At 40.4% G+C, this 288,358-nt stretch overlaps 2 protein-coding genes and 1 pseudogene across 11 annotated transcripts; 1 reads left to right on the forward strand and 2 right to left on the reverse strand.

The window, feature by feature from the left end:
- Nucleotides 1–9,668: 9,668 nt before the first annotated feature.
- On the reverse strand, nucleotides 9,669–223,730 carry RBMS1 (RNA binding motif single stranded interacting protein 1). Of its 10 annotated transcripts, none has more exons than XM_046018664.1 (16): nucleotides 223,220–223,730; nucleotides 221,714–221,818; nucleotides 101,913–102,088; nucleotides 53,390–53,448; nucleotides 48,114–48,205; nucleotides 39,089–39,246; nucleotides 37,016–37,095; nucleotides 23,046–23,161; nucleotides 22,150–22,199; nucleotides 21,930–22,023; nucleotides 19,330–19,377; nucleotides 18,389–18,439; nucleotides 15,713–15,823; nucleotides 14,529–14,609; nucleotides 12,824–12,908; nucleotides 9,669–12,172 (listed from the first exon to the last, which is right to left on the reverse strand). In XM_046018664.1, exons 1-15 carry the CDS (start codon nucleotides 223,292–223,294, stop codon nucleotides 12,831–12,833), a joined length of 1,374 nt encoding a protein of 457 aa, XP_045874620.1. In that variant the 5' UTR covers nucleotides 223,295–223,730; the 3' UTR covers nucleotides 9,669–12,172; nucleotides 12,824–12,830. The 10 variants fall into 10 exon arrangements, with proteins under 10 accessions (XP_045874620.1, XP_045874621.1, XP_045874625.1 ...); XM_046018665.1 differs by having other exon boundaries at nucleotides 23,055–23,161; nucleotides 223,220–223,729; XM_046018669.1 differs by lacking the exon at nucleotides 221,714–221,818 and having other exon boundaries at nucleotides 101,913–102,085; nucleotides 223,220–223,729.
- Nucleotides 195,819–197,294, forward strand: LOC123950611 (peptidyl-prolyl cis-trans isomerase-like 1). Its single transcript, XM_046018674.1, has one exon. The coding sequence runs from the start codon at nucleotides 195,819–195,821 to the stop codon at nucleotides 196,317–196,319; it is 501 nt and encodes a 166-aa protein (XP_045874630.1). The 3' UTR covers nucleotides 196,320–197,294.
- Nucleotides 223,731–285,778: 62,048 nt separating the features above from the next.
- LOC123950412 lies at nucleotides 285,779–286,579 on the reverse strand (annotated as a pseudogene).
- Nucleotides 286,580–288,358: the final 1,779 nt, after the last annotated feature.

Genomic DNA, 288,358 nt, shown 5'->3' on the forward strand with positions numbered 1-288,358 from the left:
TTGGTAGAATTCCTCCGGGAAGCCATCAGGCCCTGAGCTTTTGTTTGTTTGGAGATTTTTTTTTTTTTTTTTTTTTTTTGGAGATTTTTGATGACTGTTTCAATCTCCTTACTGGTTATGGGTCTGTTCAGCTTTTCTATTTCTTCCTGGTTCAGTTGTGGTAGTTTATATGTCTCTAGGAATGCATCCATTTCTTCCAGATTGTCAAATTTGTTGGCGTAGAGTTGCTTATAGTATGTTCTTATAATTGTCTGTATTTTTTTGATGTTAGTTGTGATCTCTCCTCTTTCATTCATGATTTTATTGATTTGGGTCCTCTCTCTTCTCTTTTTGACAAGTCTGGCCAGGAGGTTATCAATCTTATTAATTCTTTCAAAGAACCAGCTCCTAGTTTCGTTGAGTTGTTCTATTGTTCTTTTGGTTTCTATTTCATTGATTTCTGCTCTGATCTTTATGATTTCTCTTCTCCTGCTGGGTTTAGGCTTTCTTTCTTGTTCTTTCTCCAGCTCCTTTAGGTGTAGGGTTAGGTTGTGTACTTGAGACCTTTCTTGTTTCTTGAGAAAGGCTTGTACCACTATATATTTTCCTCTCAGGACTGCCTTTGCTGCGTCCCACAGATTTTGAACCATTGTGTCTTCATTATCATTTGTTTCCATGAATTTTTTCACTTCTTTAATTTCCTGGTTGACCCATTCATTCCTTAGAAGGATGCTGTTTAGTCTCCATGTATTTGGGTTCTTTCCAAATTTCCTCTTGTGATTGAGTTTTAGCTACAGAGCATTGTGGTCTGAAAATATGCAGGGAATGATCCCAATCTTTTGATACCAGTTGAGACCTGATTTAGGACCCAGGATGTGATCTATTCTGGAGAATGTTCCATGTGCATGAGAGAAGAATGTGTATTCTGTTGCTTTGGGATGAAATGTTCTGAATATATCTGTGATGTCCATCTGGTCTAGTGTGTCATTTAAGGCCTTTATTTCCTTATTGATCTTTTGCTTGGATGATCTGTCCATTTCAGTGAGGGGAGTATTAAAGTCCCCTACTATCATTGTATTATTATTGATGTGTTTCTTTGATTTTGTTAGTAATTGGTTTATATAGTTGGCTGCTCCCACATTAAGGGTATAGATATTTAAAATTGTTAGATCTTCTTGTTGGACAGACCCTTTGAGTAGGATATAGTGTCCTTCCTCATCTCTTATTATAATCTTTGGCTTAAAATCTAATTGATCTGATATAAGGATTGCCACCCCAGCTTTCTTCTGATGCCCATTAGCATGGTAAATTGTTTTCCACTCCCTCACTTTAAATATGGAGGTGTCTTCACGTCTAAAATGAGTTTCTTGTAGGCAACATATAGATGGGTTTTGTTTTTTTATCCATTCTGATACCCTGTGTCTTTTGATTGGGGAATTTAGCCCATTAACATTCAGGGTAACTGTTGAGAGATATGAATTTAGTGCCACTGTATTGCCTGTAAGGTGACTGTTACTGTATATTGTCTCTGTTCCTTTCTGATCTACTACTTTTAGGCTCTCTCTTTGCTTAGAGGACCCCTTTCAATATTTCCTGTAGAGCTGGTTTGGTGTTTGCAAATTCTTTCAGTTTTTTTTGTCCTGGAAGCTTTTATCTCTCCTTCTATTTTCAATGAGAGCCTAGCTGGATAGAGTCTTCTTGGCTGCATGTTTTTCTCGTTTAGTGCTCTGAATATATCATGCCAGCTCTTTCTGGCCTGCCAGGTCTCTGTGGATAAGTCTGCTGCCAATCTAATATTTTTACCATTGTATGTTGCAGACTTCTTTTCCCGGGCTGCTTTCAGGATTTTCTCTTTGTCACTAAGACTTGTAAATTTTACTATTAGGTGATGGGATGTGGACCTATTCTTGTTGATTCTGAGGGGGGTTCTCTGCACCTCCTGGATTTTGATGCTTGTTCCTTTGCCATATGAGGGAAATTCTCCCCAATAATTCTCTCCAATAGACCTTCTGCTCCCCTCTCTTTTTCTTCTTCTTCTGGAATCCTAATTATTCTAATATTGTTTTGTCTTATGGTGTCACTTATCTCTCGAATTCTCCCCTCGTGGTCCAGTAGCTGTTTGTCCCTCTTTTGCTCAGCTTCTTTATTCTCTGTCATTTGGTCTTCTCTATCATTAATTCTTTCTTCTGCCTCATTTATCCTAGCAGTGAGAGCCTCCATTTTTGATTGCACCTCATTAATAGCTTTTTTGGTTTCAACTTGGTTCGATTTTAGTTCTTTTATTTCTCCAGAAAGGGCTTTTATATCTCCAGAGAGGGTTTCTCTAATATCTTCCATGCCTTTTTCCAGCCCCGCTAGAACCTTGAGAATCATCATTCTGAAGTCTAGATCTGACATATTACCCATGTCTGTATTGATTAGGTCCCTAGCCTTCGGTACTGCCTTTTGTTCTTTTTTTTGTGGTGAATTTTTCTGCCTTGTCATTTTGTACAGATAAGAGTATATGAAGGTGGGGCGCCTGGGTGGCTCAGTGGTTTAAGCTGCTGCCTTCGGCTCAGGTCATGATCTCAGGGTCCTGGGATCTAGTCCCACATCGGGCTCTCTGCTCAGCAGGGGACCTTCTTCCCTCTCACTCTCTCTGTCTGCCTCTCTGCCTACTTATGATCTCTCTCTGTCAAATAAATAAATGGAATCTTTAAAAAAAAAAAAGAGTATATGACGGAGCAAGTAAAATACTAAAAGTGTTGCCAAGACCCCAGAAAAATGCACTTTAACCAAATCAGAAGAGGCCCCAAATCGTGGTGGGGAGAAAGGGGATAAAAAGAGGTTCAGAAAAAAAAAAAAGAAAAAATTAAAAAAAAGAAAACAAATAAAGAAAAAATGTAAAAAAGAAAGAAAAAAATATATATATATTAGATAAACTAGTTAAAAATGTTAAAAAAGAAAAGGGTAAAAGTTTAAAAAAATTTAGCAGAAGAAAAAAAAATTGAAAAAAAATTAAATCAACTGCAAGACTAAAGAATCATGGGGAGAAAGACATGAGTTCCATGCTTTGCTTTCTCCTCTTCTGGAATTCTGCTGCTGTCCTTGGAATTTAACCTGCTTTCCTTGGTAGGTGAACTTCATCCTGGCTGGATTTTAGTTGATCTTCTGGGGGAGGGGCCTGTTGTAGTGACTCTCAAGTGTCTTTGCTCGAGGCGGAATTGCACCGCCCTTACGGGGGCCAGACTAAGTAATCCGCTCGGGTTCCCTTTTGGGAGCTTTTGTTCCCTGAATGCTTTCCGTAGAGTTCCGGAGGACGGGAATGAAAATGGTGGCCTCCCAGTCTCTGGCCCGGAGGAGCCGAGAGCCCGGGGCCCCACTCTTCAGTGCGCCCAATCACTCCCGTATCCCTGGCCTTTGGCTGCGCTCCGAGCTCACCAGCCTGCGACCGGTTCAAGGTAACCGGTTCAAGCTCACTCCTCAGCTCTGTCTCTGTAGCCGGTTTCCCTGGTCTAATACCTGTGAGCTCTGCGATACTCCGACACCCCCGATCCTTCTGTGACCCTGCGGGACCTGGGGCCACGCTGACCCCACGTGGGCTTCACCCCGGTTTAGCCTCTGGAGCAATGTCCCTCAGTGGAGCAGACTTTTAAAAGTCCTGATTTTGTGCTCCGTTGCTCCGCCGCTTGCCAGGAGCCGGCCCCTCCCCCCGCTGTCTATCTTCCCGTCGTTTTGGATTCACTTCTCCGCCAGTCCTACCTTTCAGAAAGTGGTTGATTTTCTGTTTCTAGAATTGCTGTTCTTCTCTTCAATCTCCCGTTGGATTTGTAGGTGTTTGCAATGTTTAGATAAGCTATCTAGCTGATCTCCTGCTACCTGATGTAGTCTCAGCCTGCTACTTCTCTGCCATCTTGACTCCTCCATCCTCATTTTTTTTTAAAGATTTTTTATTTATTTATTTGACAGAGAGACAAAGAACGAGAGAGAACACAAGCAATGGGAATGGGAGTGGGAGCAGGCTTCACACCCAGCAGGGAGGTCGATGTCGGGCTTGATCCTAGGACCCTAGGATCATGACCTGAGCCAGAGGCAGACCCTTAACTGACTGAATCACCCTGGTGCCCCACATTGTTATTTTTGAGGGTCCTCAGAAAGCGGCAGTATTAGGTAATGGAAAGTGCCATGATTCTCCCTCCCAGGAGGGTTTGCCAGAGGACTGAGTACAGCCCAGTGACTTGGAATCCTCACTGCTTCTTCAGGTGAAAGGGAAGAAACCCGGCAGTGTGGTGGGGATCACTAGAAGTGCTCAGTAAGCCGTAGGACAACTTGTGGCTTGCATCTTTTTCCATCTGAGGGGCTGAATGTGGAAATGAAAGGAGCAACTGGAATGTTTGTGTTGTCACAAGACATTCTGAACTTCTGAATCAGAGCAGTGGGCTTGGTGGGAGGGATGAAGTACACAAGAACATTTGAGAGGAGACTTAACTGAGAATGTTTATTACAAGTTTACAGCCTTCAGGAGTCACTTTCATGGAATGGTGCTTTGATGTGCTGTTCTTGGCTTTCATGGAGGGGCCCTACCTGAAACAGCCTGAGTAAAGTGTTGCTGTATTGGCAGAGGAATATGGTGGACATTGTCCAGTGCCTCCTGCAGGAGTCTCTATACAATGCTGATAAATATCTTTTTCCAGAGGATCTGGTGCACTTTGCTCCCACTGACAAGAGTTATAGATGTATGTGCCTTTCTCCTTTTTCATCTTGGCTGCTAGGAAACTCAAAATTGTTGCGCTTTGACTGTAGGGATGGTGGAGGACTTTTGGCATGCAGAGTTACATTCTGTTCTCATCTTCTCTCTTCACTGTTAACCTCCCAAGCACTGATTTTTATTTTTTAATTTATATATTAAAAAAATTTTTTCAATTTATTTATTTGACAGACAGAGATCACAAGTAGGCAAAGAGGCAGGCAGAGAGAGAGGGGGAAGCAGGCTCCCCGCTGAGCAAAGAGCCCGATTCAGGGCTCGATCCTAGGACCCTGGGATCATGACCTGAGCCGAAGGCAGAGGCTTTAACCTACTGAGACACCCAGGTGCCCCAAGCACTGATTTTTAAGTGTGCTTTTTGTGTTTCCTATAAATTGCTTCAAATTTTGTAAATTAAAAGATTATAAACCAAATAAAGAGACAAAAGGATCACTGGAGGAGTAAAAGTTGAGGGAAACAGAAAGTGTTCTGAGACAGAACTAAACACGAGGGAAAAAATTATATAGTGAGAATCAAAGATGTTCCTTCAGTATTTCTCAAGTAAGAAAATAAGAGGCAAGAGTGCCAGGAACAATATTCATGGCCTCAGGTCTGTGTCAAAGCACAGTGTATAACAAAGCAGATATAATGGGATTCCTGCCTAGGCTTCTGGGAAGAAAGTAATAAATATAAAAGAGTTTCCAACTTCTAGTAGGGGTTGGGGTTGGGTCAGAGAACTACACAGGTGTTTGCAAATCCACAATCTCATTTGCAGAACATCTGACACAGGGTAAACAAAGTCAAATGAGGCTATTTAAAACATATCCTACACCTGGCTTGATTAAACCAGACCAAACCAAAACAATACTTTGTTACACATTCCGATATTTTCAGAGCAGGAGTGACAAAGGAACATCAAGTCTTTGGACATCTGCTCCAAGTCCCATTCTGGCAATGACAGATTTACCGAAGACTTCATTTGTCTGCCTGACAACTTCACCTCTCAGGAGGCACAGGAACCGCTGAGGGAATCAGCTACTTATGAGTGAATTCTGATCAGTAAAAACAGAACCAGTTGGCAATGTGGAAATGACAAGAATGTCAGGAGAGAGTGTTTGGGTGGTCTTGGCCCCTCGCAGACCTCCCAGAGCTCTTTATTTAGGTCCTGCTTTTGTTACATATCCTTGCTATATTGTCACTCATATACTTGTGCCTCCCGTAAGAATGTCCCTTGAGGACCTGAACCACATCATGTCATCTTTGTGTCCTCTGATGTCTGTTGCAGTATCTTTTAAATGCAAAAAATTATAGACGCTGAATTGGTATGTAATAAACATGGAGACTTATATAATTTCAGGATGACAGGACAACATTCTTTGTTAAATCCTTTTCCCCCACGATTATGTTTTCGGAAACATTTGGGAAGGTATAAAGGAGCAAATACAAACTTCCCAATATCCTTCCACTCACAGCTAAGCGTTTTGGAATACCTCCTCATCTTTTATACTTAAATATTGCTTCCTAATTATGAACACACTCTATCTACAGTTCTGTACCTAACACTTGTCATTCTTACTGTTTTTCATGCCATTAAAATCTCTTTTAAAAATGACTATGTAATATTCCATTGCATGTCTTTCTTATACTTATTGTGACCAAAAAAGAAACAACATAAGGATTTCAATTAGCTACAACCTTTAAGAACAGTGGTGTGTCTGAGAAGTCAGAATGGAAACCATCTCACCTGTAATAGAAGGATAGGGCTGCACAGGGGAGGTAAGTGAGGCCCGGGCTCTTCCTGGTGTTCTAGGTTTTGACCCGAGTCACCTGTGGTGCATCGAGAGGTTAAGCTGATGGTGCCTAGTGTGGAGCCAGAGCTGAATATTCAAACTATGAGGAATGTTCAACCCACAGAATCAAGGAGCCAGCAGTTGTCTACATTTGAAGAAAGACCAAATTCTCTCTTTTTTTAAAAAAGATTTTATTTTACAAGTGGACATACATGAAAAGATGTTTTGGGAAGTATACAGTTCTATGAATTTTAGCCCATATATTTGTGTAACCACCACAATCAGGATACAGAATAGCTTCGTCACCCTCAAAAAACTCCCTTGTGCTGTCCCTTTAAAATCACATCTTCCGTCCTCTAGTTCCTGGTCATTGCTCTTATGTTCCATCAATTTACTTCGGTCTTTTCAAGAATGGGAACGACTGACTTACTCTGCAGCATCTAGGTTGGCAGAACTAGGGCCGGGAGGTAGAAATTACAAAGAAGCAATTTGACTCCTTTAAGCCTGTTTGAGAGCTGTTCCAAAAAGATACGGGATGCCAGGTGAGGTGGAAAGTGCCTTGTCTCTGGAAGCATTCAAGCAGAGAAAGTGGATCCAGGGACACTAGATGGAGGAGATACCTGCAGTCTCGTTTATGATCCATATCTTGTGCCAAGGAGCAATGGAAGAACTTAGATCAAATCTCAGCCTCATGGGGTCACATTTGAAATGAAATGAATAATAGCATTAAAGTATTGAATTCAATGCCACCTGTTTTCAATTCTGAGCAGCCCAGAGACCTGCCAGCGTTTTCTTGCTCCTCCCAGTCATGAGGTCTGGCAAGGCTTCTTGCTTCCCTCCCTGCCCCCAGCTTCCTTGAGCCTTAAAAGTTGCATTTGTTCCTTCCCGATGAGAAAGGGGAACCACCAGCATCAGGCAATGGTGGTTATAGATCAGTTCTTAAAATTACTCCCTGACTCGGGACCTCTTTACCTCCCTTGGCGTGTGCCTGCAGCTGCCGAATACTCACCCACAGTCGCCCTCCAAGGCCCTGTCCTGTGCCTGTGCAGGCTCACAGCTCAAGGTGAAGAGCAACGTAACCCTCCCTCTAGTGGCTCAAGGTAAAACACTCAGGCCCGACCAAGAGCCAGAGGAAGACTCTGGAGCCATCCTCTGGGTGGAAATTCCAAAGCTTCTCGGAATTGATCCCACATGGAGGGACGGGCACAGGGCTATGCCAAGAACTGCCTGCTGGGACCGGTGGGCGCCCACCTCCCAGCCCCACTCCCTGCTGCCATCTGTTACAGGCGCCTGGTAGGGGCTGAGTTTGGCGATGACGGAGGGCTGGTTGTCTAATTACCCTGCTATTCGAGGGAACAAACTGCTCTGCTTTTCTTAAACCCTGAGCTCGGCGTTTCCTCCCTCTTCACCTACTTGACATCTTCTGAAGCTGTGTGTGTCGGAGGGAGAGGGGCTGGTGACGGGTCCAGGACCTTTACTCCAAGGCAGGTGGCTCTCTTCCGTTTTTGGCTACTCTAGTGGAATGAAGAGATCGGTCAGATCTGCGCCTTGTTTGAGCCCCACTCAGGCTGGGAGGCACTGCCTTTCGACCAGCGGATTTCAAATCAGTGTCTGGGAAACTTAAGAAGTGGAATTCGGGCTCCAGTGGGTTTGCCTAGTGTCACTGCCCAACCTCATCCCAGCCAGTAGAGAGGGGGACATGCACGCTGGCCGGGGAGATGCGTCCCGAGCGTCTGCCCTCCCTTCCAACACAAAAACTCCACGTCAGTGGCTGAGCCACAGCCCATCTCAGATCGAGGTAAGATCCTGCTCCCAAGGATGACATGAGCAGCGCACCGTCCCCGCCAGCCACTGCTGCTCCTCTCCGCCCCGGTGGAAGCGCTCTCCCCACGAAGCGCCATCACCTCCGGTGTGCCTGTTGCTCTTGCACAGACAGAAAAGGCGCTCTGGAAAAAAGTGTTCACCAGTTTCTGTGTAACAACAGCCCCTGGATGCCCCGGGACTCCAATGACAGAAAGCCTTCCTAAAATACAGGAACAGAAGACAAACAAAACCTGACACCCGGCAGTCCGGATGGCGCAGCTTTCTTGCCCGTGGTCGCTGGTCGTACGAAGGAGCCCTGGGACACGTGAGGCTGGGACAGGAGACCACGCAGCCTACATCCTTGGCACCCTGTGCGTGTCGTGGTGAGACCGTGGTCCCCTCCTGCCACGACAACCTTCTCCCTCCAGCGCCCATCAGAGGGCCACGTTTTCTTTTCTGAATGGGCCATTCAGTACCAGGGTTTCCTGGCCCTGGCCAAGTTACCTGCTCTACACCCCACGTCTGTCCTCCACGCCCCCACACCCCACCTGGCTGGGAGGTGTATGGAAATGGGCAGCGTGTGAGGTCTTCTTGCCTACTCCTCTCATCACTGTGACAGCCCTTGGGTAGCAGAAGAATTCTGTATGAGGACACTGTAACATTTAAGCCGCCCTGGGTAAAGGACTCAATTTCCTATACTATGTGCCTCTCACGAAGCACATCAGTTGGCAAAGAGAGGAGTTCTCTCCCCCATGCAGGCTCCACGAGAGCCTCCTGTGGGAAACAGCCAAATGAGGTCACCGCGGAAGGCTCACATCATCAAGGCATGGATAAGATCAGCCTGAAATCCTTATTCCTTTGCTCAACACGGATGGGACCGTTTCTACTCCGTTCTCTAGCTGGTCTGTGACACAGTCAAAGAGTAGCCATAGGAGAGAGGTCTGGCTCTCTGGCCTTTCAGAACAGACCAAAGGTAGACTCTGGCTGACGTGAGATGTGGTCAGCTGATGGCTGATATCTCTGGTTCCCACACATGGATTTAAATTACCAGAGAAGGAGGGGTGGAAAGGTTTGTATTCTGAGTACACAGTGAATCTGAAATAATTTTCAACTCACTTTCAAACCAACTGCCTGAGCCGAAGGAAGAGATCAGGAATGAAATGCATGAAATTCTGATACATATTTAACCTACTTAAAAGAAACTGACAGGAAAAATAAAATTTCAGATGTTTTTTATTCAAAGGTTTTCAAAAGAAATAAAACAGAAAAAGCTAACAATCTGATCAAATGTACAGTTCAAAAATGTCTTTTGGCGTTTAACAACAAGTCCTAGGAAGGAAAACTACAGAGTTATCTTGAACCGGACAAATAAGTTACCACTGGCAAGTTTGTGGCACTAGTAAAACAAAAATAAAAAATTAACTCTCTTGATCATATAGATATCTCTATGAAAATCTTTTTTTTCAATCTGTACAAAAGGTCTTTCTTCATAAATTAATTTTTTTTTATAATTTAATGGCTGTCTACTATGTGATGTTTAACTGATTTTTTTTTATTTTTTATTTTTTATTTTATGTACAGAGGTTATGTTTCCCAAATCTTACCCAGACGAGTATGGCACTTAATTCAGACATATCTAGCAGCAGATTTCCCCTCCCCTCTAACCGAGCTATCAAATTTCTGTCTTAACTAATGCAAAAATATCAAGTAGTGAGAGACCCAGGTTTATAAATGTACTAGGTACAAGGAGGGCGCTGCGTTCGGTCTGGACTTTCACAAAGCAGTAATATTCCAGGGAGCATAGAACCAATAATACCACAACTTTAAAAAAGGAAACAAAAACAAAAACAAAACACATTTCTCTTAGGACTATGTAATTTTCACTAGAATCTACACTTCTCAGAGCAGCAAGGACTTTTGAAACTATGAAATGTCACTGACATCTATAATCAAATACAAGCATAAAATTTAAGAACTAAAAAATACTTGAAAGAAAAAACTGCTTAGCCCTAGCTCCTGAGCTAGGAGGATTTGGTCTGTGGAAACAGGGAGGGCCAGCAACCTGTCCCAGCACAAAAGAAAACAGACTCTGAGGTAGATAACTGATCACACACAGTTGACCAGACAAGTACACAGTTTTGGAAGACAACTTAATTTACCATTTGCTTTTCAAACGTATGCAATTGTATTAATAAAAGAGCTTCAATAACAGTGAATTATCTTCTATGTACTAAAGTAGAAATAACTGTGTATTTATGAATCAGGAATTTCATAGTTTCAAAATTGGTTTCTCTTTACACTTAACACTTGTAGTGATGATGTAAAGTGTGGCACTGCTTGGGTCCAAATCTTCCTTCATGCTTTTTTGATTGTTGGTGTGTGTCCATACATCAATTAAAATTATAAAACCTAAATGCAAAGGTACAAAAAAGGCACATTCTCCTAACCGCAAACTGGTCCGGCAAAAATAAAGAGCACAGAAGATATGACGCTGAGAGAAGGTGGAGCTACTGGTTACTGGCTCTTCGGTCTTTGGTGAAGTTACCTTTAAAAGTGCCAAGGAATTTTGATTTCTCAAATTTATGTAATAGAGAGAGCTAGTAGCCAATCGTTTTGCTTCTATTCCTACCTCAGCTTATGTTTGAAGATAAAATCCTTACTTTTAGCTTTTGCCATTTAGTTGCAATAGCAACGTTTTTCGGTTTGCCAGATCTCAGGCGTAATTCTCAGTCTAAAGCACTATTATTAGTATAAAGGAAGGACAAAACATTCAGTGACTCCCCGCCCCCGCCCCCCCCTCCCCACCCCCAACCCCAACGCTACCTACACTAAATCTAGAACATCGAGTTAGTTTTTTTTTTTTCCTGAAAAAAGGCAAAAAAGACTTTACATTGCATCATACAGCAGATACCCTAAATCAGTCAAACTATCAGAGGAAACTGTTGGCGAACAGCCTTACAAACAAGTTACCCTATTAAAAGTTCCCCAGTCAGAAAATGTGTTTCACACAAAACATTTTTCCCTTCTTGCATTTCACTACCTTACACATTATGTGAAAAATCATTAAAAACACCTACTACATATTTAAAAAAGCCAAAATTTCAGCAACTTTTATTGACTACCTTTTAAAAGCCCTATGCTGCTGTTTTACAAGGCATAATAGACCAGCTCATTTGGTCAAAGCGTTCTACATCATTAGTTTGAACTAACTTTTACTGAAACAGCTACAGCATCAAAGGAGTTAAGGCAAATTGGAATTCATAGAAAAGGAGAAGACACTTCACACTACGTTGAAAGAAAAACGGAAAAGCTAAGAGGAGAGACGCAGAGGGCAACACTGGATACAGCGACACTCACATTCGCAAGCACGGAACACCATGGGGGAGGTCGGACTACTTAAACGTCAGAGCCCACTGCATACAGCTGAAGAAAACGCAAATTAAACACAAAATGGACAGAAACCACAAAAATCCGGTCATGCACTTGGATAAGTCTTCATGGTCTTTGTGCATACCCAGAAAATTGAAGTTTTCTTTTTCTTTTCTTTTTTTCTTACTTTTTTTCTCTTTTTTCTTTTTTTTTTTTGCATCATAACATTTGATAAAAATCTTTTGTTTTGTTTTTGGTTTTTTTTTTTTTTTTTTTTTTTTTTACTAAAATAAACCTGTTCAGGGGAACAGCTACTAGATGAATTTAAGGGTTTTATGCACCTTATAGAACTTATAGCAAAAATAGTTTTAGTTGATTTCATTATAAATAACGTTTTCAAGAACCTGTGCAAAACTGTCAATAATTTCCTAAAGCACAATTGATCAGAAAAATCCATGATTGTTCAGCCTTCACACCCTTCTTCATGTAAGAACGCCCTTCTGTACATCTGGAAGAGAAAAATAAAAGATAAATGCTTTTGTACATCTGGTATAATCGACCACAGAATTCTGTAACCTCCTTCTCGTTTCAGTGGTATACAGGTCTGAGAAAGGCAAGATGGTGCTGGTCACTGGTGGTATGCCAATAAATGCTGGGACAGACGGTAGTTTCTAGAACCTGACTCCACCTTTCAAACCTGGGGCCTGCAGCATACTTTAAACCAGAGCAACCAGAGCTCTGGATCAAAGATACAGACATTAAACTCATAGTCAAGATATTGCTCCTCTTTAATACCAGCTGAAGCAAAATCTTTGGCAGTATTTCCTTCAACTCATGATCATGAAAGCAATATAAACCTGGATGCATGTATTGCAGGACAAATTTGACATCTGGTGTACTGATTTGTTACAAATTTCTAAGGTGGGAGGGGTATGGATAATGAGAAAGTAACTATACACATTTGACTTCAATACAAGGCACTGTTCTTTTGGGCTAATCTGGAAATCCACAAGATTCTAATACTTCAATAACACTGGATTCTTTGGTCACATTAAGGTGGTGTGACCAAACCTGAGTTATTCTAAAGACCATTATGATAACAGAATCATAGACTTTCCTTGAACTGAGCCCTATGGTTACAAAGATGTTTCCCTCATACCTCACAGTTACTTATTAGGTTGAAAGGAATACGGTGAATGGTCATTAGACGTCTCGACAGCCACCTGCTGCTGTCCACTTGCTTCCTACAACAAAGCAGGGCAGATAAAACATGAGCAGTGACATCCAAACTCTGCTTCTTTCGTCTAAGTTTCACATCTGAAAACACAAGTGCTCCTTAAAAGTGATTTTCTTAATATTATGTGGGGTTTTCAAGGTCAATGATTTCCCTGAGGAGTTAAGATGTCATACAGACCCAAAGAACCTCCCACCCTAACTTTTATGAGTTGTCTCTTCAGGTCAAACTATAATTTATCAAACAAATATCTGATCTCTTGGAGCCAGATATAACTTGGAATTCAATACAGATTTTAGAATCTGAAAAATGGTAGGCATATGCCCTTCATCACAGAACATACCCTGTGGGGCCTAGAGCTACAACTCATCACCAAACACGCAGGGAGGTCTACACAGGAAGATATAAACATGCACAGAAAGTGGGCTAAGATTTTGTCTTGTATTAGTTCCCACTGGGTTTTGCCACAGGTCAGGTTTTTGCTAAAACAGTTATAAAGAGAATTTTTATTTTCAGATTTTGCTGTGTGTTTCAGAACTGCAGATAAGGGATGGTGGGTTCTGGTATTGGTGGTTGTCAATAAGTACACAAATTTAAATCAATTAGCACAACACAAAACATAACAAGAATGCTCCAAAATAAACCAACCACAGTCCTATGGCTGTTTCTGCAATTGGAAGCTACAGGATCTGTCTAGTGAATAGGATTGATTGCGATGATGAATTTCCTTGGAATTTTAAGGGTACTTTGCAGACAAATGCTATGCTTTTTGCCCAATCCTTTTTCAAAAAATTATTTTAATTTGAATTCAATTTAGTTAACATATATTGTACTATTAGTTTTAGGGGTAGAATTTACTGATTCATCAGTTGCATAGAACACCCTGTGCTCATTATATCCAGTGCCCGCCTTCATGTCCATCACCCAATTATCCTACACCCCCACCCACCTCCTTCCAACAACCCTCAGTTTGTTTCCCATAGTTAAAGTCTCTTATGCCTTGTCTACCTCTTTGTTTTTATCTTATTTTTCCTTCCCTTCCCCTATGTTCATCTGTTTTGTTTCTTAAATTCCACATATGAGTGAAATCATATGATATTTGTCTTTCTCTGCTTTCTGTCCAATCTTCATTCAAGTGTCAGTCTTCTTCCATTAGCTATCCTAGCAGCCTCTATAAAAAAAAAGGTATGGTTTGGTCCTTATCCCTGTTAACAATTCTGAAACATCAGTATTTTTTCAACTATTTTAATTACAATTAATTTCTTCTTGTAGTTATTATTATTAACATAATCTTTGGTACTAGGATTGCAAACTCCAGTTTTATCTTAATTTGTGCGTAAGTATCCCTTTGCAGGAGACAAGATAGATTCCCGAAAGGTGTGAAACATGCTACAAGCTTGGAAAATAGTTCTGGGAGTCTGGGGGGTATGGCCAGGACACCGCTACACTAATCTGTATGCAGAGAATGACATTCCATGGTTGAAAATAACCCGAGCTCTAGATGCCCTCTAAACTCAATTCTTGATGCAAATATTTGACTTCTGATTGATTTTTCTTTGTGTTCTATCTAATCTATCCACTTCTGAAACTACTCATTGCCGGAACGGCCATCGCGTGGATCTGTACCAACCTCAACGGGAACGGCTGTCGTCTGCACGTGTGTGTACTGCGGCAAGTAAGCCCCTTGCATAGCTGATGTCGCAGGCATGTACTGAAAAGAAGAACATGGTCAGCATGGAAATGATAAGCCATGCAAACATTCTGAGTGCTTGGAGAATTTTGAGACGGGCATGTCAAGTTTTTGGAGCTCTCAAGAAATGTAAACAAGCTACTTCAAAGTTTAATTACAAGTATATCATGTGGAAAGCGAAGTGACTGTTTTCTACTTTTTGAATCTGTCAAACTAAAACTCCCACCTTTCTTTGGATTTCCCAGCAAACAAACACATGCGTGAAGATCATTAGGACTTCTCATTCTCAATACTCAATATCACTAATGTGCTACTTTAGAAGATCTTTTTTCAAAGCACCTCATTATTTTCCAGCAGCCCCCTGAACTAGTACTTAGGATTATTTTCACAGGTGGAGACCTAAGGAGTAAAGGACTTGTTGGATCTTTATCAGGTGACCGCAGAATAGGAAATGAACCCTTGCTTTCCTGATGCGGACGGCTATCCTTTCCCAACGGCAGCAAAGCCTCCTTGCTGATCTCAAGGACCTGCCTGAGCCATCACAAGAAGCTGCTGCTAGGATTTTGAATGTAAGAGAGGAAAACATACTTCCCTTAGTTCTTTTCAGCACAAAGGATACGGTCTGAATTACAAGCCTTCAGCCATCTTACCATCTAAATGTTACGCTGATATATATCAACGCTGGAAGTTCCTCTGGTGTAGGCTCAACCTCAATTCCCAACCGAGTCTCCTGAACGCTAGAGAAGGAAGTCAATCCTAAGACTGTGAGACAGTGCCCCTGCCCAGTTCCGTAGAAGAAGTGAAGTGAGGAAAAATTCCCTGCCTTTACCACCATGTATCACTTTCGTCTCTTGCTTCCTGACACCAGGTCTGCAGTGTGAATGAACGGCACTAGTTACTGGGGCGAGATGTGGTCGTGTGGTTGCTAGATTCTGGCAGAGAGATACCCGAAGGACAGACATTTAGTTCATCAGTGAATCCCGTGGAAGGCGATGTGGGGGGTGAGAGGGGCTCGGACATAATGTTTTGACATCATGGAGCCTGTAATTGATGGGGAAGACGCAGACTGCATTAATTCACCCTCCTCTATTTGCTCAGACACAAGGTATTAATTGGCCACCTACTGTTCCGGTGCTGCCTAGTGACAGATGACTCATCTGCTGGGCCAGAGGGCTGATCATGGACGCAGGCTGTAGTGACATGGTGTGCTCCATCGAGGGAGTTAACACGGCCCCCTGGGGAGGTGGGAGACAAGCACAGTGTAAGATAAACTCAAGGAGGGAGTTCAGAGTCTGTCATTCCTTCTGCAAAGGAAAATGCCTTAGTTGAGAAATGTGAAACCAAGATAACCTCCTCTCGAACTTGATTGTGATATCATAATCAATTTCCCAAAAACCTTCTAGATAATGCTTCCTAAAACCTTTTTAAGAGCATTCATTTCAGGGCAATGACTGCATTAAACATCCTGCCTTTCCTTTCACTCACATGTAAAGCAAGCTAGTCCAGCAGGAGGAGCTGCAGGAGGCTGGCTGGGGTTACCAAATGCTTTCTTGATTTAAAAAAAAATAAAGGACGGTTGATGTTTTATGCAGCACAAAACAACAGGCCATATTGAATATTTATAAATATCATGTCTGATTTAAACATGTTCTGTACAGACAGTCATTTGAGTCAAGATCAGGCTGTTAGGATCAAGATCCCATTCTCCAGTCACTGTTTCTCAGAACCTCCAGGTATCATTTGGGGCCAAGGGAGGGAAGGAGATTCAGATATGATTAATAATCCAACTTCAGATTCTTTGATTTCATCTGAAAAAACCTCTGGTCATTAAAAATAAGATTAAATATAATCGAACAAAATGGGGTCGGGGGGAGACAAAAAAACAACAAAATATCACCCACAACCTAGCCTAGCCTCTCCCTGATACATGGCTGCTACTGGCACTGTCAGGGTACGATCTCCCAGACTCTAGCCTTGGCATGTCTGCAGAATCGCAACCACGGTACATAAACAATTTGATATCCTGGGTTTTTTGCTCTGAACTTAACATTCTGTTATAAATATTTACCTCACTTGGCGCAGAGCCATCATTATCATCATTTTTAATGACTGCATAATGGTACATTGACTGTCTCAACCGAAATTAAATTAATTCTATTTCTGGATTTTTGCATTTCCTCTAATTTATCCCATATAATATTCTTACGGATTGTATTATTCCTCTCACTTTTGCAATCACCCCATTACCTAAGAGTGCAATTATTCTGATACATCCTATCAATATTAATGTTACGTTTTTGATATTACTGCAACTGATCGATCTCTTCCACACACTGTCTTATTGCTAATCAGAACACAGCTGAGGTCTGAGACTAGAGGGCAGGCACTTTAATTCTGGGGGGAGGCAGTCTAAACTGGGTGGGGAAGGGGACCGAGTCCTCAGCTAGGAACCTTCTGCACATGCTACCAGTCTCCTCAAACATGTGAAACGGGGATACACACAGGCATTGTCTCTAGAAGTTGCCAAAAAAGACAGAGTTATGTGTCAGAAACTGTTGTTCATGCTGTTCATAGAAAATTTGTTCCTTTTAAATTTTTAGTGTGCATCATCAGAAAGTGTGTGGTTAAATGGAAATGATTCAGAAGTCCAGAATATGCTGAAGGAATTTCCTGCTTCTTTTTTTCATTCATCTGTAGGAGCTACTGTCCAAGACTGTGCGTATAGAGACAGATAATGTGCACGTGTTTAGAGACACACACATCCGTCATCCGAGAGCTCGTCCTCTGTGTTATCAACTAGATGTGTTTTATCTGCCGCTTCAAAGTCATCTCAGTAACTTCCTGTTCAGAACTTGTCCCTGCAGTAGTTTCAGACATATGGTCTTACATTGCATGGTATCCTCCTTGGAGGTGTCCTGAGAAAAACTCCTGTCTCAACTTCAGGCCAACAGTGGTGTGCTTCCCCCCTAAGCAACTGACCTGTTTTCCTCTTAAAAGCACTGGGAACTATTTTGCTTACTAGAATTCACATTTTGCCTTAGTTATTAGAACGCTTAGGGCCAAATCTGTGGCCTTCTCATGCCAATCATGTAGGTCATTGTGTTGGGCACTGCTAGGTTTTTTTGGTGACTTTGTTCTCTGCCTTTATTTTTCGCCTTTTAAAATGCATACTTTAATTTAACAAACTAGATTTTATGTATCTCTGAAAAACACATTAAATACACTATCTATTAATGTGAAGTGTAACTCAATTAAAAAATATAATACGTACATGTAAGTACAACAAATGCTCAAGTCACTAAAGAAATCACAGTTACCAAAGAAAGTGTTACTGATTTAGTATTTATAATTTCCACAGAGGTTAAATAAACTGATAAAAATCTCTAGCTTCCTTTTGAACACTTCATATTTGCATTAAACTGAATACAATTAAAATATGTCAGCTGTTTCATACCAACTATTGTTAAAAATACAGCAATTTAAAAACTTTAAAACTTCAAAAACTCAATTGAATGGCCTTCTACAAAATCGGTATGAAGAAGAAAACGGCACCCTGCTTCAAATATGAGAAATTTTCAGTTCTTACAACTGCAAATTTGATTTAATGTCAACTACCAATATGTTTTACAACAAGGGAGGGAGGAAGTTTTATAACAAACTTATACATTCTTATATTCCATGCTTAAAATTTCCCAAAGCCTACACCATCTTTGGCAAAAGGTTTTAATCCAGAAAACTGGCTTCCAAATGTATACACATTTTAGTTGCAAACCACAAAGCCATTAAGTTGAAAAACTTACGGGGTGCTGTAGGATATAGGGTTGAGGTTGCATCCAAGAAGGACTTTGCACCTGGAAAAGGAAGGATTTTGAAAGAAACATTGATTTCCACTGGAACATGCTACCTTTCTCTAAAGCTCTTTTAATCATGTTAAAATCTACAGAAGGAAAATAAGGAAGCAATACTATCAATGATTAAAAAGATTAAGGCAGTTAGAGTTCTTGGCAAGCTGGTCACTCTGAATAAGGATGAAGCGATTATTTAAAACCAAGTTCCACTTGCCCATTCAAGAAGTATGTACTGAGTACCAGGCATCAAAGAGAAAAAGGCAAATAAGACATGGGCCCCACCCTCAAGAAATTTACTAAGAATGGAGATAAACAGGCTAACAATGCAAATAGTGGAGTATGATAATCAAGGTATGAACTAGGTACTTTAGGTATACAGATGAATGAGAATTAATTCCAGCACATCTCATTACAAACTAATCCTTAAAGTATGTGCTTATTTAGAAAGAATAGCAAAATTCAATCCCTCTTTGATACCAGGATATTAGGTTTCAGAAAACTTGTCTGGTGGTCAACAATTTCTAGAGTCTGGAAAATACAAATCTGAACATCAGATTTAGAAAATGAAAAACTTTCGAAAATTAGGTACTGACATGTACAGTCAAAACAGCACCTGCACAGAAGACCCTCCACATCAAGGAGTAAGACGTGAGAGTCAGGTTCCATGGCAGGAAAGCAAGCCTGTGCAGCCCGCCACTCAAGAGAAAAAGTATCAGTCCATTTCTTGATGCCCAGAGCTCTCCCAAGACTACATAATTTTTAAAAAATTAGAATCCATCTCTAACTCTTTAACCACAAAACCCTCCTGTAGCTTATCCCCTATGGTTAACTTCAGAGGTTCTATAGAAAGGATATGGGGAAAAGTCATGGGGGAAGAATGTATTGTGATTTACCTTGATAGCAGAGCCCCGATACTTGTTTTCTCTGGTTTCCTTTGCCACCTAAGGCAGACCAAAGTTAAGTGCTTCTGCCTTGTTAACATTTCAGTTATCTGGACTGCAGCCTTTCCCCGTTGGGGCACTGGTGGTTTCTCGCAGATGCCAATTTCTCAGATCCCATTGTATAAGCATATGGTGCTTTAGTGGAGAAAGGCCCACTCCAACGCGAGTGCGAGGCCTTCACTGAATAAATCATAGGGAGGAGAGCAGCTCCTGGGAGACCCCAACTGGGGCCAGATGCTCTCATTTTTGTATGCTTTCAGTGGTCTTAATAATCTAATAGCTTATAGCATTTTGGGGTTAGGGAGCTAGAACACCGAATCCAATTTTCTTTCTTATGCAGCAAATCAGCTGCTCTCAATTTCTATTCCTCAATTTTCCCTAAGTGTAAAATGGGAATAATAATCTCTGTTCTTTGAGTTCTTTACCACTGGTTCTCTACCCAACTTTGGGTCATGGATCCCTTTGAAAACCTGATGAAAGAAATAGAATTTGCTGCTAGCCCCCCGCCCCCGCCGCCAACAGCTAACTGCATATACACGAGTTTTGCAAATGATGTAAGACAATCTCAGACTACTTAAAGCTCAGCTCTTGACCCTGCTGTGGCCCTGGACTTAGGGGGTTAAGAACCTCAGTCACCGCGAGGGTCGGGCAAATGGAATGAAATTCCACATGGATCTTATCAGGGACACACAGAATGCCAGGAGAAGAAATGAGGACTTTGAAATGAAATGTTGTTCCCAGTTAGGTGTATCAACTCTACTATGAACACTGACCTCCGAATTTTTCTTATGCTATGAAACAATTCTATGGCTCAAATGCTCACTGACAGTAAAGAGAGGACACATAGGTGGTGGGGAGAGGCACTGACAGCTCTAAGAGCCACAGTGGCACACATCTGAATTAGTCTGCACAACTGTCCGCTGAGAATAAGCTCACGTCTACGTGTCCCTCTTTCCAGTGATCTACATAAATGGCAGAGGTTTCCAAGGTCAGAGAGTTAAACAAGACTACCTTTCCCTGGGGAATTGTTAGTTAGGGAAAGCGCACCAGCACAGAGCTCATGGAGTCTTACACAGTCCGGGAAGAGAAATTTTAAGTCCAAAACAATGAGAGAGGCATTAAATGAGTGAATACTGTGGCCGGCCGACGGAAGCGCCAGCCCAAGTAACACTTAGTAACGCCCAGAGAGACAGAAGAAAAGACAATGAGGGACAACTCGGGGGGGGAGACAGAGAAAAGATCCCAAAAGCGAGGGAGCTGGGAAGGCTCCTGTACAGCTTCAGTTTTTGCGCGTTTAACCACGGAGCTACGTTATGACATTGTATTCGAAGCTACTTCTAAGTTTTCAGACAGAACCACCTCTATGGTATTGCTTGTGTTGACCAATTCTTCATTTTAAAAAGGATAATGAGTATCCTCTCACCAGCCCGCTAGTCCTGCATAGATACTGATGCTGACCACGATCACAGCTAACATTTACTGACCGCTACTGCTAAGCTGGGGGCTGTACTGAGCTCTTTACATAAACAGTCTCAGTTTTTATAACAAGCCTTTAAGAAAGATACTATTATTATCCCCATTTTAAAGATGAGGAAACTGAGGCTTACAGAAGTCACATAACACAGTTATTAGATATTGTAGTCCCCTAACCCCAGAAATCAGGGCTACAACATCTAATTCAAATGTTTTAAAAACAAGAACATACAAGAGTTTATTTTCGTCACACAGGATCTCAACAGTCAACCAAAGAGAACTCTATTCCCACATGTCTGTGACTGAACTGTTGTCGTGCGTCTGTGTGGGCCAAGGCAGCAGCCCTGTTAGAGGTACTCAGACACAGGAGGAGAGATGCGTCTGTGCACACATTGCATACCACTGTGTTCGTTGTATGCGCGCAAATTGTGCACCACTGGGTTCATGGAGAATAGGAGCTAAATCTATACTAAAACCAAATCCATCTTATAACAAGGTGCTTAAGGAGATCCTGGTTCTAAGTTGGAAATTTATTTGAACATAAAAAGCCTCCTCAAAATAACTTGTTTAAATAGGGAGTTACCCCCCACCACACACACTTTTTGCCTCAAATCTCACTGCACTGCATATTTAATGTTACCTGAGAGAGACATGTCTTTATTAGCATCTTCGTTTGCTCTTTTCTTAGTTCCTGCTGATGAATAAACGAAGGCAACAGTGCACACTCTTCTGTATTTTACCTAACGTCACTTCTTTTTAAGTTTCAGCTTCTGGGACATGTGATGTCCAACAGCAGAGCCCGCTGTGGAGGAAGCATTCTGGGTTCACCCCAGTTCTAGAATGCTATGACTTCAAGGACTGACAACCGATAACCATTTTCCCTTGTTTTATACTGTCTTATATATAAAAGCAAATCATTCTGTCAAATAAAAAGCGGCTTCTTGTAAAGTAGGCATCGAAGATGCATAACGTTTGACTTAGGTTTCCTTCTAAATGTTCAGAATGTGGAGACACATAAAAACGCAGCGGCGATTCACAGCCGACAAGTTGTCATACTCTTGAATCCTAAAGGTACAAACCTGGTAGGCAGATACAGGAGATGCAATGTAGGGTGTAAGAGAAGTTTGAGTGATCATTCGGTTTGTAGCAATACTGTATGGTGAAGGATAAAATCTAGAACAAATACAAAAGCCTTCATTAAGTCATCCTTCAAAAAGAATAATTCCCGGGACAAATGTCTGATATTTTCCACCTTCACATTTTCCCTCAAGCCACCATGCATTTATCTTAATGACATACCCGTTCTGTATAGCAGCTGTGGTTGGGTCATAAGTAAGTGTCATTCCAGCCTATGGGAAAGCGAAAGAAACAGAATCACTTACCCACAAGGGCACGGTTTAAAAATTCCATTTCTTAGAGTCATGGCAACACAAAATAGAGAGAGTTTAGTAGCATTTGATGAAATCTGACATTTCCTTTAGACAAACATACCCTAAATATAAGAATTAAGCTCTTCGTCTGCGCTGTCCCATTCAGTAGCCATTAGCTGTGTGCAGCTATTTAAAATTAAAGGAAAAATGGAGTCCCCCCCAGCTCACTGGCTGTATCCCAAGTGGTCAAAGAACCACACATGGCTCGTGGTTATCACCGGACAGCACAGACTCTAGAACATTTCCATTGGATGGCACTTCCCTAGACATTCTTGAACCAGTAAGAATTTTACTTTAAAAAAAATTCATTGAAAATAAATACAGAGAAATGGCCACCCAATATTTTTAAGCAATTGATTTTTTTTAAGAACCTTATTCAAAAGAATTAGACAAAAAACCTCAACAGCAAATATGTTGTTTTAATAACATTTTAGGATAATTTCCGAGTAATTATAAATGTAAACCTTTAAGAAACCATGACATTAGGAAAATACGAAACAGCTGTGCATTTTTCATAGCAATTCAAAATGCTCTTTCACTTTACATGCAGCTAACTGGTAAACCTCACTCTACCCACCACCTATCTGCCCATCTGGAAGGTCATCTCTCTCTTAGCACCGTATCTGTTGGGGAGTTTTAAAGTGACAATATCTGGACTCTAAAGTCCTATTTCAGAAGTCTGGCAGCCAGGACGCGGCTGGGGTAACTATTCACATAGGCTTTCATCGTCATACACCCGCACGGAAATCTCAAGAAGGGACTTACAAGTCTCACCTCTCCTTCTCGATGCCACGGTCTTCCATTAGGGATGTATTTGTTTGGGTTCTGCCTCTTTTTCTGTCCTCCGTCCGCAAACTTACACAATAAAGGTTCTGTAGGAGCTGAATAAATGGGAACAAATAATAAAAAACCAGAATTATATGTATATGTAGGACAAAATGTAATGGACTCTTTTTCAACAGGAGCAGTGTCCCTGCTATAAGGGAATGGATAAATTCGTCAAAGCAAAAGTTTTCTCTTTCTTATCTACTGGTGAAGAAGACAGTACAGAAAATATATTAGTTACTATTTTCAAACAGGAGTGTAATGAACACATTTGAAGAGCTATTTGGAGGAATCAAAAGAATCCCTCGATTCATTTTTGTACTTCCTTTTTTTAAAAGATTTTATTTATTTATGTATTTGAGAGAGCGCACATGAGTACGAGCAGCAGGGTGAGGCAGAGGAGGAAGCAGACTTCCTGCTGAACAGGCAACTGGAGCCCTGGACCCTGGGGTCACAACCCCAGCGGGAGGCAGACGCCCAACCAACTGAACCACCCAGACCCTCGCCTTTGTACTTCTTTATGTGCAGACACACTTGTTTTCAGTTCTGCTGATTCATCTCTAAATGTAAATAAGATTTTGTTACCCTTCCCTCCTCCAACTTTAAAAAGCTCCCTTAGCCTCCCATCACCCTTCTTCAAAGAGGTCTTCACTTACCCCAGGAGAAAACAATTTCCCCTTTACACTGCTCATTATTTCAAAAATATTTTTTTAAATTTTTATTTGTATTTTTATTCATAGTCATGAGAACGACTTGGAGTGTGGTAATCTGTTTGGTGTCTGTCTCCCCTCTGGTGTGTAAGCTCCATGGGGGCAGGTACATTTGCTTCGTCCATCACTTGTGTCCCCAGTGCATGTTGTAGGTGCTCGTTGATCTAGGCTGAATGAATGAATACCAACAGGTCTTATTTCCTTATCTGTGGGGTACAGCCTTGAAGACAGCTGTTGTAAGAAAGGCAAAACACACACACAAACACACACACAAAAAAGGAAAGGCAAAACACCTGCCCGTGCTATTTAAAGTTTTTTTCTGTGCCTTTAATTATTCCTCTTGGGTCTGCTTTACTATATATCCACGTTATAAAATGATCTGAAGAACAACTCAGGAAACTCACACGGAAAAGCAAAAGATGCAGAGACTCTCACATAGGGATACACTCTCATTAGTTAAGAAGAAAATAAGGTGGGGAGTGGGGAGAAGGGATGGTATGGTAGTTCACCCCGGACTTCTCATTTTCTTTGCTTTTCCATAATGGAAATAGCAGTATATTCCTGAAGGTGGAGCATATTTCTGTAGGTTTCCGATTAATGTAATAAAGGCAATCACACCTTCCTGTCTGGTTCTCACATTCTGTCCTTTGTCTTCTGCTGGAACTGTGATTACTACTTTCAAGCTCTGTTTCAAAGTTAAATAACCAGGAAGAGAAAAATATCACTTGTGGAAAATTTACTCCTTTCTCCTTTGCCTCTTATTATCCTAATTCATCTCTTATTTTATATCACTGTTACCCACCCACTAATGACAGGGTGGAAGCAATAGTGCCTCTCAACACTTCTCTGCCAAAAAACAAAACACAACAAAAAACCCAAATGTAATTCCTTCTCCGTGAGCTGTCTAGGCTGTTGCTTGGCACGCCTTCCTCCTCTCCCTGGTGTGAACCCGGCCAGAGGGACGGGCTGGAATGTGAGCTCACTTCCGAAAGGCAGCTGTACTCCTGGAGCCAGGAGGTGAGAGCAAAAATGTCAGGCGGCTGGTGAGAATACCAGGGAGCCTTGGTCCCTACCTCTGTTTACCTTCTAACTCCCACCACCCCCAGCCCCCTGGCCTTCCCAGAACAGGGAACTTCCATTTAAGGCAAATGGGTGGGAAGGAAGATATACTGGGGCCGAGTCCTAGCCTGAGGATGAATTACTCTGTCTTTTCAGAGTAATTCAGAGTAAGACCTTTTTCCGAGTAAAAAGGTACCAACTTTCGGAAATCCCTGCATCCACCAACAATGTCCAAGGTAAAGGAGGTGGGTGCAACGAAGCAAGAGGGCTTTCTCATCGGTAATAGATGCTTTTAGTTCTACGACGGGGCTGTCTGGGAACAGGTGGAAATGAGGGCCAGGAGAACACAGCTTTCTGGATGTAGGTGCATCAATCAAAAACGAATTATATTTACAAAATTTTGTGCTATTGTTAAGATAGTTTCCTCCCTCTAAGAGCAAAAAGGTACCGAGTTAAAACAGTAGGATATTGCAGGTATCCTGTATCTTAGGAAAGCAAGTTTCTCTTTTTAAAGAATTACTGCCAGGGGCACCTGGGTGATGCAGTAGGTTGGGTGTCTGACTCCTGGTTTCAGCTCAGGTCATCATCTCAGGGTCATGGGACTGAGCCCCACATCAGGATCCATGCTCAGCAGGGAGGCTGCTTGTGATTTTCTCTCCCTCTGCCCCTCCCACTGGTACATTTTTCTCTTTCTAAAATAAATCTTAGATAATAAAAAAAAGGATTATAACCAATTGAAATTAGAGGTTTTTGTTTTTGTTTTTAAAGATTTTGTTTTATTTATTTGTCAGAGAGAGAGAGACAGAGTGTGTGCACAAGCAGAGGGAGAAGCAGGCTCCCTGCTGAGAAAGGAGCCCAACATAGACTCGATCCCAGGACTCTGGGATCATGACCTGAGCCAAGGCAGACACTTAACGGACTGAGCCACCCAGGCGTCCTGAAATGAGAGATTTTTTACATAGTTGTTGGCTCCTTGTTTTAGGGAAATGGGAGTGCCCCAGTATTCCATGTGAGGCAAAATAAAATTCAAATAGCTTCTTCCCTCTGTTAAAATTCTCTTTGGTCTACTTAGCAGCTGAAACTTTTATTGAGTGCCTACTATGTGCAAGGTATAGTGTTAAGAACTAGGGTTATAGTTGCAGATAAAATAAGGTCTTATTTCATAGGAGCTTTTGCAATCTAATGAGAAGGAGAGTGTACAAAATCTTATGAAACCACATTTAGCCATTTATGGGATAGAGCACTGTTTTGAGACATGCCTGTTGTTAATAAAAATGCCTTCCAGAACCAAAATCCTTTTGATACTGAGACAGCTGTGTTTCTTTTACAGTTTACCTGGTTCTTCATGTACCTGAATGGCATTATGAGAAACATTTTATCCTTATAAATTCTTGATATCTGATCTACTACACAAATTGTACCACTGTGCTCTAGGAAAACAACTATGTCAAGATTTCTTTAACATACTTATATTACCATTAAGTTGGGCAAGGGTTAGACGATTTCAGTCAGATTACTGAATTGAAGGGCGCCTGGGTGGCTCAGTCAGTTAAACATCAGCCTTCAGCTTAGGCTGTGATCCCAGGGTGCTCAGATCAAGGCCCGCATTGGGCTCCCTGCTCAGCGAGACCCTGCTTCTCCCTCTCCCCGCCTCTTGCTCATGCTCTCTCTTGCTCTCCCCCTCTCTCAAATGAATAAAACAGAAACCTAAAAAAAAATTTTTTTTTCTGAACTGAAAACAAGCAAATACACCCAGATCTGTGTCATGGCTCACCTATTTTTAAGTATGTGGGAGACGGTTAGAAAATAAGAGTTGCTTATTTGATTAGCGTATTCTGTGGCTTACTTCAAAGCAGACCAAACGTCTCTAGAGTTTATGTTTTGAAGCCTACCACACAGGTTCCAGTTTTAGACGGAGATGCATGGGATGCCGTTTTGTTCTACACATCAGATTCTTTAGGAGGCCTCCTTGGCTGTTCTTTTTAGAAGGAACATACCAAGGAGGACTGACGTGCAGAAAAGGAAGCGCTGTGAATATTAGTAATACGACTATGATCAATAGGTAAATCTGGGCATATTAACTTCAAAAAATTAACATACAACAGTCAACCCTTATCTTCCATATGGTCAGTTTTCTAGATTAGCAATTCTTCACCTTATTGTGCAAAACCAGTAATTGCTAAGAGTCCTAACAAATGATCTGTGACTCAAGATATATTCCTGGATTAAAGGGATATAAAAATTTTATCAAACTACTCATAATCAACTGATTTTGTCAAATATGCAGAGTATTCTCAGTTGAAATCCCCCTTAATTAATCACCATCTTTTGGGCTTGTAAAGGGTAGGCCTCGAATGTCTTGTGAGATCTTTCAGGTCAAATTCTCTTCTTTATTACCCAAGACAGAAAAGTTCCCTTCTCGTTCACCAGAACCAACAGGAACGTGTAGTTCTGAAAGCTTAAGCGCTTAGTATAACCTTCAGCAGACAGTGCCACAAATGCAAACACTGATCTGGTACTTGTTGGCCCCTCTTGAGAGCCAACTAAAGTAATTAGTTGCAGGATTCTCCAACACGCCCTCAATAGGGCTTCGTGAGGGGTGATCTTTTACCAAGGCCTGACTTTGTGGTCCTAACAATCCCTTGTAAGGGACTGTGAGCTCATATGGGTGATGCCCATGCTGAGTCACTTCACATCTCTGCCATCAAGTTGGCTTCCCACCTTCTGAAGCGCAAACTCTATAATTATTTAGGCTCAAATGTCTTCCCTTGATACCCACACTAGAATTTCTAGCCTGCTTTGACTACCCACCGTAGCTCGTAAGTTGCCCTTGTGGAAGCCTTCCTCACCATCTAATCGAACGGCTCAGAGGACTACAGTTCTCTGTAGCTTGTAACCAAGTGGACCTTTTCCTTCCTGTATTCTAACAGCTGGAGAAATTGCTACTTCCAAACTCCCATTTTTCTAGTTAAGCAGTATTTATCCTAATCAACATTCTGTAAAACGTGAACTGCCCTCGATAGAAGAAGCTTTCCCGTCAGTGGTGGAAAACCAGCCACTCAGCAACTGTAATTAGCTTTCTTTCTGATAATGCTGCCTACTTTCAAAATTCCTCAACTAACAACATGCAAGGGACTATATGGGGCTCTTTAAAAATTTTGATGTAGGGATCCAATACATTCTATCCGTTTTTTGTGTGCACGACATCACTTCCTTTTTAGCTTCCTTTGTTTTTAACCCAATCCTGCACCAGTGAGAGCTACAGCTTCTCTCCACGGATGCCTGTGCCCTCCTCCTCTCCTGATCCTTATAGAGCGGTTCCATCGCCCGCTCAGCTTTACCTGCCAGTAAAGATTTAACAATAGTAAAATCAGGTTAAATAAAAAAACAAAAATATAATCCTTCCCCATCACTCCAACTTAAATATTTTAATGTTCTTTATTTACTGCTTTTCTCAGTCTTGATTTTTCATATTTACAAAAATAGGTCTTCGTCTCCCACAGTTTACATTGTGGACTTCCCTAGCTGGTTACAGAATCTTTTTTATTTTTTTAAGTGGTTACATAAGGTTCTGTTTGAAATGGGATTATGGATAGTTTCTTTGTTATTATAACTAACGCTGTATGAACATCTGTGTGTATATCTTATTTATCTCTTTAATCCCAGTGCCAACTGCTAAATTGGTGGTCAGACTGTATGGTAATTAGAACACTGGCTCTGGAGGAGTCTCCCTGGTTTGAAATTTGGCTTTGCCCTTTATTATTTCATGACTCCAGGCGAATTATTCAATGTCTGAGGTTTCATATCTGTGGGATGGGGATAGTAATTGTACTTATTTCAGAGGTTGTTACAATTAACATACAAAGTATTTAGAACAGCCGAATGCACATTAGCTGTTGCTACTATACTATGACAGCAGAAAAAAACCTCAAATTTTTGATTTATGGTTCTTCCTCTTGTCTTTGAATTATTAAGATAAATTCTCAGGAGAGGGACCTCTGGTTTATAAGAGTTATAAACATTTTTAGAGCCTGGCCTGTTTTTCATGGAATTTGATTTTGTGAGATTTTAACAAGCTGGCTAGGGTTGCCGCCTTGGCTTCACACACAATGAAGAAATGTTCAAGTTGTAGTTAGGATGAAGTTACTGGCAAACGCCTTTGAGAAAACTGTTTCATAGTATGCTTACATCTCCCACCCAAGGTCCTCATGCTTTCATAAAATTTTACTCTGCTCGTTATTGTTCCTCCCTGGCAGAACCCTATAGTGAAAAGGTGTCAAACAGATCTGAGGAACCTGCTGCAGGCTGGGTGTGATGGGCGGGGACGAGAACTGCCCCAAGGCAGCCCCAGCACAGGGCTGGACGGGAACTCCAAGCGTCTGAGGCTGAAGCGCTGGCACATTTCCAGTTGTGATTCCCTTGTGACTTTTTAAAAAGTAGACTTACCCTCCTTGGTAGATAATGAGTTTGCATTTGAGATCTATAGAACAGCCCTCCCCCACTGGCCACACGCGAGCGCTCGAGCGCTTTCGGCGGCAGCCACTGCTCTAGGAGTGCAGCCCCTGGAGTGTCGTTCTCAACACGATGCACATTTAGACTCTGCTCCAGGGACACACTGGGTAAGGGAGCCAGGACCACACTGCAGTCCCAAAGGTGTGGTCACATCGTCCTAAAGGTACTAGGAGCATTACACATGTCTTCAAGCGTTTCTTTTATCCTAGAGCTGCCATTTCTTTTCTTTTTTTTTTTTTTTAAACAGAGGAATCGTGCTTTAAGAGAAATGTTCAAGGAACAACATGGCCAATAAACACCCTTGAAAGATTTCCAGTCTTTTTTGCTAGTCAATTTTCCCTCTAAACACGACCTTTTCTGCTTCCTAGCTTTGGACAATGCCCTAATAATATCACCTATGGACAGAGAGTTAGAAAACAGGCACGAGAGTAGTTTTCAAGCCTTGTTGGGCATATACCCAGTCTGCAAAGTCCGAGTAACACAGAAAACAGATGTCAAACAAGCAGAGGTCTTTGGCCAGAGGGGGATAGCAGTTACGCGCTTCACTGGTGGTCCTCCACAACAGACGAAGCTTTGGGTTCTGGCAGAATGGTACCAGCGCAATACTGAGAATCTAACGACTCACAGATTGCTGATGAGACACATTTTCTTTTAAAAATTGTCTGCCCGGGGCACCTGGGTGGCTCAGTGGGTTAAAGCCTCTGCCTTCGGCTCAGGTCATGATCCCCAGGGTCCTGGGATCGAGCCCCGCATTGGGATCTCTGCTCCGCGGGGAGCCTGCTTTCTCCTCTCTCTCTGCCTGCCTCTCTGCCTAGTTGTGATTTCTCTCTGTCAAATAAATAAAATATTAAAAAAAAAAATTGTCTGCCCTCAGCACACAGGAACTTATTCAGGCTCCACGAATGTCATGGAGAGGTACAGAAAGATGGGTAATTCCACTGCCTCCTGAATACTGAACACACATGTGGACTTTGTCTACGTGTATGTGTGTGTGCGTGCATGTGTATGCAAAGGTGTGTGTCTACCTATGCCTGTCACCCGCATAGGCGAAACAGCAGGCACAGGGCAAGCAGCTCTAGGACAGTTCCAGCTAACATGCCAATGTGATTAACTAGTCTTCTCAGAGATCGTACTCTCTTTCAGGCAGGTATAGGAAGAGTCATTTTTTTAGAAGAAACCCTGAATCGTGACCATGAGTGACAGTGTTTTTGCCTTGGGCATGTCTCCTAATTTGGACATCTGTTCTAATGAACTATAACTTCCCATCCCTTGTTACTATCATCCACTGTGTGGGAAACCACCACTCTACTATTTATCCATAACAGAATTTCTACCAAGCAAATATTAAGTTATTTTAAACCTCTATGGAATTCACCTAGATTGTCTTACAGAGTAGACACTGGTTCTTTTACCCTGACTGGGGCCTTCCAAGCAAATCTGATTTACTGCAAACCAGCTGGTGCTCAAAACCAAGACAAAAGGGGCGCCTGGGTGGCTCAGTTGTTAAGTGTCTGCCTTCAGCTCAGGTCATGATCCTGGGGTCCTGGGATCAAGCCCCACGTTGGGCTCTGTGCTCAGGAAGAAGCCTGCTTCTACCTCTCCCACTCCTCCTGTTTGTGTTCCCTCTCTTGCTATCTCTCTCTGTCAAATAAATAAATAAAATCTTTAAAAAAAAACAAACCAAGATAAAGACCCAGATAAATCCAAATAAAGGACAATGCATCCACATTTTCAGGGAAAAAAAATGAGAGATTAGATGGGAAAAGATACAAAGAATGGCCTCATGGGTAGTTTTTTTTTCCAACACAATCCATTATGTATATTTAAGGAAGATCCTGCTAGAAGAACAGCCTCTTTGAAGACATGGTAACATCAGGAACAAAAGCACAAGATTTTTAAAAAGCAATTTCAGAAAACAGATTGCATGAGAAACTGATGTGGATTTTCAGAGAGCTTTTACAAGCACCTATGACATTATGTACTGGGCCCCAGGACAGGGTGGGGTGTGTTAGGCAGTGGGGGAAACCCAGCCGCTCTGTTCTGGAATGAAAAGAGCATGTTGGCAAGAGGATGGGTGACCCACGAGATGTGACACCTCCTGCTCAGCTACTGAGAGACTTTCTTAAGATTATTCCAGTGAAGATGAGTTCACCATTCAGTGTGTTAAATTTCATAAAGTATCTTTTTGGGGAGTTGTTTCTAATGTGGGTTTCTCTTCTGTTCTTGGCTTCAATGTCACAGGCAAATTGCCAGTCCTACAAGAATCTGAGCACTCTGACGGAAACCATCCTGGATGATTCTGCTTAGGCCAGCTACACAGCGCGCCTCGTTGACAAGACCATCCTCTGACTGCATTTATGAAATGTTATGTCTGCTTGGAAACGAACCTACATTATTTAAAGTGGAGGTTCATTCAATTGACCCTGGCCTGACAGTACTTTTTTCATCTGGTTCTACTGAAAATACTATATACATTCCATGAAGAAACCTATGGTGTGGAGTCACCAGTCAGTTAATTGGAGAGTGCGGCATCTCATCAGCAGGCTGGTTAAAGAAAATTCTCCTATTAGGTGTACACAAAAAGGGGAGGGGGATAACCAGAGAAGCTGAAGACCATTTCAAATTCTGTTGTGGTTCCCAAATCCGCTTGGGACTTATTCTGGGTAAAAGTTGAGTTCCCTGCAACAGCGTGCTTCCAAGGCCTACATTATACATTTCAAACCCTGGCCGAAAGGCGGTTCAAACTTGTTTATATGCAAGGAAGTATCCAGAAAAATCCTCAAAATAGCCATGATTATTGTGACGAGCCTCCATGAAAAATGCTCTTGGAAACTACTTTGTAACTTCTGTTGTTCTAGAGCGAAGCACGAGCTTTCTGTGCCTAGCACAAAATTAAAAACCAAACAGTCTCCGCTGCCAAAAAACTTGCAGTCTAGCCGGGAACGAAGACTAATACATAGACGAAATCATGAAATAGAAAACGGCATAAAAGTAAGTTCTGGTTCAGAACAAAGAGAACAGCCTGACTGCACACCCCCAAGCAGAGGTTCTCTTGAGGCAAAAGGACTCTGTTTCTTATAGCCATCACTTGGCACAACTTGGGAGAAACTGTTCTCTATTGGTTGCAAAAGTACAGAGCATCCTACAATCCTTCACATGGGGTTTGGAAATCAACATCTTCTTTCCCTTGAATAGGTACGACCAACAGTGGCTCAGTTGGTTAAGCGGCTGCCTTCAGCTCAGGTCATGATCCTAGCATCCTGGGATCGAGTCCCATATCGGGCTCCTTGCTCGGCAGGGAGCCTGCTTCTCCCTCTGCCTCTGCCTACCTCTCTGCCTACTTGTGATCTTTCTCTCTCTGTCTCTCTCTCTCTGACAAATAAATAAATAAAATCTTTAAAAAAAAAATAAACCTACCTCAAAGCAAACAGTTATAGAATCAACCACGAAGGCCTTTGGAGAAAAAAGGAAACTGTTCGACTCGATCTGTGACACCCTGAGATCTACTTCATTCAGGAAACGGGCAGATCTTATCGCATCTCAGACTGATACAACATCAAAACGACTGCGTGCGGGGATGTTCCTCCTTGAACTTTCCCCGCTGTCCACAAAAATGAGCTGAGGAAGCCAAGCAGTCACTGGTGGTGGCCGAGCAGCCCTTCTGAGGGACTAACACCACAGGGTCCCAACATGGATGACATGGGGAAGTGAGGAGGACACCAGGAGTCAGCAGTGCACACGTGTTAACTGCAGAAGGCCCCACAGTGTCGGTCTGACAGAAAGCTCCCACGTAGTAAATTTCTCTCTTGTCTTTACTTGGTTGGAGGGTAAATACATTGCTATTTTCCTTCAACTCAAGTGCTGTTGACAGGAAAACAAAACCAACTTAAAAAACAAAAAGGAAGCTCTTGCACAAGGTTGTTTTTCATGGAACAGTGCACTTCCCGGTCTTGGATGGGATGATCCAGACTCGTGCCTGCAGGCGGTTCAAGGTCACACGCAGCCCGCAAATCGTGCGTGGGCTTAGCAGTTCGAGATGAAGCATGGGCTGTGGAGTTGGATATACTTACAAACAGGTTCCTCTATGCCACGAGACTCAACTGGGTACAGAGAATTACAGTAAATCTCTGATCATAACCCCCAGCCATCCAGTGAAGGATGAAACTCTGGAACTACAGCAGAACAAAGACCGAACACCAGTCACCCACGCGCAGCCGGGCACATGGGGGAAAACGGAAACGTCTTCTGGTCTGTGGTCAGCCACTAGCATGTTAGCGTGTGAACACGTAGTACTGTCTGGGGGAATAGCCGAGGGAAGTTTATACAAAACCCACAAACATTTATCATTGCTTAGTACGGCTGATGTACTGCACTAGGATGAAAACAGCAAGATGGGAAACAATTCCTGCCTTCAAGGAGCTCCCAGTTGAGTTAAGCGACGCGTGTTGCCATGTTCGGTATTGGGACACAGGCGAGAGTCCTCAGGGTGCTGTGCGCACAGACCGACTGGGCCAGGGGAGGCTCTGGCGGGGGAGGCAAGCCTGGAACCCAGTCTAGGAGGGTGAGGACTGGAGAGCTGGGTTAAAGGGAACTGAAGGGCACGAAGCTGGAAACCAAAGGAGAGAAATCAGGGAGGAATGGAGCAGCATGGTGTGCTTGGAATATATTCGTAGTTTGGTCCTGGAGGAGGACACACCGTGGGGCAGAGAATAGAGGACTGAAGAAGCAGGCAAGAGCCTTCACTATCATTTCCATGAGCCTGGGCTTTTTCCTTTATGGGAGGAGGGGGACTTGGAGCAGGAAAGTGACACAGAGGTCTACATTTCATCAAACTCTCTGGCCACAGTCAGGGCAAGTATCTGGAGAGGAAAGGCTAGTGATCCGGCAGGCAATTATGAGCCGGCCGTAACGGCCTCAGGGAGAGATCTGGGGCTAAGCTAGGCTGTGGTAGGAGGAATGGTGGGGAGATGGGCTGGTCTACAAATTATCAAGACGAAAAAATGTAAGGACTTGCATGATAGAGGGAGGGAGGGGAAGACGGAGCCCAGGGTATTTATCTGAGTTACCAATTTGAGTGCTTGGTTGGGTACTGGTCCCACTAACTGAGAAAATGACAACTGGAAGAGGAGCAGGATTCGATGGGGGGGGGAGGGGCTAGTTTTGCTTTGGAGACGATGGATGTACAGTGACTGAGACCAGGCAGCCTGACGCTCAGGGCAAAGCCAGGTTGGGAGACGGTGTCTTTGAGTTGTAAGAAGGTACATACTAGTGGAAACCTTGAGAATATACATCTATACTAGGACTACGAGCCAGAAGTGGGATTCAGGGAAACAGCAACAGTTAAGGAGTAGATAGAAGAAACAAGCCCATAGAAGAGAAGAACTTAACGCAGGATGGGAAGAAAACAGGTGACGCAGAGGTCAAAGGAGGACTAATTTCAGAGACGGGTAAGGGACCGGCAGTATCTGGTACACCAGACAGACAGTATACAAAAGAGAGGGAAGCCTCCAAATTGCGATAACCAGGAGGTAAGTGTTAGTTGAATTGTGTCCCCACAACCCCCACCCCTTCCCCAAACAGCTGAGGTCCTAACCCTCAGTAACTCACAATGACAGAAGAGGACCTTATTTACAAATAGGGTTTTTAAAGTTAAAAAGAAGTCATTAGTGTGGACCCCAATCAAATGATGGGTGTCCTTGTAAGAAAAGGGAAAGATGGACATGGAGTCAGACATGTGCAGAGGGAAGATGGCGTGAAGAAACACAGGGAGAAGATGCTCATCTACAAGCCAAGGACAGAGGGAGGCCTGGAACAGTCTCTCTCCATCCTGCCAACACCATAATCTTGGACTTTGAGTGTCCAGAACTGAGACAACGGTATTTCCATGGTCTAAGCCCCCCAGTTTGATACTTTGTCACAACAGCTCAGCAGACTAATACAGTTTACCATGTGAGACACGAGAAGAAGTCACGTAGGGGAGGGTGAGGTGTGAACGGAAGATAGAAATGGGGACGACACTTTTAAAAGGTTTACGTGAGAAGGGCCTAGAGAGGGACACAGATTTTAGTTTTAAGATCACAGAGACCTGAATGATCTCAAACACAAATGAGTAGATTTTTCTAGTAAATTATCTGAAATTTAAAATGTACTGGCATAAAGTAGTTCATAGTTTTGTTCACTGGGTTCTGTGACTTAAAAAAAAAGTCTATTGTTGTCATAGTCACAATTTTTGTTCCTAGTATTGTTTATTTGTGCATTTTCTTGCATTTCTCTACCAGTTAGTCATGCCAGAGATCTGTTATTGTTGGAAATAAAGGTTTTCAGCTTTGTTGGGGGAAAAAAATAATAAAAGCAAAAGACATCTGAAATCACAGGAGAGGGAGGGGATACCTGGCCGAGCAAGGTCCTGAGGGGATGTGATCAAGGCCACAGCTTGGGACCCCTTGTCCTTGAGACTTTAGGGAAGGAGGGTGGCAAGAATGGGGTTGGGTTGGTCTCTTTCCTTGTTGGGAGGAAACAGGAAATTGATGGTGTTTCCACCTGGTGATCTCAATTTTATTCATCAAGTGAGAAGTGAAGTCATTTGCTTAGAGTTGAGAGGGGGTTAAGGGTAAAGTGAGCAGGCTGGGAGAGGAGACTGCAGCCGGGGAAGGATGAGAAAGCTGAGAAAGGACCAGTGATGTTGGGTCTGGTCAAGCTGGAAACATTTACAGCCTGGATGTAACAGGAGCTGAGAAGGTGGCCTGCTGCAGAATTAATCCAGGCTTAGTATTCTGTGAGGCAGGTGTGACCAAGGGTTGGGGTGTAAGACAGTGAGGACACTGCTAAAATGGAGACCAGATTTGGTGGGGACAGAGTATAGAAGTAACCCCTTTGAATTTCGAATCAGGTTTAGTGGGAGCCAGTGTGATCTGGGAGTGAAGGCTCCTTAGGTGTGGTGTTCTTGGGCATGACAACACAAGGCTGGGCCATGGGAGGAAGTGGTTACCATGGGGTGGACAGAAGGGCCGTAGGGGCTGAGGTTCAGGTTCTATAAGAGGTGCAAGGTAACACATGCTGAGATTTTCCACAAGAAAGGCAGGAGTTAGGGGGCACCTGGGTGGTTCGGTGGGTTAGGGCCTCTGCTTTCGGCTCGGGTCATGGTCTCAGGGTCCTGGGATGGAGCCCCACATCGGATGCTCTGCTCAGCAGGGAGCCTGCTTCCTCCCCTCTCTCTGCCTACTTGTGATCTCTATCAAATAAATAAAATCTTAAAAAAAAAAAGAAAAGAAAAGAAAGGCAGGAACTGGGGTGGAGAGGAGGATGGTCCTCAAGGGACAAGACTGCAGCGCAGATTTACTGAGGCTGGTGGATGGTGGGAGAAGCAGGTGTGGGGATGGGCCCCTGCATCAGAGAAGGAAGGCCTTCCCAATGCCTGAGAGGCCACACCTTCCCTCCCACTGGGATGGCTCCCATTCATATTTAAACACTCCAGGTCTGGGAGAAGTGCATCTTCAAGTCTTATTTGTAGACCAAAGAAATAAATTTTAAGAGCTAGATGAAGGGTTTTTGGCTCTTGATACATCACAAGTGCTAAAATTATACATATATTACATAAAAGATTACTGATAAAATTTTAGACAAACATACCAGAAACTCCAGGTGGTGTCTTAATGAATTTTCCATTAAAATGACCAATAACGGCTTCACACTTCTCTGTTGATTCCATCCTATTCATCCATCAAAATAAAACACATATTTAGAGATCTCTTAATTTCAGATTTTGTTTTGTGCATGTGAATACATTCTTATAGGCTATGGGAGACACATGAAACCTAGCAAAAATGTGAATCAGAAGAAGCAGGCTTATCCTATCTTTTCTCTGTTTTATGTGTACTTCTGTAATGAAATGAAAACTGATATCCAGAGTACCTTCTGAATCATAAAAGAAATAAATTATATCCAGAGTGTTTAATATCAAGCATATCTAATGTGTAATTTTTTTCTCCTTGTTAGAGAACGGGCGATCCATACACGATAGCTCTGCTGGTCGTGATACGGAATTCAAACAGAATTGCCAGTTCAAAATTCAAAATACAAGTGGATTTACTGCGGCCAGAATATTTTAAAGATGGCCTTTCCTTTCACACATTCACAAAAGGACAGACTCAAAAGTCATGGTAAGAACAAATGAGAATCTCAGGATACTCCTTATATGGTTTTTACATTAGCTCTAGGTATAAAATTGAATTAGTGAAGTTGGCTATTTACTCTCTTTGTCTTCTTGGCTTCAGAGGAGTAATTAAAGGATTGAGCCTAACTTTACAATTTATTCTACACCTGCAGGTGGCTAAAAACCCTTGAGAAACATTTCAAGGGAATTACATTGTTTCGACTTGTTTTTTTTTTTTTTTAATGGAAGAAACACTGAATAATCTATTCAAAATGCACCTCACTCCTGGACGACCCGGAGAGTTACATCTTGGTTTTAATGGGTAGTAATAGTTTTTAAAAAGCAACAGAATTTAATTGGGTTCCATCTTTGGATACAAAACTGAAACTACTTGATCTGCTTCAGAACACCCACAGAGGAAATTATTTTTTAGCGGATGCTGAGCTTTCATTGTTTCCCTGGATCCTTTTAAACAATTAAGTGTACACTGGAAATGCAAGTTTTGGTGACTTTCCACCTGCAGAAATTTTAGTTTTATCTTAAAATTATCTGGGCTAACAAGAAAGAGCGATCAACTAAAAGCCAGAAGAACCCAAGTACTAGACTTTGCTTCATTACTTGGCAGTCTGGTGACAATGGAAACATCTCTTCTTAGACTTGACTTTCTTATGCGTAAAATAGTGAACAAAGCTGCCTTTGTTGATTTCCCAGGTCTCTGGGAGATGTGATTGTCATCATATCGGATGTTGTATATGAAAGTAAAATACCAGCAATTTTTCTTCCAAAATCAAAGTCAACATATAGACATTATCTGTTCCTGCACAGTCCAAACAGGTCCCTGAATAATGGAAAGTCAGTTTTTATATATGGGCTTATAGATTAGAACTATGTCAAAACTCAAAGCACTTTCTGTTTGAGATTTTTCTTTTAGAAACAAAATTAACCATTATCCTTTCCAGAGACGACGGGATAAAATTAAGTTGGAAGAAGTGAGGACACTCTAGATAGATCTGTGACATCTTGCTTCTTAACAAAGAAAAAAAAATCTGAAGCAAATTATAAAATGTTACAACTGGTGTAGCAATTGGTGGTTATAAAGGTGTCCTATCATTGTCTTACTTTCAGAATGTTTGGTGTAATCTAATTCATTGACTTTATTTATGATGAATCAAATTTCTATCAAATGAGAAAAGCCATACTGATTTATTTATGAAATTCAGGAGCCTGTGATGGTAATTTTTAAGAAGTTACAGGCATCCTGATTTAATTCATCAAAACAATAAGGACACATATTTTCAAAACTATTGCTCATGTGGTATTTCCTTGCCCACCAAATATTTAGTGTCTTCAGGTTCAAGAAGCTTAATTGAACTTCCAAAAGATCTGGAAAAAAAAAAAAATACAAACCAATATTTACACATTTAAATTCATGGTGCAACTGGTTCCCATAACCCTGGCTTAAATTCTCTCTTCTTGCTCAACTTTAATTTTGCAGGAAACTTGGCCGAGCTCTCGTCATTGCCACAGTAAAGCTAAAGCAGCGTGCTTACCTAGCAAAGCCAACACCTCGGCTTGTGCCACTGGAATCCCGTAGTATCCTTGTAGAAATAACTTGTCCAAATGGTTTGAGCATATTTTCAAGTTCTTGTTCATCCATGGACAGTGGCAGGTTAGAAATATATAGGTTAGTAGGATCTTGTTCCTGTTGCTAAAACAGAACAGAGAATTATCCGTTAATTTCCAACGAAGTTGAAATACAGATGTTAACACACCTACTTTGAGCCACTCTCTTGGCTCAGGTCCCTTTAGAGTGCTACCTAGAGCGAGCGTGGAAGCTACAGAACACCCAAGTCACCCTGCACACTTGAAAACAGCGCCCGAAGCTTGGGCAATCTGTGCAGGTCCGGCATGACTCTGATGAGCCCTTCTCAGCCGATTTGGAAGTGCCACTGCTGGCCCGTGCCAGGGAGCCGGAGAGAGTGCCCTCATGGAGCCACACTCTCAGCTGTTTGCAGCGCTCCCAAAATAACCAACCTCTCCTCCGCGACTATTTTTAGGAGTCTATTTCAGGCACACGATTGCACAGAAGGCTATTACTGTCAATAGTTCAATCCAGAGACACACAATGGATTCTGGACCAAGTCATCTCAAGTCCAGTGGGGCTCTGTCCCAGTTATGGCAGGTCCTTACTACTCACTTCAGAGCTCTGATCACCCATACGGACAGGACAGCCCCGAAATGAACAAAAACAAGCGAACTCAAAGCCATATAAAATGATAAACTCTAGGCAGAGCAAACTTTAGAATCAGCAGAAGGGTAAGCTCAGGAGTAGGTGGGGGAGGGTAGTAAAGCCTTGCTACTCAAAGAATGATCCAGGGCCAGCAGTGCCAGACCAACCGACCCAGTCAGAAGCTGCAGTTTAATCAGATTTCCAGGTAAGTCATATGCATATAAAAGTTCCAGAAGCAATAATTAATTAGATCACTCCCCACTCACCTTTCCTTTGGTGAGACAGAATCAGCTGAAACCAAGGAGATGCAACTGAATTCTCTGAGAACCAGAGAATTCAGGTGCATATGTGCATAACTGCTATGCACATTTACTGAGAGTACAGTGTTAAAGCATCAGAGAAAAAGCTTGTATGACAACTGGAATATTTTCTGACCAAGTCAAAATTCACTTCTGCAATTGTGAAGATTAGAATAGTCTTAAATCAGGCTTTCCTTCGATCTTATTAACCAACTATACCTTTACATATTGAGCTACGCAGGCTTATAATTTTTCTTTAATAAGCACTATTAGTAAAGTCATTAATTGAGGTTTCAGCATTAGGCAACAGAACAGCACACTCATTATATTTTAGATTTTCAAAATGCACAGTACTTTAAAAATATGAGAGGCATATGCGTATTTGAATTGTACAAAGTCTCTACTTTCAAATTTATCCTGTTGTTAATTAAACCTGAAATGAAATCTGTCCTTTTATATAATCTGCAAGTAAAAGTGCATATTGACCTTTCATACTATACTTACCTGGTAAGATTTAAAATAACAGCCCGGTATCCTAGGAAATGACAAATGCCTTGGTATTTCCAAGCATTTGAGATATCAAACCCAGAGAAACTGTGGGCAAAAAGTACTGTCCCTCTGACCTCCCGCTTCTGACTTCTGACAGAGGGCGGCAGCACATCACCAGGCCAGTCCCAAAGGGGTGCAGCAGAGGCTCCAGGCCCAGGTGTCCTGGGATGTGGCAGGGGAGGGGGGACCCAAGAAAAGAATTTTTGAAATGTTCAATAGTAAGCTGAATACTTAACCTCATCATTAACACTTCACAGACTAAACAAAATGGAAACTATCTTTGCTTTTAGCTGAAATGAGATCCGTTCAATGTGGAACAGCTGATTACCTTATGCTGAACAAAACCTATCTGTATACCTTTAATGTATCAAAATTGGAAACTGATTAAATAAATGCAAAACAGTAACAGATAACATGTTTGAAAATATAAAGAAAAGCAAAATGGTCTGAGGTATTAAATTTTCCAGTGCTTCTGAGGTAGGGTGAGAGGTAAAATCGCACCGTATCTCCACTTCACTCACTACCTCTCCAAATCAGCCTGATTAATGGCACAGCTCCTTGATTAGTCATCTCATGTCAGCTCGACTCTCCCAAGTCCCCAAAGGTTTCCTACGGTACAAAAAAGACAAAAAAGACTCTATTTGTTCCTGAGGAAGTCTGGTCCTTAACTGGCCAGTACACACAGAGTCCTTTCCCTCTGAGGGTAGGCGTGGAGGAGCCCTGTTGCCTCATACAGTTAAATGAGATTTACAGGGCATCTCACACATCCCAGACTCGCATAAAATCACCTTGACTCCAGTCCGTCCTACAGCTGCTTAGTTAAGTAGGGGAGATAGAAACACATGCAGTAAGTGCTTAGGACAGAGGAGGGTACAAGTCACAATGGGAGGAGAGATGGGGGAGCTTGTCTTGAGAAAGGCAGGGAAGAGTTTTCAGAGGGCATGGCATGGAGTTCAGACTTTAGAGACAAACAGAAGTCATGAGGCTGAAACCAGATTGTGAAAGGGTATCTAAGGAGTTGGATTCTATTTTGTCAGTCCCTGCTGCTAACCTTTTCCACTGAAGCCTTGCTAACAGCAAGTAGGACCATGAATACTGAGGAGTTGGCAGGCAAAGGCCAAAGTAGCTTTACAGAGTGCAGGTTTTTTGGGAAGTCTTGTGCTTTATCTTAAAAAAAAAAAATCACGTAAATTTTGCAATCTACTCCCTATTTAGGTTTGTTTTAATATGGAAACGATGTTTCTGACCACAGACTTCCAAGTAATACTGATAACTTGAGGGAGAGAAGCCAGGCATATCCTGTGATTTCATGTACTCTGGTGGGTGAGGGGCAGCAGGAGGAAGAACTGTTGTCCACCGATTGTAGTTAGAAAGCCACAGCCTGGCGAATGAGGAGAGCTTTCAGAGGCAAGGAAGCAAGGAAATGATATCATCAAGCCTATCTTATGAGAAAAATCTCTGAATCATGCTTAGTCAGATTCAGAATAAAGCTGGGAACCCCCTAATTAAAAAATGTTAAAACCCTCCTTGGACAAAAATATGGCATAAAAAATGTTACGGAAGAAACATACACCATAAATATTGTGGGGCTTTCTTTTTAAGTTACAATTATAACCATTAAATGACTAATATTCAAGAACGTTCAGAGGGAATTTGTCATATGTGAAGTATTTTTACAAGGTTTAACAATGTAGGTACAAACTACTTTCTAAATCTATGTTTTAGTTGCTTGTATAAGTAAAATTTTAATAAAATGTTACATTCTTTAAGGTCCTGATTCAGCTTGAAAGTTCACTGATGAAGAAAAAATAAGTACTAAAATCAGAATCCAGAAAGAAACTGAGATCTTAACCCATTCTTTGATAGTGAGCCAAAGTGGACTAAACACGAGTAAATATTTCCTGTGACTTTCATGCATTTTTTTTTCAACAGCAACAACTCTGTCAATGAGGGTTTTTCACTTGGGATGACCTTTAAAGTTAATGTTATTTATTCTTCTTATCAAATGGTCAACTTATCCTGCAAACATCGACCACAAAGTTGTAATAATTAAAAAAGAAAAAAAAGAAAAAGAAAGAAAGGAGAAGAAACTCCAAGCTGGCAGCACTGGCCACAAAAATATCTCATCCCCAAAGTGTCCTTGTCATCTAATTACCATACATTCATAGTGAATGGGTTATATAATAGTTGTAGTAAGTGGGGGGTGGTTCTCGAATGAGGGTAATTCGGTTTCTTTAAAATCAGTGACAACCATAACTCTGTTTTATTACACACAATGTTACGTCTCAAAAACAATTATTCTGTAAATTATGGGTGGCCAAACATAAAATGGGGCCAACAGGCCTCTTTATATCCATCCTTAGGCATGGAAAAGGTTCAATGGCTTCTCTAACAAGTAGAAAACTAGCTCCCACATTGGCCGTGAGAGGGATAAATGGCCACTAACATTCACTTGAGTAGAAAAGCAGGGCTCAGAGGTCCCACGTGGTGTAAAGCACTCAGTCATCATCTGAAAGAAATTAACAAAAACCTCCCTGTGCATGTGGAATGGTTCCTAAAATGCAAGAAAGGGACTTGGCAGGAAGACCAGACATCTGTTTTCTCTTGTACTGAATAGGTTCACCACGCAGCCGATAGCTGCTTACAGGCATGTGAATGCAAACGGCCTAAATCACGGCAGACTCTGTGTGGAAGGGGGATTAAAGTCCTGCTCGTCTGACTGCCTATTTACCGGAAAGAAATGTGCGGGCTTACCAGCAGGCAAACAGCATACGACGATCCGCTGACTCCCAGCAGGCCTTAAGAGGTACTGCTGAAAGGACTATAGAAGTCATTCTATTAACAGGTATTACCAATGTTGATTTACATTTTAAGTCCTTTTAGCTTAATATCTGAGTTTTGCTCTTTTTATAGATTCTGAGTCTTCTGCTCTAAAAACAAACACATGTGAAATGAGGCCAAGTTAACCTCAAGAAGCATGGCCTTGAGCCTTGGGTAAGTATCTTCAGGGTATTCTACGGACAAGAGCTCAGTAAATATAATTTCTAAATGTCCCATTCTTAATTCTCAATATCTGCTCAAGATGGGAAGAAAGTTTTTCTCTTGCTGAGTTGGGCTTCTCTGGTCATTCACACAATAAAGATTTAGTACCTACCCTATGCCAGGTACCAAGAAAGGTACTGAACGTGAAAACATAAATAAGAAACAATCACTGTTGTTGAATGCAAGTGAGAAGACTTGCAAGTTCTCAGTTCAGTTTTGAGTATCTGTGGATCCTTTCTCAACCCAGGACAGCCAATGTGTCACACAATATTATATTCTCCTTCACCCAAACTCCAATCCACCCCCACCACCCTGCTGACTTCCTTAGTAGAATACCCCTTCATTTTTTTTCTAATTCACAAGAAAGCAGGCCTTTAATGTGTGGCAGTGTGAACGTTCAGATCTGTATGCAGTATCCTGGTTAATTCACTAAGCAAAAAAGTGGATGGGAATGGATCTCTTGTCACTCAACATGGGGGCCAGACCTGAACTTCTGTTAAAAACTGTCTCCGCAGAAAGTGCGGGCCAGGCACTCCTTCATCTGGATAGTATGAGGAGGTTAAGTCAATTCCAGAGCCTCAAATCCACAGTGTCATGGTATAGAACAACGGACCCTCTAGCATTTAAAATAGCTTTTGTAACTTTAATGATATAATAAAAAAGAAATCACACCCGGGAAACTCAGTTGTTCTACAGCGACCTAAAGAAATTCACCGAGTGCAGGACACTGGCACACTGCCAGTCTCTGAACATGGGCTCTGCTCCTTCCCTACCGACCATATAGAAAGGGACCATTCTTCCTAGCCAATTTACCATCCCAAGTCTCCTAAGGAGTTCTCTGCACATTGCTCGTGATCAGGCCACAGGAGGGTGGCTTTCAGAGCACAGGCGGACACGTCGGGGGAGGGCCCGAGTCCACCCAGTCCAGCACTGACCGAACACCGTGTAAAGGGTTCTTCAGAACAGTGGACGTTTATTGGACTGCGCTGCACGTGGAAGATGCCTCGGTAAGTGCTCTCAGGACCGCTTTAAGTAAGGCCTCTGCATTTGTAACAGGCTGTTAAACAGTCCTCTTTCTAACCTTGTTTCAGCAGATGCCACAAAACAATGGCTGACACACCCCCATTCCAGAGTGGGAAACCAGACCACCTCAAGAGAGGCGGCTGAGACCTGGTTTGGGACGCTCTGCTGACCACCCACCCCCCGCTGTCTACGAGAGCCTGGAGAGCCTGCGAACGGACATGCATGTGGAGAGGAACGCCGGTGTGTTCTGTGTCTCTCCCTGTGGGCTGCTTCCCTGTCACTGCCAGGCAAGCAAGAGGGGCTTGAACAGACCACTCAGGAGGCTTGCACCGGGTCCCGAGCAGCTGGGCGGGTACAATGGACCGATGTCTGACTTCAGCCCGAGGAGTCCAACAGGGGAAAGGCTGGTTGAAGGGGCCTGTAAGTGTGGCTGGTAAGTACCTACTTCTCCCAGACATTTGCCAAATGTAGATCGTAGGTGGGCCATGCAAAGGGGAACTGGCCAGGGCTGTGTTGTATCCTTCCAGGGAGGATGCCTCAAAGGGTAATGAGGTCCCAGCAGAAAGGGCCTGAGGACAGACCCTCAGACTATCAGGAGCTGAGGCATATACTCACTAGTTTCAAGGAACCACAGGAAAAAGATCAATTGGGGTGGTGGAATAAGAGACCGCTGAAAAGAGGGAGAACATCACCTCTCTGGCCAGAGAAATCAATATCAGATTATGTCACTGTCAGGTCAACAAACTTTCCCATCCGCCCATCCCCTGTTTCCTGGGGGAGTATAAGAAATCACAGCTACCCAGCTGACAGAAGAGCAAGAAAAACACAAGTTTGGGAAGCAGGAAAGAAACTAATGAAGCTCCCATCCCCCTACAGGCTCATTATGGCTGAGAGCAGACCTGAGCTAGAAGAAAGGGGAAGCTTCAACGTGATACTCAAAACTTAAGCAAAAACACAGGTGCCTGAGTGGCTCAGTCTGTTAAAGTGGCTGACTCTCGACTACAGCTCAGGTCATGATCTCCAGGTCCTGGGACCGAGCCCCGCACCCGGTTTCGCATTCGGCAGGGAGTCTGCTTGAGATTCTCTAACTCCCTCTGCCCCCCCCCCACCTTAAAGATAAACCTATCAAGCTTGGACATTTAAATTACAGGCATCACACATATGACATCAGTAATGTGTTTTGTTTTTTTTTTAAAGATTTTATTTATTTATTTGACAGATAGAGATCACAAGTAGGGAGAGAGGCAGGCAGAGAGAGAGAGAGGAGGAAGCAGGCTCCCTGCCAAGCAGAGAGCCTGATGCGGGGCTCGATCCCAGGACCCTGGGATCATGACCTGAGCGAAAGGCAGAGGCTTTAACCTACTGAGCCACCCAGGCGCCCAGTAATGTGTTCTTAAAAATGAGACATCCAGCATCCAAATGTTAACCCGGATCCTATTCTACCTTATTTCAAATACAAAAACACCATAATGTATTACACATGAATCACCACCCCCAATTTCCTAAAATGTAATTAAATCCTTCTTTTCCTATTTTTCTACAATTTCCTAAAATGTGACTTGCTATACTGGGATCTAAACCTTGAAAACATTGCTTCCTGATCACCAAGTAATCAATACGGTTGCTAGCAGATAACTGCTGTGTAAGCTGATTTCTTTCAGCACCCGTGACATCCAAGACACATATCTCTTCTGCTGACTCTCAGCAGTTTTCAAAACCTCTCCATGTGATTCTGACATTTTACAAACTTATTTAGAATGTAACTTGAGATTTCCTATACAACATCTTGTTTAAAATCCTGTATTTAGGTTGGGATGAATACATATAGAAACAGCTAAAAATGTGTTGAAAGATAATTACATTCTGTGAAGTTTGGATATGAAAAATCAAGAAGGATTCTATTGGGGAAAAAAAATTAATCAGAAAGATAGGAAGAGAAGGGACTTTTTAAGATAAGAGTGGCCTGGGGGGCCTGGGTGGCTCAGTGGGTTAAGCCGCTGCCTTCGGCTCAGGTCATGATCTCAGGGTCCTGGGATCGGGTCCCGCATGGGGCTCTCTGCTCAGCAGGGAGCCTGCTTCTCTCTCTCTCTCTCTCTGTCTGCCTCTCTGCCTAGTTGTGCTTTCTCTCTGTCAAATAAATGAATTAAAAAAAAAAAAAAAAAAAGATAAGAGTGGCCAAAAAAGTCATGGGACCCACCCTGGATTTTATCCATGAGAGGAAGAAGCAGGAACTTCAGAGAATAGAGGAAATGGACAAAGTAGGGGGAAAAATAGGGCTGTTTTCTGATTGTGTCTTGAAAGTCCTGCTTATAAAATGGATGGGGACCCACTGTTTACAGAGGCAGGTTAAACACACTGCAAATCATTATGCAGCATCAGTCCTGCACTGTTACAATTAAATATATTTAAAACTCTCATAATCATGGTCTTCTAACAATGCCCCGGGAATTACTCTATATTATGGACAGATAATCAGAAAATCATGGTGCTTAATATTTACACAGTTTCTACTTAACTTCTTACTCTGGAGTTCAAGAAAATCTAAAATATGTCCAACTCAATTCAAAGCTTTAAAAACAGTTAAAATCAAAGACTACTTTTAGAAAGGCGATCCCTTTCACTAATTCCCAAAATCGTTATTTATGTTGATTCTTCAAGTCAAGGTATATCTCTGGTGTGGTAGCTACATACGCATCCTTCAGTAGATTCAAGGTCTTAGCAAGTAGCAGGTAACCTATTTCTTCACCAGAGTCCTTGAACTTCCATAAATTCTCCTTCCTTATAGAAATGTGAATGCTCCTGAGGGAATGATCACATGCTACTATTCAGAAACAGGAGAAGTAACAAAATTACTTTCCTCTGTGCTTCAAGAAGACAGAGAATATAAAATTATTGATCTTTTGAAAAGAATACACAAAATATCAAACTGCTGAGTTTCAGGCTTAAAAATATTTTCCATAGCAATTCAAGGACCACAAATGGAAAAAAAAAAAATACACAGAATTATATGAGTCTCTTTAGAAGTGCACTATAGGTAGTAGGTGTGACATAACCCAAGTTTACATTTGGGCAGTAAGAAGACGAAGGGCATAAACCCCACTTCAACAACATTCCTCTTCTGGAATCCTAAAAGTTCATCAAAAACAAGCCTTGAAGAAAGCCATTACAGAACTACTAAAGGGTAGATTCATATCCCATAATAACCAGTGTCTAAACATGTCTGACTTCCTGTGCAGATTTGAAATGGCATCTGTAGCTTTCTCTGCCCTAAAGTACGACTGAGGATGTGGAGTCCAGGACAGGCATCCAGAAGCACACAAGGTTAGCGGGGACGCAGGGAGAATGCCAACACCGGCGGGCGGAGAGCTGTGCCAGGCTTCAGGACCAAAGCTAGGGCCCAGAGAAGTAGGTGACTACTGGATCTCGACTCACCTTTGCCATTTGAGCTTGAACCCCACTAGCCTTCAGGGCAGACACAGCTTTCTGGGCTGCTGCAGGACTATCAAAGTCAACAAAACCATAACCTGAAAAGTCAAACATATTTATTAAGCCATTATTTTGTGACAATGAAAAGAGCAAAAGAAGGACTCTCTGGTTCCCGATGTGGGGGCAACAGAAACGGAACCCCTGACGTCCCGACACGCCACTGGCATTACCAGCTGCCATACCGTCTCCTTCGCAGGTTGTCCGTCCCTGGCTCTCATGAGCTAGGCAGATTTCCTTCCAAGTCAAAAACAAACTAACCAAAACAAAACCCAAAACACCCTAGTTTTCCCCTTTCTTCAGGTGTCCTGTTTGCTGAAGAAAATGACATCTAAGTTAACCAACGAAAGTTTAAAAAAAAAAAAAAAGGAAAAAAAAATCAACTTCAGAGAAACAGCATTTTTATGGAACTTAACAAGTAACACAAAAAAAATTATGTTTATCCCACAGACTAAATTTATTTTTCAAAGAAGTATAACCATGAAATACCCCAAACATAAAATAATTGAAAGTTTAGTATGTGATTAAAAATGATTACTTATTTACTTAAAATATACCTTGTGATCTCCCTTCATATAGAGAAGAGAGTAAAAATGCCTCCAGATAGCCAAAAAAGCTGTTTCAGCAGTTCATGCCCTAAGGGCTAAAAACAAAACATAATACAAACAAACAAATAACCGTCTAAAAGAGGCTCTGGTTCAAAGCTTATTTATTCATAGCTTTATAAACATTTTTAACAAGCTGGTCAGGTAATCCCCAGCCACACTAAGTCAAAGCAGGGATAAAGGGTGTCAGGGTAAGGGCAGGGCAGCTACAAAATGAGCATATGGATGGTACCTAGCAGCAAAAACCAGCAACAAGCAATGAAGGAGAAAAACTATAAATGAAGAGGACTTAAGCAGTCTAAAAGCAACAGCCCCATGAATTTTACACAATCCAGTGAGCCACTGGTCATTTTTTGCTGTGATCACTCTTAAGTTATTGAGAAAAGGTTAAATCATACTTAACACACTGTTTAAAAGATCAGGGTAGCAGGCAAAAATACTGACAGAGATTTTATTGGAACACAAGCCTGTTACTATGAAATAAACTTTAAATGAGTAAGAATATTTTGGAAAAAAAAAAAAAGAACATTTTGAAAAACAAAAGCACTGTCTGGAGGCTGCAGGGAAGGGCCAGTCCTATCACTGATTTCTTGACAGGGTAAAGATAGAGTATCTTCCACGGAAAAGTACTAGTGTCCATTCAAACGGACAAACATACCTATCAACAAGGCCAAACACAAAGCTTGGCAAGGGTTCAAAGGTCGGTTGGCAATATTAGTACCAAAAGTTACTGTCTGGTAACTAAACGGGTTGTAATGAAACAGAGTAAACCATCAATTATAGCAATAGAGGTTTCAGCAAAGATGCGTTAAAACTGAAATAAGCAGCAGCTTCCTTCTATTACTTGGAATTGGACGGAAATAAAACCTGATTTGATTTTGACAGTAGAGAAACAGCCAGGTTGGAAAGAAAAAGAAGAGCTGGCTCAGGTAAAAACAGAGAATGGTGCTCAAGGGCCACATCAGCAATTAGAGTCAACGCAGCTAGAGCATTTTTAGAAACCTGTAAGTTAATGCTGATGCGCAGTCCTCTGTGGGGACACGCACACACTCTGTCACCCTCGCACCTTTATCACCCACATACAACTGGAACAGGCCGTAAACGAAGAGCCAGCTTCAATGAAACGATGTCACTCCCGCTGATGGATATTTGAGTGTGGTTACCCACCCCCCCGCCCCGAACACAATGTTCCTGTTGTCAGTAGATCACAAGAAACAGAAGATCTCAACTTTGATGTAACTGGGGTTGAACTTATTATCAGTCAAACACGATTAGTATTATTTTACCTGTTATTTTATAGAGAAATCTATAATGGTTGCATTTTAGTTGTTTATATTCTTTTCTGGCCTTCTCTAAGCACACAAATATTTCAGTAAATATTTTCAATAAATATCTTTGCTGTAAACAAATCTAACAGATAGGCATGCAACCGTGTGCTCTTTCATTTTGTCCGCTGCATTACTTTCAAGTAAATACTAGAGTGTATCAACTTGAGTTACAGGTTCTGTGGGTTTCATTGCATAAATGGGTATAAAGATATTTTTAAAGGTGGGATTTGCTAAATAACACAACAGCCTCTCACTAGAACCCTAGAAGGACCCTCTTGGGTCTCAGGACAAGGAATAGTTATGGTACTCCTGCTTCTTGAATTTTCCTCCACATTATAGTCACTAAGCTGCAGGAATAGATACTTTTTTAATTTTTGTTTTGGCTGTTAGCAAACTCAGGCCGTTTTTGTAGCAAGCTGAGAATTCCTGCTCTTACCCCTATCTTCCCATTAGTCAGATTTATCCCCACCCAGTTTGATTCTGTGTGTGTGTGTGTGTGTGTGTGTGTGTGTGTGTGTGTGTGGCATTTGCCTGCATGTGTTCTAGCTTTGTAGCATTAATAAATTATTCAGTGTCACAACTGTACACAACACAAGTGTACACAACTCTGTAAACTTTTTTTGGCTTGGAACTGCCATCTATACTGGTGTTGGAAAGTGTTTAAATACCTACAGTTGGGCAAAACCTGGAAACAACTGACATGCAGAAGAGCAACTGACTCAAAAATTTTCAAATTTAATAGCTAAGGTACATGTTATTCAGAACAATGTTTCCTTCAGCGTAATTTTCTTTCATGGATAGAGACTCCAAAATATGCTTTGTGACCAAAAAAAAAAAAAATGTTCCGTGACCTCTAAGGTCTCGAACTTTCAGGTATAAAATTCTTTGATATGGTCAACCTCAAAAAATTAGTATATAACATGTGAATTTTCTATTTATGTGAATACTCTGTAATCCCTTATGCATTACCTATATTTATACATCTATTCATCCATTCACTTATCTGCCTTCTCATGTTATCAATGGCTACCATGCTGTCTTTTTTATGAGGTACGTTGTTATTTCTTCTCATTTGTCCTAAAATAACTTTTTTTTCCAGGAGCTCTCTCATTCTGCTTCTAGGATTTTATAAACCCATTTTGCTCCCTTGGTCCCCTCACTCACTCACCCACCCACCGCATGTGCTGACATGTCTATTCCTGAGAGCCTGTGTGTCACAAAGAGCCCTAAAAGTTCTTACCATCACCCTCACGGAAGGCACTATCTCCTGAGACTCACTTTAAGAGAAGGTCTCCAGGAGACATGCTGTTTGGACAATCAGTTCTGAATTATTCCTTCCCTTATTTCATTTTTTATTTTTATTTATTTATTTTTTAAAGATTTTATTTTATTTATTTGACAGAGAGAGATCACAAGTAGGCAGAGAGGCAGGCAGAGAGAGAGGAGGAAGCAGGCTCCCCGCAGAGCAGAGAGCCTAATGCGGGGCTCGATCCCAGGACCCTGAGATCACGACCTGAGCCGAAGGCAGTGGCTTAATCCACTGAGCCACCCAGGCGCCCCCCTTCCCTTATTTTAAAAGTCCCACAAATCTCTCCACTTATCTTGGAATATTTTCCAACCGTGAAGGCTTTGTATCATAAAATGTCCGATTTCACATGAGTATATTTTACTTACACGTTTTCTACATTGTGTTGAGCATTTTGTGGAATTTGGGTTCTAAGGAACAAGCTCTCATTGGAGAAAAGTGTACTACAGGTAGGTGTGTTCAGTGCAGGGGAGTGGGAAGAATTCAGCTGGGGAGTCCTCTGAGTCCTGTCCCTCACTTAACTGGGCAGCTGTGCTAATTTTTATCACACGGATCTGCCATGAAAGATTCTTCTCTGCTGGGGGCGGGGTGGGAGGAAAGGTAGGGTCAAGCCATAAAACCATTTGTCTACTGTGATTTTCTCTCTCAGTTTGAAACAAATGTTTGAGATCAGCTTCCTGTTTTATGCCTGCAAGAGTCCACTTTTCTTTACAAAACTGAAAGTTTTTCCCCCCGTGTCCCTGTTTTCTCAAATCGTTTACAAATACGTGAAATAACACTAACCTTGGCAACTAAATAGAAACATTTCAGTCTACAATCTGACTCTCAAGTTTAATTCATTTAAAATATTTATTGAGTACCTCTCTACATAAAGCGCTGCTTTATTCACTGTCCCTGGCCAAAACTGTCTTCATGTACCATGTGGCTTAAACAGGGGCTTAGACATTGGCCACAAAAGCTCCTTTAAATGCAGGAACTTTGAAGAAGACACAAATACAATGAACCACTTCAAATCTAGATTAAAGGAAATGGCTGGCTTCGATGGCGAGGCTTCCCATACGGTTCATTTCCATTCTTTGACTTTCTCAGACAGCGCTAAGCCAAAGCTATCGCCGCTCCTTAAAAAAACTGGGGTCTAATTAATGAGGAGATTTGCCTTCTCTGCCTATTCCTGTCAACCTTATTTCAATTCATGGGGTCAGTGGTCGGACTCAAAGTCAGCTGACTCTATTCTTCCCCTTTCCTCGAAATCACATGCCCATTGTTAAGATGCTGGATCATTAAAAGTCAGAACCGCCGGGCATCAGCGCTGCCTACTGTAGACGCCTCCTCTTCCAGCTCACAGAGCTGGATGAGCTCATCCTAATTACATGGAAAACTGAAGGTCAGTGCATCAAATTAATGCAGCAGCATATTTCAAAGGGGCGTATGACCTCCCCTCCCTATTACAATTTGGTCAGTGAAAATGGTTCTCTCCTCCCCGCTGCCAATATTGTCAACAGGCATTCAGCACAGAACAATTGGGAGTATTGAAACATGTAATTAAGTACTGCTTAAAACTACTCTATTCTAATTAATAGAGCCAATTTGCACAATATGTAATCTTTTCAGTTCTTTAGTACAGTCCAATGGTCTTCAGTAAGCAGCTCTAATCTCCTCAGGCTCAGGAAAGAAAAGCTATTTTCTAACTCTACTTCCCTTTTAAAGTAGGGGCTAAATGCCAACCAGTATCCTGCCTGTTAGCTCCACCGGAGTCAGATCTGCGACTCTGGCAAAGTATAGCTGCTGTAGGGTTTCCAGCCAAACCTCGGCCAGGGACAAATGTAAAGGAATATGCTGACACTGTGCAAGACCGGAACTGGAGGACACAGAAGACTCGGTTTTTAATAAAATGGAGGTAGTAGTTTTGAAACCAAAGATTAGGTTTACAATGCTGTCAGTTTCCTAGAGCTAGGATGTAGTAAATTATCATCCAAGGGAATATACCTTTGCATTTGTTTGTTGTCTTATCCAAAATTGCCTTTGTGGAGACTATCTTCCCATATCTGAAAGATAAAAAGAAAAGAAAAAAAAAAAAGAACAGGAGAAGTTAAAATCAAGGAACCCTTAGGAATGGCAAAGTCCAGAGAGCACGCATACTTTTCAAGCACCTGCAAAATTTAAAGGACAAAATGTCCTATACTTAGGGGAAAGACAATGAGAATTTTAAACTCAAAACTAAACTAAAAGAAGGGACTGGCTAGGCCTCCTAGTTGAATCCTCAGATTACGGTCTGATGTTGACCTTTGAGGAATCAGGTACTTACCTGACACTCTTCGGACCAAGAAAAGAAAAATGGGGGCGGGGGGGATTGAACTCCATAAGAAGTTACTTCTAGCAACACTACGTGAATATAAAGCCAAATGCAAGGCTATAAAATTTACCTAACACTTTGCTAACTATTAATGTTTATAAAAATCTATAAAGATATATAACTAATATATTATTAACACCTCTTTCAACTCAGTAATAACAGCTCCACATATATATGTGAAATGATAGGAACAATCAAGAATATAAAACCATGAACCATGGATTAAGCATTAATTCGATGAGGGTCTGTATAAATGTGATGGAATTCCTTAAGGTACAACAGATGTTGGGGGAAGAAGGAAAAAATCCAGAATATTAACCTCTTAATGATCTGCTGCTGAAGATGAAGTAGAAGTGTAGCTTAATAAGTCCATGTCCCAACCCGAACCCTTTCAGAGTGGCCACACCACAAGGTAAAGCACAGCCATCTGTGCTCGTCTTCAAAAAGCTAAGGAAAAACCTTTGAAAATTAATTCTTAAAAATTGTGGGGACTTTGAGAAATGCACGTAACTCACATCACGGATCTGTGACCTGTGCCCTCATTTATACATGTTTTAATTTTACTTTCCTGTGTGTTACTTTTAAAATTTCGTATTTTCTCTAATAATACTTTCTCATGATTAACCCCAAGGTCTAAAAAGTCTTTAAAGATTCGGAAATGAAGCATCTGTGTAGCACTTTAAAGCATTTCTGCATACTGTAGGTTTCTGGTTTATGCATTGAACAAGCTGAAATATATTTATCTAGAAGAAACAAATGGCTTAAACCACCTCTTTTCCCCGGTTCATTTTCACTCTGTGTAATCACATAATCAAATGATTACTAACCAGGCATGAAAGTAAAGATAATTTAAGGTTCAAATGACAATTACATCCAAGAGGCATAATATCGCACAAACACCTTCAATTCCCTGTAGAGATTCTGAGTATTTACAACATGAACACAGGTCCCCATGCTTTGCAAAAAAGTGTACTAATTTTTGAAAAATCTGAAAACCAGAGAAAATAAGTGATTTAAAAACCACCTTTTTAGCAACCATTTCTCTATAGGTTACTTTCATGCTGGATTATTCATCAGCACGCTCCTTTGCAAAAGTTTTGGCTGGAAATGCTTTTTGACTGCATTCCAGTCTCAAACCTCTCCAACAGTATAGAAGAGAGTTAGTATGACTCCAGTTCAGGATAAGGGGATTGAAAGTCACAGAGATTAAGAGACTCTGCTTGAGGTCACAGAGTTCAACGTCTTTCGTAAACGAAAAAGAAGAAAGGAAATTTAGGGAAGGTCAGGGCCTGGCCTTCTACCCTTCTGGTCCTGCTCACCCCACTAAGGCTGGGAGAGAAAGGGAGATGTGGGAGGTAGGAAAAGCGAAAAGTCTCCTGGGAGCACTGGCACTCAGTCCATGCCAGTTTTTCTGGGTTTCTGTTCTCTTTGATCTCTCTGCTGCTGTGACATTACTCCTCACCGCCACATCTAAGTACCCCACTCTTCCTCTGCTCTGAACTTGCTCCCCAGATCTCATCCTACCTTTCTGGGTGCCCCTTCCAGGCTTCTTCGCCCATTTGGCCTCCTATTCTCCCTCCTTAGCCAAGTACTCTCATCTCAACCCTTCCTTTTCCTAGGAAATCCATCCAGTGCTATGGTGCTATTTAAAGCATGTTCTCTGACCGGTGCTTGTCTCTCCTTCCTGAGTTGGGTTTTGTTTTTTTTTAAAGAGGTTATTTATTTATATGAGAGAGAGAGCACGTGCGCAAGCAAGCACGTGGTATGTGACTGGCGGGGGGGGGGGGGGGGGGGGGGGGAGAGGCAGACTCCCTGCTGAGTGGGAAGCCCAACGTGGGGCTCAATCCCAGGACCATAGGATCATGACCTGAGTGGAAGGCAGCTGCTTAACCAACTGAGCCACCCCAGGTGCCCCCTGAGTTGATTTTTTTGTTATTCCCCCAATGTTAGTTTTTTGTTTCTCAACTCAAATATCTTTTATGTTAAGATACTTTAAAATCTCATTCAATGTCACCTCATGCCCACTGTCTTCTAAATCCCATCCGTAGAGAGCCCAAACCCATCTTCTCTGTCTTTTTTCATTCAGGAGCAGTGTCCCACTCTGCTCTCCCACCAGGCTCGAAGTCCTCAAGACACCATGGACTCAACCATCCTGAGTCCAGGCAGTCAGGAACCCTTCTGAGTTATCTCTGACATGTTTCTAATATTCACACTTCCCCTTCACGACCTCTAGACCCAAGCAAAAAATACACAATACTTCTTGCCTTGCTTTCAGCTTCTGGCGCTTCCAACCTTGTCTGCTGCTTTAATTTACTTTAAATATCACTTTAAACATGTCTCTCTCATCCCTTCATTATTCCATTCTAGCCCTGTTTGAACTTGAAGAACCTGTTCAAACATTATCTCTTCCATGAAACCATCCCTAATCTCCTCATCCAAATCCATTGTGATTTTATAAGAAACCAAAAAAGGGATTACATTTACTCAGTTCCTACTTACGTTCTAGGCGCTGTGCCAGGGGCTTTGTATGCATGATCTTATTTAATTAACTTTGCAACATTCTTATGTGGTAGGTGCTATTATTCCCATTTTTACAAACGGGAAAGTAAAAGCTCATATAGATTTTAAGCCAAAATCTCTCCTAAAACCCCAAAGCTTAAACAAATTTTGTTTAAATTCTCACTGCAATTTATTCATGAAATAGTTCCGAGAAACAATGTTTCCTTTATACACTGAAGGTATGAAAGCGAAGGAAATCAACTGGGAGACCTCTTCTTATCAAGGTATGGGAGATTTACTTTTCAAGCCAAAGTAAAGCTTTTGTTTGTGTTAAACATAAGAAATAAACATGTGGTTCATGGTTGAAAGAGGGATGCCAGGGAGGTGTGTGGGAGAAGAGATTTCTGAAATTTATTCAGTTTTACTTTCTACTGTGGTTTTCACCATGATTTGTGGGTTAAGCCTAAAAGACCATGACTTCTCAGAAAGGAACTGTCTCCGGAGCTATTCCATAGCGGCCACCTTGTAACTCCCTACATGGAGTTACCTGAGGGGTACAGAAGGGTTTACCTCTGGTGAATTATCTTCTTTCTTGGGCTGTCCACTCAGCGACACCTCCCATGGCACCAGAGGTATCTTATTCAAATAACTGAACTGGAAGATGCCCCACGTTCAGTCGCTCAGGCCCTGGCTCTGGTAGCTTCTCCGTGATGATGCGGTCACCATATGTGGGACTGGAAGGCAGAACAAATAGTTCTGATCATGGGAGACAGGATCTAGAACACAGGCCTGGGCCGTCTGTCAAACAGCGCCTCAAGGAACAGGAAAAGGCACAGTGGGGTTCAGAGCACGCACCCTTTCCCTCTTACTAGTTCTCTCTGCGGTAAGATTTAATGATGTGGGGCAAGGGGTGTGGGGGTGGGGGTTAAAGATGGTTCCCATTTAGTCTGATTCTATTGTTGATCATCCGTGCCTACGAGAGTAACAGACATCTGAGCAAAACGTCATAAATCAACCAGATAGCCACTAGCCCTCGGTTTAATTTGTTTTAAAAAATCATTAAGTAACAGGAGACAGGTTTGGAAGAAAAAGGCCTCTTGACTGACAGGATTCACACTCTGACAACACCAGAGAGGAGAGCAAGCCGTAGAATTTTAAAGGAAAAAAATGTGACTAGGAAGATTCTGAGGGTTTTCCCTATCTTCAAAGTAATGAGGCTCAGACCGTAGCCCTGGCTACCAGAAAATAATATTCTTTGCTAAAAGCAGATAATCCACTCCATAGGAAGCAAAAGGATAAAGAGTAATTAAGAGATGTGACTACAGAATCATTAGAATTTCAAAGGGAGTGGATAATAAGTCAAGTCTCATATTTAAACCTATTGGCCCAAGTGAACCTGGCTGATAAAAACTTCTGCTTAGAATCTACCAGAATTTCTTCTGTTTTTATCACAGCTTGTCAATACTGCCCCATTTCCACTGAGATTTCTTTCATCTGCTGAACTATAAAGTCAAAGTAAAGTTTAGTCTGTCCTAAGTAAATAAAACTTAATTTTCTTCTCCGGCCCCTTCACGTAGCCCCTCCTAAACTCTATCTTTTTATTAATTTACCTTAATTACAAAAGAAATGCATCCTTGTAATTGGAAGACACAGAAAAGTAAGTTGAGATATTTTTTAAAAGATTTTTATTTATTTGAGAGTGAGTGAGTGAGAGAAAGAGAGAATGAGTAGGTAGGGGCAGAGGGAGAGAGAGAAGCAGGCTCCCCACTGAGCCAGATTCAGGGCTCAATCCCAGAACCCTGGGATCATGACCTGAGCTGAAGGCAGACACTTAACCAATGAGCCACCCAGGCGCCCCCCAAAAAGTTGAAATATTAAAATCACCACAAGTCCCGGATAGGAAAGTTAAGACACAATGGTGCCAATCCTTAGACTTTGTCCAGTGGGCATGTACACAAGGAACACACATGTGTACAACCTGTGTATGTGTACACACACACACTCCTGTACTAGGGAACTGGCGGCTTTGGAAGACTCCCAGTTCCAAGCCCAGGCTCGGGAAAGTGAAGTCCAATCCACCCACCACCAACAGATGGCGACAATGGTTGCTAAGTTATTTTAACATTGGTCATTCCAGTTGTAAATTCATTTAAGGCACCATGGGGTAATTTGCAGTGTTGGTGTTAGTTTTGAAAGGTTTTATGAACATCATTAAACCTGAAAAAGCAAGGAGAGTGTAGAAAACAAAAATAAGATAAAGTATATACTTATAATGTAAACAAACAAAAAAAAAGATTTTCTGTTTGACCAAGGGTAGGATACTGCTCATGCCTAGAGGATGACTGGTTTTGTTTGTTTTAATAGCTGAGCTGCCTGTGAAGGACAACTAGGGACTCAGGCATCCTTTGAGAGTCTGTGCCTGTGCAGAGGACAATCGTCAGCAAGAAAGAGGGACTGGGAACTGAAATGACTTCTGAGTGGCTGTCAGTTCGGCATCAATACAGGATAATATGACCTAGAGAGTTAATGCAGGAGAATAATAAAAGGAATAGCTTACGTCTCTACAGCTTTCACTTTATGCCTGGCACAATTTTAAGTGATTTAGGTCAATTATTTTAATCCCAACCACCTTTGCAGTAGGTAAGGTATTATTCCCACTTTGTAGATGTGAAACCAGGGAGCGCAGCTTGGGCCCTAGTCAAGTTGCACAGACAGTAAGGGGCAAAGATGGGAGGCAGGAATTTTGATCTGGACGCCATGCTGACAGCTGCAGAAACTGGTCCCCAACCACGGGCTGTTCCATAGGTTCAAAGCAATTCCTATATCTTGACTCTGCACAGGTCCAAATGAGTGAGGGGATGAGGGCAGACTCAAACCAAAAAGGTTTCCAGGACTGATGCTGAGAACATTCCAAAGGGAGTTTCCAGGACTTCCTGGGTAGAGACAACATGGGTCTATTTGGAATAAAGTGCCCAACAGAGCATGCATATTAGTGGGGAGGAGGTACAACCCGCTCTAAAGCTTTAAAGTATCTACTGGGTGGGAATGGATTCGGGGATGATAAGCCAAAACTTCTCTTGTTATTTTGGATTTGGTGGGGGAAAAGGGAAAAAAAAAAAGAGGGCACACACAAACACACCCACACAGAGACGATACTGTGTATGTCGTTTCCCCCTAGCTCTTTTTGCTGTTTTATCTTTTTGGTGGCCTCCCAGGAAATGAGGATTTCCTAAAATTTGCTTTAGCTCTCCCAACAATGGGCTGAATAGGGGAAGGAAAAGAAAGTATTAAATTACACTCATTTTGCTAACAGAAAAGTTTGTTGGAGAATACAGTAAAAAAGCAGGAGTTGCCTGTCCATGTTATTGTGTACCCTCACTACCTTGAGTAATTCACCGGGCTGGTTTTCTTTATTTACTTGGGATAGAAAGTGGTCAGCATTTGAAGATGAGACATAAGACAAGGGACATTTTAAAATGAGGCAATCAATACCAAACAAATTTTTTAAGACTTTGCTTGGTTAGTACGGAAGATTTTAAATGTTACTATAAGACTCTTCTAAGATATACAAATATTAAAGGTATAGAAAGTCACTCCACTTTTCCTTACAGCTGTTTCGGCTTAACTCTTAACATTCGTTGGCAGTGTGTTCTCCCAACTGTGTGCTAGAGTGAGGGGTGCCCTTGTGAGTACAGTGATTCCTGGTACATGCGACAGAACAGAAAGCTTCATCTAATGCAGCTGAAATTGGAGCCAGGCTTTGAAGGTTAAATGCTTGGCAGGAAAAGCTGCTAGAGCCCTAAAGGTCAGGAACAAACCTGGTGCTGAAGGTGAATGGAGCACAGGAAAGACAAAGACAGCCGAGAAAGAGATCAGACCAAGAAATCAACCCACAATTATTTACAGCATGTCTCTGGAATGCCCTTCACCAGACAGGGTCTACAAAAAATACACATGATGTCATTCTTGTTATCAAAGGTTGGAGGGAGGAGATAATCTTTGAAGGGATGTAAGGAATTTTTTAATATTAAAAAATAAGAATGCTGACGAATACTGACTTCTCTGACGAATGCTAAATAAAGGAGGCATAAACACAGAAGGAAGGTCAAGTCCACCAGGAAAGACTTTGGGGAAAGCAGAAATTTAGGTGGCCTACGGAGGACAATAAACAGAGGAACCCATCTAATTAGCAACCCATGTTGGGGGAGTAAAGGGAGCAAAGTTTGAAAAGGTCTGATAGGGCCTTGAGTTCCAGGAAAAGGAGTCAAGAAACAGAATGTGGCTGGAAGCTTTGTAACAGCGTAGTGATATGATGAAAGCAAGACTTCAGTAAGATTAATGAAAATCTTATGGCTAGGATTAGCAGAGCAAGACGTGCCACATTTTATTTTACTAAATTTATTTATTTATTTTGCTCTTGGTACTCAAGCAGTAACTGTCAAGTTCAAGAAATTACAACAGAGGGATGAGGACAGGTAGGAGGTGACTAGAAAGGTTCTAAGGGACAGAAAGGTTTGAAGACAGAGGACATCTCTGAACCAGCCTTAAATGCTTAACCTGACATCTGAGAAAGAGTCCATGGTGTCCAGGCTATGGAAAGTCAGTGGCTTACGTATGTCTGTGAGTGCACAGAAGCTGGGGAAAAGGAGCCACGGCAGCTCCCTTTCCCACACGGTCCGCAAGGCACAAGGAGTTTCAGACCCAGTCCTAGAGCCTGAGGATGAGAAATGATTTAGCAGAAGCTCAGAACATCCTCAAGGAGTCTATCACTCCCCTGGACTGGTTCTCTCACAGCACCTGGGCTACTGGAATCAATTAGAGAAGCTTTGGGACCAACTATCACATTCTACAAGAGAAAAGAGATGCATCCACATATCTGAATTTTAAGATAAACGCACCCCTTCAGACCACAAATAACATTGGTAATTCGCACCCAGATTTCAAGATTTTTATCCTCTTCTGACTAAATTTAGAGGCATGCCTGCTCATCTGCCTTTTCAACATTCCTGAGTGGCTTAACTAATCTGTTATAACGGCTACAAAAGTAACAACTGATGCTATTTATGGCATATATGGCTTGAACTAAATAATTCATAGAGAATGAACATTAAAACTACCTCATTAGAAATGGCTAAAATGCTTTTTTGCCGTATTTGATGAAAACATTATACCTCTCTTTTAAATACAAAGCGCACTATAAAGCATCTGATTTATTACACAGATTTGCTATTACAGTCGAGTATCAAATCTATTATGATCTGCAATCAAGGTAAAGTAGCTTTACACTATTTTATGGTCTTTTAAGAGCACACAGCACACAGAGAGTCACTTACATTATTGTATGACAATATTTTTGCCACAAGTCACAGTACCACAGCACTTAGGGATGCAGTCACAAATGGCCAGGCCCCAGTGAGTGCTCCCAAGTATTAATACATCAGAGGAAAATAATACTCGCTGAAAAGGGAACCCAGAATTTTGCAAGTAAAATGTAGATTACCTATCATAAAAAAGAATCCTTCAAAGTCTCGAGCCCTGATTAATGTCTAACTTTTAAAACAAAGGCACCTTGATTACAGAAAGTGGTCTTTATTTCTGAATTGAATTTATGAACTGACAAGGAGAGAACATTTTAAAAATTTTCTTCCTCTCCCACCCAAACCTGCAATATATTTGCTTTGCTTTGACAACTCACCCTCATGTCTACATTGAGCTTCACTTACTGTATCACAAGGAAGACAATGTTATAGTAGAAAGAACCCAGAGTGGCAGCCAGCAAGGCCTATGCTCAAGCGCTCCTTTGGCCAATGACCAGCTCTGCGATCCTGGTGTAGCTGTCTGGCCTCAGTATCCCCACTCACACAGTGTCATGGTAATACCTAAGCTCATAGGACTACTGGTAAGGGGCTGGCACAGTGTTCAACACATGACAGCTACTCAAAAATTAATACCAGTCATCCTTTCTCTCCCAACCCCCTCCAAATAATGGCACTTCTAATTCTTACCATTTGAAGGCACTAAGCTAGACTGCCTCCTTACTTTAACTTCGACATGGTCCTAAGGTTGCAAAGGATTGAGAAAATGTAGACCTACCATTTTTATGGTTATTGTTCAGCATGGTTATTGGCATAATGTAACCACTCGATATATACTGGCTGAATAAATGAAATATAAACATGTAACAAGAATTTTTTTCGCCTTCAAGTGTTTGGTGTGGGAAATGGAGGGAGGTTGGCAGGAGTGGGGAGAAGGGAAATACTACATTTTGCCTTGGAAATGAACATGGCCTTATAGTTTATCCCAATTTAGCTTATAAAAACACCAAGGAGGGAACTGAGGCAATTTTTAACAGTTTAACATGGAAGCAAAAATTAGTACCAGAAAGAAAACTATAAAATGTTAGGGGGGAGACCCAAAAAGCTAATAGAGTTTTTGTTCCTAGACTGTTTTTCATGTATCTTTAAACTTGTTGGTTTAAAAAACAAAACAAAAACCAAAACCTAGAAATAGTTTAGAGACACACACAATGTACCAAAGAACTATGTCAGAGTCTACAGAAACTGAGTTGCATTAAACTCCAACACTGCAAACCATTAATGACTGCTTCATTCAAAACAAGAACAGCGTGACAGAGAGTAAAAGTAAACATGCTCTCTGAAGCAAAACAGAGTTATCTGAAACTACTAAAACAGAGTGTGCAAATTACCTAGAAATTTCTTTTGATTCTGACACAAGCAAAAAAAGGCCAGAGTCAAACTGGATATTTCCTAGAATGAACACTAATGTTGGCTTTGATCCAAACACAGCACTAGTGTATTGATTTCCAAACGCAGTCAGTCCCTCCTTTTCTAAAGTAATAAATCCTGACTGCCCCCTGACCTTGAAAAGTCAGTCTGAAGAACAGACTGAAAAGGAAAATGACATCTCTTTTACTCATTTTAGCTCTAAGAAATCTGGGGGTACAATATAAGTGTATCACTAATTAAAAAAAAAAAAACAAAACACTTGGACCATATAAGCAAGAGAATGTTAATATAGCCTTCCAGCCCAGCCCTAAGTTTAATTCTAAACTTAGATATTTCATTCAAGGGTCACTTGTGACCATGCTCACGGCTCTGAGAGTGGAGCTGATGGAAAGGGACAATGGTTTCTCCGATATTGGTCTTCCTACTGGTTTGCTTCTGAAAGACTCTCCTTGGACTGTAGACGAAGATAAGCAATCATTCCAGAGACAGACTAGTATGGCACTGAAAGTTTGTAATCTTAAAATTTAAGAAAATCAGAGAGGAATCCTCTGTCTGTGAAAGAATGGAACTAAAGAGAACTTTGGTATCAGTTTCACAAAACTGCCAAATCCCAAATGAAGGTAATATACTTCACTCTCAAGACTGCTAGAATTCATGTATTTTCCAGAAGACATTCTTTTTCATTCTCCTTTGCAAGTAAGGGGGCTGTGAATGAAGACAGGGACTGTTTACATGACTTAGTAAGAATTTTCCAGTCTTGGGGCGCCTGGGTGGCTCAGTGGGTTAAAGCCTCTGCCTTCGGCTCAGGTCATGATCCCAGGGTCCTGGGATCGAGCCCCACATAGGGCTCTCTGCTCCACGGGGAGCCTGCTTCCTCCTCTCTCTCTGCCTGCCTCTCTGCCTAGTTGTGATTTCTCTCTGTCAAATAAATAAAATATTAGAAAAAAAAAAAAAAGAACTTTCCAGTCTTGGTTGCTTTGAGAAATCTTGCACAATAGGAGAGGTGCTAATGGAAAGGGAAAATATTATTCAGATTCTCTAAAAGAACAAAAAACCAGACTCAAGAAATGTAGGCTACTGCTGATCTGAAGCAAAATTCCAGAGTGGATTAGTAAACAGAAGGTTAGAGAGACTTGTGAAAAGAACAAGTACCAGAGTAAAGTCCTTAAGAGCAAGTCATGCACATTTAAGCTTTGTTCTTTCTCTTTGCCGGGGTGGGGGTGGGAGGGTGATACTAGGAAGACAGGGCTACTTGGGAATGCTACAAAGTATATTTTGATTTGAGCTAAATAAAAACCATTATTTGCTCATGCACTGGATGAGGACATCTGGGAAGAGAAATTCGGTTGGGATGCGTGGGTAACTGGTTAAACGCGTTCTGAGCTGACGTCTGTTGGTCAGCGCTCACGGCATGGAGGGAAGACTCTAGAGTTGTGCCACAAAGCCCTGTTCTTGGCAGCCCTTTTTCAGTACTTAAACAATTTCATAAATCACACATATTACACATACACATGTTCCAAAGCTGGAGAGCGGGGGTGGGTGGGTGGATGTAAGATGTCAAAATTAGTACTATGAAACTATTTCAATAGTCTAGAATGAATTCTTGACCAAAGCCAACACTATAATATTTAATAGGGAAAAATAAGGCATACATAAATCGGGGGGGGGGTCAACTATAAATGTAGGTAAAACTTCAGCTTTTTCACATGAAAACACGTGAGTTTAGGAACACATTCAAGTTCTTGGAATAAAACAGAACTAGGTTGTACTAAGAAAAATAAATGATCTGATCCTAGTAGGAATTATGCTTTGGGGCCTCTTTGGTTACCATTCCCCAATACGCACCATTCTGGGTTGAATGGTGTCCCCCAAGAGATGTCAAAGTCCTAAGCTCCAGTACCTGTGAATGTGATCTTATTTGGAAATAGGGTCTTTGTGGATATAATTAAGTCATGAGGAGGTCATTATCAGGGCAGGCCCCGTCCAATGTGACAGGTGTGTTTATAAGAGGGAAATCTGGATAGAGTCACAGAGGATGCTGTATGATGGCCTGAGGGACAAAGCTACAAGCCAGGAACACTAAGGACTGGTGGCAAACCACCAGAAGCTAGGAAGAGGCAAGAAAGGGCTCCCCCCTACAGGTTTCAAAGGGAGCATGGCTCTGCTGACATCTTAATTTTGGACTTTTAGCCTCTAAAACTAGCTACCCAGGGTGGGGGTGGGGGTGCCTGGGTGGCTCAGTCAGTTGAGCATCTCAGTTTCATCCCAGGTCATTATCTCAGGGGTGGGGCACTGAGTCCCCGCCGGCTGCCTCTCCCTCTTGCTCTGCCCCTCCTCTGGCGCCTGGGCTCCTGCTCTCTCTCAAATAAAGAAATCTTTAAAAAAAAGAGAGAGAGAAGAGAGAAGCTGCCCTGTGTGAGGTCTTTGCAACAACAGCCCAAGCCAACTCCTACAACTCCAGCTTGCCTAACCCTATACAAGTCCCTGTGCCCGCCGTGCTCCATCATAAGTTCTTGACCTTTCCTAACCTTCGCTTGTGAAGTTCAGTGTCATTCTGCAAGAAAGCCCCCCCCCCCCCGGGGTCGACCCCCAGCTGAGTGCTGCATCTGCGCTACGTGGACTCCAGGCAGCCGGGAGGCATGTGTGGCATCGCCTGCGCTGCTGCGTCCCTGTCCAACGCGCGCCTCTGCATGGCTTTCCTTTGCCTATCCGGCCCTGGACTGTTAACAGCTCAAATTCAGAAGAAAGCAATAGAGGAATAAATAAATGAGTAACAGTGGCCTGCTTTCGTTGAGTGCTTTCTCCACTGACCATACCTGTTCCAAACAGCTCCTCCGAGCACTTCCAGAAGACAGTGAGAACGCTGCAGACAACCATCCAGAAATCACACACCCCCCACCCCGGCCTGGGGGCAGGAAGAGCAGAGGGCCTTACAGATGCTTACCTGGAAAAGGAAGCTATACATAAACACCCGCAGTGTTTAAGCAGAGCTAGGGGACAGCCTGGCTTAGGGATGTTGTCGCAAGAAGGATTTCACAAAGATGGACCTAGGAGGACATGATCGCCGGCAGGAAACAGAAAAGTAAGTGCCACTGAGTTCTGCACAAGTTTAATTTATTCTAAGATTATGGACTTGTCACATTTTTAGTTTTAAAATGGCCTTTCTTTTTATGAAATAGCAGTGAAAGTGGTGGTTGTTTCAATTCGTGTCCTTTTTGACAAAATACAATCTTAACTCTATACTGGATCTCTAACCCCAATGATTTTTGTTTACTGTACTGGTTCTTAAAACCCCAAAATCTGGAGAACCACTAAAACACGGCAGGTTGGTAAATGGGAGGTTAGCATCCCTGCTTTGAAAAGGGGACCAGTCTGGATGATTAAGAAGATTAATGTAGATAAGGGGAGCCTGGGTGGCTCTGTCGATAAGCGTCTGGCTTCAGCTCAGGTCATGATTCTGAAATCTTGGTATCAAGCCCCTCCCCCACTGTGTGGGGCTCCCTGCTCAGCCGGGAGCCTGCTTCTCCCTCTGCTCCACCCCCCCGGTCCAATTGACCATGCCCCCAATAAAATATACCTGAGGAAAAAATGAGACAATAGGGAGAAAGGCTGTAGTTAGCTTTCCTCCCTCCAATTTTCTCCAGGAAAGTGGGTGCCATTACCAGCAATGATGCCTCCTGAATTATCCTGCTGAATCAGCAGAGCACAGCCCTCAGCTCCCCAGACTTCCTGACTTCCTGCTCAGGGCTTACTTAACCCTGAATGCTTAAACTTAGTCAAGGTGAAACAGGTCCTAAATGTAAATGTTGTATTTCATACTTTATTTTAGAAAGGCCCTGTAGACTCTGCCAAGGAGAGGATCCTCAAAAGAGAGCCCAGATCCTAGTGATACTAGAAAATCACTGAAGATAGGATGTCCAAGGAAGTAACCACAAAGTCTCACTACAACACAGTTTTATATACCTGAACACATACATATGTGTATACACACACACATACACACACAGAGTTATTTTCAGCTGACTGTAAAGTTCATTCTTCCCAGACGCCATCCCAGACACTAGTGGGTGGAGATGGGGGTGGGGACGGATTGGTGAGCTTTCTTTGAGCTTGAGTTGAAAGTAAAAAGTAGGGATATGACATGATTACCTCTCCTGTGCTTATTTGAAAAAAATACATATTATATATAATCTATATGATCCTAATAATATTAATTCCCACTCTCATGTAAGGTGATAACTGTCCCCTTAACACCACTAGGCACACTAACTGCTCCATGCCTCTGACTGTCTCCACTACAAACATCCTAACTCCTGAAGAAATCAGGGAATTGGCTTTAAGCTGCAGTGCACTTCCTAGACCTAACTCCAAGCCCTTCCCAACTGTGCACTTCATTTTCAGAAGCAACGAGACAGAAATGAAGGGCAAGTGTAATAGGGGATGTGTGGTGGGAAGGAAGTAAGTGCTCCTCGGTTGAGTAAATGAAAAATTACATTTTCCTTCTAGTGGCTGGGCGTATAACACAAGAGATACCCAATTACAGAACAATTAGAGAAAAGCTGCAACAGAAATTCAGAAGACAGTAACAAACCAGGACCTTTTAAAACCAACAAATACTTCGGGACGTGTGAAACCATGCAACTCTTAGGCATGAACCTGGAATGGTGAACCTTCAAGAAAACAGAGACCTAGACAGCATTCATTTTCCACAGGTGAAAATGTGAATGATCCAGCACGTACTCCAGCACCAGGCGTAATGAGATGACCACATCTGTCAATCCATTCCGGCCATGATGAGAATTCTGAGCATTCAGTTCTAGAAATATGTTCCTCCTCTTCAATGAGAACTACTTCTTTGAATCACTACTCAGAGAGTATTTATCTATAGTACCTGAAGATTTCCATTTCTCTGTTATCATATTACCTATGAAGATTCTGCAGAAAAGGAGAATAAGATGTGGCAAGGCCCTTTATATCCTCCACAAGTTACTCTTGAGTAAACAAATGAGCTAATAAATTGGGAATCTGTAGGTCTACCAAGTATATGATGAACAAGTGGGCAGTTAAGAACTAGGACAGAAGCAGGAACAGGAGTTTGATTTCTGTGATAAACTTTGCAAAGAACTGCCCCATTTGATATGTTATAAGGGCTTTCACACGCATGTCTTGTCCAAGGCTCATGACAAACTGGCAAAGGAGATCAGTCCCATCCTACAAAGGAAAGGCACGAAGACTGGGGAGGAAAGGTGGTCATCTTTCCACCACACTGCAGCAGCAACTCAAAAAGAGGTCAGGTGATTCAGTAGGTACTCAGCACAAGAATGAGTGAATCAGGTTCTTCCTGAAGCTCACTGAATAGCCACTTCCAGTGTCAATGTGCTTTACGGAAACTGTTGGCTAAATGGGAGGAGATCGTCACTACAGCCAAGACTGGACCTGTGCCACGAAGAGTGTGTTGGGCCAAGGAGAAAACGCAACACAACCCTCTTCTTTAGGAAAATGAAACCAAAACATTCAAAGCCAAGAGTGCATCTCTTTAAAAGTCACCATTTTAGGCTAAATTTAAAGCACAAGTTTGAAGTTTATACTACTAAAAGTGGAGACCAGAGACAACTTGGGGAAAACAAAAAAAGCTCTCATGTACACTTAAGACTTTATCCTGAAATGGGGGAACAAAGGGAAAAAAAAAAAAGGCCAAAGCCCTTCAGCGAATCACATAACAAAAAAGCAAAATGATGAGAATTAAAATCTATCCTAACCTACCGTGCAGAAGACAGAAAGAGAAAGATGTTTAGGACCTAAGAGTATGTTTTACAGGTCTGTGCTTGTTCTTAGCAAAGAGAACTAAACAGTTTCTGGAGAAATGGCATCTGACCTATCCATCACCTAAAAAGGGGATGAAAGAATGCAGAGGACATTATTTTGGGGGGAAATGTTTTTTATACTATCTTTCCTTATTAAATGATCAAACCAATCAATATGTGAAAACTTGCAAAGACACAAGGATTTGCAGTACCATCAAGCTCTGTTCAGAATATGGAGGAGCAGGGAGAATGTTGGTGGCACTGATGCCTAGAAGCATCCAGTCCCTCACTGGCTGCCTCTTACTGTTATGACTGCAGAGCAAACCTGAGATGTGACAATTTCAGGACAGCAACCTCTCTGGAACAGGTCAAACTGTTGTGTGTGAGAAATGTTAATGACAACAGTGACCATCAATGCCTTGATATAAACTAGTTCCTACTCTCACTCAACAAAGAGAAGGAAAGTGAGAGGGTGTTCAGTGTTTCATGTGTTCTCCTCTACTGCAGAGGGCACAGAAGGGATTTTCATCAACTGTTGGCTAATTGGACTTGCAATCCTGATGTAACCGCATCCCATGTAGTCATGCCAATTAAAAACTTCCCACTCGAGAAGGACTCTTCTCCCCAGGATCTTCATTATGTACTTCTAAACCTACATGCAATGTTAACTGTTCTTGGCTTCTCTTCATTCCTAGGGCACCTGTATGGATTGGTTCCCCTAAGACCCATCCCGCAGGTATTCCATGTATTTTAAATTAGTTACTTCTTAGGGTCTTTGTTGCTGGCAAAGAGGACCAGATATTCATTAAAAATATAATTTGGAATGGTCACTGAGTCTGATGTACTTCTGTATAGACGACCAATTAATTCAAACCTCTATCCCAAGTGGGTTTAGATAAGCTGTCCATCACTCTTCCCTCTTAGTTTACACAGAGAAGCTCGGGTCAGAGTATAAAATGTTGTTGTTTTCCCTCTTCTGATAGAGAGAACACACGCCCTTTATCAAACTGGTGAAGATGATGACAACCACAAAGTGAAAGATTCCCAGATCGCAGAGAAAATGCCAAAAGAGGCGCATGCCTCCTAGGAAGGGCAAACCGGCCCTACTCAGAGGCAACCAGTAATTTGGAGCAAAAGTTTAAAACCACTCCTCCTAAGATTAACATTGTGCATGAGGAGTCTGTGATGAAGATGATATAGCAAGATTGTAAACAGTCCAAATAGTAAGCAAACTGCGGAAGAGCCAGAGGATCGATAGCTGCTGATCATATAACCAATGACATTGGATAACCTTGTTAGAGTGGGGAGACAGCCCATAACCCAGCAAAACGGGAACAAAACACTGTATTTTGTGCAGTACAGACAATAAAGGAATCATGTACACATCTCCCTCCCTCGTTTATTCTTGAAATAGCTAAACTGGCTCTGTCCCATAGGGAGAGAATTCAAACCACGAATGTGACCCACACATGTAATTTCAAATTTTATAGTAACCCTATTAAAAAGTAAAGAGAAACATGAAAATAATATTAATATTTCATTTAACCCAACATTTCCAAATATGATTTCGACACGCAGTCTTTATTAAAAACCAGAAGGAGATACCCGACCCATTTTTCCTCCGTGAAATCCAGGGTGTGTGTCACACCTCCAGCCCATCTCAGTGCGGACCAGGCACACGGCAAGTGCTCCACAGCAGCGTGTGGCTAACGGCTATCCCGCTGTCTGCACGGCTCGAGATGTTTATGGGTTGTTGCCTCTTCTGCAGTTCAGCATTTCCCCTGCCATGGGAAATAACAGCCTAACACTGTTTAGATCATGGCTACAGCTGCTGGCAGCTACTACTTTAGGTTGCTTATGGTAGTTGCTTAGAGTAGGCACAAATTAGGGCAATAATCCCATTTTTGCACTTTGAAGTGATTTTTCTAGTCTTGGCTGTAAGGACGATACTAATCATTTACGTTTGGGGGCTAATCTTTGAGAATGTCTGAACAAGGCATAATTGAAAAGTCCTGACAGAATTTTTCTTTTAACTTATTTTGAAGGTGCCTGAGTGGTTCAGATGATTAAGCCTCGGCCTTCAGCTCAAGTTATGATCCCAGGGTTCCTGGACCGAGTCCCCCAGGCTCTCTGCTCATCGAGGAGTCTTCTTCCTCTCCCTCTGCCCCTCCCTCCCCCTGGCTCATTCTCTCTCTGTCATATAAATAAATAAAATCTTAAAAAAAAAATTTTTTTTAAAATAACTTATTTGGCAAGAGCTTATGGTTACTCTCACAGTATAAATTATGTCTTGTGGCACATAATGGCAGAACATTCTACAATTCTTCCCTCATCATCCCCAACTCTTGGGGCTTTGGATGAGCTTTAATCGTATAATTTAAATGGGATGAATAATACATATGAAACAGGACTGCAGGTCAAAACGAAACATTTGTTTGAGGAGCCTCATTTAAAAAAAATTGAAGGGGCAACCACAGGTTTAATCACTGTTTAAAAACAAGGAACTGACTCAATCAGAAACCAGCTGGCCCTGCAGATCCGAAACCGGTACTTGTCTCAGGTGTCCTATTTTAACTCTATTCTACCACGTGATGTTCGAGGAATAACCAGGGCAGGTAGAGTCTCTAAAGCACCTTCCTCGCAAATCATACCAAAAAAAAAAAAAAAAAAAAAAGGAAGAAAAGTATCCTCTCTTGGAGGAGGAAATCCGTCAGGACAGGATCTGGTGCACTGAGTGTAAGGCACAGCTCAGCCCCACACCCCCCCGGCCAGGCATTTTTTGCATAGGTAACGATGTTCCCAGGTGTACGGGGTCCTGGGAACCACATCCCAGCTGGCATACCACAGCAGACACGGGTAGCAAGCTCTGGAGAGAGCAATGAACTCAACAGGTAGCTTCCAGATTTCCTCCAGGCACATCAAAACCAAGAACGCCGTCCTTATTACATACTGCAAAATGGTGGTAACCCCTCCTTAAATACAGGTGAGGCAGAAGATGCATACAGATCCAGATTTTTCAAGAAGGAAAATTGCTGCTAAACATATATGCTAGAAATTAAAGTTTCCCAAGCCAAGGAAGTTCTTCGTATGGATAACTACACAACAAACTTCATAAAAATGTTTTCCATAAATCTTTTTAAGGTACACAACAGATGTTCTGGAATAGTTGATCTAATGCTGTAACTGGGAAAACTGGAGCTTGTTGATCACACACTTTTTCAGTCTTCCTTTGCTATAATAATTTGTAACAGAATACAGAACATTCAATTTAATTTTACCTATGTGCTAGGAAAAAAACGTTACTGTACACTCTATAATCTAAGCCAAACTGATCTCCCAACCAGACCCATCAGTCCACCTACATTGGAAAAGCAGGCATCACATCTTGCTGTCGTCTGTCCACTGACTGATCTTCCTCCCCTCGTATATACTGTGATATCTTTAAAGACAGAAACTGGGCCTTATTCATTCCCGTATCTACCACAGTGCTTGTCACATAACAGGTGCTCAATAAATGGTGGCTGAGTTCATGTGAAACACATTAAGCTGTAAAAAGGTAAGGCAGTGGCCATAGGGCATAGGGCAACAGGATGAGCACAGAGAACTAGCCAGTAAGCACATTCAACAGTGAGAAGAGCGCAAGTGGGGGAAGGAAAGAAAAAGCCTACTTGTTCCCCATCCTATCCGCAAGTGGAGGAACTCACACAATGTCACACACTCAATCCCCCCACTTTAAGGCAGAGACCACTGAAGCCAGAAAGGTAAAGCAATCTGCCCAGAATCAGCCACCGATTACACACAGAGCCAGGGCTGAACTAGGATTGTTGTGCCAAATCGTATCCCTTTCCCCTGTGCCCTCAGCTCCAGGGGAGGAGCTGGGAAAGAAAAAGCCAAGGCGCCAGCCGAACAGACTCTGGAGAAAAATTCCGTGCTGCATGATCCAAGTAGCTATCTTTCTCCTCTTCTCACACATCTCATTCTGTTCTACTAAATCAAGTTTATTTTCATTATGAATAACATTACAATCTGAGCATAAATTCTCAGTTAATGATCAAGTTACTCTAATAATATTCAACATAAAATTCCGGGAAAACAAATTACTTAGAGCCTTTATTTTATTTTTTTTAATGATTTTATTTATTCGACAGAGAGCGAGTGAGCGTGCGCTCAGAGAGAGGGAGAGGCAGAGGGGGAGGAGGAAGCAGGCTCCCTGCTGAGCAAGGAGCCTGATGCCAGGCTCTCCATCCCAGGACTTTGAGATCATGACCTGAGCTGAGGCAGACGCTTAACCAACTGAGCCACCCAGGCATCATCACTCTGAGCCTTTAAAGTTCACGGTAACAATGGTTTTGTTATCTGTGATTTTTCTTGTTCCTGATGGAGCTGAAAACAAACATGTCAAAGCTATGCTGATGCTCTAAAATCATTTGTGATGATTGAAAAGTTCTGGGAATAGCATTCGAAAATTAATTTTTCCCACAGGGCTGGGAACTGAAACACAAGGATGTATTTATTATACACTGTGGACTCTCCTAAAATAAGATTCTCAGCAAAGTGTCCGAAATAGTAAAATGACTATAGGTATATGAAATAGCCTATGTCACTACAGTAAACTCTAATAAGGTATAATTAGTAAAAGACTAGTTCTTAGTTTATGGGTTTTATCTTGTTACACAGAAATATATTTTAAAGGTTATATCACTGGTTTTATCCTTGATCTGGTGCTGTTTGGACCATGATTAGTGCTCAAGTGTTCACAATATTCAGAATGCTCTATAACTCCGCGTACCTGTCCTTCAGAAGCCTATACTGCTTAGGCTCCCGTGACTCAAACCATATTCCTCTGCGCCCCCCCACCCCACCACATAAATTTGATGTTCTGTTGTGTAGACCTTAATGAATCAGTTTAGGTCAACTAAATATACGTATTTTAAATATTAATCAGTAAACTGTGGAAAGAGGTTCTTTGGCAATGAGATTACTCTGGATTCTTAGGTTCTTCAAACTTGTGTATATATGTTTTTCGTTTTTTACAAACATATTATTTTTGAGAAAATATTAAAACATGTCATTTTTACCTTTGCTATAATTTATTAATAGGCCAACATTAAAGAATATTAGCCAAAATATTAAAATAGTCATGAGACAACTGGTTAGAAACATCTTTAACTCTGCTGGACCTTAATGATGAAGTTAAAAAGGGACATCTTTGGTATCATGTCCTTACGGTGAATGTGAGACTCTGGAACATACTGGAAGCAAGAATTTCTAAAAACATACTTGCAAGAAGATAGACACGGCTTCTGGGTCCCCAAGGAGTAATCTAGTAATAGAAGAAACACACCAGCTGACCTTGGGGCACTACGGGGACAAGGAAGAAAGAAAGGTAATCTCAAAGGAAACAATGAGAAATTACAGGGGTCTGGAGACTGTGAAGAACCAACAACTCTTGGAAAAGATGTAAAGCAGGTACAAATTCAACAACGAAGAAATGTAGATAACCAGAATTTTCCGATACACAAGTTACAAAAGATGATTAAACTATTCACCACTATCTAGGAAAAAAACAGAAACAGAAACACAACAAACTTTAAAGTCAGTGCAACAGAAATCACTAGTATGTGTCTATCCCTTGATGAACCGGTAAAACTTCCAATTTAATCTTTTAGAAAACCGGGATACTCATGTCAGTGGATACATAGGATATTAAGATCTTTTTTTAAAAAATTGCTATGTTAAAACCACATGTACATCTTGGAGGAGGGATCAATACCCTGAGGCTGACTGAAACACCCAACTATTATAGAGTGTGAAATCCCAAATCATGACCCTTAATCGAACTGACTGAGAACATAAGAACATTTTCACAGCCACTCTCATTTTTCCTATTATTTCTCCCTGTTTGTGAAGTGTTCATTTTTGAAGATTATAACTTTGGCAGATGCTCTTACAAAGTAAGAAAAATTAATTTTCTTAGAGTTAAAAAGAGCATGTATTTGGGTGAGTAGACAGACAACTAAAATTTTTTAACAAAATTGGGATCATGTTGAACACATTATTAAATCTTTTCCACTTAATAGAGACATTTTTGCATATCATTAAGTATTTTTCAAAAACAAGATGTGTAATGATAATAACATGTTTTCATGGACACACTATGAATTCATTATTTCTGAACTTTCAGTTTGTTTCCAGTTTTTTGATATTATTAATAGTACTGTGATAAACATCTCTTTTACTGATTTCTTCAGCCCCATGATTACTGCCCTCTTTCCAGCATGGAGCCCTGAGAATAGTTCTCTGACAAGGAAGCTCAGAATCTGGTACTACTGTCAAGAACAGAACATCTCCCTTCTGACACCTACAAAGTGGCAGGGAAATGCCACATTCACCATGACGTGGGGAGGGTTAAGAGTCTAGAAAGAAAGCGGAATTGAAAAAACAAACGTCAAAAACAAAAGTCAACTTTTGTTGACTTTTTGTTGACAACACTGCCACAAAAAGAGAACCAGTAATTAGGTATCACCTGAGAACACTCTCCGTGGTCTTGGGCATACCTACCAAGGGCTATCCCTAAATGAAGAGGGGACAGGACAACTGAACTAGAGCACCCCCTGTTTTAAAATGAATCAGCAGAGTGCATTAAATTGTTCAAATAATTTTATCTCACACCTCAATTTCCCTTCCATTCCAAATCTCACAATAAATATTTGAGTGGATAAATGAATCTGAGCAAGACCTAAAGTTTAAATTTTACCTGTAATATAGTTTGATCTTTTCAAACATTTACAACCTAATTAAAATACTTAATGTAGTCCCCTCATAAAACTGAGAAAACTCAATAAAAAACTATTCTCTAAGAAAAAAATTTACTAAAGCTGATAGGAACTTTCTTAAACCATTTGTTCTACCTAGCAATGATACAGAAGTTTCATTTCACAGTCCTGTGTTTCATCTCAAAACCTGGCAAAATTAACCTGTGAAATCAAGCAACATGTTGTTCAAAGGGCTAATTAAGATGCCCTGAGTTCTGGGCAGCTACATTATTGCTGTCATTTACAGAAATTTGTCTAAAGTATCTAACCCCTTTCTCCTTGAAGACGACGACTTCTATTCAAGTTTGGCATGGTGTCCTGCCTTGGTTTTCTTTGGGAGGCAATATCGTCTTCTGAGAGTGGTTGAAATGTATGATCTTCCAGTTTTAAGATAAATAAGTCCTGGGGTATAACGTACAGTGGGGTGATTCTCATTAATAACATTGTATTGTATGTTTGGAAGTTGCTGAGAAAGTAGATCTTAAAAATTCCCACCACAAGGGGAAAAATGAACTATGTGTGGTGACAGAGGGTCACTAGACTGATTGCGATCGGTATGTGTAACTGTGATGTGACCATTCCCCCATATATACATATATCGAATCACTACGTTGTACACCTGAAACTAACAATTATCTCTCGATTAAAAATATCAGCTGAGAGGTATGTTCCTAGATATGTTTCAGCATCTGAATAGACATTGCTAGTGTCCCTTACTGCTACTGAAAGATGCAAAACGTGTAAGTACGATGAGAAATGTGTAAATGCAAAGTAAGAAAACCCAACCAGGGATTATTTTTAAAGCCATCAAACTCATTTCTTAATGGTGCCGGCTGCCTATTTATTTAAATGTCCACACAGTAGTAAAGTCTCCCCTTAAGACTGTTAAGTCAGCATCACATGAGAAATAGAGCATATATCTGAGGGTCAGACCCTCCTTGCACCCTGCAGCCTCCACATCATTTGTTCGCATCAGAGACCTAAAGAGGCATTTATCAAGTCAGCAGTAAAGAAGGGATTTTTTTTTTTCTTCTTTAGGAAAAATTTTACATTGTCATCACCCCACTACAAGACCACCTGGGGCTCTTTAAGTGATTTATGAAAAAGTGATTATGTCCTAAGAACTGGAAAAAGGAACCTAAAAAGCCATCAAGGCATGAAACACACATCACAGAAACTTACTGATGAAACCAAATTATGGTCATGACTTTGTCATTACGGCCCAGACAAGGAGGAGGGCTACTGCTCACTTCAGTCAAATGCTACATCCAAGGAAGAACTGGAATTCCCCTTTCTGGGCAACCCAGGCAAGATGTACCCTGATTGCCAATGAATTTTTTTTTTTTTTAAGATTTTATGTATTTATTTGAGAGACAGAGAGAGAGAGTATGTGTACATGAGTAGGGGGAGGGGCAGAGGGAAAGGGAGAAGCCATGAGCACGGAGCCCAGCAAAGCAGGACTAGATCCCAGGACCTCGGGATCATGACCTGAGTCAAACACAGATGCTTAACTGACTGAGCCACCCAGGACATCCCTGCAGTGACTACTCCTAAAGTAAAATCAAAACTGTCCATTGCTCATATCTTCAAACATGGCTGTTTAGCATTTCAGAAATTCTCCTTGAATGTCATAAAATGTCAAGAAAAACAAAACATAAAATCCACAAGAAAACGACAAACCGACATTAGTTGGCAGTGTAACATCAGCGACATTTTGTTGTCGTGCTGTAGCTGAATCATAGCAGGGTCTGTCCGAAGCTGCGAGCGGAACTGGAATGAGTTCTGTGGGGCCTCCTGTCTCATTACTAAACCTATCAGATTACTGGTTCTAATTAAGGGCTGTGTTACTGGCTATCACACAGTGATATTAATGCCTATTATTACCATTTATAGCGAATTGTGACCTCTGCTATGAGTCACCTGCAGTAAAATTTAACAATCAACCAGAGAAAACTGGTGGATGATAAAAGACGGGCTCCTGGGAAGCATCTGTGATGGTAAAATACGATCTTATAGGTTTTGCTTTGACATTAGGAGAATAATGACAACTCACCTCCTTTCTGGAAACTAAAAATAATGCATCCTAAAGATGAGACCACAGCATAGCTATTCTAATTTTCCTGTGTGTTATTAATTCAACAAATTCTTTAGATAGTATCTTTTCAAAGTTAGAACACAAGAAAGTGGATTTACTTACTGAAATTAGACTGATGTTAAAAACAATATCGTAGAACCTGCCAGTGTATGTTTTATTTCATATCCTATCTTTTGTTGGTCAAGCTCTGAACAATTTGGAATTAAGAAGTTACCAATTTGAATGGACATTTTCTTCTTCTTTTTTTAACCTGTTACATTTTTAAAAAGTCAATATGAAATCAGTAAAACTGACCTATTTCTGTTATTTTTAATAACTAATTACTCACGTGGTCCTCACAACAGCTAGTAAAGTAGGTAAAATGGGTAACCGGTAAGCAGTAATAGTCAGTGGGCCAACAGGTATTATTAAAAAGTTCCTCCTCTACAAATTTTAAACTATGATCACTTACCTTTCTGAAATACTTTCAAAGTCCTACTCAGAGACAGAACATGGACAAATACAGTTTTCTACGCCTTTCCACATCTATGATGTTTTGCCTGCCTTAATGAGCGTTTTATTTTTAAAAGATTTTATATATTTTGAGAGAGAGGGAGTGCAGAATGCATACATGTGAGCCAGGGAAGGGGCAAAGGGAGAGGAAGAGGGAGAGAAGCAGACTCCCTCCTGAGCAGAGAGCCTAGTGTGGGGCTCTCAGGACCATGAGATCATGACCTGAGCCGAAATCAGGGGCCAGATGCTTAAAGGAATAAGCCACCCAGGTGCCCTTTGATGAGCATTTTAATTTGGGACTCTAACAATATATGGAAACACCAATGTGTTCTATGAAAATGCAAGTATAGGGGCGCCTGGGTGGCTCAGTGGGTTAAAGCCTCTGCCTTCAGCTCAGGTCATGATCCCAGGGTCCTGGGATCAAGCCCCACATTGGGCTCTATGCTCAGCGGGGAGACTGCTTCCCCCTCTCTCTCCCTGCCTGCCTCTCTGACTAGTTGCAATCTCTGTCTGTCAAATAAATAAATAAATAAATAAATAAAAAAAAGAAAAGAAAATGCAAGTATATGCTACTCAAAACGAAGAGATTAGAATTTAATTTTCAAGAGGCATGGGCACGGGGATGGCAAACAACTTCACAACAATGACATCTCGGTTACCTACCGAGTACTTGCTGAGTGCCTACTGAGTGTTAGCATTCAGGCTAGATGCCAGACCAGAGAGGAGAGAAAGGAAAACCCAGTGTGTAATACAGACAGGTGTCAGGTACAGTGGGCTCCAAGGGTGTCCACTTGTTCTACTTACCATCTTCTTAGTGACACCATTTAACACAGTGTCTGACCCATAGTAGATGTTCAAATAAAAGTTTATTAAACTAAGTCTAGTATACAATGGCTCCCCAGACTGAACTGGTGATGCACCATTAATCCTTAACTTAAAATATGATGACAAGAGTCATATGAATAGAAGCCTCCTTCTGTGGTTGCCCCTGGGTTAGGTAGTTTATACGACAACTAGGCTATGTCTCTCTCTCTCTCCTAAAAAGTAACACTGGGATTTTTGTATTTTACCCCTATGTTACAAAACAGGAGACTAACTTTCAGGCAAATTTGTCCAAGATTACACAATAATTTTAATAGAATGCTATAGAAAGTAGAGCCCTTTCTCTTCCCATTGAAAAACTCACAATGCTAAGGTGAGTAACCTATAGGGCATTCAGGTTCTACTGACTAGCAGACAAAAACATCAGACAGCAAGCTGCTCAGGAGAGAACTGTACCAGACACTGTCACACCAGAAATATTCCATTTATAAAGAGCACCTGAAAATATGGAGAGGGAAGAAAGAGTGAGTTTATTATCATTTTCAAGCAGGAAGAAGCATTATTATGGAAACACCAACAGTAAGGGGGTATGGAGAAGTTCTCAATGGAGACCTGAGACAGCTCGCTCCTGAGATAGCCTACAGCACAGGTTAGAAAGCCACAGTCCATACAACATAATTTCCATATTAACAATGAAGAAAATGAAACTTAAATATTTAGTGCATTCCTGGGGTGGGCTTATAACCAACCTTTGTTTGTAACTGGTAGGTCCAGGGCCTGAGATCAGGTCTTCTGTTTCTAAAATGTTACACATTTCTAAACTCCAAATCATTATGTTTTTTCTCCTACTTATTTTTTGAGATGATGGACCAGGTAAACTGCATTCCTTTATATCCCACCACAAAATGAGGGAAATGCCCAGTGAGTGGGCAGAATGGGAATAATTAGGTGGCCAGTGTTTGTTTGACTGGTTAGAGTCTGTTCTAATTGTTAAATAATTGTTAAATATCAATCAATCAATCATGGCTGTCAGTCTAGAAGGGGATGCTGAGTGGTAGGAATTCTCTTCCCTCATGATGCCGTGTGTGAAAGTTTCAGAAGGGTGGACGTCACGTTAGCATTCATTCCAGGCTAGGGCACGCATGGTGTCATAATTAGTACCCTAAGCAGATAGTGACTGTTAAGAGCGAAGGTCTGTGGTATTAACTTCACCCTGGATTTCCCAGAACCTAGCATAGTAAGCACTTTCAATACATATTTACTGAATTACTCGAGAAACACATTTTCTCCCAATCTGGGAAGCCTTCTCTAGTCTACAGGGTCTTAATACCTCCCATGCCTGCCCATTTAAAAACAACAGCAACAGAGGGCCCCTGGGTGCCTCAGTGGATTAAGCCACTGCCTTCAGCTCAGGTCATGATCCCAGGGTCCTGGAATCGAGCCCCGCATTGGGCTCTCTGCTCAGTGGGGAGCCTGCTTCCCCCCCCATCCCCCCACCTGCCTCTCTGCCTACTTGTGATCTCTCTCTCTGTCAAATAAATAAATAAAATCTTGATAAAAAAGAAAACAACAACATTTAGTTAGAGCTTCAGCTCTTTGACCTCTTTTGGTACGGGTCTTTACAATTCTTATCAGAGAGGGACTACAACATTATTCACCATCAGAATGTACTTTGTAACTGAGATATGCCAGCCCAGATGTGAATAAAAATATTTAAATAACATTCTTAAATGAAATTTTAAATAAACACTTTAAATAAAATTTAAATGAAAATATTTAACTGCTGACTCGACACAGTCACCAACCAATCAAAATGTGTAGCAGCCAGGGGACCTTCCCAGTGCTGAATGTGGCACTGAGCCAATCTCCTTCCTTTGGACTAGTAACCCACTTTCCTGTTTTCCTAAATGGAGATTCTGTGTAGCAAAATTATACGAAATATGAATCATCATATCCTTAAAACACAGAAAGGTACAGAAAATATCCAAATCTCCTTTGTATCTATTTCTAAATTTAATCTAAATTGACCCAAGTTATCAGATCTGACTTGAGCTTGAGCTGAGTTACCATGTCATAAACAGACTTGAGCTTCCATTCTCTATCCTGGACTCCTAACTAAAGACGTATAAACCAACAAAGAAATGGGGTTTGAGTGAGACAGCCAGCAAGCCAGAGATGTTACACATTAACTCACTCAAAAAGTAAGGCTCCAACTGAGCCTTTCATTTGTTTTAAGCCATTCTTAAAAGCTAAGACTTCAAAGGCAATACAATGCAATGGAAGAACCAAAACACAGCCTACTGGTCTTGGTCCAATAACAAAAGCCTCTGAACATTGCAGAATTCTGAACATTTCTTAAAGCTTCCAAAATAACACCATAGAGATCTTTTATTTTTCATTTGGGTTCCTTAATCTATTTAAACTACATGTAATTATTATGCAAACATTCCTTTTTTAGAAAAACAGCTAACTTTGCAAAGGAATGGCTACAAAAGAAAACTCAGTTTGCTTTTCCAGAAGTACTATGAAAAAAGAGATCCTTTCTTATTACCAGTGGAAAAAAAGAAGTGCAAAACCATTGTCAAAGAATGAGTCTTTGTACTTTAACTTAAATCATATAAGAAATGATTATCAGAGAGAATGAATGACTTTTAGCTAAAAGCATAAATCACCGTTAGTATTAACGCAGAGGTGGAAACATGGATGTCTTTTCCTTTCTAAGTAAGGGCCAGCAAATGCTTAAAAGACTAAGCAATATTCTAGCCTTTATAGCTATAATAATTCAAATGGTTTCGTTTCAATAAAAAAAAAACACCCCAGCATATTGCTCACAAGACATTTCAAACCATATAACCACGAAAATGAACACAACCCTACAAAAACACAACATTCTTGAACAATAATTTTTCATGTAATGGTTCTAACAATATGCTGCGCTTGCTGAAACACTTTTTACCTTATTTTTAATCCCACTGATAGTAAACAAGTAATATCCAGTGACATAGAGGACAGTCACAAGAATGGATTTCACTGATGTAAGAAACCAAGTAGGACTAGAGTACTGGACAATTATTTGATGTGGAATGGTGGTGAACATAAGGCAGGAGGGAGACTAATGAGTTTCCTCACTGGAGGTCATCAAGTATGGGTATAAACAACCAAACCTGAATACGACGGCTGAAAGCAACTGAAAGGTCTGCCTGGCCACCACTTTCAACCATGGAATGTGCAATTTTTGAGAGTTACAGTTTTACCGATCTCTAACACCATGTAAGATTATCACAGGAATCACAACATTTCTCAACTGAGGAACTTTGCTGCATTTCATGGGTAATATCTCCAATCTAGCCTAGCAGTAAACCAAGAGAGGCTCTGATAGTCGTGATTTTCTATTTGAATAGACTGTTTATACTTACAAAGTGCTTTCCCATGATCTTAGTCTTAATTTAGTGTTCATGCTTGAGAAAGGAGGCTAAAATAACAGGTAACAAATTAGACATTGTCCATTGCATGGCAAATGGTCACGGGCAATATTTCTGAACTCTGACCACTCTAGAATAGAACAATGGCCCGCACAGTCATTATCTCAAATTTTATTACCTGAAGCAAGTTTTTCTCATTGTGATCCAATTAAAGAATGCTAACTACTGCCCTTCAAACACAAGGTGAAGGAAATTATTAAATAAATCCACCCCAAAAGAATATTGGATATTTCTTTAAGTGGGGGGAGTGTATGTATCTGACACTCCAAATGGTCCCTACAGACATTCTGTAAGGTAACTCAATCAAAATATCCTCTTTACCAGAGGAATGAAAAGATTATCTAGTTGATTTTTTTCATTATTTTACTTATAAAAGTAAATACGACATGATCCATCTACTTACGCATCCAAACACAGAAGCTGTGTGCATGTATGTGTACGTACATATGTTTGTATATCTGTGCATGTATGGACAACCTGTCCTGCTGTAGAAAGGACGTAACGTGGGTCACAAAAAGACATAACCTATCGGATAAAATAAAGGTAAAAATCAATGGCAAGGAAGACAAGACAAAGGGAAAGTGAGGCAGGAAGGAAATGGCTTATTGACAAAGGTCAATTGTTTCAAGTGCCCCACTTGTCATCAGTGGCTGAGCCCGAAGAGTCTCTCTAATGACTGTCACCAGGGCTGATCAAACACAGCGAATGACCTGGAGATCAAGCACCTGATTGGCAAGAAATCCATTGTAAGCAGCTCTTCAGCTCCAGCACGGTTCGATGATAATCGGCCCTGATGACGACTCTGAAACCAAGTGTTAAGTGTAACCTGAATCATGACAGAAAAATGTATTTCCTTGCATCCTATTTTTTGAAAATTGACAATTCATCTAAAACATATAAGGTAAAACTCCACATGGTCAGAAAATCTGATACATTAACCTATTTCTTGACTAAATGGAAGACAGCCCAGTTACTGATTAGTTGAGAGATACAAATCCCTGGCTTGTTAATGCATTTTTATGCAGAGATATTAAGTATCAAAAAACACGGAAGCAAGCAAAGTTCTAGGTCCCCAATAAGACAAAAAGGAACCCTATAATTCTCCCTCTTTTACACCACAGGGCCGAAAGGAACGCGCCAAGAGTTTTAAATAGTCTTCATTTCACATGCCAACTTTGACGGTTATGTTGTGTAGGGAAGGATTCTGAAGCCCAGCCAGGCCTAGCAGGAAAGAATATTCTCATCAATTTATTAGCAATTCTGACAGGAAAGAGGAAATGAGGCGGTTCGTTGCCACTTACTTGTTTGTTCCTTATCTCAGTTCAATTTGCTGATGTTACCAATGACGACCTGGAGGCTTACAGTGGTTGGTGATTTATTTACCATTTCTTTTTAGATTTATTAATTTGTAGCCTGCCTTATTACAAAAACTATCTGATATGTTACAGAAATACAGATAATAAGATAATAATAAATAGATAAGAAAAACAGGGTAAGAGAAAAAAATACATATCCTGGGGGAAAACAAACTTTGTCCCTGTGGCAAATTGTAAAGCCTTCATTTTCACTATGGGCTTTTCCGGCGCGGAGTAATCCACTTTCACTGACGGATTAGCTGCTCATGTCAGGGAGTGTTTGTGCACATGCGCGTGGTGTTGTGTGTGACATATGCGCCTCAGAAACAGGTCCCAGGTTTGGCTATCAAGGAAAGAATGCTTCTCCAGTTAGAGATTTGCGCTCATATTCTGGCCTTTGTGCCACGTAAAGAAGCATCTTATTCATACATTTATGGATATTTGCTTATAATAAATAAGCAAAAACAAGCAAATCACACGGTATGTTAGAGGGCAGTATTATGACAATTAAATAACACAAGGGAAAAAAGGGGATTGAAATTAACAATGTCAAGGTCAAGTGGCCATAGATTAGTTTTTTTTTTTTTTAAAGCAAAAGTTTTTTTTTATTTGTTTATTTACAGCATAACAGTGTTCATTGTTTTGGCATCACACCCAGTGCTCCATGCAGTACGTGCCCTCCCTATTACCCACCACCTGGTTCCTCAACCTCCCACCCCGCCGCCCCTTCAAAACCCTCTGGTTGTTTTTCAGAGTCCATAGTCTCTCATGGTTCATCTCCCCTTCCAGTTTCCCTCAACTCCCTCTCCTCTCCATCTCCCCATGTCCTCCATGGTATTTGTTATGCTCCACAAATAAGTGAGACCATATGATACTTGACTCTCTCTGCTTGACTTATTTCGCTCAGCATAATCTCTTCCAGTCCCGTCCATGTTGCTACAAAAGTTGGGTATTCATTCTTTCTGATGGAGGCATAATACTCCATTGTGTATATGGACCACATCTTCCTTATCCATTCATCCGTTGAAGGGCATCTTGGTTCTTTCCACAGTTTGGCGACTGTGGCCATTGCTGCAATAAACATTGGGGTACAGATGGCCCTTCTTTTCACTACATCTGTATCTTTGGGGTAAATACCCAGCAGTGCAATTGCAGGGTCATAAGGAAGCTCTATTCTTAATTTCTTCAGGAATCTCCACACTGTTCTCCAAAGTGGTTGCACCAGCTTGCATTCCCACCAACAGTGTAAGAGGGTTCCCCTTTCTCCACATCCTCTCCAACACACGTTGTTTCCTGTCTTGCTAATTTTGGCCATTCTAACTGGTGTCAGGTGGTATCTCAATGTGGTTTTAATTTGAATCTCCCTGATGGCTAGTGATGATGAACATTTTTTCATGTGTCTGATAGCCATTTGTATGTCTTCGTTGGAGAAGTGTCTGTTCATATCTTCTGCCCATTTTTTTGATTATCTGTTTTGTGTGTGTTGAGTTTGAGAAGTTCTTTATAGATCCTGGATATCAACCTTTTGTCTGTACTGTCATTTGCAAATATCTTCCCCCATTACGTGGGTTGCCTTTTTGTTTTGTTGACTGTTTCCTTTGCTGTGCAGAAGCTTTTGATCTTGATGAAGTCCCAAAAGTTCATTTTTGCTTTTGTTTCCTTGGCCTTTGGAGACATATCTTAAAAGAAGTTGCTGTGGCTGATATCGAAGAGGTTACTGCCTATGTTCTCCTCTAGGATTCTGATAGATTCCTGTCTCACGTTGAGGTCTTTTATCCATTTTGAGTTTATCTTTGTGTACGGTGTAAGAGAATGGTCGAGTTTCATGCTTCTACATATCGCTGTCCAGTTTTCCCAGCACCATTTATTGAAGAGACTGTCTTTTTTCCATTGAATATTTTTTCCTGTTTTGTCGAAGATTATTTCACCATAGAGTTGAGGGTCCATATCTGGGCTCTCCACTCTGTTCCACTGGTCTATGTATCTGTTTTTATGCCAGTACCACGCTGTCTTGGTGATCACAGCTTTGTAGTAAAACTTGAAATCGGGTAACGTGATGCCGCCAGTTTTGTTTTTGTTTTTCAACATTTCCTTAGCAATTCGGGGTCTCTTCTGATTCCATACAAATTTTAGGATTATTTGCTCCAGCTCTTTGAAAAATATCGGTGGAATTTTGATCGGAATGGCATTAAAAGTATAGATTGCTCTAGGCAGTATAGACATTTTAACAATGTTTACTCTTCCAATCCAAGAGCATGGAACAGTCTTCCATCTTTTTGTGTCTTCTTCAATTTCTTTCATGAGTGTTCTGTAGTTCCTTGAGTACAGGTCCTTTACCTCTCTGGTTAGGTTTATTCCCAGGTATCTTATGGTTCTTGGTGCTATAGTAAATGGAATCGATTCTCTAATTTCCCTTTCTGTATTTTCATTGTTAGTGTATAAGAAAGCCACTGATTTCTGTACATTAACTTTATAGATTAGTTTTTTAAAAAGGTAGCCAAGGCTGGCTGGCTGAGAAGGTGACATGTGAACAAACTTTTCAAAGAGGGGAGGGAGTGAGGCAGGAGGACTGGGGAGGAGCAAAGCACGGAGGGGAGGGAAAGGCAACACAGGGCTGGAAGGCAAAGCAGGCCTGGTGGGCTGGAGAAATCCTCAGGAGTCCTCCACAGCTGGAGTGAAGAAGTGGAGAGTGAGGGGAGACAACGTCAGAAAAATACGGGGGAGCAGCAGCAGATGATATAGGACTTTGCAGCCATCCCCAAACTTGTGAACGACATGTAAACTAAAACCGTTTGGAGTCAGTGAGCTAGGCCACGTGAGTTTACCTGTCTTTGGAGACAGGGCCTACCTGTACATTTTGTGCAGATGAAGGCAGCATCAGGGTACACAGATGTCAGGCACACACCCAAAGATGTTTATCTTTATGGCTCATATTGGCCCACAACATGAAAGGACAGGCTCAGATTTTGACACATCCTGGCAACTGTGTCCGTGGGACAGCAACACTCCTAAGATCTTGCTGCTGGGGAGGTTTAGAAGTTAACAGCGATATGAGGGGAGAAGGAGGGTTGCCTAATTTGCTGCCATCTGAGATCATTTATAAAGTGTCACCTCCTCGCTGCTCTTCAACGTGGTGTTAAAATTCTCCCTCCTGGACATTTGTGAGCGTTGGACATGCTGGAGGAGACGCTGCTCTACAGTGTAACTGTCTGCACAAGCTCAGGAAAGGCTGGCACTGTGAGAACAGACAGCCAAACGGAAAGGAAAGCAGAGGACAGTAGGAGAGGAAACGCACAGAAACTCTACTATGGTGACCTACTTCCAGAAGAAGAATGTTCCTTCAAGCTCAAATCTGGAAACTTATCAGTCACTCATAGTAGATAGAGAATAAAACAGATGCATAGCCCACAGGAGGTTTAGAAGCTAGAACCAAATATTTTAAATGGTGATTTATAAAGCCACCAAAAAGCAAATGAAATAAACTCCTACAGCTAAAACACATATCCAGGCAACTTACTGAACGTTTGCAGTCTTCAAACATTAAAAAGAGGGACAACGAATTCAAGCCAATTGATTCAAGTCAATCCCAAGCGAGAATGAGTATCAGGAAAGCACATTAAAAAAATAAACAACTTCCTTTTACAAAAGACGTCAATCAAGCTAAGAGTTGCTGGAAATCATGATTTTGCGTACTTGCTGATTTTTCTTGTTCAGTGACAGTCGAGGAACAGTTGTACATTCACTTGTGTCTTTATGGGGCATGAAGAGAAGGGAGCAGATTTTCCTTTACAATGGAAATGCCATTAGATATTTTTAAAATACCAGCAACCTCCAGCAGGTCACTTTGACAAGAAGGATTGCCATACAAACTGACAAAAGTGGACCAAGCAATGTTCCACCTGCTGTGATTTTAAAAGGGGTAGTCGAAGACAGAGCATGGGAAGCATTTATTTCTGCCTCTTTCCAAAAAAGTTTGAGACTGCTGGCAAAAAATATACACCAACACCCCAAGCCAGAAATGGATATGGAGAGTTCAAGGTGAAGGGAAAAAATAAACCCAGGAGTAGAGCATTACACAGAGAGGCGAATTAGAAAGGGAGCTCTGCCAACTGCCAACAGGGGATGCAAATTTGGCTCACAACTTCCTAGTCGTCAAAATTAAGAAGGAAATTATGAAACTGAATGTTCAGTAGAACAAAAGCAAGCCCAGAGCTTAGGGGAAGTTCATCTATCCCAGCTCGAAGGCCAGAAGGAACTTCCTCCTGGGGGTCTCCCTAAGAGCCACCCCCAAGGTACAGTATGTCAGATGACCACCTGGGGCCTGAGATTCCCCCGTGCTGGCGGTGGGGGGGGGGGCAGTTATTCCACAAGGGCAAACAGCTATGTGGTTCCCGTCCTCCGTTCCTTGAGAACTGTGCTGCATCCAGGAATAAAATCCACACACCCCAGGACAGCGGTTATCAAGTTAGGTTCTTGAAGAGATGCCTTAGGAATTCCACCATTTTCTGTTTGAATTTTATTTCTTAGTCTTGAAATAAAATACCAACAGGAAATGTAAGCAAACCTTCAGCACAACATTAACACACTGACAAACCTTCCCATTAAGTCACTTCAAATGCCGACGCCGGGCAAATGTGTCCTCTGCCATCTCTCTGTGTACATTTCAACTTCTTAAAAATGAGTCACTGATTAAGAAAGTTAGCACTCTGCGTCCGCATTCTGGAGATTCAAGTTTGCGCATGCCCATTCCTATAAAACCGTACAAACGACCTACACACGCATCACGCTCAAACAAATGACAGGAGCAGGTACAACGAGTTGGCGTCCACCCTCAACCACGATCCTACAGCCGGTTGGTACGACAATAAGCTGCCTACCATGTTGACTCATGATAGCATGACTTCATGAAGACTGGTAGTGACTGGAAGGGTTAGGTGCTCCTGGTCGGACTTCAGTATCTATCATGAGGCATTCGAACAGCTGCATTATTAGGGATCCAACTTCAAAACAAAACATTCCCGGTTCTCCCTAGCTCCTGGATCTGATTACTTCAGGAAGGTACTGAGAGAGATCAGGCCCTGAGCTGAAACCAAGAGCCAGCAGCTTAACAGAATGCACCACTCAGAAGATGTCTCCCTGGTTAGTTTTGTAATGTTCTTTGTATTTATAAAATACATACTAAAAAAACCCAAAAAAACCAAAAACCCATTCATTCGAAACATTTTTACTGTTAAAGATTCCTTTAATGATTTCATTTTGCTAAGGGCTTTCCTACTAAAACAATGTCTACACTGCCCTGCTGGGGTAGTTCTATCATGGATGCAGAGATATGGACCCAGCAACCGCTGGAGGCTGGAGGGCTTGGGGGAGGCTCTCATTCCAACACGAGCAGCCTCACCACGGGCGGACATACGAATCTAATCTAATATTAATCTCATCGAATATAAACATTCCCCTTTTCAGTGTTGCCATGACAAGGCTGGGAAGCTCGGTGATGAAAAAAAGAACTACAAATCCTTCAGGCCATTTTTCATAAACCTAATTTCTTCCAATAGCTTTTAACCAGGGGTGGCAGTGGAGAGGTTAAAGTTAGTTCTTTGGCAGGAAACTGAAGTACAGATATTTTGCACTCCTGAGTAAGGAAGGGAAGAGTTTATGATTACTGTGAAAAGAGGCAAATCGGGGGGGGGGGGTGGTGTTGCCAGAGACAATGGGATTTATTCCTAGGACTGCCACCTCCTAATTTTGACTCAAAGAGGGTATTTTAATCCTCTCTGAGCCTTCTCTGAGTTTTATCAATTTTAATATGAAGGGACTGAATCAGAACCTCTTAACTGGGATGGAACACCAGAAACTTCTGGGAGCCTTAAACAATGCATAATGGTAGCAGTAATATTAATACATACCAGGAAGCATGGCGAGCACTCCACACCCATTAGCCCTTAGTCTCCCAACAAGAACCTTGTCTTGTAGGTACTCTTAGTACCTTGATTCTACAGGTGAGGAAGCTACAGCACAGAGAGGTTGAGAAATTTGCCTCAGGAAGTGGCAAAGCTGGATGAAAGGCTCCACGGACTGTGCTCACTGGCACAACTCTATGTTAACACCTCCACTCTCTTTAGCTAGCTCTCCGAATCTTCTGACTCAGAAACTGAAGGGCTCAGACAGCCATGCAATTTTTAATTCTGGTGAGCACTCCTCTTCAACAGCCATTTGACTAGAAGAGATGTAAAATTCTGTGATTCAAACTGGAGAGGGGGAAAAAATGCAATAAACTTTTTAATTAAATAAATGCTCAAATTCTTTTGTCTCAAAAATCTGAGTCAAAATTAAATGGCTTTTTATCAGCTAACAGCATGGTATCAAACAAAAAAAGATAATGAATAAAGGGATAGTAGGAAAAATTGAAGAAATGAAATGTTATCTAGCCAGCTAAGTAAAACGACTACACAGGGCCATTTAAGTAGATTAAGTACTGGAGCAAAAGCTATGCCTATAAAGGGGCAATAACAGTAATATTTTCATAATTCATGGCTCAGATTTAAGGGTGACAATGCAACATTTCGGAAAAAACCTGGAAAGGATCTGTGCTCCTATCCAAACGGGCTGGCAGCCTGATTTGTTTCTAGGATCACAAATGACTGCGTCTTTGTTTCATCGTTAAAGAAACAGGCCTGATGCTATCAGAAACTGGTCTTTGCAAAGCTGAAACTCTCAAACTATGCATGTAAGTGTGGATATTCAAAAAAAGGCTGGTTTTTCATAAAGGTTCCCTCCTGACACTTGACACTTAACAGAGGCAGGAGGCAGGAAAAAGCCATGGGACAAAGAGAAAAATAAAGAAGACAAGTGACCCTGGCCCCATAGACAATGTGGACAAGCTTAAACCTGGGACAGCCAAGTCAGCAAGGGCACAGCCAGAAGAAAGAGCCCATGTCCCCGGATAAAGCCATGAACTTGGTCAGGTCTGTCTGTGTTATGAGTGTACTTCCTCACTAATTCTAGATCCCCATTTAGGGAAACTCATCCTCCTCTCCTCCCACTCCGTCCCACATCTCTGTTACAAAATCTCTTCTCAAAAGTCTCCCAATATGAAACCACATGATCCCATCAAGGGAGCTGCAAAGTGCTTTATCAAACAAAAAGCAACCTTGAAAGAGTTTTAAGCCCCAAATACTGAACTATAAAAATTTAAGAAGATAATTACATGTTGGGGGAATATATAGATATTACTGTTGACCATGAGGACTGTATTGACTGCAAGTTTCTAATATACACGATTCCACTGGTGAATAAACATGGGTAATCACTAGTCTCTCTCCTCCACTGAAGATTCCCTAGTCTGGAACTGATGCACTATTTCCATTTAATAAGCACACCAACTCATAAAGCAAATAGGTACTCAATTTGAAAAGTTTCCTGAGTGGATGAGAATTTCCAGGCAAGAAGAAAAATAAGCTCTTCCTTCTGATCCCCTTCATCCATAATGGTATCAAACTCCTGGTTTCCTAGACTCAAAATCTTACACTCATCTCTGAATCACCTTCGTCATTGGACCCACTCCCTTCTTCCCATTCCATCAAGGGCAAACCTTGAGGCAGTAAGCATCATCTACTGTCCTACTCCCAGTGTAGTACAAGCCTTCCTCTCGCATTAAAATCCCTCATGGTATGGTCTTAGTGAAAACGGCAGGCGGCCAGGCTAGTCCTGGCTTTACACGGTAGCTAGAGCTACTCATCCCACTCTGAAGACCTAGTCATAGGCCAAGCTTTTCCTGATGCCCCCCAATCACATGCAATTACTCCCCATTTTGTAACTTCTGTAGCATCTTCTGCACTCTCCTATGACCCATCACATTCTGGCCTATGTGATGTGTGACGTTTATTTTCTATGTAAGACAAGGACCTCCTTGGGGGCCAGAAATGTGTCTGGGCAACATTGAGCCAAATCAAAGGCAGGGTACTTAATAAGGAATGGAATTTCCCCACTCACTTCTGTTCAATTTCTCCTCAAAAGGGGCTTCACCTTATTTATGCTAATAGCAAACTATAATGCTCTCTTGAGTCCATTATTTTCTAAAGCAGTGCTGTCTGATTTTGTCAGACAGTGATCTCCGCAAGAATGTTTCTTTCTGTAGAGGCACTAACCCCAGGCACCAAGCAGATGCCACATTAGGTCCCCTCCGTGTGCTGTGTGATCTTGGGGAGCTGCACATGCTTCAGGAGTGAGTTTCGTAGAAACTCAACCAGGAGTTGAGTTTCATAGAGCCAGCTACATGGAAACAGATGACTTGGTTAGATGTCCAGAGAGACAAGTTCCTCCTCTATCCTCCTGCCTTGACTTTGAAATTTGATCCTATTGGCTATGTAAGTGCACTTAAGGAAAGCTGATTTTTCCAACAAAATCTTACTGTGACTATCACACCTGTGTGTCTCTTCTAGGGTTCTGGAGAAATGAGTCTTCTTGTATCTTGTGGTCAACAGAGGAGCATGGATGCTGGCGAGGGAAGGATGGAGGTGATGAGCTGGCATTTGGGATGTACTTAGGAGAGAGACCATACAGGGGTTCAGGGGATGGTCTCTGGAGTCGGACCATCCGAGTCCAAGTCCCAGCCCCACCATTATCAGCTGTATTTTCCTGAGTCATCAGAGAAAGAACCCTCTCTCCACTTCATCTTTAAAACAAGGATAATACCATGGCTCAGAAAGTTGTTCTTGGAATGAAATAACACAACTACTTGACAGAGCTATTGGCACACAGCCAGCATGTGACAAAGATTAGCTGCTGGCATCACACGGGTGTCTACACATTTTACAGGCTTTTTTCTCTCACATGCATTCATTTTGAAATGAAGATGAGGAAAGGTGAAGAAAGAGACTGCAAATTTCCAAGGTACGTAATAACCCCATAAAGAAATTCTAAGTCTAACCAAGCACAAAGGCTAAATCAAGATTTTAAAGGCTTTTATTCCCGATGACACTATCTTCATGTTCATATAATGGTTAAATAGCCCCAGCCTATTGCTACAGAAATCTAAGGTTCCTATTAAGGAAAATGGAATGAACATAAAGTAAATTCCAACTGCTCACAGAGAGAAAGAGAGGTTGCTCTTTTAAAAATTCTTGTGGGTATGGCCATTACCTTCAGTGCTGGCTTCCAATGAGATCCTGCTAAGGCTAGTGAGAACACTGGTGAGCGAAAAGCTTGTGCGGTATTTGGGTGAGACAGGGGAGAAAGGCTCTAATCACATATAAGAATAACAAAAAGGAATCCTAAAGAAAAATGCCAACTGACAATAAGGAGGATGGGTTAAATTTCTAAATATACATGCTTACCGGCCAATTTTACACTGAGGATAAATCAGACAACAGACATCACTGAAATTTTCTGCCAAAATATCAAATATTGGCAATAATTTATATCTGCAGTTTCATGTACTTATGACAAAGACACTGGAAATCTCTTTACTATAATTAGTTTTAATTTGGCTGCAGCATATATTTGACTCGTGGAAGGATTAGGCAGAAGTGAGTCATGTTGCCCATCACCCACAGTCCGTATTTCAAGAAGGTTTTTGTTCTAATTGTATAGCAGTAACTCTCAAGGAGGGATTAAGTATTGTGTTAATTTTTGAAAACTGTCCACCACTTAATAAAAACCAACTGGTAGTTGAGATGATCAAAGTGAAGGAAGAGCTGAGAGAGGTCTACGAAAGAGATGGTTCTCTACTGGAAAGGAGGTATTTGTGTGGATTTTTTTTTTTTTTAATGCTAAAATTACTTTTGTGAAATTCTGGGATTTCCAAAGTCTTTAGACTGTATCTTGGCATGTCAAAGATCTACCGTACAGGCCAGAATTCTTTCTTACCATGAATGGAAATGAAACAACATGAATAAGAAAATGGTTCTTTATGGCACAGTCAAGAGATGAATGACTAAGAAAAAGATGAAGTTAAATATACTCTTGGTCTTTAAATCACAATTCTGTTTTGACTTGTTTTCAGAAAAAAAATCATAAATATGAATTCTGGCTTAGTCTCCAATACATCATGTTTTGCTCTTTGAGTATAGAACCTTACTGGAATGTTGTCCATTAAGAGAGACTTAATTACACTTACTAATACGATATTTGTACTCGGTAGATTGGGCTGCCTTTTTAAGCGAAAGAGACAACGTCTGAAAACTTCACATCTTAGACCACACTTTTCACCAAAATGCCCAAGTTCCTTTGCCTAAACCCTCAGTGAGTTATTTATTATATGGCATCCTACTATACTAGCAATAACAGGAAAAAAACCAAGTCCCAGAAACTATTCGTATTAGTATTTTAAGAATCTTCTAGATCAAGAAAGAACTCTTAAAAGGCTAAAAATTAGCAGCTTTATAGAACAAAAACATTTAAAACTTTATTAAAAGAAATCCTGTTATTCATAAGATAAATAAAATCTGTACATAGGCAAGAAGCTATAGAATAGTAATAAAAACAAAAGTGTCATGCATTTTCCATGATTAACTCTACAAAACTCATTATAACTCAATTTCACTTTTTGGGAAGATTTTTTTTAAGTACATCAGTCAATAAAGAAAAGTACCTTTTTTAAAGAGACACACTTAATGAGAGAACAACTATGTGTTTCTGTCGACTTAACTTTCTCTTTCCCTGACTTTCAAAGGAACCTAAGAGATGAAAATTTGCTAGATACAGTTTTCAGTAGTCTTATAAAATACAATTTTTAAAAAACCTAAAAATTCAGATGGGTTTGGAATACAACAGAGCTCAACATGTCCACAGCTCAATTATCTGAGACAGTCAATGCCAAAGAAAAAAAATGGTCTGTTGGTCTTTCATTAATTGGTTTGTGTGAATAAAATAAAACACAATCAACCACCAACACCATCAGTAAAACACGACTACAACTTGCTTGGAAAACAACACTTGAAGAGTGAATTATAACTTAAGGAGAGATCACTTCCTTGTATCAGCTTCTAATTTAACCCTATACCAAGAGCGTCAGGTCGGTAAGACTCATACTCCTGACTTTGGAATGATGCCTCATGCAGGCAATAAAACCTTTGGTTTGTGTCTTTCATGTCTGTATAGCTATCTGAATACATGGTATAGAATCCATGGAGAGAGAGAGAGAGAGAGAGAGAGAGAGAGTGTGTGTGTGTGTTTCTTTTCTTAAAAAATGCAGTATCTCAGGGTATGTTCAGACTTCTGGGACTGAGTCATCTGGAAATACCTGAATGACCTTGGATCACCTAGCTCTACAATTTCTCTTCAATATGGAAGTGAGAACCAGTTCTCTCTTGGGTGGAATGATTTTTCTTCACCACAGGATCACTGTTTTGAACTTTTATCTTTCTCATGTTATATAATTTCCATAAATTGCAGGAGATTTCCTATTTACCTGGGATTTCAGGATATTGGATCGAGCAGGCTCACTGTTACTTTCAGAGTAAACACTGAAGGTAACCTCATAATTGGGTAAACATTTTTAATATTTATCTTACTAGAATATTTCATCTTGCTGAGAGTAGTCTAGTCATTTTGGATTACAGGGATGCTCATTTTATTTCATTTGTAGAGGAAAAACAACTTTTAAGATTTTATTTGTTATATTATTATTATTTATTTGAGAGAGAAGATAAGAGAGCATAAGAGAGGGGAGGGTCAGAGTAGAAGCAGACCCCCCACTCAGTGGGGAGCCTGATACAGGACTGGAACCTGGGACTCCCGGATCATGAGCTGAGTGCCAAAGGCAATCACTTAATCAACTGATCCACCCTGGCACCTGAGGAAAAACAACTTACTGCAAATAGATTTCTAAAAGAAATTTTAGAGTTACAGAGATAAATAAAGATATACAGAGAAAGAATATAATCATTTCAAGTTGTCCGTTTTCCTGATAGTTGCCCTAATTTCTTTTCCTGTGCTTTCTCTCTCAGGTAATGCAACTCAAGTTTTCCCTTTATTTAGAGCTAAAACCTTACAGTCATTTTTAATCATGCTCAAGTCCCGATGTTCCTCTCTCCCAGACACCCTCGTGCAGCCCCAGCACCTTCTCCTCTTCCTACTTCCTATCACTGTCCTAGCTCAGGGCTCCAATCTCCTCTCACCTATGAGAGTCTCCTCCAACCCAACCTTCCTCAGGGCTCCATCTCCTCTCACCTATGAGAGTCTCCTCCAACCCAACCTTCCTACTTTGGGTAGAATCATCATTCTGAGAGAGGAAGAAAAATAAACAAACTTATTGGATTATGCTTCTCTTCCACTATAAGTGCTAACTCCTCTGCAACTGAAGAAAAAACTCCAAACATTTCAGCTTATTATGCAAGGTGCTAACGCTATGCTCCCAACCTCTACCTCTAGCCCCATTTTCCCCCATAACCACATTCTTCACTCCTGTCACCAGAAGTCTTGCTAACTAGTAATTGCTGAACGACAGCTATCCACCAAGAATTGTTTGGTGCGCTTTCTTAAACAGCCAAGCACTCTCCCACCATGTGGGTACTTTCTGAGGCCTGGAGGACACTACTATTTTCACCCTGCGAGAAATCATCCCGCCCTTCAAAGTCGAGATGCCCTCTCCTACTGAAAGCGACCCCAGTGCCTTGGCGTCAACATTAACTAAGTCTTCCTCTGACTTCTCACAGAACACTGCACTGATTAAAACATTTACTTCATTCTGTCTTCATGAAGGTTGGTTGGTTAAGTCTACCTCTGCTGATCATATTGTTTTTCTGTTTTGCCTTTTTTTAAGAGTTGTATTATATTCAAAAGAATAAGGCAGACTTGCAGAAAACAGAAAACAAAGGACAGGAAATGAAATGTATTGGGTATTACAACCAGGGAAATGAATGACATTCAAAAAACATTTCCTTTTAATTAGTAACAGGCTATAATACTGTAAGCTAGATTTAATTTCATATTTACACTGAAATCATGTTTCATTGCACTTTGAAATGAATTAGTATCTATTGAATGAAAGAACAAAAAATGGTTGATCAAGACTGGTTTGGGAATGAAAAGATATAGAAGGTAAGAGGAGCAGAAACACCTTCTTTTTTTTTTTAATATGAATAGAGTCTCTCTGCTTCAAAATAAGGGGCTGATACACTGAGTCATCTAGACTTTTCCGTGAGATTTCAATACCATAGTAAACTCTAAGCTACTTCGCCATAGCCAACAGAGATACATATCTGCTCCTATTGCAAACCAAGAAAATGAACCAAACCTTACATACAAATATTGCTTTTAAATCTTCAGAAAGGACAATTTGGACACAATGGAAAATTTACATGCTCTATAGTCATTATTATGACAAAAAATATAAATCATGAAGCTGAAACCAGTCTTTTCCAAGTGCAAGAAAAAAGTCTCAAGAGGACGGTGGACAGTTATGCAGCTATGTTAACATAACCCACTTCCCTGGGTTATGCTTTCAGAATCAGAATCTGGTCCCCCCCTTCCCATAGTTTTAAATGTAGGATTACATGTAATTTAAGTTTACTGTAATAGTTAGGGTTTTGAGAAGCAAAGACAGGGGCACAAAGGAGACTAATATTTGTTCAATGACGACTGTGTTCTAGGCAGCAGACCAGCTCCATTCCTCAAATAACTTGATTTAATCCTAATCACAACTTCATGATTTAAACCTTATTTGACCCATTTTACAGGCTCCTGAGAATTAGGAGGCAAGGATCCTTAACTACCACTGTAGTTGGTAAATCTAGGGTACCAAACATTTACCATGCTGACCACCGTGATCTCATAAAGTAGGTAAGAAATCTATGAAAACAAAACATGGGGGCGCCTGGCTGGCTCAGTCGGTAAAGCATGGGACTCTGGATCTCAGAGTCATGAGTTCGAGTCCCACATTGGCTGCAGAGTTTACTTAAAGAAATAGCCTTAAAACAAAAAAGATGATGCACTGTCAGCATCATATACCATCACAGACACACCGTGGGACAGTGGAACAAGCACCTGGAGAGCAGAACTGTATGAAAATAAGATGCTGACTGTGAGGCGGTGACACAGAAAAGGAAACTTGGAGAACTTAGTGTGGTCCAAGCATGGAGGAGGCAGGATGAGTTTGGCCTTGGCACTGGCCTTGAAGAATCAAGAGAGGGAAATGGGGAGGCGCCTGGGTGAGGCAGCAGCGGGAGCACATCATTCTCACTTGTCACAATGTGGGGAGGAAAGGAGAAAACATTCAATTCTTCTGGCAGTGAGAAGGAATAAGAAAGGCCACAGAATCTGCAGGACTTGGGGACTAAGAGGGTGACAGGAAATACTCAACCACTGCTCCAAAGCTTCAAGGTGAGGTGAGAGTTAAATTAAGAAACTCCATCATTTGGAGAGGAAGGCGGCAGTGTTGAATTTGACGTGACAAAAGGAGACTGGGAAATGTGTAGGAAACGGGGGACAGTAGAGAAGAGTCTTACAGGAAAATGAGGCTATAGAAGGAGGAGCCCGGATCTGGAATCCAAAGAGCAAAGCGTTGAGGAGAATGGGTAAGAGTAGTTAAAAGCCAGAGAAAAGACTGCTGTATGTCCCACTTCACCCAACATGTCAGAAACATTATCATCAACGTTAAGGATCAAATAAGGTAAGAGAGATGGAAGACGCCAGCGCAGTTTCAGGTGAAAACTTGAAGGCAAAATGCCAAGGGTTAAGGTGGCAAAGAAAGTGGAAACAAGAGCCCTCGGCTGATCTGTCCAGCAAATTCACCTGAGAAGTTTAAAAGAGAGAAATAAAATGGTACCAAAGTCAAGCAAAGTCATCTGTTTGGCTGGATATTAGAGAAGGGAGAGAATTCAGACTGTCCTGGGGTAACAGATAATTCCTTCCTGTTACCCAGATCATTCCATTCCCTAAACTTGCTGGTAACTGTGCTGATGGACTTTCTGAGCAGGAAACTCCTCAGAAACAGAAGCCAAGTTGCAGCAGCCTCCAACAGTCATGAGGCTCCAACCTCATTTCCTACACACACCCACCACAGTTTAGAAGTTTCCCAGAGCTGGTCCGCTTCTCTCATTAAATCTTCCTAGAGAATGCATCTATTTCAAACCGTATCAGCTTACCACTGCCACTATCTCCACCTGGTTCTTGACCAGCCTAGCCTCCCTGGGTAGCCAGGAACGCAACTGGTCCCTCCAGCCGGAGCCTTGTCCTGTGACCTTAACCACGGTGATCTGTACTTCCAGGGTCAGGAGTCTCTATTTGACTTGGAGTGAGGATGCTTTCTCACTCACTACCATTTCTTCTAACACAGCATGTGAATATTCAACTCCAAACATAGCGTTTTAAAAATATTTTTTGCTTTCCTCTCCAGTTTTCACAACCCTTTTATCATTCTTGCCTTAGACTCATGCACTGTTTGTATGGAACTAGGTCACTACTACAAACATTCTTAGGAATCTTTTCCCATCTTTCTTTTGGACAAGACTCTGAAATAACCAAGACCCCTCCCCCCCCGGGGGGGGTGGGGACCCAAGTTATCTGTTTCCATTGTTGCTCCTCCTGCCATTCATCCCACTAGGTCGATTTGGAATTACAGTGCTAAATTTGTAATTCGAAAACATTTTTTTTCTTTTTTAGATTTCTGAATTTACACCTTTACACCTATCTTTTCTGAGAAGTTTTGATACCAACTTTTCTAAAAAATCTCTAATTATGTCCACTGGGTTTTTTAGGCTGTAGGATGAGTCACGTATGTATCACCAACTAGTAGTCTTTATTGGAAACAATTAAGCCCAGAGCAGGAATGCCCTTTTTTCTCTCCCTCTCTCTATATTCTAAGACACAAAATTCCAGCAAGTCAAAACTGGTACTTATTAGAGGCTCTGTGGTAAATGGAATGAAGCTTTCAACAGATATGGCTGTGGTCCCCCCTCTACATAACGCAGATCAGGAACACCACCTTTGGAATTGAGTATCAAACCTGGGGTTTTGCCAATACTAGGAATGTGATGGTGCCAAACGTTTATCGCTGCTATTGGTAACAGCAAACAGACTGAAACATATTAAGATAATCCACATACATTCAAGAGACCGAGAACCAAAAAAGGGGTAAATTTTCTAGGAAAAGTGATAAAATGCTCTTCAACTTCCCATGGAATAAGATTTCACTCAATAATAAAAATTATCAGTTTCATTTTTCAAGTACACATTTACTATACCTGGAACATGGCATTACTCTATTATTTTATGGTTACTGAACTCTGTTCTCCTTGGTGTTAAAACTCACCTTACATGCTTCAAAACCAGCTGAGAAACTCTTTGTCTTTTGAAATCCTCTCTCCTTTCTCTTATACCTCAAGAACTTGAGGGTTAGCTTCACTCTTTTGTGTCCTACAGTTTTATTTTTAGCTCCTTAGACTTTATGGCGCTCTGTCTACCTGTAATTATGCTGCAAAGGCATAAGAAGACGCCAGTCAAGACCAGCAGCAGACAAGATAGCAGAAGGCCTATTTGTGGTCTTGAACAGCTGCAAGAGGGCAGCGCACGGCTGGCCCAGTTCCCTCTGCCTCTGGCCACGCATAACAAACCCTGAGGGCTAGACTTGCTTTCAGCTGATGCCTAATGGCAAAGGGCTTCCGTCAAAGTCTGAGAAGGCTGGGGCACCTGGGTGGCTCAGTGGGTTAAAGCCTCTGCCTTCAGCTCAGGTCATGATCTCAGGGTCCTGGGATGGAGCCCCGCATAGGTCTCTCTGCTCAGTGGGGAGCCTACTTCCTCCTCTCTCTCTCTGCCTGCTTCTCTGCCTACTTGTGATCTCCGTCTGTCAAATAAATAAATAAATAAATAAAGTCTTAAAAAAAAGTCTGAGAAGGCTGGTCAAAAGGGGAACCCAGGAAAGGGACAGGGAGAGTGCTGAGAGCAGTGGCCTTAGGAGAACTCTCAGGACCCTAAAGAACACCACCCACCACCCCACCCTTCCCTCTACAAACAAAACAAAGGAAAACCACCGCCACCTCCTTATGGAAGGACAGATGTTCCTTTTAGTTCCAATTTGGAAATACTGCCCAAGTTCTCAAACATTCTTTTTCCTAAAATATAAGTAACGAATCTGTATTTTTACCCAGGACAACAGAAAGGAGATGCCATTCATCAGATGTTAACAAAAGGGAATATTTTTCAGGGACTAGGAAACATTCTTGAGCGGACATCTTCTTCCACGGTTATGTAAAACTCTTTTTTTTTTTTTTTTTGTAGGGGCCATTACTGTCTTTGGATGCATAAAAGCTGTTGTTAGATGTGGAGGCCTTTAGGGCTCAGAGTGATTAATCTTTACACAATGGTCCCTGCCATGTACAGTTAGTGCTTCTGGCGCCTTGATTTACATTAGTGCTTTCTTACTTGGTGAGTTAACGTCATTTGCCAAGTAACGTATTTATATCCCGTTCTTCAACAACATTAGCATATAATGCATATTTACTTTGGAACCTTATGCACATGCACACACTTCTTCACAAGACTCAGAGAGGGTGGCGGTGAGAAAAGAGGAATTTTGGATATTAGAATTCCCCAACAGAGGGGGGTTAACAAACCAGACCACAAAGCTGTAGGCGCTAGTGAAGACACAATATTACTTCCTGGCTAACATTAAGAGGCTTACACACCTCTGAGATAGAGTCAGATGGTAACTACCTTTCAGATAAATGGTAACAGCCAAAATTTCTCTTATTATGGGACAGACTGGCCCCCAGAGGCACTACTGCAAAAAAAAAGAAAAAAAAAATGAGCAGTCCTAAAAAGGATCCAGCCGTAAGTTCTGCAAAAATTCTCTTTTTACCTCTTCTATGCCAATACAGTCAAATTCTGCCAAGAAGATGTTCCCATATTTATTTTGTCATACAAGCATTCTGCTGATGCTAATGCTGGGTCCAAGGTCTGAAAAAGTGGAACCGTCATCCTGTCGGCAATGAGAGTTCACACTTGCACTAACTGCCTGTTGTACGGCAACTGATATCCCTTTAGACTACGATACAGGATAAAAGAACTATCTGTTGGCTGAAAACAACCAAGGAGAATAGCTACTTACGGCTGACACAGCTTCACCAGGTCCTGGTCTGTGGTGTTGGGAGGCAGCCCCCGGATATAGAGGTTCGTTTTGCTCAGCTGGTCCCATCCTGAGTTGCTACTGCTGCTGCTGTTGTTATTACTGCTGGTGGTGCTGGGGCTGGGAGGGGCCATGGGGTGGGCTGGGACCAGAGACTGCTGAGAGACAAAGACGGGGAGCATTAGAACACCAGCTGCAAGAAGCGAGGCGCCATTTACAGGCCGAATGACCTCCACCACAGAACAGAAACACAGATCCCCCTCAGTGACTTTCATAGACACATTTTCATTTACACCTTAAAGGGCACCTGGGTGGCTCAGTTGGTTGAGTGACTTTCTTCAGCTCAGGCCATGATCCTGGAGTCCCTGAATGGAGCCCCACATCGGGGCCCCTGCTCGGCAGGAAGCCTGCTTTCCCCTCTCCCACTCAACCTGCTTGTATTCCCTCTCTTGCTGTCACTCTCTCTGTCAAATAAAATCTTAAAAAAAAAAAAAAAAAAGACTTGCTCATTCTACAGAAAAAGCCCTCTCCTTCAACATGTAATTAATAATGGGATTTTATTCAGTAAAGTATTCTCTCCGTGCAACCTTAAATCGGGCTAATTTATGTGAGATTAACGTATTCACACCTTTTAAGGAACACATCTACTGAGACTCAAAATTAACTTGCATGAAGTTAGGTGATAATATCACTTTACAATATAGTCATTTAGAAATCACTAGACTTTTGAAAAGGTTTTCAAATTCTGAATAACATTTGATTGAAAGTTGCTGATAATTTTATTGAGACTCTTGGGGAAGGAAAGATTATTCTTCGAGTGTAACAAAGTTTGAGTTCCATCACAATGCTCAAATAAGGCAGACTTCACCTTGTTCTGAGTCTGGCCCATGGCTCCATTGAGACATCTGGATAAGATTCAAAAAGGCATGCTGCCTTTTGTGCTGGCCAACCTTGTGAAATTTAACCCCTGTGAGAACGGTGTGGGAGTTGGAAAGCTTCCCGAGCCTTGCAGCAAGGAACGTAACTTTTCTAAAGCTTGAACCCAGGTCTCCGTGTGGTTTCACCATCAGCAGCCACCTAGGAAGAATGTCTGAAACTATACTCACACCAGATAATTCCCTGTTAACCGATCGAAAGAAACCACAAGTCCTGTGCCCTTCGCCACACACATGACTTTTGAGGAAGTTAAATGGTTCGGTCTGAGATGGAAGTGAGCACACCCTGAACTGCTCTCAAAGCAAATGCTCAGCAGTTTCATACCAGGAGAGAAATCTTTTTCACCTCGCATCTAAATAATAAATACACTAACTCAAGGACTTCACTTACATTAAGTAACAGTTTGAAAATATGAGAGTATAAAATTCATCCCTTAACACTAAAAAAAAATTTTGCAAGCCTAACAGCTTGATTTTAACAACCACAAATAAAACTCTTAGACACATTTAAGGCACAGTTCAATTCCACTTTGGAAAGTTCAAAAAGCAAAAGACCCCTTACAATAAATGTAACCCTGCCTACCTCGCCAGCAAGCTCAGCTACTCACTGTGGAGACCTGACTCTCCGCCCAGGTTCTGCCACAACCACCCCAACTCCATAGGATCTCCCACTACACTGGGATCCTCACTAATCTACACGCGTAACCATGACTTCTTTTCTGTACTATGTATTTTTTATTTAATGTAGCACTGTTCACAGGCCATATGATCTCTACCACAGAATAGAAATACAGATCCTCTGCAGGGCCCAGTGTGCGGCTTGAACTCATAACCCTGAGATCAAGACCTGAGCTGAGACCCAAGAGCAGAACGCTCAACCGACTGAGCCAGAGAGGCGCCCCTACTTGTACTTTTTTCTTCTCACCGCCCACGGTCCTTGCTAAGCTTACCGAGTCCAAACATCACTTTATCTCAAGTGATTCTCTCTTAGAAGGAGAGTAGCAAGAAGGGTTAACAATAATCAATGTATAAATGAAGACTGAACTTGAACGGGGAATAACCGTATTGCTTAATCCAAGAAAAAAACTTAGCCGAGATCATATCCTACCAAATCTATTTGAGTTATGCCCTTAATAAGCTGTTGCACTCATATCCTTTGGTCTCATCGCCAGTTTTTCTCTAGGGCATAAAGACTCTGCTTTCTAGATGTAAAAGGAAGAGTAAGCACTGTTCCTTCCTCCGCCGCAGGTAGCCCCTCAGACCCCCAGCCATAGCACACAAAAGTCTGTGTTCCTTTTCCAGAATCACTCCACACCAACTGTGCTAGCTGCTCCTTGCAATTAAGCCAGGCATCCCATTTGTCACTTCAGCTTAGAATAGAGGTGCTGGAAAGTAACACACACATCTGATGCCCCCCCCCCCATCCCAAGCCTTTGATTTACACAAAGAACTTATATCTAGGCAAGGCTGAATTTTTTCTTAAATAAATCTTTGATTAATGTCGGAGAACCTGTCTTTGCTACAAACCACAGTTCCTCAAAGTCGGACCCCATATGTTCAGTGCAGCTGTTGGGGGACGGAACAGGGTCACCTCCAGGGATAAGCCCTGGAGAAGCCTGAAAGAAGCCGAGGACCCGCTCCATCCCCTCCTCTAAGTAGCATTAGACCAACAACGTGAAGCAAATGAACCATCAGATGGTTTAAAGACTGCATTCCAAGTTTGCACAGCTCTCTAACCTCTTCTCTGGGGTAGAAAGTGGATGCCAGGTGTGGACTTGTAGGATTAAAAGAAACATTTGGGGGTATGATTTATTGAGAGATTATTTGGACATGAAAGGAATAGGTTTTTATTTATGTATTTATTTTTGGCAAAAGCAGAACCATGATTTACATCTCAGAATTTACATAGCTGATTTAATATATCTTTGACAGGCCTCTATTATTTATTATAGTAATATTTTCTCACTCTGGGAAGTAGGTGTGGGGCATACACAGCCTGTCTCTGCTTCCCCTCTATTCTGCCCTATGGTGGAAAAAAGTCTCCCAACGTTCTAATCCCCGGTGGGAAAGGGGAGTGGGGGGCTGAATATGCTCTGAGGAGGAAGACTGGCCTCTGCTGAATTCTATACAGAATAAGTTCAAATTAAAATGTTATCCAAGCATCAACTATTTTTCAGAACTAGCTAAAGACAGCTTATTCTAGGTTGCCTATTTTCTGTTGTGAAAATTTTAGATCAAAGACTAGGTTTGTAAAACTCATTGAAATAAACAATTTAATTCCTAATAAAAGAATGGACACGTGTTTAAAGAAGAAAATTCAAACATAATTAAGCTATTTATTTCCACATGTTCAGAGTGGATGAATGATAATCACAATGATTTGAGTATTATTACTGCCATATACTCCATGTTTACTATATGCCACTGGGCTAAGTGTGTTACGTGTGTTATCCTTCCTAATCCAATGAGGTAGATAGATCATTGTTTTCCCATTCCGCAGAGGAAGAAACTGAATCTCAACAGAGGCTCAGTAATATGCCACGGTCACACATTCAAGAGGACAGACCTGGAATTGAACCCAGGTCTGTTGGACACCAAAGCCAGAGCCCTCAGACAGTACTCTACATCGTACACCTGAACTGTCCATGTCCTAAATGTGTTATTTGTATTATTTCATTTAGCGGTGCTCATCCTTCCCACAATCTCAATATTACATTCAGTTTCTCTGAAATGGGACACTTAATACCATTGGTGACACACACTCTCTCTCTCTCTCTCTCTATATATATATATTTTTTTTTAGAATGACAAAGGTGTCCTTAAAGTTAATTTAAAGAGCACACAGTCAGCTTATGTGTGTGTGTTTAACAAAGTCAGCTTTTAAAAGGTTAGCTTTTAAATTCTACCTTATATTTCTACTAAAAAAAGAATTTTGAGGCAAAAAAATTTTGAAAGCAACAGCACATTACAGCTGAACACCAGAGTCAGCATTTTAAACTTTTTTTTTTTTTTAATTCTATTTATTTATCTGACAGACAGAGATCACAAGCAGACAGAGAGGAGGAAGCAGGCTCCCTGCTGAGCAGAGAGAGCCTGATGGCAGGGCTGGATCCCAGGACCCTGAGACCATGACCTGAGCCAAAGGCAGAGGCTTTAACCCACTGAGCCATCCAGGTGCCCCAGAGTCAGTCAGCATTTTAGAACAGCTAGATTTAACCAGTGAAGACTTAAACTCTTACTCCCAGATTAAAATGCAGCTGAAATGTAAACACTGACAAGACTTTAACTTCAATTTCACAGCACTGACCAATTCAAAACAGTAACACTTTGTAGCTATGTACTCAAGAGAACAAAGGGTAAACTTTAAAAAATTAAAAAAAAAAAAAAAAGCTTACCAGCAGAAAATATTTCACCAAACTCCATTTTCATCACTGGTTGTCCTTTTGTATCTCCCCTCTCAAAACCCCTAAAGCTTCCCTGGAGTTTGAAAAGGACCCCTATCCCCTTTCCCATCCCTTGTCCCCTTGGATGAAGTATGGCTCATTTACACCAATTCAACCTAATTAAGGACCTTGGTGGCCGGCTGACCCCAAGTCAGTGCTGACCCATTCCACAAGAGCCTAACAGTCCACCTCAGCCTTCTCTGGCCTAATTTCATCACTTCAGACCAGGTAAGCAAGATACCCATCAAACTCTCTATCCAAGGGCAGGGAAAACAAGCTAATTGTTTTCACAATAACAGTACCTGGGCTTAATTTGCACAAAAGTGATAGAAGTTGATAGAAAAACAAGGTTGGTGGGGAATGAATGGAATGGCCCTACTTGCAGACCCTCATACTTGCAGACCCTCGCTGCACCCCCTGCAGGAGTGGGTGTGGGCACCATCAGGAAGTGTGCTTGTCAGCAATCAGGGAGAACTTCCTGTGTGGACGGCCCTGAGGCCTCGATCCCACCAGGAAGGCCCACTGGCCTCCTACACTCAGACAGGATGATCAACAACAGGCACGCGGCAACTACACACGTAGCAGACCTATTCCCCTCTCCATCACGTCACCCCCACTCCGACACCACACTAAGTAGACTCTTGTATATAAATACAAGTCTAAAGGTTGTTCACAAAAAAGGCAAAACTAAGCACTGGTGAACTAAAATATATTAGTAATCATGCATTGTTGTAGATTTCTTTACAGTAAAGACAAAGAATAAAAACGAAATCTGACGTTATAAATTCTATGGTCTCATTTCCTCCCTCCTACTAACAGGTTACAAGATCTGGGCTCCAACCAGTCTCAGAGCTGCAGCTCTCCTTTCCCCCTTAGTCACCAACGCCCCTGGGGACTCCAAAACATTTTGAAGGGAAACCTAGAATCTGCCTTTTAATCACCCTCAAGTCTTCTTTAAGGCTATCAACCTTATAGTTTAAGAAGGTTATGATCCAAAATCCATAATCTCCATCTCGCCCCATGGCAGGCGTGTTCATGCACGCGCGTACACACACACACCCACAAACACACACCCACCACGACCATACCACCCCTGCCCCAAACAACAGAGAGGTTTAACACATCAACTATTTCCTTAATCCAGAAGCAAAATAACCACTCTATTTGCTCAGACGTTATAGAACATTCTCATCTTTCACCAGGAAATAGTACATTATCAAACCTAACATGAACTGAGTACTGCGTAAAGCTACTACATACCACACGTATTCCACACACTGGTTCCTCTCCATAAAGCTTTCAAGATGTAAAAGGAATTTAACAATTTAAGGGAATTATCGAATGGAGAGGGGGAGCATTCAAATGGGCCAGTTTCACCACAGTTAGGATATTTTTTTGTTTTCTTTTAGACATCTGAGTGGCTCAAAGAGGGTCAGGAACAGCAGCTATGAAAGATAAAAAGTTCCTGGCACAGGGAACTGGGAAAGTACGCACAGCTGAGAAGTGGGAGGTGAATGAGTGAGCGAAGAGAAACTGGCCAGGAAGCAGATGCTTTTCCGGGTAGGCCAGGCTGGGAGAGATCACATATATTAATGAAGAACAACAGTGCCCCTTCACACATGCAGACTCTTACTTACCCATCAAGTGGGACAGAGGCCCAAATGGCAAATATCAATCAGTCCCATTGGATGCTAGGATATCAGAGTTTAAAATCACATGGCTCATTAGTTCATGAAACCAGTTTTCACAGAGCCACTATCCCTTCTTTGAATATAAGATTATGGAACCGAGCAACAGATTATTCAATATTTTTTCTTGGGTTATGTTTATCAAAGGAGAGGGCCATGTTGCTATGTTAGCCCTTCAAACAAAACTTAAGAATAAAAATTTCCAATATACCTCACAATTAGGATTCTTCAAGATACTTATCAAGCTGATCCTTGCATGTAAAGCTATATTCTCTACATAGAAACCTCTTTATCTAAGTCCATGAATAAAGCAACATTTTCTTAGGCATCAGATAAAAGAAATTTAAAACTCACATTGAATAAGATAAATATCTGTTGTATACAACATGACTGAATGAATGGACAGAGACCATGTTGCAGAAGTGAAAATAAACAACAAGAAAAAGCCCTTAGAAATGAAAACAGCTTAGGAAATCTTTCTGGGGTGGACGGAGTGGTTGCAGGTGTTGAAAATCCATAGTAGAAAACATACCTTAGACACAGTATGTGATTTCTGAGGTCAAATTCTCTTTCAAGGCCCCATAAAAGAATTAGATGCCTTGTCATCCAAACATCTTTTAAAGATCTGGTTTGTGCTCCAGCATGGAAATCAGCTTCACTGTTTGGTTCTCTCCAAAGTTTCCGCCAAGAATCCTGCAGATGCCCCAAGTTGCCTGCTGAGAACTCTGGGCCAAGGCACACACCAGACTTCTTGTGCTATTTGTTCCTTCTAGTGTTTGTAACAGTATTTATGAAGGGGGAGAAAGGTAAAACCCAACAGGAAAACCCAATAAATACAGTCAACTCCTCTTTGACAAGGGAACAAAAGCAATACAATGGGGCAAGGCCAGTCTCTTCAACAAACGGTGCTGGAACAATTGGACATTGGCTTGTAAAAACGTGAATCTAGACATAGACCTTATATCCTCCCCCAAAATTAATTCAAAGAGAATCACAGACCTAAATTAAAATGCACACCTATAAAACTCCTAGAAAATAACACAGGAGAAAACTCAGATGACCTCAAGTACAGTGATTACTTTCCAGGTACAACACCAAAGAACCTACTCCATAAGTAATTGCTAGGGTAGACTTTATTAAAATCAAAAACTTCAGTGCTGCAGAAGAAACATCCAAGAAAATGAGAAGACAAGCCACAGAATGGGAGAAAATGTTTGCAAAAGACAGATCTGATAAAGGACCGTTATCCAAAATATACAAAGAACTCTTAAAATTCAACAATAAGACAACAACCCAATTTCAAAATGAGCTGAAAACCCTAAGAGAAACCTTACAAGGAAATGGGAAATAAGCATATGAAAAGATGCTCCACATCATAGGTCAACAGGGAACTGCAAATTAAAACACTATAAAGATACGACTGTACACCTATTAGGATGGCAAAAATCTGGAACACTGACAATAGCAAATGCTGGAAAGCACATGGAGCAACAGGAATCCTCGCACACTGCTGGCAGGAGTGCAAAATGGTAGAGCCACTTTGGAGACAGACTGGCAGTTTCTTACAAGACAGAACATACTCTCATTATACCATCTAGCAATTGTGCTCTTTGCTATGTACCTAAAGGAGTTGAAAACTTGGGCCACATTAAAACCTGTACCAGGCAAATACAGAAGTCTTACTCATAACTGTCAAAACTTGGAAGCAACAAAGATGCCTTTGAAAGGATCAATAACCTATGATATATTCAGGCAATGGAATATCATTCAGTACTAGAGAGACGTGAGTACCAATCCATGAAAGACACGGAGGAACCTTAAATGCATATTACTAAGTCAAAGAAGCCAATCTGAAAGGCTGCATGTTATGTGGTTCCCACTTACAGGAGATTCTGGAAAAGGCAAAACTATGGAGACAGTAAAAAGACCAGTAGTTGGTTGCCAGGGGCTAGGGGGAGGAAGAAGGGAATAACAGGCAGAGGTGAATTTTTGGTTAATGAAACGATGCTACATGCTACTGTAATAGTGGATACATATCATTATATACTTGTCTAAACATGGAGTAAATGTACAACACCAGGAATGAACCGTAAGGTGAACTTTGAACACTCCGGGTGATTTTTGATGTGTCTATGTACAATCAGCCTTGGGGTGGGGGGGATGTGCTGTTCTGGTGAGTGATGCTAACAGGAGAGGCTGGACATGTGGGGGTGAGGGCAGGGGGTATGTGGGAAAGCTATGTACCTCCCTCTCAATTTCACTGTAAACCTAAAACTGCTCTAAAAAATAGTCTTTTAAAAAATGACATGAAGAGGGGCGCCTGGGTGGCTCAGTCAGATAAGAGTCTGCCTTGGCTCCAGTCATGATCCTAGGGTCCTGGGATGGAGCTCCCCATGGGGCTCCCTGCTCAGTGGGGAGGCTCCTCTCTCTCCCTCTGCTTGTGCTCTCTCTCAAATAAATAAATAAAATCTTTAAAAAAGGGAGAGAAGAAAATGACATAAAGATAGACTGGAGACATTAGCTGTAATTTATTCACTGAAAACTGTACGGCCAAGAAAGTAAGGGAGGAGCTTAAGGCAATGGGCTCAAAACTTTCTTACACCAGAAAGTACATTCCTTAGGAAGGGAAAACATTATTTTTGATAATACATATTTTTTAATTTTTTTATTGAAGTATAGTTGACATACAACGTTATATTAGTTTCAGATACACAACATGGCGATTTGACAATTGTACACACTATGCAGTGTTCATCGTGAAGGTGGAGTTATGACGGTATTATTGGCTCTATTCCCTATGCCGTGTTTGTCATCACCATGATCTATTTATTTTACAGTGGAAAGTCTGTACTTCTTAAATTCCCATCACCTATTTCACACATCCCCCACCTGCCTCTGCTCCGACAACTACCATTTTGTTCTCTGTATTTATGAGCCTCCTTCCTTCTGTTTTTTTGTCTGTCTGTTCATGTTTTGTTTTTTAGATTCCACATATAAGTGAAATCATATGGTATTTGTCTCTCTGTCTGATTTATTTCACTTAGCATAATACCCTCTAAGTCCATCGATACTGTCACAAATGCCAAAGTTTTGTTCTTTTTTATGGCTGACTAATATTCCATTGTGTGTGTGTATCACATCATCTTCCATTCATTTATTGATGGACACTTAGGTCACTACCATATCTTGACTACTGTAAGAATTGCAACAATAAACACAGACACGCATCTATCTTGTCAAATTAGCGGCTTTGTTTTCTTCAGGTAAATATCCAGAAGTAAAATTACTGGATCCTATGGTAGTTCTATTTTTAGTATTTTGAGAAGCCTCTATACCGTTGTCCCCAGTGGTTGTAGCAAGTTATATCCCCACCAACAGTGCACAAGGGTTCCCTTTTCTCCACATCCTCACCAACACTTGTTGTTTCTTATCTTTTTGATACCAGTCATTCTCACTGATGCAAGGTGCTGTCTCGTGGTTTTGATTGATACTGCTCTGATGACTGGTGATATTGAGCATCTTTTTGTGTGTCGAGGAAGGAAATGCCTCTAACAGTGACCTCCAGGCCTTATATCCTGCATCACATATAATGGTGTGGCATGGCACAATTTCTAAAAAAAGAAGAGTTCAAAAAAGGGAAGGTCACGGATGAAAGGGCCTTAGACAGAAAGGATAAGGTAGGTTCACGGAGGGGTATATATGGCTGAGTGAACTGAATATCGATGGCGAGTCCTTAAGCGTTAGATAAATGGCAGCCTTGAAAGTGGTGGGTATGTGGGTAGAAGGGACAAGAGCCAACAAAGACACACACAGGAAGAATCATTGCTCATGAAAGTCAGTGGAAAGACCAATAGTCTTCACTTAGGACAAGCTGATGTTCGAGGAAGGGGAGGGATGGGAGGACAGGACTAGAAAGGTAGGAGGATAACCTAGAAGTCAAGGGAGAATATGGATATGACGGCACAGATTATTATACAGAGGTCTCCCTGGTAGAAAATAAAATTTAAAAGATGGTGAATGATAGAGGATAATCTGTGGGGAAGTAAAATGAGGGAAATTCTTCCCTCTCTTTTCTTTAAAAAGGTATACAGAAAAGAAAATTTAGGGGATGGAGTAATCTGAGTATCTGGATGCAAATCCTGCCTTGGCCAGTAACTGGAACATCATCGGCGGGCAGCTCAGTTCCTCATCTGGGGAACAAGCAGGTCAGACTACATGATTTCTCTGTTCCCTTCCAGCCTTCAAATTCTAAGGCCGGAGCATGTTTCTCCAGGTAAGACGTAACAAAACAGAACCCAGCCAGGCCCTCGGGTCCTCTTACCTGCCTGCCAAATAGCCAGGGAAATGGAACAGGAGGCTAAACGGGGAGCCCCAAGAAAGAAACTCACACTTTGCATCGTGCAGCCAGAAAATGCGGTCATCACAGTGCTGTCACGTTTCCCTACCCCACGGAGGCCACGCACAGACTCCCTGTTTAGTCACAGACGATTATGAGAAAGTATTATAAATATATAAGCTATACTAATCTTACAACTAAAGCTCAAAGGAACAAATTATTTGAATCACATAATATTCAGAGCTCCCCAAACCAGGATGTTCTTAAGGTAAAAATACTGTAACTGAAATCGCTCGAATAACAGATCTGCCAAGACTTCATGTTGGTTAACAGTCCAGCATCTTTTTGTTTCAACATGTGATCTGTACAAAAAGTTGCATTTCACATTCTGTCTAATCTCTTATATAGAAAAGGACCAGGTAATAGCTTCCAAGATCATCTTAAAAGAAAATTCAGAACAATAAGCAAATTACACCCCAAACCACCAGTGACCAGAACTCGGTAAACATAAAATCCTCCCCAACTTCAGGGGTGACATTAATTACTCTTCTGGATCCTGAACGCAGGTGGGCGGAGTCTGTTTTTTTTTTCCTCCTCCTGAACCCCCAGTGAGGCATTTTCAGAGTTACACCAGTTTTCTTCCTTACCACAGAGCCTTGTGAAAGACACCAGAACAAACTCTTCTTTTCCTTTTTACTCAAAATAACTTGAAAAAGGAAAACTTCCTGACGGAAGTGTGGCATTGCCTTTATCGTGACAGTTCAGCACACCTCGGCAATGTTCTGATTTCCTGCCTCACCCCGATGCACTTAGGATGCCAGCGCTGACAACTTCCTTCCAGCTGTTTTTAAAAGTCTATGTACAGTACAATTTGTATTTCTTGTAAGTAAAGAATTACTGCTGAGATTGCAAAGTCCTCAGAGTGGAAATTACCTATTTTAAAATATTTTTTCTGCACATTAAACAATACTTATTGAAAGTACTGTCAAGTGGCTAACTAAACGTTAAATGGAGAAAAATTATACGAGTCAGCTTACCCCAAAAAACCCCAAATGAATTTATTCACTTTTTTTTTCTTTTAAAGATGTAAAGAGCCAGGCGAATGAGCCTGCAGTATCATGGGTTTCATAAACTAACCCCTAGAGGAAAAAAAGCATTATCTGTACTTTCAGGAAACTAAATAATTACTTAAAATCTCCCCATAAGAATTTTAAAAATGAAATCTTATCTAACACTGTTGTGATGGGCACATAGCCAAAGTAAAACATCATCACAGAAAAATTTCCTGAGTTAATACAACTCAAAAAAATTAATGAATATATTCATTTTCTTCTGAAAAAAATCCAGCAGTTTACATCTGATATATGGCAGAGAATTAGTATAGAACAGCTCTTTATTATGTTTCTCTGTGTATCTCTCTGTAATTGTGTGTGTGTGTGTGAGACCCACACACACACACTCACACACACAAACATAGCCCCAATGTGTGGGGGTAAAAAGAAGGGAGGAGATGATTGTCCCTAAGATACGTTGTCTCTGAAGTATCTGAAATACATTGTCTCACTGTGTCTGAGATACACTGTCTCTGATACAAAGCACAGTGGCTTTTTATTTTAAATTTCTTTTTCCCTGAAATCCACCTCAAAAATTAAGTTTTTCCCTCAGCTCACAACCCTGTATATACTTGCAGGCAAAACTATATAAAACTGAAACAAAAGTTTTGTGAAACAGTTATTTTCCTTAACTATGTTTAATGGACCATAATATTATCTTTTCTCCTCTATTTCCCTAAAAAAAAGAAATGCTGGTAGTGACCTATTATTTGAGACCCCACTAATATTGCCACTCACAGGTTAAAAACCAAAGATCTGCTTCATTTCTCAAACCCTGATGTACTACATATGAACCACTACTCAGTCATTTTGGGTGGGGCCAGGACTATGCATTTCTACCAGCTTCTGGGTGATGCCCATGCATTAGGGCAGGACTCAAGGCAGTGTTCTTGGTGTGTGAGGATGAATTTCAGAAAGGTTCCCCTCATGCTCTAAGAAGGAAAAAGCTGCAACGATTCAGAAAGTGAGATGAAGACCTTTGTTCATCTGATTTCCAATCCAGTATCTGCTCAGAATCACAAAATGTTAGCAATGAGAGAAGACATGAGAGAGAATGCAATCTAACAATTCTCAACTGGCGGTACAACAGAATCTTGAGAGATGGTTGTGGCGGGGGGACAGGAGGAGGTTGTAGTATTTTAATTTTTATCAAAGGAAGCTTGGCTTTAATGATACTGAGAAACAATGACCTAATCTAACCCCTCAATCCAGAGAAGTCAAAAAGTATATCCAAGGTCATACAGCTAATGCAAGGCAGGACCAGGTCTCCCCATTCCCACCACTGCTGTCAAAAGGCAGCAGCCCTTGTTTGCTATAAGGATTGTAGCAAAAGTGATGGCACATGCCCAGTTTTCTTAATATTAAAAAGGAAAACCGATGGGCTAGTTCTGTTAAGGCATCCACAGAAAAACTATGTATTTCGTAAAGCCTCTCCTATACCTCATATTTCCTCTACTGTCAACTTCGAGATGACTTACTTGGATGTCTATGTTTGTGCTAGACATTAGTTTCTTGGTTGAAAGAAAAAAGGAAAAAGAAAACTCACGCCATCCATACCATCTATTAAATTTGTAACTCAAAACTCCTAAAAATTGTTCAGCATGGCACCATTTCTATCTCTGTATATATTAAAAATTTGTGAATAGCATGCGCAATCATTATCTGCACCGTCTATCTCCAAGAAGATGCAAAAATCAAACAAATTACAGCAGTTCACTGCCCTCCTGTCAGAAGAAGCATATTCAGGGTCAACTGGCAATTTAACAGGCTGAGATTACAAACCTTTGAAGAATCACCAGAACTGTCCACCCACTGTTTGATTTCCCTACACATTGTCACACATTCATACACTTAAATGAGTAACTCAACCTCTCAATTTCTGTACCAAGAAAAAAGAGAGATGTGTACGACTTCTCCTTTTGGGTGGTCCAGCATTGGCTTTTATCCCAAAGCTTCACAATGATTATGCTTATATTAATTCTCTAAGATGATTTTCCTCCAAAAGTCCAAAAATGTATGTCAGCCTTGCTCCCCATAGCTCACCGGTATACTGTGGAAAACTTACTCTCTTGATCTGACTAAACGAGTCCGCATTTTTGCAGATACAAGCTTTCTGACATGTCGGATCTCTCCTCATATATGCTGCCTATTTGGACGGAATGTCTCTGGTACTAAATAGCTTGAGACTTGCCCTTCTTGTACGCAGCCAGCCCGTGCACTACAGTCTAGTCATTTCAGGAAAGATGCTATCAACCTTGGAACACGAGGATGCCTTCAAATCTAACCAGCTCAGATGCTGGCAAGGTTGGTCTTTGCCAACCTCTCTTGGTCTTTCCTCAAGCACATGAACTGAAGCAGGACTGCATCCTGAGGGAAGCAGAAGCTGGGAAACGGTTTCAGTATTTACGTAAACCAGATGCAATTATTTTTTCTTTTAGACTTAAAATTATTTCACAACACTCTCTGCTTAGAGTGAGGAGTTATTGCTCAAGAAGAGAAAGAATGAAGCTATTCATCTTCCCGAACACCTTCTTATTTTCTGCTGCTAAAGTTGATCACAACGCATCAGCGGCATCACCTTTACCGAAATGAGCTAAGGTACACCTTGCTAGTGATTAAAACTTCAGAGGGAGTTTCCTCTCCTAGGAACGTGGGGCAATAAAATTCTGGTGCTCTAGGAGGGAGGCCCAGAACCTCCGCGTGTGTGGGGTCAGATACGAGGCCCCCACGCCCCACAGCAGCATGACACCTGGGGACTACACGGGAGTTGTACAATCTCTCTTTCCTCTCATTACGTTTACTTTCATTATAACAGTGAGTGAAATATCCTTTACCTTTGTTGCACATAATCAAACCTTCGATCTTTCACTGTCAATCACAATCCCAGATTAAGCTAATTTATTAGTGACAAGTATCCAAATTGGGTTTCATAAATCTCTGCCCTTCTAAATAAATGCACAAAACATGAACACAACACCATCCCTTCCCACAGACCGCAAAGAAACGTTTATGAAGAAAATTGTGTCTACATGGAAACTGGTTTAAGAGATTGTACACACAATGTCCAGTGACAGATCAGCTCCCTCTGCCCCCAGCACCCCACCTAATCCACCGCAGCATTTCCAGCACAGGAAAGGGAAAAACATGGCCGGAGCCCAAACACTGCTGTGGCCCCCTGCCCAGACGGAGCAGATAGGAACAAAGATCCAGGTGTGGCCTACAGCTGTGCCAGGTCTCTGAAGTCGGTGAACACAAAGCAGTGGAATCAAAACTGCAGAGCACTCCTACCTTATGAAATCATTCTGCCAAAAAAAAAAAAAAAATGCAGAGGGAAACACAACTTTTAAATTTCTGTTTCTCCATATAGACATCACAGATCCTAAAATTCAAGTTCTCTGGATCTTTTAATTTATTTTTTTACATTTTGGACTAGATTTAGACTAGAGTACTCAAAACGGTACTCTCTGCCCAATTTAAAAATCAGACTGTAGAGGGGCGCCTGGGTGGCTCAGTCAGTTAAGCATCTACCTTTGGCTCCTGTCATGATCTCAGGGTCTTGGGATTGAAACCGCACTGGGTTCCCTGCTCAGCGGGGAGTTTGCTTCTCCCTTTGCCTACGTGTCCCCACCTCCCCCTGCTTGTGTACGTGCTTGCTCCCTCTTACTCAGTCAAATAAATAAAATCTTAAAAAAAAAAAAAATGAGAGTATAGAGTACAAGAATGAACCAAGAACGGTGGATTTTATTTTAAAGATCTGCATCAGGCACTCTGACTTCTCACATGGAAAAAAAAGTTAGGAATGAAGAGGTAAACTGCCTTTTCTACACCATGGACAGGAAGCGGAAGCGGCAGGTCCACACCACATGGCGCAGGGCAGCAGCAGCTAACTTCGTGCTCCTCCCAACAACCGGGATTTCAGTTGCTCCCAGTTACATAAGATCTGTTCAAAGGAAAATGTCACCCTACTTTTAGAAGAACTTCCATCACCAAGCAAACTGAGAAGATATAATCTAAAGGGCAGTTTAATCCTGCCTGGATATATTTTTTAAAAGGCAATATGTAAGATGTAAATATTGGGGTCAGAATTTGTCCACAAAATCTTGAGAGTAAGCTCACTCTGCTGTCCCGGGAAATATATGTGGGAACTCTGCCTCATCTCCATTCTCCCTTACTGCAAAATTCAATTCTTTTTTTATTTTTTAAGATTTTATTTATTTATTTGACAGAGAGAGAGGAAACACAAGTAGGGGTAGCTGCAGAGGGAGAGGGAGAAACTGGCTCCCTACTGAGCAGAGAGCCCGACGTGGGGCTTGACCCCAGGGATCATGATCTGAGCCAAAGGCAGATGCTTAACGACTAAGCCACCCAGGCATCCCTGCAAAATCCAGTTCTTACCCTGCAGTCTTAGTGGATGTACAAATCCTTGCTAGCAGTTCTCTTTCCAGAAATAAAAAGCCAAGACCAATGTTCTCCCCTTAACTGAAAGGGGTAGGTTTTAGCCATTTGTTTAACTCATTTTCATTGGAGCTATAATATTTTATCTTTTTCTTACTCTCAAAGTCATCTAGGTAGTCTTTAAACATAGCCAGATAAGCAAAAACCAAAGGGGAAGGGAAAAACATTTTAAGCCAAGACTACTTACTGAAAACATTTCTTCCCATTAGAGAACTGAATATTATTCACAGTACTAATCATGAATGTTGTTGAGCATTTACAATGTTTCTAGTACCAAGCTAAGTGCTTTGTATGTATTCTTTCATTTTACCAAAACAGGGGTGGTATGGTTATCACCATTATACAGTTAAGAAAACAGAAGATAAAGGATTTTTCCCAAGGTTACTAAGGAGGTAGCAGTCTGGTAGAGAAATGAGGTCTGACAAGCTGTTTAGGAGCTAAGCAGAAGAGAAAGTGTAGGGAGTAAGGGAGGGGAGATAATGCTGGTAAATTTCTCCATTTCAGCCACCTTGTTGATACACAATTGCTCTAATTAAGGTTTTTAGTCATGGTTACTGCCCTGGTTACTAAAAATCTCCCTGACACCCATCAATAAAAGAAAACCAAAGTTTGGCTCAAGAAACTGGTTACCAAACAGTGAAACTCAGTGACATGTTACTTCCTTACTCCCAAACCAACAGTAAACATTATTGTGAAGGAATATTAGTGCGGAACACTGAAGCAACGTGCCTTCCTTCGGATCTTCTCAACAGATGATATGTCATCTCAACAGAAGTTTAACACTTTCTAATATAGTATTTCTGCATGTGAACTAAAGAACAAGTCCCCCCACGAAAAAAGGACATGAGACCCCATTCTGTCTGATAATCCCACTTTGCGCCTGAACCCAGAGCTGTGTGTTTGGCAAGGAAATACAGTCTGGCGTTAGGACAGAAAGCATGTCACGGTTGCAGTGATTAAAATACCTTCTGTTGAACAGCTCTGTGCTACCAGGAAGGAAGAGAAGTCAGCAATAGTTAGGTGGTGGTGGGACCTAAGTATCTCAGAGAGGAGTTTGACAATCTACCAAGAAATATATCAATCATATCATTTTCTTAGCTGAAACAGCTCTCTTTCCCCTGGAAATCCATTCTATTTCCTCTCTAGAGGAGAGCATCTCTGGAACAATGTCCCAACTTTACGACAGGTGGACTTTAAAAATTCAAAACACCTAGTTTAGACTTCAAAACACCAGGGACACTAGACAAATTATGATTGATAGTGAGAATTATAATTCATGGAAAAATATGAGTCCTAATAATCTTAATCTTATTGCCTCTGGATACATGAGATGGGGGGGGGGATCTGTCTTTTCAAAACAGATTAATCAGAATTACTCTAAACCTTCAAGAAGACATAATCACTTTGGGACTCTACTGCCTTTGGTAATGGCCACATCTGGTCAGGCAGTTGTTATTCATTCTTGCCAGGATTCGCTTTATTAGACTCTCAATTGAAAAATGACACCTTCACTCCAATCCTTTTAATTGATTTTTAACCTTAGAGAAGTGTAAGAGTGAGAGTTATTTAGGAGACTAACTTCTTAATGGAGTCATCTGAGTGGGGTGATAAAATTCTTTCGGCTGAATGACACCCCTCCCCCCACCCCAGTAGGATTTAGGGAAAAAAAAAAAGGGAAGGGGAGAGAGAGAGAGAAAAGGTACTCCTTGAGATGCACCTCGCCTCTCTAAAAAGTTAATTCAGTTTAAGTGTAGCCATGCTAATACGATTTAATGTAATTCGTTTCTGTCAGGAATTTAAAACTCACAGTTTGTACAGTAACTACAACATTAGATATGTGCATTAAGCTCTTCAAAAGTTAAAGATAAAATATAAATGGAGAGAAAATGAAAATGGTTGCACTCGTTTCCGAGGGCCAGTGTGGCTTACAATAGCAGACATTTATTCTCTGACAGTTCAGGGAGCCAGGTGTCTGCAAATCAAGGTGTCAATTCTCCCTCTGAGAGCTCTAGGGGAGAACCCTTCTTTGCCTTCTCTGGCTTCCGGCAACTCCCCATGTTCTTTGCTTCTTGGTGGCATAATCCCAAACTCTGCCTCGACATCCCCTGGCCATTTCTTTCACGTCTCTCTGTGTCCAGTCCTCTTTTTATAAGATCAGTAGTCATTGGATTTAGGGCCCACCTTAAATCCATCTCAATTTCATATCAAGATCCTTAACAAATGACATTGCAAAGATCTTATTTCCGAAAGAATTCACATTCTGAAGTTCTTGTTGATAGGAATTTGGGGGAGACACTATTCAATCTACTACAGCAGCTTTCTCTACAGGTCCATTTTGACTCTCTCAAACTTACTTTTAAAAACCTGAGGTATGTGATCAAAATAGGTATGGAGTGGGGCGCCTGGCTGGCTCAGCTGGCAGAGCATGCAACTCTTTGATCTCGGGGTCGTGAGTTCAAGCCTCATGTTGGGTACAGAGATTACCTAAATAAATAAAACTTACAAGAAGAGTACAGAGAATTATTTTACATTAAGTACCCACTAAAGTTATTTAACCAATGAATTCTTTAACCATAATTAGATTCAGTGTCATCTTGTCCATCCTCATACCCAAAATAAGATACTTCTCTAGGGCACAGAATTTGGGGATGAAGGTGGGGGGTCACTACAGACCAGCAGGTGCCCTAGTGGGACACATCTCATTGCTACCACATGCAAGTCTTGCTTCCTCTTCTTTTATTCAAATCTAAATCTTTAATGATAACTGTTACCCCTCCAGTGGTATTCCTTTAAGGCTCCAAGACAAATGACACTAATCAACAACTTCTTTAGCCAAGACAACTTCTAAGGAGGCAATACAGTATTCTTTAGCCAAGACAACTTCTAAGGAGGCAGTATAGCAGTTAGGGTCAAAAGGATGGCTTCTGAAATCAGACCACGGCCATTCACACACTGTGACTTTGGGCAAATTATTTCACATCCCCATGTTTCATCTCTTCCTCTCTTAAGTGAGGATGATACTATCTATCTAGCTCGCAGGATGGTTGCGAAGATTGCACAAGCTCATCACATTAAAATGCCCAGCCTGTAAGAAGTGCTCAGCAACTGTCGGCTGCACTTGAGTTCATCTTTCTCAACGTCCGCCTCTAAACTTGGCATCCAGATGGCCCTGAGGGCTCTCTGCCCAGTGCAGGCACCACCAGTCCAAATCTTAAAACTGACTTTTACGTACTTTCTCAGTCTTTTCCTGCTACTCTGTGGCTCTTTTGTATAGCCACAATAAGGGGAAAAAATGGAGAAAATGGAAAACAAACAAAAATGATGCTGTGGGTTCAAAATAGAAGTTGCTGCATAAGGCAGGTAAAATGGGGGTGGGGAGATACAGGAGTGAGGGGGGAATTCCCAGCAAAGTCTTCCTGGAAAAGCTGGCCTGATCAAACCTGATCAGTCCTGGACTTTTTCACTTGGCTTAGTTTTCTCACTTGAAATTCTAACAAGAGATGCCTTTTGGTTAGGGCCCCTCTTTGAAATCCTAAACCTTCCAAGCTATGATATGGGGAAATAGTCATCACGTAAGACAGTTGAAAAAACCATCAGCAAAAGATTTCAAAGATTGGACCTAGATCCCACCAGAGGGGCCTCACTTTTGTTACTCTCAGTCTTCAAAGAGAGAAGAGGAAGAGTGCAAAAGGCCATCCAATTTACATTTTTCATTATGATTATCAGAAGTGAGAAAGCGATTTTTTTTTCCTTCTACCTAAGGTACCGTGTGACAACCCTCTGCTCACAGGAGACTCAGAGCTGGAGCTGTTAGAAGACAGTGGGGGCGACCTCAGCTGGTTAAGTGTCTGCCTTCCGCTCAGGCCATGATCCTGGTGTCCTGGGATCAGTCCTGCATTGTGCTCCCTGCTCAGCGAGGAGTCTGCTTCTCCTCTGCCCCTCCCCCTGCTTGTGTGCTCTCTCTTTAAAAAAAAAAAAAGAGGGGAAGAAAGACTGTTGGCCTTTGAGGCTAACATGGGGTTCTAACTACTATTATAATAACATTTCAGCAGGAAAACCTGAGTGTACACTACCAAAAGCAATGTTGGGGGCGGGGGAGGGGGTGTCCGGATTCTAAAAAACTCAGTGTAGAGTTGCACTTTAGTATTAGAATTTTAATGTCTATGCAGTAGGATGATCTCATTTCTTTCTTGAAATACTGCAATTTTATTTATGTAGGTTAAGCTATGTGAATGGTCTAAGCAGCTAACTCAGTTTATTGGCTAATACTCATTTATGGTCAAACCAACCAGAGGCCTTTTTGCACACTTAGTTATACCTCCATTTCCCTCTGTATTTTTCACCCAACTGTAAGATTTTGATCACTTATTCCTATCAACCCTCCTTTGGTTAGCTTGGGCCCATTTCCCAGTGTGCTGGTATCTCTGGGCTAATTGTTCCTCAACACAGATCACAAGTCCTCTGAGCTGGACCTCATCTGAAGAATGGAGAAGCATGTTTCCCACATGGGGTACAAGTAGCTGTTTTCAACAAATTTTATTACAAGGAATTCACGGGCTTATCAAAGCCTGAGGCTGCCCTCATCTCCTAATCTTCCTGGCAGCTCTTCCCTTCTAGCTACTCAATAAACCGCTATATGGTGGCCAGTACAGAAGTTCGTTTTCACGATCCTGACACTCGCTACAGTGAGTGGGGCTTGGGAGGTGTTGAGGATGGAGAAAAGGCCGAGGCGAGTGACACTGCATCACAACAACCATCCTTTTTTACCAGACTGTTTCTCTCTGTATTCTTCCCTCAGGAGGGATGAGTAAGAATTGAGTAAACCTCAAATTTTAGCAAGAGCTTTTCATCAGTAAATGCTATTTCCTAAAATGAACAGTAACTGGTAAGTTCTGTGGCCTGTGGCTAAGTAAGTACGAGGAGCAGGGTGCCACTATCTGATGAGGGAGTCCTTCATCTGCCTCTGTACATCCGTCCAGCTGGGGCGGGGGACGGCGGGGAGGGGGCTGTCTCTGCAGTGGTGTCGAGCCCTGGACCTTCCCTGTCTCTGCTGTGAATGGCAGTCTTGCCCACTCTGGAGTTACAGCAGAGAGGGTGAGGGAAGGGGTCAATGAAAGACAGAAAATGGAATCAGAATCTCATCACTTACTGTATTTTGGGTTCTGAGATATCCGAAATCTCTCCTCCCTGCCATGTCCTCCCCCAAAACAAGATAACATACAGCCAGTCAAGGATCTACTTCCCCCAAACCCCCAATACCCATACATACCACAGGGAGTTACTTTAGAAAAAAAAAAAAAAAAAAATCCATGACAAAAACTTGACAGGAGCAAAACAAAAAAGCTTTTCTGTATCCTGGATTTCAAAGATTTTTATCTGGTCTTTAAGATTTGTGGCTGGCCCTGGAAACTTAAGTTGGCTCAGCACAGTAACAGACGCCTCTGAAACCATTTCCAGTTTCTTACAGAAATCCAGAATGGCTCAAATGCATCAGCCCAGCTAGTCCAGTACTCTGGCCAACCAAGTTTCCAAGGGACACGCGTGGTTAGCTTTTCTGACGTCAGTCTTAAGAGACAGATCCCAGTTTTTCTTTGGACCCAATTTTGACTTGGTTACTCATAAATTTGTCATTCTCTGCTTGGCACCCATTTGCATTTCCTGCCTGCATCATCCCTGGACTTAAAAGATCACTGCTCTGTAAGACAGCTCATTCTTCATCACTGAAAGATTCAAAAAAAAAATCTGAGGAATATTTCACCCAGTGATCCTCAGACTTCAGGGAGCTTCTAAACCACCTGGAGACCTTAAAATGACCCCACAGTGTAGGAATATGCCTGAGGCAGTGGGACCCCAAAATTTACATTTTCAATAAGTACCCCAGGAGTTTCTGATGCAGGTAGCCCTAGAACCTCTGAAAAGGGCAGAACCAAGGCAGTGTGTCTTTGAAATTCAGAGTCCTGGTGTTCTTCCTACTCAGGAAAGTCTACTCTGTGGTCTCTGGAGGTGACCTGAACCTTCAGGGCATGGGGGCTCCCCTATTGTCTTCTGCGCTGGCACCCTGACTCTGCAACTCTGCCACTCCCAGAGCAGCCACCATCTTGTCCCTTGCTCATCCAAATGACAATTCATCCCTTCCCTTGCCAACAGGAAACGACATCTCCTCCTTCTCAAACTGCACACCCTCTGGCCACACCCTTCAGATCCTCTTTTGCATCAGCTGATCTGAGCAATTTCCGGTTCCTTGATCTGACAGTTCTTACCAACCCTCCCTCAGAGAGCAGCGGGTTTCCTGGCTCCTCACTAATCGAGAGTTCTGTGTTCAGTTCGAGGTTAACAACTCCACATACCTCATTGGGTACAAACAAACACAAATCCTCTCCTTCCATGATTCCCCCGAGGAGGCCCTCCACGGTGCCGCCCCTACACAGCATGCCAAGACCTTCCTATTTGGTCCTGGAGTGAACGCCCCACGTGTTCATTTGACAGACTATCTCAATCCTTACTTTTAGCGTTTGTGACTATTTGTGGCAAAAATAAAAACAAAACAAAACAAAACAAAAAACACTTCAGGAAGTGGCTGTTTTTGTAAACTCAACAATCTCATTTTGGGCAGAAAGGTATAATCCCTGCCACACAGCACTGTAGTCACTGATAAACTCTTGCTGAAATAATGACTAATAAGTGAGCTCGACTTCACATACTGGATGTGTTTCTGAAAAATCCTGCATGAGCCATTCCATCCTTTAAATGCTACAAGGAAACAGGACTTTTAAAGAAAACCTGAGAATAAAACCAGCAAATATTGTGCCCCAAACATATGTAAAACACTATGCTACATAAATCAAATGCCAGAAAGAAATGCAGGTTCCAGTGCTCAAAAATATGACAAAATCTAGTTGGTAACGAGAAACATGCCCAAACAAAAGAACAACTCATCGATTAAGCAAAATTCATATATAGTGAGGAATTCTTTTGTAAAGAGAAATAACTAATTTATTGCTTTTTAAAAAAAGTGCTGCCAACCAAGATGTGTCCTAAGTCTTAAAGGGGGGGGGGGAATGAAAGAAAAGAGAAGGTTGAGAACAAAAGAAATGAGGTATCTCTAATGCAAGAGATGAACATCTTTGAAATTTTGTGTAAGACTCCAGAGGTTTTAATACCACTTCCCATTCCTACAGAACGACAGCTCTGTAACAGCTTTCAAAACAACACTTCAAATGACCAGAACCTCGCTGTTATGGAGGACTTACCTAATAACTACAGAAACTCACTCCTATTCCAAGTCCCTTGAGGTAACCTGATGCCTTAATGGGTAATGGGGCAGCTCATCCTCTCCTCCACAGAAAGGGCATTATTGCTTCCCCACTCCACCTACACACAAACCCCAAGTGAGATGTGGTTGATGGAAAACTGTCATATTACAATTCTCTTTTAGTGTAAAAGTAAGAACTGAAAAAAGGGAGAGCACAGTGGTCATCTTCCTAGAAGAGATAGACCTTAAATTTCAATTTAAAGAACAGAGGAATGTGAACTTGAAGACGGGAGAATAGAATTCTGAGGCCATTTGTGACAGCTTAACAAAGCCTGGAGGAGAGGAAGGAAAAACGGACTTCAAGAAGCAAGAAAGTAACCTTTGGCTAGAATGATAGGTATGGACTGGGGCAAACCTGAGCTGAGGAAGACGCAGTCAGTTACTCAAGCTCCTTGAGGCCTATGGTTGGTAATGGACACTTCCAGAACCATTTTACATGGTTAAGCTATTCCTGTAAAGAAGTATCTTTTATCCTGTAGGTTAAACACAACACTACCACAAAACATAACATTTCCTTATATGTTGTGCACAACAGGGCTACCAGTATAACACTTCTGTTCAAAGGTAATGGGATCATGGGTGAGTCATGAAGCATTTTGGCTTTATTCTAGGCCAACCATGGTGCCCAGCTGAGGAGTTATGACTAAGATGAATGAATGTCTGATACCAAGTTGTATGTGTGTTTGCGTGTGTGTGTGTGTGTGTTTGTTTTAAAGATTTTATTTATCTATTTGCCAGTGAGAGAGAGAGAGAGCGCGAGTGAGCACAAGCAGGGGGAGCAGCAGGCAGAGGGAGAAGAAGTAGGCTCTCTGCTGAGCAAGGAACCTGATGTGGGGCTCAATCCCAGGACCCTGGGATCATGATCTGAGCTGAAGGCAGACACTTGACAACTGAGCCACCCAGGTACCCCATGATACCAGGTTGATATGCGTTGAATTGTGTCCACCCAAAAAGATACACTGGAGTCCTAATTCACAGTACCTTAGAATGTGACCTTATTTGGAGATAGGGTCCTTACAGAGAAAATCAAGATGGGATGAAGTTATTAAGGGGGGCCCTAATCCAATGTGACTAGAGTCCTTAAAAAAGGGAAAAATCTAGGCATAGAAACAGACACATACACAGGAGACTGTCATGTAAATATTGGGGTTAGGAGAGATCTGGGATAGATTCTTCCCCAACACCTCCAGAGAGAGCATGGATCGGCCAACACCTTGGTCTTGCACTTCTCTTCCAGACCTGTGAGAAATAAGATTCTGTTGTTTAAGAACTCAGTTTGTGAAATTTTGTTATGGCAGCTCTAGCAAATGCATTACAAGGTACATCAGTAGTTTGCTTGGACCAGGATGTTCTGATAATAACCAGTAAAATGCAAATAAAGCCAAAAAATATTTTTAAAGAAAAAAATTAACATTTTACTACCAGGATGCTATTTCTGTTTTACCATAGCTCTCTGTCTCACCACTTCAGAAGTATGGCCAAGCCTTAGGAATTCAAAATACAAAAAATGACTAAGGTAGTGTTGATCACATAGATACATGAAGGATGCCACCCCATATAGAACCAAATAAAATACCTAGTCAAGACTGACCCTTTCATCCAAAACCTTTGGGTCAAGGCAATGAATTAGACCTCCGCTCACTTGGTTTTATTCTGTATCTAACCTATTTTGAGGGTGCCAATGCTAACAATTATCATTGTCATCTGGTTTGAGTTTCATTTTCTTGCAATTCCTTTTGTGCACCTTTTGGTAAAAGAGCCAATGAAGGGGGCACCTGGGTGGCTCAGTTGATTAGGCGACTGGGGTCATGATCCCAGGGTCCTGGGATCGAGCCCCACATCAGGCTCCCTGCTCAGTGGGGAGCCTCCTCCTCCCTCTCCCTCTGCTGTTCTGCCTGCTTGTGCTCTCTTGCTCTCTCTGTCAAGTGAATGGATAAAATATTAAAAAAAAAAAAAAAAAAAAAAAAGAGCCGATGAAGGATTCTACACATCAGAGGTCTGCAACTACTATCCACAGGCCAAATCCCGTCTGCCACTTGCTTTAGTAAATAAAGTTTACTGGAACACGGCCATGACCATTTGTTTGTGCATTATCTCTGGCTGTTTCTGAGCTACAGGAGCAGTGCTGAGTAACTCTTAGAGAGACCTTATGGGCTGCAAAGACTAAAATATTTACAATCTGGCTGGTCACAGAAAAAAACATCTGCCAAGCCCAGCTATCGACAGTGTATGAAATGCAGGAGCAATTCCTCTGTAAACCTTTATGGATCGATTACCTTGATGGTCAACAATCCCAACTCCATAAGTACAATTTTCCAACCACATTTCACACATTCAACTAGAGCCTCTGAGGAGCTGAAATAGCATCTTTTTTGCTTGAATTTCTCTTAATGCTCTCCAGTTTTCCACATCCCCTTTGAAGAACTAAAACCAAATCCGGCAATGAACTGATGCCAAGAAAGTGGACGACATACTTCCTTTTCTTCTACTCTGCTTTAGGACCCTGGGAAGCAGCTCAATACGGCCCGTTAACGCACGGAGTAACTCTAAGGTGACAACAACACAATGGCAGAACTGATTGGCCAATTGAGAATCTCGTTTCTATCCTGACTCAAATCAAATGCACCTGGAAATTAAAGAGTCTAAATCCAGGTCAGTTGGAGCATGATGGCTGTAGGTTAGACAGGTTCTTCCTATGAATTTCTTAAATATCCGCCCTTCTTGATAGCGTTAATTTCTACTTATATGGTTATTTATAAACCTGCTTTATAGCCCCTATTAACACTGTACAGTTGAGAAGAGGATCGTCAATTTGTCCTTTTCAAGGCCTGACATAGTGGCTGGGCCAGAATGGCTCTAAAGCATTTAATGAATGACTGATGACTCAAGCCGGATGTCCAAATGGCACCATCAGGATATATGGGTTCTGGTCCTGGTTTTGTTACAAATAAGCTGTGTGATATTGAAACATCCTGATTTCTAAAATAAGGACTTGGAAAAGCTGATCTCTTAAGATGCTTTCAGCACTAAGAGTCTCTGCTTCTTCTGTGATACACATGGCATACTAGCCATCATGTCACACCACTCCATCTAAAACCCTAGAATCACACCATTGGGTGAATTTAGGGTTAAGTCTCCTGTTGCAGACACCGGAAAGAATCAGTGAGGGTCTCTGACAAATACCTCCCTACTTTTCTTTAGGCAACCAAGAACCTTAAAATACATAAAAAGAGATGCTCTATGTGAACTCCTGTGCCTGAAATATCTTAATTATAAAAAGCAGCAATAAACTGGTCATTCAACTTTTTCAAGAACACAAAGCAGCAAGTGCTAGTGGGGCCTTGAGTAGAGCAGGGTTGTAAAGCCTTCACTGTGGTTTCTTCTATACAGGAACTTAACCTAGAAACCACAGAGCAAATTTTGCATGCTGTAATAAGTCAGGCAGGAAGGGGCAAAAAAATATGTAAATTTGTCTACCCACAGCCAATTATACCAAAAAAAAAAAAAGGACAAGACAAATTTAGAGGGCAAAAGAGGGCATTAATAATTAGAATATGTGGGTTTTCTAGATCACTGATATCTTAAACTAGGTTGATTCCCAAGTCAGTAATCATGACTTCATAAATGCTTTAAGAAGCAATAAAATAGGTGGAAAAATTAACCTTAAGAGAGAAGAAATTAAAAACAAAAGAGATGATAGTTGGCAGATACCCGTTTTTGTCTGAAAATAACATGCAACATACCATCCCCAAGAGCCTACTTATTCAGAAAATGATTAAAAAAAAAACAAACCCCGCCCCCAAAAACAAAAAAACAAAACCCCCATCTGAAAACACCAGTACGAGAATATGCCATACTTGGAAAAGCCAAGACTTTCACGGTGAGGTGATGGAGAACTAAGAGTCCGAAGATGGAGGCTCTTCAAGCTCTAAGACTTTGGACAAATCACTCAGCATCTCTGGATTTTCATTTCCTTGTGGGAGGGTCAAAGAGGTTGTACTAGATAATGTCTAAGATCCTTCCCAACTCCAAATGCAACAGGCTCCTTAAACAAGTGTCTCTCAAACATCCCCATAGAATACAGATGGTACATATTCTAGGACTAAGTAGTTCTATGATCAAATAATCCTAGGAAACAATGAAACGCACAAAGTTGGACAAATGTCTTCACTGCAGGATTCTCAGACTTTTTCATGCTAATTCATACTGTTACTCTCCAAGGCAATACTACATAGTATGTAGTGTTCCCCAAGTTTCTTTGAACACCAAATATTTTCATTCCTGGAACACTTTCAACACTTAATAGGATCCTAGTATCTCAGTGTACACGATTTGGGAAAAGCAGCTTTAAACAATAAACTTCATGAATTTAAAATCAGATCCTGAAAGAAGCAAAATGATCACATAATAGTTGAGAGCATCCATTTCAGAAACTGTAGTAACATCTCTGTAGTGTTGACATGTCACAAAGCACTTTATCTCATGTTAACTCATTGACCCTTCACTCTAGAAGCCAGGGAGGGAAATAAGCCTCATTTCCATTTTACCAATGAGAATGGAGTTTCACTTCTAGATCTTTCTCATCACAAACTGTTTTCTGCTAATGAAGAGAATGACCAATCCTCCACTACTATCATCATTTCAGGCTTTGCCTGAGCCATCCTCTAAGGTCCCCTTGTGCAAATGGACTTCGAGGACACTCCAAGGAAGGAGGGAGGCAGACAGAGCCCCTGTGCCAAGTACTGTGTCAAGTGCTGTCACACGTGTGACTTCACCTGATCATCTCAGTAACATGATGTAACTATTCTATCTAGTTTTGCCATTGAGGAAATTAAGACCAAGAGTGTTTAAGAAATGCATTCACTGGGGCGCCTGGGTGGCTCAGTCAGTTAAGTGGCTGCCTTTGGCTCAGGTCATGATCTCAGGGTCCTGGAATTGAGCCCCACATCAGGCTCCCTGCTCAGCGGAGAGCCTGTTTCTCCTTCTCCCTCTGTCTGCCTCTCTGCCTACTTGTGTTCTGTCTGTCAAATCAATAAAATCTTGCAGGGGGGGAAATGCATTCATTATTACTGTGAACCAAGAAGCGAGGAAGTTGGGATCCATACCCACGTCCAACTTTTTTTTCTGTAAAAGCAACATATGAGCTCCTTCCTGCTGGGGGAGTGGAGAGAGAAGCCCTGGAAGCTGGTTAAAAACCCCCGCTCTATATCATTCTCTCTGGGATTTGGGTTGAACAACTTATACCATCCAGATCTGTGAAAGACGGATAAAAGGAAATAGCTCACAGAGGTGTTGCAGAAGAATGACAATGAAATGTAAAAGGACCCAGCCTTATGCCCAGAGCATACACAGTGCTCAGAAAACATTAGACCCTTCCCTTCAGAAAGGGTGAGAAGTAATTAGAAAAGATAGTTCAGATGCTAAGGTACTAAATAGAACCAAAGGCAGAGAGAGACAAATAGATATCTCTGAAACAGTGTGTAAAGGCTTCTGGAGGAGGGGTCTTACCAAAGTGGTGATGGTGAGGAAGAGAGCTGATAAAGCCAGAAATCCATCCCATATTCTGCTCTGAGGTGGAAGAAGAAACTGGGGACTAGTACTTCCTAAAGAGGAGAAGAAAGGGAAGGAAGGAAGGAAGGCAGCAGTGATAGATTTGGGATCCACACAAACTGGCACCTTTTTTTTCTTTAAAGGCAACTTAAGCTGTTTTGACGTAGTTTGACAGTGTATTTTAAAACTTAAGTTGAGCTTGTGGTTCAGTTAAAAAAATTAGTGTTTTATTTTGGTTTGTGGTTCACGGTTCATTGAAGTCAATTTGAAATATGATTTGATTTACACAAATATTGTAATAGTAGAGACAGGGAGGTATAAATTCTATGAGAGTCTAAGAGTGTAAGCACCTAAGCATTTACTCCAGACATACATGCATGGTCTGAGTTCTCCCAACAGCTGCACAAGGTAACATCCCAGAAATACTCTATCTTCGAGATCGTGAACCCAGAATCTCCTCTCACATTTCTCCCTCCCTCACTCCCAGAGATCTCTCTTTATCACAACCCGCATGCCCCTCTGCGTTCCCACGGTTCATTATCTCTATTTCATGGGGCTCCTTAATCGTCATAACAAGGCTGTCAATTTTAATACCTATTTACCTTAGCAATGCCAAACCCTCTTTACCCAGATTCTCTCCCTCCATTTATTGCTGGAAAGGGTCAAAAGATCTTGCCAGTTGAGACCACTGAACTGCCGGGGCCCTCACCATAGCTCAGTCATCTTTTCAGTCATCTCAATTTGAATATTCACCAAATTCCCAAAAGCAATTATTACCAATCTTTTGTCATGTTCTTTAAGCCTAGAATTACACTCCCCCCACCCCCAGGTTGTTGCTTTTTTTTCTTTTCCAGTCTTTACAGATGACCAACCCTCTTTTTTTTTTTTTTTTTTAATTTATTTGACAGAGAGTGAGAGATCACAAGTAGGCAGAGGCAGGGAAGCAGGCTCCCCACCGAGCAGACAGCCCGATGCCCGGCTCGATCCCAGGACCCTGAGATCACGACCTAAGCAGAAGGCAGAGGCTTTTACTCACTGAGCCACCCAGGCGCCAACTCTCTTACTGAAGTGGAAGTTTTTAAAAGACTGGGCGTCACTGCTCAACTAACCTCCTCCTTCCAGTATCACTGCCGGAAACTCACTCAGATCCCCTTCCTTTAAGACTAACCCTGCCTCAAATTTTCTTAAAGACCTAGTTCCAACTATTCCTTCTGTTTTCTATTACCTTGCTCTACCCTCCCCATTCACAGTCAGCTACTAAGATAATCTTGCCTCAAGGCTGTCTGAAGAGACTCTTTCCTCTGGATACCTGATTTCTGTAAAGACACACCCTCCTCACTCCTTCACTCCTTAAATCCTCTGGAATGTGCTTTCTACATCCCTCATCCCCACCTGCCATTCCTGGCCCCACCACACACAGACTACTCTATTGAAACTTCCCTTTCAAAGGCTTTCAAAGACCTCCCAATGGATATTTCCAATAGCCTTTTACTCAGCCTTTGTCTTCCCTGATCTCCAGGAAACATGGAACAGAGCTGACCAACATTTCTTGAAGCTTTGCTCTTCTCGGGCTTCTGTGACACTGGGTTCCCCCAACATTTTGCCATTTCTTTCCCCTTCCCTTTACCAAAGGCTCATCTTCCTCCTTCCCACTACAGAATCTGTTTCCCTAGGTCTGTCTAGCCTCTTCTGGGCACGTTCTCTCCCTGGAGTGCTTCTACCTATTCACAGCACACCACACCTCTTAAGTTTCAGGATACTCCCTGAGCGTGGGGCCTGCAGCTCCAGCTCTGCCTGGAAAGGGTAGTGATGTGCAACTCATGGAGCCAAATTAAAGTGGCCAAACCAAGGTCACTGCTTTTCCCCAGGAATGTTCACGGTGGTGGGATGAATACTCTAACCTCTTAAGCACCCTATCCACCCATCTTCCATACTCCTGTGGACGTGGGAGATCTTTTAACAAAAGGAATGCACTTGCTACACTACAGGTGTACAGATACATGTCCTGATGTGCTGTGTAAGTGCTCCACTCCAAAGAATGTGGGAATCCAGGCCACATGTGAAAATCCATGCACCCATATGACACAGCCTCTATGCTGACTTCAGTGCAATCCCAGGGGAGCAGTAAAAAAAAAAAAAAAAAAAAAAAAATGTTTATAACGATCTCCTGGATGCAAAATGAGTTCTTATAGTGGTTTATACTGTGGGCGTTCCTAGCCCCTTAGGCTGGACAATTCTCCCTTAATGAGACTGAATTGCACACGGAAGGGCCTTTTGCATCCCTGGTGTCTGAGCACTGAGTATCAGTAGAATTTAGCACTTCCCCTGCCCTGATTTAACACATTAAAAAAAGTAGGAAATCCCTGTATCAGAATGACTGGGTTCTTTCTTATGTGAGCCCAGAACAAGTGAGCCTGTGCTAACTTTTCATTTTCCTAATCATCTAAAACTAGAAACCTAGGACCCTCTTTTACTAAGCACCCTCCACATCCAGTCACCAGCCAAATCTTGTCAATTCTTTGTGTATAATCTGAAATCTGTCTCATCCAGTACTTCCACATTATCACTATTCTTTTTCACCACTTTATTTCAACTGGGCACTACCTTCTAAACTCAGGCTCTCTCATCCAGCCATTCTAGCAAGCAAGCTATAACCTATACCCCCCTCCCTGCCTTCCAACCTCTACCCTGCAGTCTGGCTAACTTGAATTACTCACTCTTCACCTAATATATTAAGCCCATGCTTTCTATCTTCAAATATTTGTTGTCCCGTCCCTTTCACCTGAAATGTCACTTTCCATGATGTAACCCACAATTCTATGCCTTGAGTTAGAAATTTGACATCATCTTTAAGTTCTCTGTTTCCTTGCACATGTGGTCATAAACTATTTTGGAGGACACAGATCCCTTTGGCACACTGATGAAAGCTAGGAACCTCTCCTCAGGAAAGAGCTAATACGTGCAACATTTTAGACACAATTTACATATTCAAATGTCTATAAAATTTGGTCATCACTCCTTTCCACAATTTAACTGCCCTCTTCTGGGTCCTATCTCACAGGTGTTTTAACAGCTAGCTAACTGATTTCCCTGCTCAGCCTCTCCCCTGAGGAGCAACAGTGTATCCCCTGAATGCCACCAGCTGACTTCCTACAGAAGGATGGCTGTCCCCAAAATGACTTAATTTATGTTACACACTCAATATTACTTAACTCAGTGTTTTGGAGTCAAACTTTCAGTCAAACCAAAAAAACATACCCTTTCCCTTGGAATTGGTCTGATGCATTTGACCTATAAAACTGAGAATAGAGAGAGAGAAAGTAAAGGCAAAGTCATTTCTAGAATCCTTCATGAGGTAGGACTGGTTTGATCATAAATGGTCTTCCAAAAGGGCCATTTTTAGGCAGTTCCCTGAGGGGGGAGAGAGATCTTGTCTTAGGAACAGGGATGAAAGGAAATTCTGGGCAATGGGAATGACACGAAGAAAAAAATGCGATGTAATAACCTGAGATCATACAAAACACGAAGGTCCATATTTGCACCCAACCTACACACACAGCACCAAAACAATGAGACTTCAACAGATTCTGTAAAGTGACGCATCAGCTAACACAGTTAAAAACCCAACAAGGCAACGCGGCTTTCCTTTCTCTCCCTCCCTCAGCCTCCACCTCTTCCTTCCTCCCTCAGGCTCTCTCCTCCTCTCACTGCGAAGCCCTGCAGCCTCCACTGTACACATCTAAAACTCCCCTGATGTACTGAAAATCCCCCTGGGTTACACAGCAACAACAGCCCATGTGAGGTGCTGACATTATCTGCACGGCGTCTCTTACAGAAACCTCATGTTCCAGGATAAATTAAAGACGCCTGTAAAGAAGCCACCACCTCCCACACCACTGCCCTTTCAGAAAGCGGCACTAAACAGGAAGTATGGGATGAAGAGAGTCAGGAGTATTCGTAACAAAACGAATCCAAAGGATTCTGATATAAGGAGCACGACAAGGCCGGCTCTTCACATTATGTGGAAATGAAACACAGGGGACCTTATCTGTCCACAAAACAGCTGTATTTAATTGCAGCTGGAAGTCAAATGGAAACAGAGACAACAGTGGTCAATTTCTCAGTATTTAGGATAGTCACTTCCTGAAAAGTAATCTAGAATATGAAATTTCATATATGTAAGTCCATTTTCCCATTACTGACTCATGAAGATTAACCGGTGTCTCCCAAAATGCTTAAGAACAGTCTGTTTGGTCTGTATACAATAGGAAAGTAGTAAGTTCATAAACATAAAAACTATCCACCGGTAAATAGGTGACTTCCAAAAAGATGGTATTAAGAGTTTGCAGTAAAAAGAAGAATGGAAATTCATAAAGAATAGGAAAGGACATCTCAAAGCTCAGGCACAGAACCAAGGAGTGCCTAAGTGCTACTGGCTGAAATTCTCAATGACGTGAATGTCTTGGATGTGACAATTTGTAAACATTAAAATAATATGATTTTCTAAATTTTTTTCTTCACTTCTTTCTCGACAACTGAAGAACTACATATTTATTGTGGGAATCAAGAAACACTGGAAGGTAGAAAAAATGTAAACAATCCCTAAAAATAAGTCACTCATGATCCTACCTACCAACAGAGGAAAATATTTGTTAATACTTTGGCAATTTTCCTCCAGTCCTTTTTTTTTTATGTACTTTTGAAACTGCAGTGTATGCACGATTAACATATGCGAATATATATGTCTCTCTCTGTCAAATAAATAGTCTTTAAAAAAACCAAATACGAATATAATCTTCCCTAGTTTACACTTTATTGTTTGAAATTTCATTATGTTTAAATAGGCAAAGTGGAACCAAAATACAATTCTATTTATTAGGGTAGCTCACTCTGTCTCACACCAGGTTTTGTTGTCACTGCTGCCACTCACTACGTGCTAAATAAAAATAGCCATATTGATTCATTTCTTGAACACAGAACTTAGTTTGTCCCATTTAATTTTTTTCACCTGTCTTTATTCCAGAAAAAGCCTGCTTCCTTTCCTCACGGCCATCTATCCTATTTTAAAATTTACTAAGCTTTTAGAATGTGTTAAGCAAAGCATTCTCTACAGATGAGAATAAAAACAAACACCCACCAAACACCTACAGATGTTCAAGGACAAAAAAAAAAATGTTTATTTTTTTCTGAGTAATGCAAAGACGGCATCTGTGAAAACCAACTATACAAACAAGACAAAGGAAGGAATTCAGGAAATCATCATGCATATACTAATAATCGTATCTGTTTTCAAGAAAATTAAAAGGTAAAAATTCTCATTGATAAAAGTCACCAGTGCTCTTTTTCTTCGTTCTCCAATCATATCTTTGCATAAAGCAGAGCGGACTGAGAGGTTTTCTTTCCCCAAAGAGAAAGAAAGCACTCTCTGCTAATAAGAGCATGACATGGGAACACTTGTTTTAAAATACGGTGGAGTGCACTTTTCTACTTTGTGGTTCTTTCTTTCTCTCTCTCCTTCCAACGGTGGAAGAGTCTCATCTTCAAGCTCCAGGTCTTTACCCATCTGGAGGCTGCCCCCCACTTTCTAAACATAGTCCATTCTTAGAGGCTGTGTCAAGGTCTCCCAGGATCACAAAGAGCCTCCCAGGACCACCCGCCGTTGCTTGCTCCATGGGGACATTAACAATAACAGCACTTCAGAAGGACTGAGAGCAACAACCCTGCTGAATGGGCACTACCATCCTTCCTTAACGGAAAGGGAGGCTTAGTGAAAAGCATGCAAGTGGTAGAGCCAGAACTTAAGCCAGGGTCTTTCAATTAGGTTGAAGGACCGGTAAAGAAGGTACAGTGTGAAATCTGCATCATCCTCAGGGTTCAAAGTATACATTAAGAGGCAAAATGTTAGTGGAAAAAGAAGGGGAAATATGGTTTATAATTATGATTATTTTATAACTAGTTTTAAAAAGTGAACTGGGTTCCTGGGAGATGGGCTTGCTTGACTGAGCGAATAAAAATACACAGTACCATGCAACACTCGGGACACACGAACATAAGAAATTCTTCACCGCTTATTGGAAATTCAAATCCAACTTGGCATCCTGGATTGCTACCTGACAACCCTAGAATAAAGACCTTTATGAAACAAACAAACAAAAACACTAATAAATTACAGAGCTACACTTCTCAAAGCCGAAATCTGGGACGCTCTGTGCGCCACATGTCTTTGGGAGGCCACGGAAAGGGAAGTGTCGTCGGTCTCCAGCTGTTCGTAGCTGGGCTTCCTTCTCTGTTTCCTGGTAGCAGACCCAGCCCTTGATGTCAGAGACCTAGCTTTCGCCAACTAGGCCATTTAATAAATTCATGGCCTCACAATTCCTGACCCCCTCTCCTTTATATGAATGTTGTGAAGATTAAACATAATTGAGGTTGAGAGGGAATATCATCCATAGATCTTCAAATACTTATTTTTGGTGGAGTGCTTTGGAAATATATTATCAGAAACCTGGGCAAGACAGACTACCCCCCCCCATGCCCTACCACCAAGAACGGGCTTGAAAAGTATTGCCAATATGTGGTGAGCCCAGCTGACATCAGTCCCTAAATGGAAGAAAGAACAAAAACAAGAAATATGTTCAAAATCTGAAGTGAACTACAGAAAATGTAGTGAACCACCAAAAGGGGTACCCAGCAGAGAAAGGGGGTAATCACAGATGGAGAATTCTATACTTTTCAAATGGCTATTGACACATATTGAAAGCACAGCTCCCTGATTCACAAACACTACTGAATCACCAACACACTGAGATAGGCTCATGTAAAAAAGGGGGGAAGACTTTACATGTGCATTCTGATTTCGTTTCCTGCTACCTTCCCCTCAACGGCCAGTCTCTGTGGCCTGAGCATGTTTACCTTCTTCCCAAACGTTTACCTTACCTTCTTGTCAAAACGACAAACTGGGAACAGCTCAGTGTTCATTTAAATATTTCTATGCACTTTAATCTTCAAACTTAACAAAACCCCAATCTACCACACATCGATGGCTGTGAGCAGAAAGTGCTTGAAGAGGATTAATCAACAGCTTTGTATGTCATCCTGCAACAAGGCCAAACACTGAATCACTGCTGGATTCTTCACGTGCAGCTACACCCAGTCAATCTTGAAGAAAGCAGCAAACTATGTAAATCTACTTAAACTGGGCAGGATAAGTACTTCACTCGCAAAAGTTAGCAGCATTTAACAAGTATGGCTATTAGCTGGCCTTGTCATTTGTAAAGAGAGAGAAAGATACACACACACACACACACACACACACGAAAATTCTTGCACCCACTCCTCTACCTCAAAGGCCCCATGGCAAACCAGGATGGTATACAGCAAGAAAGGAACTGCTACATGCCACAATTTGTGAAAACTAATTTCTATGACATAACTGAGTCAACTACTCCGAGAAAGCCGTTCTAAAACTGATGTCAGAAAACGTGGAGAAATGGCTTATAAAACAAGTCAAAGCAAAATGGAAATGTGTTTTCTATATTTAAAGCCTTTAACATAAAGCTATTTTTTTTCTTTTGAAACACAATAAAGTATGCTCATAACTACAGAAGTCCTGATAAGTGGCTTTTGTTTAGGTTGTGGGGCATTTTCCCACAAGCAGACTGGATATGCTTAAGGAATACCATGTGTCTAAAAGGCTCTGTCAACAATCCTAGGATGTATACACACTTCTCTACCAAGGCTTGAACAAGCCATCTTTGTCTAGATACTGCCTACCGGGTTATCAGTTCACTCACAAGTGTCTCACTTTGACCTGAGCCAAGCAGGTGTATTTCTAATGTGCTCAGAGGCCTGTGATGCAGGAAAATCCTGTTTATCCGAGATGATGCCAGAGATCAGTGCTCTTTGATGCCCTCCATATACTATACGGGCAGGAGGGGGACAAGCACCACCTATCTCTGCTTGAACTGAAACTAGCTGACTCCAATACATGTCAAATACAAAGTTTTTAAAAAAGAGGTTCTACAGTCATTCACTGAAGCAATACGTGGGCTTTCAAACAAATATCACGAACCCATCATCCATATCATCCATTTACTTTATCCTTCACTTTCAACCTCACAACCTCCACCCTTCCCCTCAAAAAAAAAAAAAAGGAGGAATCCCTAAACTGGTCTTTTGACATGAGAAAGGCAATGGGCAGTGATGCAGACGAGCTCTGTATGAGTTTCTATTGAGATGTACACATAAGCAGGCAATTGCAATGTGATGGTTTCAAGAGCTTGACTGCCAGGGTCCAAATCCCGGCTCTGCACCTAGGGTTGTACAGACTGGACGGTGACTTAATCTATGCCTCAGTTTTCTCCGTTGTAAAGCAGATAGTCCTGTTTCATAGGACTGTAAAGATGACCAAAATTAGTTAATCCACCTAAGGCACTTAGAACATCAACCAGCAGGCAGCAAGGTGCTCAGTGATGGTAGGCTACTGCTAACACTCACATAAAAAAAAACAAAAAACAAAAAAAAACTACCATTTCCCCATCTTTTCCAAAGGTGATTCCATTTTTTCCTCAAGCAAATTATCTGAAATCAGCTCCAAAGAGCTGCTTATATATTTGCAGATTAGAATCAAACCACATTGTACACCTAAAATTCACCTATTCTTTCATCAAAATGAACAATACAAACCGAAAGGTGCAAGCTTAACATCACAAAATCTTATAAAAAGCATTAATGAGACTTCCCATTTAGACTACGCCAGGATGAGATCACAAAGTCACTCATGGTAACCAGGTCCCCCATGCTGGAAGTGTGCTTTCCCAGTGAATGGCTAAATACTAACAAAAGAAGCCTTTGACTCAAATACCACTGGTACCCGGGGTCTTGTGTCTGTATAATGCCTACACATTCATTTCTTTCTTTGCCTATAGAAAAAAGAAAGTCTGTTTGTTTTTCTGATTCAGTCAGCCCTTTTAGTCTCTGAATCTAAGGAGAGCCCAGTGAAAAGAAGAGCATCTTATCAGCGTGCTCCAGACCAGCAGGCTGTCCCCCTCCACACACAAAACCTCCAGCCCCTCACAGCAAAAGGGCCTCGCCCTCAGAGCCTTTTCCCCATTTCAGAGCTAACACCCCGCCGGGTTTTGACAACAAATAAACGAATACACAAGGCCTTTAACATAATTAGCCATCCTTTCAGGTAGAGAGAGGTGGGTGGAGGAGGAGGGTTCAGGAGAAGAATATTTATTGAAAACTGGCCTCACTGATGAAGTTGATGAAAGTGTGCTGGGTCTGAGCGCTTTATTTTAAATGAGGCCACATGAAGTGAGTTTAGAGATGCCTGGTTTTCAATCTAGACAATTTTAGCATATACTTCAGACAAGTCAGAAATGCAGATTTTTTTCTTCACAGGAAAAAAAAAAAAAAGCTCTTTTTATGCCAGGTAAAAGTTGCATTAACTTGGACAGCAAAGGCACACAGACCAGGGTGTTTACTGCCTTTTCGAGGGAAAGCTAACAAATAAAAGAACCAAAGACCAGAAAACAATACTTTATGACACTGTCACTGTGAGACCAAATTAGCCCTACTCTCAGATATACGTATGCTAAGACATAACCCCCACCAAATGACTTTGAAAACAAAAAGGACTACCTATGATCAATAATCCTATAAATGTCTTTAGGAAAGCCACCAGGCATCCCTGTCATCTGTCATGATCTTAACAGAGCTACGGTCTGCATGGTAGGATGGAGTTCGCTTGTATCATCATTGGGATAATAACTTAATTGATTTGTCTCCGTGGCTAAGGATGTAGACAAGAGATTTATTACGGAAGAAAAATATCTGCAATGGTGTTTTTGTTTTCTCAACAAGCATCTTGCCGCTGACCTCTAAATCAGTTTAACCTTTTCTAAACAGACCTGCACATTTTTTACATAATTTAAAGCTAGGTTTTGTTATTGCTGCTGCTGAAAGGCTCTGTGAGATTTATCACAACATGGCTTCAGTAACCTTCTTTTAAAAACAAAGATGAAAAACAAAACAAAAGGCCGAAACTATAAGCTCCCAGCTCCACTCCTTTTCCCGGCAGGGGATTTCGATCTAACCACTAAAGTGCCTTTGGAGTTCAATCTGTTAAAAAATGTATGAAACAGTATTAAAATAGGAAAAGGCATGTGTATGACTCAGGCTTATCCAAGTATCTCTGCAACTAGGGTGTCACAGGATTTCCCTGTGCTTCTGAAAACTGAAAACCCTGAGAAAGTGACAGAAGTTCCTGTTTCGTCTTTTTTAAATATATATATATGGGGGGGGGCGCGCGCGAACAGACACAGACACACACAGGAACACACACACAAATTGGTCTTCCGGGTTTGCTATGAATCAGGCAGGTTCTTTCGGGTTCTGAGTGAAGATTGTTGCAAACCGATGTTACGACGTATTATCGTACTCTCTACACACAAAGGTTTCGGGGGGGTGCGGGGAGAGGAGAAAAAAAAAACAAACTTGTTGCAGAGCTAGGAGAAGCCCCTGGCCCGGCGCGCTGCGCTCTCGCCGCCTCTCCGCCCTTTCCCCTTCCTCCACGTCCCACCCGGCGCGGCCGGCGGAGACGAGGGCATCTCCCCTGCTAAGGTCACCGGCCCGAGCCGTCCCCGCGGGCCGCCTCCTTCGGAAACAAGGTCACCGCCCAGTCCGGTCCCTCCGAGGAGGAGAGCGGTGCCCGGCCGAGCGCTGGCGCCCTTTGTAAAGCTGGGCGGCCGGCCTCGGCGCGGCATCCCGGCCGCCGCCTCACCTGCTTGCGATAGGGCGTCCTGCAGTTGCTGCTGCCCCCGGGGTTGCCGCTGCTGCTGGGGAAGATCATCGCGGCGGGCGCGGGCGGCGGGCGCGGGCGCAGGGCAGCCTCGCCGCGAGGGGGAGGGCGCAGGAGGGGCCGGCCCGGGCCGCGACGCTCTGGGAACTCCCTCTCGCCGCGAGGCGGCGGCCGGCGGGGGCTGCAGCTCGGGGCTGACTTCTCCTCCGCCCTCGACCTCCGGACTCGCCTAAAAGTGCGGCGCGACAGCGGCGGCGGCGGCGGGCGAGACTCGGGCAGCTCGGGCGGCCGCCGCCCTGCGTGCCATGGACGAGAGTTCGCGCGCGGAGCTGGCGGCGCCGCGGACTCTCCCGGCGGCAGCGGAGGAGCAGCGCCGCCGCGTCCCCACCTACCGCGGCCTCAACCACCGCCCCGAGAGCGCGCCGGCCGGGGGCGGGGAGGCGGCCGCGCACCGCCTCGCGCCGCGCCCAGGCCCACCCGCGCCTCCCCGCCCGCCCTCTGGGCGTCGCGCCCGCAGCCCCGCCGGCCGATCGGCCCCCGCTCGCTCCCTCCCGGGCTTGGGACTGGGGCCGGGGCCGCGCCGCCGGGAAAGCCGCCGGCGCCCCCGCTCCGTGCAATGGTTGGGTCTGGCGCCCCGCGTGCCGCACATTCCTTGGAGTGGCCACCCCCCTCCTCTTTTCTTTTTTCCACCTCGACTCTTTGCCTAAGCACCAGCCTGAGCTTTGCACCCCTGCTCGAAGCCCCCTTTAAGGGTATGGCTTCAGGAAGCACCCAGACACCTGGGTAGCAACTGAACCAGTCCCGGGTCTTCTCTCTTTTCGTTCATCCTGGCTAACTACCCACCACCCCCGCCCCCAGCCTCCCCAAAAAGGTGCCAGCAACCACTCCTACTTCAACCAACAAACCAGCCTTTCGTCAAACCTTTGCCACTCGGCGTTCCCCCAAATCATAACGCTAAAATTTTAGCATTGGAAAACAGGTGTACACTACCCACCCTCTCACCGCAAGTACGGACGGTAAAGTTCTGTACTTCACTCCCATGCCAGAGTTTACCAGTTTACCTTCAAATTAACAATATCAAATAGCGAAAATCACTTACGGCCATTGGGTTGGTAAGCCTTCCTTTAAACTGAATAGCGGAATCCTGCTATACGTTAAATTACAGATGCCACCAAATGTGTTCTATTGAAGGGGCACAGAAACTGCAAAAAGGAGACAAAGGGAGGAGATTGTTTCCTTTGTTTCCCAGTTGAAATTATCCAAGGCGGCTCAAGATGCCCCCTTTCTTGATCACCTTCAAGTTGGGTGTATGAAGCCTCGAACGTGTGTATTGCGGAAGGCCTCTACAGCAAGTCCTACAGGCAGACCCCGCAGGGTCTGGTAGGCTTGCAATCTTTCACGTGGGCCTGTTCAGCTGTATTACAGGGTAGTATCACAGCGGTATTACAAAGTTCTTCCCCTGGCCTCTGGCCTCTAACACCTTGGAAAGAGCCATCTGCCATGATAATGAAAAATCCTAACTCCTCTAAGAAGTGAAGGCACTTAACTATCTGGCTGCCATAAGGAAAACAAAAAGTGTCCCCTAGAGTCTTTTAGTGATGCTGTGGCTATTTGATCTCAGGGTTCTGAGTTTGAGCCCCATGTTGGGTGTAGAGATTACAAAACAAATAAACAAATAAACTTAAAAAAAAAAAAAAAAGGTGTGGCTATTCAAAGGTTTTTCCAGCAGCAAGGAACTGAAACATTTTAGATAATCTGCTGGTGATTTAGCCACCATATTCCACCTCCATATTCCAAGATGCACCTAACATTCTCCAGCAAAATGATGAGAACTAGCAAGTCTCACCTAATTAAAAACAACTATATACACAAAACACGCATATATGTAATTCCTAATTCTTTCCATTAAAAAGAAAAAGCAGCAACAAATGAAATTATTCTAGGCACAGTACTAGGTACACCATGGACAAGTAAGAACCTGCTAGATAAAATTCACAGAAACATATCTGTCCTTTAAAGTGATTTAAATAAACACAGCACAACTAACATTCAGTTGCATGTTAACATTATATATATGCCAGAACTATTTCCTATAACTCCATGGGTTTATGATTGTTTCAGCTGCTGCTTTGCTGCCTCACGTCCCTAGGATGCTTTACTGCAAGTTATCAACCACAGGTATAAACCATAAAGTGTTAGGTAGAACTGTTCAAGTTATAGGTACCTTTTCCTGAGAACTTAATGCCCAGGACCCCAGAAGTTCAGACCTATCATCTATGGAAAAAAATTCCATGTACAACCTCAGTTGTCATGATTGGTCTCTTAGGAAACCACAATCTAAACCACAAAGAACAGCATAGATTAATTTTTCTATGGCTCTGCTCTAAGTTCACAATACTTTTGATGTTGTGCTATTCTAGAATGCTAAGATGTGATTTGATATCCTGCAACAGTTTTATAAGGATAAGGCAAAATTTCAAGTAATAACAAAATTTAAATTAGAATACTAAAATATACTAACAATACTTTATACAAAGTATACTAAGAATACATTAGTATTTTTATTAAATGTAAATAATATTTAAGACTCATTTGAATAAAAAAGATATCAAAATACCAAAAAATATATATGTATAGTTTCCTATAAAGATGAATGACAATCAAGAAAAGAACACAAGGCATATATTTTTTAAAACAATGTCTACCAGCCAGGGTCCAAAAGTTCCAGACTTAGGTAGGTGCTATACTCTTAACTAAGTGAAGCATTATAAAGAAAAGAGAAGACAGCCTCAAAGACTATAAAATGTAATGAAATCACTAAAGCCCAAATGATTCCAACCTAAGAGAAATAACAGAAATATGAAATCATGTGTGTATATATAATCCATTATAGATCATCACAAGTGCTTAGTTGTAAATGATTACAGGGATAGATCTTAGTGAGATTCATCTGGGAAAGTTTATTAACCTTTGAAACAAATACGTTTTAAGACACACAAAGCAAGGAAACATTCCAGAGAAACTGCAAGTTATCATGAGAAGAATAAGGGCTTTGGAATCTGTCCTGTAATGCTCCTTCTCCTGAAAGGGAAACTGAGACTTAGCCGTCCGGGCAGACCTACAACACCCTCCACCCCCAGCTCAGCTGGTGGGTAAAATTATGGGAATCTGACCCAAGAGCAGCCAATCCAGAGACAGGCCAGTGACCTGTGACATGGATCAGATAGAAAAAATGAACAGAGCCAATCAGATTCTCACCCTTGGGAATCTGATTCAGAAAACTCTAAGAGCTGAACTAGTTAGGAAAGGGGCAGAAACTGCAACAGTGCCAGAGGGTAGAGTTGAGGCCACGAAAAGCCAAAACCATATGCAAGCCAAGGTTATGAAGAAGCAGAAACTATGAGTAAACAGGAAGCTGCCTGGCAGCAAGCAGAGAGTAAAGCAGATGCCAGGAGCGGGTGAGCACTTGGCCGTGAGATGATGAAGGGAGCAGCAGTCCCCAGAGCTGCTTTGGCTTCCAACAGCCCCTCCATGTATATACTTAACCCCACACCCCCCTTCTTCAGATGGCTTAAGTGAATCTGGATTTCACAATCCAAGGAACAAAATTTAAATAGCCGAATAGATCTGGCTCCACATTTCAGCTTCTCACTTACTAGGCACATGGCTTGGGGCAAGTGAGTTAACCTCTCCCAGTCCCAGACTCCTCACAGATTGTCTTAAGTATACATACGGTATAACAACAAAAGTGCCAAACTCAATAAATGGCAGCTGTTATTACTGTTTTTCCAGGTTTTATAGCAGCGGTTTGTAGATTTAAGTGGGTGTACCGTATACATAACTGATACCTAGGACGTCTGGCTGACGACCATCAAAGAGCAGGAGCAAGGGTATAGATGGAATTGACAACAAGTGAAGGGGCTTTCTGAGTCTGTGTACACTACAGACTTAACTTTCGGAGGTTAAAAAAAAAAAAAAAGTGTGGCAAAAGGTCTGTTTCAATAGCCTAGGTGCCTTAGAGTTTTTCTCCTGCATTTGTTTTTGTCCCATTTCCTTTAAGGAAGTTATGTGTTGGACCAGGACCATTTCGGTATGAATGGGAAGACCGTGGGCAGCATGAGAGATTACACTCTGTAAGGCAGGAGGAGTCTGCGAAGGAGGCTAATAAGGACTGAGCCAGTGGGTACAGGCAGAAGCCTGCGATCTTGGTAGAGGAGAGGAGACTCGCGACCTCCAAGAATGTGTAGACCTGGAATTTGAGCACCCGAACTTAGGAGACACTTATCCCAAGAAACAATCTGAAAATGTGACTTTCATTTATAAATCACTGACAACAATCCTGTGAAGTGGGAAGGGAGAAAAGGCTCCATTAACAGATGACAGGGAAGAAGCAGGACTGACTGACCTACCCATCACTCATAAGTAGCAAGCAAGCATTAACGCTGAGACCCAGCTCCGGTTAAAAGACTTCATCCTGTGCTCCTTTAACTCTATAATGCTGTCTCCCCACAAAGTCTTATAAATAATGCTTCAGTTCCTAGGTGAGTACTGTAACCCCTACAGCACCTGAGTTACTATACGGTAATAACACAAGGCATTAAGTGGTAAGTCCCAGCCAAGTGGTCTGGACGAGTATGCCCTATGGGAGTCTGCCAGAGAGAAAGATAATATGGGATATATGACATGGGTGTGCGAAGCTCTGACGAACACATGTTTTGTTTGAGAGCCATTTAGAAAGAAGCATTATGCAGATGACCAGAAAGAAAGACTTTAAGATAGAGGGCTTGGATGAGACAGCAGTGGATTTGGGGCAATAGCTGCTGAAAGCATGGCTAATCGATGAACTCCCAGAAGGGAACAGATGACAAAAAGTCAACAGGCTAGGAAACCCCCTCATTCCAACACACACACTACTGAGTCCCGCCGAAGAGAGGAGCCTTTGAATGAAATTACTACAAAGAAAGTACAGTGAGGAAGCTCAGCTTTGAAAGAAGAAAAAAAAAATGGGGGCAAAGAAGATGTCCAAGGGGGTAAGAATTAGAACATCTATATCAACAAAAGAACAAATCTATAGCAGGTTTCTAGCCCTCTATCACAGCTAAAGCATTTCAGGCACCTTGTTTTATTTGGATCACATTAAAAACAGAAAGGACTTGAGGAAAAACTCATTCAACAGTATTTCAAATTACAATCTTTAATGAATAAAATATAATCACATGGTATTGGTTAGTATAAGCAGTTCACACTAAAAAATTGTTTACATTTGAGAGTCTCTATGTTTAAAAGCTCACAAAGCCTCCGGCTCCCAACAAAAGAGAGAGAGGGGGAAAAAAAAGGAGAGAAAAAATATGAGGTCAGCAGATTCTTTAAATTTCTATTCTTTCCTGGTACAAAATAGAGTTGATAAAGTACCCAATTTCCAAAGTAGCAGCAATATTTTCTATTATTTACTATTTTGCTTTTTAAAAAATCTACGATCCTTATTCCAGACTTAAAGCCTCCCTAGGCACACATAAAATCATATGATAGAAAAATGAAACCACTATAATAAAACTATAGCTCTATAGCTAAAATCCTAGAATGCATACAGAACATAAACATACCCCTATTCTGTAGAGTCTGGCCACAAGCAATAATCCAATGATTCTTAAATCTATTCTGGGGAACCAAAACCAACAGTCTTTGCCCTACTACTGCTTCTCTGCATGGACTAATAAATAATAGGTGTCATTTATTGAGTAACTACTATACTCCAGGCACTATCTCAGCATGTCCCCTGCCCTGCCTCCTTCTCGCTTTCGTACACACACATACACAAGGAAAGAACACTTATCCCACTTTATTGAAAATAAAACTGAAGTACTGAAGCTTGGAGGCTTAAGGAACTTTCCCAAGGCCATAGGTCTAATACATGATGAAACTAGGGAGCTTGAACTCAGGTCTCTCTGACTCCAAAGTCCCCTGCCTCCAATAACACTAAAAATGGTTATTGTAACTCTTAGCTAAGGGTCAAGTCCAAACCCCATAGGGGGAAACTTTAAGGAAGACCAAGACTAAGCATGTGTCTTCCCCAGTCACCATCTATATGACCTCAGACCTCCTCACTTAAAAAAGGATACAGGGGGTGCTCTTTCTCTGTCTTAAATGAATGAATAAAAAAATCTTTAAAAAAAAAAAAAAAAGGATAGAGACAACACTGAATTTTCATTCAGTTGAATATGAAGGCAAGCTTTTCATAATTAGAATATGCGGTTAATAGTACAGATATATATTCTCACCTAACCTAGTTCCTAAATCTCTTTTAACTGATGGTTACTAAGATATAACTCTTTTCTTGAATCAGTTTCATTTTCTGGGCTAGTTGGTAGAATGGAGTTGGGAGAGATGCAGAAAGAACCACCTTCTAGAAGCTGGGATGGTGGCAACGTGGAAGGTACTTCCAGAAACATGCACTGGAACTGAAAACATATTTTCCCTTGAAAGTAGTGGTAGACCATATTAGTGATCAGTTTCATTGTGGGATTTATAGATGCTTATAAGTCAACTACGATCCTAATCATTATTTAGGACACTTCTCTCTATGGCAAAACATCCTCCGAATCTGAAGCAAATCACTTACACTAAAAAACATTTACACTAAAAAACTAAAAAACTTTTAGTATAAAAAAACACTAAAATAATCTGTTCATAAATTAGTTATCACCCTGCTCTTATAGAATAGCTAATAAGGGGCGCCTGGGTGGATCAGTCAGTTTAAGCATCTGCCTTCGGCTCAGGTCATGAACCCAGGGTCCTGGAATGGAGCCCCACATTGGACTCCCTGCACCGTAGGAAGCCTGCTTCTCCCTCTCCCTCTGCCTACCACTCCCCCTGCTTATGTGCGCTTGCTCTCTCTCTCTCTCTGTCAAATAAATATATAAAATCTTAAATTAAAAAAAGAATAGTTAATAAAATTCAAAGCTTTCTTATATTTCTGGAACCATGGCTCTCTGTAAGTTAAATTTCTTTTCCAAAGTTTTTCTATAAAAATAGCTTTATGGTGGGGCACCTGGGTGGCTAAGTCAGTCAAGAAGCTGTCTTCGACTCAGATCATGATCCCAGGGTCCTGGAATCAAGGGCTGCATCGGGCTCCCCACTCAGCGGAGAGCCTGCTTCTCCCTCTCCCTCCTCTGCCTGTCGCTCTGCCTACTTGTGCTCTCTATTGCTATCAAATAAAGAAATTAATTAAATATTTTAAAAATAATAGCTATATAGGTTCTTACTCTTATAAAAAAAAATCTGGGACAGGGTAAGGCTATATGAATTAAAAATTCAAGATTTTCATCTTTATTTTGAATTGAATTTACATCATTGAATATACATCACATTGAATTTACATCAAATTCTATAACAAAATAAAAGAGTGTCAATTATTTAGAAAACTAGGACAAAGAACTCCAGTTTTCATTTATCGTGGATTACGGTTTTTCTAAATTACCTGGACGGATGCCTCAATCCTCTATCTTCTATTTTTGGAGCTGTTATTCTCCATTCCTATAGCAAGCCTATAAGAAAACAAGTGCTTATTTTCAGAATACTTTGAGATAATTCAATGAACTGTCCATGAATTAGAGTCAACTGTACAAATTATGGAAGATATGAAATGATCTCTGAAATTACAGGTTCCCTAAAAGATGGAAGTAATCATCCACTGTGTGAGAGCAAGGGAAAGGGCTGAGGTGAGCAAGTGAGGGCTGCTATGCCGTGGAAAGAGCCATCACATCTGTCTCTTGTTACCTGGGAAGAGACAGAAAGGACTTAGGGAATCAACAGAATCTGTAGAAAACTAGAGACCCCCTCTCCCCCCACAAAAAATCTTGAAATCATGAAAAACAAAACTAGGAACTGGAATGACCATCTCCTCATGAGTAAAAATCAGCTGCTGAACGACAACTTTGAAGAGTACACAGTAAACAGTTGTTCATGGGACACACAAAAAAAACCCTCCTGTAAGCTCCCACTGACAAAAGGTTATTCTAAGACTCTCCTAAATATCTGGGGGATGTAACGAATGTTTACTCCATAGCACAAATGAGGTTTTAAAAGCATTTAAAACCACAGGAGAAAAAAACCCCAGTGAAACCATTTCCTTTCTCTTCCGTTGCTACGATTACCATTAAATGATGTCTATTTCACCTGAACAGGAGGGTGACAGGACAGTTAATGATGTCCTTTAAGAAAATAAAAATGCAGAGAAGGTTTTCATTCTCCACTGAATTATAAATGTAAAGGTTCAAACAAGAGAATAAAGTATTAGGAATGAATTTCTATTCAGTTGAGTATGTACAATGGCAAATTTTCCAACATCAGAATATTTAGTTTAAAATTCTGGAACGGGCTAAATACAGAACTTATTATAAAAATTCCCCACCCAAAGTGTCCTTAAGAATGACTAGTTCTGGGTTATCTAATACACTTAACTCATGGGGCAAACAGATGACAAACCTGTCGCAAATTGATACTCCCCAAGCGAAGACAAGGCGAATGAGGAAATTCTGATGTTGTCAGGACAATATGACTGATCATGACATCAGCAATTCCTAATTCCAAACTATACAGAACACTCCCAGAATGCTGACAACATATTAAATAGATCCTCCCAGAACCACCCTCCTTTCAGCTTCCTACCTAATACTTGATCTAATAGCAAATATGATAATGTTTCAACTAAAGGATTATGAAGTGTTAAAATCCTGTTAAATTCTTAGGATACTTAACTGTGTTAAAGTCTCAGGGAAGGAAGCAGGGCCACTTTTTTTTTTTGAACAGGTAATACAGCCTTGAGTAGGTTAAACAACAAGCCCAAGGTCATGAAGCCGGGAAATAGAGAATCTCAGGGTTGGAAAGGATTATTAAGGGCCAGGCCCTGTGCCTGGCATATAATAATCATTCACTAAGGATTGCAATAATGGAAGGACTGCTACTGTCTCTCTTCGGACACCCTGACCAAAAATAAGTGCATTCTATCTATCCATATTTAGCCATATCTATTACAAATTTCTCAGTTAATGGTTTCCAACTCTAACCCTATGTATCATAATCCTACCCCAGAACTAGCTACATCTTCTATACATTGTATATTGTTTTTTTCTAGGTAATTCCACACTTCCCTACTCATAAAAGTAAGGGAAGAATCCTCTTATTTGAGCCTTAACAATCTTATAAGATTGCTTTAAACGTCTGTAAATCTCTGACGAGTTTCTTAATCCACTGTCCTGTGTAGAATAGATTTTGTTAGAGTCGTGAATGGATGAGACAAGCTAGCCTTCTTACACACACACACACACACACACACAGAGTTGCTGAAATGAGGATTTTCACACATTTTTCAAAACCATGATCATCTGAAGTTAGAAAGGGAGTGATCAAATCTTAAAGAATAAGCTTTATAGAATATAGTAAACATGATGAGTTTTCATCTTAATTTTTAAATCACTTGGGATCCCTTATAAGAGGGGGTGTAAGAAACGACTCATTCTGCATTTGCGTGTGTCTTATTAAGGAAATAGGAGTCCGCAACCAAATGGTTTCTCTTGACCTGAAGTATTACTGTCAGAATAAATCTTCTTGCTTTACTTTTTGGGGAAAAGAGAAATGTTCTACTCCTCTCTCTGAGATCAGCGTCCTATAAATATTTGGTTATAAACGGTGTGTCGTGAATCTAAGACGCCACTAATTAGAAGATGTGTGACAACTGCTGACACATTCACATTTGAAAAAAATGGACAATAGTAATTACCAGACATCATAAATTAGAAGATGGATTCTGATTTCAGAGATGCTGAAGTGTGAAAAGGGTGAGTCTTAGACTCTGTCTACATGGCATACAGGTGCACGAGCACAATGAATACAAAGGCACACACATTTCTTTTCATTCATAGCCTAGGCTGGAGACATTTATTTTTTCAAACACTCATTTTCAATCTTCCTATGAACTAGGAGCTACTAAGAGGTTACAAGTAAACGACTCACAGACTGAGTTTTTCCAAGGAGATCTGACCGTGTGTCTTACGACTAGTGGGGAGCAGTCTCTACAAGTCCCAATGAGAAACTTTACCCTCATCTAACAAAGGCATTCATCCCAGAGGAACAAGCTGAACTGTCTACTTCCCTCCTCAGCCATCTCCCCACAATCAAATCAAATTACACCCACAGTGTTTTATCCAGTGCATTTATGTAATAAGAAAGCATAAAGGGAGATGAACCTAAATCTGTAGATACTGATCAGACTTCTCCATTCTGCACTTCATGCTATTAGTGCTTTAAAGTTGTCAGTTGCAAAGAGAACTTGAGAACATTCATCCTGTACTGCTACTTCTTTAGCAGGTTTTAGTCACACGGATGCCTGCACACAGACGTGCACACACATTCCAAAGATTGGGCGTCAGTGCCATTTTGGTGCTCGGCATCAATTCAAACCTACAAGGCTCTCAAACAGATTTCCATCTTTTTGCAGGAACTGGAATGCCAGCTCTCAGTCTTCCTCTGGCTTCAGATTGGAAAAGCAATTTTCCATGAATCGGAGAAATCAGACATAAAAAAAAATACATTTAAAATATTATCATAATCCTTAAAATTGATACAAAATTACAAAGTGAATCAAAAACAATAACATAGCAGATAAGATGACCCCACTATTGAGAAGAAGCATAAATGGTTTACTTGGAGCAAGGACTATCAGTAGATGCTACTATCTGATATTTCATATATGTTCAGTAAGTGACCAGCCCCTTGTATTTCCTCCTTCTCCTTTATACAGCATTCCTTTTAGTCATTTCCCTGTTGGTGTGAAGAGAAAGCCAATATGAAAAACCGAAGCAAATTGGTCAATCCATTAACTGATGATAGGCTGAACTAACCTATAGTCTGGACCAACCAAAAGCCTCTATAAACTTGGAGATTATCTATAAACTTCATTTATCTGTAATGTTTCCCTTGTAAGAAGAGAAAACTCTAATTTCACAATGAAAATTATCTTATAGGAATTATTAACACATCAAACTGCTAATAGATCCCAAGCACCTAACTCAGAGCCTGGAACATATCAGGCATTCAAATATTGCCTCAATGAATGTGTAAGTGAATGAATGAATGAATGAACGATGTCTTCAAAATGCAGGCAAGTCCCACTTGAACAGATACTACTATTCCATCAAAGTCAAACAAGCTTATAATTTTGAGACATGTTAATTCAGTGACAAATTATAAATTCCAATTTATTAGCCAAACGTCTTCAGTATTAGAAAATACCATTCCAGGGCGCCTGGGTGGCTCAGTGGGTTAAGCCGCTGCCTTTGGCTCAGGTCATGATCTCAGGGTCCTGGGATCAAGGCCCGCATCGGGCTCTCTGCTCAGCAGGGAGCCTGCTTCCCTCTCTCTCTCTCTCTGCCTGCCTCTCTGCCTACTTGTGATCTCTCTCTGTCAAATAAATAAATAAAATCTTAAAAAAAAAAAAAGTTAAAGAAAATATCATTCCAGGATCTGTAATTCATGATCTCTTGAGTGACTTGAAAATATATCCTATTTTAGGGGCTCTTTTAAGGAGTCTTGGAATTAGCTCAAGCTATTTACCATGAACATCATTAAGTATATCAGGCTACAAAATACTGCAAATCACTGTCAAAACTGTTTTTCCTGTTTCTGTATCTCTCTGCCCCCTTTATTTAAAAAATCATAATTTAAGTTTTTGATGATTACCAATTTTTTTAAAAGTAGGTGTATAAGCTCTTGAAATGGAAAATCATGTAGTTTGTTTCATTCTGTTACACAGTATTTTTAAAAGTTCTATCTGTAAATAAGAATGAACAAATTGTTGATAATTGTTGAAGCTCATCTTTCTATTTTAATGTATATTTGAAAATTCATACAACCAAAGTAGTTTTAGATGATACCAGTATATTAAAAGGCTTGTGAGGTTAATTTTCAGAGAGTCCGGAAACCAAGGCGAATGGATTCTTGGCGCTCCAACACCTAGAAAGGATTATATAGCTGGCTATAAGTTTTCTTTTAAATAACTACTTTATCTACCCATTTTACCCTTTCGTCTATGAATCTCTCATTAAACACACACACACACACACACAACACCAAACATTTTTAAAAAGTTGAGATACAAGATGTCAGTCTAGATAGTAAAAAGGTAATATGATTCTGTTAGAAAATGTCACAAATCCAAGTGATTAAACAGGATTCGGCCAGTTTCTACATCTGACCGTGAAAACACATGATTTCTAAATCAGCATTTCTTTGCTGATATCATTTGGTCCTCACTGACTCTCTCCTTTGTCCGTATCTATTATCTAATAGTTTCCTCAAGCTAGAACAGCTAGAGTATCCTTTGTTTCTCCCTCTGACAGGTCCTTATTAATTCCAAATTTCTACGTGCGCTGCTTCCAAAGAATTTTATGACCTCTTTGGTCCTATCATTCTACTTCCGAAATCTCCACATCAAATGCAAATCTGTGCACATAACTTGTAGAGCATTCCACTTCTATCTCTTTCCCCCCTTCACCTCTCTTCCAATGACTGCTTGTGTTTTGGCTGCTCATGAACTCACTCTGGTCTGGCTCTGCATTTTGCCAGGAAACAGCCTCTGTTTTTCCATCAGCCAAACCACATTCATCCCTCCCTATTTCCTCTGTTGAAATTACAGCTTATGGGCCACCCCCTCTGAGTTTTTCCCACTCATCTATTTTCCAAGAGCTCGCACTATATTTTCTAAGGACTGTATTAATGTCTAAATTAGGTCAACTTAGTCTCTTTACATCATAAACTCCTCTGCTGATGAAACTATGGCCAAGGTTTGCCAAGTACTCTCCACTATGTACTACACTGAAAGGTGTCCTGGGAGAGCTTGCCAAGTCCTTATGGACCTGGCTTCTCCATAATGCGATGGTTCTCAACCTTTTTGTAGGTCCAGCATAGCTGAAGAATGCTATATACTCCCATCAGTCACCGTGTCCTACTCTGTACCATTCAGAGTCAGAGATGATGAGGACACACACTCCCATCCTTATCTGAACAGTGTTGTTATAAAGAATGAAACAGAGAGTGGTTAAAAGAACCCAGAAAAGATTAGCATTGAACTTCAGCACTCCTGTCCTCACGTGCGCACATTCTCTCTTCCTCTTCCCTCCCATCCTTCTTCTCTGCCTCTCTGTCTGTCTCCCCTAGCTTTGTCTCTCTCCCTTCCTCCCTCCCTACATACATATATATTCAATGTGTAATAGATAGAATACATAGCTATCGATACAATAGATACATCTATAATCTATTATACATACATCAAGCTCTGCTATAAAAAAGAGAAAGAAGCCTTGCTATAAAGTATATGAAAACTGAGGTGTCTTGACCTAAAATGATTTAGGAATGATTGTTTTCTCAAATGAGCATATATTTATTAAGACTCAAAATGGTACCAAAATGTATTTTAGAAATGATTAAAGCAGCTGAGGACTTTCCCCTGATGACACAAGTTTCCCCTTGAAACTCCAGTGGCTGATTCTTCTCTTCCCCACACCAATAGGCATCTGCCTCTTCCTCGTTCTTCAGTGCAAAACAGCACAGCCCTGGAAACGCACTCCATCTCCGTCTATAACCTATAAACCACCATTTCCACTGAAAGCCCATGCCTGTCCACCATATGGAGTAGTGCACAGGCACGGGCTTTCAACAGAAATTGTGTGTTCAAAAGATAATTCTACCACTTGCTCGTTTAGCCATCTTCACCTAAATTTGTTTGACTGTAAAAAAGGAAAAGAGACAATATTTCCTTTACAGTTTCAGGGAGAAGCAGATTAGACACATCAGTTGGTTAAATTATAGAGATTACCTATCATTTACTTACCTTCAGATAATCTAGCACATAGCTAAGAGCTTTTCCTAGTTGATATCATGTCATCTAACACCCCAATCTTGCAGACCCTTGAACTCCATTGCAACAAAACTTGCCTATTCACCTGACTTCAAGGACTAACATCACTGCATGACATCAAGTTCCGAATTTACCATTCTTCCATCTAGTCTGCGCCCTTAATAAAAAATAATACTATTATATAACTTTTTTTGAGCGCATAACGTGCCAGACATTGTTATAGGTATTTTGTAGGCATTATTTCATTACTCTTCTTACCACCATTCTTCATCTCATCCCAGATGTAGAAATGTAAGCTTCCTCTTTATTGTCTTTGGGCTCCCATTCCTCTATCACGCCACTGCCGTCACCAACAGCAGCCCCTTCACTTTTTAAGCTCTTGTTCCTTCTCTCCTTCATTGCCAGAGTTCCTGGAAGATGTTCATCAGTGGATGTTTGCTCGCCTTCGCTTCCCATTCTACGCACAAACTACTGCATGGTGGCTTGTGCCCTTACCATGCAAGCACAAGTACCTCTTCATTCGCTCATCCAACGCGACTGAGTTCTGTCACTCCTCTTCGTGGAATTCCAAGATGCCTACTCTTTTGGTCATCTTCCTTTGCCCGCTTTTCTTCCCTGTTCTCGATTTTTTTCCATATTGGAATTCACCCGCAACTAGCACTCCACATCTAGAGATCCAAGCTTAGCTTTTCTGGAGGGATCTAGACCCATGGTTCCGACTCCTTTGGGCCTGTATTTCCCCTGGTCAGCATTCACCACTGGCCTCTGATGTCACCACTGAAATCAATGTGCTCCCTACCATGGCCACTCGTATCGTACTTTGGTTCTATCTGTGTGTTCCACGGAAATGGAAGTTTGTCAAGAGCTAGGGGTCTATCTTAACGCCTTGTACACGGCTGCAACTCTAGAAATGAGTTATTTTAAATGTACTGAATTTTAAATGTATGAATACAAGAAAAAAGTACCGTTTTCACAAAATTAAAGAGAATATTTTCCTCATACTCATGTTGCCCTTCTGTGTTCCGTGTTGTTTTTGTTCTGTTTTCACACAGAAAATCTTCAGACTCTGAGAAGCACTTTTTCCCTAATGAGGGAAAATACTCTCAAATGCATTTGAGAATGCTGATCACTTCCAAAGTGCAGTGGGAATGGAAGTCCCATTAGCTGGCAACTTTGGATATTCGTGCTCTTGGAGGGATAGCTGAATGACGGAATTTTAAAATGCTTTTCGAGTCCTGAACCCAATTTTTAGTTGAAAACTTTTAAATGAAAAGAAAAATTACACATTTGGGTCTAATTATATCTACCATCTACTTACCGACTATTATACAAATGCAGAAACTAGCAGAGATTTTATTGCACAGAACAAGCTTCAGACCCTTTCTTTCGTAGTTAAAAAGAAAAAAAAGCAAGCAAAGCAGTGAAGAATTGAGAACTCCTGGGTGTTTACCATTATACTCTAAACAGCCAAAAGCTAAAAGATGAGCAGCTATGGGAAGGCATGGGAGTTTTAAAACAGTCATAAAAGGGATGGTTGTGTTAGGCCAACCAGGAATGGAAAAGCTGTTCACAGACAAATAATTAAGATTAAGATCTGAAGCCCCCAATTACCTCCATTCCTAACGGTATGGATGTACAGCTGCCTAAATGTGGCAGCACAAAGCGGGAGAATTTAAAGTATCCTTTAATGTGAGAGTCGGGACTCTTAAGTTCGAACATATACCATTCTTTGGTGCCTCTGTAAACAAGTGATTTTTTACTATTATTACAGTGAATTCTTTTTAGGCTAAAGGTCTCTTAAAATTTTCAGAATAACTTTTCTCTCCCAGCTGCCTTTTCGGTATTTTGTATAATATTAGCTCCTTTAAAGTTTGATGAGAAGATAAGAGAACTTGCTCTTTGAATCCCTTAACGATGTTCTTCATCTGTTCGTTCAACCGGGATTTACAGGGAGCCTACCGGAGTCACATTGCTGGGTGCTGGGCCTCACTAGGGAGGCCACAGAGGAGCCGGGGGCCGTGACTAAGCTGAAGTTGGCAGGATGCAGAAACAATGAGACAGAGGAATCATCACGTGTAATACTGACTCACAGGGCAGGGGTTTTCAACAACACTGAGACTCACAGGAGTGGAGGAATGAGATGCTGGCGAGAAGCAAATCAGCCAGACGCAGACACCAGCTAAACAAAGAGCAAATGGGTGACAGAAAGGGGGGAATTTCAAGAGGAAAAATTCAAACCTCCTGTTCCTGAATTTGTGCCTCGGACTGAGAGCGGCCATCCAGTTGGTCTCTATGAGGCCACCAACACTACGCTTCATGCCCATCCTAAAGGCCGGGGAAGGCAGCTTTCCTGGGTTCCCTTGAGGTCTGGTCTCATAGCTGAGATTCTGACGCTCTTATACATTCTCTGAACCATCACACCCTTATTCCTTAACACAAACAGTAGTGGGTCTCTATTACTTGCAATCAAAAGCATCTTACTGAACAAATACGAACATAGTTGTAGAAGAAATTGCTTATTGGAAGTTAGCACTTAGCATTATCAAGTTATTTCAAGAGGGAAATAATATGATGTCAGGCAGTACCACCTGTTTATTAAGATAAATTACTAAATTATTTCCATTTTCTTTCAAATCATTTATTTTAACAACATTGCCCCCACTTTACCTATATGATCAGCAAGTACTGCGTTCATCTTTCTTACCATTCCAGTTAAAGGGGTACCTGGTGTCCAAAAACCAAACAAAAAAAACACAAGCTTCTCCTATGTAATCTGAGCCATTCTCAAACGCTGTAAAAGGTATGACAAGATCAGCCTCCCCTCCCCAACTCCCTTCAAAATTCACATGCAGATTAGACTGTCCTTCATCGAACATAAACATTATATATTTCAATGTCTCTAAAATTAACATTTGACACATAAGAAACCATGTTATTAGCTACAAATTCTTCTAAAAAGTATATATATGATGTACTGTTTGAGTAAGTGTAAGAGATTCTAGTTTGGCTTTATGTGTATGCGTTTTAAATCAAAGGAGGCATCTTTTTGCTATTAGAAGCCAACAGATTTTTGATAAGATGGTCTTTAGGGGTGTGTTATATTTGGGGAATGAGCACTTCCTTTCCAGATTTGCGCTCCACCTCATTCCCTGGTGACTTTTTTTTTTTTTTAAGATTTTATCTATTTATTCGACAGAGAGAGATCACAAGTAGGCAGAGAGGCAGGCAGAGAGAAAGAGGAGGAAGCAGGCTCCCCACCAAGGAGAGAGCCGGATGCGGGGCTCGATCCCAGGACCCTGGGATCATGACCTGAACCGAAGGCAGAGGCTTTAACCCTCTGAGCCACCCAGGTGCCCCTCCCTGGTGACTTCTAAACAACCTAGGGGTCACAGTGGCCTCTCTTTAATTAGTATCTCACTAGAGGGAGGGGAACATGTCCAGAGGAAAAGAATGCACGAAAACATTATAAACAAAAGTCTTCAAGGCAACTCAGTGATTTCCTTAAGGAATGAAGAAAACCTAGTTCCTTCTTTGTTACCAAAGTAAAGCATGAAAGGGTGTTGATTTCTACAAACTGAGGAGGCTGGAATTTTTATGTATGTTTGTTAATCCTAGCTTAATGTGTTAGACTTTATCTCTATTTCAATTTGATGGCCTTGATTGAAATCTATACATTCACTGTTTGGACAGCAAAAGAGTGACCTGTAATGTAAACAACGGATTCAAGCATAAACTTTTCCATCAAAAGCATGCTTCTATTAGGGTTTAGCAATATCCAAATTACAAGTTACAAATTTCATATAACATTTTCTTTTTTAAAAATGAAGAAGTATTACAAATAATAAAAAAAGAACATTATTTAAGAGACTAAAAGTCAGTAATATCCACCCAAAAGATAATTTTAAATAGTTATCAAATAGCTAAAGCTGTACCTCTCATATTGGTCTGTAATCAGCCAATCTTATAAGCCAAGAACAAAGATTCTATTTAAATTAGGCTCCACAAAACAAATGAATGAATGAATGAATGGAATGGAATAAAAAATAAATTTTGCCTGAAACTCAAGGAAACAGTTTAAAAATTCTGAAAACCCTATATGTATGTATATATGAATACGTATATATTTTTAGATCTTTATCAGTCTATATGAGTGTGTTTAGACAGACAGATAGAGATTCCATATAAATACCATTCTACAAGGGAATTATATTTTCAAAAATACCAAAGGGTAAAATTATTTTTTTAAAAGATTTTATTTATTTGACACAGAGAGATCACAAGGAGGCAAGGAGACAGGCATAGAGAAAGGGGGAAGCAGGCTCCCTGCTCAGCAGGGCCTGATCCCAGGGCTTGATCCCAGGACCCTGAGATCATGACCTGAGCCAAAGACAGAGGCTTAACTCACTGAGCCACCCAGGTGCCCCCAAAGGGTAAAATTTTTGAAAATTATCATGGTTATGTATATGAATAGGCCATGCTTCCAGATTATTAAATTTTCAGTTAAAAACACTGACCCTGATTAATGGTTTCTATGGAGTACCATTTACAAGAAATCTCCTTAGCAGGGTGCCCGTGTCCAGTTTCATAATCACATAGTACACTCGCCCTACAGGATTATGTTCCAGGCAAGTTCGCATGTTAAGTTGAATTTCATTCTCTTCAGGAAGTGACTTTTACTCAAGATTGAATACAGCTGTTAGCACAGACCACTGTTCCAAAAACATTTCTATGAGAACTGGGAGAAAACACCATTTTAAGAATTGCAAATTCACTTTCATTATTCCAAATCTGTGCAACTAAATGGGAGGGGAATCTTTGGTCTCTGTTAGTTAAATCAGGTTTTCATAAATATTCAAAAGAAAACCTGCAGGGTGGTTGGAAGATGGCTAGAGTACTTTCCATGTACTTTATAGCCTGTATGTTTTAATAACCAGACGACCAGTTTGTTTACAACAAATCTAGTGCTTCATTTTTTTGTTTCAAAAATCAATGCTATCCCGGGCACTGAATTTTTTCTTAAGTTTCGCTCTCTAATACAATTTGGTTTTCTCTCTTTATATTCACAGAAGTGAAGCCTGGCAAATAAAGTGGGGCCTCAACAGAGGAAACGCTGCCAGCTAAAAACACCGGATGTAATCGAGACCACAAGAGACACATACTGGGTTATAAATGTCGAACTAAAAAGAGGTATTGGAAAGAAACAAAGTCTAACTTTTCATTGGATAGTTTAATTGTTTTTTTAAATCTTACTAGTTCACAGTTTACTCCCAAACTAAACAAAATCTCTGGGAATTATTATGATAATCTTGGGTTCCACCTTTTGGAGTTTTAAAAGGGGGTAAAAAAAAAATCTGTGGATTTTTTTTTTTTTTTTTGTAGATTTTATCTTTAAGTAATCTCTACACCCAATGTGAGGCTCAAACCCACAACCCTGCGATCTACCGACCGAACCAGCCAGGCACCCCCAAATCTCTGGATTCTTACCTACCACTCTCCTATCTTTTGGGGAAGACAAGAAGGATGAGAGTCTCTGCCTGCCAGGCAGGACAGTGCAGGGCAAGTAACTTGGATCAGCCTCAGCAAATAGTTCAGAAAACAGCATTTTCTAAGAATGTCTTTGCTGACGACATTACAGAAAATGTCCTTTTCAGATGAAATTGGAATGAGTCTGCCTGTAAACGGACAGATAACAGAGTAAGTTAATGAGTATTATTAACTCTCTTTGATGGTGGGTGGGGATAGGAAAACTCCATGTACAATATCCACAGTAGCTATTTTTCTATTCCCACCCTTTGACGTGCTTCCTTTTTGTAGAGTGATGGTGATAACTATGATGAATATTGTTTCTCAACTGGCTCTGAAAATCTATGTAAACTTTTTTTAAGAGAAAACATACAGTTTGGGCACCCCTATTTTTTTTTTTAATTTGGCTATTAGCGCTTCCAAGCTTCACATTTCAATATACTGTTCTCTTTCTGAAGATTTTTGCAATAAGTACATGTATCTGTTTAAAAAATATTTTTCAGGGGCGCCTGGGTGGCTCAGTGGGTTAAAGGCTCTGCCTTTGGCTCGGGTCATGATCCGAGGGTTCTGGGATCAAGCCCTGCATTGGGCTTTCTGCTTAGCGGGGAGCCTGCTTCCTCCCCTCTCTCTGCCTGCCTCTCTGCCTACTTGTGATCTCTGTCCAAAAATAAATAAATAAATAAATAAATAAATAAAATAAGTAAACAAAAAATATTTTTCAGACAAAAATTAAAAGCTCAATTTATTTTTTAATCATGGATCAGGTTAGTTTAGTTGTCAAAATATAATAATTTTTACTTAAGACTTTGATTGATGAGAATGGTTAACAGTTTTTACAACTTTAAAAGTTAAGAGGAAGTCTCCTTTCAATTTTTTTTCATGAAATATGATTAAAGTTTCTTAGGAAAGTGAACATTTCTCATCAGGGATAAAGGAATCCTATTATAACTCACTCAGGAGAAAGCACACCTCTCAGTAAGAACCAGTCATTTCTGAAACTGTGTTCCGTTATATAGGTCAGCCATCTTACTATTTCAAGCAAGCGCTTTGGGGAAAAAAAAAAGAAAAAGAAAGAAAGAAAAAAAAAGAAATCTTTTGCCACTAGAGGGAGTTCAAAATTCCCTTTGCATCAATAACATCTAGAGCGAATTTAACTTCTGAAACAATAAAAAGTATGACTGTAGTACATTTCTTTTCTACTAAACAATAAGACTAAATCAGGAATTAGGGTTTTTAGGAGATATATTTTCCCCTTCAACTAGAATAACTACCGTGGATATAGTGGATAAGAACTATGCACAGCACATTTATATTAAAAACAACTTTGAAACGTTCTTCTCCAGAAGTAGTATAGGTCAAGAGTTGCATTCTGACTGCTTATTCACTGAGTATGGAGTCTTTTAATCTATGAAGCTTTCGTCAAGAATGACTATGACGAATGTTCCAAAGATGGCTGCCACAATCCCTCCGTTCTGCATATGCTTTCCCAATCTGAATTTGCCCTCCTCAGTCAAGATTGGAGCCCATTTTTATTCCCCGTGAATGTGGGATGGCCCTGTGACCAAGCCGGAAGACTTCAAAAGTATTGCTGAGTGCCTGGCAGGTCAGGCCTTAAGAGGCCTTGAGCCAACTGCCACATAAAGAAGTCTGGGCTGGTCTGCCATCCAGGCAGTGAGCTTCCATGGAAAGAGAGGCCCTGCAGAAAGAGAAGCCAGAGAGAGGAGAATGGAGTCACTCCAGTTAGGAGCCAGACAACTGTAATATATAGGACTGTGGCCATCTTGGACATTCCATCTGCAGCCAGGCTCTCAAGTACACGCAGCTGCAGGAGTGGCCCAAAGCAATATGGAGTAGAAGAGGCACCCAACTGATCCCAGCTGACCTCGGGAATTATGCAAAATAATTAATCATCATTTTAAATTTGAGATGGTTTTTTTCTCGGTAACAGAGGACTGAAACGGTAACATGAATGAATATATTTGTATGGTGCTCTATTGTTTTGTGGGGTATTTTTAAGATTTTATTTATTTATTTGAGAGAGAGAAAGCACAAGCGAGAGAGCACAAACAGGGAGAGCCGCAGAGGGAGACAGAGAAGCAGACTCCCCACTGAGCCTGACCCGGGGCTCAATCCCACGTCCCTGAGATCATGACCTGAGCTGAATGCAGACACTTAACTGACTGAGCCACTCCAGCCCTCTGGTCCTCTATAGTTTTTAAAAGCCCTTTCAAATCCATGGAATTCTATGAGCCCTACCAGGGCCCCGGTTTCCCAGTAGGAGACTGGGTCAGAAATTAAATACCATGTCCAAGAGCTGAGAGCGCTTGAAGGCAAATGTAGTTTACATTTTTTTTTTTTTTTTTTTTTTTAATATTTTTTTATTTATTTGACAGAGAGAAATCACAACTAGGCAGAGAGGCAGGCAGAGAGGCAGGCAGAGAGAGAGGAGGAAGCAGGCTCCCCGTGAAGCAGAGAGCCCGATGCGGGGCTCGATCCCAGAACCCTGGGATCATGACCTGAGCTGAAGGCAGAGGCTTTAACCCACTGAGCCATCCAGGTGCCCCAAATGTAGTTTACATTTTTAAAAGAATGATGTTTTCCTGAACTCACTGAGTGTCAATTATACTTAAATAAAATTTAAAAATTTTTTGAACTAAATTAAATATGAGAAGCCGTGAGGCACACCCAAGTGAAGGAGAAAGTGAAAAGATCTTTCTCATAAGAAAATACCACACCTCTAGTTTTGTTTTTTTTTTTATCTAGGATAATGATAATCGAACAATCAAGCACTGCCTTAAAACTATTCTTTCCAGAACTTCTTTTTAGTAAGAACTGACGATCCTAAACAATGCATGTAGTTCTACTAGTCCTAAAGATTCAAAACACAGAAATAACCTTTCCGGACCAGTGTCACTTCATGCATATTTCTTCTTTGGTTCCGTGTGTGGTTCCGTGTTTAAGAAACGTTAGTCCTTTAAAAGTGCTATGCACAAAGCACTGACATCTCCAAGCAGTATTTATTATGCATTGGATTTTTTAATTTGAAAAGACCCTTTAAGAATTCTTGTCTTCCTTGTTCTCATTGCATTTACAAATTTTACAGCTCTCTTCTCTACTTGAGTTCCAGCTCAACAAAATAATCACTGGACACCAAACCCAGGTCCTTTGCATTTTGCTCCCTCCACCCCTTCCTTTCTCTCCTTCAGACTTACCAGGAAGACTGCTTATATGACTGATATGGCCACACAGCTCCAGCAAGAGAAAAATGCTGTAATTTGCTAAGTGTTGGGGGGAGAGCGCCGTGTGTGGCAAGGGGAAGGAATGGTTTTGGAATTCAAGAAAGGCCTAGTTCACCTAGGCAAAAATGCAAGAATAAACGGATGATTGCTAGAAATCAGGTTTGCTTTTTATCCTCCCCCCAGAATAAACTGGGCAGCCCATATCTAAGACAGAATAAAATTCAAATTTTGAAAGCCTTGGATCCACACTGGTAGTCCTTCAACCTACTAGTCAGTTTCATTTCCAAAGAGGCATCTCATTCATCTTCCGGTAAAGAGGTCCCAAGTACCTGTATAAGTCACGCCCCTTTGTCGTTTTCCCCAAGGGTGCACAGGCGAACAGAGTGTAACATTCTGTAACAATATAAGTTACAGAAGCTGGAAGCTGGATGCTGTTGGGATTTAACTGAATAAATGTGGATTAAGCATCTTCTACTTTATACCTTTTCAGTGGCAATTTCTTGGTCTTACACTAAAGAATCAAATCCTTCACACAGTCCCCAAATCCTTGCGGGATCTGATGCCTATCTACTCTTCCAGCACCATCTCGTATCATTCTCTCCCTCACCCACTTAGATCCAGGTACTCTGGTCTCTCAGCTCTTCGTAACTGTAAGCCAATCTACCCAGCCACACACTTCACACATGCTGTTCCCTCTCCTACTGATCCTTCACATCTTAGTTTACAACCACTCCCACTGGAAAATCTTCCCCCTTATACCCCAGAAGAGGAGAGGCCCTCCTGTTACATAATCTGACACAGAGCACAGTGTCCATCTCCTTTCAAGTTGCAATTTAAATTCTTTTTTTTTTTAAAGGCTCCCCGCTGAGCAGAGAGCCCGATGCGGGGCTCGATCCCAGGACCCTGAGATCATGACCTGAGCCAAGGCAGAGGCTTTAACACACTGAGCCACCAAGGCACCCCGCAATTTAAATTCTTACTTAACATCCATCCTCTGATGAATGCTCGAGAAGAGTCATATCTGTTTTCTTCATTGCTCTTTTCACCAACGGCATGTACAAATGCAGAGGAGGTACACAATCTTACTTATTAAATACGAATCTATTATATTTAAGGAACTAAAAAATATACATGTCTACCTATAAACTCATATATGATTATATCATAGGTGTTTCTAAAGGTACAAAGAAGAACCTGATGGTTTCCAGAAGACAGAGACATGAACAGATGGCCAAGTACCAAAGAAGAGCCTGATGGGTGATATGATAGGGATCTAAAGGAAAGACAGCGGGAGAACAGGGGAAACAGAGATTGACTTCCAATGGTGACGATGGAAAGCTGTGGCAGAGGTTTGGAAAGGACCTGCGAGAATGGTTAAGATTGGCACACTTTTTTCTGGCCCACTAGAAACAGTAAAATTCACAAGCCTGTATCCTCTCTACACTTTTTCTTCACTTTTCCTTACCACCTGGTGTCTCAAATGCCTTCTCAACTCCAGGAAACAAATAAAATGGTGGTTTCATAGAATGCTGCCATGATTAACTCGAAGAAATGTCACCTTAATGGTTTGCTATCAGACCTATGTGTAGAGACTGATTTAACCCCTGGCAACAATGACGCCGGGGCATCTGTGGAGGAATTCAGGTTAGGATCTGCAAACCAGTCCTGACCAAGAAAAGCCCTTAGCTAAATCCAGATATCAGGGAGGTAAAGTGTTCCACATGTGGAGACAGCAGGTAGCCTAATGGCAGTGTGTGGAAGAAAGAGCCAGAGCTCTGGGAAAAGCTAGGCCTGCCTGCAACACTGCAGTGAAATCTTTGTGACTCCTTGATGCATTGGGAAACACTGATGACTGGCACTGCATTTAATGGTTTGGAATTCTGGACAGATACACTAAGCAGCCTGCCCAACTCCCTAGAAAAAAGAAGGATTTCAACCTGGGACATCACCCTCATTGCTCAACCCTCAAGCAATTCACATCATGTAGGAAATCTAATGAGGGAAGCTATGAGCTATTCTTCCTTTCTGAAATTCGAGGCTCCTGGCTAACTGGTTGGATCTCCTGGGTGAGTACCTATTCTCACTGGTTTTGATTTGAGAAGAAAACAAACAAACAAACAAACAAACAACAAAAGGAAAACATGCTTTCAACAACTCTGTCCATGGAATTCAAGTTCTCAGCAGCAAAACTTCGTTTTTAGTTTTACAACTAAAATTTGGTCCATGTAACAAATATTAAGTGCTAGTGAGGCATAATCCATTTCCTGGTTTTATATCAATTATGTCAATGTTACATAAAAAGCAGGCTTCCAGTATGGAAGACCTGTTTGGCAAACCAGACTACTTCACAAATTTTTCTGGTTCTGAATCTGAAGAAATGTGGCTTGGCTTTGAAGACTGTTCTTTTTTACACCACATCTCTGCGGTGCTATCTTAAAGCCTTTTTAGCAACTATTCATCATAACTGAATTTTAATTCCCAGTGTATTTCAATATCAATCTCTCAACATGAAGCACTATAATTTAAAAGCAGTTTGGAATATCCAGGAGCATGCCTGTGCAACTGAACTGTGTTTGTTCTACACAGAATTGTGCAATCCTCGTTTAATTTGTGTTAGGTGATAAGGACTCAGCTCCTAATCATTTTAATCTCACATTTTTTATGACCCCTCTGTTTAAGTCAATATTTTAACTGGCATATACCAAGATCCGAATGTATCTTGGGTCAGAAATTTTGTTTAAACGGAGAAAAGGGCACGTACTACTTCAAATGTCTTAGAAGCAGCGTCGCCCAATTTTCACCTAGTAAAGGAGTTTGCAAGGAAAGTGAAACTTTTAGAAGTAATGAAACAATATTCAATAAGAAAAATGCTGTCACTAGCTCATGAGAAGTGTTTGGCTAAAACATGACTCTAGTTCACTTAAAAACCATATAGAGCCACCTTTACAACTACTGCTTCAGGCAACAGATAGAAATTAAGTTCAAAGGTGCTTCAAAAACCTTACTCTAGTCAATCGTTTGTCCATCCAGTTATCAATCATTTCATCAACACTACTGAAAACCAGACATATTGGACATGCGTTTGATCTCTTTTTCCCCACTGCTTACCCAAAACAAACAAACGTGAAAGGACCTTTGAAGGAGATACCAGGAGAAAAAAAACAGCAACATATGAGTTAGACAAATCTCAAATAGTGTTATCCATTAGAATTTTCCATGATAAAAACATTCTACCTGTTCACTGCCCAATATGGTGGCCACCAGCCACGTGCGGCTGGTTAGCACTTGGGATACGGCTACAGTGAACTGAGAAACTGAATTTTGTATTTTAATTAAATTTAAAATGTTACACATAGCTAGGGGTGTCCATATTAGACAGCACAGGCTATAATTTACTAAATCCCTGAAAAATGAAGAAGCAAACTCATCAGATAAATGTGGCAATTACTTATGGCCAGCAGGAGTCTAGAATTATTTTTATCTTATGATTAACTGATGACCTCTCAAAATCTTTATTAATTCAGTCATGAAAAGGATCTTTGACCACAAGTAAGTAAAAGTATTGTCAAGGAAGGCCGGAAATGATAGAATCAGGGCAGAAAGGACAAGTTCAATCCCAAGTCCTGTGGTTACTGAGCTGCCATGTCACCCAGCTTTTCCAGGGATTAGGTATTTAAAGGGGTCTGGTATTTTGGCCAGGGCAGTTCAGCCTGACCGAAACTTTTGACATAACCAGCAGAACCAAACAGAACTGGAAACAAAAATTCTTCCTAATTCTTTCTGGAAATGATTAGGGTTATTTTAAACTATCCCTATGCCTTAACTAGATATGATACTAGAAATATTCTAAGGAGACATGAGACCCTTGGGGGGAATACATATATATATATATATGAGTTCTTTCTCACTTTTTTTGGAATCTCAACTCTACTTTTATTATCATATCTTATATACAGCCCTCAATTGCTTTCATCCATCTAAATTTCACAAGCATTCTCTGAGGTAGGTAGGCGGAGTACACAGTATTCTCAAAACAGCCATCACCAACTCCTTCCCTTCCTGAAGTCACCTGCCACTCCACCCATCCAGTGGTAGAATCTATCTCGCTTCATCTTGAATCCGGGCTGGCATGCAATTTGCTTTGACCGATAAAATATGGTGTAACTGATGCTATACCTGGCAGCTTTCATTTTTCCTCTTGGAAGCCAGCCACGATTAAGAAGTCCAACTACTGGGGCACCTGGGTGATTCAGTTGGTTAAGAGTCTGACTCTTGATTTCAGCTCAGGTCATGATCTCAGGATCGTGAGATTCAGCCCTGTGTTGGGCTCTGCAGAGCATGGAGTCTGCTTAAGATTCTCTCTCCCTCTCCCTCTGCCCCACGCTGTGCACATGCATGTGCTCTCTCTCGAAAAAGAAAAAAAAATTTAAGTCCGACTATCTTGAGACTACTGTCCTGTGAGAAAAATGCCAAGCTACCAAGATGGAGAGAGAAACGGTAAGTGCAAAGCAAGAGACACTAGCTATTCCAAGTGAAATGTCCACAACTTTCCCCTCATCCAAGCCACCAGCTGAATGCCACTGAGTGAGTGAACCCAGCTGAATATGGCCCAGTGCCCAACACTAGGTGATGACATGTAGAACGGCCAACGCTGAGCCTGTCCAAATTCCTGTGCTGCAGAATCATGAGAAAAAATAAATTCTTGTTTGAAGCTCTAAAGTCTGGGGTTGATTTGTTATCTACTCCATACTTGAGTACCAAACTTGTACTTCTATTTTAATTCCAAATAAAAGAAATAATTTCGAAATTGTCCTTGTCTACCTTCACCCGTGCTTCAGTATGGCTTACCTATGAGGGTGTTACTGCCGCCACTAAGTAAAAAGAAAGTAAAGTTAAAAAGGAGCCAAAAGAGTAATATTGGGTTCTTGGACAACTGTAGCATACATGTTTACACTGTTAGGAAAGAAAGTATTTAGCAAAGGATTCCTCAGCTAAGACCTTTAAACTGAAATGTGAAGGGTGAAGAACCAAAAAAGCCAGATTAACTGAAATCAAGCAGCCAGGCTGTCTGTCTCTGGAGTACATCCTAGAATCTCACCCCTGCCTTCACCCTATTTCTTGTCTTTTCATTTTTACCATGAATATTTAATTCAATGATGGGATTGGAACTTCTAAATCATTACAAGATGTAAGTAGATAAGTGCTAAGTTTGCACATTAGTCTTGTTTGCCTGTTGGACGAGGAGATGACGCTTCCCTACAATGAAATGGTGCTGGGAAAATATTTTTAACAGACAAAATAAGTATGGATGGTATGAAAAAAAAAAAATAGCTGGAGAAGTCTAAAATGCTAAAAGGAATACTCACCAAGGTAAAACCTAATTGAGAATCCCCAGTTCACTTAGACTGAACCCTGAAAGGATGTTAAAGGGGGAAAACTTGCATAAAAATTGAATATAATAAATTGGCAACTACTATCCTGAAGGCCATCATCCCAGATTTTTAGGATTATTCTTTACAACAATGATTTAACTTCACCACAGCCACCTCCTTAATTTTTTGTCTAAGATTGTGGATCCCACCTAAGCTCTTCTAAAGGCATTCTGGGAAGGCAGCTGTAGACCGATCTCATGTCTCTTGCAGTCTCTCCAAGTTTAGGACAATTAGCAAGAATGGTATGTAATCCATAATAAAGTGATATATAATCCATAAAGCAAAGTCTATCTAATGCCTCCCTCAATTTGAAAAATTGCCAGTTCTGTCAGAAATGCCAACACTCCAATCCAGTATTCACTGCACAGAATCTTTATCTTTCCATCAGTATGTGCCACAGTAACAGATGTTGAAATATGACAATTTTGTGGCTGACAAATGAATCTTGCAATGTCTATAACCATATGAACAAAGGCATCCCATGAACATGATGCTTCCTCTGGGTCAAACTCCCAAGGGTTTTGTGGACAGGGTCTCACGACATTTTTGCATCTTATGATATATAACATAGGAAATGTTCAAACTGTGAGGGCTACAGGTACAAAGAAGCAGTCCATATCATACGTAATACACACTGCTGTCATTCAGGGGGAAAATGAGAAGCACTGATTATTAATGGATGCAAGTGATACTTCATGTTTCTAAAACCCAGTTCCAAACCAAAACCAAGTTCCAAACCAAGCCCTATTAGATACTTCCCCATTTAAGGGATTAAGGACATACCAGCAAATTTCTCTGACAGAGTTTTCAAGATACTGACTCCAAAAATTCAGGGAAATCACCCTATTCATACCACTTTCCCTGCTGTGATTGGCTGAGATTTTTGACAGGACCTGGATAAGAAGTAAGAAATGCCTTAGGGTCCTGCTGTTCCTACCACTGCAGGAAGGGAATAAGCTACTTTGATGTTGATGCCCTTTCTGACTTCCTATCAAGTCCTTTTGCTTCTCAGCAGCACTGAAAGCATTCAGAAATCAAGATACATTGAGATCACTATAAGGAACTCCGTAGGGGAATTGAGTTATATAAAGTCCACTGTTTACGCAGATGAAAGGCAGTCTTTGGAAGATCAATGCTTTCTGGTAACTGGGAACATAAAGGAATTCTCCTTCTCCATCAGGAAGGCTGATCACATGGATCCAGCTTCATGTCTGAGGCAACATCTCTGACCTTAAGAAACTGGGTCCAAAGTATAATTCTGATACCAAAAACTAATCCAGCATCCCTGACTTCTGGATGCTCCTACCTCAGCTCCACCTTCAACATATACTGACTAATTGGTCTTTCAGTAAGTCAACTCTCAAGCCAAGGAACACCAGAGGTATCTTCAGAAGGATCTCCATACACCTCATTCTACCCTGGGTGAAGCATGAGAGTCGCCATCTTTACTGCTAGCAAAGCCCACTCCTGCTCCCCACCATCCCCCACCAAAATCTGTTTGTTCTAAAATAGCTTATTCAGTGATGTCCCTAGATCTGCTAGTATAACAGCAGTGCTTTCCATTTGCATTTCCTTAGTAGGTTGTTGGCTCCAGGTCCTCCTCTCTAAGATTCCTCTGAAGGGTTCTCATAGCGTAGACATACATATGCACATTGGAGGCAGCCAATTTCTTCTTTTTCCAAGAAATCGCACATAAAACAATTTCTCACATTCTCTAGGCTCCCATCTTGGATTATTCATCAGTCTGCAATCATTTTGGTAGAAGAAGACAGATTCTTCTTATTTTTTTAATTGAGATATAATTAACATAGAATAAAATACACAGATCTCAAATGTTTAGTCCATGAATACTGACAGTTGCATGCAGTTGTGTAACCACCACTCAAAAAAAGACAGAAATCATTTCTGTCCCTAAGAGAGTTACATTATGCCCCTTTCCTGTCAATCTCCCTATCTAACCACTATGTGATATCACCATATAGTTTTGCCTGTATTTAGAATTCATGAAAAATGAAATAATAGAATAAGGCCCCCCCCTTTTTTTTGCAATAGGCTTCTTTCACTCAGCATATATCTGAGATTCATTGATGTTACTTGAATTAGTAGTTTATACTTTTTTACTGCTGAGTGTTACTCCATTATAAAGAAATTTGCTTATTCATTCTTCTGTTAATGGACATTTGGATTATTTCCAATTTGGGGCTTTATGAATAAGACTGCTATAGACATTTTTATGCAAGCCTTTTTGTGGGCCTATATTTTTATTCCTCATCTGAAGAGTCAAACTGCTGGGTCATATGGTAGATATATGTTTATCTTTATAAGAAATTGTGGAATAGTTCTCCAACGTGATTAGACCATTTTATACTCCCAGCAATGACTGAGAATTCCAGGTGCTCCACATCCCGCCCAATATTCAGAGTTGGCAGTCTCTTTTATTTTAGTTATTCTAGGGGATGTGAAGTGACATCTCATAGTGCTATAATTCGCATTTTCCTGATGTCCAATGATGCTGAGCACCTTTTATGAGCATAATCGCCATTCACAGGTCTTCTTTTGTGCAGTATCTGCTCAAGTCTTTAGTTGGGTTGTCTTTTTCTTGTACATTTGTAATTCTTACGTATTCTGGATTCAAGTCCTTAGTCATGTGAATACGTGCTGTGAATACTGTCCCAGTTGGTAGCTGTCCATTCACTTTCTTAAAGATAGATATTTGGGTGTTCAATACAGATGATGTCCAATATAGCAATTTTTCTTTAGTTTATGATTTGTCTTATTGTGTGGTGTCCAAGAAATCTTTGCCTACTATGATTACAAAGACAACCTCTTTTGTCTTCTTGAAGACTTATGGTTCTCAGTCTATACTTGGGTCTATGATTCCATTAAAATCAATTTTTAATTTTTTTAAAAATTTTTAAAAAGATTTTATTTATTTCTTTAGCAAGCGAGCAAGCAGGGGAAAGGAAGAAGAGAGGGAAAGAGAGAATCTCAAGCAGACTCCACACGGAGTATAGAGGCTGACACGGGGCTCAATTTTACAACCTTGTGATCATGACCTGAGCCAAAATCAAAAGTCGGACACTAAACCGAATGAGCCACCCAAGCGTCCTAAAACCAATATTTTAGTATGGAGATAGGTGACAATGTTTATTTTCTTTCCAGAATAAAAATATTATACTATTATGCATATGTGTATGTATGTATGCATGTATATATTTATTTGCTTACATTATTCAATACTATTTCTCAATAAATAGTTATATCCCAGTATATTTAAATATAATTTATGTACATTTTAGTTTGCATGCAAGTTGTGCATGCCCATATCATGCTGATTTTATTTTCTATTGCATTCAATATTCTAGTAGAACTGGCTATCCCAACACTCTAAGTACTACAGGGATAAATCACTTAAATTGTACATCCCACAGTAGTTAGACACTGCACTATATAAATATTTCATTTTTTTTAACAGAAGTTCAGATATAAAGACTCTTAGGTTTCTAATTTTAGTGAAAGTCTTATAATCCCACTCAGAGGTACAACTATTTAAAAATGAAATGTTTATAAGTATAATATATCCACGATTTGTCATGTACTTAAAATGGGACAGGGAAGTAAGCAATGGGCCCAACTCCTACAATATGAATTCAGAAGGCAGGAAAAAACTGTTGGCTATGAAGAGGGCTAAGAGAATTCATGAGCATTTTCGAGCTTGCTTTCCTCTCTTCTTCCTGCCCTTACCTCACCCTTTTTAACACTGTTTGCCAAAGAGAAACAACCTTGATTGATATTTATAGAAAGTTCAGCTCCTCCTTTAGACTTAGAAAGAGCCACAAGGGAATGGAGACCATTTGATAGTATGTGCTACAAATCTTGAAAAAATAATTATTTGAGAATCCGTTAAAGTGTACTTTCTCCACCTTTTTAATTCAATTCAAATTCCAGTTGTTGTTCAATTTAACATAGGGAATAGAATATTTGGCCAGTGAGTTGGGCAACTGTACCTTATCTGCAGAGCTACTGGTAAGTTGTCCACTGTTTTCAACTTAACTTTCCAAGACACTAACTAAATAAGGATATCTTTGACCCCAAACTCTCTATAAGTAGAACTGAAAGACTACTGAGTTTCTAAAATGGATGAAGTACCTTGATTTCCACAGCAACAAGTTATACAACAATGTGCTTTATTTTTAATTGTACAAGAAGGAAAGTGTGTGCGTGTGTGTGCGTGCGTGCGCACATGCGCCAGGGCTGAGTAAAACATTGGGACATGTAGCGAATTCCTTTTTCTGTTGCTAGAAAAGTTACTGCTTTTTGGTAGAATGCACACAATATCATCCTGAAAACTTTAAGTAATAAACAGTAAAAGGTCCTAAGTCTTTCAGGAGAGCAGACATTCTGTAATGCTGGACAGAATGGGGAGAAGTAGGGAAGCCAGATCAACACTGATGGGGAAAACGTCATTATAAAGAACTCTGTAAGTAAAAAACATTCTATTTTCCTATATTCAAGCATCTCTCAAGATTCAGGGGGAATATTTTAAAGGCATGCTGTGTATTCCCAACACCAGTAATCACTGATATCCTTAAGATGAAGTACTTGAGTATCACATATATAAAGTCACAAAACTCTTAGCTAAAGGTACAAACATCTAATCCAATATTCAGTAAGAGCTAACATTTACTGAACACTTACTAGATGCCATACACTAACTTCTTTGCATGTCTTAACTCATTTATTCAACATGCTCAAGCCATGAAATAATTACTATCTTCATTCCAATTTTATACAAAACCAAGAAACAGAGAGGCTAAGTAACTTTCCCCAGGTCACATTCAAACTCAAACAGTCTGACTCCAGAACCCACACATATGTGCTGTGGACTGTATTGTATCTCCCCAAAATGCATTATGTTGAGGTCCCGACTTCCAAGGGAACCACATTTGGAGACAGGGCTTTTGGGAGGAAATTAAAGTTAAATGAGGTTATAGGGTGGGATCCTAATCCAGTCGGGCTGGTACATTTTCTCTAAGCGCGTGCGTGCACCAAGGAGAGAACACGTGAGCAGTAATCTGCAAGCCAGGAAAAAAGCTCTCTTTAGAACCTGACCATGCTGGCACACTGACCTCATACTAACAGCCTCCAAAAACTGTGAGAAAATAAATTTTTCGGTTTTTAAGCCACCCCGTTTATGGTATTCTGTTATGGCAACCTGGGCAGACTAAGAGACTATGGAAATTGCTCTCCCCAGACACTTCCAAATAAGGAGAGAATCAAGGAGAACAAAAGATCTAATTTTTGCTTCACCTATAATTTCTTTGCATACTAGTAAACTTGCCCCTCTTTCCTAGGGTACTAAAAGCATCTAAGAACCTGAAATCTTATTTGATTTTATCACTATAAATATTCATAGATTTTTAAATTATATGCATCAATACATGCAGGTTAGGACATGTTTACTGTATTGATCTTGGTAAAAGAAACATAAAAGCTTCTGATCAATATAAATGTAAAAGTTTTTGGTCAGATTTTTAGCATAACTAGATTTTCAGGCTATGACTCTGGGAATAAAATGGAATAAGAATGAAGACCTTAAACGGCTACTGTTATAGTGCTCCTGATTTATTAAAAATAATCACAGAGCACTACTGGTAATGCTAAATCTCCAGCATTCCAATCCAGTGCAAGGAATTATCAGTGTCTAAAAGGTCTTTGTCAACTTGAACATCTATAAACATTTAAGTGGTATTGAGCAGATTCCATAATCTGATCTGCTTTTAACGGTGGCAATCAATGCAATTATTAAGAACCTATTTAAATAATTCATGTTGTAAGAGAAAGCCTTCAGAGCAGCCATAATGTCTTTGCATCTTAATGGTATTTTAAATAAAGTTGTTTCTTGCTATAGTGCACATTGGTAAGCAAGACCAATCAATCCCCATCCATCAGTTTGGAGGCAGCGATGAGAGAAATTCTGATGGTTTAGAGAACAGTTGGCTGTCTGGTGTTGATAAATAAGGGAGTCAGGAAAAAGTTCCTTCCCCCAGTATCCCAGAGGAAGATAGCATCTGCCTTTTCATTCACCCTACTGCCTTCTTGTTGGAGTTCGACACTCTGCTGGAGATACCATTCAGGAATATCATTGCAAGGTCATTTAGTCATTAACCAGACTAAATGCGTATTCATCAGCCCCAGCAAAAAGTATGCAGGAAGTGCCAAATGGTTAGCTCTGGGTAAAGACATTTTTGTGCATGAACAGTTTTCTCTCCAGAAGTTTTTTAACCTTATACACGTCCTTGACTTTGAAATCAGGATGAATGTACATAAATTTAGCCTTCAAAAAGTTTAAATTTCAGATAACTCTCAAAGAATATGAGACTATTTTTAGCAAAAACAACAAAAGTTTTCTAATCCTAGCCTCACCCAATACCTGCACGACTTCCAACACAGTATCTCCAAGTTGTTGCCAGTCTATTTCAACGCTTCTTGTCCTTAAAATTCCTCTTCATCTTCTCTAAGACTGAACAACCGCTATTCGGGCAATTATGACAGAAAAGTTCTTCCTTACACTGAACTTAAATCTGTCTCCCTACCCTTCTACCTACTGTTTAACTCGCCCTTTGGGACCATTCAGTCACGTATATTCTTCTTCCACCTGCTATTCACACTTGAAGATAATGACTATAGTCTTTCAAGTTCTTCAAGTGGAACATTCCCAACTCCTTCACTTTTCTCATGTTCCATCAGTGTCCATGTCCAAGTTAGCACAATGGAGGGACACAAAGTGATTCCCACAAAGTGGAAAACCCCACTAAGAGCACGGCCATTATGAAAAATTACCTCAATTATGAGGAATTGTTTCTAGTATTAAACCATTTGCCAAATTTGGGTTTTTGGCAAATCTGGGTTAGCTCCTATTCTTTACTGTTTGAACATTACCCATTACACACTCTATCCTTTACATGGCTTTACACAGCTTTCCTCTCACATCTACGTGGTTTTCCCTTAGCGTGGCCCACAAAGCTTTCCGTGATCTGCCCTTGACTTTACTCTCCAGTCCTATCACTTTAATACTGCCCTCCACTCCCACTACACCTGGCCACACCAAACTTCTACTGTTTCCTGAAAGCTGCAGGCTTTCTCCCTCCCCAAGTTGTTAGCCACCTGGAACAGTCTTCCTCCCCCTTCCTCACATAACTAATGCTTACAAGAGACAGATATCCTTAGAGTGGACAGAGAGTACATTAATCAGTACCATTAACTGCTATAAAAAAATGGGCTCAAATCTAAGGACTTAGCATAATAAAAGTTTATTTCACATTTATTTTATAATTCAATATTGTTTGGAGGGTCAGTGTTTATAGGTGGGCAAGTGAACTGCACACAATCTTTCAGGAAGCCAGGCTGCTCCTTCTATCTAATAATGCTGCCATCGTCTATATCTGGCCTCCAAGGTCCTCTTAGAAAGGGAAGAAAGAGAGCGAAGGATTTTATGTCCAGTCCAAAATGTGGCGTGCATCACTTCTGCCCACATTCCACTCACCACAGCCCAGTCACAGGGCTCCACCCGAACTGCAGAGAAGCTGGGAGACGCAGCTGCCTGAGGAAACTGGAACAGGGCTGCTAAATCCACAGCCCTGTCTCTGGATGATTCTACTACATTGTTCACGAAAGTCTCTGGTTACTGATCTCATTGCACTTACTGCTCTGGCTGGGGAAATTACATACATTGACTTGATTTTTTCCCCAACTGAACTGTGAGCTTCTTGAAGACATCGATGGGCTTTCACCTTTATACTGTTAGAATGTGGCAAAGGACATCCCTGCCACAAATGACAGCTTATACTTATGAGTGAATGGATTAATGAAGGAGTCTTGCCCCCTCTTTCTAATATTCCTAACTAACTTGCTGAAATTCTGAAGACCTAAAAATCAAGGCAGACCGGAACATGGCTTCTCTGAGCACTGGGGTTCAAGAGAGGCTACAGTGGCTCTTGTAGTAGATTGGTTGATGCCCTGTGCTCGCTTCGGCAGCACATATACTAGATTGGTTGATGCCCTTAATGACCACGGGGAAGATTAAGTCATCTCCTTTTCCCCTAGACTACGGGCTCTCCAAAAGCCCAGGATAGGTCTTACTCATCTACAAATTCTTGGCACTCTGTACTCTTAGGAAGTGTTGACTGAATGAATGCAAAATACTGTAATAAATAGGGGTAAATCAGATCACAGGCTCTACTAACTTTAATTTCATGCCAAAGGTAACAAAATTACTAGGACCAGCCATGAAATGATAAAAGAGTTAGTTTTACTATGGCTTGCAACAATTGTCTTTATATCCTTTTATAATACCGTCTATTCTCATATTCTTTTTATAATACCAGCTCGAATATATTTTCAGGCTAAGAAATTTTTGAAAAAGTTGTATTCATTTTTAAGTAAAGTGAAATGGTGAAAATCACTTAACCACTTGAACCTAACAACCCTGACCCCCAGGCTTTGTAAGAGTGGTGGTTTCTTCTGCAGATGTATAAAGAACGCCTTCTTCCTTTGGATTTATTCATTACAAATTGAGATATCATCATTAGGAAACTGCAAAAGCAGGAAAGGCTGTCTTCCTTTTCCAGTCTATAAATAAACAGGAAGACAAAGATAAAGACTGAAGCAGCTCCCAAGCCAGGATTCTGAAACTCATGCTGACCTGCCTTAACGGTCTTACTTACTTACTGTGACCAGTTTTCAAGGGAAAAACAAAAGCAAAAACAATCAAAAAACAAACAATTAATATGTAAACTAGGAAGAAAATTCACAGCATGTTTTTTTTTCTTGACATGTCATATTAACTTTAAAGAAATAGTGAGGATCCTTAAATGTATTCATGTATGTCAAAATTAATTTAAATGCTTGCTCTTTGGATGTTGGTTGTTGTGCTCAAGATACCCGAGATTAATCTGCTGAAATGAGCATTCACCTTCCAGTGCCTTCATAGCTCTTATCTCTCAATAAATAAAATAAATAAGCAACAGGTCCAAAGCTAATCCAAAAATATACAGTAGTTCCCCTTTACCCACACGGAATGTGTTGCAAGACCCCCAGTGGAAGCCTGAAACTGCGGATAGTATCAGACCAAATACTGTGTTTTTTCATATACACCTGTGAAAAAGTTTAACTTATCAATCACACACAGTAAGAGATAATAACTAATCATAAAATAGATCAATTATAAAAAATACTGTAATAAAAGCTATGTGAATATAGTCTCTGTCTCTCAAGGTATCTTTGCACTGTACTCACCTTTCTTGTGATGACATGAGATGATAAGATGCCTACGTGATGAGAAGTGCAGTGAATGTCATAGGCATTGTGACATAGTGTTTGGCTACAAATGACCTTCTGGAATGCTACTAATGACCTTCTGACAATATGTCAGGGGGAGGATCATTAGCTTCCAGAGCATGGTGGATCGTGGGTAACTGACAGTGCAGGAAGTGAAACCGTAGATAAAGGGGGGACTCTGGTATTTACTTGAAAATGTACAATGCAATCCACATTTAAACTAAAATGTAAAAATTAAGAATTTATTTTTGTGTGCTAAAGAAATCCATTTATTGGTAATTTTCAAATCTACTTAAATCTGATCCATTAGACAAAATATGAAAATCAAACTTTTAATGCAGCATTACCTTGAAAAATCATCATCTACGATCTCTCATTTTTTTCTTTCAACTTATAAAGCCTTAAAAGTTCAATAAAAATCAGATGGATAAAACCCGAATAAAAGCAAACTTGAACCCTTAAAATAAGCTGCTCAGAGAATTTGAACATTAACCTTGGCAGGCCTGGAGTCCTTGCTGCCTAGACTTGCGTGAGGATATGACTACTTTGAGGCCTGGAAAAGCAAATCAATTATGAAATGGCACCACAGAATACAGGGAACTGAAAGGAGATGGGAAAGAAGATACACAGTTTGATCTAGAGGCATTTAAGCCCCAGAAAATCCCAAAGCCCTCATTACCTCAAGGTCCCAGGGCTATCATGGAGCTCAGCCAACAGGCATCCTCTTCCAGGGTGGATGCTTTCACCAGGTTGGTGCATTACAGGCTTAGACTAATCTTATCCCAAGAGCAGCAGTCTTTAGTGTCAATCAGTTGGCTAACTGAATACCCTAATGTGTGCCATGTGAGCACAAAGCTAACCACTGGAGGGTATGGCCAGGAACAAGACAGACCTAGAACATGTCCTCAAAGGGCTTGCAGTAACTGGGAAAAGCCACCTTTAGCAAATTAATTCTAGTGCAATACACTTCCTCCTAGAGAACTTAGGGGCTATGAGAACACATTACAGGGGTTCCTAAATAGATCAGGGATATGAGCTATTAGAAAAGGCTTCCCTCAGGGAATCATAAGCAGTGATATTTATACCTGCTGACGTCACTTAATGTAGCAGTGTCTTAGAATCTTCATTTATAGAATGAGATCATCGTGGGGCGCCTGGGTGACTCAGAGAGCATCTGACTCTTGATTTTGGCTCAGGTCATGATCTCAGGGTTGTGGGATTGAGCCCTCTATCAGGCTCTATGCTCAGTGTGGAGTCTGCTTGAGATTCTCTGTCTCTTGCTCTCTTCCCCTCCCCCTCCTTCTGCTTGTGCTCTCTCTCAAAATAAAAAAAATAAAATCTTTAAAAAAAAAAAAATGAGATCCTGTACCTACCTTGTAGAAATCTCATAAGGATTAAACTAGATAAGAATGGAAGCACTAATACAGTGACTAGCATCTGGCAAGTGATCAACATATGTTTCTGCAATTATGATGCTGATTATTATTATTATAATGCTGATTATTATTACTACTATTTGCCTGAAGGAGTAAAAATTAGCCAGGTAAAAGGAGGAGAGGAGGAATAACAAGAGGAACTACTCCAGACAGAGGAAAAAATAAAAGCAAAAGCCCCGAGACCAAGAAGGTTGTGACCTCTCTAGATGGATAAAATTAGGACCTGCAAACAAACAAAGAGATCTCTAGAAAGGAAGATCCTTCTGGATCTTTTCCCAAAGCTCCCCCCTCACCTTGACCATCTGAAGAGACCTTCCCTTGACTCTGCCTTCCCTTCCAGTATCATACTGCAATCTTCATTTTCTTGTTTATAATTTGCTGCATTTAAAAAATTCTATTAAGCACATTTACTGTCATAATTTTTTTTAAAAAGAAAGATTTTAAAAAGAGATTCCATTATTATTTCTCTTCCTATAACAACCTCACTTCTGCAAAGTTGGGCTATTATTCCATGCCTTCTTCTGTCCCACTCTGTCGGCAACTCATTGCCACCACTCCGTTGAACTATCTTGGTAAGGTCTTTAGATGGAACTCCACCATTATGTCTCTAAAACACAGATCTCCTCTCTCACTCACCACTCACATGCTTAAAATATTTTATGGCCTCTGTGGCCTACAAAATAGCGACCAAACCAGTTAGCAAAATCACCTAAATGATCTAGAACCCAAGTCCAATCTGTCCTTCCAGTATCATTACCTGCCCTTGGGTACTATGCTCAGGCTGCCTTCCAAAGAGTTAAATGTTCATCTCTCCACTTATGAGTTCCATTAAGGGAGAAGCTACATCTAATGTACCTTCATGTGTACAACCACCCAGCTCATAACTCAGTATCATTGCTACTCAAACTAAAATAATATTATAAAGTTTTTTATTGAGGAAATCAGATGAGATTGGAATATTTACAGCAAACTCGAGAGAGAAAAGAAACAAAGACACATGCAAACCATCTCAATTACGTATCCTTCTCTTGCAATCTGATGAGTATTCACCAATTTGGCACAGAGTTATTGAGTGCTTGCTATTTGCCAGGCACTGTGCAACACTATGTATAGTTGTGACCAAGTCAGAATCCTTGTCTTCATGGGGCTCACTATCTTATTTGTGAGATGGATCCTAAAGAAACACACAAATAAATATACAGTTACAGACTACGGTAAATGTCATACGGGTAAAGAACAAGAGACTGTGGGGATGCCCGGGTGGCTCAGTGGGTTAAAGCCTCTGCCTTTGGCTCGGGTCATGATCCCGGGGTCCTGGGATAGAGCCCCGCATCGGGCTCCCTGCTCAGCAGGGAGCCTGTTTCCTCCTCTCTCTCTCTCTCTGCCTGCTTCTCTGCTTACTTGTGATCTCTGTCAAATAAATAAATAAAATCTTTAAAAAGAAAAAAAAAAAGAACAAGAGACTGTGAAAAACAGCAACTTTGAGGCTCCCAATTCAATCAGGGGAAGAGGAAAGCCCTTTCAGAAAATAACTGTGACAATGACCTGCAGGCTGAGGGGGAATTAACCATGTAAAGGATGGGGAGAAAAAGCATTCTGAAAGAGGAGAAATGTCCCAGCAGGTCCTGAGGCGGGGTGGACATGGAGCATGAGGAAGTGAAGGATGGCCAGTGTGCTGCGAAGCTGGTAGAAGTGGTGCAATGGGCCAGTTCCTCGAAGGCATCCTGGTTCTTCTTCTTTTTTTTTTTTAAGATTTTATTTATTTGACACAGAGAGAGAGAGGGAGAGAGCAAGCACAAGTGGGGGTTGGGGGCGGCAGGCAGGGGAAAAGCAGGCTCCCAGCTGAGCAAGGAGCCTGATGTGCGGATTGGTCCCAGCACCCTGGAATCAGGACCTGAGCCAAAGGCAGCGGCTTAACGACTGAGTCACCCAGGAGCCCCAGGCATCCTGGTTCCATGAAAGAGATTGTACTTTTTCTCAGGGTACCCATAAGCCATTGAAGATTTCAGGCAGTGTTGTCTGTTTGGGGGTGGGGGTGACAACGGGATCAGATTTACATTTTTTAAAATATCACTCTGAAGTGAGGCATTAAAATTACTTTTAGGAAGAATTACTAGTGAGATGGAAAAGTTCTCCATTTATTTGATTTTTCAGTACATTTAGGATAATCATTATTTGAATATCCATCAGTCAAATATTATATTCATCAGTCAAATATTTGTCTCTCATCATTCTCAAAAGTTAAACCTGACCCACCCCTGTAGCTCTTGTTTCTCTGAATAGGACAGTGTACAAAGTTACAGTACAGATAGATCTTGGTTCCTAGAATGCCACATGGTACGTGCCAACAAATATTTAATCAGAGCTATCGTTCCAAAGTGTGTAAATCCTCTTGCCAAGATAAGACTAGTATCTGACATTGATTGAAACTCAAATTTTTCATTTTAACTTCAGTGGAAGCCTTGGCCTTTTCTACCTGAGCTGACACTTTATGAATGGCATATAAGAAACAGCAAAAGCTGTTTTTTGGGTTGCGCAAAAATGGTACAATTCTTCCCTCTGCTGAAAACAAATTCACTTCTGTTACAATTATGTCACGAAAAGGAGTTGAAGCGCAGTTCTCATTGTAAGAATGTTTTCATGACAATTTGTTAAATCAAAAGAAATACTACAAGCAAGAAGAGGGAGAGGGAAAAAGAAGAGGAATGTGGTTGCAGATTGAACAAAGACTAACAGGAACATACTTCAGCATATGGACTGTGGCTGGCAAGCAGCAGTGACGCATGGGCACTACTTAGAGCTTGGGAAGGAAAACTGTGAACACACATGGTGAGGACATATCCAACACCCAGCCAAGAAAGAAGAGAAAGAGAGCACACACGACGGAATATATACTCCTTTCCCAAGCTTTTAATGTGCAGCAATTTCTCCAATATAAAAACAATGTTTGGAAACTAAATGAAAGACGAGGACATCTAGACCAAACAAAGGAGTCCAAAACAAGGACCTCCAGCTGATATAAAAGGACTGGAATTTAATGGTTTCAGAAAAATCATCTGAAAAAGGTAAAATCGTAGTTGTAACATCCATAGTACGAACAGACCTGTAATGAAAGCTAACTTTTATGTGGCAGGTACTGTTAGGTACTGTGCTAAGACTTTCCAGGGATTATTCCAAACCTCTTCCTTTCTTTCCATTGGAAAGATGAGGAAACTTGCTAACTGCACTATCTAGAAGCCAAGAGTCAGCTCCCTCTGACCGGGGCTTTTGCAAATGAGTTTCACATTAAGTTCCGTTATTGTTTTTAATCTAGATAACTGAGGCTTAAATAAAATACAATACAGATTCCTGGGTGCCTGGGTGGCTCAGTCATTATGCACCTGCCTTGAGCTCATGTCATGATCCCAGGGTCCTGGGATCAAGCCCCACATTGGGCTCCTTGCTCAGTGGAAAGCCTGCTTCTCCCTTTCTCGCTCTCCCTGCTTGTGTTCCCTCTCACTGTGTCTGTCTCTGTAAAATAAACAAATGAAATCTTTAAAAAAAAAAATACAATACAGATTTCTACCTTAAGTCTTTTCATGACAAGCTTTCTAAGCCATATTTTAGATTTTCCTGCTTTCTTAAGCACAATATCCTGAACGTAAGTCCTCCTAATGATTCACAATATGTGAGCATAACTTCAACATTAGCTATCATGTTCTGCCTATTACTAATAACAACCCCAAGAGATACTAATACATGTGGGACTATTTGTTCCTCCACCAAATGGGAGCCAAAGCTCTTAAAGTTTTTCCGTTCTTCGTCTTCGGATGGCCCAGTCTAGCCCGGCACTGCCAGGTCACCATCCCTACTCACCGGCTGCGGTCGCACCCGGAGCTCTAGCAGCCATCTACCTGCGCACCCCTTTCCCTCAACTCGGCAGCTTCTTGCTTCTCCGACCTCCTCTTGCAGCATCCGCTGTCTTCTGAATTCCAACCCGGTCCATTCGACACATTTTCCTAAAGTCTCCTTTGCCCTGTATTTGTTCTCTGTGGACCATTTCATCGACAAGAATAGTAGGGCTGCTGTGCCAAACCCAGAAAATACTCATTTCCTTCCCAGCAAACCTCAGCTAGCCAGTTCGAACAGACTCTGTGTAGCTTAACAGAGGCTGAGAAGACTAATGATCCTGTGCATTAGTAGCAAGGTCCTCAATTTTCAGAGAGGTAAACTGAGGCTACAAGGGGTAGAGCAGCTCCATCAGACTTTCCCACCTACCTAGAAGCAGAGCTTGCATTTGACCACGGTCCGAGTCCTAAGCTTTGCTGCTGCAGCCCAGGTGGAGGAAAAAACCAGCACAATTTCTTGCAGTACTAATGCCTTCAAAACACAGCCGCAATGTGCTTTATGTCTTTAAAGTAAGTAAGGTAAGTACTGAATATCACAAACCCACACTGAAACTGGAAAACAGAATTCAAAGCACGGACCAGAGATTTGCTAAAGAGGCAACATACAACATTTGAGTTGTGCGGGAATCAGCGCCAGCCCGAATGTCACACTTTTCACGTACCGTGTGACTTCCTCAGTGACTTCCTGGCTCTGCTGGGTTAAGCACTCTACTTTGGAGGCAGATGATTGCATGACAGTACAACAATTATACAAAGATACATCGAGTACATATGTTCAATATCTTTTAGAGTAAAAATATTGCTGGCATCAATTTTTGCATATCAGCACACTCAAGCTTTACTGAGCACCTTATTCAGAAGCCCGTTTACCTCTCCTATGTAAACCTAATTCTATTACAGCCTGGTTGTCCAAATTCATTTATTTATTTAACCGATATCTGTTAAGTAGATACTCCACTACAGATACTCTGTGCCGCGTATTACGTGAGACAGCAGACAGACGGTAACTCTTTTTATGGTGTGTAACCCTGGATATTTACTCAGGTACAGTGATTATAACTGGATTAACATGCGCCTTCATTTATTCTCAGTAATCCTTGAAATTGTCAATATTTAAAAACCGAATCAAGAAACTTGCTACAGAAGTTGTTTCGTACATGAAATTACATTTTAACAAGTTTTCTCCCCAGTTTACTAATATTTAAAAAGTTACTGAAGTCTTTACCCTAAGAAAGTGCTTAGACCTGTTGTAAGCACTGTGGGTTATGCCTTGGGGTTCTGGGTCTCAGAAGGAAATCTCCAGGGAAACCTTTCAACACAAAGGCCAATAATATATACCATGCACACACAAGTGTGGAGAATGGCTTCTTGGATGGGGCAGGTCCCTATGTTTCACTATGTTCACTTCAGTCACTATGTTCACTTCATTCACTTTATTTTCTGCTTTGACTCTTAAACCACAAATCAGAGCACCCTGGCAAAAATTGCATCAGCATAAATAATTCCTTAGAAATTCAGGCAGCACCTTCTTGGCTCTGCTGGAGACAAGACCTAATGCCCACCGTGTGGTCTAACTGTCCTGGTGATGCAACGACATTTGGAAATCGTCTGGTCTTCACCTGGTCTGCATTTTTGTTCCGCATAACCCTACGGACAGTCTATCTCTGCCATTTTAGATCATTTTCATTCATGTGGATTCGAAAGCTTTCTTGGTCTCTTTTCTAACACTGGCTATATTTCTATTTCCTGTAAGTATCTACCCTTTTTTAGGGCAACTAAGTTGCCACCACCCTTCCAGAAAAACTCTAGTAGGCTTCCGAAGCACACGCCATTTAGTTTCATCTTGGAAAAATAAACAGGACACCACAACAGAGTGCCGCCATTCTTCCTGCTTACAAGATTTACATTTGAAATGCTTTTACTTGATCCTCCATGATCTTTTTAATAGCACAAATGCTTAAAAGATTAAATGCATTTCGGGGAGACTTTAAATCCATAATTCTTAATGGCATATTTCAAAAAACTGAAAATGATACATATGCTTAGCTTTAAAATTTCCTACAGAAATACAAGCCAACAGAAACATTACATTTCTGCCCTGTTTTAAAAAATTTTTCCTCTTTCTTCCACTCGTTAATCATTATTAACTGTTGACCAAATCGTATATTATCTTCTCTTATACAGTTAATCTTACTGCCACAGGCGATCAGTGAGCATTTTACGACCAAAGTTCTCAGTAAATAATTTATTCCACTTTCCCATTACTTGGAAAGTAAAGTTGCAGAATTGTCCCTGACACTGATTGTTGAAGCGCAGCACCTGACAGAACTGGACAGATGAGATAAGGGTTAATGCACTTATCTTCTTTTTAGAAGATCAGTTCGTCAATATTGATTGAACCCAATGTGCACAAAAGTATATATTAGGAGAGAGGAACTTCATCTAAACACTATTTTATTTCAAGTTTACACTGAGACATGGGAGAATTTATGGCTTTTCCTACACCAGCATCATTAATTGGGAAGAATCCTTAATTACATTCTAACAAATAATTAAATCCATTAACCTTGTAGATAAGTTAAACCAAGAGGGCTCACAGAAAGTAGAGACTCCCCGAAACAGGAGATGACCCCACCTGGCCCCAAACTGTTCCATCTTCATCAGAAGCAAGGCAATCAAGGTGAATGTCCTGATTCTGGTCATAAATTTTGAGATATATCTGCTTTCTGTGGGTTAATAGGAAGTTGAGGGCTTTAATGACTCTGAAAGGTACCAAGCGAGAGGAGCAGAAGGGAAAGGAGGTGGCGACCACTTCTGGGTACCTTCATCACTCAGCATGTCACCACGGGGTAAGGAGATCAACAACCTGGGGTGCCACAAACCACAGCTTGCTGATTTGGACACTGTAATTCAGAGAGACTGTCTTGATTAAGATTATTGTTCCATTAACTGCTGGGGTCTGGCCACAGGTCAGACAGCCAGAAGCTCTCAGGAGAAGAAAGTTCCAGAAGCTGTTGCTGCAACAGCACTCATTCTCTTTTCAACCAGAGACAACCCATTACTTTTTTTAAAAATTTTTCTTTTTGGGTGTTTTGCCAAAATCCAGGTATGGACTCAGTTTATTCTAATTTCTCTAATATATCAACCACACAGAGTAGACACGTGAAGTAGGGAGGAAGGAGATGTGTTTCCCTAAGTTCCTTGAGAAATGACCTTGCCCCAACCTCCCTTTCTGATGACCTTGTTGGCACCCTTCTGAAGACATACAGCACCCTCTTGTCTCTGTTCTTTATCCAGTCTACTACAGTAAGAGCTAAATGCACAACGAAGCTTAATGTTATCCTCTTAGAAACTGTGCTTTACAACAAAAACAAAAACAGGGACAATGCTCTGATGAAAGCAAGAAAATGGTGGCATTACAAACATCACAGGTAGGCAGGGGGGCCATGGCTGTGTCTGGAGTTCTAGAACTTCATTCAAACCAGTTCAAGCAAGTGGAGGGGTGGAGTGTGACTTCCGACCCCTTCCCTTTTGCCTTTTTAAAGTCACCACAGAAGTCAGTCACTAAAGGGCAGGAGAGCCCCGGTGGCTGGTCTGGCTCTCTGAGAGCTCCGGGCTGTAGTCAGCCCACAGGGCTACCAGGACTGGGGAAGACACTCTCCTCCCTAGCTCGCACCCACCGCTGCCACTCACTGCCTTCCTCCTGAGTTATAACCTCCCTTTTCACTACTCCATTAGGCCCACACGAGTATTTGCCTATAGTAAAGGACTCAAATTCTTCACAAATACAAATTTCCAGTAGAATGGAATAGAAAGGGGGGGGGCTGTCCAGAGAAAGGAGAGAAAGTTTAATTTCCCGTGGACCTGCTACTTCTTTTTTTTCTTTTTTTAAAGTATTTATTTATTTGACAGAGAGAGAGAGAGCGAGTGAGCTTAAGTAGGCAGAGAGGCAGGCAGAGAGAGAGGAGGAAGCAGGCTCTCCCCTGAGCAGGAGCCCGATGTGCGGCTCAAACCCAGGATCCTGGGATCATGACCAAGCCAAAGACAGCCTCTTAACCGACTGAGCCACCCAGACACCCCGACCTGCTGCTTCTTTAAGGCATTAGCCATGTGGCTACCTAAAACAACTCCTCGGGCTAATGGGCAGCTGAATGGCATCACCTTTGTCACCTTCTTGATTTATCATTTCTTTTTTTTTTTAAAGATTTTATTTATTTATTTGACAGAGAGAGATCACAAGCAGACAGAGAGGCAGGCAGAGAGAGAGAGAGGGAAGCAGGCTCGCTGCTGAGCGGAGAGCCCGATGCGGGACTCGATCCCAGGACCCTGAGATCACGACCCGAGCTGAAGGCAACGGCTTAACCCACTGAGCCACCCAGGAGCCCGATTTATAATTTCTTTCAATATTCAGTTTTCTATGACAATGGAAGGCAAGGAGGAGAGCCAATGACCCAGAACAACAGATATCAGAAGGTATTATTATGTTTTAGCTATTGTTGCTTTATATGCTCTACCCCCACTGATTTCCTTCCCAAACTCTCTTCTGCTTAGCCGTAGGGGCCCCAAACTTGAACAGGCACCAAGCATCTGAGAGAGGGTATTCAAGGGGCCTGAATGCATATTGTATGTTGAAGAAAACCAATCTGTTTTGTGATATTTATCACAGATAACTGGCAAGTGGACACTTAAGAGTTTGTGCGTAGTGTTTACTGAGTTCACAAATGTGCTAAGTACTATACTGAAATGACAAAGGCAAGCCCTTTGCTCCCATGTATGCCTTTCGCCCTGGGGGGTTTCAGGGTAGCAGCCCTGAGGAAACCTTCTCCAGTCCTATAAAATTCTATAATTTACGTATCACACTGGTCAGATTAGAGCAGGAAAGGGAAGGCTGAATGCAAAGGCAGTGAGGAGACCCAGGAGGAACTTGACAACCACATGATATCTTCGAGTCTAGTACTGAGTAGAGAGACATGATACTGTCAACAATAAAAGCCTCTGGCAAGAAGAATGGAGAATTTAAACAAAAGGTAAAGAGCATCACATTAGCCATGGTCATCTGCTCGATTTAGATAGACATTTCAGTTGAAGAATGAGTATCTGAGAAGAATGGAAGAGATCTGGGGCTAAAAAGGGAGTCTAACACTTGCTATTTATACGTGAAAGGAAAAGCACGTCAAGGAAATGGGCTTTTCCTGCAGACCTGAGAGGAAAACAGAGCCCACTCTCAGAAGAGAGAGAGGAAACAACAACAACAAGATAAAGATAACATAAAAGTAGTCATAATGCTTTTTTTTTCCCTTCTGACAAAACTAGGGTTTCATTTCTGCTAATAGTAACTTCCACATAAAAGAGGGATCTTTTCTAAAAAAAGAGAAGTTCATGAAGATGTTCAGAGTGGTCAGGATGGTTAATCCAATGACTGTGAAAGCCACTTAAGCTATTTGATCCAGAACCTTTCATTAGCTATCTTTCACTTCCTAATATGGCTCTCAAACGGCATCAGTTGAGGCTGCTACAAGACTGGGTCTTGTCAGCGGGAATGTTCAGCCACCATCCTTTCTGAATGAGATGCGCTGCGGTGTAGTCCAAAGCAACCCCGGTGGAGGGCAACAAAAGGGCTTTTAACCTAATACCTTCTAGTTCATTCCATGACTTCATTCATAAGTGTTTTGTGTAATATGTTGTCTTCTTATTTCCTCTATGGTTATGAAAAAGAATTTGACTTTTGTGAAATTAAATAGCAATTAACCCATCTACTATAAAATTAAAAAAAAAAAACACAAAACCACTTTACTTGACTAGATACAAAAGCCTCTTTGAAAGAATATGGAGGAGAGATCCCTTCCTGCATGCTGTTAGAAGGATAAAGATGTCCCTCTCAGAGAGCACACAACACACCAAGACTCTCCACTTTACTTCCAGAATCATCCCCAGAGAAGATTCCGTACACGCGTACAAAGAGATCCAGATAGGGATATTCAAGGACATGTTCCTGTAACAATGAAAAAATGTGCAACAATTCAATTATGCATCAAAAGTTGAATAGATCATGGCATAAAACAGAAAAGTACTAAGGAATGAAACAGATAAAATAGACATACAATATGTAAACAACACGGACATTCCTCAAAAACGTTAAGTCTGCATGGACCAAACTTCAGAATGATACTCTATCATAGAGTATGATATCCTAAATGTAAAGTTAAAAACACAAAATAGGGGCGCACGGATGGCTCAGTGCGTTGGGCCTCTGCCTTCGGCTCAGGTCATGGTCTGAGGGTCCTGGGATCGAGCCCTGAACCAGGCTCTCTGCTCGGCAGGGAGCCTGCTCCCCCCCACCTTGCCTGCCTCTCTACCTACTTGTGATCTGTCTCTCTCTGTCAAATAAATAAATAAAATCTTTAAAACACACACACACACAAATAAATCCACTACTGTATGTTATTAATACACATAAATGTAGGAAAACTGTGAGGACATGAACAGTAGTCTCAAAATTCACAATGACAGGCACCTGTGAGGAAGTAGGGAAGTCAGTATTTTAGTCTTTTATTTAAAAAGAAGAAAGGAAGTAAAGCGTATATGGCAAACATTAATGGCTATTAATACTTTCAGGTAGATATATGGGTTCTTATGTTATTTCCCTGCAGCTCTCTGGATGTTACATTGATTTTTTAAAATAGTTTACCTTTGCGTACTATTTATTTAAAACTCATACATTTTCCTAAATTCATTCAACTGCCCATCTACTCAGCAAATATTTGTTGAACATGTCATTAACCCTGGGATATGAAGAACAGATCCTTGCCCTTGTAAGGCCCAGATGAGTGGACTAATTCCTATTTAGGAATCTTGTCACGTTCTGCAACATATAGAGTAAGGAAGGATTTCCGTTAGGTTTGAAATTGCCCAAGAGTAACTGCAGTATGCTTATTTATAGGATGGCATATTACTATCATTCCAAAAATATAACTGTCAATATTTGCCTTTAACCATCTTCTCGCCAAGTTTTTGAAAGGGCATTAAAGCAACTGAGTTTTGAAGAAGTTCCAAAATGAGTTATTATCAATCAGACTATTATAAAGGCAAAAAGTCAAATAAGGTAATCTCTCTTTGAAAGTTTTCCAAAAGACAGATTAATTAGCTAACCTGTCACTGCTAATGACAACAGTAGATGACAGAGTGAAACTTGCATTTGGCGTAGACACAACACCACCAGAGCACTCCCAACGTCTCACGGATCTATGCTATAGAAATCCAAGACTAGAAGTATTGTCTATTCTCTTTTTCTCTAAGGTAGCTGTATATAGTTTCTGCACAACAAATATACATTGCCACCTGTCTTGAAAAAAATCAGGCCTCAATATTGTTGGCTAACTTCCAACGTTACTGCAAGTGACAGACTCAATCCTACATTTTTCATTCAAATTTTTTATTTGATAAAGATAAGAAAGGCACCACTCTCAGTCATCACCTGTCAGCCCCCAGGCCTGCAGTCAGGCTGCCCTGGCTACTACTTACTTTCAAAGAGAGGCCAGGTTTAAGGGTGTGAAAAAGTCAGACACTAACCAGATCACAGCCGTATCAGGAAGAAGGAATCCCGATGTGGAATCATTAAAACAGGCTTGGCTCAGAAACCAAGAGTGAGGACTGCGGGACAGAATTCTCTCCTCTCTCTAATGCCCTCTCCTGAGAGTACTTAATAATCATCAAAGTTCATGGTACAGCCTGTAAGATTAGGAAGCTGGTTCAGATGACCTAAGCTTGTGCAGAGTTGGTGGTACAGTAGTGAGCATAGCTGCCTTCCAGATTACCCAAGCTTATTATGGCTAGGTCTCACCAACCAGTAGAGACCAAGAGGCCAGTAAATAAATTAGGGTTAGTAGGGCTACAGGTATGTATACAAACCCCTCCACACACACACATTTACATTTCTGAATTTCAATCTATATCTAGTAATTATGAATGTCACCTACCTTCCATAAAGCCTCTCTCTCTGGGTTCTAACACTGATCAGTAAAGCTTTTTTTAGCTTAACATGTATTCACGTATTATTATCATATGGTATATATACACTCAAAGTGTCTTATTATAATTTTATTGCAATTATTCCCATCCCAAGTGGTTTAGATGTCTGTCAATCATACCTATAGAAACAAAAGTTTCTAAAATTGTTTTCTTTTAGGACATTAAAGGATTCAATAAATTATATCCTAAGTTCTAGGGATTCTCAGAATGTAGCTAAATGTAGATACAAAATAGTGTTTGCTTTCAACAGATGCTTTACCAAATCCTAAAGAGGGAGAAGCTCAAAAGAGTCCTCCATGTAAAAAGGAGACACCAAAGCGGATACCAGGCTCATTTTAAGATTTTTATGTTTCAGAATTGGATCAGCAAGTCCTCAGCTTTTGTTTTTAACTCAGGTAGAAGTACGCATTTCTCAAATGTTAACACAGTAACCCAAACCAACAAGTACACACACACACCACCCTCAAATGAAAGCCCAAATTTCATTTGACTATACCTATGATGGAGTCAGAGGCAGCATCTGCTTTAGCTCAAATCTGTACGTGTGTTCAATCTTAACTGTAGATAAGTCACCTAAGAGAAGCTAAAACAAACAAACAAACAAAAACTCAGTGAAGCTCAGACCTCAGATGGAGCACTGAGATCGACTGAAATGGTCTGACTTCTTGCAGTCTGACACAGGCTTCTTTCGTTTTTGTTTTTGTTTTTTTTTTTAAGTTTTTATTCATTTATTTGACAGACAGAGATCACAAGTAGGCTGAGAGGCAGGCAGAGAAAGAGAGAGAGGAGGAAGCAGGCTCCTTGCTGAGCAGAGAGTCCGACTCAGGGCTCAATCCCAGGACCCTGGGATCATGACCTGAGCCGAAGGCAGAGGCTTTAACCCACTGAGCCAGGCACCGCACTGACACAGGTTTCAAAGACTGGTTTAACTCCTTACCTGCTTTATGGCCTTGGGTAGGTCCTTGGCCTCCGCGAACCTCAGTCCCCACTTACGTAAAATAGGATAATAGTAATTATCTGGCACAGGTCGTTGCGAGGATTATATAAAATAATTTCATAAAGCACCTGACAGTAGCAGGCAATAAATACATGTTAATTCTCTTCCTCCTGTCTCTTTTCCCAAAGAAGAAGAGAATCACATGGGGACAGATGCATTAAGAGAATGCTGGCAACACTCATGAAGGAGAGAAATAAATAGTCTTTAGCAAGCGGAGACTGTGATTCAGGAGGGCATTCTAGGATGCCCACATGAGAACAAAGAAACAGGCGAGGACTAATTGCTATGAGAAATGCGGAGGGATGCAGCTGAACAGCAAGGTCGTCAAGTAGAAGTGTGGCCGTTAAGGAAAAGACGGGGTATTCAGTGAGAACTAATGAAAAGAACTGGGACTTGGGACAAAATGGGTCACCTGAATGCCATCTCCCAGTGAAACTTAGGCAGAGAGAAGAACCATGAAGTAACTTTCATGGGCCCTGGTTTCCTCAACCCCAAACAGGCTTAGCGGAATGAACACTGTTAAGACATCAGCTGTCATCCAGATTGGCTCACACCTTCAGACTCACAAGGGCATCATAACCATCTTCTATACAAAATAAGGGTTCTGGCCCTGCAGGCAGCCCAGTCCGTAGCACTGCAGTCTGGGCTTTCAAATGCCACGGTCAGACAGATAACTGCATCCTCGAAGTACTATCTTTCATCACATCTAAGATGCCATCAGCCATAGAAGACGGTATGATGTTGTGCACCACTTAGAAATCAGAGATGCTCCAAAATAAGGAATCAGATAGAAGAGCGCAGCACCATGGACAACTGGGACAGCAGAAGGTCACATTCTCTGGGGAAAGGCAAACAAGAAACCAGCCTACCGGGCTGAAAGAGTCAGAGAGGAGACGTGCACATCTGCAGCTCGTGACTGGGTGAAGGAGGAAACTGGGTGATGAGGAAACAAATCTCTGCCGAGAGTCTGAACTATCAGCTGGTACTGCACCCAAACAACCAGTGTGGCACAAGGAAACCTCCAGGAGACAATATAAACTCAAGGGCTTTCAGACTGAGAGTGTCCCCAGGTGGCTAACACAAGTAAACACAAACCCAGAAATCCCTTCTGGAAGAAGTGGACTTGAATCCAGGCTGACAAGTCCTCAAACATACCATCAACTATACAATGCACACTGATTTCGGTGAAGGAGGCAAGTACTGGCTGGGTGGGGAGAGAAATCTCTGTGTCTGCAATTTTTAAAATGCAGTTATCTATTTTTCCTATAAAGAGTAAGATGATATTATACATGGTTCTGGGTCACTCCTCAAGTATTTATTAGTATATATCCACTATATGCATAACAGAGATTTCAAAGCAATTGAAGGCATGACCCTTGCTCACAAGCGGCTTGTTTCTATCTGATTTACTTTTGGATTATTATGTTTATAGTGTGGTCACAAAATGGTTAGAGGGGTAAATGCACACACCCCTCATCTTGGGTCTGCTTTTTTATGGTCTAGCACTGGAAAGGTGTCTGTACGATATCCGTTCTAATGGAAGTAAACTTATTCTCATTCCTCCAATTTCAGCAAAATTCAATAAACAGCAAAGTACTTTATGATTACTTTGGTTAGCTTTTGCTCAAAATAACAGTATTACGCCCAGCATGTGGGATATGCAATTCTGATCATTTGGTTAAAATCTGCAGCATAAGTAAATATGATTAACTTCTATATTGGGCAGCAAAGTTTGAAGGAACTTCATCCTTATGGCTTTTTTTTTTTTTTTTAAGATTTCATTTATTTACTTCACAGAAAGAGAGGAAGAAAGAGATAGCGAGAGAGAAAGAGCACAAGCAGAGGGAGCAGAAGGCAGAGGGAGAAGCAGGCTCCCTACAAAACAGGGAGACCAAAGATGCAGGACTCAATCCCAGGACCCTGGGACCATGACCTGAACCGAAGGCAGATGCTTAACCGACTGAGTCACACAGGTGCTCCAAGGCTTTTTTTTTTTTTTTTTTTAAAACTATAATATTAGAAATCACTAGAGCAACTTTTTTTTCATTCATCAGCTTTGAAAGGGGACATCTAATTTACCGGGCAAGAGAGATCAGAACTCTTGCATACAAAGAGGTAGCAGGGCTAGGTTAGTAACAACTCACTGAAAAACTGCTACCATTAGTTGCATCCTTACCCATGACAAAATCAGTACTTACTAGTGCTGGGATTATTACATGTACATATGCCAAAACCCAGCCCCAAGGGACCCTTGCACAAAAAGTCTCTTGTTACCTGATGCTACTTCTTGGGAAATGGTCTGTTGTCACAGCCTGAAGGAATACAGGTTTCTCCTCCAAAGACAGTCGCTTCGTTTCCTGCTTTGGTACTTCTCTTACAATGCCCTCAATCCCCACTCTGAGTCCTCGGCACTGCATGTTCAGGAGATCATTTAAAACGGACAAAATGGCCGTCGGCTGCGCTATGGCGGCGATCCCCCCAGACTCCTGGCAGCTGCCCAACGTATACTTGGAGACCAGCATGGGGATCATTGTGCTAGAGTTGTACTGGAAGCATGCTCCGAAGACCTGTAAGAATTTTGCTGAGTTGGCATGTCGAGGTTACTACAATGGCACGAAGTTCCACAGGATCATCAAAGACTTCATGATCCAGGGAGGTGACCCAACAGGGACAGGTCGAGGTGGTGCATCTATCTATGGCAAGCAGTTTGAGGATGAACTACACCCAGACCTGAAATTCACGGGGGCTGGAATCCTCGCCATGGCCAATGCAGGGCCAGACACCAACGGCAGCCAGTTCTTTGTGACGCTTGCCCCTACCCAGTGGCTTGATGGCAAGCACACCATTTTTGGCCGCGTCTGCCAAGGTATAGGAATGGTGAATCGAGTAGGAATGGTGGAAACAAACTCCCAGGACCGCCCTGTGGATGACGTGAAGATCGTTAAGGCGTACCCTTCTGGGTAGGCTTGCTGCTCTCGCGGGCACGCCTGGATCTTCCGGGATGGCCCCAGTGAACCAGCTTCCGGATGACCTAGAGTGACATGTACTTAAACTTCATTTTGGTCTTGCGAATCACAGAGCTAAGGAGACCTGGGGTCTTGGGTGAGTTAGAGCTGGAAGTATATTTTAAAAGGATGCTGCTTTTCTCTTTCCTCGGTGCCTAGGTTTGACAGAGGGTTTGCAGAAATGCTCATAAGTGATCACTTACAGGGAACCGCTCATTGCAAATGAGCATATACTGCTCCTCCTCGCACATGGCTGTGCTGATGCACTTGGAACAAGAGGAAGCCGACTCTGTCATTCCATAGTGCCGAACCAAACTTCTTCCTGCAGGGATTTCTATTCTGGCCTACACTGCAGGCTTTGGTGGCTAACAGCCACAGAATTCAAAACCAGGTAGTGTCTATCAGCCTTCTTAACTCTGTGCGCACCCTATTTCAGTCTCCTACATTTGTTCTTCCGGGAATGTATGCATCTCTATATATATTTTCCCTCTCAAAACCAGAACGTCAACACTGCTGTTTCTGACACTGAGACATCCCACGCAAAGCCACATTGAATTTTTGCCAAATGAAAAATGCATCCAACAATCAAGTTTCTAAGAAGGTATCAAGTGGGGAATGATAATGTGTAATAATCAAGAAAGGAATTTATTAAAAGACAGCAGAAACATTGACTATTTTTTCCCCAGGAAGGAGTAGAAATCTGTAGCGAGCTTAAGAACAGACTATGAATTCTCCTTAAAAAGCAGTATTGTCATAAAGGGGAGGCCCCACTGAAGTTTTTTTTAACCTAAGACTAGAGAAACTAGATAAGAGATTTTTTATGTTAAGTTTTTTAAGTCTTTCTGATTTTTTTTTTTTTATGAGGGGGGTGTGGTAACAGGAAGTGAATGTCTATGGAATACATAGAAACTTCCCAAATAAAATGCCACTGATGGTTGAAAAAAAAAAAAAAAACGGACAAAATGCTTGACTTGGTAACCGCTCACAAGCAAACATGAAGACGGTCAGAGAATAAACTACATACATATTATACACATTCCAGATACAGATTCTCCCCTTGCACCTGGACTAGCTCACACTGGATCATTCTTTCATGGCTCTTCTCCAAGTGTGCCCCGCTCTCAACCTTAGCTGGAACAGAGACCTCTGTCTGCCTCCTGGGACATGAAGGACCCAAAAGTTCTTGCCTGGGTCTGGTCCTCATCCCCTGGGTCCTTGATGCCACCACAGCCCTGATTCCCAAGTCTCCTCAGACTCTGCCCATACAGGTGACATGGCCCCTGATGGCAACTCAGGGCTGCAGGGCTTTGAAGGCTTCAGGTGTTTTCTACACTTGTCATTCTGCTAGGAGTTTCTAGTTTCTTCACAGCTGGACAACCCTCTGCCAGAATCACTACCTAAAAGTTTCTACTTGCCCACCTTGGTACCTCCCACCCACCCAAGAGACCAATTTTCTTCAGGGAGTCAGTAATCTCAGCATTTAAATCCTGACCTGTGTTCTCTCAGGATACCTTACTGGTATCCCTATAACTTTCTCTCAAGCCAGACTTACACAAACAACTTGAAAATGGTTCTGGGGAAGCACTTAGAAAATTGTCACAAGACAACATATATAATTATAGGAGATAGACATTCTGGAATGTAACTCTGTAAGTGAGTAAAAAAAAAAAAAAGATTTCAAAAAATAAAGTTAAGGAAATGAAAAGCTGACCTCATAATGAATACATAAAACAATGAAAAGCGGGGAGCAGGGTGGGGTTATAAATTTCTGAAAGGAGGAATGAAAAAGAAAAAAGATTTTTTAAAGATTTTATTTATTTGAGAGAGACAGAGAAAGAGAGCATACCCGAACAGAAGCAGGCGGAGAGGCAGAAGAAGAGGAGGAAGCAGACTCCCCACTGAGCAGGGAGTCCAATGCGGGGCTCAATCCCAGGACCCAGGGATCATAAGCTGAGCCAAAATCAGATGTTTAACCGACTGAGCCACCCAGGTGCTCCAAGAAGATCCTTAGTAAAGAGGCTCGACCAGCACTTGGCAACACCTGAAGCCTAATGCAGAGAACTATCATTTTCATTGAATGTGGGACTCTTGAACCAAGATAGTAAAACTGCGCAGATATATTTTTAAATCCATGAGGCTGTTGGGCAGCTCTAGATGGAAAAGAAAAACAAATCCAAGCTGGTGTTCTGCTTGGAATAGCTTCACAACCCACTCCCCAAATACTATTCTGTGCACCCAATTTATTTTTACTTTCTAGCATATGTTAATTACATTACAGTTTTTTTTCAATTGTCAGTATAAAACAGTGTCACTATTCATTTCCTACAGTGCTCTGTACACAGGTATTTTCTTGATTATATGAAAAGGGACAATATTTATAGATTAAATTTGCTCTATTTATCAACCACATTAATATGTTGTTCTCTTCCCTTTTTTATTGTTTAACATAAAATAAATTCATACCTAACTACTCTATGTTATATTTTAACAGTAGTGATTTGCATGTGTATGTGTGTGTTTGTGTGTGTGTGTGTACATACACTTCTTGGAACAGTGCCTGGCACACAGCAAATATTCAATAAATGTTAGCTGTAATCATTATCATTATTGTTTTTGTTATTATTGTTAAAAACAATTTACCTTACTATAATGAATTCTAATTGTATCATAGCTTATACCTGCCAGGAAATTCCTACACTTTGCAGAATGGATTTACACAGTACTTGAGTTTATAAAGTGGATTTCAAATTCAAATAATTAACAGAAAAATGTAGAATCACCTTGACTAGATATATTTTGTACACATTGCAGACATATCTCATGTTATATTTAAATAATTTTGTGATCAGTAGTGAAAAGAGTTGTTCAACAGTAATTTTCTTTGAAGAATATAGACGGTACCTCAGTCAGGGGTTTTCAAGAAATCTTTGACAAGATTCCCAGAGAATCAACTTTAAAATACTTACAAACTTTATTATGCTTAGAGTTACCCTCACCTTCAGCCCATTCTTCATATATCTGCTAAGTTAATCTCCCTAAAATGTTGTCATTCTTCAGCTTAAAAATGTTAATGGCTCCACTGCCCAAAGCATAAGAGTAAGAACTTTTCACTTGCCTCGTCTTCCTACATGGTTTGCCAGACTGAATGCACACTGCTCCTCCCGTCCCTTCAAACATAACAAGGCTTTTCTGCCACCAACAACACTCGTCCTGATCATTATTTCTTTCAAGGCTGAGCACAAATGTTTCCCCTTCCACAGAACCTTTTTAATCTCCCCTAGAGAGAGGTGAGCTGTTTCTCGATTTTTCCACAGACCATTCTCCTCAAACCATCCAGGGCCCTCATCTTGGGTTGTTAAGGGCCGTTAATTACGTAGTACTTCCTCTAGTTATGCTGTACTCTCTCCAAGATGCGAGGTATGTCCAACCTTTGAATCCTCCATATGTCTGGTTAAGAATATGTGTGCAGGGATGCCTGGGAGTCTCAATCAGTGAAGCATCTGCCTCTGGCTCGTGTCATAATCTCGGGGGCCTGGGATCGAGTCCGCATCTGCAGTGGAGAGCCTGCTTCTCCCTCTGCCTGTCACTTCCCCCACTTGTGTCCCACCTTCTCTGACAAATAAATAAATAAAATTTAAAAAAAAAAAAAGAATATGTGTGCAAAGGGCATTATTATGGAAGGATATGTAACAAGAACCCAACATAAAAATCATGACCTAAGTCCCTTAAGTTCCTTGAAGTTACTGGGAGTTCTAAGAATGATCTCTGTTGGACTAATGTCTAGTTTAACCTAACATTTTTATACACCATTTAAAAGAAGCAGTATACATTGAAACACCCACATCTACATACAACTCTCTTTCATCACACTGACATACTGAGCTAATGAGGATGAGCTGTGGGAAAATGAGTCCAAGAGGTAACAGATGATCCTCAATACCTTAAGAATGAGACTAAAGTAAAGTAGACATCCCACTAAACTATGAGTTACAACTCAAACAAAGTTTGGAAGCCATTTTGGACCACCTGAAAAGTAGCTGCCCAACATGAACCATAACCCAAAAGAGCAATTAACATTGGGCATGGAGAATTATTTGTTGGAAATAAAATAAAAAGCCCAATGTTAGTATGTACAAAACTCAAGTGCATCTTGGATGCTATTATAATTACAATAGCATTATAATTATAATTATATTATAATTTAATATATTATATATATTATATATTATATTATAATTATTGCCCTTCCAACAAAATGAAAAACAACTAAAATGATTAGAAGAATAGATATATTTCCACACAAGTATAATTTTAAAATTAGGACTCTTCAGTCTGGAAAAATATAAATTTAAAGGAGATATTTTTAAAATTTATAATATCATAACCAAACTTCTTCCTCAAGTCATGGAAAATCAGTAATGGAGAAAACTTTTGAAATGTTATTTTCTTGGTGAAAAGAAAATGCCAATAGTACTTCACAAATGTGTGTGGATCACATTGCTTTCAGTGTCCCAAACACATAAACAGGTCCAAGAATGGTCTAGCCACACTCACAAATGATAGATCCTTTGGTTATTTAAGGGATATTTGGGGCATTTGGTTGACCTCATCCAACTGTCAACTAATGCTCCCCAAAGTTCCTCCCTTATTTCCAAAAGTAGGTCAAAATCGTGTTTGGAAAATCCTTGGTCTAACTCAATATAAACTTTTATATATTCTAATTGTAAATGGAAGCTCACCAAGTATTTTGAGAAGTCGGTAGGATCTATACTACAAGAGAAAGTAAAGGACCATAAAGGCAGTTGTCTGTATTGAGGGCTCCAAAGTCAGTTTAGCTTTAGGCCAGGAGTAAGAGGAGACAACCACTTAATTTTTAATTGAAAAATCGTACTTTAGAAAACCTTTTAATTTTTTGAGGTGCTCTAACTCAGCCATTCAAATACCATGATCTAAACCTTTCATAGATCAGGTTGACAGTCTTTTTCTGAAAAACACCTTTTGGCCTTATAACAGGCCAACTTTCTGTCAAGCAGCTCAAACTCTCTAGAAATGTGTTCGACAGATTCTCAAATTTTAGATGAGAGACTTGAAAGAGGAAGAAAAAACAGTTGGAACCACTGGCCTGAACTGAATTCAAACCTTCCTCTCAGTATGGAGTTATGTGATCTTGCTATGCTTTATTTTCATGTTGCTGTAAACTAATTTTCATGATTATAAAAGCCAAACATCCCTGGGAAACTGACAGGAAAAAATATTACAGAGAAAACCCAGTATGAGTATTAAATATACATAGTTATATTACTAAAGCACAGAACTATAAATCAATCTCTTAAATATTTTCCCTTTCAAAAAAAAAAAAGATCACTCCGGTTACGTATCCTTGCCTCCTATTGCCATCAATACTGAAGGATCAACCTCTCAGGCACTAGGTATAACTACTAGATTAGCCTAATCGGACTTTTATAAACACGATGTGGATTTAACAGCTAGTCTGTGTTTGGTTTCATTTTAATCTATGATATTCTGTTACCTCTTTGCATTTGCTATTTTAGTCAATGCCTGAAAGAGGGTACCAGGAAGTGTATTTTGTATTGATTTCTCGTGTAAAGTTGTTTTCAAACAAATAAAATTCACTCTGTAATAAATTTAAACACCATCTCCCTTGTTTATATAAGCTTACATTAAAGTCCAAAGAGCTGAATGCTTATGCTCAGTCACAAACAAAATAAAAGTATTAAATTCTTTGACAGTCAAAGAAATAATTCTCATTCAGTGATCCCTTTATTATTGCTATCTTTAATTTCCATTGGGGTTTGTGTGAATCAAATCAAATCAAATCCACATGCACTTAGACAGAATTACAAATGAATGTTCTCCATTCCAGTTTAGGTTAAGTCCCAAGAACGACTATCATGTGAGTATAATGGCCGTCTTTTAGCAGTACTGACATAAAAGGGCTGTTCAACTCTGTTGTTTAATTGTATATATTCCAATGCTAGGCAACTCTCCAAACCTTACTGTAAACATTGTATAAGGCCTGTAAGTTCAGGAAAATAATGGAGAGTTCAGGCTTTCTACAGTTAACTCCAAGTGACAGTTGACTTCTCCTTAGGATTTTATATATTGTTTACCATGATTAGTGTACATTGCTCTGTCACATAAAACAAGCTGACATTTGGAAACTCAGACTCATGCTATGCTCTAAGGGTGTCATTTTTTTCTCCACGAACACTGCCTTGGTGCTGTGTTTTGTTTCTTGTAATCTATTACAAACTGATATACAGTTATGTTAAGGTTACTAATACAACAGAATATAATAGAAATATATAATCAGTAGCTATATTGAGCAGGTATTAAGTATCCTGGTTATTGTGTTACAGCAACAGAGAAATTTTAATTTGATGGAAATTATACTTTGAAAGTATTTCTAGGCAAAAATTCATGTTTTTGTATACTCTTGCAGGAGTCACTAGTTTCTAGTCACTAGTCCGGTGATTAAGGAGGAAAAAAAGGCAGAGAACCATAGGATAAAAGGTAGTACATTCCTACCCTGTCGTTTTATAAGAATGAGGCTCATTTACTGTTCAAAGGACATTGTTTATACATTCCAGACTTCCATCTTATAATTGCTCCAGGATTTGTAAAAAGGAAATCTCAGCAGGGCAGCAAAATTTATTCAAAGCAATAGCTGCACATAATTGGTATAAAATACCAGAACAGTCTGCTCTGAAAACTCTTTTCTCAGCAACACAGATTTCCACTCCCTCAACTCTCTTTCTATATTCAAATAAAGTTTGTCTTCTCTTCCACTGCTTGAACCTTTCCTTCCCCTACCCGGCTAACACATTTTTTTAAAAGGTCCTATGGAGAATTTTCAACACAAATTACAAGGGAAATTTTGACGCCCATTTAGTTTTATTAGTGTTTACCTGGTTACCATGGCAACAGGTAAGAAGGATGAACTCTGCTGTGGAAGGAAAGTTGGTTTTACCTTTAGTATTTTCACAGAACGCTGTTAGGCATGTGTTTTGCCACACAAAAAAAGGAGTAAAAATTTCATTGTTTGTCTTAGTGTCCTCTCAAGAAATCAATGAAATGAACAAAAGAAAGGATGCAAACTTAAGAAATAAAGGAAGAAGAGTCACAAAATGTGACAGACCCCATACATTACAATCACAAATCTTTTGCTAGCACACTGTGTCACTGTTCCAGAATGTTAGTTGGGCTTCTGACGAAATTCCTTCAGAAGTGATATGGAAAGAAGCAAAATAACTGCTTCGTCCTATTTAAAGTACCATTTTCATTTTAAAAGTTATTTCAACAAGTTCTTTTTGTGTGTTAACAAACAAGCTTACAAGAGCTTTGCTAATTTAATACCACTCTAAAAATGCCATTAGATAGGATTTTAGACATTTCTTTACAGACATGAAGGGGGATTTGTGGATGATTTTCTTGTTGTTCTTTTTGGAAAAGAAACAAATCTCCATGAAACTGGAAACATCACCTCCCAATATTAAGGATTAAAAAATGTTCCTGAGTGGCGATGGTTGCACCACAAGGTAAATGTACTTAATGCCACAGAACCGTACACTGAAAAACAGTTAAAACAGGAAATGCTATGGTATATGTATGTTACCACAGTAAACAAAACAAAAACATTCTTGAGCCCGTTTTCAAAAATCTGTCGTATTGAACTTAGAAGCTATTCCTGATAAAAGGCACAGTCTCACATAAAATCCTTATGTCCTATTTAAGATGGGTCAAATGAAGTATAATGTGGAAAAAGGTAGGCAAAAGGTAGGCTTGAGTAGTATGAGAAATAATAAGAAAACAAATATCCGTGAACTTAATGCTCTGAGAAGCATTTTCATCTGTATTACAGGTAATATATTACACTATGGTGTGCTAATCTGCTTTTCCTTATGAAATAATTGTGGCTTTAAGTGATTCTTTTTTTTTTTTCTTTTTTCCAGATAAACCTTCAAGGGAACTCTCAGATCAAATTGAGGCATTTTATTATAAAGCTGAATAAACACATACATACACACACAAACATACACATATGTAATACATACACACACACACATCCTATGAACTCAACAAAATAAACAACCAAACAAAAAAAATGAATGAAGAACAGTCATTTGTTCTTCCGGCTGTGTACATATTCATTTCCTATCTTCACTCTTTGCATATCTTCTTTGTAACCAATTCCCTTTGCATGGAAGCGACTAGTGTGGTGATTAAGGATTAAATATCCAGGATAACTACATCATGGAAATAAATGTATTATTTTTTTAGTTGAAGTAGAAACCTTAATGATAAGAAACCTGGATACAGTGGTCATTTCAAAAATAGAACTCAGTCTAAATAAATATAACCTACATTTATAAAGCATATACTATGTAACAGGAAAAGTTCTTGTATTTTTTGCTTTGCTTTTACTATCTAAAGCCTTAGGACCTGCTCTACGTTAGTTGCTTTCAATTTCTCTCCTTTACATTCTGGTGACCGGTATTTATAAGGTTCCTATATATGGAGGACTGTAATCTGAAAATCTGAAAATGCTGTATCCAACTTCTAACTTCAAAATGGATTTCATTCAAGAATTAAATTGGGTCCTGCATATCTACTTAACAATTTGTTATAGTTACAGCATCCAATATGAGAGCCACTAGCCACATGTAGCTAAAAATGTTAAGTTCAGTTCCTCTGATGCACTAGCCCAATTTCAAGTGCCTAGTAGCACCCATGGGCCAGTGGCCACTGTATCACAGCGTAGATACCGAACATTTCTACCATCTCTGGAAGTTGTACGGGACAGGGATGCCCCTTCAGGACTGCTCTAGAAAGCAAGCTTCCCAAATTTACTTTGAAGGAGGTATTCTGTATTACCTTATAATGTCACTTCAAACTATTTAATATTTAATATCAACAGTAGTTTCACTGCTTTCAGCATCGGTCTGTTATGAAAAGCAAGGTACAAAGGCATTAGCAACTGGTTTCTTAGAAAGTTATCCACTGTTGATAGCAGCAGGCCTGGCAAAATGCTTTCCACATAGTAGTCACTCCACTAAGTAATCCTTATCTTATTCAAGTAATAATGCAGATTTTTAAGAAGGCAAGAAGTAGTACTGTTAATTAAAAGAAACAAAACTGGGGCACCTGGGTGGCTCAGTCGGTTAAGCAAGGTCCTGATAAGCTTAGGTCCTGATCTCAAGGTTGTGAGACCAAGTGCTTAGGGCTCCACACTCAGCGGGGAGTCTGCTTAAGAGATTCCCTACCCCACTGAACACACCCCCACTCTCTCTAAAAATAAGTAAATAAATCTTTAAAAAAAGGAAAAGAAAAGAAACAAAACCATCCATTAAGAAAAGTAGTAAGCAGCCATTCATCTATCCAACAAATAGTTAAGGAACCCCAAACTTCCCTCTGTCTTTCTGCACTCTTTTACACCCTGGGAGGCTGACCTAGAATGACCTATGCACTGAAGAAATCCTCCTTCCTCCAAGTTCCTATTGGTTCGAAAAGAAGGCACAGTTGGGAGATCCCTCTGTGGGAAGAGAGTAAGGGATATCTGCCTAACATGGGTTGGCCTTTGTCCTTGGCTGAAGGTCACTGCTCCTCTGCCAGTCCTCTTCGCAGGGCCACCCTTCTAAGTTCCAATAATGGCTCCCAATCTAGCCCCTCCAACCCTGCTAGCAAAGGTAGGTGCCCATCTTCTGCTGGCCTCAGAATATCTCATTATCCCTTTTTGATTTCCCTAATTTCTGCCAACATATTTGTAAATACTCTTGTTTATTAAATATCGTTTAAATACCAAATTTAAGTACATATTAAGTACATATGGTATGTTTCTGGCCAGAACCTTGATAAATATAATCATACATACTTCCACACAGTTCTAGGCCCTTAGAGACCTCCAACAAATCCTAAGAAAATATATTTCTTAGAAATGTAACACTTATAAAAAATTTAAATGCTTTTCAATAATAAAGCCCCAACCATATGTTACTTAAGAAATTAACACTGATCAAGTAGAGACTGTATTTTAACGGGCCTCCCATTTTTGTACACATGATATTCACTGTATTTAACTTAAGGCAGTCATTGAATATTTTGTTTCTCTACTTCATTAACTGTTTACGTGACAATGACAGACTAGCTTGATAGTAGGGATGGGGTCTAGGCATGAACAAGGAATCCAGTAGTAAAGCTAGAGATTGAGAAAATTATTTAGGTAATTTAGACTAACAGCCCATTTTTAGCCTAATCATGTGTGTATTTTAAGCAGAAGCATTTTATCCCTTAAGAATTCTGCCTGTGGTTCATAATTCTCTTTATCATGTTAGTAAACAAAAGATATGGACTCCATTTAATCAACAGCTATTAAGTACCTACTATACGCAAAGCATTTAGTAGGCACAAAAAGGAACAAGATCTATTTCTTGTCTTAGAATCTTACGTTCCTAAAAAGAAGACCACAGCTATATAAATTACAGAGAGTAATAGTACTATATGAATAGTAATATGTATAAAACACTTATTTTATATATATATATATATATATATAATTTTACGACATGCTTTTTCTTTCCTGGTATCTTCCGACTTTTTCAATCTTTTCCCCAACATGTAAAGTATACTATAATGTAAATTTATTATACAGTATAGTCTAAATGAAATTCCACTTGATAGGAGTTAAAATATAATAAGAAAAGGAAAAATCGAGTTAGTAAACTTTCATGTCTCATTTTCAACATCCTAAAAATGGGATTTTATAAACTGTCTACGAGTGAATACGACAAGACTGAGTACATAACCAATAGAGAATCTGATATGTCTGCCTCAATTTGCCTGTACATTCTTAACAATGTGGGTAAAAAAATCACTTGAAAGCTTCCTCATATGTTGAGGAAGTTGGATGAAAGCTACTCAAACCAGAAACTTTTAGTCTAGAAAGCAAACTTGGAGCAGACGGGAAACTCCCTGTATACTGAGAGATAATAATTACTCAGATGCTTATTGGAACCCTAACTTTCTCCCTGGACTTTATGCCATGATCATCGAACATGTATGTTTCAACTTAGACAGATAATGCACAGGACTTCTAAAGGGTCAAGCATGACCATCCATCTTCCATAGCTGAATACTAAGTAAGTAAAGGAAATCCAAATACAGGCTACTTCTGTGTTTTGGTAGAGATTCAGAGCAATGCATGCACAAACATTAACAGTAAAATGTGCTGGATCCACATGTTTTAAAAAGATGATCTGCTGGATCCTCCTGAGAGAACTTTTTAGCTCAAGCAGTCAATTAATTGCTCGGTAAAAAAACAAACAAAAACAAAAAAAAAAACATCTAAAAAGGCATGTCTCTCCCCAACCTTTAAACATAGCATCCTGGAAACCTCCCTGTGACACGTGTCAGTGACCAACAGTCCCCAAACAACTCCGTCTTCTTACCGATAATACAGATGCCCTAACAGTATTTTCCATCACTCACAGCCCTTTCTGCCATTTCCCTTTGTGCATCCCGTGCCTTTGAGAGTTTACAGTTATCGTTAACACTTCTAGGAAGAACAAAATAGGCTTGAGCCAATCAGTACAGAGGATTCTTGAGACAGTGAGGAAAAAACAAAAGTAGCTATGGTTGTACCTTGCTTCTTCTCAACCACACATTCCCAAGAATGCTGGGTGTAAGTCAAATATAACAAAATATCCTCATCCTCTCCAAATGACTGAAATTATTTCACAAACTATTTTTCTTAATATCTAGTTAATCTTTAATAGGCCACCGTTCCTGACGGCTTTAACTTTAAATTATACTTTCCATCAAAGATGTAATGATCTACAATAACCTTTGAAATATGTAAATGAACTAAGGATATATTTTTACCGGCAAATCTTTTAGTAAAGTGTGGAAAAATCACTCTCTCTTATTTGTTTAATATATCCTAATTTCTCCTGTATTTGATTTCCCTAATGGATGGCATAAAGCCAGGCATGATATTTTCAGCTAGTGTACTTAATGAATATAAGATAAAACAGCATGAGGGAAAAGCTATGTCCAAGTGGTATAATGGGCTTGTTGATGCCGCCTACCGTGCATTTTGTTTTTCCAAGGTTCCCCTCGTAACTGACTAAAACAGAGTTCCTGAAGCCTGATCGTATGATGAGTGCTGAAGTCCTCCAACTATGTTCAAATATCTCATGAAAAAACAAGAGACGCTAGAGACTAGTGTGGTGTGCTTGGCATTAGGAAGAAGGTGGTTCCCATCAGAGTGGTTGGCGTCAACAAATAAAGGAGGTGTTTAATCAGAATCGCTCCGGGTTTTTTCCTGTGGCGACCAAACACATTACAGCAGGATGGGAAAAGGTTAGCAAGAGTGAAGTAGTTTGGACTCTATCCTGCTCCTGTGGGAAAGCTCCAGGCGCGTCGCAAAAGTGAGAGGGTTTTGGCTCCAGACCCAGAGCTGCAAAAACAAAGACCCTTAGGAATGTGGTAAAGGAGGAATCCAAAAGTAGAACAAGGTCATGAAGGGCCGAAAGCCGTGGAGGATGAACAGAGTCAGCTATGGGCTTCCCAGCTTGACCTGCAAGGTTAGAAGCAAGAGAACAAAGCAGAATCTGCTCCAGAGACTGCGAACCAGGAGAGCAACCAGGCCAGTGGAAGGGAAGTGCAGAAATCTCCCTGGCCCTGTGTGTGGGGGTGACCTCAGACACAGCATACTGGCTTCTGATCAGATACCGGCTGGTGACACAGCCCATTCACACCCCTACACCTCTGTGATAATCCCGGAATGACTGCCAGAACTGTGTGTGACCCCTCTTTTCTCTTCCTTGTCTCCAGGCCACTGCACTGACCAGTCATGTGAGATCAGGCCTGGGCCTCCCCCAACCCCACCCTCCCGCACCCCCCCCCCCGCACCCCCTCCCCCACCACCACTCTGTCCCTTGGAGCCAACCCAGCTCCAGTCTCTCCACTTTGGGTAGCTTTCCTCACCAGCACAATGAGGGACTTGAACCCGACTATCTTAAAACTTCCTCCCAGGTCTAACATTCTCTGATTCCTGGATATTACCAACTCCCAGAACCATAAAATTTAGAGATGAAAGGAATTCAGAAGTTGTCTATTCTACCTCCTGCTTAACCTAAGCTAACCTAGCCAAAGCTCAGAAGGTTCTCTGAAACTCAGAGAACTCTGAAAGTTCTCTGCTGTTGTTTCTGGCTGGCCGGAGACAGCAATAATCAGAACTTAAACACCTTAACTATAAAGCATGAAAAAAATAGGTGTAAGATCTTTTAAACATCTAAGAAAAAGTTTGAAGGAGCCAACGCCCGTGGAGCGGCATGTTCTATTGCTTGGAAGGTCATACCAAGCAGCACTTCCCAATCTCTGTTTGCACAACCTTCAGACCATCGTGAAAAATCACAACGGGTGTCAGAAAATTCTCCAAACAAAACTAATTTTCAATGTTTCATTAGGCTTCTACATTTATAGGCCAGGATGATGGGATGACACGTCAAATAAAGTCTCAGAAAGGAGAATAAGAAGTATTAAGGGGAAATACAGTGATACGTTTGAAATGCATTCAGGAAAAATCAAAAAGAATGTCATCTGTTCTTTAACAGTGTGGTTTAGTCAGTCAGCTGCTTTTCAAAACGACTTTTGTTCTCTGATAATAAATATTCTGTCTCCCTCTTCAAAAACACTATTTTCTTAACAGGGTCTATGCCAACTATCCTACTACAGAGCTTGCAGAAATCACTGGTTGTATTTAAGAAACAAGCATTTAAAACAGTAACAGTTTCCATTGTGCCTTACTATTAATTACTTTAAAGTCCTAAGTTTGAGAAACAATACAAACTGAAACAAATAAAATAAAAGTCATAAGTTCATCAATAAATAAGGAGAGCTATATTTACAGTTTGGAAGACATCAAATTCTCCCAAAATTAACATATAGATTTCATTAAGCCCATTCCAATAAAAATCCTGTTATTTCTTTTTCATGGAAATTGACAAGCTGATTCTCAAATTTATTAAGACCTAGAATAGTTAAGACCACTTTGAAGAACAGACACCTGACATATTGCAATAGTAATTATGACCCTATAGTACCGACACGATCCACGTAGAATCACACAGAAAGTCTGGAAAAAGAAACATGTAAATGTGGTCACTTGAGTTACAATAAAGGCCACACTGAAAGCCAAAGGGGAAAATGAAAATGTCTTCCTAATAAATGGTGCTGGATCAAGTAGATTATTAGATAATCATGGGGGAAACAGACTAAAAATGAACTTGACCCTCTCCACACCAAACACAAAAAGACAGATGTAAGGCTACTGGTTACTGTTGGGGAGTACAAACTGGGGCGGTACATGAGGGTGCTTTTCCGGCACTGGAATGGTACATAGAGACCTGGGGGGCCATCCCATGAGTGCATTAATCTCTATATTTAAAATCTGTGTCCTATACGCATGTTCTACCTCAATAAAAATTTAAGGAAACAAACGAGTAAAAGAAATTATCCCACTGTGCTCCATGATGGCCCAAATCATGTCTTATTTGCATGTTTGCACCTTCCAGGGCACCCTCCACAAGGCCTGCTCAGTGTTTGTTGGATTTAATTAAATTTGCCAGGTAGCTCCAACTCTGTGGTCTTAAGGAGATGATTTTGCTACAATATGTCTGAGTTGTGATAGCAGAACTATAGCTGTGTGCTTTCCACAGGGCAGACTCTTTTTAAATTCCCAATGTATTCATATTTAAAATATCTGGCTCCCTCCTCCCCTCCCAAAAGAGGGAGATAGGAACATTTGCATATTGAAAATCAGCCCCATTTTCAGGGTTTAACAAGATTCAAATAAAAAAGGCAAAGGAAGAAAAACAAAGAAAGGTGCTGCCATGTGGCACCCTAGCAAGCAGATGTTCATCCGGGCCCAGACACAGAGATTACTATCACAATGTACTTATCTGAACATGCTATCGTCAGACCACACAGCCAAATCAAATTTTGAAGGCTCAAAGGATGTGCACTGGGAGAACATCCTGTACTCTGCAACGTGAACTTGAATTCTGTGACAGAGACAGAAGGGTACAGAAGAACACGGCAGATCACCCACTGTCATTTTAAATCCTATTTATACAGTAAGAGAGAATCTGTTCTTTAAGAAAGCAATCAAAATCAACATATAAGATTTCTGCTATTCAAATGAAAATCTGAGGAACGATGACCAAAAATGAAACATACTTCTCCCTCCTCCCTCCGGTCTTCAGTAAATTAGATAATACACAATACTCTTGTGATTATTTTTAGATAAAGAACCATTTCGTGAAATATTCATGAAACAGAAGAGGCTAGTTATATGTGATTCTAAATATTAGTTTGGGTGAAGAAAACTGTAAACAGCTTACCATTTCACTATCTCATATTTAAATTCTAATCTCATTAGGAGTACGCATTTGTCATCAAAATACTTTCTATTATGCTAATTATGTTCTCTTTTGTTCAAAGTATTACATCATGTCTGCACTTCTCTAACTACATTTATACATTGCCAAATAAAATTTTATTTTAAATTTCCGTATAAAATTGGATAAGGATTCAGAAAGAAAATCTGATTCAAAGAGGCAATTGTAGTTAGCAGATTCTTAATTATAATCTATAGCACTGAGAGGTAGTAAAGTTTTGTTTTGTTTTATTTTTAGTCAAATTAAGTCAGACACACTTGGTCCCTGATTTGGGCTGACCGCAGGGGGAATGGCCTGTAGGCGACAGTCACCCCAGCAGATGGACCACTAGCACCGCACACACACCTGTAGCTGGTCAGCAGTCAGTCCAGAGCGACATGGCTCTTCCAGTGCAGGAAGAAAAATTGGGGGCAGGAGCCAGGGAGAAGGGAAAAGAAGGAGGGAGGGGGGGAAAAGGAGAACTGAGATTACCCAAACCCATGCACTTTATCCTCACCCATTCATTTTGCACACCCTTGGGTCTTATCTAGCTCTTCACTCAAGAGTCAAGCCACAATCCGGAAACAAAATACAGGGGTCCCTGGTCTGCCTCCTTCTCTCAAGCACCGACTGGTTCTGTTTTGACTTCTTCTCGGGGTAGAATTCTTAACATCTTAACATGTGCTCCACAGGCTGCCTTGGTAAAAATTTGAGGGGAAGGGGAATGTGCCGCCATCAGATTCCTCAAGTCTGGAGTTCCCCTATGAGTTATGAGCCCCTGCTGGACCAGGACTAGATGAAAATAAGAGAAGCGCTGGAACTGGACAGTTTGTTCTTGGTAGTTTTGTTTCATTGTTATTTCCAGCCTTAGAAGCTGCTTGCTTGATTTGATGTTCAACGAGAGCAAGGAAAGCTGAAAGGCTCTAATAACCCAGCCAGTGGTGAGCAAGGGATTAAAAAGCACTACTAGAAAGCTTTGGACAACATTTTTTGAAGTGAAATTATTGGCAGAGGCCGGGGGGCCATTACAGGAAAACAGGTGGGCAGGAAGCAAGTCTCCTAGGGAGTGAGGAATGAGGAGGGCTCCCAGGGCCACACTGTAGGGGCAGATCCAGAGTCCGCCCCTCACAGGACATCACCAGCCACACCTCCCAACTCTTCAGGAAACCCAGTCCCCAGTCCTAGAAGCTTATAAAGCCCTACTGAAGGACTGCCTCTCAGGTGAGTTAGGAAAACCTACCCACTTCCCTGAAAGGGGCGAAGATGGGTTCCTGGAACCTGGAATTCCAACTCTGAATCTCACATTCTCCCCTCACCCAAACATGGCCCAACACAGGGCTCTGTGCTACGATGTGATTAGCATGGAACAACTATCTATGAATTCTAAAATGGGCTATTTTTACAGGCTCTTAAAGGTTGGCTGGGAACCCTATTATTAAGAGTAACAATTTATGGGGGCGCCTGGGTGGCTCAGTCGTTAAAGTCTCTGCCTTCCGCTCAGGTCATGGTCCCAGGGTCCTGGGATGGAGCCCGCATCAGGCTCTCTGGGAGCCTGCTTCTCCCTCCCCTCTCCCCTGCTTGTGTTCCCTCTCAAGGTCTCTCTCTCTGTCAAATAAATAAGTAAATAAAAATCTTTAAGAATAACAATTTATGTATGAAATATATTAGATGAGTTTCAAGTTCTAGAAAACTGATAAGTGAACTTTTGAGAACAAACTTGAAAACAATTCACAGTAAGTTAAGTTATTCCCAACCACTGAACAAATCACATAGACCTCTAGAAAAATATCATCTGCCAGCTATAGAATTTTTGCTATAGAATATTTTCTGGTAGGGGCGCCTGGGTGGCTCAGCTGGTTAAGCAGCTATCTCCGGCTCAGGTCATGATCCCAGGGTCCTGGGACAGAGCCCCACATGGGGCTCCCTGCTCAGTGGGGAGCTTGCTTCTCCCTCTCCCTGCCGCTCTGCCTACTTGTGCTCCCTCTCTATCTCTTTTCAAATAAATGAATAAAATCTTTAAAGAAAAAAAAAAAAGAAAATTTTCTGGTAGACACTCTTTTAGGGTTGTTTAAATAAAAGTGTGCAAATAATCAGGTGGAATGAAATCTAAGAAGAGGCTGAGATTAGGAATTTTTATTTCTTAAGGCTTCCATCTTTAAAACAATGAATTTAATCAAAGGTGCACTTCGTAGGAGGCAAAGAAGGTTTTGGGAACAAATCAGTTAGTGACCCGAAAAAAAAAAAAAACGAGCATTTTTTTTTTTTTTAACTCATGTCTGTATTGGTCAAAAGCCCATTTAGTGACAAATCTAAAAGCTATTGAGAAGACAAAGGTAAAGTTGATGATATTACAAATTTCTAATATAATTTACTTTTGCCTACAACCAAATATTTTGAGTCTTATTTTATAAGCTGTTATTGTTGGGGCACCTGGGTAGCTCAGTTGGTTAAGGGACTGACTCTTGATTTCAGCTCAAGATCCTGAGATCACGCCCCCCATCAGGATGGCTCAGCCAGGAGTATGCTTCTCTCCCTCTCCCTTTGCCACTCCCCACCCTCCAGCATGGGCATGTGCCAACGCTGGCTCTCGTGTGCTCTCTCTCTTGCTCTCTTAAATAAATAAACATATCTTAAAAAAAAAAAAAGGTATAAGCTGCTATTGTTACTCTATAGACAGGGAAGGGCTGAGAAGTTCTCCAGTACAAATACACTACCAATTGCAACTCTCAAAATCACCGTGTTTAAAAAGCGTTAAATAAGGGAAACAGTAGAGTGTTATTTGAGGAGCTCAAGTATAATCAAAATACAAATTTAAAATCCGAAATTCATTTTTGGCAACTTTTATCTCCCCCACCCACGCATGAAGAAACTTAAGAGCAGTATTTCATGACGTATCCAACCAATTCTGCCCATTTTAATTAGTAAATTTTTCAACTGATTAAAAAAAAAAAAACTAAAACTAGTTATCACCTAAAATGGGGCCACACACTTGCAGAGCTGGGAAAATGATGCAGCTTTCCTACAAGCTCAGTAAAAATTACTCGTGATATCTATGAAATGATTGAGTTTTGCTGCACAAAACCTTTCCCTGAAATCACTCCTCATCTGGGATGAAGACTGGTAGCACCTGCTGTTCAATGGGCAGCCAAAAGGTTGGGTTCCCTGTCCCCCCATGAGGCAAACAGAGGACAATGTGATTCTTGAAGGACTCAGTTTCATTTGCAGAGACGAAGAAAGCTTTTTTTCTGAAACAGAGCTAGAGAATGACCAAATAAAAAGAATAAATAGTTATATCTATGAAAGATCATGAATAATACAAAATCTGCTATCACCTGAAGAAATAACACGTCGCACTGGACGCATATCAACACGTAGATGGCAAGCACACGATGATGTAATTAGCAGCATAACAAAACGCTAGACGTTTTCTCCCTTTGCCCTGAGCAAGCCTAATAAATTAGGAGAAATAAACATCACTTCAAATGGTTTAAAACAGTAGGAGTAATAATTCTGCATAACCATTATGTCATCATTTAAGCATTATATTCTCAGCCTGTCACAACCTGAATAGGTTGGCTTAATAGCACATTTATAAGCATAAAACTTGAAAAATAATAATGTAAAACAAAGTAATTGAATATGAAACTCTGATGTGAAGGAATTAAGGTTAAGTACCAAAACAAAAAAAGTGTTATTCTGTAAAAGTCTAAGTACTCATAAGAGGATTAAAAAGGGCAAAAAATACAAAACAAGGCTGATTATAAATTCAAGAAATTTTCACTAATTAATCTAAAGCCCCAATTTCTTTCTAAAATTCCCAGGTTTATTGTGGCCTTTATTTGCCCTTTACTTTTTCTCACGAAACACAAGGCAGAGTTTTTAACCCCAACGATGCTGATTTTCGGGATTTCTTTGTCACGCAGACCCTTGGTAGGCTGTCTTCCTGGGCGTATGATTTTGTAAATATTTTTCTTCACTTATATCTTGTATTGTGTCTGTTTTGTCCTTCCTGGTAGCTGGTGAGATGCTGGAGAGCAAGGATGAGATACACACTCACTAACCTTTTCCAATTTCAAGTGCAAAGAACGGTGCTCTGGGATCACTCAGGAAATACAACCAATTAGTTAGTATTTCAGTCCTTCCTAAACTTTCATGAACCTCAGCAATTTTTCAACAAGTTTAAAACTTAACCTAGTTCTAGAATACAGAATACAGATGTTACAGCCAATGTTGGAAATCATCTATCAGATATCGTGTTTACGGTACCAGAGTTAAAAACAAGTTAACTGTTCATATTAGCATCTGATCTCACTTTTAGGATTTTTAGGTTTTCCTATTTGTCATCTAGAAAACTGTTCTCCATCCTCTAAAATGACAAATGCATCCATTTAAGAAATAGCTAAAAGCGATGTATGGAGAAGGACAGTGTTACAGTTCTGCATGTTTTCTTTCCCAGGAGGTCTAGGTGTTGAATTTTTCCCCTCCTCTTTTTGTCTCTCTCTCTTTCACCATCTTTGACACACTTCTTTTCCAGTGCTTATTTGAAAAATTAAAATATTCATATAATTAAGTTAAGGGTACAAAATACATTAAGAGAAAGTAAGGAATTCAGCTAAGGGAGATAAATATTCAGTTTATTTTTGGCCTAGCCATCACCAACGCTTTTACATTTTCCCTTCATATTAAGAAATGTTTAGGGGCGCCTGGATACCTCAGTCGGTTAAGCCCCTGACTCTTGGTTTCAGCTCAGCTCACAATCTCAGGATCCTCGGATCGAACCCCACATTAGGCTCCAGACTCCAGCTCTGCATTCCGCACTCAGCAGAGAGTCTCCTTCTCTGACTCTCTCTCCCCCACTCTCTGCCTGCCCCCCACCCCCGCTCCTGTGCTCGTTCCTGTGTGTGCTCCCTCTCTCTCTCTCAAATACATATTTTTTTTTAAAAAAGAAAGAAATGTTGGGGCGCCTGGGTGGCTCAGTGGTTTAAAGCCTCTGCCTTCGGCTCAGGTCATGATCTCAGGGTCCTGGGATCCAGCCCCGCATAGGGCTCTCTGTTCAGCGGCGAGCTTGCTTCCTCCTCTCTCCCTCCCTGCCTGCCTCTCTGCCTACTTGTGATCTCTGTCTGTCAAATAAATACATAAATAAATCTTTAAAAATAAAAAAGAAAGAAATGTCTAGTTTCTATTACCAAATTTGTTTGTGTGCACTCAAATTTGCATGTATGTTTTACACACCTGATTCTAAGGAGAACTTTTGCTATGTATCATCATCTGGCCAAGCTCCCACTGTTGAAAGTCTGTAGCATCCAAGGGCTGCCTCTCCTGAGGCATGGACAGTTTCCATCAGGTCTTACTATTTATCTCTTGAAATAACAGAACTGGGAAACCACAACATTTAAAATAATTCTACATAAAATCTCCAAGTCCAATGTTCAATTTTGAATATATGGTTTGATTTTACACCAAATATATGGCACTGCATTTAAATCACTCACGTACCATTACTACATTTTCTTGACTAACGCTATAGCACATTGAATATAGCACTTCCACTTAAGAGCAACTTGATATGGTTCTGCTTATTCCTCCAATGCCAACAAATGTCATGTTTAGGGTCATGCAACAGCCAGTAATTGAGAGATAACTAATTTTGAACACCTCAGTGCTAGTTTAATTTTTTTTTTTTAAGGTTTTATATATTTATTTGACAGAGACACAGCGAAAGAGGGAACACAAGCAGGGGAATGGGAGAAATGGGCTTTCCACCGAGCAGGGAGCCCGATGTGGGGCTCGATCCCAGAAACCCAGGATCAGGACCTGAGCCAAAGGCAGATGCTCAACCGACTGAGCCGCACAGGTGCCCCTCAGTGCTAGTTATATTTTAGTTGTTATCCATCAAATGAATAAATATTTTCATCGAAATACACTTTTTTAAAAAAGCCGTTTTCTTAAAAACTGAGCAGGAAAAAGTTTGAATTGTGTTGGTGGGGGCCACTGACGGGAAGCAAGGACCAGCTAAGTCACCGGTTCATCACATGTAACGGTTCCCCCCTCAGTGTAATACTATGAGATTTTTTTCCTGGCACCATATGCTTTAATGAAGAATATACAAAAAGGTACTTTTTGTAAATTAAGCACTGACGCATTAATACGCGATTCCTCTTAGGGATCTTGTTCAATTCATAAAACAGCTTAAAGTTGTCACAATAGGGGCAAAATAAATCAAAATACAAATCAAATTACAGTAAGATTTCCATAGAAAATTAAACTGGATCATTACATTTATCAATTTTGGTCTACAATTTTTCCCCTGGTCTAAAAACATTTTGCATGTACTTATTCTGAATAATAATAGTCACTAACAAGAATTTATTTAGCACCTACTGTTCTGTGGATCAGACAAGAAACCATATCCCTTGCAGAGAGATACACAGTGGGATAGGAGACCATGCTTCGGGAGCATAAATGTTGGTGAACTGGGCATCCAATAAAAACAAACTAGACAAAAAATTCCTCATCCTCAAAAAGAATGAACAATATTTAAGTGTTCGTATGATTTTACTAAGCACCTATTCCTCCACTCTATATGTTCCTCAGGTGATTTTCATTGGTTAAGTAGACATGAGGAAAATATTTTATTTTCTGAAAACCCTCTTTTTAATAAAAAGAAAAGGAAGAAAGACCCCTTTGTCTTTAACTAGGACCCATAACTTAAAATTTCAGTACTCATTAAATAAGCTAGGGTAATTTTAAAGTTCCAATAAACCATTAAGCAAAATACAAAGTCTGAGCAATATATCAGTAAAGTTTATTTTTTTTTTCTTGAAACTGTATTACATGGAAATTGCCTATATTTGAACTTAAGTTTAAAACCAAGATTGCCAACCACATAGGTATATCTAGTTATACTAACACTAAATGATTGAAAATTCTCCTACTTCTCTTCACTTATCTTTTCCTACTTTTTTCTAGTAGCTCAAGATTTAGCTTCCAACATATAAAAATATAATAGATGTTATAGGAAATCCAAAAGAAAGAGCTATTTGAAGGGAGGAATGCTAAAATATTGCATTATAATGCATCTTCATTTTAGCCATCCAATAACCTTGAGTCTTCCAATACCACTTCTAGATAGCCACACTAACCCACTCACTGCAGGAACTAAGGTGTATTCAAGGTGTAAAATACTGCATGGCTGTTTTGATATATTTAAGCAAACTTTATTCACTGTATAAATGTGGTCACTCTACCCTAAGTCTTAAAGTCATGTCTCTGTATAACCCAACCATCTTAATATACTCAGTAGCTCTATGTACCAAATCATAACCCCTAATTCCTACAGAAACTGATGGACACAATATTCCTATGGTCACTAAAGTAAAGGTTAAGGAATTCCATGAAATGTTAATGTACACAGAAATTCAATTCAGAAAAACTACTTTGTTCTAGTAGCCTTCATCAATACAATCCCAAATTATACCACTCATTATTTTTCACATTTTGAAACTTAGGTTCAAATGTGTTCTTTAGTATACACTTATACAAAAATAGCTTTAAAAGAAACTTTTGTTTTATAACATTTCATAAATATTGTTTATGCTTAAAAATTTTACAGCAAGCTTTGAATATGGTATATTTTATAGAAATATCTTTTGATAACTATGAAGAAAGATCACAAATGTGTCAAATTGCATCAGTTAGTACAAAATATTAGCTAAACATGTAAAGAACATTTTGTACTTCCTTTCTTCAAAAGAAATAGAATAAGTATTTCAATTCCCATCTGTATTTGCATATATGCACTGGCAGTAATGTATGTTGTAGCATCTTTGAAATAAACAGACCATAAGGGGTGCCGTTATACTAAGTGAAATTGATACAGCCAATGTTTGAAAATATGCACATACAGCTCTTTAGGTTAAAATACATTAAATTATCAGATTTTTTTTTTCTGTGTCGCTGAAAAGTGGATACCAAATTTAATTTTTCAAAATATAGCACAGGTCATTTATAAACAGAAAACCCTTTAGAATAATATGTGCTTATATTTACGAAGCTACATCAAACCCCCTCTTAGAATGAATGTGTCAGGTGATAAAGGGAGCCTGCTGTGATAAGACCACCCTGACAGAGGAACACAAAAACCCCAACAAGCATGTAAAATCGGGTTACTTGCAGTCTGTGTCACTCTACACTAAGATACGATGACAATTTCACAATCTCCTTTACTTCCCCTCGTGTCCTGCCCTTCCACAGCATCCTCAGATTTACTTTATGTTTAATGCAGCTGTACTGTTTTTCTAATGCTTTTCTCTTTCTGTCGAAGTACAAAACATACTGATACAGTCACACACTGTACCGGGACTCCATAGATTTTTGTTGTTGTTGTTATTAAGTGTAGAAGCAACTAACATTTTTTTTTTTAAAGATTTTATTTACTTATTTGACAGAGAGAGATCACAAGTAGGCAGAGAGGAAGGCAGAGAGAGAGGGAGAGGGGGAGAAGCAGGCTCTCCTCTGAGCAGAGAGCCCGATGGGGGACTCGATCCTAGGACTCTGGGATCTTAACCTGAGCCGAAGGCAGCGGCTTAACCCACTGAGCCACCCAGGTGCCCCGCAACTAACATGTTTTTAATGGCGGAAAGTACTAAATAAAATTTCCAAAACAGACTCCGATTGGACGATTAACTCAAGAAGAATTACTTGACAGAAGTTAGTTTTGTAAACTATGGTAACAAAACTCATTTCAAGTGCCATTTTAATTGGTATGTATTCCTTCTGATGAAAAGAAATCCAATCCAGGCATTCTTTCTTGATTCAAAACTATCATATCCATCTCTCCATTACAGGTTTCAGTCAGGTATCACTTTGTAAACAACACACCATTCCTCAGTTTTCGATATAGATTCCAAACAGAAGTTTCAAAACAACTCTGACTAGCAAACACATCACTGTACTTTAAACAGACTGATGTTTTCTATCCCATGTGTCAGGAAGGTTAAAAGACACAGCACCGAGGCAAGGATCATCACCGTAGACACCAGTTTCTAAGTGAGACCATTAACTCTTGAGGTAGATTAGGCAACACTTGTTTCTAAAAACTAACGACAAATCAAATGAATTCTCTCTTTTTAAAAAAATGACTCACACTACCCTGTTAGCAACAAATATGTCAGGGAGATAAAACAGAGCTAGGTGTTTCAAACTATGCTTACCTAAAATCTGCATCTAGTCACTTTACATTTTAGGAGATGCCCCTTTCTGAGATAATGAAGATTCTTTACAATAGGGAATTTAGGTTTAATTGTCGAACCTGAAAACCATGTTATATAGGTCAAGTCAGTGTGTGTGTCTTTCTCCTGAAACAAAGAAATTCAAGAGTAATAGGATTTCAGATTTCATAGTAGAAACAGCAAGATATGTTTTGAGAATGTCATTTACTGTAACACAAATCAATATTAAATGCTTTATGCAGGAAGCACACTTTCAGAAAATGGGCCCTAAAGCTTTCTGGGCTCCGACCCTAATTACTGGAGCAGGCTCTTGCCGTTTGTCTCTCTCTTCAATTATTTACGGAGCAAAAAGAGCCAAATGGCATTGCATTAGCTATATTAAATGCTACGTACTTGGTTTCTAACTTACTAATGGTACATAAAAATTACTAAGGTGAATGTGCCCGTAGAAACGTGGCCCTTTTTCTTCTTCACCTGAGTGTACGTATTTATTATTCATACAGTGAAGTGTTGAATAGGCTGTCCTTTAGGCACCCAATGCTGCATAATTTAAACAAGTGCATTAAACATATATGACATCTAAAAGGTAATGCATTGATTATACCTCAAAATTTCTTTGAACAACCTGTATTTACAACGTAGCTCCCAAAAAAATGAGCACCTACCTTGGGTCCCTGAAGACAGTATGTGGGGACCACACAGAAGTGAATACTGGGTATCCTCACTTCTACCATCGTGCTGCTTTCTGGCCACCCAAAGTAAGAAGAGAACTGGGGAGAGTGAAAAGAAGCCCCTTGATTGTTAGAAAATTTCTGGTCTGGGTGCTGACAAGTGTCCTTTTTTACGTGAGCAAATACAGAGCTATGCTGTAAGTACATCCCACGGACCACACACACTGTAAGAAAGGAAAGCTTATCAAGCTTGAATCAGAGATCCTTTGCACCAGGCCAGCAATGTCCTCTGCCAGCAAGGAGGACATGATTACAGCCTACCGAAGAAAGTTCAGGCGCTGCATCCCTACTTGATTCTTTTGTGATCTAGAAGGGCACCCGGAGTAGAGATAGAAGATGCTAATCACTGAAGAAAGCTGGTACATCCAACTCCAACCCTCCCAGATTATGAACGAAGCTTCCAAAGCAGTGAGACCCTCAGTCTTCACGGGCCCAATACATTTTATATACATATGTGTGTGTGTGTGTGTGTGTGTGTGTGTGTGTGTGTTTAATGCATTCGGAATGCCTCAGATTTTTCTGTAAAAATAAGGTAGGCCCACTAACAAGGTACCCAGGGTCCCTAGAAGGTCAGTGGCAGGTTGTAAGGCTGCATGTCACCGGCTGTGTTAAGAGCTGTGCTAAGAGTATGCCAAGGCCACTTTTGAGAAGCACCACTGGAAATGGATCTGTGGTCAAAATACAGGGTAGTATTCTTCTAAAGTCACTTCTTTCTCTGCACTGAAATCTGCCCATTGTCCCTCCTTTGCAAAAGCTATCGGGAAGATTAAAAAGGACATCAATGAAGGGTGAGTGAACTTTGGCCACTTTTCCACCCAAAACACCGGCGTAAAAGTAGAAATCAGTAACCAGGTGAAGTGCCACACCGCACAAAGATCAAGGCGAGGGGCGGGCGCGCAAGGCCAGAGGCGGGGAAGAAAATGTTCCGTCCTCCCCCCCCCCCCCCACCCCCCGCCCAACGCCCCAGTCATCGCGCGCGCGGGAGGTAGGGGGGCGTCCCTGGGGGGCGGGAGGCCGCACACCACTCCGAGGGAAGGAAAGAGTTAGGGCTCGCGGGGCGAGGCCCAGGAGAAGCGGTCGAAAAGCCGCGCCGCCCGCGGGTCCTGCCGCGGGGCCCCAAGCGTCCGCGGCCGAACCGCCAACGCTCGGCGAGGGGCGCCGCTCGGCCCCCCGACCCTCCCCGCCTCCCCGGCCAGGAAGGGGCCGGCGGCTCTTTCCTGTCTAGTCTCTCCCACCGCGGCTTTCTGTAACCCGATCCCCGCACTCCGCTCCCCGGGCAGCCGCCGCCCCGCGCGCCGCCCCGCGCCACCCAGGCCAGCGCTATAGTTAGCAACCCTCCATCAACTCAGCCGGGGGTGGCGGGGGCTCGCCGCGCGCGCCCCTGCCCGGGCCAGACCCGCGCACGCCCCCGGCGCCCCCCGCCCCCCGAATCCCCTTTACCTTCGCTTGAAGATACTGGGGGTAGTAGTAAGTGGCGTACTGAGGGTACATCTGCTGTTTCCACACTTTGCCCATGAAGCTGGAAGGGAGCCTGCCGTGAGCCTGCCGTGCAGGGTCGCGGGCACTTTGGGGTTTCCAAGTCTCGATCTCTCCTGCCTCTCCCTTTCCGGCGGCGGCGGCGGCGGCGGCTGCCGCTGCTCCACCTCCCAGCCCGGACCAGACGTCGTCGTCGTCGTCCTCCTCCTCTTTCTTCTTCTCCTCCTCCCAGGCAGAGAGAAAGACACTGCAGAGCGCAGAGGGCACCCCGGACAGGGCGCTCCCAAGGAGTTGCCTCCCGGAGCCCGACTGCTGCGAGGCTGCCAAGGGCTGGCGCGCGGACCGCGCTCCGCTCCGGCGAGCAGGCAGAGCGGGGCTCGGAGGTGATCAGTGCAAGTGGAAAGTCCTGCGGCGGCGGCGGCGGCGGCTACGCTCGGTGCCAGGCGGCATCTGGGGTGGGTGCGCCCGACTGGGAGAGGGGAGAGGGGCTGGCGCGCCGAGGCGGTGGGGGGAAGGGCGCGCGGGGCGGGGCTTGGGCGCCGCGGAGCCCGGGACCCGCTGGAGGTGAGGGCTGAGTTTTAACCACTCCTCACCTCCAGGGCTCGCGGTTGGACGGGCGGAAACCCTGGGAGCCCGGATCGCTTGGTGTCGGGGGTGGGGGTTGGGGGGGTGGAGGGGTGGGGGTGATTTGGGGGACCCAGCTTAAGAACTGCAAAGCGGACGGACACCTCGTTGTCTTTCCTGAGTTTTTTTTTTTTTTCTTCGTAAGGGGGAGGGGAAGTAAGGGGAAAGTGGAGGAAATCTGATCAATTTCTCACTTCCCCCGCCCAATGATTTTTTTTTTTTTAACAAGAGATCGAAAATGATTTAGTGCCCAACCACAAAGCTGGTGTCGGGACACTTGGGTTCTGTTCCCCCCACCCCCAGGCCACAACATTAATTTTCTAGGTGACCTTGGGAGGTTAGTGTCCTTCGGTTTGGGTTTCCCAGATGTGAGAGGTGAAATCTTGCCCCCTGCGCAAGGGGAGGCAAGCTCTCTGAAAGACACACACACACACACACACACACACACACACACACACACTCTCACGCCTCACAACAAACAGACGGATCCTTCTAAGGGGAGATGTAGCAAAGAGGCAGAATGTTATTATTAGAGGACACAATATAGACATCAGCTTTTCCCTGCCTCTTTCTAATGCTGCCAGACAGTCTGTCAACTCCCACTCAGGAGCAAGGAAACTCCCTGAGTTTAGAATATTTTAAGGCCATTTTGAAAGTCAGGCTGGCATATTGTTGTAGTGTGCTTCAGTGACATATAAAATCAATCTCTCTTTCTGCCTCTCTCCATTTCCTAATTGTCACAGTTCTAGACAGCCCCAGACAGCGGTGGTCCAGTTCACTACGTAACTGGATATAATTTAATGGACTTAATTGGTCCCTGAAGCCGCCTGTAGAAGACTTATATTCTAGCTCCAAAAGAGATAATACCAAAATGTACAACAGGATAAGTAAGAAATCACCTCCAAACTGGAGTTCTTGCACATCTAATAAAATGTAATAAAAAATTCACTTGTTATTAAATAGACATTGATTACATTGTTTGTCGTTTTGGTTTTCAAAGAGTCTATTTTCCTAAGAGCACAAAAGGTGAATCAGACTGAAATCTGATTTTGTTAAACAGTTATGTTTTTATACGGTTACATTTCAAATTCAAAGCAGGTTAATAAGATACTTTAAGACAAAGAAACAGTGATGTGAGACTCATAATCATATGATTTAGGCAAATTTTAAGGTTATACATTTTAACAAAACAAAATAAATAAGTTCATATGAGAACATTTTGGATATGCCAGGAGACAAATCATGTTCTCTTAAAAAAAAATTAACAGCCTGTGTAAAACCCTATACAGAAACTCGTATTTGCTGAGCTTCTGCTATATGGTGGGCATTGTTGAGGTTGATGTAAATCTGAAGGTCAGCATGCTTTGCTGTCTAGTGAGGGGAGCTTTAAAGTTCCTTACATTGTTTCAAACTAGGACCCTTTCATGTTTTTGAGCAGAGAACTGACATGAACTAACTTGTGTTTTAGGAACGTGTGTTTGAAAGGCTTGAGGTGATAAGGGAAATTACCAAACTTAGACTGCTCTACTTTTTTCTGGATGATGAAAATCCAGCCTGTGTTAAAGAGCCCAGAAGCACACACACAATTTTGTAGACACTTGATTTATGACTGCATTGGTATTGCAGAGGAGTGGAGAAAGAATGAAGTTTTCCATAAATGATTCTCGGTCAGTTGGCTATCCATATGGAAAAAATGAAATTGGAGCCTTGCCTCACAAAAGAGAAACAAAAAAGGTCAAGTGAATTAAAGACCTAAATTAGAAAACAAAATGATAAAGGTGTTAGAAGATGTGGGGGGGGGGCACCTGGGTGGCTCAGTGGGTTAAGCCTCTGCCTTTGGCTCAGGTCATGATTTCAGGGTCCTGGGATTGAGCCCTGAGCCCCACATCAGGGCTTTCTGTTCAGTGGCGAGCCTGCTTCCCTCTCCCCCTCTACCTGCTTCTCTGCTTACTTGAGATCTCTCTCTCTCTTTCTGTCAAATAAATAAATAATCTTTTTTAAAAAAAAAGGAAGATAATGTAGGGAAATATCTTTGTACCTTGAGGTAGGGAGAGATTCCTTTAATAAGGTGATCAAGAGTGCAAGATTGATCAATTTGACTATGTGAAAAATGAGAACACTTGTTCATCAAAGAATTCTATTAGGTGAAAAAGCAAGCCACAAAATAGTTATGTCTAATCCATAAAACTATAAAAAGTTAATATACACAATATACAAAGTACTCCTTGGAGTTAATAAGAAAAAGATAAACACCTTTTCAGAACATGAGCAAAAGACCAATGCATATTTCACAGAAGAGGAATCTCAAATGTTCCTGTAACTTGTGAAAAGATGTCCACCCTTATTAATAACAAAGAAATGCAGGTTAAAATAATAATAAAACACCATTTCACACTTACCAGATTGATAAAAAATAAGACCGAAAATATTAAGTGTTAGGTGAAGATGTGGCAGAGGGGAAAATCTTGAAAACTGCTTTCCAAAGAAAGCCTGAATTGGTACAACCACCCCTTTAGAAAACAGGTTGGCATTGCCCAACTTCATTTGCATGTATACTATGACACAGTAATTCTTTTTTTTTTTTTTAAAGATTTTATTTATTTATTTGTCCAGAGAGAGTGAGCACAGGCAGAGAGAATGGCAGGCAGAGGCACAGGGAGAAGCAGGCTCCCTGCTGAGCAAGGAGCCCGATGTGGGACTCGATCCCAGGACGCTGGGATCATGACCTGAGCCGAAGGCAGCCGCTTAACCAACTGAGCCACCCAGGTGTCCCTGACACAGTAATTCTACATGGAGGTACATACTTCAAAGAAAGTATTTATAAATGCACCAAGAGAAATATACTGAAATGTTCACAATGCACTAAAAATTCACATGTCTATCAACCATTGAACGGATAAAGAGGTTATGGTACGTGCACACAATGGAACACTTTGCATCAGTGAAAATGAATAAACTATAATTAAAAGCATCAACACATATCTTTGAAAAATTGATGTTGAAGAAGCAAGTCAACATAAAGCATCATTCCATTTGTATCAAGTTCTGAAACAGAAAAAAAAACTAAATAATATATTGTGTAAGAATGGTGCATGAATAGTAAAACAAAAATTATATAAAGAAAAATCAGTAGATATCAGAACATTCAGAATGGTGGGTATTTCTGAGGGAGAAGGGTGAGATATTCAGGGAAGGTCCACAGGGGACTAATAGAGATGGTAATATTTCATGTTTTGCACTGAGTGGTGGATACATAGAAATATATTTCAATGCTCTTCTTTAAATGCTTCATAGACATTTTTGTACATTTGTCATATTTTATACTAAAACATTTCAAAAACAAAACTCAACTTCTAATTTTAATCCCGATTATTTTCAAACAAATACAAAAGCGGAGAGAACAATGAACCAGCTTCAACACTTACCAACTTTTGTCAGTCTTGTTACACCCACTCACCCGCACACACCAACACCCACACAAACATGCTTTCATTTTTCTGTAGTATTTTATTTTATTTTTTTTAAAGATTTTATTTATTTATTTGACAGACAGAGATTACAGGTAGGCAGAGAGGCAGGCAGAGAGAAAGAGAGAGGGAAGCAGGCTCCCCGCTGAGCAGAGTGCCTGATGTGGGGCTCAATCCCAGGATCCTGAGATCATGACCTGAGCTGAAGGCAGAGGCTTAACCCAATGAGCCACCAGGCACCCCATTCCTGTAGTATTTTAAAACAAATCCCAAATATCATGTCATTTCACCTGCAACTATTTTAAAAGCTACTTCAAACAAACCAGAACTTTTTTTTAACACAGTATCATGATCACATCTAACGAAATTCATAATAATTTATTAAGATCAACTCACCTGTTCTTGTTCATTTTTCCCTGGTTATCTAAAAATCGCTTTTGTAGTTCATTTAAATCAGACTGAAAGAAATTTCGCATCTTAAATTTGGTTGACGTATCACATAAGCCTCTTTTAATATATAGAAGTTTGCTCCCACTCATTTTTTAATTTGATATTTATTTGTTAAAGAAAACAGGGTGTTTGTTTTATAAAATGTCCCACATGGCTGATTTCAACCTCCTGATGTCACGTAAAGTGTTGTTTAGTTCTAGAGGTTTCATTACATTTACGTTCACTTCCCTTTTTTTTGGCAAGGAATGCTTCCTAGATGGTGCTGAACACGCACAGGTGATGGGATGTACATCATATCACATCAGGAGACACATCGTGACTGATTGTTTCGTTTTTGATGATAAATTGATAGATTGGCAGAAGTTCTGGTATTATCGGGCTGATTATCCACTAAAAAGTTCCGTGGTTTTAATAGTCATTCATGAGTGCTACCTCAACCCATTACTTCATTTGGTGTGACAAAATTATGGTTTTAAAATTTTATCATTTCTTCTGCACTTATTAGTTGGAAATTGTCTATGGAGAAAAATTTTCTTCAAACTCTTTGGTTAACTTGAAATACAATTAGCACAGGGAAAGCAGGATAAATTTCTCCCTATTTACTAATATTCAGAATAATGAGCTGATGCCATAGGACATTCCAAAGCTAACCAGTTTTAAATAATATTCTGAACTTACAGGTTTTTATATATTTTATTTTTTTCAAACCATGATAGTCCTTATTCTTATTGTTGCTCAAATTGTCCCATCTTTGGCCAATAGGAGACTCTTTGACTTGGCTCCTATGTCTTTTTTTTTTTTTTTAACAAGATCCCAATAGTCTGATGGATTTTTTGCTTTCTAGTTTGATAAAATTGTCCCAGGTTTTTGTACAGTTCATGTCCAAACCCGGATCAGCTATTTCTCTAACAAACTCACATCGGGTTGCTCTTAAAAAAATTTTTTTTAATAATAGCAAATTCTTTGGAATGTGTTCTTCATACTTAGCATGTTTGAGAAAAGGAGATCATGAAAGATTCTTAATGAACTTTGTGCCAAGATGACCCCTAGGAGAGCATGAGCCACTAAGTGATGTTCCCCCAAAAGAAGCTGTAATTTACTTTGCCAACATTGAAGAAGCATCCTCTTCAAGCAGGACACACACAGACACCATTGGGGAGGAGTTGACTTGGTGTTTGCCATCATGGAGCTTACCATTTAGAGAGAGAGGCAGAAATAAAACAATAGTAAACTGTGGTAAACTCTATAAAGAAAGCAACGGTATAATGGGAGGAGGCCAATTTTGTGAGAGTTGGGTTAGAAATTTAAAGTAGGGTTGTCAGGGAAAACCTCTTTGAGGCGACCGGCTGGAAGAGAATGGTCAGCTATGAGAAGCTTGTGTGAGGGAAAGGTGGAGAGCTGTGTCCATGCAGACGCAGCAACAAGTTAAAGACATTGAAGCACAAATTTTGCCATCTGAGATCTCCAGCCTGGTTTCACTTAAAACCAAAGGTAAACTTTTTTTTTTAACTATAGGTAATCAGAAGTGGACCAAACAAATTACCATTGATTAATGCCTTTGTTCTAATGCCATCTGCCAAAGAGTATTGAAATAATTGAAGGATTAGATTAGAAATTTTGCTGCAAACCCCCCTGGACTAGAACATCGGCGAATTAGAAATGGGATTTAGATTTATTAGAAAGACTGCACACACAACGTGGAGAATTACTGGTTATGGGTACTCTTGCTTCCACTCCAGGTAACTAGTTGATGTCTGTAATACATTACCAAACACTTAAAATAGAAAGGCCAAGTTTTGCAAGATGAAAGTGTGACTGACATAAATGTTAGAAGGCTCAGAGGCTTAAACAAATAAGAATGTAGATAAAAGGGAACCGGTGGTTTTACTCCACAATAAAGTTTTGTCATGAACAGGAGACTGTTTTACAGTCTTTAAGAAGGTTCTGTATTGGGGCCCCTGGGTGGCTCAGTGGGTTAAGCCTCTGCCTTCGGCTCAGGTCATGATCTCAGGGTCCTGGGATCGAGCCCCACATCGGGCTCTCTGCTCAGCAGGGAACCTGCTTGCCCCTCTCTCTCTGCCTGCCTCTCTGCCTACTTGTGATCTCTATCTGTCAAACAAATAAATAAAAATCTTAAAAAAAAAAAAAAGAAGGCTCTGTACTAATCTTCTAGCTTGGTGTTTATTAGATATTTATCTGTAGCCCCTATTTTGTAGATGCCTGCCTTAAGAAATGAAAATTGTATTATCATTATAAGTGGAATATTCTTTTAAAATGATTTTTCATCAAAATAAAACACAAATTTTAAAATTCGTAGAATCTCTCCCCTATCTCTCACCAGAGTTTGGGAAGCACTGTTTAGTTCATGCTTTTTTTTTTTTAAGATTTTATTTATTTATTTGTCAGAGAGAGAGACAGAGAGAGAAAGATCACAAGTAGGCAGAGGCAGAGGGAGAAGCAGGCTCCCTGCCAAGCAAGGAGCCCCATATGGGACTCGATCCCAGGACGCTAGGATCATGACCTGAGCCGAAGGCAGCCGCTTAACCAACCAGGCGTCCCTAGTTCATGCTTTTTATCACAGCTCACAACCCTCTTCTTGACCAAATTCTTCCCATTTTTCCAGATTCATCCTCTTCCTCTATTACCTCTTGGCTTGTGGTTTTTCCTTCCTTCCATACCCATTCCATAACAAGGTTCCATATGTTTCATAAAGGGACTTCCATTACAGTGAATATTTATTACCATAGATGATGATGGACTGCTAAGTCCTAAATTTAGCAAGTAATGCATGGAGTTGGGTGCTGCTATCTGACAATATGGTGGAACTAAGGACTCAGTTTACTGTCAAGGACATACATTCCCCCCAAACAACTCTGGAAAGGGTGGTCCATAAAGAAGATTTTACTTGATCATTTTAACTGACCTACCCAGATGATCATCCCCACCAAGGGACAAATGAAGTAATAATTAGTAACTAATTAATTCATCCAGTGAGCATACAGTAAACACCATCAGTATGCAAGAGACTATTTGTTGATGGGCTCTAAAGGCAAATAAAGATATGGACCTCCCTCAAGGAATCATGGTTCTATTATATGCAGTCATTAGCTCATCTTAGGAATCTGTAAACAGGTGGCTGATAGGTATTATTATAACCTTTGATGACATCAAAATCCCAAATAATTTAAAATTTGGGGGAGTCAAGGGAGTAAGCCAGTAGAATAGGAAGAAAACATTTCTCTCACCTTATGGTCTGATTTCTTTTCTATAGGCCAGCAGTCCTCAAGCCACCTTTTGATCAATATTTGGATTTTGTGGAGGTCACTGTTTCCTAGAGATAGATTTAAAATGTTGTGCCCTTGCTTTCCAGGTTTTTAAAATGCTTTTGATAAAAATCATTTAAAGACATGGCCTTTAAAAAAAATGTTTTAGTAGGACTAACAAAATCATGTTATTAAACATGTGTCTACTGAGGGTTATTTCTTTCAACTGTAATTTCACTTTTTAAAATAGCCTGCCCCATGCAGCAATATGTTTAGGTACCTGTGTGAGAGAAACTGTGATTTTGTGACTTCATAGAAGAGGTCAAGAAAAGGTGCTTGTGCTCCCAATATTTTAAGGCTCTTTTAATGAGGATGTTTCCAGCATGCTCTGCAATAACAGAACTTCTACAGAAATTCTCCAAAGAGGGGCACCTGAGTGGCTCAGTCAGTTAAGTGTCTGCCTTTCAGTTCAGGTCATGATCTCAGCCTCCTGGGACCAAACCACACATTGGGTTCCCTGCTCAGTGGGGAGCCTGCTTCTCCCTCTGCCTGCAGGTCCCCCTGCTTGTGCTCTCTCTCCCTGATCAATCAATCTAGAAAGAAAGAAAGATTCCAAAGAGATAAAGAGAGGGGAATTTTTGCCTTTCCCCATTTCTTTCTTTTAAAAAAAAAAATTTAACCCCCCCAACCCAGATTAAAGGCAACTATTTAGTCATTTTCATTCTCAGATGTTAGAGATTTTTTTAAGTATTTAAAAATGAGATAGAACAAAGAATGTCTTAAAAGCTGAGATTTAATCAGCAGGCATGCAAACATGATGTTTGTAAGTATGTATATGTGTACACACACACAAACATACTCTTCAATGCAGTTCTGAAATGAAAAGTTATAACATGCTCCAAGATCACATAGAAATATTCAATAAAAATAAAAACCCAAGACTAGAAATTCTGTCAGTTTTTAGCTTCTAGGGTATGGGTTCTCTGGCATGTAGATTATTAGCCAAGTCAAGGTAGAAGGCATTGGTGACTCTCTTCACCAGATGCTGCTATGGAATTAGAAAGCTAGGGAAGAAGGAAAGAACACATAAAGGAAACATTAACTGCAGCTTCGTTAATGTTTGTATATTTCCCAGATTTAAAATTATAGTTGAATTCTCAACAACACTTTGTTTTTGTTCCCAGGATTTCCTGTAGTCTTACCTGGACTTTATCACCATCATTTGCCATCATCATTATCTTGAAATTATTTTAACATAGTCATTACTTTTTAGTTTGTGAACCCTCTCACATGAGTTACCTCCTTTGATCTTCCCTGAAATCCTTCCAGGTAGATATTTTTACTAAGGGCACAGACTCTCGAGCCAGACTGCCTAGATTTAAAGCTGGCTCTTCCACTCCTCAGCTGGGAAAGGGTAAAATGAGGTTGTTGAGAGATTAAATGAATTCATATACAAATGGCGCTTAGAATAGTGCCTGGCACAGTTTAAACACTATGAAAGTATTAATTATTATTAGTGATTTTATGTATGGAAAAAGACCAAAGCTCAGAGATATTCAATGATTGGCCTCACTAATGTAGTTCTCTATGGTAAGGTAAAAATCTAGGGCAAAACCCCTGGACTTATCATACTGAAGGTCCTATTGCTTTATATTGTTCAGTACTACCGTCCCTCTTAGATTGAATTTCCTTTCAGATGTCTTTCCTCTTTCTCTTCCTTCTCCTTTTCATCACTTCTTTTCCTCATCTTTTTCTTCCTCTTACTCCCCTCCTTTCTCTCCTCTCCCTTTTCCTTCTCCAAGCCTACCATCACCCTCACCACCTCTTTCACCATTCTTGCCCCCAACATCACCACCAGAAACACCAGCATGATGAGCTAAGTTGCGGCAAATTTGAGAGAAACTTATGTTGATAAATTTCTTTTCAATGGGTTGATGAAGAAGGAAGATGGATGGAAAGAAAGAAGGTAGGACCGATGAAAGAAAGGAAAGATGATTTATGTATTATAGCCTGAAGGGGCACATTCTAGCAGACAACCATTCTAGAAGGTATATTTAACTTGCAGTTATGATCTCTACTTATTCATAAAAAAAAACAATGCCTGAGATGAAGGATGTACTTGAAAAGATTAATAGCAACTTAGACACTGCAGGAGAAAAGATTAGTGAGCTTGAACAGATAGCAGTAAAAACTGTCTGAAACAAAACCAATTCAGACTGTTAAACCATGTTAATACTATGAATATAAATTGATAATTTATGTAAAAATATGGAAATGCTTGTATAAAATTTACAATAGTATGTGAGCTAGGATGTTGTGAGAGTGGATAGTTTTTGTTGCTGTTGTTGCTGTAATTTTCAATATTTATTCATTCCATTGTTTAGCACAGGTATACGGGGTGGGCTGACACTGTTAACCAACAGGACACTAAGGACAAATTAAATATCGTTCCTGTCCTTGAGCGGTTCTCAGTCTAGTAGAGAAAACAGACATGTGAATGCATGATCGCTGTAGAATATGGTGAGCTGGATAAGCAGGAGGCACTTTATTTGGATTGAAGTAGTCCAATGAAGCCTGTCTAAGAAAAGACATTTTTAGCTATAGTTTATGGGTGGAGAAAATGAATTTACTGAGTAAATAGACTGACAATTAGAATGGAGTAGGGATAGAGGAGAACTGGAGAATTCCAGGCATAAGATCAGTCTGTGCAAAAGAGTACGTGTATAGTTATTGAACTACAGATCTTTGATTACGACTTACAACAGCAAGTACATGCAGAGGTGAGTAGGGATTGAGGCAGGAAAGGCTTCAGTGGGGGGCCAGATCATGACAATCTTATTAGAATACTATTGTGCAATAAGTGAGATTTTTCTGCAAAGGCAGAAATGAAGAGTTTTGTAAATCACTTGAGCTTTATTCTGTATGCACAAGGGAGTTTTTAAGGTGTTTTATACAATCTGAATTGTAATCTGAGTTACAAGGTCAGATTTATGATTAGAAAGATTACGTTGCTATCGCTGTGGTAGATACATTCAGTGTTGATGAGCGAGACTAGAATCAGAAACTCCAGCTATTCCAGGGAAGGAATAGACGATGGCTGAACTAAGCCAGGATATATGAGAGCAGTGGGAGCATTTCACTTTGGATGCAGACAATAACGGGGTGCATTATCTGTGGAAAATTTCAAAGCAATAAGAAAGCTAACTAAAGTCAGTATGTTTTATATTCTCACTATGCACCCTTTTATCACTAAACAACGTTAGTGGTAAAACGCTCCGCCCAGAAAAAAATCATTTGTTGGTCTAAGTTCCAAATAACCATGGTTTCTGTTCAGTTTTAATAATTGTATTAGTTATTTACTGCTGCCCAACAAGTTAGTGCAAAATTTGCAACTTAAATAATAAACATTCATTATCTCACATGGTTTCTGAGGGTGGGGAATTTGGGAGTGGCTTAGCTGGTTGATTCTGGCTCAGGGTCTCTCATAAGACTTAGCTATTAAGTGAAACTGTAGTCACCTAAAGGTTTGACTGGGGTTGGAGGATCCACGTCTAAACTCTAAACTATTGGCTGCATCCTCAGTTTCTCTCCATGTGAGTCTCTCTATAGGAGAGGAAGATAGAGAAAGAGAATGCCTGAGTCAGAGATAATCAAGACAGAAGCTACAGTGTCTTTCATAACTTTATCTCAAAAGTGACATACTATCAATCCTGCCATATTTTAGTAGTTACAGTGTGGCAAGGGACTGACTATAAAAGAATGTAAGTACCAAGAATAGAGATCGTTGGAGGCCATCTTGGAGTGTAACTACATCATACCACCTACATTATATATCTTGGTGTATTTTGAAAATTTAAATGAACACATTCTTATTACTTACTGTTTTACTTTCTCTACTTGCTTATATTATAAAAACTGTAAGCTACATGAAGTCAATTCAGAAAATTGCCCAGTAAGCAATCACTCCTACTCTCCATTCTCTTCCCAGCCTCTGGCAACTAGCATTCTGCTTTCTCTTTCTGTGGATTTGCCACTTCTGTACATTTCATATAAATGGAATCATACAACATGTGGCCTTTTTTTGGTTTGGCTTCCTTCACTAAGCATGTTTTTGAACACACTGTAGAATGCACACTTTGTTCTTTTTCATGGCCCAATAATATTCCATTGCATATTTATACCACAATTTGTTTATCCATTCATCTATTGATGGATACTTGGGTTGTTTCTATCTTTTGGCTATCTTGAATAGTGCTATTATAAATATTTGTATAAAACTATTTGTTGGGAGAGTTGCCAGTGAATATGTGAGTGAATGTCTGGCAAGTACTTATAATCCATGGATATGAAGTTAAAAGGAGAGGCCCGAGACCAGCACTCTATACGCTAGTTGTCAAAACCAAGGGAGAGGATGAGATCACCTGAGGAGTGCATGTACAGCAAAGAGGGCAACAGATTGAAAGTAGGAGATAAGTCAAAATGTTAACGACATATAAGACCTGGCTAAGACCTCTAGACATGCTCTGGTCTGACAGCTGGTCTCATAAGCATCAAACTAGCTCACATTAGGCAGAGCTTCTTATCTATCACTGACCTGTGACTTTGTAGGGTCACATAACTTCCTTCAATAACCTACTCAAGAATTCAGCCATTTTTATCATCAAGAAATCACTTCCAAGTTCCAATTTTTTAAAAGATTTTATTTATTTATTTGACAGACAGAGATCACAAGTAGGCAGAGAGGCAGGCAGAGACAGGAAGGGAAGCAGGCTCCCCACAGAGCAGAGACCCCGATGCAGGGCTCGATCCCAGGACCCTGGGATCATGACCTGAGTCGAAGGCAGAGGCTTAACCCACTGAGCCACCCAGGTGCCCCTAAATTCCAATTTTTGACAATAAGAAATCACATCCTACCCTGTGGAAGATGGATAATATTTAGCTGGTGCTCTGTGATAACTCAGGCATCTTTTCTATTGACTAATAATCTTGGGCCTTTCATCTTCTTTTTAAGTATTTTCTAATATTTAGATGTATTTTCTAGATCTCCCATAATTTACTACATCATGATTTAATTGGATGGTCTAATAAAGCAGTGTCTCATGCTTAATAAAGTATGTGCCCTACCAAGATCTTACAGTCCATCCTTCTTTTAAGATAGTACCGTGTTCTATTATTATAAAAAGGAACAAGACAAATCCACTATTAATTTATCAGTATCTTTAATGTGTTCTGCTGTAATCTTGAGCCCATTTATTGATGTTTATGTCTAGATAATAATTTCTCTTATTACATTAGTAGAGAATATTTTAATTTCAGTGCATGGGTTAATGTCGCCAATTTTTCTAGAAAAATTCTTTGTTTACACATATCTCTGACTTACAAAGAACACTTTCAATTTTCTTCTTGTGTATTTTTAAGTGTTAATAATCTTGTCATATTTGACATCATGCCAGAATTGACAATTTTCCCAACTCCATTTCATCATTAGTAGGGAATATTGAACAACATTAGGGGCCTAAAATTCACCCCAGTGTGGTAGTTTTCAGATTGACACTAACTTGTTCACCTACACTTTGAGGGGACATTGCTTTCCATCAAATCATGCCTCTAGAATTGCGTGAACCTTCTTATGTTTGCAACCTCCCCACTCGAATTGGTATTGGAACATAAGCAAGGCTGTAAATCTGTCTGGAGGACTAAATTCCAGCTCACATGAAACCCAGTCATTTCCATTTCCTGTATGTGCATTGCAGAATGCAGTGATTGTAAGCTGTGCGATCTTTGTCAGGACTTTCTGGGTTTGGTACATATTGTGACTGACAGAGCCGCGATAATGAAATGCGAGTGATCCTGCCCTGTCAAGATGCTTTAGATGGATTTCCTTGTCTTCAGGAGATGTCTGGCCATGAGGGAGGAGGAAATCTAATCTAATAGTCAGAAGACTAGTACCTGCTCCCTGATGTCTAGAAAGAAGTTAGATTCCTGGATAATGTGATTATAGGGCCTCGTGTTTACTGCTATGGAATCATCAGGCTATTCCAACCCTTTGAAAGATGGGTCTCTTATGTGCTCAAAGGGTGGAGCTAACACTCCTTTCTCAGCACTGTGCAGGGAGACTAGATTGCCTGGTGGGTAATTAGTGTTGCTGGGACGTGGGCAAAGTATAGTTGGGTCAGGGCACCGCTTCCCCGCCAAGATCCAGTCTGCTAGACATCCACTTTCTAGTTGGCTTGCTAGAGGTCCTGCTTACATTTGATTTCCATGAATCTTGTACATTTAAAAGTTCTTGCATAATGCCACTTACTAAATGTTATCTCACTTAATCCTCTCAATCACCCTGCTTTGTAGGTTACTACCTTTTGGTGAGAATGAGAAGGCTGTGTGAGGTTACATCTTGCCCAAGGCTTCAGGGAGACAGAATCAGGATTTGAACTGAGTTCTTACTCAGTGAAGTATGCCTCATTATTTCACTTCAAGCGAAGAGCCAACAGAAAACATGAATGGTTCAGTTAATTAAATTTAAATTGATTTTGAAATCGGTAGGCACATTTATGTAAATTTTCTGTACTCTTATCTTATAAAAGCTGCTTCTGATCTTCATTCTGATATAATTAAGATTTTTATGTTTTGGTAACCAGCAAGTGCACAATTTCAAATTCTACCTTTCTCATGTAATATTTCATTTTTACTTTCCTATGTTGTCTATTTTTTATAGCTTTAATCTTAATAGCTACACAGCAGTGCGGTCAATAAACAGTCATTTAAACAATTCTTAATGTAGTGATGAAAATTAAGATAATACTCTACAAGTACGTCTCACTTTAGGAAAACCAGAATTGTGGACAAACAAAAAAAGCAAAACCAAGGGTGAATATTTTCTTAATGAAAGGATTCAATATAGAATTCCTTTAAATAGAACACTTCCTCAAATTCCTAGGGGATTCAGTTTCTAAAATTAAGAGTCACACACTTCTGTGAAGGTCTGCCTAAGGCTGGCTAATTTCAGGGATCCTTTCTAGCACCACCATGTCTAATACATTGATTGGGTAAAAGGAGGCTGCCCATATATTCTAGGTGTTTTTCAGTTACAGGAATGAAGGGTATGTTTACTTCTCAGGCCCTCGTTGTTCAATATAAACTCAGAAGAGTTTTTCACTCATTTACTCTTACCGGACCAAGTCTAAGCATTTCTAGAATCGCAGAGTCCCCAGGATGTCAGGAACAGTGTGCGGTCATCTATTCTAGTCCATCCTCCTGCCTCCAGCCGGACCACACCCAACTCACCCAGACGGATGAGACTCTGTCCTATTTTTAACAAGACCAGGGACTGGGAGCGTTCCTCATTTCTTCAATAACTTCATTTCAAATCCTATCAGATCCTGAGTTTGATTTTCATACATTTAGCAGAGAGCCCCCACATATTTCTTACAACTTTAGATCTAATATGAAACATTTTTCATGAATTTAAAATTAAGGAAGTAATAAATATGGACCAAATAGAAAACAAAATGTGTTTTAGGTTGTTGGTGACTTTAGATATACTAGTAGAATGTCACATAAGGTGATAACATTAGGATATGTAATAACAAATATTATTTCCTAAAAATCCTAAATTATACTCAGTAAGAATAAATACATATCTTAAATATCTTAAGACACTTGATTGGGAATATATGACCTTTATTTTAAGATTTTAATCTATTTACTTGACCAAGAGAGAAATTGAGAGAGCATAAGCAGGGTGGGTGGCAGGCAAGGGGAGAGGGAGAATCAGGTTCCTTGCTCTCTCAGGATCCTGGGATCATGAGCAGAGCAGAAGGCAGATACCCAGCCAACAGAGCCACCCAGGCACCCCTATACAATCACATTTAAACGAGAAGATAATGATACACCTTTCACTCATCCTCCAAAAAAGATTTAATTCTTGCTTAGTAAGATTAGATTATATTTGAATGGGATTATATATGAGAGAGGTTATATTTTAGATACATAATAATGAAAACTACTCTACCTCCTTTCACTCACAAAATACGGTTTTATTTTTGTTCAATGGGTTAGATTGCTTTGGGGGAAAAAAAGTCTCTATTTACCATTCTGCTGGTGTTTTGCTAATTGCCTCCCATCAGCTTTTATTTAGTTCTTTTAAAGATTGGGAAGCTGGAAATTTTGAGGAGACTTAAAAGGACAAAGCTGAATCAAGAACAGAAATGACTACTTTAAGTTACAGTGGATCAACCTCTCTGCTTTTATGTTTTCCCCCTAGCTCAAGGGGCTTCTTGTTTGGTGGTCCGTATGTTGCATGGGCATCCTTCTGAGGTAAAGGACAAGCTTTCCTAAAGCATCATGCATTACTGCTGTGGTCTTGGCTAGTTTATTTAATGAGTGTATTCTTTACAAGTAGATCAATCGTTTTCCTCTGATACCTTCATTCTGACAGGCCTGGTTTCCTCACTTTCTTGGGAGAAGATGTCTGTATTGACGAGTGTAAACAATAGCGCCTACTCCTCCCTGCTTCAGTGCCCGTCCTGTCTTTTTGGCTCTGAGGCTGATATGCAGCCACAAGTGCTAGATAAGAAATCCCTATCAGATTCAACCATTCTGCACATGATTAATTTGGTTATGGGCAAAACAGATAGGTTTTCAAGGTTGCTGTGGCAGTCACTGTATAAAGCTGCTCTTGCCTCTGAATCATCTCACTTGGTGTATAGTGAAATAGTGAAATAGACTCATGTCTTAGTTGAAACAATTGTTTTCTTCCACTCGTGCTACAGGATCTTCTGGTCTTTCTAGGCTCCTACCTCCGTACCTATGAAAATGGTTAACATCACTTTGACAGGTTGTCTTGATCTTCCTCCATGAATTACAAAATCCCCATGACAGAGACATGATTTTATTTTTCATATTATGACTAATTTTGAGGCAAGTTACATTAGTAAAAAGGTGAAAAGGAAGACAACAATCTGAATCAGAGAACGAAGGAAAACAGAAACAAAGTAGAAAACAAGGTATCTCATTTAAGCTCCAGTGAAAATTTACAAACTCAAGTGCAATGAAATTTTGTATTTGACTACTGTTCACTAGATGCACGTTCAACAAATATTACTGAGTGATTAATAGGTCTGCAGACTCAGAAAGTGTGGCCATAGATCGTATCAAACTACAGTGTAGTCTCCTTACGTCTGCAGATGGCATGGTGGGTGGGAGTCTGAAGGTAAACTTAGATTTGAAGATTTGCTTTCTCACTTAATTGCTGTTTGACCCTGGGCAAGTTACTTAACCTCTGAGTACCTCTGTTTCCTCCTTATAAAATGGAGAAGGTAATAACTGTTCTTAATCCCAAATTATTGTGACTTTAAGTTTATTGTGAATAAGTACAGGTTTATTCATAGTATATGAATATTATGAATGATACATATTCTGTTTTTCCGTATGTAAGTATCACGGAGAATTGTACCTGATAAATAATAAGCACTATATATGGTAGCTATTGTGCTAATTTTAAAATCCAAGATCTCACTACTGAGGTTATTATACTGATCTTGGACATTAGTAAAAATTGTGGCATTTGCAAATGATTGCCAAGAGAACAGGAATTCCTTCGTAGAAATCCCAGACAACACAGGAACTCCATCCAAACACGAGGAAAAGAATTTACTCTTTACTGAACAAATCTTACAGTTCAGTTGTTAACTGTCATGAAAAGTCACAGAGGCAACCATGACTTCCTTGAGACATCCAGAACTGGAGTGAGCTGATCCAGACAACAGAAGTCAGGATGCGGCCACCCTGGTGGCTCAGTGTGTTAAGCGTCTGACTCTTGATCTCAGCTCACATCTTCATCGCTGGGTGGTGAGTTCAAACCCCACACTGGGCTCCACACTGGACGTGGAGACTACTTAAAAACAAAACAAAACAAAAACAAACAAAAACCCAACAGCAGCCAGAAGTCAGGATGGTTGGGGATCCATGTTCCCAAACTTCCTTTAGCTTAAGGGGACCTGCCAACTGCCTTGGCTTCATACTTGTCAGCCTCTACTTATTCCATGGTCCTTCCTCCAAGTTTCATCTGTGTCCTCCTCATTTGGGTAACCAGTTGACAAGTTTCAAACTTCTTCAGATGGCACTAGAACAGTCAGTAAAAATCACTAGACTGTTTGTAAATTCTCCCTATTCTTCACATTATATGTAAGAATTGCTTAATTAGAAAAAACCTGCAAGCAGATTAGAATGCTTTTTGTTTCTAGTATTCATTGATTCAATAGATGAATATGTATTGAACATTAGTTTGTGTTAAGCTCTTGACATATAAGGATAAATAAACCGTGGTCCTCGTCCATACTGGATTTATTTTCTGGTAGTTTAGTGTTGATCTCTCATAAGGTTGATCCTCAGTATTATTTAGTCTACTCACTAAAATTTATTGGTAATTTTACAATCAATGCTTGTGGTGCTTTTGGGGTCATTTGTGGACATGCGCAGAGAGGCCAAAAGTTCGAGTCCCCTGTCACAGGCACTTCTACTGGAGGCAGAATAAGGCAGTGCTCTGCCTTCTTGTTTTGGCTCTCGTACCGTAAACAATGTCCCTTTTGTAGTCTATTTTTGCCACATTTTCTGCATTTTTAGGCTTTTTGTTGGTGATTTTGCTGTTTAAAATGTCTCTAGGTGTAGTATTAAAATGCTGTCTAGTGTTCCTAAGCACAAAACTGTATTATGCCTTTACGGAGAAAACACATGCATTAGATAAGCTTTGTTTGGGCATGAGTTGCAGAGCTGCTGGCTGTGAGCTCAGTGTTAATGAATTAACAGTATTGTGTGTCCAGAAGAAGGAAGAGGGAATTCACCAATCACTACATGAGACTGCTCCAGAAAGGGCTACCTTACCACCCACAGTGCATGACAAAGCTATGAAAAAGTTGAAAAAGTGGCTGAATTGGTGGGTTCCTGAGATGATGGATGGTTGTGAGGCTGAAAACCAAAGAAATGTATAGTCACATTACTCAGAGTCAGGAAAGTGTTAAAGCCCTCTTGACTACTGTTTTATTATGAAGAAACACTGCATATAATTATTTGTGAGAAATATATCTTAAACATGCTGCTTTTAAATGTAAACATACAAAAAACAAGATTATGTATTGATCTTATCGTGATCAGAAGCCTACAGGAACCTAACCTTGGATTTCCCCTAGAAGCAATGGCTCAGTATTTGGCAATTCAGTGTTTCTGGTGACTTTATAGAACCTAACTGCTGTGGATAATAAGAAGCCATGTATTCTCTGATACTCCTCAGGAGTGGTTCTCAACATCCAGATTTTGCACCCCATGGGACATTTAATAATGTGTGGAGGCATTTTGATGGGTGGAGGATGGGAGTTGGGGAGAGGTGTTATTGGCATCTGGTGGATAAAGGCCAAGCATGTTGTTAAACCTCCTAACTGCAGAGAATAACCCCTCACAATGAAGAATTACCTCATTAAAAAAGTCAACAGTGCCAAGGCTGAGAAACCATCCTCTGTACTAACGGTGAGCAAACTTTTCATATAAGGACAAAATAGTTCATATTTTCTCCTTTGTGGGCCCTGTGGTCTCCACCCCACTACTCAGCTCTGCCATTGTAACATGAAAGCAGCCACTGACAATATTCTAGCGGACTATGGATACAGCTGTTTTCCAATAAATTTTATTTATAGAATCAGTCAGCAGGCTGGATTTGGACCTAGGCTATAGTTTGTAGATCCCTCCACAGCAGGGATTTTCAATCTCGGATGCTCATTAGAAGAACCCAGAAGCTTCTAAACGGTGGTATTGCCTGGACTTCCCTCCCTCAAATTCTGATTTGATTGGTTTGGAGGGGCCCCCAGGGTTGGTATTGTTTAAAATCTCCCCAGGGAGTAGAATGTACAGCCAATGTGGAGAGCCACAGCTCTGAAATATTTGCTGTTTGTGTATTTAAAAGTGGCCCGAGCACAGTAGACCCTTATCAGTGATCAGCAGACCCTTCTTTTGCGATCTGGCTTTTGTCCCAGGCACTCTCTTTCAACTCCCCAAATTAATGGCCTTTGATCCGTACTCATTCCTCTGAACCTTTGAGGTTCAGATTTAGAAACATTCCATGTTTTCAGGTATCTTGAAACTCCTCACTCTCCTGCATCTCCTCCTGCGCTTCTAACTACTCTTTGCTTCTTCTTCAACCTTTCACACCTTACACATAGGTGCTCCCCAAAGAGCTGTTCTAAGGTTCTTAGCTCATTAATTTTCTCAGCATTGTGTCATGGCTTTATCACTCGATAAACAACATTCACACAACTCTCTGTTGGCCTGGTGTCTCCCACAGGGGTTGTTTTTTAGTAGGGCCACCTGGTGACTCTATTCTTGGTTTGATCACAGTTTTGGAAATAGATATGAAAATTCTTATTCATAAAACTAAGTTACAGTCTCTTCTTCCAGATATCAACTCCCACTGCTCAGGATGTTTCATAGAACATTTTAAACACTAGAATCCCTTCTGTGGAACTAGCTTACAGCAGAAACAACCCCACAATAAGGTCATTCGGGGACTTTGTCATGTATCTTATGTATCTAGACCTCCCTCATGCTGAATAGAAAGTTACCAGTGTATACAAATTTATATACTATTGAATAAGGATAAGTACCAATAACACAGAGGACATTGGGAGATGGAAAGAAGTGAGTTGGGGGAAATTGGAGGGGGAGACAAACCATGAGAGACTGTGGACTCTGAGAAACAAATGGAGGATTTTGGAGGGGAGGGGAGTGGGAGGTGGGTGAGCCTGGTGGTGGGTATGATGGAGGGCATGTATTGCATGGAGCACTGGGTGTGGTGCATAAACAATGAATTTTGGAACACTGAAAAGAAATAAAATAAAATAAAATGAAAAAAAAAAGATTTTGTTAAAAAAAAAAAAAAAGGAAAAGTACCAATGTTGCATATATGTTACCAAAACACTCCTAGAGTTCAGAGTTATAATAATAAGGTCTGAGCTCTTTGTCAGATATACCTAGAAGATTTTGGAGAAGACATGTGGCACACAAGAACTGTGTAATTAGCAAGAGTTTTAAGAGGGTCTGTTTATGGGATGCATGGGTGGCTCAGTTGGTTAAACCCCTCTGCCTTCAGCTCAGGTCATGATCCCAGGGTTCTGGGATCAAGTCCCACATCGGGCTCCTTGCTCAGTGGGGAGCCTGCTTCTCTCTCTGCCTCTGCCTGCCGCTCTGCCTGCTTGTGTTTTCTCTCTCTCTCTCTCTCTGACAAATAAATAAATAAATAAAATCTAAAAAAAGTATTTGGCTGAAAAAAATTCTCATTCATTTAAAAAAGAAAAGAGGGTCTATTTACAAATGTATGGACAGGTGTATTGGTTTCCTAGGCTGCCATAACAAATTTCTAAAAACCTGGTTGCTTAAAGCAAAAAGAATTTATTCTCTCACCATTTTGGAAGGCAGATGTCCAAAATCAAGGTGTTAGCAGGGCTGCTCTCCCTCTGGAGGCTCCAGAGGAGAATCTCTCTGTACCTCTTTCAGCTTCTGGTAGCTGTTGGCATTCCTTGGCTTCCTTGACTTGTGTCCACATCACTCCAATCCCTGCCTTCCTTTACGGCACCTCCTCCTCTTCTTTGCTTTACATTGCCTTCTCTTCTCTGTCGTCTTCCCTTTCTTTTATAAGAAGACTTGTCATTGGATTTAGAACCACCCAGATAGTCCAGGATCATCTCCTCATCTCAAGATCCTCAGCTTAATTACATCTGCAAAGATCATTTTTCCAAATAAAAGATTAAGATGTGGTCATATCTTTTTGGCTGCCACGATGCAACCTCTTACAGCAGGGTTGGGAGAAACCAACAAGGGACAGTGAAACCCTATAGGATTGGTCTTTACGAAGGCTGCAGGAGGAAAGGGAGGAAGAACTCAATGAAGTTCCGAGCCAGTAGCTGTAACTGTAGGGTGAGAAGAGAGCACCTGACAGCTGTGTGGCTTTTGAAAGAGAATTTTACTTAATGTGTGCACTGGCATAAAGAAGGCTGGGAGAAGAAATACTTTATTCTCTTCCCACCCTTCTGTTGGTGCCTCTCATTGGCAAAACCACAATGGATGTCAGAGAAAAAGATGCCCAAATGCAGTCCCTAAAAAAAGAAGATTGGAAAGGCGCCTGAGTGGCTCAGTTGATTGAGCATCTGCCGTTGGCTCAGGTTATGATCCCAGGGTCCTGGGATTGAGCCCTGCATGGGGCTCCCTGCTCAGTGGGGAGTCTGCTTCTCCCTCTGCCCTTCACTCCCTCGTGCATGCGCTTTCTCTCTGAAAAATAAATAAATAAATAAATAAAACCTTCCCCTACCCCCCGAAAAAAAAAATAAAGGGGGTAGAGAGTGAACCTGGAGGGGCAAACAGAAAACATCTGGACATTACCACTCCCAAGAGGGAGCAGAAAAATTCTCAAGTTAGATGTTCAAATGAAGGTATTTTCACAAGTGCAGCAGTACATTTAAACTTTTCTATATGTAAAAAACAAATAAGAGCATATTTCATTTTTTTCCCCCTGTAATTTCAGATCATCACATACTGGTACTGGGAAATATTCATTACCTTTGTGTTTTGGGAAAAGAACTATAAACAGTGTACAAACCACCACAGTCCTTTCCATATATAGGAATAATCCCATTATTACAAGCATCATCATCATTATTGTAATTTTGCTCCCCTTACTTGTGTTCCTTTTCTTTTCTGACAAAGAATTTAGATGGCTCATGAAGAAGAGATATATTGTAAAGATGATGAAATTGAAATAATTGCTTTGAGCAATTATGAATACAATTGTCTTGTGAATAGAACACAAGTCTCCGTGTGAACATATGTCTTCATTTTCCTTGGGTAAATACCTCACAGTGGGATTGGTGGGTTATACGGTGGATATACATTTAACTTCGTAGGAGACTGCCAAACCATTTCAAAAGTACCACTTCATTCCCACCAGCCACGTGTACTATTATTTCACATCTTTGTGAACACTTAGTATTGTCAGTTGTCTCAGTTTTGGCTGTTCAAGTGTGCGTAGGTGGTATCTTTTTAATTTGCTGTTTCCTGATGATTAATAATGTTAAATACCTTTTTGTTATTCATTTAGCACTCTTTGGTGAAGTGTCTGCTTAAATCTTGTGCTCATTAAAATTCTTTTTTGTATCACCGAGTCCTAAGAGGTTCTTTTTGTTTTAAAATAAGGTCTACTCTGATTTAGACAAATCCTTTGGTGTGTTTTGTAATTTTTTTTTCTTAGCTATGTAAAAGAAATATATTACTTTTACCACAGAGCTGTAGTAAGAATTAAATTAGACTAGATAATAGAAATAGCCAATTCATTGGTTAAGAGACTGCGGGGTCAGTATTCGGAAGGGTAATGCTGCAAGTGTTATGAGAAGAGGGCTCACGCACGCTGAGGAAGACTGAAGTCCCCACAAAACAAGGATGAATGCTTTGTGGAGATCAGGAAGTTATTGTAGAGATTTCTCAACTACCTTATTTTGCTCTTCAATTCTAATAACAGGTGGTAGATTTGTGTCCAGCTGAGTATTTGCTTGGCCTTGCCTTGTCCCCAATATCAAGTGAGTCTCTCTGTTATCTTTTTTTTTTTAAGATTTTATTGAATTTTGTTGACAGAGAGAGAGAGAGAGAGCGAGTGCACAAGTAGGCAGAGTGGCAGGCAGAGGGAGAGGGAAAAGTAGGCTCTCCGCTGAGCAGGGAACTCCATGCGGGATTCGATCCCAACATCCTGGGATCATAACCTGAGCTGAAGGCAGATGCTTAACTGACTGAGCCACCCAGGCATCCCTCTCTGTTATCTTTTATAATTGATGTCATCTCAGTACTCATAGCATCCCCAAGCCCTGCTCCAGAAAAATAGAAGTTGTCAAGGCCCGGGTCTCGGCTGCTTCCTCCTCACTCTCAGGGGTAATAAGCCTGCCCAGGATAACTCCAGCTGCCTTTGCCTGGGACAGAACTGAGGGGCTAGAGAGAGTGGAAAACAAAGCACTCTTCCCTTCTGCTTGCTGTGGAGCTATCCTCAAGGGGGCAGAAGTGTGGGAGGGAGAGTTTATCTCTATTTCATTGCTGTTTAAAAAACATACCGTGGCCTTTGACTTAAGGTGCTAATTTACATATTTGACCCCTTTGCTCTCTGAGCGCCAGAATTCTTACCTACAAGTACACAAGCATGTGGGAGAGCATTTAAGGTGAGCCACGGAAGTCTGTAGGGGAATCTATCTCTTTCCTCTTCCACTTCCAGTGTGCTGCTAGGCAAAGTTGTATTTGAAGGCATCCACAGGAAGAGAAACAACCTTTATAAGTCAGCTAAAGCGTATGAGGTAAAGCATTTACCGCACTGAAAAAAATTAAACTTGCCAATGTCTACCTAAAGACATTTTAAGGTTTATTTAAACAGGGTCAACTTCTTTGTCTGTGAAATAGGCAAAAGATTGCCATTTAACATCCCTATTCCAAGTCCTTTGGTGCCCAAATACCTGAGGAGCTTGGGGTTGAGGAAGCCTATATTGATAATTCAAATTTCCAAAAGTGATTCTGACAAAAATGTCTTACTGCTTATGTGGTCCAGACTGACTGTCTCCATTAAATACATTCATTAGGTAATTGCTTAACTTTCCATTTTCCTTTTCTGGTGAAGTCACATATAATATCTTTGAAATGGCTAGAAGGAATCATGGGATTTATGCATATAACTACAGCATTGCTTTTCAAAAAGGACAGAATACATTCAAGAACTATTTATATTCTGGAAAGCCTTGAATTATATATATTACATACGCAGAAAACAATTCATTATGGCATTTCGCATGCTGTGTGGTACACTAAATGACCCTTTGGTACTGATGTCATGCCCATTCACTTGGAAGGAGTCATAGATACCAAGAGGACGAAAAACTAATGCCAAGAATGCATGGAATGGTTTCCATGGAGCATAATGGCACAATTGTCTGATGGAGCAAAATTGAAAAGAACTAGAGGACCGGAAAAGGGTGTGGTGTCTGCAAAAATGAAAAACTTTATTCATGGATTCAAATTTATGCTTAAAATGAATTGGATGTGATATATCATTCTCAGTTTTCAGGCAAAAGTTAGAAACTAGTAAAATAGTGATGGAACTTTTAGAGTAATCTGACAAATTCTCCTGGAACTTTCTTTCCTTCCACCTCAAATATATTAATTATGATTGGTCCTATCTTTCTTCCCTAAAGGATGACAGAATAGCCTCCTTTTTTAAACCTTCTAAAACTTTTGAAAAGTTTCCTTCTGTATCCTTTTTAGGACCTAATGCACCAATCTTCTCACTGCCTTATAAACTTGACATTTCTGTCCATAGAGCTGGAAGGACCTGTTGGTCCATTACCAGAAAGAACCCCAACCTGACTTAGAGACAGTTGGGAAAAATTCTTGAACAGGGGATAATCCAAAACATTTCTTTTGTTTTTTTTTTTTTTTTTTTTCATAGACTGTTGGTTATATTTTTATTCTGTTCTGTAACCATAATTAAACCTTCCTTTGATTTCCTTTAAGAGCACTGACAGTCAATAAACAGCTTTAACATTATCACAAATAAGCAAATAGTGGTCACTGAGAGCTTCCAGATGGTACCATTTCATGACTTTAGTGCCATTCCAAAGATAGTTGCTTGTGTTAAATTCAAATGAAGGTGCTTTTTTTATGTCACCTATTGTTTAAGATTATTCCACAGTTTAGTTTCATAATGTTTAGTTCAAATAGTTTTGTCCTGGTGCCTTCACCACTAAATAGTCCCTTTCTTACTGTTACTTGAAATCCATTTCATTCTTCCTTAAGGTTTCTGACTTTCTGTTTTATTTTTATTTTTATTTATTTATTTGACGGAGAGAGAGAGCACATGCAGGTAGAGTAACAGGTAAAGGGAGAGGGAGAAGCAGGCTCCCCACTGAGCAAGAAGCCCAATGTAGGGTTTGATTCCAGGACCCTGGGATCATGACCCAAGCTGGAGGAAGCCACTTAACCCACTGAGCCACCTGGGTGCCCTCAGAATTTCTGTATTAATTTGATGAATTTCTATATTTGTTAGCTAATACTTTCATACCTACCCTCATTCCTAACTCTTACTATAGAACTTTTTATTGAGGTCCTTTCATCTTAATAGTATCAAAATTTGGTGTTTGCTTTCTAGACTTGATGTCATACTATAGCTTCCTTTTATTGTACTCTGATTGGTAGGATATACTATGTTTTTGGATCCTATATACTCCTTTTCATTACTTTGCCCTTTGTTTTGCTGTAGTAGATTTTCAAGTAACTGTCCATGAAAAGCTGAATGAGATGCAAATGTTCTGAGATTTTACCAGTTTGAAAATGTCTTTTATCTGCTCTTACCCCTAGTGAGAGTTTGGCTGAGTGTAGAATTCCAGGTTGCAAAAAGCATTCTTTTAGAACTTCTCAATATGATAAAAGGAATTTGTGAAAAACCCACAACTGACTATCATGCCCAATGGTAAAAGACTAAAAGCTTTCTCCCTAAGACTGGGAATAAAACAAGGTCTTCTGTTTTCACCACTTCTATTCAACTTTGTACTGGAAATTTTAGCTCGAGCAATTAGACAAGAAGATGAAATAAAAAGCACCCAGATGGCAAAGGAAGAAGTAAAACTGTCTGTTCACAGATGATGTGATCTTATATATAGAAAATCCCAGAGCACCCTTCAAACTACTAGTGCTAATAAATGAATTCAACAAAATTGCAAGATAGAAGATCAACACACAAAATTCAGTGGGTTAACGTTAAGATTTCCCTTGATAATGTGGATGGGTTTCATCCAATCAGCTGAACAGCCTTAAGAGCAAAAAAAGAAAATTCTGTCTCAAGACTGCAGCGTCAACTTCTGACTGATTTTATAGCCTGTTGTCCTGCCCTGCAAATTTCAGACTTACCACCCTATAATTACAGGTGCCAATTTCTTCAAATAAACCCTCTCTCATATAAATGAGAAGAAAAGATTCTCTTAAAAGGTTGAAGACTTCTTCCAATGTCTTCATTTTAGTTGCTGAAGAGAATTCTGATACTAATCTGATAATCATTCTTTTGTAGATGATTCCTCCCTTCCTTCCTCCCTTCCTCCCTTCCTTCCTCCCTTCCTTCCCCCTCCCACCCTCAGCAACAGGAGCCACAATGGTGACACTGAGAATGATCTGACTCATATGCTTTTGATCTTGAGATAATCTTGAACCCTCTCAAAATAATTTTATTCCTGATGCAGCATTTAAAGTTCAAGAAGTCAGTCATGTAACCATCTTCTGGCTGTGACGGGGATGGGGAGAGGGAATCTGGATCATTTGGCTTCTGAAATATGAAGTATCCATAGAAAAATTAGGCTGATAAGAGAGGTGGATACCAAACAGAGATGACCAGTGTCTACTGTGTACATACTATCTTCAATGACATCTTAAAGCTCAACATATACTGTTAAATAAATGCTTATTATAATACATTATGGACTTACAGGGTGGTGGGGTTAAGTGACTTGCTTAATTATGTAATTACTTGCCCACTCGTTTATTGATCTCCCTTGTGTGTCTACAATTAAACAAGAGCCCTTGGTTAAGTTATCCAAGATGTGCTCCTTAGATTTCATTTCTGTCAACCCAGGAGTATATTAATGTTCAAGTAAAGCAAATATACACATGGCAGGAAGTTCAGAATTTTATGAATCAGATTCACACCTAAATATGCTCTCATCAGCTGTTTCCAAGAAACAATATTGTCAGAAGTTGCTGATAACCCTCATAAATGAATTTGTTCTCGGTTATCAGGACATGAAGCCCATATTGAAAATCAATGTTAATTCAAGAATTCTCGGCTCAACATGTAGCTTGTTCTGAGCTCTAGGAATTGTGCAGGAAAAGGAAAAAGGAATGATTTGTGATCTGAGGAATATGTTTTGACAGCCCAAACCCAAAACACATTCAAAAATTTTCACAGGGGCTTTAAAGGTGACCTTGGTTAGGAAGGGAAAACAATCTTCATCTGGTGAAGATAGGGTGAGAAACATTGCCTAGAAAGATATACAGACTAAATTTAAAATGAAAACAATTTTGAATTTTACCAGTCGAGTGCTTTGGGCTTTTGGAAATATAGTTTGAAATGTTGGCATCTCAGCAATAAGTATTGGAATCTGGAGACTGGGAATCGGTTGGTGGCACCTGCCAGTCACCCTTCAACAGCAATGAAAAGATTCACCTATTGTAACAGGGAGCATTGGCTCTCACTGCCCGCAAATGACTTTCCAACAGCCCCCCTGGAAGCTGGTTCTGGAGTTGGTCCACAGGGAATAATTATAAGATTCCTAAACTCCCATGCCACTTTCAGCTGGAAATAAAGGTCATCTCATTTACAGTTCAGCTAGAAATCTCTGTCCTGAGTCAAGTATGAAGAGACAGGAATAGAGAAGGCTTTGTGCTTCAACTCACAAATATTTAAAAGGAAGCAGTGATAGAAATCGTTCTACTTCTTCTTCATTGTTTAATAAATAAATATAGAAATCAAATGCTAGATGTTTAAATATACAAAAAAAATCCTTCAAGTATGTTTAGAGTAGATCACATAGGTTCTACACTATAAAGTCTTTATAAACTGTGATGTGCATGTTTAAATGAAACTTTAAAAAGTAATACTTTCTACTCATATCTTCATTAGTCTAGTGGTATTATGAGACAAAATGGGACACAATGCTACCGAATTAGAAATTTTAAAAGACTTGTTTCATTTCAAAATGAAAGATTGTTTGCAACAACATGGACATGGATGGACCTAGAAAGTATAATGGTAAGTGAAATAAGTCAGTCAGAGAAAAGCAGAGTGACTTTATTCATATGTGAAATTGAAGAAACAAAACAAGCAAAGGAAAAGAGAGAGAAGGAGTGAGGGAGAGAGAGAAAGAGAGAAGCCAAGAAACACTCTTAAATATAGAGAACAAACTAATGGTTACCAGAGGGGAGGTGGTGGTGGGGGGGATGGGTGATACAGGTGATGGGGATTAAGGAGGACACTTGTGATGAGCACCAGGTGATGTATGGAATTTTTGAATCACGAATTTGTACACTTAAAACGAATATAGCACTGTTATGTTAGCTATGCTAGAATTAAAATTGAAAAAAAAATGAAAGATTAATTTTTTAGTCTTTAAAAAGAAAGCGATAGATTGAACATAAAAGAGACTGGTCTTGGGAGTATTTCTTTTTTTCTTTTTTTTTTTAAAGATTGTATTTATTTATTTGACAGAGACAGCGAGACAGTGAGCACACAATCAGGGGGAGAAGCAGGCAAAGGGGAGAGGGAGAAGCAGGCAAAGGGGAGAGGGAGAAGCAGGCTCCCTGATGAGTAAGAAGCCTGATGAGCGACTTGATCCAAGGATCATGGGATCATGACCTGAGCCGAAGGCAGACTCTTAACTGACTGAGCCAGCCCGGCATCCTGGGAGTATTATTAATTAAAAAAATAAAAATAAAAATCCATTCTCTCTCAAAACTAATGTGAATTTCAAAGATTACTTCTTGTTCAAAGACCCTTTTACATATATTGGGCCCATCAGATATTTTTTAAATGATTGTAAATGGATGTCTATTTGTATCACATTGTGTATCACATTGTGTGTGTATCACATTGTTCTAAGCCATCAAATTGGAAAACGTGACCCCTGTCCTCACAGGACTCACAATTTAGACATCACAGACTACAGACAACCCAACCTCAGTGGTGGAGGACAAAGGGGATCTGGCCAGGAAGATGAGGTCCTGGCCTTACCAACAGTTTATTTGAACCTTGTTGAAATTCACTAAATGTTTAGTATTTCAGTTTCTTCCTCCTTCAGTGGTAAGGTTATAATATCTGCCCTCCTTATCTCATGCATTCCTATATGGAGAGCACATATACCAGCTCTAAACATTCCTAAAAATTCAAATGCATTCTTGTTATCTATATTAGGCACAAAAAGACTGCAACGAGGTGTCCATTTCCTTTTAAATAGCTTTAAGAAACATCAGTGAAATGTGTACAGTCCTGAAAATCTCCTTTCAGCCCCAAATTGGAGAACAGTGTTTTTAGCTACATCTTGGGCTGTGACTTCAGAGGAAGGTGTATGTTATACCTCCTCCATCCAGAAGCAAAATGTTGATACTTTGAAGAATTTTACCTTCCAGTCTTATTGAGAAATACCTGACATACACCACCGTGTAAGTTTAGGACGTACAGCATGATGGTTTGATTTACATTTATTGGGAAATGATGACCACAATAGGTTTGGTTAACATCCATCATCTCATGTAGATATAATAAAAAGAAAAAAAATTCTACTTGTTATGAGAACTCCTAGGGTCTACTCCATTAATAACTATTCTATGTGTCATACAGAATGTTAGCTGTAGTCCTCATGCTGTACATTACATCCTCAGACTTATTTATCTTACAGCTGGAAGTTTGTCCTCCCTCCACGACTGGTAACTGCAAATCTGATCTCTTTTTCTGTGAGTTTGGTGTGGGTTGTTTTATACTGAAGAACTTTTTTACTGACAGAAATGTGGGAAGAAGCAAACTATAAGAGGAAGGGGAAGATTATTTAAGTCCTGAAATATGTTTAAAAAAAAAATTGGCTTAGGACCTTTTGGGGTAATTGACAAAACACCGGGGGTAACATACTTTATTGAATCTTTAGAATTTAGAGAATAAAAATTTTTAGGGATATTATGATATCTGAATAACATTTAAAATTTGCAGAAGATACTGACTTACAGAAAAAATGTAGACAGTTGAGTTAATATGCTGAAGGAGGAAGATATTTGTTTTAATTCTAGGTTCCTTTATGATAAAATAAAAACTTGAATGCAAAAACTTCATTCCCGTAAGAGTTGAGATATTTTGTGCCATTTCCTCTTATCTTACTACCCAACTGTTGGTCTCTGAGTTTCTGCTGCCATGATGAACTCTGTCCCCAAGTATTTCACATTTGAACATCTCAAGAGAAGTTTGGTTGGGTTCTTCAGTCTATTCAGTATTCAGTGCCCCTCTAGGTCTCAAAACAGGTCACTTCTGAGGTCACTGGCCAACCCAGTGCTGTTCCAATTAGTTGTGGATGTGCTTATGGGGTCAAATGATGCCAAACACCCTGAGGATTCCAAACCACACAGTTTATGTGGGGAAGGCAGGAAATACTAACTGGGTCTCCTAATTTTCCACCATCTTGCCCACGGGGAGACGAAGTATGAGAGACTGTGGACTCTGAGAAAGAAACTGAGGGTTTTGGAAGGGAGGGGGGCGGAGGGATGGGTGAGCCCGCTGGTGGATATTAAGGATGGCAGGTATTGTGTGGAGCACTGGCTGTGGTGCATAAACAATAAATCTTGGAACACTGGGAAAAACAAACAAACAAACAAACACTAATTGGGGAGTAGAGAAGTAAAACAGGGAAGGAAAGGCAGCCAATTAAGGGGCATTATCAGGTACTGTGGATGACCAGGACTTTAATTCCACAGGGAAATCCAGTTATAAAACACCCCTCCTAGGGCCATCCCAATGAAGTGCAAGGGAGAGGGGTATTTATATACCAACTCAACTTAGTCAGTGGTTGAGAGCTGCTGGGAGGGAAGTGGAGAGAGGGTGTTCATTCTTCCACATACCAGTGTTCGCATCCTCAGGCCAAGACGGTGTTGAACCAGCGATTAAATGTGTTTGTTAGTGAAGTGGTTAGGACTGAGGGATCTGGGTGGGGCATTCACTGCTCTCAGTACCTGTCTGCGAGAAATCAAGAAATCGCTCTTCGCCACTTTCTACCAGAAATGCTTTTCATGTACAGGCTTCAAAGCTTGGCCAATACCATTTTTATTAAGGCAGTAATTCAATTTAAATTTTAAGTCTAAATTAATATAGGTGTTACTAGATTTTTTTTTTACTTTCTTTTTTTTTTTCATTTTATTTATTTTTTCAGTGTAACAGTATTCATTCTTTTTGCACAACACCCAGTGCTCCATGCAAAACGTGCCCTCCCCATTACCCACCACCTGTTCCCCCAACCTCCCACCCCTGACCCTTCAAAACCCTCAGGTTGCCCCAACCTCCCACCCCTGACCCTTCAAAACCCTCAGGTTGTTTTTCAGAGATGGGATTGGGAGGGAGACAAACCATAAATGACTCTTAATCTCACAAAACAAACTGGGGGTTGCTGGGAGGAGGTGGGATTGGGAGAGGGGGAGCGGGCTATGGACATTGGGGAGGGGAGGCGAACCATAAGAGACTATGGACTCTGTTACTAGATTTTTGTGTTTGAATTTTTGGACAACCTTTATTTTAAAATATGAGTTTAAGTGCCTACAATCCTTCTTTACATTGCATTTAGATTTTTGTACATTTGCTGATAAATATTAAGCTTTTCTGTGGGAATGCTGGACACTAATCAGTAGTTCAGTTTTGGCAGCACTGAAATTTTTGTCAACTAGCTGAATTGGGCAGTTGTTTGACTACTTTATTTTTATAAAATGTTAATGAATGTAGAAGTCTTAATATCAATCACAGGACCTTCATATGATTATAAAATCGAGACAGAGATGCAAACCACAAAACATGACAAAAAATGGAAATCTTCAGTCATATTTGAATTTAAACTTTATTTTTGATTTCAAGAACAAAGCTAATAAGAACAAAGCACAAGATTATGATTCAAGTGTAAGGTGAGGTTAGAATTTTTATATTTTCAATTTTTGAGAACCAGCACCCTTTAAAAAGTGGAAGTTTATTGTTTGACTTCTGCTCTTCCACGTTGGTGAGTGTTGTTTCAGAAATGAACAAAATCAGCAATGGGAGACAGCAAAGTAAAACTGCTTTAGGAAAAAATAGAAAGGATTAAAAATGTCATCTTCATAAGGGACAACGAAGCCCTGGTAGAGAGAGAGTGCCTGACCAAGAGACCATGCATTTGGAACCATCCCTCGGCATCTGAGTTCGGTCAGTCCCACAAGTATAAGGTCAGACAGGCACAGCGGCCACCCCACATGCCACAGCAGCATGAGGCGGGAGTGGGACCTCTGGAGTTGAAGCAAGCTGTGTGAGCAGAAGGCCCAGACCCCCATGGCTGGACAAGCACCTTAGCTGACACCCATGACTACGCTGGAGCTCATTATACACAGCTGATGGAAAAAGAAATAACCTGAACTTGACTTATGGGTGGATCTGGTTGATTTGTGGATAAAATCAAGAACTTAGGAGGAAAGTTGAAAGACTGCTGTGCAAAAAACCCTCCAAGGAAACCAGATGCTTGGAGGTGACGCAGGATATGCCACAAGCAGTGGATCCGATAGACTTAGAAGACTCTGGCAATTTCTCAGCTGTGAAGTGGATCCAGGTCTTTGTGGGAATCTATGCTCTCGGGCCAAACACTGTTAGCCCTCAGATGGTGGTATGGCTGGGGTCCTGCCGGCGGGAAAGGCAGACCTGTACCTGGAGGGTGTGTCTACTCCTGGTTGGACAAATCTCAGGCCCTTCTAGGATGCAAGGGTCATGTAGTCCCGAAGTGAGGTTGCTGATGCCAGCTGTCCATGCCATTTTGTCTGCTTGCTTGGTTGGTGTTTCTTTTACATGCCTACTCTCTGGTGGGTGCTGACGTATGGTACACAGATCTTCATACTCAGTGCCCACTTCCTTATGTGTATCCCCATGCCTCTACCTTAGACCTCATTGTGCTTCATCTGCCAATTTGTTGTTTTCCAGACCTCAGAACATTTGACCAGTTGTTGGCTTCTGGTCAAAAAACTAGGCTATTTGCTAATGTTTCCGAATCACACGTAGTCTGACCTTGGGCCACTCCTTCCACTGAAGTGGATAGAACCAGGTGCTAGGAGCATTTATATAGGCTTCCATTCCTATGTTTTCATTTCTCTTCAGTAAATATCTAGAAGTGCTGGGTCATATGGTAAGTGTGTGTTTTACTCTATAGGAGAGGGACAAAGTGTTTGCCAAGTAGCTATAGTACGGAATCCCAGCAAAGTATGGGGATTGCATGCTAACGAACACTTAGTTTTTTCTGTCTTTAATTTTAGCTATTTTAATCTTAATGTGTCATCACATTTCATTGTGATCCTAATTTGCATTTCCTTTAGATTACTTCTTAAGTTGTTATTGAGCAATAAGATTTCTTTATATAGTTGAGATTCGAGAAATATTTTTTTCGCCTGTCTGGGGCTAGACCTTTTACTTCTTAAAGGTACCTTTTGAAGAGTGAAAGTTTTCATTTTGATGAGGTTCAGTTAATCAAATCCTTCTTTTTATGGTTTATGATTTTTGTGTCCTAGCCAAGAAATCTTTGCCTCCTCAAGGTTGCAAAGATTTTCTCTTCTATTTATCTAAAGTTTCATAATTTTAGCTTTCACATAGGTCTATGATCAATTTAGAGATTTTTTTTTGCATGTGTATACAGAATGAAGGAAATATCAAGATTGATTTTTCTTTATATGAATGTTCCAGTACCATTTGTTGAAAAGACTGCTTTTCACATTGAGTTACCTTGGCACTTCTGTCAAAAATCAATTTGCCATATATATGTGGGTCTAAATCTAGACCCTCTACTCTGTTCGTCTTATTTATATGTTTCTTCTTATGCCAGTATCACACTGTCTTTTGACTTGTTGTCTTAATTACTTTAGCTTTATAATCTCTTGAGATCAGATATAGAAGTTCTTCAACTCCATTCTTTTTCAAAATTGTTTTGTGTATTTTAGGTCTTTGCTATTTCTACACAAAAGCCTCCTGGTATTTTGATTGGGATTGCACTGAATCTGTAAATCAACTTGAGTAGAAATGACATCCTAACCATATTGAGCTTTTCAATCCAAAAGCATGTATATTTCTCCATTTATTTAGATACTGAATTTATTTTTTTTTCATTTTTCAGTGCAAAGACATTACACATGCTTTTTATTTTTATTTTATTTTTTTAAGATTTTATTTATTTATTTGACAGACAGAGATTACAAATAGGCAGAGAGGCAGGCAGAGAGAGAGGAGGAAGCAGGCTTCCCGTGGAGCAGAGAGCCCAATGTGGGGCTTGATCCCAGGACCCTGGAATCATGACCTGAGCAGAAGGCAGAAGCTTTAAACCACTGAGCCACCCAGGCGCCCTACACATGCTTTTTAAAAATGCATCTTTAAATGTTTCATGCTTTTGGATGCTAATATGAATGGCATATTATATTCCAATTGTTTATTAGTCAATAAATAAATTGCAATGCACTTGATTTTTTATATATTTTCTTTGTATTTATCAACCTTGCTAAATTCACTTATTGGTTCTAGAAGCTCCTTTGCAGGATTTTTGGGATCATGTTATTTTACTTCTTTCCTTTAAATCTTTACTTTAGGAATGCATACACTTATTTATTCATTTGATTTTTGGCCTATGGCACTGGCTGGGACCTCCAGTTTGAGATTGAAAAGAAGTGGTTTGAGCAGACATCATTTTTTTGTTGTTGTTGTTCCCAGTCATAAGGGGAACACAGTCAGTCTTTTATTATTAAACGTGATATTATCTGATGTTCTTTTTTTTTTCAGATTTGAACTACTTTTTATTTGAAAAATTTCAGTGCACTTTATGATAAAACATTTTAAATAAAATCAGTCTCTGTTTTCTAGGGTCTTACATATCAAGATCTTAGTAGACATTTCCAGGCTAGGCAACTGGACGAGTGAATGGAATTGATCTCAAGTTCACCACCATGACTTCAAGAAAACATTAGTCTGTCATGACCTTTCACTTTAAGGGAATCAGTAAGGATATCAAGCATTGGTGTAAATTACAGGGGCATAGATCTTTCCAGGACTCTTCCCCCCATTTCTCTCTCTCTCTCTCAGAGGAAATAAGGGGAGGGATAGTAAATATTCTAATAGGGAATACCAATGTTCTCCTTTGACTTAAATACATGCAAATGACCTTTAATTTTCCAATATCCATGACCTAGACTGGAAGGAAAAAAAAAAACAAAAAACAGAAAATTCTTCAATCTCCTGAGCTCCTCGAGGGTAGACTACACCAAATATATTTTGGGAGCTTTCCTACAGTGCACCATAACAGTGATAGGCATAACGTAATTGACTGATAAATTGCTGATGGAAACATTTGACTGATGTGTTAGGTGGAGGGCCTTCCATTCTCAAGTTCCATGGAGGGTCCCCTTGGTTAGCAAAGTCCCTCATTTTCAGATAGCTAATTGTAAGTCAAATGATGGATGCCTTGTCGAGCTGGCTAGTGATGGCTGCAGGAAGAGGCAACAACTTGGCCAATTCATAGAACTCAAAATTTTCTTTTCCCCGGCGGGACCGAGCGGCATCTCGGGATTTCTCCTTTCTCAATGCTTGTAAATTCTGGTAGATAGATTCACAGTAGATTCCGTCATATCTGTAGATTTTCCTACATTCTGATTGGTTGGGCAGAGGATGCTGGGCAGTTAGCGTTTTCGCCTGGAAGGATTCTGCTGAAAGCTGGGCTTGGTGGGCGCCATCTTCCTGCTATTTTTTTTCCTCCGATATTATCTGATGTTCTTACAGATATCCCTTATCAGGCTGAGGAAGTTCCCTTTTATTTAAAAAATATTTATTGAGATATAATGCATATATCATATCACAAAGTTGTACAACCATCACCACAATTTAAGTATAGAATATTTTCATTACCCAGAAAAGAAACCTTGTACTTATTAGCAGTCTCTGCCCATTCTCCCACTCCCCACCCCTCCCAATGGCAAATACTAACCTACTTTCTATTTCTATAAATTTGCCTATTCTGGACATTTTACATAAACAGAACCATGCAATATATGTGGTCTTTTGTGATTGATTTCTTTCACTTGGCCTAATGTTTTCAAGGTACATCTAAATTGTAGCATGTAACAATACTTCACTCTTCTTTATTGCTTAAAAATGATGATGGTGATGATGATTATGATAATCTGTTAGGTACATTTTATTTATTCACTCACTGGTGGATTGTCTCCACATTTTGGCTACTTGGAGCAATACTGTTATGAATACATTGTACAAGTTCTTGTGTAAATGTATGCTGTCATCCCTCTTGTGTGTATACCTAGCAGTAGAATTGCTAGGTCATATGGTGAATTTATATCAAACATCTGAAGAACTGTGAGACTGTTCTGCAAAGAGGCTGAAACATTTTAAATTTTTACAAGCTGTGTTTGAGGATTCCAGTTTCTCCATATCCTAGTCAACACTTACATTATCTGTCTTTTTGGTTATAGTCATTCAAGTGGGTATGAAATGGCATCTCGTAGCTTTGATTTACATTTCTCTGATGACATTCTCCATGTGATATTCTAAAAACAAATAGAACTGCAAAGAAAATTAAATTTCCTCAGTAGTTTTTTGTTAATAGTAACATTATTATTGTTATTATTTTAAAGATTTTACTTATTTATTTGAGAGAGAGCATGAGAGGGGAGAGGTCAGAGGGAAAAGCAGACTCCCTGCTGAGCAAGGAGCCTGATGTAGGACTCAATCCCAGGACTCCAGGATTATGACCTGAGCCGAAGGCAGTTGCTTAACCAACTGAGCCATCCAGGCACCCCAATAGTAACATTATTATTATTACAGTTTTGAAACTATGCATAGTAGGATAAATCAAAAAAGATAATTTGTTAATATTATTAGGAACTCAGATTTTTATGTAAACAACAAGAGATAAAATAGAAAATTAAAGTAGTTAAGAACACACACCTCTGATACATAAATCTGAATTTAAAATATCAATATAAAACCCCTCATATTATATTAAACTCGGAATTGTCTGGAATCATTGACACTCTGGTAGCAACAGTTATAGTTAACATCCTGATCTTGGTTGGAGCTGAAAGAAGTCCTCTTCTTGGAGAAATGCCTGAATCTCAGGCGCATGACAGGGTAGGTACAAAGTGAGCCTGGTTTGTCTTATCGTCATAGAAAGCAAGAAGGTGCTCAAAGACCAGTGAGCGTGTGACAAAAATATATTAGAATCAGGTTGAAAGCCTCCATTGGCCAAATTTGGGGCTTTTGAGCGTTAAGAAGAGAATCAAGTGTAACTGATTGTATAATTCATAAATCCATAGTGAGAGAGAGAAGGAAGAATGTATGCCTCCTCTGTCACATGGAAGGTGACTTTTACATCAAATCCTCATTCTGAACATCTGTAATTAAAAGGGAAGAATAGTCATTTGCCATGTCGTTTTAGAAGATAAGGGAAAGCTTTTCTTTATAGAAGGATGTCAGCTAATAGATGTAGAAGAAATGAGAAAACTAAAAAAATTGTCATTTTGCAATTCCCAATAAATAATTGATTTTTGCCAGGATGATCCATAAAATGTAAAGGCTAATACCATTAGGTGAATGGTAGTTGTAGAGAAGGACTAACTCATGGTGCTTAATATTCCTTTATTGTTAATTGCTAAGGGAAAAATAAGACTGCTTTTATATAGATGAATCTGGTTGTCAACTCTTAACTAAATCAAGTTCAAATAATGTCCTTTTCCAGTAAGAGGATCCATTCCAGAATTGTGTGTTGCACCCAACTGTCATGTCTTTCTAGGCTCCCTGAATCTGGAACTTGTTCTCTGTCTGTCCTTGAGTTCCATGCCATTGATGTTCTTGATTACAAGGTGTCCTTTTTTAAGTTTTTTCTGGATAAGACTCAGGTTATGCATCTTTTGCCGAAGTCATACTGTGTTCTTCTCCCTTCATGTTATCTGGTGTTACACAAAGCCCATTTATACCATTGCTCATGATCTTAACTTTGAGTACTTAATTAAAAGGTGTCTGTTAGATATCTCTACTATTTTCTTTTTTTTTTTTAAAAGATTTTATTTATTTGACAGACAGAGATCACAAGCAGGCAGAGAGGCAGACAGAGAAAGAGGAGGAAGTAGGCTCCCTGCTGAGCAGAGAGCCCGATGTGGGACTCATCCCAGGACCCTGAGATCATGACCTGAGCCGAAGGCAACAGCTTAACCCACTGAGCCACCCAGGCGCCCTGAACAGATACTTTTTTAAAAAAAGATTTTCTTTATTTATTTGATAAGGAGAGAGAGAGCTCACAAGCAGGAGGAAAGGGCAGAGGAAGAGGAAGAAGCAGTCTCCCAGCTGAGTGTAGAGCCTGACATGGGACTTGATCCCAGGACTCTGGGATCATGACCTGAGCCGAAGGCAGCCGCTTAACTGATGAGCCTCCCAGATGCCCCCTGAGCAGACACTTTTGAGAGTACGTAAATATTCCATTTCTTATTCTACTTTCACCCACTAGTTTTAGCACCCATTCATATTTCTTATGTGAATTAGTACTGATGATTGCCAAATGATTTTCTAATTCCATCATTTCTTCTGCATTTATTTTCTGGCTTTCTATGAGAAAGAGAAAGCTCTTTCTCTCCTCCCTATTTATTTGTTTACTTACTTATGCCAGTGTGGCATTCCTATTTTATTCAATTGCTTGTAATTCACCACTATATGTTAACACTCTGGTTGTTCCATATTTGGATGATTAGAAACTCCCTCAAGCGGCTTTCTGTCTTCTTACTCTTTGAGCATTCTTTTACTTGCTGGCATCTTGCAGCTTGCCTGCCCACTCCTGAAATTGGCGACTTTCCCAAGAAGTCTTCTTTCCTTTCAGTGGAGAGTGCGATTCGGAAACTAAGATTTGGGTGAGAACTGTGCTCTTGGTGAGCGGGGTGTTACTGTCGCCGGAACTCCTCCCTGAGAGCAGTAGGAGACCTACAGACAAATCTTTGTACATCTCTATCTCGCTGAGTTCACAGAGCTTCAATTCCAATTCCGTAGGGCAGGATCCACTCTGCTTTCTTTTTTTCCCCCTCATATTTGTATTCCCTCTTCCATCAGTGAGAGCCCTGTCTCCCATTATTCTTAGAATATTTACTGATTTGTCTTGTCACCTGTATGTAGCTAATTTCCTGATCCTGCCAAACTGTTTCTGCCACCCATTATGACACTGCCCTTGTGTGGGACACAGGTACTGGCTGGTTCGGCAACATTCTCCTTCCTAGTCCAACGCTCTTCGTATTATTACCAGCTGCCACTGGGCTTCCCCTGACAGCTCACTCCAATACTTCTCACGCAAGCTGTCATTATCCATCTTGTTTCTTATGGTAATGGAAATAATTCTAATGATTCTTCCTTGTGTATGATGACAGATTTGGGTCATGTATATATGTATGTAATATATGTACTCATGTACAATACATATATATACACACATATGTATGAGCTCATATATACATATATGTGAATATATCTATGTCTTTTAAATCAGGGAAGCACATTCAATTTTGCAAAATACAGTTTATCCTTTATTGAAATGATTAAATAGGGTTTCTCCTTTAACTTATTAGTGTGATAATGGTAAGTTAGCAGATATTTTCATTTTGAACTATCTCTTGAACGCCCCAGATGAACCCTGTTTGATCATCAAGTATTAATCTGTTTATTTTATGGCATTCCTGTATTGTTATTAATTATATATTTTATAGCATTCCTGTATTGTTATTAATTATATATTGGTATGTAATTGCCCCTCTTGTGCTTTATTGTCAGATTCAATGTCAGTCTCATTTTTTTTTCTGTCTCCAAGCTTAGGGACCACTTAGGATTGAAATACTATGTTCCTAGATGTTTTGAATGAAGTCATTCCTGAGACTGATAGAGACTATTGCTTTTGTAAATGGTTTATCTTTGATACTTTCTCAATTTCCCTACTGGTAATTGGTTTGCTTGCGGTGAAATCTTTCCTAGGGTCAGTTTTGGCAATTTGTATTTCCTCAGAAACTGGTTTATTTTATCTAGATTTTCAAGTGTATTTGCATAATTTCGTGCAAAGTGTTTTCTTATGATTATTTTGGTTTCCTTTTAACCCATCTAAATGCCAATTTTGTGTTATTTATGATTCTCTTACACATCCTTCAAAAAATGAGAGAAGGTACCATTTTGTTCATTTGGTTGATTTGTTTCAAGTAATCAGTTATGTTTCTTTCACTTATATTTTTTGTTTCAAAATCATTAATCATTTTTTCTTTAACTTCTTTTATTGCTTTCCTTTGATTTATTTTCTTATTCTTTTTTAACCTCTTGTTTTAAATATGAACTCATTTATTTTGTTTTTTCTTGTTTGTTAACTTGCATAAGACTCTGGATTGTTCTTCAAAGCATTTCTTTTATCCATAACACATAAACTTTGATGTGTAGCATTGCCATTAATATTATTCTAAAAATAATCTTTCAATTTCTATTTCTATTGCCTTTAAGCCAACTTTTAAATAGTCTTAATTTTTAGGCAGTTGGGAATTTTTGTTTTCCATCAAAAAATCAATTCTACTTTGTATTAAAATTTGACAATAAGCCTGTACTATTTTTGTTCATTGTAATAAATTGGGAGTATTTTGTCGTCCTACATAAACCAAAATTTTTGTGAATATTTTTTGAGTATTTAAAGATAGAGTATTATTTGTTTGCAGGATGAAGGGTGTGACATATTTTAAAGAGATTAAAATTAGATATATTTTAGATATATTTAGATATATTTTAGAGAGACGAATGAATTGTAGAATTTGATCCTATATCTTTACTTTTTTACTGTTTTTTGATCTGTCGTGGGTCAAGAGACTACGTGAACTTGCCCCATTACTTCTGTATTTTTCTTTATATATTACGCAGTATTTCCTTGGGAATTTTCAAGCTAGGATTTTGGCATTAATGATCCATAACAGACCTTCATTATGATTGACTCATCATTATAAAGTGAACTTATTTGTCTTATTTCATAGTTTTTGCTGTGAGTTCAATTTTGTTTGATATTAATAATGTAATTATTCTATTGGCCCTTTAAAATTAATTACCTCATGTATATGCCCATAACTTAACCTTGCTTTATATTTTTTTTTAATATTTTATTTATTTGACAGAGAGAAATCACAACTAGGCAGAGAGGCAGGCAGAGAGAGAGGAGGAAGCAGGCTTCCCGTGGAGCAGAGAGCCCGATGTGGGGCTCAATCCCAGGACCCTGAGATCATGACCTGAGCCAAAGGCAAAGGCTTTAACCCACTGAGCCACCCAGGCGCCCCTTAACCTTGCTTTAAATGTATCTCTTGCATGCAGCAAATAGTTGAGTTTGATTTTCTAAACCTACCTGAAAATATTTTTCTTTTAATATGTGGCTTTATTGGGGCGCCTGGGTGGCTCAGTGGGTTAAGCCGCTGCCTTTGGCTTAGGTCATGATCTCAGAGTCCTGGGATCGAGCCCCTCATCATGCTCTCTGCTCAGCAGGGAGCCTGCTTCCCTCTCTCTCTCTCTCTCTCTCTGCCTGCCTCTGTCTACTTGTGATCTCTCTCTCTGTCAAATAAATAAATAAATAATAAAATCTTAAAAAAAATGTGGCTTTATTCCATTTACATATATTGTTATGCAGACGTGGTTAGGTGTTAGTTCTCTTTCATCTTTTATGATTTCTACTGTTAACTGTTTTATTTTTATTTTGCTAAATTATCTAAACTTTTAAAATCAAATGTGTATGTGTGTTTTCCTTCTGATAGTTCAGAAGATTTATAATGTGTTTTTAAGCCCTTATGTGATTACCTAAGCTTGTATTTTTAATTTTTTTTACTTTTGACACTACTTATTGCTTCCTTATTATAAATAAAAAAATAAATAAAAACCTAATTAGTGTCTATTTCCATACACCTGTTCGCCAAGTCCTAATTTTAATTAACTACAATTTCTTCAATTCTTCTTTATAACTATAATTTACATGATTTATAAGTTAGTGTCTTTTTGAACATCAGATTTATGGAGGTATAATTTACTCTTTTGGATATATAGCAAAATTCACCCTTTTAAAGTGTATAATTCTTTGAGTTTTGACATATATATATACAGCAGTATAAAGGTCACTATCATTAACATATGGTAGAATATTCCTTTCACACCATAAAGCCTCCCTGTAGGCTTTTGTAATCAACCTCTTACCCCACTCCCAACCTCTGGCATCCACTGATTTTGATTCCTACAGTTTTGCTCTTCAGAAATGTCATGTAAATTGAGTAATTCATTATGTAATCATTAGTGTCTGCCTTCTTTCACTTAGTATGATTTTGAGGTTCACCTACGTTGTTGAATGTGTCGGTAGTTTTTCTCTTCATCCTTTCATCTAAGGATGGATATGTCACGAGTTGTTTATCCATTCCCAGGTCAACAGACATGTGGGACATTTCCAGATTTTAGGGATTATGAATAAAGCTGCTTTAAACATTTGTGTAGAGGTGTTTGTGTGGACATATGTTTTCATTTCTCTTGGATAAATACCTAGTAGTGGATTGCTGAGTTTTTTTAACCTTATAAGAAACTGTCAAGCTGTTTTCCAAAGTAGCCATACCACTCTACCTTTCCAAAAGAAACATACAGGAGATTCTGTTGCTTCGATTCATTGTCAACTCCTGGTATTGTCACCTTTGAAAATTTTAGCCATCCTAGTAGGTGTTTGGTAGTATATCACTGAGGCTTTAATTTGAATTTCCTTAATGTCTAATAAGTTGAACATATGTTCATGTATTTGTTTGCCGTTTGAATCTTTTCTTTGCCAAAGTGTCTATTCAAACCTTGTACTCAATTTTAAAAAATTGGCTTCTTTGTTTTTTTAATCACTGTGTTTTGGGAATCTTTATATATTCTGGCTACTAGTCCAGTTTATCATTTTTCATTTATGGTTTGTACTTTTTGTGTCTTATTTAAGATATTTTTGGTAACCCAGAGTCATAAAGATTTTCTTTTCTTTTCTTTTCCCCTAAAAGCTTTGCAGTGTCAAAGAAAAAAACCTAACTTGGACAGTAAAGTGGTAAAAAGAGATTTTATTATTTATTTATTTATTTATTTGAGAGAGAAAGAGAGCAGAAGCAGGGGAACAAGCAGGCAGAGGGAGAAGCAGTTCCTCGCTGAGCAGGGAGCCCAAGTGGGACTCCATCCCAGGACTCCAGAATCATGACCTGAGCCGAAGGCAGATGCTTAACTGACTGAACCACCCAGCTGTCCCAAAACAGATTTTATTCTGACAATTGCAATAGTCCTCAGTATAGAACAGGGCTCAATACTGAATATATAGGCAAGTGAGGATTTCTAGTGAAGGAGCAAGGTGGGTTTCAGTGAATGGAAAATTACTAAGAGGAAATATTAGAGATAAGAGGGATTCTGGCTAAACTCATCTAACAGAGTTCTTGCTTAAGACAAATCAGCATGATCACATCATGGGGAACTTGATCAGACCAAGAGTGATCAACTATGGAGGGTGGGAGGTTCTGATTAGACTGATGTAGTGGGATTCTTGCTAAAACTGGATTTTAAAAAGAAGTGGATAGATGGACTAGGAAAAGGTGCCTGACTGAAGTTTGGTCAAGCAAAGACTCTTTGTCAATAATTTTAATTTACATTTAGGTTAAAGATTCAAGTTAATTTTTGTATATGGTGTGAGGTATGTATCCAACCTACCAACTTTTTTCTTTTATAGTTTGTCCTTTTTGTATGTTATCTAGAAGTATTTGTTAGCCCAAGTTTCCGGAGATTCATATTTTCTTCCAGAAGTTTTATGGTTTTAGTTTTCCATTTAGATCTATAATTGGGTTTGAATTAATTTCTGCAAATGATTGAAGATGTGAATCAAGGGTCACTTTGTTTTTTAACATATAGATGCCCAAGTGTTCTAACATCATTTGTTGAAAAGACTATTTTTTGTCCATTGAATGACAGTGCTAAAATTTAATTATAGATACATGGGTCTATTTCTGAACTTTCTGTTCTGTTCTCTTATCTATATGTCTATCCTTTGGCCAATATAAATCTTTCTGAGTAATGGCTTTTTAATAAACCTTAGAATCAGAAAGTATGAATCCTGTAACTTTTTATTTTTCAAAATCATTTTGGTTATTCTAAAACCTTTGGTTCTTTGCATATAAATTTTAGAATCAACTTGTTAGTTTTTACAAAAATGTCTTCTGACAGTTTGATTGGGAGTTGCATTGAATCTGCAGATGAATTTCAGTAGGATTGGGATCATAATGATACTGAATTTACCAATCCATGAAGATAGAATATCTAACCATTTATTATATCTTTGATTTCTCTCATCAATGTGTAATAGTTTTGAGTTTATTTGCTGATTATAGGGGGTTATACAGACTGGGAATAAAAATATTTTCACTTCTTCCCTTCCAATCTATATGTCTTATAATTCTTTCCCTTACTTTGTTGCTTTGACTAGAACCCTTAACAGAATATTGCATAGGAGTGGTATAAGTGGAATTCCTTGTTTTAGTCACAATCTTAGGGGGAAAGCATTCAATCTTTCATCACTAAGTACAGTGTTAGGGGTAAACTTCACTGGTTTTTATTATCTTATTTTATTTTTTAATTTTTTCATATTGGTTCATTGGTTTTTAAATAGTGAATTGACCATGCCCCCTTTTCACAAAAACTGATCACATCTTTACCTACCAACTTGTAGATTTTCTGAGTAATATTATTATTTCTACATTGCTTTGATTCATAACATTTACATTTTATTTTGTAACCCCATTGTTTAGTTTTAGTTCTACATCAAAGTTAATTTAAAGAGTATGGCCAAGATTTTTGTCACCTTTTCTCTATTTGTCTTTTGGTTAGTGAAGTTCTTCTTCAAATATATTTAAGAAGATTCAGATTAACTATAAATTCATTCATGTTTGAAAGTAGCTGTTGTTCTTATACTTGAGAGAATGTTTGATTGGCTTTTTTTCCTATGATCTTTGCAGACATTCTTCTGGTATCCTCTAGAGTTGAGTACTGTATTGGGGAAATCCAAAGCTATTCTTCCTTACTAGAGGGGAAGAGGGTAGAGGGGGTGGGGATGGGTAAAGTAGGTGATGGATATGGAGGAGAACATTTGTTGGGATGAGTACTGGGTATTGTATGTAAGTGATGAATCACTAAATTCTATACCTGAGACTAATATTACACTGTGTGTTAACTAACTGGAATTTAAATAAAAAATTGGAGGAAAAGAGTGTTTTTAATCCTTTTAGGTGATTTTATTATCAAATTTCCTGGCCCTCACAGAAATATATTTGTAATTATTTATGTTTAAAGAGTTCATTTAGTGCCCAGGACTTAATTACTTAGTAAATGTTAGCTCTCTGCTTTGACTCTTGATGCATAAAGACCATTGTTTTCCTCTAAGTTCTCTTATTTAATGGAGAACTTTTTGGCTTATTCTATGGCAAAAATTCATGTGTGGTTCTTCATCTGTTTTGTGTTAGTTCTTTTACTTGAATTATTTCTGTATAGATTCTAAGTTGATTCTGTTTTTGAAAATTACTCATTTCTAAATATGGGGCATTCTTCCTGAATAAACTATTTTGGAGAGAAATATGAGGAAAGAAGAGCCGGGGGAGTAAGCTGAAGTAGGAGTAATTTGAGAACTCTTAGAATTTTCGGAAGTTCTCTTCTTAACACACTGGCCAATGGGCATTAATTGTCTCTGGGATAGTGTAATTTCTCCACGGCTCACAGTGAAGTCCTGTATGGTATAGGACATATGTGTGCATGTGCGTGTGTGTGATTTGGATTTCCTTTTCCTCCAAAGCTTTGACTCCACTTTAAGTACTAAGTCTACTTTTTTTCCCATTTGTTTTCTGTACTGGTTTTATTTTCTTTCAGCTACTCATCTACATGTCTTTCTGCAGGCTAATTGCCTTTGTTTTGTTCCTTTCCTCCTCATTGGCTGCACAATTCCGTTCCTGATTATTTCTCATCATGGAGGGGAGTCTGGTCACAACTTGCTATGACCTCAATAATTTGGAGGAAAGGAGCCCAGACGGCCAACTGAAGCAGCGGGTGGTTTCACTTTAACAGACTAAGCTGAAGTAAGAGCAATGTGAGAAACCATAGTTTATGAAACCTCTGAAAGTCTCAGAGCACTTTCCAGCACGTTCTGTTCAGGCTCTGTCTGCGGGAATGTCTGTCTGTTCCCTGGTTTTTTCGTATTCTTTGTACCCTCCTTGGGTGAGCAAGTTGGCTTCCTTTTTAATAATGACAAAGTTTTTGTGTGTGAAGGTGTTTCCTTCCTTCATTTTTTTCATTCATTCCTTTTTCCCTTCGCGGAGGTGCTCTAACTTGGTGGTTACAATCATGAACTCTGAAGACCTTCTCCTTAAATTTGAATTCAGGCTCTGTCACTCACACGCTGCAGCCCTGGGCAAGACACTTCACCTCACAGTGCCTCAGTGTCCTTACCTGTAACAGAGGGCTAGTGATGGTAATAGGATTTACCTACAGAGCCATCAGGATTAAGAGAGGCATCAGGATCAAAATTTGTGACATAGATTAGCAGTTCTTTTTTTTCTTTTTCTTTTTACTTTTTTTTTTAAAGGTTTTTTTTATTTTATTGGGAAAGCACGAGAGGGGAGAAGGTCAGATGGAGAAGCAGACTCCCCATGGAGCTGGGAGTCTGACGTGGGACTTGATCCCAGGACTCTGGGATCATGGCCTGAGCTGAAGGCAGTTACTTAACCAACTGAGCCACCCAGGAGACCACCTTGAGCAGTTCTTGGCAAAGTGGAAGAACTAAATATTTGTACATATAAGCAGGTCTGTGATTATCTGCTACGAAATCTGCTTGCTTATTATCCTGTATTATTCATGTGGCCACACAAGCAGACTTCTTGTCTAAGTGTCATGTCTCAGTGTTTCTCACTCAGCTCCACATCTTGTACTGTTCACAGGTTAGAGAAGGCTTCAGCAATATTCCTGGGCACGTTCCAAGAACTGACTGTTCTAACCTAGGGATCACTGATTGAGCCCTTTGGGGCCCAATGCTGCTTTGGGGGAATTTGGCCTATACTGCAAAAGATCTGTCAGCTTGGTGTCTTTCCTTCCAGCCTCTTTCTTTCATTTTGGTCCAGAATCTACTGTCTTTTGGCAGCTGTTCTTCATAGTTTGTGGTTTGAGGTTGTGATTATCCAGCTTCATTGGAGATGAAGTTTTCATCCCTGTTTTAATCATTGTTTTGTTGTTTAGATTGGTTTCAGGGAGGAGAACAGCAGTAGTAATGTTTTTACTAGGTCACCTAGAGCTAGAGGTTGAGTCAGCTTTACTTAAATCACTTTTATTAAATCAAATTTTAAATTTTATTCAGAAACTAAAAAAACCTATATAGTTGTGTTTTATAAATTAAGCTCTATTACTCACAACTCAAAAGAACATGTTCCATTTTAAGTTTGTACATTTTAGGGCAGTAATTAAAAGTCCTTTATTAAATTAACAATTCGCCTAGTTACAAATTGAATAAGGCAGAGAAATCTAAACAAAAATTCCTCTACCCCTTCCCCATTTCCAATTCCCTCAGTCCCACTTCTCAAGAGCAATCATTTTTACTTGTTTCTTCTTAAAATTTTTTTCTGGCATTTAGCTTGATATATTTAAATTATCAAGAATGTAGTTATGGGGTGCCTGGGTGGCTCATTGGGTTAAAGCCTCTGCCTTGGGCTCAGGTCATGATCCCAGGGTCTTGGGATCGAGCCCTGCATCGGGCTCTCTGCTTAGCAGGGAGCCTGCTTCCCTTCCTCTCTCTCTCTCTCTCTCTCTCTCTCTCTGCCTGCCTCTCTGCCTACTTGTGATCTCTGTCAAATAAATAAGTAAAATCTTTAAAAAAAAAAAAAGAATGTAGTTATATATGGGTGGGTTTTTTTTCCAGTTAATTTCATAATACATAAAAAACACAAATAGCAAATTGAGCATGTTCCACAGATCGCTGTCATGATTTCTCTGATGGAGTTCCACTGTCTGAATTTTACATGAAACTTCATTAACCCAGTCTCAAATATAAACTCCTTACGATTGGCTGTCAGACTAGATTTTCCCTTCTGCCAGAGAACTGATTCACTGACTCTCAGGTAAATGGGGGCAATTTTTCCGAAGACTATTGTAGTAGTCTGTTCAAAGCTTTCTCTCTTGTTTCTGCTTATGTTTAAGTCAGATATTACTTCTCTACTTAGATTTGCTCAGAGTTTTCCTGAAAACACTTTAATGCAATCTTAGATTAAAAAATATTGGGCCTTTGATTAGTCCTTTGGTAGTGTTTCCTGATACAAGTTCAAATTACTTTATTACGATTCAAAATTTAAAAGCTCTGAAAACCAGAAGTTGTGTGTATGTGTTTAACTCATTTGTTGGCAAAACTTGACCTGAACTGATTCGAAGAAATATTTATTCCCTCAACTGTTTAATGATGAAGTATTATCCCATACTCCACTGGAGCTATTACACATTTAATGTATATACACTATTTACTTCCTAAAGTCTGAACTCTGAAACATTTCTGGCTCTGAGGACTTTGAATGAGGACACTGTGGATCCATGTTATGAAAGTGGAATGTTATTACACCAGGAATTCTCAGCCTAATTAGATAGGCGAATGCTGTGTGCTAAATGCCATCTTAGGCCAATAGTGCTGTTTATATTTGTTTCTTTTAGTGTCTAGTCAGGAAAAAGAGACCACAGCAGTTATTTTAACAAGGAGAATTGAATCTAGGACCTTAGTTAAATGGCAGCTAAAGAATCAAAGAGCAAAAATGAGACACTGCATTTATATATATATACACATATATGTATATATATTTTAAAGATTTTATTTATTTATTTGACAGAGATCACAAGTAAGCAGAGAAGCAGGCAGAGAGAGAGAGAGAGAGAGAGAGGAAGGGAAGCAGGATCCCTGCTAAGCAGAGAGCCCGATGCAGGGCTCGATCCCAAGACCCTGGGATCATGACCTGAGCCCAAGGCAGAGGCTTTAACCCACTGAGCTACCCAGACACCCTGCATTTATATATTTTTTAAAGATTTTACTTATTTATTTGATAGAAAACGAGAGAGAGAGAGTGCACAATAGGGGGAGCAGCAGGCAGAGGGAGAGGGAGAAGCAGACTCCCCACTGACCAGGGAGCCAGATGTGGGACTCAATCTCAGGACCCTGGGATCATGACCTGAGCCAAAGGCAGATGTCTAACCACCTGAGCCGAAGGCAGATGTCTAACCATCTGAGCCACCCAGGGGCCCGAGACATTGCATTTAGATAGAGGTGGCAGTGGTAGGAAGAGCTACTACTCCGGGCTGGCAAGCACAGAAGGAAGAGTTTGGAATTACTAAAAATTAAAAAGAAAAATGAGTAGAGACCCTGGGGGTTGGAATTCAAACCTCTAATGAGCTGGCACTAGAGCTGTTTCGAGCTGGTGTGTTCGAGGGGCCACTATGAGGTTGGTTCTGGGAGTGCCAGAAAGAAAAATAGAGTAGCACCAACTGCTGCTGCCAGGATGAGGGGCAGTTGTTGGAGTATCATGGGCAAGAACGGGAAGCAAACAGGAGGCAATCCATCCACTCCTTCCTCTGACCTGCCTGTCTCTCACTGGTGCCCTCTCTCAATAAAGCCTCTCAACCAGCTGGTGAAGGAGGAATACAGTTTGCAGGTTTTTATTGACAGGATTCCAAAGCAGAGTATAGAAGGATGGATTTGGAGGTGAGGGCCAGCTGAAAAATGGGGACAGTCCAAATTTGGGGTGACTTGGCGTCCATGTGTCCCTTCTAAACATATTTGAAATTCTGCACTGCAACAATGATGAATGTATGCAGCTACTCCCCTACAAAAGAAGTTGTTGTCATCTTTTCCTCAGAAAGGGGAAAATAAAGGCATAAGATAAAATTAAGTAATATCCTAACATATAACATGTAATACAGGGAGATCATGGCGTCCATCTCTAGGTGATATTAATTAGTCCTGGGGTTTATTCCTAGTCCCATATAAATATTCTGCAATGTGATGAAAAAGAGGAAGGAAAAAAGATCAATATATGCAAATATATATTATAATACATACTGTCTTATATAATACATGATATACAAGGTAATAAAATAATGTAACATTATAATAATATATTATGTACTATATGATATATTTATCTATATTTGTGTAACAAGAAAGGAAGAAAATATACATAGTTGCTACAGTTCTAGTTTCAGGTGGCTATAGTGATATTTATAACTTCCTTCTTCCACGAAACATTCCATGTTTTCTTTGCCCTCAGCCAGCACCTCAACTCACCTAAATCCCTTAACTGTTGGGGTGACTCAAATCTTCATTATTAAAGAGCTGACTCTTTAGTGGTCATCCCTTTCTTTAGTTATTATAATTTTCCAATAATTTTGCTATCAGAAGTGGAAATACTGGGAAGCACTTGACAGAATCCCTGGGTCCCATGCATTGTCCTTCCCACTCCCATTTTGTTGCTACAAACTGGCTCCCTCTTTGGCGATCAGGATCGATCCCTCTAGTCAGTAAATGTCCCCTTTCTTTCACTGCTGACACAAAAGCACAAGGAACTCAAAATAGCCACGTAGTAGTCTCAGACCTCCAATTCAGTGAAATCATTGTTGTGTCCGTTGGTGAGGTGTTCCTCTAAGACCTCCAAATCTGTAGAATACAAAATTGGAAAGAACAGGAATCAAATAACCAAATAATCTGGGTTTAACACTGGAAGGAGCCACTCCTGCTATTCTCCTTATGGGAGAAATAGCACCCTACTTGTCGCTGATTTAAAGTTTGTACTATAACCTGTCAGGGAGAAACCAAACATTTCAGAATATGGTTTCATAACTGGTCTTGTATTTGAATTTTCAGTAAGTTGTGCTACTGTTCTATCAGACCAGTCATTTCTAGGTGACAGGGCACTTTCTAGGTGACAGGGAGAACACACACTGGGGAGCCATAGGGGTGTGTTACAAATGGGTGAATCGAGGAGGTTTTGTAAGATTTGAAGGGGAGTTAGCCATTGAATGGTCTTGTCAAGGATTAGTAAGAATTTGTAAACTAGTTAAAAATGCTGGGACAGTCAGTGGTCTTATCTTTAACACAGGAATCCATTGGTCCCCTGGTCTTATCTTGGAACCCAGGGATCTAAATGAGATATGTTAAAATGGCATGAGTTTAAATTAAGTGTCTTGCATGTTATGGTTTAGGATAGTTTATCTGTTTTGTGAGCCTTGGTACAGTTTTGCAAATTGTATTCTCTGCTTCAGTTTTCAGATATTCCCTCACAGCTATCATCTGGGCTTTTTTTTTTTTTTTTTAACTTTATCAGACTCCCTTTCAAAAAGATGAACTGATGGACTGTTATCTTCTGAGGATGTGACCGATCCAGATCAACACAGTTCTTTGAGATATCACTATTGTGTATTGAGTTTAGAACTCAATAGTTCTAATAGTAGTTTTTTTTTTTCATCTCTTTCATTGTCAGGTCTTCTTGTTCTCCTTGTTGGAGGACCACTGGTTGACTTATGTTCCATGGCAGCAACTGTACGGCAACAATTAAGACCCTGGAGTTCACGTGCTTGGTTTCTGCAATACAAATACTAAGAAAATACTAAGAAAAAGATTATTATTAAGGCTCACATGTTACTTCAAAAACAAAATACTAGACTTCCACATTTGAGCCATGAAGACATGTCTCATAATAATTTGTAATCAAGTGGTATTTCCCCTTTGCTTGGTTATGGATTACTCAACTTTGCCAGTGTTTGAATAAACAGTCCTGTACCAATAACTGACATCGTTGAGGACCTTAAGAGTATTGTGATTGAAGGCCAGGGATGCCTACAAACTCTTTAGGACCTTAAACCAACTAAGAGGGAAGAAAATAACCCAAGAGTTAAAGACTGAAAATACGCAAAGGAGTAAGAGGCAACCAGAGGCAGCTGGAGGGTCTTGGTCTGATGGTCTTGGGTGAAATAAGTCTATTTCTACTAGTATTTTCTTCTAAAGTTCAAGAGACAGAGTAGCTTGCACTGCAGACTATACTTACTTGATTTTTCTTACTCTGAGCCCACTCAAAATTTGCAGGCTTAGAGATTATTTGGTAAATGGGTCAGTGATGCAATACAAATGTGGTGTATATTTTCCTCTAACTCGACATTCCCAGGTTTAATACCAAGAGACAAAAACTTAAAAATCAGTGCAATATTTAACCTTCTTGGACCTTAACATTTTTAGCGACAGAAGAACATTTCAGAAAGCTGGACTCTGAATATGCCAAGATGAAGAAGTCTGTTGTCTTTTAATTCCATTATAATAAGCTTGTTAAAAATGATTGCTCTCAGCACACGCTAACGATATGAACGATGAAATCCTTTATATGCATTATGTCATTCAATGCTGACCAGACTACAAGGAAGTAAAATTCAGCAAAATTTCAAGTTTATCCTTAATGATCCTTGACTTTCTTGGAGCTACAGATCCACAATTTACAAGCTCAAACTAAAATCTTCGCTGAAGCTCAGTGAGAATTTCAAGAATTCCTCAAGGCTGGTGGTCTGAAACTACTTACATCAGAATCACTTCAAGAGCTTAGTGAAGATGTAGACATTCAGATTCCAAGCTCTGATTTCCCTAAGGGTATTTTTGAGGATGGGAGCCTGGAATATTCAATTCATCAATTTTCCTACAGAATTCTTATGCACAGTAAAATTTCAGGGCCAGTATTTTACCTACACCCATTAATTTCCGATTTCCATTGGGTATGCTAATTTTTTAAAAGAAATCTCCCAAATAATCTAGTGCAACGTTTAGGGAATTTTGTAATATTAAGTTCTTAACAAAGTCTTTGACCTCTTGTGCTAATTTATGACACTTAATAAAACAGCTGTTTGAGGAAATGTCTAATATGCCATATAATGGTCCACCAGATTTATAAAGTGTGGGCTCCTAAAAAAAAAAAACATGGAAGGAGAATTTGCAAGAAAGAAATTTTAGAACTTAAAGGAATACAGAGGTTGGAAGATTAAAATCCTCTGTGAAACTACTCTTTTGTGCATTCTGTCTGTGAACACAAAATAATAAAGATATATGACTAAGTAAAGAGACTATCATTGGGCATTTTACATGCCTCATATTAATAGTTCAGTCTGGGTTCTCTCTGCTGTGAGAGGCAGATAGTCAATCAAGGTGCCTTGACTAAAAACGCTTTTTTCAGTTGGTCCATATAATTGCAAAATCACGTTGGTAGGCTCAGTTGGATCCAGGTGCACACAAGAGGACTTCAGGAATCTGTGTCCCTCCCCTATGTCTCGTGCATTATTATTATTTAAACAAGACTTGCCCAGTAGTACAAAAAGATGATAACCACCAAGACCAGCCTTAGAACACATTAGCTTGACAATTTCTGGGAAGAATCCTTCTCTTTCTCAGTAATCCCAATAAAAATCTTACGGTTGGTAGACTTCCCACACACATTGGTCAGAGGGATGCAGAACTTTTAATGGCCAGATCTGTCTGGGTCATGGGTCTAGGCTGCAAGTGGTTTGCCCTGAGATGGTGGGGGAGGGTAAACATCAGGGAGCTCTTTTCAAAAAAGAAATATCTATCATGGGCAAATGTGAAGCACAGCAATAGTGTGTAAACTGAATAGTGTACAATTGTCTTCCATTAACTGTCTTAAGCAACTTTAAGAAAATCTTCAGAATCTTCCTTAAACTTTCAATAAGACGCTTGTTAAGTTTGTTAGCCTTTGCTATGGATAGTCTTTATACAAAGATGTTTCTCTTTCTTCCCTCCCTCACTTACTCCCTTCCTTCCTTCTCCCTCTTCCTTCCTTCCTTTTCCCTCTTTCCTCCTTCCTTCCTTTCCTTTTTTTTATTTCCTTCCTTCCTTTCCTTTTCTTTGACTTTTTTTCAAATAATAAATGCCTTTCTAATTATTTCAAAGAGGGAGAGAGAGAAAGCACAAGCAGGCAGAGTGGCAGGCTCTCTTTTGAGCAGGGAGGCCGACACAGGGCTCAATCCCAGGACTCTGGGATCATGACCTGAGCCGAAGGCAGCTGCTTAACCACCCAGGCACCCCTGAGCCACCCATGCACCCCTGCCTTTCTATTGACTCAGTTTTAATTTTTCTCCTCATTCTGGGCCCAGAGATAAAGAATAACCAGAAATCTTAGCTTGCAAAAACTTTTACTTAGCTTTGATTTAACCTATTTGGCAAAACTGATGAGGTATATCTCACACCCTGTCTCTGTACAGAGAATCATATATATTTAATCATAAGGACAGTATTGTGCTATTTAAGCCCACAGTCCCTGGAGTCAGACTGCCTGGGTTCAAATTCTGTCTTTGCCATTTGCTAGGTTGTGACCTCAGCACATTTTCAACCTTTCTATGACTCAGCATCTTCATCTCCAGAATGAGGCTAACAGTGCCACTCCAATGACATTGCAGGAAGATGGATCATGTGATCTGAGCTCTCTGGTGCATGGGAAAGGCTCAGTGAGTGTTGGCAGAAGCCTGGATTCATGCTGAAGCTTGGGACGTCCGCCATCACCTTTACTAATTTCCCCTTTGCTTGCATCTGTAGACATGCCTGTGTAGCTCCAAGCATCAGGTCTTTCTCTCAAAATTCTTTTCTTCTTTGCAAAAGACCTTCCCTGCAAGATGCTCTACTCCAGTTCTGCCATGTACTTTACCTTCCTCTTCTATTTCCAGCTCTCAGGTTCCCCTTTTCTCATGACTGCTCAGAAACATGACTCAGCAGTCTCCTCTATGCAACTGAAATTCTTGACTTTGTTGAAAAAGGTGTATAAAAGTAAATCCACACGAGCAAAATTTCAGTGAGGTCAATGCCAGGTAGGGGAAGAATTTGTGCTGCTGTGCATTGGTTCTTACATAATATTTCACAAATCTTGACTGCCATCGACCTGTGGCTGGAAGAGAGTTAGTTATTGCAGATGCAGTGGGAGGTGAAAGCTAAAAGCTGCAGAGACTCTGCTCTTAAGGAGAGGAAAATTTTGCATCCTATTATTGTATAGTTGAGTTTAACACAAATTAAAACCATTTTTATAAAAAGATCTAATTTTAAGGATTTTTAAAAAATTTTATTTATTTGACAGACAGATCACAAGTAGGTGGAGAGGCAGGCAGAGAGAGATAGAGGACGAAGCAGGCTCCCTGCCGAGCAGAGAGCCCGATGTGGGGCTCGATCCCAGGATCCTGGGATCATGACTTCAGCTGAAGGCAGAAGCCTTAACCCACTGAGCCACCCAGACGGCCCCCAAAGATCTGATTTTAAAAGACTTTAAAAGATTCATTTATGTGAGAGAAAGGGAGAGTGCGTGAGTGAGTCCGGGGGTGGGGAGTGCAGAGAGAGAGAGGGAATCTCAAGCAGGCTGTGTGCTGAGTACAGAGCCCCCAACACGGGGCTGCAGCCCAGGACCCTGAGATCATGACCTGTGCTGAAATCAAGAATCAAACACTTAACCAAGTGAGCCACCCAGGTGCCCCTCATTTTGAAAATCTTTCTACAAATAATTTATTGTTTTCTCTGCATCTAATGAATCTGCTGAAGAGGAGGAAGGTGATAATCATCATTTTAATGAATAATTATGGTATGCTTAACATGTGCTAGGCTCAGTTCCACCAGTTCCAGAAGTCGTTTAACTTTGCCACACTACTGATTCCTGCTGTGCAGATGAAGAACGAGAGTTTTGGTGAGGGTTGGTTTCTTGTCTGAGGTTATGCAACTTCTAATTGTGGATTTTGCATAATAACTATACAGAGGGGAGTATTTGCTTGTTAGGCATATACTTAAAAGACAAATCAGAAAACTACCAAATAAAATGATGTGGTATTAGGCTGACTCTTTGCTTTTATTAATCATTGCAGTCATCTATAAGATCCCTCATTTTGGAAAATTCAGTTTTTTTTAAGCCTCATAATGCGACATTTCTACTTCTCTCCCATCTATTGTTTCATTCTTTTGGGTTTTTTTTCATTGATTTATTCCATAAACATATTATTGAGTATCCACTCTATGGAAATCACATAAGACTGCAATAAATAAAAGATCCTTATTATCTCAGGAAAAGTAGGTTACGTTAACTTTATGGATGGTCACCTGTGGGAATTTTAAGTTGTTCTTCATTAAATATAAATATATATTTATATAAATAAATAAATATATTATATATTATAAACAAAATTATATATATTATATATATACATATATATGTATATATATATATACATATATATGTATATATATATATATATATATATATATATATATATATATATGGGGGGGAGAGGTGAGAAAGGGCAGAGAGAAAGAGAGAATCTTAAGCAGGTTCCACACCCAGCGCAGAACTCAAGACGGAGCTCAATCTCAAGACCCTGAGATCATGACCTGAGCCGAAATTGATTCAGACACTTAACAGAATGACCCATCCAGGTGTGCCTCATTAAATATATATATATATATATATATTTTAAAGATTTTATGTATTTATTTGACAGAGAGAGATCACAAGCAGGCAGAGAGGCAGGCAGAGAGAGTGAGAGGGAAGCAGGCTCCCCGCCGAGCAGAGAGCCCGATGTGGGACTCGATCCCAGGACCCTGAGATCATGACCTGAGCCGAAGGCAGCGGCTTAAACCACTGAGCCACCCTCATTAATGAGGCACCCCTCATTAAATATATTTTTTAAAAATTTTTTGGGTGATATTGACAGGGAAGCCTAGGATAAAAAGCAGACAAAATTTTTACCAGCACTTCATGTCAAAGTGTTCTGGGGATAGGAAAATGTCTTTTGGGGGGAGCTTTTCCTTCATTCTGCCTTGTACTTTGTCTGCTTTGCACACATTCATAATTTGCTGTCAAAGAAATCTGCGAATGCACTAATAGGTAAAAAAAAAAAAAAAGCTGAAGTTGTTAACTACCTGTTTTAGAATCATGAAACATTTTTCTCTCAGTGGTATTGCCTTTAAGTTTGAGCGGACTCTCAAAGAGATAAGAGTTTTCAAGTTGGCCTCTAAAATTTCCAATGTTATTAAATACACTTCACTTGGTAAAAATAATTTAGATGAGTGTCTTTATTGTTGTTCACTTATCTGTTTTCAGAATTTTCTCTATTAAAATAATGCCATAGAGAAATTATAGATGTTGGCCAATACTTACTTCTTAAGATTATGTACAACAGTATTCAGAAAGACAAAAATTCTAAAAAGTAGATCGACTTGATGATATAAACTATCTTATTTCTATTAGTACTGTGCATTCTTATTTTTGACTGTTTGTACCTCATTTCTGATGGAATTCCTAGTAAAACAAAACAAAACAAAACAGAACATCCCATATCCTTAATAAGATAGGAGAGGAAGCATTTCTCAGTTGCTTATGAAGGTACCTGGACCTGAAGATATAGAAGCTTTCTAAGCAGGAAGCTAGAACATTTGGTCCAGGATGTAGTGAACTGCAGAGTTTTGGCTGTAGAAATGAAAATTGTGAGCCCTGGAAAACAAAGAATCCAGTTCTCATGAAAGAACATCATAGTTTAAACTACTACAAGATGAAGGTTTGCTCGTTGTCAATTTCATTTATTACTGGTTTCAGGAAGCTATGTTAAATTTGTCCATGTTTTAAAATTTGGAAACAACAGTCAAATTAAACTTCAGGTTTAAAAATATCCCCTCCCCTCAAGATAATACTTTAAAAAAATATATGACTTTGTATTTTTTCCTGTGGGCAAAACATGAAAACCTAACACAGAGTAAAGCTAGAATACACGTCATTGAGATTTCATGCTGCTACCTTCGTCTTTCACTAGAGGTTAGTGATTTGAACATATTTTTTGGTTATTTAATAAGACCCACAAACCTAGGTAAAGTTTTATGATATCAACTTGAAAAACTCAGATTGTTTGGTGTAAATCACCTGATTGCACTGACCGAGTTGGAAAATGGTTCCCTTGGCCAAGCAGCAGAGCTAGTCACTGAGACGGAAAAAAAAGGCATTACTCCATAGAATGTGCTAACATGCTATTTCTCAGTCTTAAAAAGTATGCTTAGTGATTAAAAACTGAGGCCATGTGGGAGATGAGTGGCCAGTATGTTCACAAAAATGTGTCAGAACTAGAAGGATTTTTCTGTTCTGGGTTTCGGTGTTTCTTCTCCCACTATGTATTCATGGTATCAGTACTGGTCAGTAATTTGGACATCTTCAAAATTCAAATTTCTAAATTTTGATGGAGGACCCAGCAGAGAAAACATTTTTTTTTTTTAAATCCGCATGTCACTGGCTTTTAGCCCAACATATTTACACCTCAAATGCGCAGAGGCATTTTAAAGATATCGTCAAGGTTTTGACGACAGGAGGACTGAATGCCTTTTAGCATTAAAGAATATCTTTAAGTTTCTCATTTCCTCTCCCTGATGCGTTCACCTTCAATATTTCTTTAGTATCAACAGATTTCTGAACAACTCTCCAATATCGTTCCATTTGAAACAGAATTGATTTTGTTTTGAGGCAGCTGACATTAGGAGCTAAGTGCATATTTCCTGTTTAATCATTTCAAGTTCATTTCCTTAAAAAATGAACACACTGAGTATTTAACCTATTTGGTGGTGGGGGAAAAAAAATAAAGACCTTTGGTCCTAAGCTTAAAAAAACGGGCTCCGAGGCAGCTCAGGAGGCAGCAGTTTGGGAAGCAGTTAAGAATGTAATTAAAAAACAACTCTAGAAATCTTAGATTGTATTGGATAATCTTGCAGGGTTTCTGAGGGTCAGTGTCACAAGACATCTAATCCAATCACCCATTTTGGATTTGAATCCCATTATATCCATGCCAGGTGGTCACCCTGATGTACAATCCCTTATCATTTGGGGACAGGTAACTTAACACACTCTGAAGTACATCTCCTTCATTCTGATCACAAGGAAGATTTTCATTATGTGAACTCAGAATCTATGTCGTGGTCATTTTTACTGATTGGTTAAGGAGAAATCAAGGGGGGGAGGTGTCACACAGAATAAGTTCTAAATTTCATTTGACAGATCACTAAACTTCTAAAGACAGATTGACACCTCCGATTGGATCAACAGTTCTGTGTCTTAAGTCTGTTGAACAGGCTCCAATTTGTTTATGGCATCCAGTCTCAAACCCACGCTCCAGTTGCAGCCTGAGCAGAACATAGCCGGTCAGGACTTTCATCAACCTCATTTCAGGCAGAGGGATTCTAATTAAATAAAGCTCTAAATGACATGCACTCCTTTGGTAAGTCTGTTCTACAACTGAACTCTATTAAATGTTGTATCAACTACTAAATCTTTCTTGTAACTGTTTACTAGGTAACACTACTACCAGTACTCTCCCACACCCGACACTCACAACAACTCATATTGTTTCTGTTACTCTCTGCCAAGGATATTCAACTGCTTTACATATATGAACTCATGTAAGCTACTATGAGTTAGCTGTTAATGTTATTCCCTTTTACTGATGCAGGAAGTGAGGGAGTTAAAAAGAGTTGAAGTAGCTTACTGAAATTTATCAGGTAATTGATGGCAGAACTAGAGAATGAACTCAACAATCTTTAGTTACCTGTATAGGATGTTGCAGAATTAGTTGGCTTTTCTGGACTCAAGGAAAAGGCTAGTCACATATGTCCATTATATCGGTTTTTATTGGCTTATTACTCTGATTGATCCAGATTTTTGTGGACTCTGAGCTGGCATCTAATGCATTCATTCTCACCCTAGGGTTCAAGTCATCAACATTAGCTTGTTTTCTAAATCTTATCCAAGATACTTTTAAAAATGTAATACCGGCCAGGGCCAAACTAAGACAGACCCTCTCATGCATCATGCAGAGCCATGTCTAGGTTGACACCTACCCATTAATCAACAACTTTGGATAGAAGTGTTCAACCATGTATGTGGTCTTATAATTATACTATTTTTCTAGCTGAAGTTTTCTCAACTCTAATGTCATAACGCACTGAATTGTTGTAATCAACTGTGAGGTGTTTCATAACTAATCGTTTCTTAAAAAAATAGAGTAGATTAAAGATTACTACCAAATTAAAGCAACTCTCATTCACTGCCATTTTGTCAAACTTTCTTGAGTATGATAAATAAGGTAGGGGTTATACCTGGCATGAGAATAAGAGAGGATATGTCCTTGGGAGAGTGACAAATAGAAAACTTAACTCTCAAATGTGTAGTGGTGGAAAATAAGATGATAAATGTTGCTCTGGTCCACATTTTCCCATCTTGGTTACAAGGATTTAATGAGAAAGTTTGTCAAATTCATTTTGAGAATTTCCTCTCTCCATTCCTGTGTCCATGACCTTGTATCAGGTTCTTATACCCTCCTTCAAAGAGTATTAGAATGGATTTTTCAACTTTTTATTCTGAAAAATTTCAAACACATAGAAAAATGGAAAGAATAGTTATAATGAACATCCACATACCAACCCAGATTTAACATTTCATCTTACTAGTTTCTTCTGTATATATATACGTATATATTTTGTTCTCTCAACTACTTGCAAATAAGTCGCAAGCACCATGACAATTTCTTCTTGGGATCAGTCATCTGTTTGCTTTATCCATTAATGCTCTTCCTCTGAATTGTTCTGTATCTCAGAGACCCAGTGCCTGCAAAGTAGGTTTCGCATACTCTCTGATGACTGGGTTCTTCTTAGGTTTTGGCTAATGGGAAGCATTGGCTGGAGATAAGATGGTAAGGAAAGAAAAGAAGACAGGATATTTCTACTGCTCTTGCTGTGTTTTGGGAAGTGTCTTTGGCACTGTTTGTCAAACAGCCCCTTTCTCCATGGTCCAAGCGTCCATTGGCAAGTCCCTCTCAATTCCCACTGGACAGTTGTGGCCCCTGGGCTCTGATAACACCACGTCCTCCCATTGTTCCTCCAACTCAAAAGGTAGCAGTGGCTTTCTGCTTTTGTCACTACCTGGATTCCCTCTTTTTAAATCTTTTTTGCCCTTTCAATTCTGCCAGCACCTTTTTAACCAGTCCCCCGTATTGAATTCCGTTTTTTGAACTCTTTCTTGTAAGTTCGTTCATTTTTTCTTTCTTTCTTTCTCTCTTTTCTTCCTTCCTTTCCTCTTTCTTTCTTTCTTTTCTTTCCTTTAAGGTGTGCACTTTATTGAACTGGATTTAAGTCAGTTCACAGATAAGCCCCAGCTGCCTCCATGCCTCAACTTCCCTCCCAGGGAGACCAAAAGTCTTCATCATACACCTCAAGTTGGGGAGATAGAGAGGACCATGGATGGCAGACCATTCAAAATAAAACAAAAATAACAAGTGTTAAGGCAAAGATTAAAAAAATTGGACTACATAATTTACACAAAAGCAATGCCATCATCCTCTCCTGTGTAGACTCTGGGGAGGACTGGCCCCTTTCTTCACGGAGAAATGGGGCTGCTTTTGGGAAGGCAAGGGACTTCCTGTAACAATGCATCTCATGATATTTGGAAAGGCTATTTAAAAAAGCAATGTACAATCAGTCCTTCTGCCACATTGTAGAACTTTAGGGATACTTGTTCCAACCAACTGCTATCACCTTTACTGTTCCAACTTTTAAATCCCAAGTCAAATGCCAAAAAACAAAACAATCACGCCCCCCAATCCAAAATCAAAACCAAACCAAAACAAATTAAAATAAGCCAATGAACAAAGAAAGCCATGCCAATCTCATCTCGTTTTCTGCACAAGTTAAGTTTTGTCCAAAAAGGGTGTAAGGCAATGAGTCCACCTAGAAGTACCTGCAGTAGGTGATGGAGGGGTGGGACTCGTCGTACTCCTGTTTGCTTCCTGGCCCGCATCTGCTGGAACGTGGACAGTGAGGCCAGGATGGAGCTGCCAATCCACACAGACTTGTACTTGTACTTGTACTCAGGCTGTGCGATGATCTTGATCTTCATGGTGTTGGGTGACAGGGCGGTTGTCTCTTGCATCTTATCAGCAATGCCAGGGGACACGGTGGTGCCCCCTGATAGCCCCATGTTGATTTTGAGGTTCCTGTGGTTGTCAACATCACATTTCATGTTGGAGTTGAAGGTATTTTGAGGATTCCACAGGATTCCGTGTCCGGGAAGGAAGACTGGAAGAGCACCTCGGGGCAGCAGAACCAATGGTGATGCCAATGGTGATGGCCTGCCCATCTGTCAGCTCACAGCTTCTTCAGGGAGGAGCTGGAGGCTGTGGCTGCCATTTCCTGCTCAAAGTCCTGGGCGACATAACACAGCTTCTTCTTGATGTCACATATGATTTCCCACTCAGCAGTGATGGTGGTGAACCTGTAGCCACTCAGCAGCATGCGGGGTTCCTCAGAGGCCACACACAGCTTGTTGTAGGGGGTGTGGTGCCAGATCTTTTCCATGTCATGTTTGATGGTGTACTTCAGGGTCAGGATGTCCTCTTGCTCTGGGTCTCCTTGCCCATGTGGGAGTGCTTCTGGCCCAGGCCTACCATAACGTCCTGGGGCCAGGTTCACCCCATGATAGAGGGCAAGGCTGCCTGGGGGGTCTTGTGATCGGCAAAGTTGGTCTTGCATGTGTGGGAGTTGTTGTTGACCCTGAGTGCAACATATTTTCATCCATGGTGAAGTGGTGGTAGTGCAGACCCATGAGAGCTAGGGGGCTTTTGTTTGCAGGAAGGACACAGTTTCTGGGGTGGTAAGTTCTGTTTCCTTGATTCTGAATTACATAGACTTTAAATTTCATTGACATCTTTCTTTTAAAAGTAAGTATTCTCTATCAACCTCAACACCATTATCACTTAGGGGAAGTAATAATACCTTCCTAATATCATCTAATACTCCAGTTCCTATTAATGTTTCCTCACTTGTCTCCAAAATGCTTTTTATAGTGATTTCTTCAAAGTAATGCAATCAATATTAAATCATTTTTTGATTATTATGTCTTTTCTTTTCTTTTTTTTAAGCTTCTCTTAATCTGGAACAATTCCAGGATTTTTTTTTCCTCTATGACATTGACTTTTTGAGGGTCCAAAGTTGTCTTCTAGAATTTTCCACATTCTAGATTTTTTCTGATTTTTTTTCCTCTTGGTGCTGCTGGACTTATTCCCAAACTTGTTACATTATTTCATAATCTGGAAGTTAGGTATAAAAGCTTGACTAAATTCAAGTCAAAATTTTTTGGCAAGAATGCTTTTTAGATGTTATTTATTTCATATTGTGTCATACTAGGAAACAAAATGAGTGAAATATTTAATCATTTAGGTAAGATTATGACTATTAGATCTTTTTATTTTTAATGGCTGCTAAATCTTATAAGCAGTCAATAATAAGGGCAGTTACCACTTTTGCATTTGTTTCTGGAAATTTTGTAGCCCTGTATGATAACTAAGTGAATGTTAGTATTATATTTCTATGACATTTTAAGCGTATGTTTTATATGTATAGTGACCTATGTTATTTCTATAGAATGCTATCTTGTAAATTGTACATGTTCTGTGAGTATTCATGAAATGAATGGCCAGCCATGAGTTTTATAGCAGTGTGATTGCTTGCTCTTATATCCTAGTTCTTCTTTTACTGATCTCTTTTTTGCTAAACTCCTTTACTCTTAGCCTTTATATACAGCAAAAAAAAAAAAAAAAAAAAAAAAATCAAATAGGAATGGTTAGATCTAAAGTCAACTTTTTTCTACCCATTCATAGTCATTGACTCAATATGTTTGAAAATGAACTCATCATCTTTCCTACCAAACTTGCTCTTCTCCTTTTATTGCTTAATATGGTGGTTAGCATCATTCAATGGCACCAACTCCCAGCTGAGCATGCATCTTTGACCCCTGACTGTTACTCACACCCCTTATCCAATTATTCCTCAAGGTGTGTCCATTCTGCCTTCCTGACTGTGTCTTTCTCAATAACTTGAATCTTAACCCCATTACTCAAGTTCAGGTTTTCACCAATCCTCAAGTAAACTACTTCAGAAAATGCCCTCCCTGCTTCCAGGCTCACACCCTCAAATCTTTCTTCTACATTACTTCCAGAAAGTTCATTCTGATATGCAGATTTTCTCATTTCATTTTCCTGCTTAAAGTATTTTAATTGCTTTCCATCACCTACAGGATGCAAGGCCCTCCATGTCAAGGTGCTGTTCAGCTCTCCAGTGTCTCATCTTGAGGCTCTGCTTCTTGCACCCTGACCCCCTACACTAGCCCTCACATGTCACAACTCTACAGCAGGCTATGCTTGTTTATCGACACACTTGTATCTGCGTTGTTTTCACCTGGTTACCTCTGCTGAGGCTTCAATCTCAGCCAGAGATCTGTCTTTATGTGAATCCTTCCGTGATGCTGTCCGA

This window comes from Meles meles, chromosome 9 (genome assembly GCF_922984935.1).
Source record: "Meles meles chromosome 9, mMelMel3.1 paternal haplotype, whole genome shotgun sequence".
NCBI lineage: Eukaryota > Metazoa > Chordata > Mammalia > Carnivora > Mustelidae > Meles > Meles meles.

Coding starts and splice junctions, on each gene's coding strand:
- LOC123950611 (XM_046018674.1), top strand. CDS start 195,819: ATGGCGGCGATCCCCCCAGACTCCTGGCAGCTGCCCAACGTATACTTG.
- RBMS1 (XM_046018664.1), bottom strand. CDS start 223,294: ATGGGCAAAGTGTGGAAACAGCAGATGTACCCTCAGTACGCCACTTAC. Junction 48,206..53,389: donor GACAACAAACAAATGCAAAG/GTATATTCCCTT, acceptor TTGACTTTTCAG/GTTATGGTTTTGTTGACTTT. Junction 39,247..48,113: donor TTCAAGCTCAAATGGCAAAG/GTGAGTCGAGAT, acceptor GTTCTGTTTTAG/CAACAGGAACAAGATCCTAC.